The 278,516-nt window shown below is 46.2% G+C and overlaps 13 protein-coding genes across 38 annotated transcripts; 5 read left to right on the top strand and 8 right to left on the bottom strand.

The window, feature by feature from the left end:
* Positions 1-40,515: 40,515 nt before the first annotated feature.
* Slc5a6 (solute carrier family 5 member 6) lies at positions 40,516-55,212 on the bottom strand. 9 transcript variants are annotated; one of them, XM_045149646.1, is made up of 18 exons: positions 54,578-54,663; positions 53,891-53,953; positions 50,594-50,650; positions 49,247-49,767; positions 48,854-48,919; positions 47,612-47,663; positions 47,192-47,259; positions 46,546-46,700; positions 46,021-46,161; positions 45,705-45,840; positions 45,117-45,205; positions 43,930-44,042; positions 43,265-43,332; positions 42,692-42,778; positions 42,384-42,550; positions 42,101-42,204; positions 41,767-41,882; positions 40,516-41,468 (listed from the first exon to the last, which is right to left on the bottom strand). In XM_045149646.1, exons 4-18 carry the CDS (start codon positions 49,646-49,648, stop codon positions 41,322-41,324), a joined length of 1,911 nt encoding a protein of 636 aa, XP_045005581.1. In that variant the 5' UTR covers positions 49,649-49,767; positions 50,594-50,650; positions 53,891-53,953; positions 54,578-54,663; the 3' UTR covers positions 40,516-41,321. The 9 variants fall into 9 exon arrangements, with proteins under 9 accessions (XP_045005581.1, XP_045005583.1, XP_045005580.1 ...); XM_045149648.1 differs by lacking the exon at positions 54,578-54,663 and adding an exon at positions 54,301-54,318; XM_045149645.1 differs by lacking the exon at positions 54,578-54,663 and adding an exon at positions 54,142-54,281.
* Positions 54,731-61,156, top strand: Atraid (all-trans retinoic acid induced differentiation factor). Of its 2 annotated transcripts, none has more exons than XM_045149653.1 (7): positions 54,731-54,907; positions 55,457-55,578; positions 58,453-58,524; positions 59,261-59,332; positions 59,520-59,641; positions 59,908-60,005; positions 60,810-61,156. In XM_045149653.1, exons 1-7 carry the CDS (start codon positions 54,788-54,790, stop codon positions 60,912-60,914), a joined length of 711 nt encoding a protein of 236 aa, XP_045005588.1. In that variant the 5' UTR covers positions 54,731-54,787; the 3' UTR covers positions 60,915-61,156. The 2 variants fall into 2 exon arrangements, with proteins under 2 accessions (XP_045005588.1, XP_045005589.1); XM_045149654.1 differs by having other exon boundaries at positions 54,738-54,889.
* Positions 61,157-61,418: 262 nt separating this feature from the next.
* On the top strand, positions 61,419-93,252 carry Cad (carbamoyl-phosphate synthetase 2, aspartate transcarbamylase, and dihydroorotase). Of its 2 annotated transcripts, none has more exons than XM_045148767.1 (44): positions 61,419-61,581; positions 61,771-61,910; positions 65,525-65,654; positions 68,979-69,121; positions 69,280-69,421; positions 69,702-69,873; positions 70,078-70,263; positions 70,412-70,518; positions 70,769-70,914; positions 71,529-71,660; positions 71,808-72,041; positions 72,415-72,636; positions 72,829-73,017; positions 73,266-73,390; positions 73,562-73,692; positions 79,435-79,547; positions 81,160-81,404; positions 81,709-81,955; positions 82,279-82,377; positions 82,539-82,763; positions 82,841-83,023; positions 83,180-83,398; positions 83,653-83,820; positions 84,789-84,971; positions 85,092-85,196; positions 85,538-85,777; positions 85,985-86,066; positions 86,429-86,595; positions 86,728-86,892; positions 87,067-87,198; positions 87,414-87,615; positions 88,043-88,233; positions 88,343-88,483; positions 88,668-88,757; positions 89,115-89,211; positions 89,837-89,881; positions 89,978-90,147; positions 90,262-90,336; positions 90,757-90,969; positions 91,167-91,292; positions 91,476-91,631; positions 91,734-91,835; positions 92,066-92,160; positions 92,274-93,252. In XM_045148767.1, exons 1-44 carry the CDS (start codon positions 61,500-61,502, stop codon positions 92,374-92,376), a joined length of 6,660 nt encoding a protein of 2,219 aa, XP_045004702.1. In that variant the 5' UTR covers positions 61,419-61,499; the 3' UTR covers positions 92,377-93,252. The 2 variants fall into 2 exon arrangements, with proteins under 2 accessions (XP_045004702.1, XP_004669432.1); XM_004669375.3 differs by having other exon boundaries at positions 88,668-88,766.
* Positions 93,253-101,208: 7,956 nt separating this feature from the next.
* On the bottom strand, positions 101,209-112,472 carry Slc30a3 (solute carrier family 30 member 3). 2 transcript variants are annotated; one of them, XM_045150411.1, is made up of 8 exons: positions 112,370-112,472; positions 107,329-107,510; positions 105,595-105,741; positions 105,343-105,496; positions 104,276-104,474; positions 103,920-104,025; positions 103,534-103,668; positions 101,209-101,939 (listed from the first exon to the last, which is right to left on the bottom strand). In XM_045150411.1, the coding sequence occupies exons 2-8, from the start codon at positions 107,456-107,458 to the stop codon at positions 101,791-101,793; spliced, it is 1,020 nt and encodes a 339-aa protein (XP_045006346.1). In that variant the 5' UTR covers positions 107,459-107,510; positions 112,370-112,472; the 3' UTR covers positions 101,209-101,790. The 2 variants fall into 2 exon arrangements, with proteins under 2 accessions (XP_045006346.1, XP_004669433.1); XM_004669376.3 differs by lacking the exon at positions 112,370-112,472 and adding an exon at positions 111,168-111,262.
* A 1,995-nt stretch (positions 112,473-114,467) lies between these two features.
* On the top strand, positions 114,468-130,904 carry Dnajc5g (DnaJ heat shock protein family (Hsp40) member C5 gamma). 2 transcript variants are annotated; one of them, XM_045150890.1, is made up of 6 exons: positions 114,468-114,540; positions 125,746-125,820; positions 127,126-127,241; positions 127,522-127,735; positions 128,353-128,494; positions 130,055-130,904. In XM_045150890.1, exons 3-6 carry the CDS (start codon positions 127,129-127,131, stop codon positions 130,267-130,269), a joined length of 684 nt encoding a protein of 227 aa, XP_045006825.1. In that variant the 5' UTR covers positions 114,468-114,540; positions 125,746-125,820; positions 127,126-127,128; the 3' UTR covers positions 130,270-130,904. The 2 variants fall into 2 exon arrangements, with proteins under 2 accessions (XP_045006825.1, XP_045006826.1); XM_045150891.1 differs by lacking the exon at positions 130,055-130,904 and having other exon boundaries at positions 128,284-128,458.
* A 1,302-nt stretch (positions 130,905-132,206) lies between these two features.
* Trim54 (tripartite motif containing 54) lies at positions 132,207-162,860 on the top strand. The gene is made up of 9 exons (XM_045150808.1): positions 132,207-132,374; positions 150,860-151,032; positions 151,686-151,857; positions 160,670-160,765; positions 161,675-161,908; positions 162,116-162,138; positions 162,239-162,363; positions 162,475-162,567; positions 162,780-162,860. Exons 1-9 carry the CDS (start codon positions 132,207-132,209, stop codon positions 162,788-162,790), a joined length of 1,095 nt encoding a protein of 364 aa, XP_045006743.1. The 3' UTR covers positions 162,791-162,860.
* A 345-nt stretch (positions 162,861-163,205) lies between these two features.
* On the bottom strand, positions 163,206-165,517 carry Ucn (urocortin). Of its 2 annotated transcripts, none has more exons than XM_045150734.1 (2): positions 164,003-165,517; positions 163,206-163,728 (listed from the first exon to the last, which is right to left on the bottom strand). In XM_045150734.1, the coding sequence occupies exon 2, from the start codon at positions 163,713-163,715 to the stop codon at positions 163,347-163,349; it is 369 nt and encodes a 122-aa protein (XP_045006669.1). In that variant the 5' UTR covers positions 163,716-163,728; positions 164,003-165,517; the 3' UTR covers positions 163,206-163,346. The 2 variants fall into 2 exon arrangements, with proteins under 2 accessions (XP_045006669.1, XP_004669434.1); XM_004669377.2 differs by having other exon boundaries at positions 163,206-163,723.
* A 381-nt stretch (positions 165,518-165,898) lies between these two features.
* On the bottom strand, positions 165,899-186,620 carry Mpv17 (mitochondrial inner membrane protein MPV17). Of its 3 annotated transcripts, none has more exons than XM_045150732.1 (8): positions 186,583-186,620; positions 186,051-186,125; positions 169,651-169,766; positions 169,332-169,424; positions 169,148-169,243; positions 168,918-168,950; positions 168,643-168,695; positions 165,899-166,134 (listed from the first exon to the last, which is right to left on the bottom strand). In XM_045150732.1, the coding sequence occupies exons 2-8, from the start codon at positions 186,118-186,120 to the stop codon at positions 166,065-166,067; spliced, it is 531 nt and encodes a 176-aa protein (XP_045006667.1). In that variant the 5' UTR covers positions 186,121-186,125; positions 186,583-186,620; the 3' UTR covers positions 165,899-166,064. The 3 variants fall into 3 exon arrangements, with proteins under 3 accessions (XP_045006667.1, XP_004669435.2, XP_045006668.1); XM_004669378.2 differs by having other exon boundaries at positions 186,528-186,591; XM_045150733.1 differs by lacking the exon at positions 168,643-168,695 and having other exon boundaries at positions 186,528-186,591.
* A 2,434-nt stretch (positions 186,621-189,054) lies between these two features.
* Positions 189,055-213,334, bottom strand: Gtf3c2 (general transcription factor IIIC subunit 2). 4 transcript variants are annotated; one of them, XM_045149555.1, is made up of 21 exons: positions 213,102-213,334; positions 212,737-212,836; positions 204,129-204,395; positions 203,651-203,972; positions 203,265-203,393; positions 202,651-202,939; positions 199,043-199,137; positions 198,447-198,524; positions 198,258-198,356; positions 197,702-197,929; positions 197,436-197,547; positions 197,153-197,261; positions 195,057-195,082; positions 194,740-194,869; positions 192,185-192,329; positions 191,934-192,095; positions 191,683-191,770; positions 191,291-191,419; positions 190,855-191,007; positions 190,599-190,706; positions 189,055-190,228 (listed from the first exon to the last, which is right to left on the bottom strand). In XM_045149555.1, the coding sequence occupies exons 3-21, from the start codon at positions 204,370-204,372 to the stop codon at positions 190,010-190,012; spliced, it is 2,865 nt and encodes a 954-aa protein (XP_045005490.1). In that variant the 5' UTR covers positions 204,373-204,395; positions 212,737-212,836; positions 213,102-213,334; the 3' UTR covers positions 189,055-190,009. The 4 variants fall into 4 exon arrangements, with proteins under 4 accessions (XP_045005490.1, XP_045005489.1, XP_045005491.1 ...); XM_045149554.1 differs by lacking the exon at positions 213,102-213,334 and having other exon boundaries at positions 212,737-212,964; XM_045149556.1 differs by lacking the exons at positions 212,737-212,836; positions 213,102-213,334 and adding an exon at positions 212,106-212,726.
* Positions 213,335-227,470: 14,136 nt separating this feature from the next.
* On the bottom strand, positions 227,471-232,340 carry Eif2b4 (eukaryotic translation initiation factor 2B subunit delta). Of its 5 annotated transcripts, none has more exons than XM_004669382.2 (13): positions 232,193-232,340; positions 231,773-231,816; positions 231,272-231,407; positions 230,893-231,102; positions 230,560-230,642; positions 229,967-230,058; positions 229,460-229,574; positions 229,212-229,288; positions 228,926-229,028; positions 228,526-228,653; positions 228,225-228,402; positions 227,815-227,995; positions 227,471-227,705 (listed from the first exon to the last, which is right to left on the bottom strand). In XM_004669382.2, the coding sequence occupies exons 1-13, from the start codon at positions 232,221-232,223 to the stop codon at positions 227,506-227,508; spliced, it is 1,578 nt and encodes a 525-aa protein (XP_004669439.1). In that variant the 5' UTR covers positions 232,224-232,340; the 3' UTR covers positions 227,471-227,505. The 5 variants fall into 5 exon arrangements, with proteins under 5 accessions (XP_004669439.1, XP_004669440.1, XP_045005516.1 ...); XM_004669383.2 differs by having other exon boundaries at positions 230,893-231,099; XM_045149581.1 differs by lacking the exon at positions 232,193-232,340 and adding an exon at positions 232,077-232,170.
* Positions 232,341-232,460: 120 nt separating this feature from the next.
* On the top strand, positions 232,461-239,302 carry Snx17 (sorting nexin 17). Of its 3 annotated transcripts, XM_004669385.3 has the most exons (15): positions 232,463-232,652; positions 233,096-233,170; positions 234,089-234,206; positions 234,695-234,759; positions 235,357-235,467; positions 235,573-235,663; positions 236,542-236,629; positions 236,842-236,911; positions 237,204-237,296; positions 237,394-237,597; positions 238,049-238,174; positions 238,308-238,385; positions 238,530-238,604; positions 238,687-238,728; positions 238,812-239,302. In XM_004669385.3, the coding sequence occupies exons 1-15, from the start codon at positions 232,590-232,592 to the stop codon at positions 238,923-238,925; spliced, it is 1,413 nt and encodes a 470-aa protein (XP_004669442.1). In that variant the 5' UTR covers positions 232,463-232,589; the 3' UTR covers positions 238,926-239,302. The 3 variants fall into 3 exon arrangements, with proteins under 3 accessions (XP_004669444.1, XP_004669442.1, XP_045005518.1); XM_004669387.3 differs by lacking the exon at positions 233,096-233,170 and having other exon boundaries at positions 232,461-232,652; XM_045149583.1 differs by lacking the exons at positions 232,463-232,652; positions 233,096-233,170 and adding an exon at positions 232,769-233,009.
* A 97-nt stretch (positions 239,303-239,399) lies between these two features.
* Positions 239,400-242,508, bottom strand: Znf513 (zinc finger protein 513). Of its 2 annotated transcripts, none has more exons than XM_004669384.2 (4): positions 242,381-242,508; positions 242,029-242,184; positions 240,652-241,239; positions 239,400-240,561 (listed from the first exon to the last, which is right to left on the bottom strand). In XM_004669384.2, exons 1-4 carry the CDS (start codon positions 242,433-242,435, stop codon positions 239,735-239,737), a joined length of 1,626 nt encoding a protein of 541 aa, XP_004669441.1. In that variant the 5' UTR covers positions 242,436-242,508; the 3' UTR covers positions 239,400-239,734. The 2 variants fall into 2 exon arrangements, with proteins under 2 accessions (XP_004669441.1, XP_045005517.1); XM_045149582.1 differs by having other exon boundaries at positions 242,388-242,477.
* A 502-nt stretch (positions 242,509-243,010) lies between these two features.
* On the bottom strand, positions 243,011-265,219 carry Ppm1g (protein phosphatase, Mg2+/Mn2+ dependent 1G). The gene is made up of 10 exons (XM_004669388.2): positions 265,063-265,219; positions 251,515-251,584; positions 249,783-249,868; positions 249,308-249,440; positions 248,264-248,679; positions 247,136-247,270; positions 244,854-245,088; positions 244,375-244,504; positions 244,071-244,173; positions 243,011-243,618 (listed from the first exon to the last, which is right to left on the bottom strand). Exons 1-10 carry the CDS (start codon positions 265,180-265,182, stop codon positions 243,415-243,417), a joined length of 1,632 nt encoding a protein of 543 aa, XP_004669445.2. The 5' UTR covers positions 265,183-265,219; the 3' UTR covers positions 243,011-243,414.
* Positions 265,220-278,516: the final 13,297 nt, after the last annotated feature.

Raw genomic sequence — 278,516 nt, 5'->3', positions numbered from 1 at the left:
TTAAAAATTTTTTTGTTACTTTTTATTTATTTATTTGAGAGTGACAGAGAAAGAGGCAGATAGAGAGAGAAAGAGAGGATGGGCGCGCCAGGGCCTCCAGCCACTGCAAAGGAACTCCAGATGCGTGCATCCCCTTGTGCATCTGGCTAACGTGGGTCCTAGGGAATCAAGCCTCGAACCAGGGTCCTTAGGCTTCACAGGTAAGCGCTTAACCACTAAGCCATCTCTCCAGCCCAAAACAAATTTTTAATAAACTAAAGCTAAAATTAAAAAGGAGCTGGGGTTGGGTGTGGTGGGGCACACCTTTAATCCCAGCACTTTGAAGGCAGAGGTAGGTGGATCGCTGTGAGTCTTAGGCCACTCTGAGACTTCATAGTGAATTCCAGGTCAGCCTGGGATAGAGCATGACCCTACCTAAGGAAAAAAAAAAAAAATGCTGGGTATGGTGGCGCATACCTTTAATCCCAGTACTTGAGAAGGGGTGGTAGGAGGATCATTGTGAGTTCAAGTCCACCCTGAGACTACATAGTGAATTCCAGGACAGCTTGAGCTAGAGCAAGGCCCTACCTCAAAAATTAAATTAATTAATTAAATAAATAGAATAAAAAATAATAATATTCAATGTGTTCTTAGACAAGAAGCAGGACACCCTGGCTGTTTTATCAGAGGCCAATTGAGAATATAAAACCATGGCATTATTTACCATCCATCTATACATCTATCATCTATCTTGCTATTTACCTACCTATCTATCTGTGCAAAGACAAGGTTCCCAGTATATAGCACAGGTGAGCCTTGAATTCATGATCTTTTCTGCATCTGTTGCCCCAGCTTCAGGATTACATGTGTGAACCACAACATCTGGGAATCTGACATGTTTTAAGGGCACAGTAAAGGCTGATTCTTTTTTAAAAAAATATTTTTATTTATTTATTTCCAAGCAGAAGGAGACAGAAAGGAGAGAGAGATAGGTAGATACAGAGAGAATGGGCATACCGGAGCAAATGAACCATGCATGCACCACTTTATGCATCTGGCTTCACATGGGTACTGGGGAATTGAACCAGGGTTGTTAGGCTTTGCAGGCAAGTACCTTAACCTCTGAGCTATTCCTCCAGCCCAAGGCTGATTCTGAAAGTGAAGAAAAGCTGGACACTTGAACCAAATGTAGCTGCTAGGGTAAAAAGTTGTCATCACTATGACACTTGGGCACTGGAAGCCTGAACTTAAAGAAACAAGTCCTGCCTTTCTCCACTGGTCTTGTGGGTTTCCCAGAGGGCTCTCTGCTGGTGAAGCTCACAAAGTGTTCACTATTAAAGCAGAAAGTTTCTTCAGCCAGATAAAGTGTACTGCAGAAAAACCAAAAAAAAAAAAAAAAAAAAAAAAAGGAAAGCATCAAATACCAAAGGAGTGGTTTGCAGAATCCAGCCCCAGAAACAATGCAGGCCTCCAGTTTGGGGCTGCTACAAAGGATGGTCTTATGACTTTTCTTGTAGAGGTAGCAGTTTGCTCTAGCCCAGGCTGCATTGGAACTATGTAGTCTCAGGTGGGCCTCAAACTCACAGCAATCCTCCTGCCTCTGCCTCCCAAGTGCTGGAATTTTTTGTTTGTTTATTTGTTTTGTTTCTTTCCAGGAAAGGTCTCACTCTAGCTCAGGCTGACCTGGAATTCACTTCATAGTCTCATGGTGGCTTCAAACTCACATTGATCCTCCTTGTAGATGTTTTGTGAGGACTTGTGCACTCACTTTTTGTGTTTTCAATTTTTTTGAGGTAGAGTCTCACTGTAGCCGAGGCTGACCTGAAGTCACTCTGGAGTCAGTCCCAGACTGACCTCAAATCCACAACCCTCCTACCTTTCTCCCTAGTGCTGGCATTAAAGGTGTATGCCACCACACCCCTCACTAATTACTCCCTCCACCCGAGTATGGTCCTGCTGTTGCCCAGGCTAACCTGGAATTCACTATGCACTCTTATGCTGACCTCAAACTAACTCATGGCGATCTTCCTATCTCTGCCTCCTAAGTACTGGAATTAAAGGCTTGTGCCATCATGTCTAGCAGGACAAACAATCTTTATGAGCACTATTTGGCTGGACTTTCTCCCTCTCCTATGAAGATGTGTAAGGGAAACAGCATCTTCCCTAAAGCTTTCATGACCTTCCTAAGTTGGTTCAGTAATTGAATTGAGAACATCTTGCTGTTCTACAGCCACCATTGTGTGTTTAATAACATCATTGTAAAGGCTACTCCTTTAACCAGGCTGTGAATATGTGCATGTTGTGCCAGCCAACTGACCAGAAATATAGCAATTTGCAAGCAAAAAGTTTCCTTGCAAACTGCAAGGAAAAATCATATACCATAAAATAATTTTTTTAGGGAGTAGGGGGAGGGTGGACTAGGTTTCATAATGGTTGGCATATAATTTTCCTCCCCAAGTTAAGTACACATCTCCATACTTGCCACCACTTAAACCTTTCTAAATAAAGAGGAAGACAAACTGGTTATTTAAAATCTATTTTTAGTTACAGTCAGAGTCAGACTATTTTAAGATTTAGATGTTCCTTACATATAAATTCAAGGTTCTGCCAATTGTTTGGTTCTGCCACAGGCACTAGACACATTTTATTACCTCAGCTGTTTTGCGAGCCAGTCTTACATGTGTATGGAGGATGTGTATATATATGCATGTGTGTGTGCATGTATGTGGTTGGTTGTCATTTCTTAGGTGCCATCCACTGTTTTGTTTTGTTTTTTTGTTTTTGGATTTTCAAGGTAGGGTCTCACTCTAGCCCAGGGTGACCTGGAATTCACTATGGAGTCTCAGGGTGGCCTCGAACTCATGGCAATCCTCCTACCTCTGCCTCCCGAGTGCTGGGATTAAAGGCGTGCGCCACCACACCCGGCTCCACTTTTTAAAAATATATATATACTGGGTCTCTCACTGTCCTAGAATGTCAAGCCAACTAGACTAGATTAGTTGGCCAGTGAGCTCCAGGCATCTGCCAATCTTGCCTGCCCAGCACTGGGATTACAAGCATACACCACTGTGTTGGTTTTTTGGCTGGTTTTTAATGGTTACTGGGGATTAAACTCAGGTCCTCATTATTGCAAGGCAAGCACTTCACCAACTAAACTCTATCTCCTTGATCTTTTGTTTCTGTTTTGTTGTTGTTGTTGTTTGTTTTTGTTTTTTGAGGTAGGGTCTCACTCTGGTCCAGGCTGACCTGGAATTAACTATGTAGTTCCAGGGTGGCCTTGTACTCACAATGATTCTCTTACCTCTGCCTTCTCCAGAGTATTGGGATTAAAGGTGTGTGCCACCACACCTAGCCATGGGTTTTTTGTTTGTTTGTTTGTTTGTTTTGTTTTGGTGTATGTATGTATCCTTATTTATTTATTTAATTTCCTTTTATTTTTGAGATCCTGTTTCATGTAACTCAGTCTGGCTTCAGACTTGCTATGTAGCCACAAATGACCTTGAACTTTTCCTTTTGTATCTTCTTCACAAAGTGCTAGGATTAGTGACCAGTGCCACCACAATCAGCTCAAACAAATCTTTTGATTTAAAAGATATAAGGTCCCTCCAGACACAAAAAGGCCTGGATATCCATGGCCTCACAAGTGCCTGACACTACCTGCACAAGACCATTATAAGAGGAGGAAAAGATCATGACATCGAACTCATGGTAATCCTCCTACCTCTGCCTCCCGAGTGCTGGGATTAAAGGTGTGTGCCACAACACCCGGCTTGTTTCTTTTTTTTTTTTTTTTTAAATCTTCATTTTAATTTTAAAAAGAAAGAAGCCCGATGGGGTGGTGCACACCTTTAATCCCAGCACTCGGGAGGCAGAGGTAGGAGGATCGTGGTGTGTTTGAGGCCACCCTGAGACTACAGAGTGAATTCCAGGTCAGCCTGGGCTAGACAGCAAGACCCTACCTGGAAAAAGAAAAAACAAAAAAGAAAAAAAAAGATTAATATTTCTCTTATGGGCCTTCCTGTCTAATGCTGCCTCCCTCCCTCTCATCTATGTAAAATCTTATTGTAGTGGACTTTATTGTCAGGCGCAGGTGAGCCTGAGAGAGGGCTGATTGGTCTATGCCAGAGGCTGGCTCAAGAAGAGGTCAGCCATGGGCTGGAGAAGTGATTCAGCAGTTAAGGCACTTGCCTACAAAGCCTAGCAGGTTCAGTTCCCCAGTACCCACATAAAGCCAGTTACACAAGTGGAACATGCATCTAGAGTTGGTTTAGGGCTGGAGAAATGGCTTAGTGGTTAAGGCACTTGCCTGCAAAGCCAATGCACCAAGGTTCAATTCCCCAGGACCCACATAAGCCAGATGCACAAGCATCTGGAGTTCATTTGCAGCAGCTGGAGGCTCTGGCATGCCCATTCTCTCTGTATGTCTCTCTTCTCTCTATCTCTCCCTGCTTGCAAATAAATAAATAAAAATATTAAAAGAAAAAAGAGGCCTGCCATGATGCCAAGTTTAGGGCAGAGCTTAACCAATCACAATGTCAGGAGGAGATTTAAACCTTAATTTTAGGAGAACTTCTCAGAGAAAGACTCTGCTTGTTTATGTAAAAACATATTAGGCAAGAGATAAGGAGAAACCAGATTCTTCTCTGATCTCTAGCAAAGTGGAGACTGAAAGGGCAAGCCCCAAAGGACTCCTACTATTTTGGGGGCCCAGTCACCCTAACTGCTTCAATGGTGGAAAGAATATAAGAGCCAAAGGAAAAGGAGGAGTGTTTTATGATGTTAGCTTCCAGACCCAAAATAGATGTTGCATTCATGACCTCACAGTGGCTAATGCTACCTACACAGATCTGCACAATATGAGGGGAAAAAAAAAAAAGAAGGTCAGCGTGGTGGCGCAAACCTCCCAGTACTCCAGTACTTGGGAGGCAGAGGAAGGAGGATCACCATGAGTTCCAGTGCACCCTGAGACTACATAGTGAATTCCAGGTAAGCCTGGGCTAGAGTGAGACCCCAACTTGAAAAACTAAAACAAACAAACAAAAAATGGAACCAGGTATGGTGGCACATGCCTTTAATCCCAGCATTCAGGAGTCCAAGGTAGGAGGATCAAAATGAGTTCAAGGCCACCTTGAAATTACATAGTGAGTTCAAGTTGTCAGCCTGGAAGGCCCTACCTTGAGAAAAAAAGGGACTAGTTGGAAAAAGCCAACTCAGTGGAGGGAGGATGTGGGAGGGGTTATAATAAGTTAGAATATATTGTCTGTATGGATGGAGGGTGTCAGTAAAAAGTTTAAAACTGGTGGCATATGCCTTTAATCCCAGCAGTCAGGAGGCAAAGGTAGGAGGATCAACATGAGTTCGAGGCCACCCTGAGACACTACACAGTGAATTCCAGGTCAGCCTGGGCTACAGTGAGACCCTACCTTGAAAAACCAAAAAAAAAGTTGAAAACTGGGCTGGTGAGATGATTTAGCGGTTAAAGCACTTGTCTGCAAAGCCTAAGGACCTATGTTCAATCTCTGTCCAGATCCCATGTAAGGTGATACAAGCACAAGGTGGCACATGCCCACTAGGTGGTGCTTCTGGAGTTCGGTTGCAGTGGCTGAGGCTCTGGTGCACCACTTCTCTCTTAAAAAAAAAAAAAAAAAAAGTTAAAAAGTATTTTAAACCTAGGGTTTGGGATATAGCTCAATTGGAGCTTGCCACGGGTTCCATCCCTACTGATAATGGATTTAGGGATTCAGGAGAGGTCCCCAAAATTATGAACCCCTAGTTTGGGTTCTGTCCTACGTTTAACAAAGAATTGATAAAGATGGACTCAAAAAAGATAATTTATGAATTATTAAGTTTATTTAGGGAAAAATACCAAATTGTGGGGTTTATTCTAAGGGATATTGGGATATAGGGAGGAAAGCTGGAGCAGTTGTAAACACAGAGGAAACAGGAAAAAATGTGCTCATGTGGAAAACACTGCATAGTTTTTAAGGTTTCTTTTAAGAAAAGTTGAGGTTTTTAGGGAGACTGGAATAGAGGTACAGGGTATGGCGAGGAGCTCATAAAGCTCATTTAAGAAAAACTGAGGCTTTCAAGGAGTGGTTAGAGTGTGTGGAAGATAGCACTTAGGTATGCATGTAAGGAGACTTAGAAGGAACACACATGCATCTTCCGTGTGCTTTCCCATAGAGGGGGGTTAAGAGAACAGTAGTGCTCAAGAAATATAGAAAGGGCAAATGGCAAGGCTCAAGAAATTACACAGGTAGTTGGCCTGGAGTGAGTTAGAGCATCCATGTGGTAGATCTAGAGTGTAAGGGAAATACGCACATGGTAGATTCAGAGACCAGGGAAAATCATGCATGTAATTAAAGTGAGAAGTTAAAAAAAAATAAATAAAATAAAGTGAGAAGTTACCCCAAACTATAAAGCACAGGCAAGCAAAAGAGTTCCTCACACCAAGAAACAGTGTTATGGAGCTGGGCATGGTGGTACACACCTTTACCAAGCAGCACAGGGGTACGACCAGCAGAATCCCACACAGAGAAAAAAGCAGCAGGGGAGGAAGATAAGAGCCTTAATGTACAAGGGGAAGACCTGATTGGTTTGTAGCCCTCTTTGTAGATTTGGAGGGTGAACCCCAGAGCCAGTCCACCTGGGTCGGTTATCTAGGTGGTGTATTAGACTGTGTGGCATCTCTTGGTTCTCTGTGGACCTCAATCTCTAACTGAAACTATCTTAGAAAAGCTAACTTTCTCCTATCCTCCTTCACTGCTACTAGATAAACTAGGTGTGGTTACACACACCTGTAATCCCAGTACTGGGGAGTTGGATGAAGGAAATGGGACTCAACTCCCAATAGAGTAAGTGAAGATTGCTGTCAAGGAGAAGCGGGATGGGGAGACTAGAGCAGGGTTCGTAAAAGGAGGTATCAGGAAGAATAGGATTCTGACTAAAACAATTTAGCAAGGAGGATCGCTAGGGTCAGCCTGGGCTACATAATGAGACCTTGTCTCAAAATTAAAAAAAAAATTATTTTATTTGTTTTTTATTTGAGAGAGAGAGAGAATGGGCACACCACTCCAGCTGCTGCAAATGAACTCCAGACACAGGCACCACCTTGCACATCTGGCTTATGTGGGTCCTGGGGAATCAAACGTGAGTCCTTAGGCTTCATAGGCAAATGCCTTAATTGCTAAGCCATCTCTCCAGCCCCCAAATAAAATTATTTTTTAATTTTATTTAATTAATTTACTTATTTGCAAGAAGAGAAAGAGAGAGAGAGGAGATAGAGAATGGGCACACCAGGACCTCTAGCCACTGCAAATACACTCCAGATGCATGTAACCCCTTGTACATCTCGCTTATGTGGATAGTGGGGAATTGAATCTGAGACCTTTGACTTTGCAGGCAAGTGCCTTAATCGCTAAGCCACCCCTCCAACCTCCCAAATAAAATTCCTAACCTGATTTTATCAGCACACGCCTATAATCCCAGTATTCAGGAAGTAGAGACAGGAGGATCAGAAGCTCGTAATCCCAGTATTCAGGAGGTAGAGACAGGAGGATCAGAAGTTCAAGACCATCCTAGCCTATATGGTGAGTTGGGAGGCCAGCCTGGACTAGTGAGACCCAATCTCAAAACACACACATACACAGCAAACAAACTGAATTGGAAGAGATTTTTGTTTTTTAACTTTAAAAGGGTGTTTAAAGATTATGGGCGTGTTGGTGCAGGAATTTAATCCCAGCACTCAGGAGGCAGAGGTAGGAGGATTGCTGTGAGTTGGAGGCCACCCTGAGACTACACAGTGAATTCCAGGTCAGCCTGAGCTAGAGTGAGACCCTACCTTGAAAAAAAATAATTATCTAAAAATGCCAGACATAGTGGCATACACCTTTAATCCCAGCACTCAGAAGGCAAAGGCAGGAGGATCCCTATGAGTTCCAGGCTATCCCAGGACTACAGAATAAGTTTCAGGTCAGCCTGGGATAGAGTGAGACCCTACCTCAAAAAAAAAAAAAAGAAAAGAAAGAAAGAAAGCCGGGCGTGGTGGCGCACACCTTTAATCCCAGTACTAGGGAGGCAGAGGTAGGAGGATCATCGTGAGTTCAAGGCCACCCTGAGACTACATAGCCTGGGCGCAGAGTGAGACCCTACCTCGAAAAACCAAAAAAAAAAAAAAAAAAAAAAGAAAGAAAGAAAGGTAGATTATCTAAAATGCTAGAAAGAATCTGGTACAATGAGTACAAGGCAATCCTTGTACAGGATGTTACAACATATTTCCCAAATATTCTACTGATGGGGATCCTCCGGGCAACACATTGACAATGACTTAATTTCTTGGGAATGTGTAATTGTGGTAGTTTTGAATGACCCAGCGGGCAGAAAAAAGGATAAATATTAAAGTAAAAATACCCAGTAGACATTTCCAGCATCAGAATTTAGCATTCTTTCCTTGAAGGAGAAAGCAGTCCTGAGAAGAGCTTTGGCAACCTTGTCACTGGAAGCATGGAGTGTTGGGCATGCCCTCAACCTTTAAGGAGTAATATTTCACTCTTGCTACAAGGATCAGCATCTTCCCAAGATGATTGAAGCAAAGCCCAATGTGGTAGCAGAGGCCTGTGATTCCACCACTCAGAAACTGGAGGAAGGAGGATCAGGGATTAAAGGTCATTCTTTGCTACATAGTGAGTTCAAGGCCAGCCTGGGATCATGAGATCTGGTCTCAAAAAAAAAAAAGTCAAAAAAACAAACAAAAAACTAATTAGTCAGGCGTGGTAGCACACACCTTTAATCCCAGCACTTGGGAAGCAGAGGTAGGAAGAAGATTGCTGTGAGTTCAAAGCCAGCCTGAGACTACATACTGAATTCCAGGTCAGCCTGGGCTATAGCGAGACCCTAATTTGAAAAACAAAACAAAACAAAAAGACCCTATCCCAAAAATGTAGACAGGGTTCCTGAGGAACAACCTCTGAAGTTGTGCATCTGACTTGTGTGGGTCCTGATGGATTCAGACTTGGGTCTTTTGGCTTTGGCTTGTACAAGTGCCTTAACTGCTAAGCCATCTCTCCAGCCTGGTGTTTTGTTTTGTTTTGTTTTGTTTTGTTTTGTTTTGTTTTGTTATTTAGTTTTTCAAAGGAGGGTCTCACCTTAGCTCAGGCTGACCTGGAATTCACTATGTAGTCTCAGAGTGGCATTAAGCTCACAGTGATCCACCTAACTCTGCCTCCAGAGTGCTGAGATTAAAGGTGTATGTCACCATGCCTGGCATTTTTAGATAATCCTTAAACATCATTTCAAGGTAAAAATGTGGGAAGTAGGAAACACACACATGTGGAAACACTGGAAAAAAAAAAATGGGGTAGAGCCGCAAGCACATTGAGGGGAGTTAAAATGAGGTCCCCAAAATTATGAACCCCTAGTTTGGGTTCTGTCCTACGTTTAACAAAGAATTGATAAAGATGGACTCAAAAAAGATAATTTATGAATTATTAAGTTTATTTAGGGAAAAATACCAAATTGTGGGGTTTATTCTAAGGGATATTGGGATATAGGGAGGAAAGCTGGAGCAGTTGTAAACACAGAGGAAACAGGAAAAAATGTGCTCATGTGGAAAACACTGCATAGTTTTTAAGGTTTCTTTTAAGAAAAGTTGAGGTTTTTAGGGAGACTGGAATAGAGGTACAGGGTATGGCGAGGAGCTCATAAAGCTCATTTAAGAAAAACTGAGGCTTTCAAGGAGTGGTTAGAGTGTGTGGAAGATAGCACTTAGGTATGCATGTAAGGAGACTTAGAAGGAACACACATGCATCTTCCGTGTGCTTTCCCATAGAGGGGGGTTAAGAGAACAGTAGTGCTCAAGAAATATAGAAAGGGCAAATGGCAAGGCTCAAGAAATTACACAGGTAGTTGGCCTGGAGTGAGTTAGAGCATCCATGTGGTAGATCTAGAGTGTAAGGGAAATACGCACATGGTAGATTCAGAGACCAGGGAAAATCATGCATGTAATTAAAGTGAGAAGTTAAAAAAAAATAAATAAAATAAAGTGAGAAGTTACCCCAAACTATAAAGCACAGGCAAGCAAAAGAGTTCCTCACACCAAGAAACAGTGTTATGGAGCTGGGCATGGTGGTACACACCTTTACCAAGCAGCACAGGGGTACGACCAGCAGAATCCCACACAGAGAAAAAAGCAGCAGGGGAGGAAGATAAGAGCCTTAATGTACAAGGGGAAGACCTGATTGGTTTGTAGCCCTCTTTGTAGATTTGGAGGGTGAACCCCAGAGCCAGTCCACCTGGGTCGGTTATCTAGGTGGTGTATTAGACTGTGTGGCATCTCTTGGTTCTCTGTGGACCTCAATCTCTAACTGAAACTATCTTAGAAAAGCTAACTTTCTCCTATCCTCCTTCACTGCTACTAGATAAACTAGGTGTGGTTACACACACCTGTAATCCCAGTACTGGGGAGTTGGATGAAGGAAATGGGACTCAACTCCCAATAGAGTAAGTGAAGATTGCTGTCAAGGAGAAGCGGGATGGGGAGACTAGAGCAGGGTTCGTAAAAGGAGGTATCAGGAAGAATAGGATTCTGACTAAAACAATTTAGCAAGGAGGATCGCTAGGGTCAGCCTGGGCTACATAATGAGACCTTGTCTCAAAATTAAAAAAAAATTATTTTATTTGTTTTTTATTTGAGAGAGAGAGAGAGAAAGAGAGAATGGGCACACCACTCCAGCTGCTGCAAATGAACTCCAGACACAGGCACCACCTTGCACATCTGGCTTATGTGGGTCCTGGGGAATCAAACGTGAGTCCTTAGGCTTCATAGGCAAATGCCTTAATTGCTAAGCCATCTCTCCAGCCCCCAAATAAAATTATTTTTTAATTTTATTTAATTAATTTACTTATTTGCAAGAAGAGAAAGAGAGAGAGAGGAGATAGAGAATGGGCACACCAGGACCTCTAGCCACTGCAAATACACTCCAGATGCATGTAACCCCTTGTACATCTCGCTTATGTGGATAGTGGGGAATTGAATCTGAGACCTTTGACTTTGCAGGCAAGTGCCTTAATCGCTAAGCCACCCCTCCAACCTCCCAAATAAAATTCCTAACCTGATTTTATCAGCACACGCCTATAATCCCAGTATTCAGGAAGTAGAGACAGGAGGATCAGAAGCTCGTAATCCCAGTATTCAGGAGGTAGAGACAGGAGGATCAGAAGTTCAAGACCATCCTAGCCTATATGGTGAGTTGGGAGGCCAGCCTGGACTAGTGAGACCCAATCTCAAAACACACACATACACAGCAAACAAACTGAATTGGAAGAGATTTTTGTTTTTTAACTTTAAAAGGGTGTTTAAAGATTATGGGCGTGTTGGTGCAGGAATTTAATCCCAGCACTCAGGAGGCAGAGGTAGGAGGATTGCTGTGAGTTGGAGGCCACCCTGAGACTACACAGTGAATTCCAGGTCAGCCTGAGCTAGAGTGAGACCCTACCTTGAAAAAAAATAATTATCTAAAAATGCCAGACATAGTGGCATACACCTTTAATCCCAGCACTCAGAAGGCAAAGGCAGGAGGATCCCTATGAGTTCCAGGCTATCCCAGGACTACAGAATAAGTTTCAGGTCAGCCTGGGATAGAGTGAGACCCTACCTCAAAAAAAAAAAAAAGAAAAGAAAGAAAGAAAGCCGGGCGTGGTGGCGCACACCTTTAATCCCAGTACTAGGGAGGCAGAGGTAGGAGGATCATCGTGAGTTCAAGGCCACCCTGAGACTACATAGCCTGGGCGCAGAGTGAGACCCTACCTCGAAAAACCAAAAAAAAAAAAAAAAAAAAAAAGAAAGAAAGAAAGGTAGATTATCTAAAATGCTAGAAAGAATCTGGTACAATGAGTACAAGGCAATCCTTGTACAGGATGTTACAACATATTTCCCAAATATTCTACTGATGGGGATCCTCCAGGCAACACATTGACAATGACTTAATTTCTTGGGAATGTGTAATTGTGGTAGTTTTGAATGACCCAGCGGGCAGAAAAAAGGATAAATATTAAAGTAAAAATACCCAGTAGACATTTCCAGCATCAGAATTTAGCATTCTTTCCTTGAAGGAGAAAGCAGTCCTGAGAAGAGCTTTGGCAACCTTGTCACTGGAAGCATGGAGTGTTGGGCATGCCCTCAACCTTTAAGGAGTAATATTTCACTCTTGCTACAAGGATCAGCATCTTCCCAAGATGATTGAAGCAAAGCCCAATGTGGTAGCAGAGGCCTGTGATTCCACCACTCAGAAACTGGAGGAAGGAGGATCAGGGATTAAAGGTCATTCTTTGCTACATAGTGAGTTCAAGGCCAGCCTGGGATCATGAGATCTGGTCTCAAAAAAAAAAAAGTCAAAAAAACAAACAAAAAACTAATTAGTCAGGCGTGGTAGCACACACCTTTAATCCCAGCACTTGGGAAGCAGAGGTAGGAAGAAGATTGCTGTGAGTTCAAAGCCAGCCTGAGACTACATACTGAATTCCAGGTCAGCCTGGGCTATAGCGAGACCCTAATTTGAAAAACAAAACAAAACAAAAAGACCCTATCCCAAAAATGTAGACAGGGTTCCTGAGGAACAACCTCTGAAGTTGTGCATCTGACTTGTGTGGGTCCTGATGGATTCAGACTTGGGTCTTTTGGCTTTGGCTTGTACAAGTGCCTTAACTGCTAAGCCATCTCTCCAGCCTGGTGTTTTGTTTTGTTTTGTTTTGTTTTGTTATTTAGTTTTTCAAAGGAGGGTCTCACCTTAGCTCAGGCTGACCTGGAATTCACTATGTAGTCTCAGAGTGGCATTAAGCTCACAGTGATCCACCTAACTCTGCCTCCAGAGTGCTGAGATTAAAGGTGTATGTCACCATGCCTGGCATTTTTAGATAATCCTTAAACATCATTTCAAGGTAAAAATGTGGGAAGTAGGAAACACACACATGTGGAAACACTGGAAAAAAAAAAATGGGGTAGAGCCGCAAGCACATTGAGGGGAGTTAAAATGAGGCGTTCAAAGGAAAGGCTGAGGTAGGGCCATAAGCAAGTGTAAGATAGAACTTAGGTGCATACGTAGGGAGACACAAAAGGAACACACATAGCATCTGCCATGCGCTTTCCTGGGGAGGGAAGTTTAGAGGGCAAATGGTGAGGCTTGAGGGAAATATCAAAGCAGAGACCAAGAAATCCAGAAGTGAGAAATGAAGAAAGTTATACTCACGGTTACCCCAAGTTTAAAGAAGTTACACAGGGGGCAGGCACCCACAGTGGTGAGTCAGTGAAAGCTCCTACATGGTAGATCTGGAGTATAAGGGAAATAGCACATGGTAGATTAAGGAAATTGGAGGAAAATCATGCATGTAATCAAAGTGAGCAATTACCCCAAACTATAAAGCAGAAGAGTTTCCCCAGACCAAGAAACAGTTAAATGCTCCCCCAAAACCCACTGCCCAGCCAGTCTGGGTAAGGAGGAAGCTAGACTCACATTTGTCTTTGTGGCCAAGTGAAGAGAGTCAGGCAGAGGCAGAAAAGCAGAGCGGAGTTGGGCCGAGCTCGTGACAGGAAGACAGCAGCCTGTACAGGCAAGGAGAAGACCTAGTTGGTTTGTAGATTTGGAGGGTGAATCCCAGACACCTGGGTGGTGTGGGCCAGCCTATTTGGGCCATCTATTAGATATAGTGCTAAACTGTGGACAGCAGGGGGCACTGTAGATCAGTCTTGATCAGACCTGAGTTCCATTTCTACCAAGTTTCCTTCTTGTTGAGCACGGTGGTACACGTCTTTAATCCCAGCACTTCGACTGCATAGTGAATTCCAGGTCAGCCTGGGCTACAGCCAGACCATACCTCAAAAAAAAAAAAAAGTTTTATTCTTGTGACAGAGCGAGGTGTCATGTGGGTTGACATCTGGTTCTCTCTGGGCCTCAGTATCTAACTGAAACTGCCTTCTCCTATCCTTCAATACTGGGAACTGAGCTCAGTGCCTTGAACATGCTGAGCAAACACATTGCCTAGCCCAGAAATTGAATTTTGGTGTATGCTACAAAATAACTAAACCTGATGACATCAAAATAAAAGACAGACTGAGAGGGGGAGGGGATATGATGGAGAGTGGAATTTCAAAGGGAAAAGTGGGGAGAGGGAGGGAATTACCATGCGATATTGTTTACAATCATGGAAATTGTTAATTATAAAAAATAAACATAAACTGGGTGTGGTGGCACACACCTTTAATCCCAGTACCAGGGAGGCAGAGATAGGAGGATCGCTGTGAGTTTGAGGCCACCCTGAGACTACAGAGTGAATTCCAGGTCAGCCTGAGCTAGAGTGAGACCCTACTTCGGGAAAAAAATAAAAATAAAAATAAAAATAAAAAATAAATAAAATAACTAAACCTTGAAAATATTACAAGTGCAAAAATCTAAGCATAAAGGGTCATATGGCACAGAATTCTGTTTATATGAAGTTCTCAGACTGAGCAAAACCCAGAGAAATAGAAAGTAGGTCAGTGATTGTAGGGAATGAGGAAGACAGAACCGGGAGGGACAGGGTTTCTTTCATGGGGGTTATGAAATGCTCTGGAATTCACAGCACTGTGACTATATTAAAACCCACTGAACTATGCACTTAAAAAAAAAACACAGTAAAGCCCCACCTCACATGCAGTAGAATAACTATACTTAAAATAAACTGGCTGGGCATGGTAGTGCGACTACATAGTGAATTTCAGGTCAGCCTGAGCTAGAGTGAGACCCTACCTCAGAAAACAAAAAAACAAGGGTTGGAGAGATAGCTTAGCAGTTAAGGTGTTTGTCTGACGTCTGAGAAGCCTAAGGACTCAGGATCCAGGGACTTGTTGAGAAACAAACTCCAGACACATATGCCACCCTGTGCATCTGGCTTTCGTGGGGCCTGGGGAATTGAACCTGGGTCTTTAGGTTTTGAAGGCACTTAACCACTAAGCCGTCTCTCCAGGCCTCTTTCTCTTTCTCTCTCTTTTTGAGGTAGGGTTTCACTCTAGCCCAGGCTGACCTGAAATTCACTATGTAGTCTCAAGGTGGCCTCAAACTCATGGCAATCCTCCTACCTCTGCCTCCCAAGGGCTGGGATTAAAAGTGTGTGCCACCATGTCTGGCTAGGGTGACATACTTAAAAAAAGGAATTGTCAGCCATACATGTCTTTAACCCCAGCACTCGGGAGGCAAAGGTAGGAAGATCACTGTGAATTTAAGGCCACCCTGAGACTACACAGTGAATTTTAGGTCAGCATAGGCTAGAGTGAGACCCTCCCTTGAAAAAAAAAAAAAAAGGAATTGTCACATGATTTCTCATCTGTCAGCCAGAATTCCTAGTGCTTCTTGGCAGTTGTCCAGAGTTCATGAGTCCTGGAAAACAAATGGTTTTTCTCCTGGTGCTGTGGGTGTGAGGGCATACTATTCACTCACAATGCAAAACTGTCATGTTGGCAAAGGAGTTACGGGTTTATGTGTATCCAGGAATGGCACCTCAGTATTCATGCCTATGATTGGTACCCAGAAATGCTTTCTCATTACTTACATCATAATAAACTCCTTATTTAAAAAGAGCATTAAAATGGTGTTGAGATGGCATCACCTCCCACAGAAAGCATTCCTAGTCTGGATCCTCATTTCTTCTGCACCTTAATCTTCCATCCCAAGTGGCCTTTGAAGAGGTATAATACAAGGATAAATCTTCCTCAGAGAGAAAGCCTTGGGGGTCTTGGGCCAGTTGTGAGGTTCATGCTTCTTTTATGTCGCAGCAAAGCCAAGCAGCACAGGGTAGTTTTCAGAACTTCAGATCACACAAATGGAGACCACAAAGCATGGCATGCCCTACACATTTTTTTTTTTTTAATTTTGCCAGCTTTGCCAGCTGGCCCTGAAAATTTGGGTATTCTTCTGAAATATAAAACTGTATTGGGAGCTGGGCGTGGTGGCACACACCTTTAATCCCAGCACTCAGGAGCAGAGGTAGGAGGATTGCCATGAGTTCAAGGCCACCCTGAGACTACAGAGTGAATTCCAGGTCAGCCTGGGCTAGAGTGATACCCTTCCTCGAAAAACAAAAACAAGGGCTGGAGAGATGGCTTAGCGGTTAAGCGCTTGCCTGTGAAGCCTAAGAACCCTGGTTCGAGGCTCGGTTCCCCAGGTCCCACGTTAGCTAGATGCACAAGGGGGCGCAGGCGTCTGGAGTTCATTTGCAGAGGCTGGAAGCCCTGGCGCGCCCATTCTCTCTCTCTCCCTCTATCTGTCTTTCTCTCTGTGTCTGTCGCTTTCAACTAAATAAATAAATAAATAAATAAAATGCTTAAAATAAAACAAGCCGGGTGTGGTGGTGCACGCCTTTAATCCCAGCACTTGGGAGGCAGAAGTAGCAAGATTGCCTTGAATTCAAGGCCACCCTAAGACTACATGGTTAATTTCAAGTCAGCCTGGACCAGAGTAAAACCCTACCTCGAAAAACAAACAAACAAAAAAACTGTGTTGGGTATTGCTAAAGATTTCACATGCTTGAGCTGCAAAGTCACTGAGAAATCAAGCTGGAGCTGAGCTGAAAACCTCCTCCCTGTATACCAGCTAACAGTAAGCTGGAAAAAGCTATGCTGCATGTAGCCCTATAGGAGAGAGAAGTCATCAGTAGAGATAAACAACAGGGAGCACTGCAAGACTTAAGTTTGGCTGGCTAGGCCAAATGAGCCAACAGAAACAATAGTGGCATATCTGTTAGGGGGGAAACCAACCCCTCACTAATTGGACTAGAGGCCTGCTCCACAGAAAGTAACACATGCCTGATACTGAAAACCTATGATGGGGGAGGTCCTGAGCCCTAGGGATGTAACACCTGCTGGTATTTGGCAAATGCATATATCATGCTCACCAAACTACTGCCCAGTAAGCACTGGTCTTAATGATCATAACCATATATGAATGCTACTCTCATTTTTGGTTAGATAAGCTTCTCTTTTCATGACATTAACCTCTGGGATGACTCAAAAGGCACCATAGTGCTGAGAAGAAGTGACAGAGGTGTATTCAGCACTGAAACATCTCTATCACACCTTCCAAGGGTCCATTGTGGAAAAAGTGGCAGAAAGAATGTAAGAGCCAAAGGAAGGGCAGGACAGCTTACAATGCACTCTTCCAGACACAAAATGGCCTAGATTTCCATGATCTCATAATGCCTGATACTACCTATACAAGACCTTCATAATAGGAGAAAATGATGATGACATCAAAATAAAAGAGAGACTAATTGAGAAGGGGAGGAGATATGATGGAGAGTGGATTTGTGAAAGTGGAGGAGGAGAGAGAATTATCATGGTTTATTGTTTATAATTATGGAAGTTGTCAATAAAAAATGCTAGAAAACAAAAAAAAAAGAAGAAAAAAATGCTAGAAAAAGGGCTGGAGAGATGGCTTAGTGGTTAAGGCATTTGCCTGCAAAGCCAAAGGACCCAGGTTTGATTCCCCAGGACCCATGTTAGCCAGATGCACAGAGTAGTACATGTGTCTAGAGTCCATTTGCAGTGGCTGGAGGCCCTGGCACGCCCATTCTCTCTCCCTCCCTTTCTCTCTGTCAAATAAACAAAAATAAAATATTTTTTAAAAAGAAGAAGGCTGGGGCTGGAGAGATGGCTTAGCGGTTAAGCGCTTGCCTGTGAAGCCTAAGGACCCCGGTTCGAGGCTCGGTTCCCCAGGTCCCACGTTAGCCAGATGCACAAGGGGGCGCACGCGTCTGGAGTTCATTTGCAGAGGCTGGAAGCCCTGGCGCGCCCATTCTCTCTCTCTCCCTCTATCTGTCTTTCTCTCTGTGTCTGTCGCTCTCAAATAAATAAATAAAAATTTTAAAAAAAAAAAAGAAGAAGAAGGCTGGAGAGATGGCTTAGCAGTTAAGGAGCTTGCCTGCAAAGCCAAAGGACCCAGGTTCAATTCCCCAGGACCCACGTATGCCAGATGCATAAAGTGGTACATGCATCTGGAATTCATATTCAGTGGCTGGAAGCCTTGGTGCACCCATTCTCTCTCTCTCTCTCTCTCTCTCTCTCTCAAATAAACAAACAAATAAATAAAACATTTAAAAAAGAAGAAGAAAAGAAAATACTAAAAAAAAAAAAGTGTTGGGGACTGGAGAGATAGCTCAGCAATTAAGGTGCTCAAGACCTGGGTTCTATTCCCCAGTACCCATGTAAAACCAGATGCACAAAGTGGTTCATGCATCCTGAGTTCATTTGCAATGGCTAGAGGCCCTGGTACACCTATTCTCATATACTATTTTCTTTCTCCTTACAAATAAATAAATTAAATATATATTTTTAAAAATGTGTTGGGGTTGGGAAGATGCCCAGTGGTTAAAGGTACCTGCTTGCAAAACCTGTTGGCCTGAGTTTGATTCCCCAGTATTCATATAAAGTTAAGCCAGGTGCACAAAGTGGTGCATGCATCTGGAGTTTGTTTGCAACAGCAAGAGGCTCTGGCACACCCAAAGTCTCTTTCTCTCAATCCTTCTTTCTCTCTCTCCTTTTCTTACTCTACCACAAATAAGTTAGAAAAAAATTATTTTTTAAGTTAGGGTCTCACTCTAGACCAGGCTGACCTAGAATTCACTATGTAGTGTCAGGATGGCCTGGAATTCACAGTGATCCTCCTACCTCTGCCTCCCAAGTGCTGGGATTAAAGGCTGGTGCCACCATGCCTAGCAATATATTTTTTTTAAGTCAAGAGGGGGCTGAGTGGTTAAGGCACTTGCCTGCAAAGCCTAAGGACCCAGGTTTGATTCCCCAGGACCCACATAAGCCAGATGCACAAGGTGGCACGAGGATCTGGAGTTGGTTTGCAGTGGCTGGAGGCCCTGGCATGCCCATTCTCTCTCTCCCTATATCTTTCTCTCTCTAGAATAAATAAATAAAAACAATAAAATATTTTTTAAAAAGTTAAATAAAATCCAAAAGGCTGGAGAGATGACTTAGTGGTGAAGGAACTTGCCTCCAAAGCCCAAGAACCTAAGTTCAATTTCCTAGTACCCATGTAAAGCCAGATGCACAAAGGGGCATACGCATCTGAAGTTCATTTGCAGTGGCTGAAGGCCCTGGCATGCCCATTCTCTCTCCCTCTCTCCCTCTTTGTCAAACAAATTAATTAATTAAAAATAAATAATAAATAAAAAACTAAAAAAATCAGCAGAGCCAGAGTGAGGTGCATTAAGCAAAAAAAAAAAAAAAAAACACTGCCTTCAAACAATCCCCTCCCCCCATACACACTGACCATGCCTATGCTCATATGATGAAAATTCTAGACTTTGTAAATCAAGGCTGAAGCTCCAAAGTACAGTCTGGTGAGGAAGTAAGGCAGACCTTTGTGGTTGGCACTTTTAGGCACTGTATGCAACCTTCTCACTATCAAAACTCTGATTTTCAGAGATGGGCTGCTAATGGCCTCAAAAAGGCTGGTGGTGAGTTGCCAGACTTGGCAATAAGAACACAGGATAGTGACTGGGGAGATGGCTCAGTCAATAAAGTGCTTGTCTCACAAGCATGAGGACTGGAGTTCAGAGCCCTAGCACCTAAGTAAAGGATGAGTACAACCAAGCATGGTGGCACACGACTTTAATCCCAGCACTCCAGAGGCAGAGGCAGGAGAATCACTGGGAGTCTGAGGCCAGCCTGAGGCTACATAGTGAATTCCAGGTCAGCCTGGACTGGAGCAGGACCCTACCTCAGGAAAATAAATAAATACAGTGACCTGTGACGTGCACTTGGAACTTCAGTGCTGGCAAGCTGAATGAACCAGTGAACTCCAGGTTTTCTGAGATCCTGTTTCAAAAAATAAGGGCTGGGAGATATGGTTCAGCAGTTAAGGTACTTTCCTGCAAAACCTAATGACCTGAGTCAGTTCCCCAGTACCCATATAGGACCAGATGCACAAGGTGGAGAATGAATCTGGAGTTCATTTGCAGTGGGTAGAGGCCCTGGAACACCCATTCTTCCTCTGTCTGTCTCTGTCTGCTTGCAAATAAATAAAACTACTTTTTAAAAAAAGGGGGGGAAAGGGAAAGTTGAGCATGGTGACACACGCCTTTAATCCCAGCATTCAGGAGGCAAAGGTAGGATGATCACTGTGAGTTCAAGGCCACCCTGAGACTACATAGTGAATTCCAGGTCAGCCTGGGCTAGAGTGAGACCCTACCTTGGAAAAAAAAAAAAAGTGTGGGGGGGCAGTGGAGCACAGGGAAGGGAAATGGCTCAGTGGATCAAGTACTTGCCACACAAGTGTGAGTACTTAAGTTCTGATCCCCAGAACCCACCTAAAGCCAAACATCTGTAATTCCAGTGTCCCTACTATGAGAAGGAAGACAGTAAAATTTCCCAGAAACCTGTGGGGCCTGTTGGTCTGGCAAGCACAGCAGTAAAAAAGAGAGATCCTTCCTCAAACTAAATGGAAAGTGAGGACCAACATCCAGTTATCCTCTGGTTGCCACATATGCACTGTGGCAAGTGCATGCCCACACTCAGACACATGACCACACACACATCATATGTACACATATAAAATAAAGAGGAGGCTGGGTGTGGTGGTGCACGCCTTTAATCCCAGCACTTGGGAGGCAGAGGTGGGAGGATTGCTGTGAGTTCAAGGCCAGCCAGAGACTACAAAGTGAATTCCAGGACAGACTGGGCTAGAGTGAGACCCTATTATGAAAAACTAAACTAAACTAGAAAAGTTCAAAGCCAGCTGCCTTTAAAAAAAAAATAATTTTAGGGCTGAAAGAATGGATTAGTGGATAAGGCACTCGCCTGGAAAGCCAAAGGACCCAGGTTCGATTCATGCACAAGGTGACACATGCATCTGCAGTTCATTTACAATGGCTGGAAAACTTCCCTCTCTCTCCCTCTCTCTCTGTGTATGTCTCTCTCAAATTAATTTAATTTAATTAAAAATATTTATTTATTTATTTATTTGAGAGAAAGGCAGATAGAGAATGGACATGCCAGGGCCTCCGGCCATTGCAAACAAACTTTAGACGCTTGCACCACTTTGTGCATCTGGCTGTACATGGGTACTGGGGAATCAAACCTGAGTCCTTTGGCTTTGCAAGCAAGTGTCTTAACTGCTAAACTAACTCTCCAACCCCCTCTCCTTTTTTTAAAACAGCCCTATTCCCCAAGTGCTGAAAATGAACAAGATCAAGCAAGCCTAATACGAGAGTTCTCACTCGTTGCCAGGGATGGATTTGGGAGTGGGTATATAACACAAGTTGTGACCCACTGGAGCTGAGGAGACATCCACTAGAGAGTTGTGGGAAAGATTTTCCTCTTCATTTAAGTCAGAACAGAAGGGGACAAGTACAGTGAGCTTCCTTCCTTCCTTCAATGATCTCATGTGAAGATGTGGTGCTGGGAACAGCAGAGGTCACCTCTTCACTAGGAAGGGAAAAGTCAGAGAGCAAGCTAGAGCTCTGAACTTCTGAATTAGGCAGTTCTGGAATTCTCTTCTCCAGACACTTTGTTCTGTGACATAATTCATGTCCTCACCATGTGAACTGCTTTCTGTTGGGTGATCTGTTCATTCTGTTGGAAGCATCCGAAATTATTCAGCTGACAGGAACTGGGCGCTCACTCGACAGATGTTAAAGAGCTGTGGTTAGGAAGCCCAGCACTCAGTCAAAGAACCTTATCCTACACAGAGACACATGCTCTTTTAGTATCAGATCTACTGGCCTGTTAGGGCTGCTGCTCTTTCTCAACTGTAAGAATAACAGGAACTCATTATAAAGTTGAAGGGAGGAGCGATTTTTGGCTCCTCCAATGGAATAGCTATTTTTATTAACAGTTCTCTGTGTCCCCAAGGTCATTGACAGATTTAGAGATCTGAACTGCCTGTACCTGGAAGTGCTAGTCAGGCAGGCCAATTTTGTGGGAGAAATGGATACTGTTTCACAACTGTGGGTATGAAAAGATCAGCCTTTAGCCCAGTGTAGTAGACATTGCTGGCATGGGAGGAAGGGGTTTATTTCAAGCTTACAGACCCAGGGGAAAGTTCCATCAGTGATGGAAGCTGCTTACTTTCATAGATATAAGCAGAGAGAAAAACAGCCCAGCATGGTGATGCATGCCTTCAATCACTCACTCGGCAGGGTAAAGTGGAGGGATCACTGAGGCCAGCTTAAGATTAACTTCTGGTCAGCCCAGGCTAGAGCAAGACCCTACCTCAAAAAAAAAAAAAAGATGGGTGTGGTGGCACACACCTTTAATCTCAGCACTCTGGAGGCAGGAATAGGAGGGTCACCATGAGTTCGAGGCCACCCTGAGACTACATAGTGAACAGCCTGGGCTAGAGTGAGACTCTACCTTGAAACACCTCCCAAAAAAATAATAATAATTTTATTGGGCTGGTTGTGGTGGCACATGCCTTTAATCCCAGAACTCAGGAGACAGAGAAAGGAGGATCTCTATGAGTATGAGTTCAGCCTGGGACTATAATGTGAGTTATGGGTCAGCCTGGGCTACAGTGAGACCCTACCTCAAAAAAACATAATAAGTTTTTTTAAAAAGAGAGAGAAAGAAAGAAAATAAGTGCATTAGTCAGGGTTTTCTAAAGGAACAGAACCAAGAGAATGAATAGGTATTAGAAAGGGAATTTAGGGCTAGAGAGATGGCTTAGCTGTTAAGGTGATTGCCTACAAAGCCAACGTGCTCAGGTTTGATTCCCCAGGACCCAAGTAAGCCAGATGCACAAGGTGGTGCATGCAGCTGGAATTCGTTTGTAGTGGCTACAGACACTGGTACACCCATTTTCTCACTCTATCTGCCTCTTTCTCTCTCTTTCAAATAAATAAAAATAAAATATTTTTTTAAAAAGAGAGAGAGAAAGGGAATTTAGCCAGGCATAGTGGTGGTGCACACCTTTAATCCTAGCACTCAGAAGGCAGAGGTAGGAGGAGTGCTGTGAGTTTGAGGCTAGCCTGAGACTACATAGGTGAATTCCAGGTCGGCCTGGGCTAGAGTGAGACTCTACCTGGGGTGGGGTTGTTGCAGTCAGGTTTCTATTGCTGGCAGAAATCACCCAACCAAGAGCAGCTTTTGGGGGAAAAGAGTCTATTTTGGCTTACAGACTTGAGGGGAAATTCCATGAGGGTAGGGGAAAATGATAGCATGAGCAGAGAGTAGACATCACCCCCTGGCCAACATAAGGTAAACAATAGTGAGCTGGTGAAATGGCTTAGCGGTTAAGGCATTTGCCTCCAAAGCCTATGGGTCCCCATTCAATTCCCCAGGACCCACATAAGCCAGATGCACAAAGGGACACATACGTCTGAAGTTTTTTTTTTGTTTGTTTTTGGTTTTTTTTGTAGTGGCTAAAGGCCCTGGTGCATCCATTCTCTCTTCTTCTCTCTCTCTCTCAAATAAATAAACAAAATATTAAGGTAGACAATAGCAACAGGAGAGGGTGCCCAACACTGGCAAAGGTAACCTGGCTATAATACCCATAAGCCCACTCCCAAATCTCTATCAGCTGGGAACCTAGCATTCAGAACACCTAAATTTATGGGGTACATCTGTCAGCCACCACAGGGGGAGGAGGATTTTATTGGATTTGTTAGTTTATGGCAGTCCAGCAATAGCTGTCTGCAGGCTTGAGAGTCAAGTAGCTGCTCAGTCCACATGACAGGAGGCCTCAGTAGTTCCAATCCAGCACTGAAGGCCTGGAAACTTCCTAGAGAGCACTTGTCTTCAGTCCACTGTGGAAGACTGAAAAAAGTTGGTTCCAATGCTGACAAAGGATAGCAGAAAGGATAGATGCAAGGAAGAGTGAAGCCATTCACCAGCTAGTAGCACAGGCCCCCAGGTGGGAAAAAAGGACTGTTTGCTCTCAGAGCTTTCCACCACCGGAAGGACCACTCACTCTAGAGAAGGACTTCCTCCTTCAGTCAATCCTTCCTGGAAGCAATCTCAGAGACGTGCCCAAGAGGAATGTCTGTGGATTCCTATTCTGATCAAGCTGGTTGTAGTGCACCTTGTTGGTTGGAAATCGCTGAAGAGGCAGAGGCAAGGAGGATCAGGAATTCAAATCTAGCCTAATCTGATCAAATTGACAACAGAATTTAACAAAAGAAGTGCATCACAAGGGCCACATAGTGTGTGATTCCAGTTGTATGACAAACCAAGGATAGCAACCTATAGTTACAAAGCAGAGGCCCAAACCAGGCATAGTGGCACATGCCTTTAGTCCCAACATTCACAGGAGGCTGAGATCGGAGTTTGAGGCCAATCCCTGAGTTTGAAGCCAGCCTGAGATTACAGACTGAGTTCCAGGTCAGTTTGGGCTGCAAGACCCTACCTCGAAAAACCAAAACAAATTTTTAAAATTTATTTATAGTTTATTTATTTTATTTATTTGAGAGAGGGAAAGAGGCAGAGTGAGAAAAAGAAAGTGCACGCAAGAGAGAGCACGAATGGTTACTGCAAATGAACTCCAGATGCACGCATGCCCCTGTGCATCTGGCTTACATGGGTCCTGGGGAATCAAACTGAAGTCCTTTTGGTTTTGAGATCAAGCACCTTAACCACTAAGGCATCTCTCCAGCCCTATTTTTATTTATTTATGAAAGAGAGAGAAAGAGAGAATATGGATGTGCCAGGACCTCAAGCCACTGCAAAGAAACTCCAGATACATGCACTATCTTGTGAATATGGCTTATGTGGGTTCTGGGGAGTCAAACTCTTAAGCTTCAGGCAAGCACCTTACCACTAAGCCATCTCTCCAGCCCTCATTTTTTTTAAAAGGCAAACATTCAGGGGCTGGAGAGATGGCTTAATGGTTAAGTGCTTGCCTGTGAAGCCTACAGACTTCCATTTGAAGCTCAATTCCCAGGACCCACGTAAGCCAGATGCACAAGGTGGTACATGCATCTGGAGTTTGTTTGCAGTGGCTGGAGGCCCTGGTACACCCATTCTCTCTCTGTCTGTCTGTCTGTCACTCTCAAATAAATAAATAATTTTTTTAAAAAGGCAAACATTCAAAGACACTTGATAGAAAGCTAGGTGAAAGCTGGGCGTGGTGGTGCATGCCTTTAATCCCAGCACTCAGGAGCCAGAGGTAGGAGGATTGCTATAAGTTTGAGGCTACCCTGAGACTATATAGTGAATGGTGAATTCCAGGTCACCTCTGGGTTAGAGCAAGACCCTACCTCGGAAGAAAAAAAAAAAAATGACGTCATTTCTTTTTGTGCAGGGACTGTACCTTGAAAAAAAAGAAAAACCAAGAAAAAAGATAGCTGGGCATGGTGATGTACACTTTTAATCCCAGCAATCAGGAGGAGAGGTATGAGAATCATCATGGGAAGAAAGAAAGAAAGAAAGAAAGAAAGAAAGAAAGAAAGAAAGAAAGAAAGAAAGAAAGAAAGAAGGAAAGAAAGAAAGAGGGAAAGAAAGAAGGAAAGAGAGAGAGAGAAAGAAAGGGAGAAAAAGAAGGATGGATAGATAGATAGATAGGAAGAAAGAAAGAAAGGAAGAGCCCCACAGCTACATAGAAAAGTAAATAGGAAGCAGCCCTAACCTTTCCAGCAAGGTGTCAGCAAAGGCCTGGTAGGACTCTGAATTGACTTCCTTGCTTGAGAGTGGTATGTCACTCTTCCCAGGGTGTCAATGGGGGCTCTTTGGTGAACTCTGCTTGTTACTCCTATCTGCAAACAAGCTGATAATACCTACAGAACCGGTGCACACAGGATGAAGGAGAAAATACAACTGAGTCTTGACAAGTATAAAACTCAACCCAGGGCTGGAGAGATGGCTTAGCGGCTAAGGTGTTTGCCTGCAAAGCCAAAGGACCCCAGTTCAAATCTCGAGAACCCATGTAAGCCAGATACCCAAGGTAGAGCATGCATTTGGAGTTCATTTGCAATGGCTGGAGGCCCTGGTGTGCCCATTCTCTTTCTCTCTATTTGCCTCTCACTCTCTCAAATAAGTAAATAAATATTATGGGGACTTAAAAAAAAAAAAACTCAAGCCATGTGACAGCTTTAAATAGCCTAGGTGTTAAATTTCTGTGGCATAGGCCACTCTAGCGTGTTTGCAAAGTACAGGGAGAGCAGGTGATGGGCTGAGATAGTTAAGTGGAAGTTGATTAGGCTTACCACTGTGTTTCTCGATGTCAATCAATAACGTTAAGTTAAAAAGACTTTTACATTGGGTCTTCTTGCTTTCCCAAGCTCTTAGCTGAAGTACAAGAGAGCCGGTAGTAAGCAGCGTCCATACTTGAGGTATGGGGAGCCCTTGTGGACAATTGAAATAGAGCCAGAGTTCACTGAAATGGTCTTGTCAAAGTTTAAAGGAGGCCACCCTCACTCTACATAATAAATTCCAAATCAGCCTGAGCTAGAGTGAGACCCTACCTCAGGAAAAAAAAAAAAAAGTAGGGGCTGGAGGGATGGCTTAGTGGTTAAGGCATTTGCCTGCCAAGCCAAAAGACCTAATTTGATTTCACAGGATCCACATAAGCCAGATGCACAAGATGACACATGTGTCTGGAGTTCATTTGCAGTGGCTGAAGGCCCTGGTGTGTCCATTCTCTATCTGCCTCACTCTCAAATATTTTAGAGAGAGAATGGGCACACCAAGGCCTCAGCCACTGAAATCAAACTTCATACGCTTGCACCACCTAGTGGTCATGTGTGACCTTGTGTTTGAGCAAGTGCCTTAACCTCTAAGCCATTTCTCCAGCCCTACTTACAGAATTGTTGAAACTGGAACTTACGAGTTCTTATTCTTTTCTGGAAATGTAGCATTCAATGGACAGGTATTAAGTGGTAGAGCACATGTTGAGCATGCTTGAGGTCTTGGGTTCATCCTATAGTACCAAAAAAAATTTATTTATTTATTTATTTTTTTGGCTGAGAGTGGTGGTACACGACTTTACTCCCAGCACTCTGGAGGCAGAAGTAGGAGGGCCTCTGTGAGTTGCAGGCCACCCTGAGACTACATAGTGGATTCTAGGTCAGCCTGGGCTAGAGTGAAACCCTACATCATAAAAACAAACACAAAAAACAAAAAGGGGGTCTGAAGAGATGGCTTGGTAGTTAAGGTGCTTGTCTGCAAAGCTCAAGGACCCATGTTCCTCTCCCCAGATCCCACATAAGCCAGATACACAAGGTGATGCATGCACAAGGTTGCACATGGGCACAAGGTGTTATACGCATCTGGAGTTTGATTATAGTGGCCTGAGGTCCTGGTATGCCAATTCCCTCACTCTCTCTCTCATTTTTGTTCTCTCTCATAAAAAAGAAAGAGAGAGAGAGAGAGAAAGAAAGAAAGAAAGAAAGAGAGAGAGAGAGGGAGGGAGGGAGGGAGGGAGGGAGGGAGGGAGGGAGGGAGGGAGGGAGGGAGGAAGGGAGGAAGGAAGGAAGGAAGGAAACCAGGCGTGGTGGCGCACACCTTTAATCCCAGAACTGGGGAGGCTGAGGTAGGAGGATTGCTGTGATTTTTCAAGGCAACCCTGAGAGTACATAGTGAATTCCAGGTCAGCCTGGACTACAATGAAATACTACCTCAAAAAAACAAAAATAGGGCTGGAGAGATGGCTTAGCGGTTAAGCGCTTGCCTGTGAAGCCTAAGGACCCCGGTTCGAGGCTCGGTTCCCCGGGTCTCACGTTAGCCAGATGCACAAGGGGGCGCACGCGTCTGGAGTTCGTTTGCAGAGGCTGGAAGCCCTGGCGCGCCCATTCTCTCTCTCTTCCTCTATCTGTCTTTCTCTCTGTGTCTGTTGCTCTCAAATAAATAAATAAAAAATTTAAAAAAAAAAAACAAAAATAAATAAAAGTAAAAGGGGGGGGGCTGGAGGGATGGCTTAGAGGTCAAGGTGCCTGTGAACTCTAAGGACCCAGGTTCAATTCTCCAGATCCCATGTAAGCCATATGCACATGGTGGCACATGTATTTGGAATTTGTTTGCAGTGGCTAGAAGCCCTGGCATGCCCATTCTCTCACTCTCTCCCTCCCTCTCTCTGTTTCTAATAAAACAAATAAATAAAATTTATTTTGTTTTTAAAAAAAAAAGGCTAGTCTGTTGGTCTTGCTTCAAAAAAAAATTTTTCTTTTCCTTTGAGGTAGGGTTTCACTGTAGCCCAAGCTGACCTGGAATTTACTAGGTAGTCTCAAGGTGGCCTCAAACTCACAGCAGTCCTACCTTTGCCTCCCAAGTGCTGGGATTAAAGGCATACGCCAACATGCCTGGCACACCTTTAATGGTGCACCTCTTTAATCCCAGAATTTAGGAGGCATAGATAGAAGTATCACCATGAGTTCAATGCCACTCTGAGACTACCTAGTGAATTCCAGGTCAGCCTGGACTAAAGCAAGACCCTACCTCATAAAACAAACAAACAAAAAAATTCTTTATTTGAGGAGAAGCAGAGAGGGAGTGAGAAAGAGAGAGAGAATGGGCCTGCCAGGGCATCTAGCCACTGCAAGGGAACTCCAGATACATGTGCCACCTTGTGCATTTGGCTTTACATAGTTATTAGAGAATTGAACCTGGGGTCCTTTGGCTTTGCAGGCAAGCACCTTAACTGCTAACCCTTCTCTCCAACCCAATAAAAATGTTTATAATAGCTGGATAGATGGTTTAGTGGTTAAGGCACTTTCCTGCCTAGCCTAAGGACCCAGGCTCAACTCCCTAGAACCCACCAGAGTCTGAAAGTGACACATCTGCACAAGGTCTCACATGCACACAAGGTGGCACACACATATGGAGTTCAATTGCAGTGGCTAGAGGCTTTGGCACACCAATTGTCTCTCTCTCACTCTCTCTCTCTCTCTCTCATAAAAAAATGCTTTTAGGCCGGGTTTGGTGACGCATGCCTTTAATCCCAGTGCTTGGGAGGCAGAGGTAAGAGGATTGCCATGAGTTCAAGGCCACCTTGAGACTACAGAGTGAGTTTCAGGTCAGCCTGGGCTAGAATGAGACCCTACCTCAAACAATTAAAAAAAAAAAAAAAACAGGGCTGGAGAGATGGGTCAGTGGCTAAAGCTTTGCATGCAAAGGCTAACAATCCAAGTTCCATTTCCCAGTGCTCATAGAAAGCCAGAGGCACAGTGATGAATGCATCTGGAGTTCCTTTGCAGCAGCTGGAGGCCCTGGCACACCTCTCAATCTTTTTGTCTCCAGACACATGTGTCACCTTGTGCATCTGGCTTACATGGATCATGGAGAATCGAACCTGGTTCCTTTGGCTCTGTAGGCAAGTGCCTCAACTGCTAAGCCATCTCTCCAGCCCAAAATAAATTATTTTTAAAATTTATTTATTTATTTATTTGAGAGAGAGAGAGAGAGAGAGAGAGAGAGAGAGAGAGAAGGGGCATGCCAGAGCCTCCGGCAGCTGCAAAGAACTCCAGATACATGTGCCACCCTATGCATCTGGCTTACATGGGTCCTGGGAAATCAAACCGTGGTCCTTTGGCTTTGCAAAAGTGCCTTAATCACTAAGCCATCTCTCCATCCCTAAAATTTTTTTAAAAAGTAAAAATGTAGGCTGGAGAGATGGTTTAGCGGCTAAGGCATTTGCCTGCAAAGCCAAAGGATCCCGGTTTGATTCTCTAGGGCCCACATAGGCCAGATGCATAAGGGGCGCACACATCTGGAGTTCGTTTGCAGTGGCTGGAGGCCCTGGTGCACCCATTCTTTCTCTGCCTGTTTCTCTCTCAAATAAATTAAATAAAAAAAAAATTTTAAAAAAAGAAGTAAAAATGTAAAAGTAAGCCAGGCATGGTGGTGCACGCCTTTAATCCCAGCACTCGGGAGGCAGAGGTAGGATTGCCACGAGCTTGAGGCCACCTTGAGACTCAGTTAATCCCAGGTCAGCCTGGGCTAGAGTGAGACCCTACCTCAAAAAAAAAAAAAAAAGTGAAATATGTCTATTTGGGGGACGATATAATAAAAATCCTTCGATTAGAAAAGAACATACTTCTCACAGGGATGTATCTTCCATGAGTGTAAAACTGGAAGTGGTTCATTGGATAAGAAATTAAGCCCTTGATGTTGACACAGGACTTCCAGCAGAGGACAGTCTATCCACCACGTGTCCAAGAGCTGGAGAATTAGAATATAAGGCATGGGAGGCTTGTGGAACAGGGAGTATTTAGTCCTGATGCCAAGCAATATCAGATGAACAACACAGATCCTATTTGGTGAGGAAATGTTTTCTATAAAATGTTTTACAGCCAGGCTTGGTGGTTCATGCCTTGAATCCAGCCCTGGGAGGAAAAGTTAGGAGGATTACTGTGAGTTTAAGGCTAACCTGGGACTACAGAGTGAGTTCCAGGTCAGCCTGGACTACAGTGAGACCCTGCCTCAAAAAAAAAAAGTAAGAAGAATATGTTTTCAATTCATCCCTATTTTTTTTTTAAATTCCTATTAAACCAGGCATGGTGGCACACACCTTTAATCCCAGTGCTTCAGAGGCAGGGGTAGGACGGTTGCTGTGAGTTCAAGGCTAGCCTGAGACTACATAGTGAACTCTAGGTCAGCCTGGGCTAGAGAGAGACCCTACTTCAAAAAACTAAAATTAAAAAAAAAAATCTTGTTAAAATAAATAGTATAATCAAAGTCAGGTATGGTGGCACATGCCTGCAATGCCAGCTCTAGGGAAGCTGAGGCAGGAGAATCATGAGCTTCAGACTAGCCTGCGTTACATAGTAGGACCTTGCTGCTTTAAAAAAGAAAAAATGGGGCAGGAGAGATGGCTTAGTGGTTAAGCACTTGCCTATGAAGCCTAAGGACCCTAGTTCAAGGCTGGATTCCCCAAGACCCACGTAAACCAGATGCATAAGGAGGCGCAAGCGTCTGAAGTCCCTTTGCAGTGGCTGGAGGCCCTGATGTACCCCTTTTCAAATAATAAACAAAAAAAAATTATTTTAAATAGAAAAATGTCTGGGAGTGGTGGCATGCTCCTATAGTGACAAGGTTGAAGCAGGAGGATTTCTGGAAGTTCAAGGCCAGCCTCATCTACATAAGTTCAAGACACCATGTCTCAAAACAAGAAAAAAAAAGGCCAAGTATAGTGGTGGCACATGCCTTTAGTCCCAGCACTTGGGAGGCAGGGGTAGGAGGATTGGTGAGTTTGAGGCCAGCCTGAGACAACATAGTAAGTTCTAGGTCAGCCTGGGCTAGAGTGAGACCCTACGTCGCAAAAGGGGTAGGTCTAGAGAGATGGCTCACTGGCTAAGGTATTTTTCTGCAAAGCCTAAGGACCCAGATTCAGTTCCCCAGGATCCATGTAAACCAGAGGCACAAAGCAGCACATGCGTGTGGACTTTGTGGTGACTGGAGGCCCTAGTGCACCCATTCTCTCTCTCAATAAATAAAAATAATAAAATAAATCTTTTTAAAATTTATAAAGGATTCTGACATATTTGTTTGTTTGTTTTTGGAGGTAGGATTAGCCCAGGTGCTGGGATTAAAGGCATGTGCCACCACACCCTGCCTGACAACATTTTGTTTTAAAATAATCTAGAGATTTTATTTTCTTAGTATTTTTTTAATTTTATTTATTTATTTGAGAGCGACAGACAGAGAGAAGGAGGCAGAGAGAGAATGGGCATGCCAGGGCCTCCAACCACGTGCACCCCCTTGTGCATCTGGCTAACGTGGATCCTGGGGAATCGAGCCTCAAACCGGGGTCCTTAGGCTTCACAGGCAAGTGCTTAACTGCTAAGCCATGTTTCCATTCCTAGACCTGTGGGTCTTTTGACCTTCCTTTCTCAGTATTAATTAAGTGCATAGGAAAGGGTTACACTCATTTTCACTATGTGCTTGTCTGGGTGGGACAGGCTGGCATTTTACTTAACTCAGCCACCTTTTCCTTTGGATTCTTTCTTTTCTTCTTCTTCTTCTTCTTTTTTTTTTTTTTTTTTTTTGGTTTTTTAAGGTAGGGTCTCACTCTAGCCCAGGCTTACCTGGAATTGACTATGTAGTCTCAGGGTGGCCTTGAACTCACACAGCAATCCTTCTACCTCTGCCTCTCGAGTGCTGGGATTAAAGGCGTGCACTACCGGTGTCTCTTTCTTTCTTTCTTTTCTTTTTTTTTTTTTTTTTAAGGCAGGGTCTCACTTTAGCAGGCACTGATTTGGAACTCACTCTATAGCCTGAGACTGACCTTGAACTCACAGTAATCTTCCTACCTCAGCCTCTGAAGTGCTAGATTATAGGCACAAGTCACCATGACCAATCCTCCTGCTTCAGTCTTGTGAGTTCAGACATGCACCACAACCACATCTTTTAATTTATTTTTTGTTATTTGAGAAAGAGATCAAAAGGGGCACAAAGAGAGATAGAGAATGGGCATGCAGGACCTCTAGCCACTGCAAATGAACTCCAGACACAAGCACCATCTTGTGTATCTGCCTTACTTGGGCCCTGGGAAATCGAACCTTGGTCCTTTGGCTTTGCAGGTAAGCACCTTAACTGCTAAGCCATCTCTCAAACTTCTCTTTTTATTTTATTAAAAAATATTTTATTTTTATTTATTTGACAGAGAAAGAGGGAAGGAGAAAGAGAGAGAATAGGCCTGCCAGGGCCTCCAGCCACTGCAAATGAACTCCAGATGTGTGTGCCCCTTTGTGCATCTGGTTAATGTGGGTCCTGGGGGAATTGAACCTGGGTCCTTTGGCTGTGCAGGCAAACGCTTTAACTGCTAAGCCATCCCTCCAGCCCTATTTTATTTTTTGTTGTTGTTTTAGACAGGGTCTCATGTAGCCCAGGCTGGCCTCAATCTCATGAAGCTAAGAATGACCTTAAACTCCTGATCCTATTGCCTCCACCTCCCAAGAACTAGGATTACAGATGTGCATCATCTTTCCTGGTCTCATAAACTTCCTCAGGTTGGCACTGAAGTCACAATGTAGTCCAGGCAGGCCTTGTACTTGTGATCCCCCTACCTCAGCCTCCAAACACAGGTCTGTGCCACCAGGCCCAGCATGTGTTTCCCTCTTAATAAAATATTAAAAATGAGCTAGGTGTGGTGGTTCACACCTTTGATCCCAGCACTAGGGAGGCCAAGGTTGGAGGATTGCTGTAAGTTCAAGGCCAGCCTGAGACTACATAGTGAATTCCAGGTCACCCTGGGCTAAAGTGAGAGCCTACCTCAAATAACAAACAAAAAAAGGAGGCAATAATAAAACATTGCACAGTGAGGTATGCAAAGGCATATAGATTGTTTTTTCTGGGACTCGTGGGTATAAAGCAGTCCTTGAGGACTGATAGTATCACCATTTTCAGTCTTAGCTTTGTAGACAGAAAGTCTCCTGTGTATCTGCACAGGTTGGTCTATGTTATGGGGCCTGGTGTCGCACAAGTAAGACCATCAACTCACGAACTGTGAGGCAAAGTTTTATTGGGTAAAAAGAAAGATAAAGAAGAAAACTGGTACATCAGGTCTGCTTCCCAAAGTTGGGATCTCAAGATGCAGCCTTGAACTGTTTGGAAATAACCACATGATGTTTTTAGTAAAAACCCGGATTGGGAGTTAAACCAAAAAATTACATGCTGTTAAACAAGGAGGGGATATTACAAGAAGTCGCAAGGTTACATAGGTCACACAGGCAGAACTGAGGCAAGAAATATTCTATGTATGTAATCACAAAGATATTTAGAAACCAAGAGATAGAGGGAGGTCATGGTACATTGCACAGAGGGATCATCCCATTCCTTAGTTAACAGTAAACACCTGCATTGCACAGAGGGACCATCCCATTCCTTTCACATTCTATTTTCCAGTCTATATGGACTTTTTCTGTCAAAATCGAAGCTGTCAATAACTGAAGCTCAAGCCAGGCGTAGTAGTCTTTACTTGTAATCCCAGCACTTGGGAGGCTAAGACAGGAAGGATTATTAGGAATTTAAGGTAAGACTGGGCTATGTACTGCATTCCAGGTCATCCTGGGCTATATGGTAAGAACCCCTGTCTCAAAACATAAAAACCAAAACAATTTGTGCGTGTGTGTATGAGTGCACTTGTCCCATGGCACATAGGTGGAAGATGGAGGACAACCTGAAGGTGTCTGTCTTCCTCTTCCACCTTGTTTGACTCGCTCATATTAGTCAGGGTTCTCTAGAGGAACAGAACTGATAGAGTTTTTTTTCTTTTTTTTTTTTGTTGTTGTTGTTTATTTTAATTTATTTATTTGAGAGTGACAGACAGAGAGAGAAGGGAGAGTGGGCACGTCAGGGATGCTTAGCCACTGCAAACAAACTCCAGACGCGTGCACCCCCTTGTGCATCTGGCTAACGTGGGTCCTGGGGAATTGAGCCTTGAACTGGGGTCCTTAGGCTTCACAGGCAAGCGCTTAACCACCAAGCCATCTCTCCAGCCCTAGAAAGAGTTTTATTAAAAGGGAATTTATTGGGTTACTTTACGACAGTCCAACAATAGCAGTTTGCAGGCCTGAGAGTCAAGGAAACTGGTAGCTGCTCAGTCCACAAAACTGTATTCCTCAGTAGTCTCAATCCAGCACTGAAGGCCTGGAGGCATAGTGGCGCATACCTTTAATTCCAGCACTTGGGAGGCAGAGTTAGGAGGATCACTGTGAGTTCAAGGCCACCCTGAGACTACCTAGTGAATTCCAGGTCAGCTTAAGCTAGAGTGAGAAGCTAAAAAAAAAAAAGAAAAGAAAAGAAACCTTTTTTTTTTTTTTTTTAATTTGACAGAGAGAAAGAGGCAAATAGAGAATTGGCATGTCAGCAGAGCCTTCAGCTGCTGCAAACAAACTCCAGTTGCATGTGCCACCTTATGCTTCTGGCTTACATGGATACTGGGGAATTGAACCTGGGTTCTTTGGCTTTGTAAGCAAGAGCCTTAACCACTAAGTCATCTCTCCAGCCCAATATAGCTTTTCCTTTGTAGGTAGTCAACTAGGAATTGGCCCAAAGAAACAGGAATGTCACACTATTCTGTTGACACTAGAATCCCAGTCTGATTCAGCTTCTGATGCTTCAACTTTTCTTAGGATTAACAGCTGTGGGCAGGCCCTTCTGGAGTCAACAGTCCTCCTGGTCCCAACAACCAATTAACATCCTTCATTATACCAAGACCCAGCAGAGACCAGGGAGGAATTTCTCTCGGTTTGGGAGCTTTTTGCCTTCTTCCTAATAAATTCAATTCTTTGCTAAAGGTGAACAAGGTTTCCAGACTTGAGACCTAGTGGCTTGGGGATTTTAAGTTCAACCAGAGATCTCTCTCACATCATTATGGAGATACAATCCTTGCCAGAACTTCCGTCCCACAATAGTTGTAAAGACAGTGGAGTATGCAAATTAAATATATATATAGGCTGGGTTTCCCTCTAGCCAAGGCTGACCCAGAATTCATGGTGATCCTCCCACCCTGGCCTCCCAGTGATGGGATTAAGTGTGCCTACCATGGCCAACTGAGAAGTTACTCTTTGTGCCTAGCAATTACTAGTTATTTTTGAGAGGAAGGTACTTAAAAAACTAGATATAACTTCCTTGATGTAACTTCTGATCTATTTACTTTTGTCAATCATGATTTCCATGTTTCACTTAGTGGGTCACCAGCAAATTCTATCATTTTGATCTTCGGGTTGTCCCAGATTTGGCTGGCTGGCTTATGTGTCCTTTTGAGATGATGTTACCAATCCTGGAGACATACTTCACTTTCTTGCATAAGATGTTCCAGGCCAATCTTGTGCTTTGCCTAGAATTGTCCATTTCTCCAAACTACCCTTGGCTTTTTTTTTTTTTGTTGTTGTTGTTTTTTGTTTTTTCAAGGTAGGGTCTCACTCTGGCCCAGGCAGACCTGGAATTCACTATGGAGTCTCAGGGTGGCCTTGAACTCATGGCAATCCTCCTACCTCTGCCTACAGAGTGCTGGGATTAAAGGCATGCGCCACCACACCCAGCTTTTTTTTTTTTAAACATATATATTTTTAAAATTTATTTGAGAGAGGGCAGAAGAGAATGGGCACACCAGGGCCTCCAACTACTGCAAACAAACTCCAGACACATGTGCCCCTTTGTGCATCTGGCTTATGTGGGTCTTGGAGAATCGAACCAGGATCCTTTGGCTTTACAGGCAAATGCCTTGACCGCTAAGCCATCTCTCCAGCCTACCCTTGGCTTCTTTAGTGGAAGAAATATTTAGCAGTAACGTCTAGGCACAAAATACTTATTGGGTTACTACTCCTTCCAGATCCTCTGAACAGAGCTTCTTACATCCCTATTTATTTCCACATGTATGTAGATACGTTGAAAAATCATGAATACATGCCAACATTCCTGTTCCAATTCATCACCACCACCACAACCAAGTTTCACTCTTGCTTTCTCCCTTTCTGTACATCTAACACCTTTCTCTAATTAAAAAAAAAAAAAAGTTTTGTATAATGGTGCATGCCTTGAGTCCCAGCACTGGGGAGGCTGAGGTAGAAAGATCACTGTGAGTTCAAGCCCAGATTGAGTGAGACTCTGCCAGATGCACAAGGGGACACATGCATCTGGAGTTTGTTTGCAGTGGCTGGAGGCCCTGGCGTGCCCATTCTCTCTGCCTCTTTCTGTCTGCTGCTCTTAAATAAATAAATAAATGTAATAATCTAAGTGTCTATCCATAGAGGACCACTAAAACAAAACAAAACAAAAAAAACTAGGGCTAGAGGGATGGCTTAGCTGTTTAGGTGTTTGCCTGCGAAGCCAAAGGACCCAGGTTCGATTCTCCAGGTCCCACTTAAGCCAGATGCACAAGGAGGCGCATGCATTTGGAGTTCATTTACAGTGGCTAGAGGCACTGGCGCACCCACTCTCTCTGTGTCTGTCTCCTCTCTCTATGCTTGCAAATGAATGAAGTAAAATAAATCTTTAAAATAATTGTTTAAAAAAAAAACAACTGTTTTGTCCTTAATATACTTAATGGATTTATCTCTCTCCTAAGTTAAGACCCCACCATGATAACTTGCATACATGCCCTACTTATACCATGAAATTGTGGTTTTGGATGGCTCCTATGTGGGCATCTTCATCACCCATTTTAACCTATGACAGACAACCCCTCCAGACTGCATCCATGGTGAATAACCTCCTCACTCTGCTTGGGCTTCATCTATTGACAGCATTTTCTCCATACAGCTATCTTCACTGTGCTCTATCAATCCAAGTCAGGGTTCCTTATCTATGTACATGCCCTCTTCATTCCTTCTGGATTCTGATTCCTCACATTGAACAGGCTATGGAGACCCATGTTGAGTACCTCTTCTGCATGTGCTCCTTATTCTTTCCACCCCAACTGACACCTACAGCATTTTCTTCCCTTCTCACTTAGCTCAAGCTGCAACATACCACACCAGGCTTCCATCACACACTCCTCATCCAATTTGGGTGTGAATACCCCACAGCAGGCTATCCTCCAGGTAGATGGCCTTCTCTGATGATGACCTCCTAGGAACAACCTCCATCATTACTCACTTAAAAGTCTGTGGCCAGGGAGGTCCCTGATGCCCCCAAAACATTATAGGCTATTGCCAAGGCCCTTGGTTTCCCACCAGGAATAGATGGTAAGACCCTATTGCTGAAGACTTCACATACTTGGGCTACAAGGCCACTGAGAAATCCTGCTGGAACTGAGCTGATAACCTCTTCCATGTAGACCAGCTGACAGAAAGCTGGAAGAAGCCATTCTACACATAGTTCAATGGGAGAAAGAGATACCACCAGTGAAGATAGTCAACAGACACTGCAAGCCTTATAATTGGCCAGCCAGCCCAAATGAGCCACCAGGTACAATAGTGGCATGTCTGTCAAGGTGGAAACCAACGGCCCTCCAATTGGACTGGAGGCCCGCTCCATGGAGGGAAACACATCCCTGATACTGAAAACTTAAAACAGGGGTAGTCACGAGCCCTAGGGGTGTAACATCTGCTGATGTCTGGAAAAATGTATATACTATGCTTATCAAATTGCCCAGTAAGCACTTCTCTTAATATTTATACCCTTATATTAATGCTACTCTCACTTTGGGTAGAGAATCTTCTTTTCAGATGGCAGTGACTTTGGGATGACTCAGAAAGTATCATAGTGCTGGAAATAAGTGACTGGAGTACTGAGTAACATCTAGATCACACCTTCCAAGGCTCAGGGTCTAATGCAGAAGAGGTGGCGGAAAGAGCCAAAGGAAGGGTAGGACTCCGTACAACATGCTCCCTCCAGACATAAAATGGCCTGGATATCCATGAACTCATAGTGCCTGACACTACCTACACAAGACCATCATAAGAAGAGGAAAAGTCCATGACATCAAAATGAAAGAGAGACTGATTGAGATGTGGAGGGGATATGATGGAGAATGGAATTTCAAAGGGGAAAGTGGGGGTGGGTTGGAGGGAGGGTATTACTATGGGATACTTTTTATAATCATGGACAATGTTAATAAAAATCGAGAAAAAACAAAGTATGGCTTCTCACACCAAACACCTAAGCGTAACTATCTATATTGCTCTCTATATAATGACTTTAGGACTTTGCTGGGATTAAAGGCGTGGGCTACCATGCCCAGCAAAATTCTGGTCTTACTTTTTGATAGAGTCTGGTTATGTAGCCCAAGGTGGCCTTGAACTTATGGTTTGGCTACTTCAACCTCTTGAATGCTGGATTATAGGTATGTGCCATGAGGGTTGAATTTCTGGTTGTTGTCATATAAAATACAAATATTCACCTAACAAGACACCTGAAATAATCAAGGAATAAAAAAGAATGGTTTATTTTGGCTTATGGCTTCAGTCCATGGTCAATTTGGCCTTTCGCTTTTGCAGCTGTTATGGCAAGACAGCACTGTGACAGAGCAAATTTCTCACTTTAACCTAGCTAGGAAGCAGAGTACAAGGAACTTTGCTCCAGAGGCAGCTCTACCAGGTCAGTTGAAACACATTAAGGGTTGAATCTGGAACTCCATCCAGGCATGTGTGAAATGTGGCAGCATTAATGGACATATCTCCAGCCTCTTTTCCAGGCTTACTCATAAATATGTATCTAAAAGCCATACTACAACTCAGAAAAGCATGAGGGCATGGTGGTGCACGTCTTTAACCCCTGGTTTGGGAAGCCAAGTGTGGTGGCTCACTCTAACCCCAGCACTCAGGAAGCAGAGGCAAGAAAACACTGAGCTGAAGGCTAGGCTAAGTTAGAGTGGGCTATTGCCTTGAAAAATAAAATGCTGGGAGGCTGAGGCCAGGTTCACAGGAGCTCAGAGCCAGCCTGGGCCATGGAAACCTGCCCATCCTCCCTGCCACTTTCAGACAGGGTTTAACAGTGGTCTTGAACTTGGCATCCTATATGCTGGCATTACAGTTGTGCTTTACCATAGCTGGCTGAGATCCTTTCTCTTAAGCAAATAAATGTTGGGTGGGTCAGGAGACACAGAACATTCCAGCTTCAGTTGCATAGGCTATGGCTAGACCTCAGACCTGCCTGACTTCATATCTCAGTCAAGGGTTCCTGCGAGCTTGTGTAGAGAAACTTCAAGGCTCTGAACCAGGCTAAGACAGGTTTGGATGGCCATGGGCAGTTCCTATGACTACAGAAATCCAGCCAAACAGCAGTCTCTAGCCTCAACAGTAAAAATCTCAGAGCAGCAATTGTTCTGCCTTAAACCAAGTGGGACCATTGCGAAAGAGGTGGTGGAGCGAATGTAAGAGCCAAAGGAAGGGGAGGACTGCTTACATACAATGCAATCTTCCAGATATCCATGACCTTACAATGCCTGGCACCACCTACATAAGACCCCCATGATAGGGGGAAAAGGTGACATCAAAATAAGAGAAAGCTGGGCATAGTGGTACACATATTTAATCCCAGCACTCGGGAAAAGCAGAGGTAGGAGGATCGCTGTGAGTTTGAGGCCACCCTGAGACTCAACCTGAGCTACAGCAAAACCCTACCTCGAAAATCCAACATATAAATAAATAAATAAAAAGACTAGTCGGGCATGGTGGCACACGCCTTTAATCCCAGCACTCAGGAGGCAGAGGTAGGAGGATCACCATGAGTTCGAGGCCACCCTGAGACTACATAGTGAATTCCAGATCAGCCTGGGCTAGAGTGAGACCCTACCTTGAAAAACCAAAAAAAAAGAGAGAGAGAGAGAGACTAATTGAGAAGGGCAGGGGTTATGATGAGAGTAGATTTATGGAGGGGGAAGTAAGGGAGGGTATCATGGTTTATTGTCTATAATTATGCAAGCTATTAATTTTAAAAAGTAAAACAAAAAACAAAAACAACACATGGGACAGTGGGTGAAAGACTAAGCCATGGAGAACTAGGAGCCTCAGGCTTCTGCCCTGACAAGCCAACACTGACCCCAACAAAGCAGCTAGAGACTGGAAGCCACAGCCATCAGTCCCCTTTGCCTTTTCCTCAGCAGAGGAACACACCTACATACTGGACAGGCTTTTATCTTCTCCAGAGAGTGGGTTAAGGTGGACAGTTGGAGACAGTACAAGAGCACAGACTCTTGGTCTAACAGCTTTTTATTCCCTAGGAACAAAGACACCATGATGAAGAAACTCCAAAATAAAACAGCATGGATGACACAATGACCAGAATGGCCTGGCTGGAGACCAGAGGCTAATACACTGTATAGAGGACCTGGTCAGGGCCCTGGTTCCTTAACTCTACATTTTCCATGCTCATCTCAGAGGTGGTCTTGATATGGAAAGCTGGCCCTTCTACACAAAGTAGATGATTCTATCAGTTTATTCTGAGAGGCCCAGGGACCTCAAAAACTCCCTCTCAAGTATGGAGGTAGGCAGATAAGAATGAGAGGAGTTTGGGTGTCACAGACAACCTGAAAGTGATCACAAAGGCCCACTGTGGCTTTTAAGATTCAAAGGGAAGCGACAGTTGGCAAAGGTAACTTCATGCTTTAAGATAGAGTTGGTCAATCTTTCCCAATTGGGCCCCAAGGCAGTTATAATCAGAAGGGCTATTTCTACTAGGTCCAAGGATGCTTGGCTATATTAAGTCAGAAGCCAACATTCTTTTCCCAGAGGATTTGTTTCTATCTCTATTTGGGCATAATTCTATACCTTGTTAGCCTGGTCCCAAAGAGAAAAGACTGTCAAGGGATATGGAAAAAAACCTGTGCTTACTCTCACATAGCCAACATTGACAGTTTCCAAGGCAAGTGAGAATCTTTAAGAACAAGGCCCTTTGTTGGTTAGGTCAGCCCAACCCAACCCTAAGGAACACATGAAGTGACTCATTCCCACAGGGTGGCCTCTCAGAGAGGAGAGAGGCTGGGTGCTTGATTCATATGTCACAGGGAGGTCTCCTGAACAACATAGGTGGGACTACACCCCTGGTAAGTGGAACTGTTCTCAGCCATCTCCTCCTTCTCTCTGCTGTCCTGCAGCACTCCATTCCTCATCTTCTCTGGAAACAGGTCAGTGTTCACAGGGAAGTCCTAGGGAACACACAGAGCAGAGATGATGGAGATGGTGAGTGTGAGTGAAGGGAGGTAGGGTGCACATGCACGAAGTTGAGACTCTGCTTGGGTCCTTACCAGAAAAGGGGACAAGAAGGGATACACAGCAGGGATGGAGAGAGGAGGGCAATGGATGCCTGTGGACCCTAGACTCTAATCAATACCCCCCAAAGTCAGTGCAATGCCATGGGTAGAGGCTGGGGAATTGCTCTAGGATCCTCCATGCTAGGAAGTTGATTAAAGAAAGGGCTGGGGATGATAGGAACCATGTGACTACCTGGCTGTGGCTTTTGCAGCAAAGCCGTTTCTGGCAGGACTGGGGCAGGAGGCCGAGGAACTTTGGCAGCACAGGATAAATAGTACCAGGATTCAGGGGCCGGCCCCGCATTCCCCCTGAAGACAAAGGCTCTTGTGAGTGTCTCCTCCTGAGGCCCCCTATGCAAGTCCTTCTTCAAGGGAGCTCCCAGTCCCATTCACCTCCTGATGTCAGCAAGGACAAATGGCTACCCAAAAGCTCCCACGAGCCAAATTCCTCCTCCCCTACACTGCAAAATTCCCCCCAAACCCTCTTTCACTTCTTGTTTCTCTGTGCTGTGATCCCACATCCTCACCGGTGAGCAGACTGACAATGAGGCCCACCACAATGACTGTGGTGGAGTTGTGGGCGCTGTACCATAAATAGGACAGGGAATAAAACCTCTGCAGTCCTGTGGGCCTGGGGAAGAGGAGAGGTGAAAACAATCAGCAATGCTTTGGCAGGGCATTCCTCAGTCACCTGGCTCCATGGTCTTGGGACCCAAACCAACCTTCTTTCAAGGTGTATGGTAACCCATCCCTTAGCAAGGCCTTTATTAAGCCCTTCAAAACTAAATTGTCCCCAGAGTCCTGCCTCACTTGGAGAGAGTGATAGAGGGTATGAGGGTGGTCACAGTGGCAGTGGTCAGATTGCTGGGTGCATCGAGGGAAGGAGGTGCCACACCAGAGCCCATGCTGGTCACTATGCTCCCAATGCCGATCCAGAAGGCCATGATGAGTCCAGCCAACAGACCCACGATGGCACCCTGCTCAGAAACACAGCAAACTCCTGTCAGAAGGACAACCTCAGCAAATCTCCACTCTGCTCCCCAGCATTCCTGATGAAATCCCTCCCAACTCAGTCTCATCCACGTGCACACAGCAGTGGAGCCAGATGAGTCACTCACAGGAGGATTGGCACAAGGAAAGAATATTCCAAGGCAGAAGAGTCCCAGCAGTGGTCCCCCAACCATGCCAAAGATGCTGATCGCTGCCTGGAATTGAGGGAAAAAAAGAACACATAGGCTGAGACCCTAGCTTCATTCCCCAAAGCAAGTCATCAGCTGCTGGTTTCTTCCAGAGGACAGGAATGACCAGGTTGTGTACTCTGGGCTCTCCTGAGACTAAGCTGTAGCCCTCTTTGAACTGATAACCCAATACCAATAGGTATTTGGCCACTGGAGATTGTTCTTAGTTAAAGATGACCAACCAAAAGGATTTATAACATTTGCTCATCCCTCTCAATGTCCCATTCCAATCAATTATTTTCTTCCCTTAAGAATTGCTTTCCAGGGCTAGGGAGATGGCTCAGTGGTTAAGGTGCTTGCCTGTGAAGCTTAAGGACCCAGGTTTGATTCCCCAATACCCACGTAAGCCAGATGCACAAGGTGGTGCATGTGTCTGGAGGTCCTGGTGTGCCCACCCCCCAATAAGTAAATAAATGTTTAAAAAAGAAATGCTTTCTCTCCTCCTGTCATTACCTGCAGCACAGGTCCCATCTGGGAGGAAATATAGGCCATGCCCAGACAAAGCAGGCCATAGCCAAAAGCTGGGAAGAAGCAGAAGGGAGGAAACAAACTGATGTGAGTAAATGTGTGATAAAGAAAGAAGGGATCTAAAGCAACTTCCCACAGAACCACAGAACACTATTACTTCTGTGTTCCTGGAAAAGGAGGCTTATAGCTCATGCCTCAGCTCCAGGTCCTTCTGCCCCTGCCTGCTGGCCTCAGTCCCATGTAACTCAAGACCCTGTGAACTGACCCCTCTCAACCCTGAGCAATGAGCTGGGACATGAATGGCCATGGGGTGAAGGCTACATGCTTTATCAGGCATGTGCAGAGCCCAGGATAAGGCAGATAGTTTTTAGCAGAATGACGACAGCAGTTAGGGTATATCTCAGAATGAAAAAGACTAAGTAGGGCTGGAGATGGCTTAGTGGTTAAGGTTCTTCCTGTGAAGGCTAAGGCCCCAGGTTTGATTCCCCAGTACCCATGTAAGCCAGATGCATTCATCTGGAGTCATTTGCAGTGGCTAGCAGCCATGGTGCATCCATTCTCTCTATCTTTCTTTCTCTCTCAAATAAAAATAATTTTTAAAAACTAAGGAAAAAAAAAAAGGCTAAGGCAATACAGAAACAGAATCCCACCAAGGCTTCTGGAAAGCATGATGGCTCGGGTTTCAGAGAACTGTGCGGACCAGGGTTGGATTAGGTCTTCCATTGTAACAGTTGCCAGTGAATTGAATGCTGAAGATATGGTGCTGGGAAGGAAGACAAAAAGGACAAGCTATGTTGAGACTGGCAGCTAAGAAAGAATGAACTAAGAACTCTATAGTGGGATGAGTGCTATATCTACATGCAGTGCTATAAAAGCAGAAGAAACAACATTTACACCCAAGAATCCATCCTCATACTCTGATGGAGTATGTTTGTTCAAGTACATTGATGTCTTGTGGTTTTAAAATTAAACTTCAAGCCAGGTATGGTGGCACATGCCTTTAATCCCAGCACTTGGGTGGCAGAGGTAGGAGGATTGCTGTGAGTTCAAGGCCACCCTGAACTAGAGTGAGACCCTACCTCAAAAAAACAGGGCTGGAGAGATGGCTTAGTGGTTAAACACTTGCCTGTGAAGCCTAAGGACCCCGGTTCGAGGCTCAATTCCCCAGGACCCACGTTAGCCAGATGCACAAGGGGGTGCACACGTCTGGAGTTCACTTGCAGTGGCCGGAGGCCCTGGCATGCCCATTCTCTCTCCCTCCCCCTCTCTGCCTCTTTCTCACTCTGTCACTCTCAAATAAATAAATAAAACAATTAAAAAAAAAAAACAACTAAACTAAACTTCAGGGCTGGGCATGGTAGTGCACACCTTTAATCCCAGCACTTGGGAGGCAGAGGTAGGAGGATCAACCACAAGGCCACCTCGAGACTACATATTTAATTACAGGACAGCCTGGGCTGGAGTGAGATCTTAACTAGAAAAACAAACAAACAAAATAAATAAATAAATATCAATGAACAGCAGGAGTAGGGCTGGGTGTGCTGGTGCATGCCTTTAATCCCAGCACTCAGGAGGCAGAGGTAGAAGGATCACTGTGAGTTCGAGGCCACTCTGAGACTACAGAGTGAATTCCAGGTCAGCCTGACCTACAGCAAAACCATACCTCAAAAAACCAAAGAATCAGCAGGTATATATTATGGGAAAGGTTGTACTCTCTTCTACACTGGTGATCTATCCCATGCCACCCACAACAGATGGGCACATTGAGACATCTGTCCCCTTATATGCAGCAGGAGGTAGGCGCATCAAATCTGGGGAAAGTGGTAGGAGGAGATACCTGAGGGAGCCACTGAAGAGGCAGGCAACAAAGAGTCCAGGGAGGCCCGGCAGGTCTTTCAGGAGGTCCATCACAAAGTAGAGAACTAACTGCAAGCAGAGCAAAGTACCTTCCCCTCACTAGGTTTGCTGTGAGGAAGGGAGCCCCTCTAGACAAGTCCTTTTCAAACTCATGTACATCAGAAAAGGCAGCCAGACACAAAGGGCATCTACTTCCCAAATAGGGAGAAAAGAAGATTTAAAGGAGAACTACACAGCCCACCTAGCTCTGCTTGACTAGTAGGGTAATGTTAGCAAACTGCCTTCCTCACCAAGCCTGTTTTCTCTGTGCGAAACAAGGCTGTTGTGAGGCTTAGATAAGATCAGCCATGTGACAATTCCCAAAAGTGTGTGTGGTTCACAGTACAGAGTCAGTAAAGGTAGGTCCTCATCCTCCAAATATGGTGAGCACTGATTAGGTAAGCCAGAGATTGAGATATGACATGCTAAGTTGCTGGGACCTTCAAAGCAGGAGTCATTCCTGCAGCCACACATTGTTTAGGAGCCCAGGTTGGCCTCATAAAGAACAGGAAGGAACCAGAGGCCTCACCTGATCTGGCGCTGCTTGGCGTTGCTGGGTGCTCATAGTGTTGCTGTCATCCTTGTAATAGGCAAACATGACTAGGCCAATGAGGCAGCTCATGCAGAGGACCACCTGCTGGCAAGGGAACACAGCATAGCAGGAGCTGCAAAAAGGCCAGTGCCAAAGGAAGAGATGGCATTAACACCTTTCTGAATCTCCAGAAAGGAAGCTCACATCCTGGCCCCAATGAGGGAGTGTGTACCCTGACTCCTGCCCCATCGCACTGCCTCCAGGGAAGCCCTTCCCAAGCCCTTGCTCCACAGTTTTCTGTCCCCGCACTTACAGCACAGCAGCCTTCTCTGTACGGGAACTGAGGTAACGCTGCACCTGAGCCTGGTTCACCCCATACAAGGAGAGCATCATGAAGACGCCCCCAAAGGCCAAAGTCCAGAAGGTATGTCGCACAAAGGGGTCAGGATCCAGTCTGCAGAAGACACCACCTGGTCATTGCCACAGCCTCAGACAAAGTGCCTTCCTGTCTGCTTGACAAGAGAGGTCTGTAGAGAGCAGGGCCAAGGGAGTAACAGAAGGCAAGGAGCTCGGGAACTCAAGAGAGGGATCAATGAGTTGGAGGGAAGATTAAATTTCTCCAACATGACCCTCATATCTCAGGTGCACATCCAGGCAACATCTAGGCCTTCCGTAAACACAGCCAGACATTCATCACTCTCCCCTCTGCAGCATGAGCTTCCCACCCATGTAGTATTGCCAGCTTGCCCTCTTCTTATTAAAGGCCAGAGATCAGGTGTTGAAATGAACTCAGCTCTCAGGCACTGCAGACACCAATCAGTGGAAGGCATGTACTTACTCAATCCCAGAGATGTAGCCAGACTGGGAAGCCACTTCCCATACACGCCCCATGCCGCCCACTTTGGCAGATCCTACAATGATTACTACCAGCTGCCCTAGGAACATAACCAGTGTCTGGAACACATCTGTCCAGATGACAGCCTTCAGCCCACCCTGCAAGAAAAAGACAGCACACCAGCCACAAATGTCATCCAAACCATCCACAGGGTTACTGCTAACAATGAGGCTACACTGCCTCCACATAATCACTGAGACTGTTGGCTTCATTCCTGTTTGTTGTTTTTGAGACAGGGTTACACTGGATAGCCCAGGTTGGCCTTGAACTCTACATAATCCTCCATCTTCAGCCTCCAAGTGCTATGATTATAGACCTGTACCACCACACCAGGCTTATGCAGTATTGGAAATCAAGCCCAGGGCTCCATGCATGCTAGGCAAGCACTCTACCAACTGAGCTACCTCTTCAGCTCCTACTGACTTTATTCCTATCCACCTTCTACCTTCTCAGGCCAAATGGTCTCCTACATCCATACTAAATCTCATCCCACCTTGTTCCACTCTAGAATTTCATTCCATTTCCTATATTATCCTTTCTTTTTCCTTCTCCCATCTTCCCTCCATACACTAGGAGTTACTACACTTACCAGTGCAGTGTATATGGTGCAGACAATGCCTAGGGTCAGCACTGACAGCCACAAATCAAAGCCAGTCACTATGAGGGGGAAAAAAAAAATCCTCTAGGTTTCCCAGCAGAGAAGCCAGAAAAGCTCTGGTGAAGGTAGCTATTTCAAGAGATAAATCATTCACCATGAGTAAAAATGTTTGCAGAGCCCCACCAAAAAATGTTGATTAACCAATTCAAACGTGGCATGGTAATGTTTCATCAGCTTTCAAGTAAAGTGGACGAAGTCTACTACTACCTCTTGTAGAGACCAAGCCAAGGGCTCAGACCATGGTCCCTCTTCAACGTCAGATTTTTTGTAGCACACTACGCTCTCTCTGCCCCTCCCCAAGGTTTTTTCCCAGCCTACAAAGGCCAGAAGTCAGAGGCTGTGATTCCTCACCTGCATTTAGGGCCAAGGATGGGGCATAGAGCACAACCCCCATGTAGATCACCTGTAGGACATGGGAAAGGATGTGAGGGAGAAAAGAGATGCAGGTGTGAAGATGATGGATCTCAGCTGACTCAGTTCTCTCTCCATTCTCCCAAAGTCTGGCTTGACACCACTGCCATATCTGTGGTGGCATCAGGCAAGATGGGCAGCAGGATGCTATCAGGGGATTTACTATACTGTTCCTTGCAGCAATTTTTCTTATTTGTTTGTATGTATGTGTGTATGTGAACATGTGTGCATGTGGACTTCAGGGGTTGACATGGGTGTCTTTCTCAATCACTCTCCACCTTATTTATATTTGTAAGCAGAGAGAGAGAGACAGAGAGAGAATAGGCACACAGGGTCTGTACCCACTGTAAAAGAAATCCAGACATATTTGCCCCTTGTGCATCTGACTTATGTGGGTTCTGGGGAATCGACCTGGATCCTTTGGCTTCACAGGCAAATGCCTTAACCTTAACTGCTAAGCCATCTCTCCAGCCTTTTTTTTTTTTTTCTTTGAGGTATGGTTTCACTGTGGTCCAAGCTGACTTGGAATTCACTATGTAGTCTCAGGGTGGCCTTGAACTCACAGCGATCCTCCTACCTCTGCCTCCTGAGTGCTGGGATTAAAGGCATGCACCACTACACCTGGCTTTTTTAAAGTATTTAAAATTTTTATTTATTTATTTATTTGAGAGAGAAAGAGGCAGAGAAAGAGAGAGAATGGGTACTCCAAGGCCTCTAGCTGCTGCAAACCAACTCCAGATGTATGCACCACCTTGTGCATGTGGCTTACTTGTGTCCTGGGGGATTGAATCTTGGTCCTTTGGCTTTGCAGGCAAATGCCTTAACCACTGAGCCATCTCTCTAGTCTATCTCCACCTTATTTATTGAGGAAGGGGCTCACTTGAACCTAGGTCTCCTGATTTGTCTAGCTAGTAGCTAGCTGGCCAGAGGAGCTTCTCTTCTCTTCAGGAGTTGGGATCCCAGGTGGGCTTACCTGCCCACCCATACCACATGTGCATGGATGCTAGAGATGGAACTCTGGTCTTCAGGCAAGGGCTTTTTCTACAGAACTCTCTCTCCAGCCACTTCATAGGCATTTCATCTTTTCAGTCTGAGAGCAGGGGAAGCTCTACCTCCCTCAGCTCACCTGAGTCCAACTCCCCTTCCATGCTTCCAACTCAGTTTCTATCACATTCTACTTACCATCTGAAAGATGAAGGTCACAGTTCCACAAATTCGTACTGCTTTATTAAATCGAAGCTCTAGATACTGGGTAGGAAGGAGTACATAGAAATAAGCCATGGTAGTCTTCCTAACTTCAACCCCCACAATACACACATCTTCCTTCAAGAGGCCCAGGGACATGAGAGAATACCCAAGACACATCCACTCCAGACCCTCCCAAAGCAAGATACTCTCCTGACCCCCCCCCCCTTCCAGCTCTAATCTCTCCCAGGAAGAACTGTGGAACTTGGTAGAGCTGTCACTCCTGAGGTGGAAGTCTCAAGGGTCTCAGCTCGCTCTTGTGTGTGCCTTATCCTTTTCTGTATCCTTGCTCCTGGAGGTCTCTGTACAACACCCTCCATTCCCATTTACCTCATAGGCACTGGTAAGACGCAGGCGGTAGAAGACTGGGATGAAGATGTGAGCAGGAATCAGCAGTCCCAGGAAGTAGGAGCAGCCCAGGAACCAATACTGTGTTCCAAATCGATAGATCTCAGATGGCACTCCCAGGATGGCCACAGCTGACTGGAAGGTGGCCAGCAAAGACAGTGCCACTGGAAGGCAGCTCATTTGGCGGTCTGCCATCAGCAGCTCACCAACAGAATGGTGGCCCCAGCCACGGCAAGCATGGTAGAGGCCGATGACCAGGGAGAGAAGCAGCAGTAGGGTGAACACTACATAGTCCACAACAGAAAAGGTGGGTGTGCCCACACTTGTGTCTGAGGTGGGGTGTAAGGGAGCAGAGGTGCTTACCCCTACATTCATCATCACCATATATGTGCTCTGTGCCAGGCTGTGTTACTTGGCTTGGCAGGTGCAGGCAAGTAGTTCCCAGCTGGCTTCCAAGTCAGTCTGTGAGCCCTCTTCTTCCTCCCGGTGACATGGTCCAGGAGCTGCAAGGAGTCAGCTCTTGGTTAAGCCAGCCCTACCTTCATGTCTATACTATAGGCCTTGGAAATGTCCTGCCCAGACTTTCCTGGAAGGCATGGGGTAGGGTTTGTTAGGGGAGACAAGGAAGGGGGAAGCAGCAGAGGGAGATGGACCTTTGGCTGTGCAGAGAGCTATGGAATTCAAGAACACTGTCTCCACCCAAACAGCAAGAGAAAAATCAAATCTAACCCAGGTTTCTTCTTAGAATCCTGCCTCCAGTTGCAGGCACAGACCCAGTCACTACAAGGTAGTGAGCCAGCAGATCCAGACTGGAGCCACAGCCCAGCAGGGAAGAAATGGAGACTAATAATGACAGAAGTGTTTCCTTGGCCTCAGTTCCACCTCCCATGACTCTCGATGTCACCCTCTAATAAGCATTCCTTCTCAGCATTGACCACCAGAAAGCTTGCCTCTATAACACCCCAAGACCCACTCAAGGTATCAGCAGGCTAACCATTTTGTGTCCCTTTCTTAACATTCTCCCCAGTACAAGATGCCTGCCACCCATCTCTTAGCAACCAGTCAACAGGAAATAGTGGGATTCAAAAGAGAAGAAGCTGGGCATGGTGGTGCACGCCTTTAATCCCAGCACTCAGGAGGCAGAGGTAGGAGGATTGCTGTGAGTTTGAGACCACCCTGAGACTACATAGTGAATTCCAGGTCAGCCTGAACCAGAGTGAGACTCAAAGTTAGGGTTCAGACCACTCTGCAAAGAAGTAATTCAGAGAGCTGGTAGCAAAGGGAACAGTGGCAGAAGGTGCTCCTATCTTGCTGGGAACAGACACCTACCTGGAGAAGCAATCCCTTTTCTGAGGAAGAGCTAGCTGGGTTTGGCTCTGTAAGTAGCTGAGGAGAGAACATGAATTAGAAGCAGGGGAAAGTGCAGCAGCTTTTTGTTCTGACCTCTTCAGTGAACCAATCCCTGCAATCCAAATGGCCCTATCACCCTATGGCCCCTACCTCAGTTCCAGAATGGTGAGCAGAGAGCTTACATTTAACAGCATTCTTAGATGGATTAGCTCTCAGCCTAAATCACTCCTGGCACCCTGTGTGTTAGACGGAATTGGAAAGTAATTGCTAGAAAGTTGCTTTTCTAACTCTACATACACAAAAATCATAATCCTCTAGGAATGTACCACAATCCTCAAAGGAACAATGATGGGCTCATACTTTTCAAAATTAAAAGAAAATTTAGATCACTCTTATAAACTCCTTATAACACAGATAATCACACGAAGACCCAGATGGTACAAGTGACCTTTCCAAAAGCACAACCAGTTATTGTCAGAGGCTGGGCTAGAATGGAGGCCCCTTTCATCCTGCTCTCCGTATGTATTGTCTTGTCTTCAGAAACAACCCTCTAGGAGTTTACTGTATGAAGGAAAACTATTAGAGACTGGAAAGTATTTAGATAACCTAGCATGATGACAGTTAACATTTTCTTAATACCTGCTATGTAACTCAACAGCATGCTAAGTATTTTATAAACATTAGGAACAGTAATGATGAAGTAACAACAGCTCACTTTCCAAACACTGTCTCAGGTTAAGTCAGGAATACTCTCTAGAGGTCAGAGGTAACTGAGACTTAGAGAACTAAATAACTTGCTTAAAGTTATATAGCAAGATAAACGACAAAGGAAAAAGAAACAGTGCTATCTGCAGCTATGATGGTGGTCCACCAGAGGCCCAATTTTCACTACTCTCAAGACCAGGACAGGAACATAGCATTAAGTATAGTCAGCCATTCAGTTTAGATTTCAACCAATCTGGTGACAGATTAATAGAAACTTTTTTGTTCTTGCCTTCTAGGAGAAAGATCAGGTTATCTTCTGGTTTTCTCACACTGACTTTAGACACACGTGGGTAGATATTGCCTGGTTGGCAAGGTACGGCCTCAAACAGACTAACCCTAACCTATAAATCTCCTGGGGCCAAGGGAAAGAAACCAGACCTGGCAATGCTTGGGTTACACGCTCTACAGTCACAAAGGCTAGTCCCTCTGGTTTAGCATAAATATGGCCCAGGTCTTTGTATATTGCAACATCTTGAGTTTTCTCACTGCTGTGTGCCAAGCTGTCACTGCTATAAGAGATGACAGTAACTACTATAGGAGATCACTGGCTCACGGTTGTAATCCCAGCACCTAGGAGGTAAATGGTAGGAAGATGAGTTCATTGGCAGCTGTGCTACACAGTGAGACCCTGTGTCAAAAAAAAAAAAAAAAAAGACCTGGTGTAGTAACCCACACCTGTAATCCCAGCACTCTGGAGATGGCAGGAAATTCTACAGTTCCAAGGCCAGCTAGGCTACAGAATGAGAACCTATTTCATATAAAACAAAACAAATAAAAAAGAGCTGATTGCCGGGCTTGGTGGCACATGCCTTTAATCCCAGCACTCGGGAGGCAGAGGTAGGAGGATCGCCATGGGTTCGATGCCACCCTGAGACTACATAGTGAATTCCAGGTCAGCCTGAGCTGGTAGAGTGAGACCCTACCTTGGAAAAAAAAAAAAAAAAAGAGCGGGTGTGGTGCCTCATACCTATAATTCCAAAACTCAGGAAGTGAAAGGAGGAGGATCAAGAGTCAAGGCCAGCTGAGCTACACAGTGAGATCTTGCCTCAAGAAAATAATACCAGAGCTGGGCGTGTTGATGCACGCCTTTAATCCCAGCACTTGGGAGGCAGATATAAGTGTATCACTGCAGGCCACCCTGAGAAGACAAAGTGAATTCCAGGTTAGCCTGGGCTAGAGTGAGACTCTACCTGGAAAAACAAAATAAATAAATAAACTGGGAATGGGGGAACTAATCTTGTTTTGTTTTTATTTTTCAAGGTAGGGTTTCACTCTAGCCCACGCAGGGTGACCTTGAACTCCCACCATTCCATCTACTTCTGCGTGCTGGGATTAAAGGCGTGCACTACCAATGCCTGACTAAACCTTAAAAGAAAATAAGAATAGCTGGGCGTGGTGGCCCACGCCTTTAATCCCAGCACTCGGGAGGCAGAGGTAGGAGGATTGCCGTGAGTTCGAGGCTACCCTGAGACTCCATAGTGAATTCCAGGTCAGCCTGGGCTAGAGTGAGACCCTACCTCAAAAAAAAAAAAAAAAAAAAAAGAACAGTCTGCTCTGTGCACATCAGAACATGTAGCTCTAAAAGGTTAGAGATGTGGACAGGAAGGTGATTGGAGAAAGAAAAATCCCAGTATTGAACAGAACCCTCTATTGCTGAACTTTCCTGATAAAACTACTTGCATGAGATGACAAGAATCCTCTTGGATGGGTGAAGAGCAAACCAGGCAGACAAGAAAAACCTAATGCAGTAAGAAAGCCTTTACCAGACATGATTCAATTCTAGAAACTTACAATGGTTTTCTAAAAAAACTACACTGATGCAAGTCAATGAACTTGTCTGTCTCTGAGAGGAGCCAAAAGGAAGAGTTTTACTAAAACTATCACACACTGGTGGGATCCTCTCTCTTTAGAAAGCCTAACCCATGGTAGTCACACACTGCACTCCTACATCAGATACAGTTTTTGTCGCTTATTTATTTATTTATTGTTTGTTTGTTTTCTTGAGGTAGGGTCTCACTCTAGCTCAGGCTGACCTGGAATTCATTCTGTAGTCTCAGGGTGGCCTTGAACTCTTATCTCTGCCTCCCGAGTGCTGGGTTAATAGGCGCGGCCACCATTCCCGGCTGCTTGTCGTTTAATTTTTTTATTTATTTTTTTATGTTTTTCTGTATTGGAGAATGAATCCAACTGGGCAATCGTGCTGCCACTTCCTTCTGTGAAAGAGGCCCCTGCAGGACCAACTGCACCAAAAGATTCCCTCCAAATCTGTCTTGTGCCTAAAATTAACTCAAGGTCTGAAAAGCTTAAGAGTTTCTTAATAAAAAAGCCAGACAACTAAATTTAACGTCAAGATTTTCAGGCAGATAACTGGGAGCATGTGGAAGGACAGCCTGAGCAGGTTACCCCACAGGTGACCCCACATGAGCTCCGGAGGGACCCTACCTAGCCCCCGGCGCACCGCCTCTCCGGAAAGCGGGCTCTCCCAACGCCCGTCCTTCAGTCAGGACTCACCACTGATAGGAAGCGCTACGGAGATCTCTTCTTTCTTCCAGAGATGAGCATCGCTTTCTTCTTCTGCAAGTAAAGAAATGAGTTAGAGAGGCGTCTACTCAGGTGCTTTACTTTCTCTCCGGGCACGCGAACACTACGCGGTCTCGGGACTAAGATGAAGGGTACTTGACGCACGGGGCGTTCCCGGGCTCGTGTCCTCCCGCCGGAGTTTGCCCTTCGCCCTAGTCTCTTCGCTTCTCCATCGCGCTTACCCTCTTCCAGCTCAGCCTTCCCCGTGCCTCCACGCGTGCCGAGCCCACCGCCTCGTGCCGGCATTAAGACCTACCCAAAGCCCAAGCCGCGGGAGACCCGCCCCGTCCCGCCCCGGTCCGAGGCGGCCGAGCTCAGCTGTTGGCCTCAGCCCAGCCTACCTGCCGGACGGCCCACACGTGGGTAGCCGGCGAGGAGAGCCCGCGGCGCCCCCGCCGAGTGACAGCGGAGCCCCGCCCCCGCAGCCGCGCCGCCATGTTTACTGAGGGCGGACGGAGCGGCCACTTTGGCGTCGGGGTGCGTAGGCTACTGGGGTGAGGGAGCTCAAAGGGACAGATGGACGGGAGACCAGGGAGGCTCGCGCTAAAGGGAGACATGGAGAAAGGATGGGTCTGTCCCCCAGAACGAACACGGCAGCGTGCCAAGACGAGGTCTGACCTCCGCATACAGCTGCAAACCGCGAAGGGACGCGTCGCCACGACCGTGTTTAGCCACGCCCCCGCCCCCAGCGAATGCATCAGGTCGACTAGGCCACGCCCCGGGGTGGCTGGACCTGGACGGACAATCCGGCCCCGCCCCGACGCGAAGGCGTCACGCGCGCGCAGCTCTCGCGAGCTGTCAAGAAAAGAAGGTCGAAGCGAGTGCAAAATGGCGTCCCGTGAGCCGGGCAGTTCTGTAAAGCTGCCTCCCTGGGCTGCTGCTGCCCTGCTCCTGGCTCTGAGCGTGGAAAGGGCTCTGGCGCTCCCCGAGGTACAGAAGAAAGCAGAGGTCGGGCTGAAGCCACCTTTGTGTTGTGCTTGCCCGCCCGTAGCTGTCCCTTTCTCGGCCCGAGCTTCAGATTTAGCCCCTGACCCTTGTGTTTGCGGGATCCGGACCCCGAGTCCTCACACCGCGCAGCCTCGCTGCCCATTTTGATCTCCTTGCTCCCTAAATGACTTCAAGTTGCTCTTCCCACGGATCCGTCCTCTGGCTCTTCAGCCAACTGTCCATGCAGGCATGCCTCCCTTCCATGCTGCAGTGGTAGCGCTGCGCTTGGTTGATGCTTGATGAGTACCTTGTGTTCCTGCAGCCGCCACACCGCGGCGATCAGGTTGAGAAGTCTGGAGAGGGCGTAATAGATTCACGTCTTGTCCTCAAGGATGAGCACCTTCCCAGGGCGGAGGCTGACTCGCTGCCCCGCTGTAGGGGGAGAAATTACTTTCTGTCTGATCTTAGGAAAACCTTCACCTCTGCTTCGTGACAGTTACTCCTGGGTCTCCGTTCTTCTCTTGGTTTTTCTTCCTGGAGTTCCTAATAAAGTTTCTTTCTCTTCTGCAGATATGCACCCAGTGTCTGGGAAATGTGCAAAATTTGTCCAAAGTAGCCGTTTATTGTATGAAGACGTCAGAGCGAGTGCTGCAGGCCCGCTGCTGCCTGAATCAGAATGGCACCATCTTGGGGTGAGCGTAGAGAACACATCCATTTACCTGAACAGAGTTGCTAGGTTGGAACCTTAGAAGGCTTGTCCTAAGTGGCTTTAGGGACAATGGAGTCAATCTAAAGCTTGATCTAAAACTTTCAAATTTGTTACAGTACTTTTGGCTAAGTAAATGGTTCTGTGTTAGCTTTTCCTGGATGAGACTGCTGAGAATTCAGTTTTATAAGGTTTTAATATTACTGTTTTTTTGCATGTGTGTGTGGCACCCCTTGCGCTTGCCTTCCAGTTGCACTTGCCCGCATCGGTGGTCTGGCAAGAGGTCGGCTGTCTCACTTCATGGCTTTTCAGCCCTTTTTATTTGAACTGGAATGTTTTACTGGTCCCCAGGCTTTTCACGAACTTTGGCAATTCGGGGCTCTCTGCTCCTGCTACCAGATTGGGATTACAGGTGTTTGTGGCCACTCCCAGCTGTTTACGTGGGTCAGGCAAATTGAATTTTGGGTCTTGACCGCTCTCCCTCTTTCCCCCCTCAAGCCCTCATGTTTGTGCAGGAAGCGCATTTAACCACCCTCTTTTTATAGTCTTTGATGACATTATTTTAAAAACTTGTTTTGTTATCAAGTCTTTGGGATACTACTTTTTACTAAGATATTTTAAAATGTTTTTTTCCATTTACTTAAGTACTGGGGACTGAACCAAGCACCCTATAACTGAACTATATCCTAGCTGTTTTTGGTTTTCTTAGAATTATCTTTTCGGTGTATGTATGTGGTCGGTATGTCTAAGTAGGTGTGTTCATGTGTATGAGTGCAGGTGTGCATATGCCACAGCTCACTTGTGGCGATCAAAGGACAAATTTTAGGTGTCAGTCCTCACTTTCCACTTAATTTAAGGAAAGTGACTTGCTCATTGTTTTCCCAGTGCTTTTCACAGGCTACCTGGTCTGTGAGCTTCCTGGAATTTCTCCTTCCTTCTCACTGTATGTTGCATTGCTAAATTTACACAAACTAGCAATGATTTCCAGCTTTTACATGGATTCTTGGGCTCTGAACTCTTTTTGTACTTTTTTGGGAGGAGGGGTTGAGGTAGGGTCTTGCTAGGCTCAATTCCCCAGGACCCACGTTAGCCAGATGCACAAGGAGGCACACACATATGGATTTCCTTTGCAGTGGCTGGAAGCCCCGGCGCACCCATTCTCTGTCTCTCTCTGCCTCTTTCTTTCTCTGTCTGTCACTCTCAAATAAGTAAATAAAAATTTAAATATTTTTAAAAATACATTTAATTTTAAAAAGTTTCAGGCTGACCTGGAATTCACTATTGTACTCTCAGACTGGCTTTGAACTCACGGCAATACTCCTTCCTCTGCTTCCTGAGTGCTGGGATCAAAGGTGTGTGCCACCACGCCCAGCAACTCCAGATAGATATATGCGCCACTTTGTACATCTGGCTTTTCACGGGCACTGGGAAATCAAACTTGGGTCTTTAGCCTTTACAGGCAAGCACCTTAACCACTAAACTATCTCTCCTGCCCAAATTAAAAAAAATACATATTTTAAAGTTTCTTCAGCCAGGTATGGTAGCACATCCTAGCACTTGGGAGACAGCAGTAGGAGGATCACCATGAATTCAAGGCCAGCCTAGAGCTACAAAGTGAGACCATGCCTCAAAAACCAACAATTAAAAAAAAAGTTTCGGGCTGGAGAGATGGCTTAGCGGTTAAGCGTTTGCCTGTGAAGCCTAAGACCCTGGTTCAAGGCTCAATTCCCCAGGACCCACGTTAGCCAGATGCACAAGGGGTCGCACACGTCTGGAGTTCATTTGCAGTGGCTGGAAGCCCCAGCACACCCATTCTCTGTCTCTCTCTGCCTCTTTCTTTCTCTGTCTGTCACTCTCAAATAAATAAATAAAAATTTAAAAAATACATTTAATTTTAAAAAGTTTCTTCAACAGGAGAGATGGCTTAGTGGTTAAGGTGCTTGTCTGCAAAGCCTAAGGACCCAAGTTCAATTCCCTAGAACCCATGTAAGCCAGGTGCACATGGTGGTGCATGCATCTGGAGTTCATTTGCAGTGGTTAGAGGCCCTGGCACGCTCATATTCTCTCTCTCTCTCTCTTCCTCCTCCCCCCTCTCTCATAAACATATAAAATAAATAAATTTTTAAAAGTTTCACAGCTGAGTGTGGTGGCACACACCTTTAATCCCAGTACTTAGGAGGCAGAGGTAGGCAGATCACCTGTGAACTCAAGGCCAGCCTGAGACTACATGGTGAATTTCAGGTCAGTCTGGGCTACAGCATGACTCTCTCCCAGAAATAAATAACTAGTTAAAAAAATAGAGTTTCTTTAATAAATACACAATGTAACTGGGCATGGGGGCACATGCCTTTAATCCCAGCACTTGGGAGGCAGAGGTAGGAGGATCACCATGAGTTTGAGGCTGCCCTGAAACTACATAGTGAAATTCAGGTCACCCTGAACCAGAGTGAAACCCTACCTCAAAAAAACAAACAAACAAAAAATTTATACACGCACACACAATGAATAGACATATTGATTGAAAGACTGTGGCCCAGTAGAAATTTCTATGGTAATAGAAATGTTCCATATCTGTACTGGTCAACATAGTACCCAGTAGTGCAGTTACTTCCTAACATTTGAAATGTGACTGATGCAAATGAAACACTGAATTTTTAGGCAAATCATAGTAGCTACATATAGCTAGTTTGACCAGGTTGACTAATACATGGCTACAATGTTTACCATAGTCCCTTATTTCTGGTTCTGAACACAGATATTCAGCTAATGTTAGCTTAAATCCAGGGTGCACAATCAAGTACAAACCTCACCATAGATGAAAAAGAGACACATAGTTATACTAATTACTTTATTTCCTCAGGCTGGATCTCCAGAACTGTTCTCTGAAGGATCCTGGTCCAAACTTTACTCAGGCACATACTGCTGTTGTTATGTAAGTGGCTTCCTAAAAGGTGAATATGGTGATGGGAATGGACTCAAAGGTGGATGAGGACTGGGGAAGTATAGTCAGTAAAATGCTTGTCACACAAGCATGAGGACCTGAGTTTGGATCCCAAGAACCTACATGAATGCTGGAATATGATGGCATGTGCCTGTAATCCCAGTCTCAGGAGGTGGAGACAAGCAGATTGTCAGAATAAGCTGGCTAGCTAGACTAGCTGAATTGGAGAGTTCTAGGCTCAGTAAGAGAGACCCAGTGTCATTAAATAAGGTGAAGAGCAATAGATAGAGGCACCCAATATCAACTTCTGGCTTCCCTGTGCACACATGTGCATGCATACACATATAAACCTACACACATGCACATGTAAACAAGAAGGTGGTTGAATATTAATGTCTAAACCTGTACAACTCAGGAGAAGAATTTGAGTAATAGTTGAGGAGAGCACTTGTGAATGTAAATGCAGTGCTTTTCTTTTTCTTTTTCTTTCTTTTTCTTTTCTTTTCTTCTTTTTTTTTTTTTTTTTTTTTTTTTTTTTTTTGAAGTAAGGTCTTGCTCTAGCTAAGGCTAACCTGGAACTCACTCTGTAGCCTTAGGGTGGCCTCGAACTCATAGTGATCCTTCTGTCTCTGCCTCGCGAGTACTGGGATTAAAGGTGTGTACTACCACACCTGGCTTTTTTTAGGGTGCTTTTCTAAACAGAGTACTAACAGTATGTGCTTTATAGAGACCTTCAAGCAAACCCCCTGAAGAATGACTTGGCCAACACCTTCCGTGGCTTTACCCAGCTCCAGACTCTGTGAGTAATAGTATGAGAAGAAAATCATAGGTATATTGCTATAAGCTCAGCAATTTTGAGACTACCTTTTTTGGGAATGTTGTGGATTGAACTCATGGCCTAATGTTATGTTACGTATTTGTTCTACCAGTGTGCTATACCCCTAGCTATTTGGGCTGCATAATATGACTATCTATGTTGTCTTCAGGGTACTACCACCAGATGCCATCTGTCCTGGAGGTATTACTGCTTGGGAAAATGTTACCTCTTTTGTAGACAGCCAAATCTGCCAAGGGCAAAAGGACCTTTGCAATAGCACTAGGGATCCAGGTATGCTCTTCTGGGAAGTTCTTTTTCCACCTATATTATGCATTTTAGAAAGATAAAGATGCTAAAGTGTCTTGTGCAGAGTTTGAAGGCTTTGCTTGGAAAGAAAAGATCTTATTGTTCTAATTATTTGTAATCTTCTTTCTCCTACTCTTTTTCCTCTTTACTTTTGACCTAGGAATAATTAAGAGAATTTAAGTTGAACCATATATTTGTAAGAAATGTTTAATGAGATCAGATATGGTATCTTATTTTTTTCTGGCTCCCAGAAATATGCCCTGAGAATGGATCTTGTGTAGCTGATGGTCCTGGTCTTTTGCAGTGTGTTTGCACTGATGGCTTCCATGGGTACAAATGTATGCGCCAGGTGAGGAATCAAACCTTATTAAGGATAAAAGGGGGCAGTTAAGGGATAAAGAGATACATAGGGCAAGAGCCTTTCTGAAAGAGTTACAAGGAATCTGGCATGTAATCCCAGCACTTGGGAGATAGAAGTAGGATGATTGCCATGAGGTCAAGGCCACCCTGAAACTACATAGTGAATTCCTGGTCGGCCTGGGCGAGAGCAAGACACTACCTAAAAAAAAAAAAAAAAAAAGTCCGACGAGATGGCTTAGAGGTTAAGACGCTTGCTTGGAAAGCCAGTGGACCTAAGTTTGATTCCCCAGAATTCACATGAAGCCAGCTGCACAAGGTGGTGCATGCCTCCGGAGTTCGTTTGCAGTGGCTGGAGGCCCTGGCGTGCTCATTGTCTTTCTCTGTCTCTCACAAAAATAAATAAATAAATAAGGCTGGAGAGATGGCTTAGCGGTTAAGCGCTTGCCTGTGAAGCGTAAGGACCCCGGTTCGAGGCTCGGTTCCCCAGGTCCCACGTTAGCCAGATGCACAAGGGGGCGCACGCGTCTGGAGTTCGTTTGCAGAGGCTGGAAGCCCTGGCGCGCCCATTCTCTCTCTCTCCCTCTATCTGTCGTTCTCTCTGTCTCTGTCGCTCTCAAATAAAAAAATAAATAAATAAAATATTTTAAAAAATTACAAGTAGGTGATGTGCATTACCTAGAAGCCATAGGGCATTGCCTAAGATGAGAGGACATAGAGAGGAAAGAACTAGATGTCAGGGTGTAGCCCTGTATAGAATGCTGTGGGTTTGTTTATTTATTTTTGTTTATCACAGGGCTCCTTCTCATTGCTTATATTCTTTGGGATTCTGGGATCCACCACATTCTCCATCTCCATTCTACTTTGGGGAACCCAACGCCGAAAAGCCAAGACTTCATGAACCGTGTAGGGTTTCCAGTTGTCCTGAGATCATCCTGCACTATCACAGTTCAGCCGTGGAGGCTGGCTTGCGCCGCAAGCTATCATTGACTAGCAGATCCTCCTCAAAGCTGAAGCTGCCCCTAATGATGAAGGAAGATGTAAAATTGCACCACCTTGGGGTACTGTGGACATTCGGGTCAGGAGTGGATTAGTACCACTTCCCCTTGTGTTATTGATTACAATAAATTTTTTTTTTTTTTACTCTTTTTTCCCCCACCCGTCTTTTTCAGGGACTGGTACCCTGTCGGCCTGCCTTTGCGCGTTTCTTGCTTGGGGTGGTGGGGGCTTCTGGGGTCCCGGGCTCTGGCGCTGAGGATGACGCGGCCCAGCCCGCGGCCCCGCCCCGTACGTGCCGCCCCGCCCCTCACGCCGCGGCTGCCCGCGCCGTCGCAGTCGTAGCGGCTGAGCTGCCCGGGGCTGCCGCTAGCTTGCCGCGCCCGCCTCCTCCAGCGCCCCGCGCCGCCAGCCACGTGGACCAAGTCGGCGCGCGGAGCTCCGCGGTTCCATTGGGGTTTGCGGTGCTCCCCGCCTCAGCTCGCTCCTCATGGCGGCCCTGGTGTTGGAGGATGGCTCCGTGCTGCGGGGCCAGCCCTTCGGAGCCGCCGTGTCGGCTGCTGGGGAAGTGGGTAAGCGAGCCCCGGCGGGCTGCCGACCTCACCGCTCGGATGCTCCTCGCCTCCGCTCTGCCTGCCCTGTCCTGCCCTGCCGGGACCCGCTTGCACACTGTTCCCCGATTCGTGCCCGGCCCCGGCCGACCGTGGGGCAGAGTTCCGAAGGGTGCTTTTGCCCGAGCTCAGTCCTGCCTCTTTCCGCAGTCTTTCAGACCGGCATGGTGGGTTACCCCGAGGCCCTCACAGACCCTTCCTACAAAGCCCAGATTCTCGTGCTGACATACCCTCTGATCGGCAACTACGGCATTCCCTCAGACGAATTGGACGAGTTCGGCCTAAGCAAGGTGATCACACCCGGCGCTTTCTCTACTTTCTTCTCAGATCAGTAGTTAACTGTTGATGAAATGACGTCTTTGACACCCTGCCAGGCAGGCATCCTGGTGAGAACAAAGATACCAGCTTAAGTGATTAGTACTGAGACTACTCTAGCTAGAGGCTGTTAGGTACCTTGAGAGGCACAGTATGCAGGAGGCCTCAGAGGAATACCCCTTGAGAGGATTGTGTCTGTAGTGAAGGCTCAGGTCACGGAAAGTCGCCAAGGGTTTGGGGGAACTGTTGTCCAAATTGCCAGGAATGCAAAAGTAATGAGAACAAAACCTGCACTGGGCTTAATTTCGTAAGGATCCAGGAAAGAATTTTTAGCAGCAGAGTCATGTGAGCAAAGAAAATAGTTTAGGATTTAATAAATTAGTGAGAAAGACTGGAAACAAGGGTCACATCCTTTCTAGAGACAGGGGTTGCCAATTTACCTACAATGCCAGTGACACTGATCAGACTCCTTCCATTGCCTTGTTTCAGTTTACCGGTAGGCTAGAAAATTCAGGGTGTTTTTTTTTTTGTTTTTTTTTTTTCCAGAGCGTGGTGGCACATGGCTTTAAAACCAGATACACAAATTGGCACATGCATCTGGAATTTGTTTGCAGTGGCTAAAGGCCCTGGCATGCCCTTTCTCTCTATCTCTCAAATAAATAAATTAAATTAAAAAAAAAAAGAATTGGGGGACTGGAGAGACGGCTTAGCCTTGAGATGCTTGCTTGCGAAGTCTAAGGTGCCAGGTTCGATTCTCCAGGTCCCATGTAAGCCAGATGCACACGGTGGCACATGTGTTTGGAGTTCGTTTGTAGTGGCTGGAGGTCCTGGTGTGCCCATTCTCTCTCCCTGTCTCAAATAAATAAATAAAAATTTAAATTTTTTTTGAAAAAACAGTATTAAGCTAGAGAGATAGCTCATCAGTTAAGGCACACACCTGTAAAGCCTAATGACCCAGGTTTGATTCCCAGTACCCATGTTAAGCCAGATGCACATTTCGTATGCAATAGCTAGAGGCTCTAGTATGCCCGTTCTCTCTTTCTGCTGGAATCAGGACAAATTAAGTATTGAGGAAACTGAATCTAGGCTATGGTGACTTTCATTATTATATTTACTATGTGTTGATTTTTTTTTTTTCCATTTAAACTCTCTGAGGGCAATTTAGTTTCCAAATTCCACAGAAGGAATAGAGGTAAAACCTCATTGTAGAAGACTTGAGTTTCCTTGTTTTTTCTTCAAGCAGGGTCTCATTCTAATCTAGGCTGGCCTCAAGCTCACAGTGACCCTCCTACCTCTGCCTCCCGAGGGCTGGAATTAAAGGCATGCTCACCACGCCCAGCTCCTGGTTTGTTTGTTTGTTTTTTTCCAGGTAAGGTCTCACTCTAGTCCAGGCTGACCTGGAATTCACTATGTAGTCTCAGGCTGGCCTCGAAATAACTCACAGTGATCCTCCTACCTCTGCCTCCCAAGTGCTGGGATGTAAAAGCATGTACCATCATGTTAGGCCTTGTTTACCATGCCTGCCTTGAGCCTTTAATTCTTAATTTATGTTCCCACTTATCCTGACACTGGGACAAGAGCCCTGGATAAGGGACACATTCATTGTTGTTTCAAGAAAGGACCCTTCTTAAACCTCTAAATACACTGCAGTTTACTTTACAATGCCCTGTCCTATGAAGTAAACATATATGTCAATTGGCAGCTTCATCAGTACAGTGACAAAATGGAGACCCTGATAGACATAGGGGAAGTGAGTCACATTTGTTTAGCATGCATTTGTATGTGTGTGGCTTACTTCATCTGGCCTCAGGGAGCTTCTGCCAAGCACCAAGCGTACTTCAAATCCCTGAGGCTCTGTACCTTAGTCCTCACACTCCTGCTTCAGTGTCCCAAGTGCTGGGGTTGCAGGTAGGAAACATCACGTCCAGCATGCGCCCCCCTCCCCCCCCCCCCCCCCCCCCCCCCCGCCAGCCATGACATCTATGTGTAACCCACTCTGGCCTCAAACTTGCAAGTGTGTCCAAACTCATGCTCCACCTTGTACATCTGGCTTACGTGGTTCCTGGAGAATCAAACCGGGGTCCTTAGGCTCCACAGGCAAATGCTTTAACCGCTAAGCCATTCCTCATCTCCAGGGTTTTATTTTTTAATGTTGTATTGTGCATATATCTCATTATTCTGCTTTTGTCACACTACATAACTAACTTCTTATTTATATTGTAATTTCTGGCTGCCTAAATTAAAAATAACATTGTGAAAACAGGGACATTATTTTTTCTTTACTTGCTCACAGCTTTTTCTAACAACTTTAAAACCTGCACCAGTGAGCATCAGGTAAATGTTTGACATGATGTGTCAAGTACTTTGCTCTTGAGGATTTCAGTTTTGTGTCAGATGCAAGTACATATCCATGATAGAAACAATGTAAACAAGAAAGAGTAGAAGTAGGGTGTTAGGTAAGTTCATAGGAGTCACAAACTGCATTCTGTGAGTAAAGATGTGTTCACAGGGAAGAGGGTTTGTTATATCAATTAAAATTTTTTTAAATTTTTATTTGTTTGTTTGAGAGCAACAGACAGAGAGAGAGGGAGAGAATGGGCGCACCAGGGCCTCAAGCCACTGCAAACGAACTCCAGATGTGTGTGGTGCCCCCCTTGTGCATCTGGCTTATGTGGATCCTGGGGAATCAAGCTTTGGACTGGGGTCCTTAGGCTTCACAGGCAAGCGCTTAACCTCTAAGCCATCTCTCCAGCCCATGTTCTATTAATTTTAGATAAAGGAAAAGAAAAGGGAAATTGGGGCGAGGCGTGGTGGCGTACACCTTTAATCCCAGCACTTGGGAGGCAGACATAGGAGAATTGCCTTGAGTTCAAGGCCACCCTGTGAATATATAGTGAATTCCAGCTCAGCCTGGGCTAGAGTAAGACCATACCTCAAAAAACAACAACAAATGGGCTGGAGAGGTGGCTTAGCAGTTAAGGCGTTTGCCTGCAAAGGCAAAGGATCCCGTTCTGTTCTTCAGGACTCAAGTAAGGCAGATGCGCAAGGGGGCACATGTGTCTGGAGTTCGATTGCAGTGGCTGGATGCCCTGGCATGCCCATTCTCTCCCTCCCCCCTCTCTCTTTATGTCTTTCTCTTCCTCTTTGTCTCAAATAAATCAATAAAATATTTTTAAAAAAGAAAACAACAAAAAAAAAAAAAAAAGAAAAAGGGAAATTGCCTTTTTGTTTTTCAAGGTAGGATCTCACTCTAACCCAGGCTGACCTGGAATTCACTATGTAGTCTCAGGGTGGCCTCAAATTCAGTGATCCTCCTACCTCTGCCTCCTGAGTGCTGGGATTAAAGGTGTGTGCCACCACACCCAGCTGCAAATTGTCATCTTTGTTACCACTTGGGTACACTTGACCTGTATGTTCAGTCTTTTCTATATGGCAGAGTGAAGTAAATAAAGGGACTCTGCAAAAGTATGGGTGCTTCATATTTTGATGGTATTCATTGTAGCTGAGTAGAGAGTCTGTAGCCAGAAAGTGGAGAAGATGCCTTAGAGATAGGCCATGAACTCCTCATGATCTCCTCTTTCTCCTATAGTGGTTTGAATCCTCAGAGATACACGTGGCAGGACTGGTAGTGGGAGAGTGCTGCCCCACGCCCAGTCACTGGAGTGCCCACTGTACCCTTCATGAGTGGCTGCAGCAGCATGGAATTCCTGGCCTGCAAGGTATGGTGGCAAGCACTGGGTGTCCAGTCAAAGCACAACATCCCTAGATGGAGACAACCACCAAGTTTTAAAGTCTGTTGGAACCTGAGTCTGAAATTGTGACAGAAGTGGAAAGTTTCAGTTGGGGAGGAAACTAAACCATTGCTCAAAAGGAAAATTTCCAGTATACAAAGAAACTGGGACTGGACGGATAGCTTAATAGTTAAAGTGTTTGCCTGCAAAGCCAAAGGACCTATGTTTGATTTCCCGGGACCCATGTAAGCCAGTTGCACAAGGTAATGCATGAGACTGGGGTTCATCTGCAATGGTTGGAGGCTCTGGCACATCTATTCTCTCTCTGTGTCTCTTAAATAAAAAATAAAATATTGCCAGGCATGGCACGTCTTTAATCCCAGCATTTGGGAGGCAGAGGTAGGAGGATCACCATGCGTTCAAAGCCACCCTGAGACTACATAGTGAATTTTAGGTCAGCCTGAGCTCGAGTGAGACCTTACCTTGGAAAACCAAAAAAAAAAAAAAACCAAAAAAACCTGTATTTTCCACTATCATTTGTTCAGGACTAATCTGTTTTCATCACCACTGCTACCACTCCTAGATGATTTTGAAGTAAATCTTACATATATTTCATCTGAAATAGCTCAGTAGCTATGAAAAAATAATCTTTAAAAAATGTTTTAACAGCCGAGCATGGTGGTGCATGCCTTTAATCCCAGCCCTTGGGAGGCATAGGTAGGAGGATCACCATGAGATCAAGGCCACCCTGAGACTACATAGTGAATTCCAGGTTACTCTGAGATAGAACAAAACCCAACCTCAGGGAATACATATATACATATTATAAAAATATTATTTTACTTACTCACTTTTATTTATAGATTTTACAAGACAGGGTTTCACTCTAGCCCCATACTCAAGGTGATCATCCTTCCTCAGTCTCCCAAGTGCTGGTACTAAAGGTGCTGCCATCCCCGGACATTATCATACTTAAAAAAAATAATTTCTTATATTAAGGTAGTATTGAAATTTTTTCCAGTTACCTACTTTTAAAAAAATGTTTATTTTTATTTATTTGAGAACAACAGACAGAGAAAGAGGCTGGTAGACAGAGAATGGGCGCTCCAGGGTTTTCAGCCACTGCAAACGAACTCCAGATGCATGCACCTCGATGTGCATCTGGCTAACATGGGTCCTGAAGAACCGAGCCTCAAACCAGGGTCCTTAGGCTTCACAAGCAAGTGCTTAACTGCTAAGCCATCTCTCCAGCTCCAGTTACCTACTCTTTGTTGTTGTTGTCTATTTAAATCTGGCCTCCTAAGTACTGCAAACTCCAGATGCATGTACCACATTGTGCATCTGGCTTTACATGGGTACTGGGGAATCAAACCCAGTCCTTTGACTTTGCTGGCAAGCACCTTGACCCCTAAGCCATCTCTCCAGCCCCTTGATTTTTTGTTTGTTTTGTTTTTATTTTGTTTTTTTTGAGGTAGGGTCTCACTTTAGCCTAGGCTGTTTTAAAATTCACTGTTATCTCAGGTGGCATCAAACTGACGGCAATCCTCCTATCTCTGCTTCCCAGGTGCCAGGACTAAAGGCATGTGCCACCATGCCTGGCTTGTTTTTGATTTTTTGAGATAGGGTTTTATAGCTTTGAACTAAGTCAGCTCATTTTCTTAATTATGTTCCTATAGTATCATTCAGCATGTTCTTTTTCCTCTTGGAATTATTTTCAATAATTAGGTCTAGAGTCATGTTTAATATATGCATTTTTTTTGGTTTTTTGAGGTAGGGTCTCACTCTAGTCCAGGCTGACCTGGAATTCACTATGTATTTTCAGGGTGATGTCGAACTCACGGCGATCCTCCTACCTCTGCCTCCCAAGTGCTGGGATTAAAGGCATGCACCACCATGCCTTGCTTATTTATTTATATATATATATATATATATATATATATATATGTGTGTGTGTGTATATGTATATATATAAAATTTTTTTGTTGTTTTTTTTTAGAGCGACAGACAGAGAGAAAGAGGCAGAGATAGAGAGAATGGGCGCGCCAGGGCCTCCAGCCACTGCAAACGAACTCCAGACGCATGCGCCCCCTTGTGCATCTGGCTAACGTGGGTCCTGGGGAATCACACCTCAAACTGGGGTCCTTAGACTTCACAGGCAAGCGCTTAACCGCTAAGCCATCTCTCCAGCCCTATATATATATATTTTTATGTAGAAAGTCTGACTCGTTTCATTTAATTCTCATAACAATTCTACTTTACATGTTTGAATGAATTCTACAGATGAAGAAAGCTAATGCTAACAGGGGTTAAGTAAGTTAATTATGTGTGTCTGAGAGAGAGAGAGGAGAGAGGGAAGAAGAGAGAGAGAGAGAGAATCTGTCTGACTCCCTCTCCTTTTTCTTTTTTATTTTCTTCTCAATTTTTCTTAACATTTTCCGTGATTATAAAAAATATCCCATGGTAATACCCTCCCCCCCCCGCACTTTCTCCTTTGAAATTCCATTCTCCATCATATCCCCTCCCCATCTCAATCATTCTACTTACATATATACAATACCAACCTAGTGAGTACCCTCCTCCCTTCCTTTCTCTTCCCTGTATATCTCCTTTTTAACTTACTGGTCTCTGCTACTGAGTTTTTTCCTTCTCACGCAGAAGCCCAATCATCTATACCTAGGATCCACATATGAGGGAGAACATGTGGCGCTTGGCTTTCTGGGCCTGGGTTACCTCACTTAGTATAATCCTTTCCAGATCCATCCATTTTTCTGCAAATTTCATAACTTTATTTTTCTTTACTGCTGAGTAGAAATCCATTGTATAAACGTGCCATATCTTCATTATCCACTCATCAATTGAGGGACGTCTAGGCTGGTTCCATTTCCCAGCTATTATAAATTGAGCAGCAGGAAACATGGTTGAGCACGTACTTCTAAGGAAATGAGATGAGTCCTTAGGATATATGCCTAGGAGTGCTATAGCTGGGTCATCTTTAGCTGTTTTAGGAACCTCCACACTGATTGCCACAATGGCTGGACCAGATTGCATTCCCACCAACAGTGTAGAAGGGTTCCTGTTTTTCCACATTCCCGCCAACATTTATGATCATTTATTTTCATGATGGTCCTTGCTAATATTTTTTGATACAATTACTTCATGGTAACATCCCTCCATCAGGATGGCCCAGGATTTTGATGCCCATAGAATAGCTGAGTTTGACTTGGGGCTCTGGAATGGAAATAGTCCTCAGAGTGTAACTTCACTGATTACTTAGCTGGAGGAGTGTGATCTGAGGCTGTGTTGTTTTGACAGGAGTGGACACTCGGGAGCTGACTAAGAAGTTGCGGGAACAAGGGTCTCTGCTGGGGAAGCTGGTCCAAAATGGAACAGAGCCTTCATCCCTGCCATTCTTGGATCCCAATGCCCAGCCCCTGGTGCCAGAAGTCTCCATTAAGGTACTGAGAGAGAGTAGGAGTTTTACAAGCAGAAACCCAGTACTTATTTTCTGCCTACAACTGGGGTAAATACTCAGGACCCTCAAAGGTAGGGGTTACTGTGGGCATTTCTTAGGCCGGCTGATCATACCTGCCAACTGCTGCCCTTTTTTCTTCAGATTCCCCGGGTATTCAATGCAGGTGGTGCCCCTCGGATCCTTGCTTTGGATTGTGGCCTTAAGTATAATCAGATCCGATGTCTCTGCAAGCATGGGGCCGAGGTCACTGTGGTACCCTGGTACCACACATTAGACAGCCAAGGTGAGTATCTGGGGCCAGTACATATTAGTAACTTGGGTTCAGATGGAAGATTGATCACTCAGCTTAGATGCTAGAAGTCAGCATACCTGTACAAAGAGAGAGACCAGGGCTTCTGCTGACCTGGAAATCACTTTGTAGTCTCAGGCTGGCCTCAAACTCATAGCAATCCTCCTACATCTAACTCCCAAGTGCTGGGATTAATGGCATGTGCCACTGCACCCAGCTGTGTCTTCTTTTTTTTTAATTCTGTTTTTGATGTCATCTTTTCTGTCCACTCTAGAGTATGATGGTCTCTTTCTAAGTAATGGACCTGGGGATCCTGCCTCCTATCCCAGTGTGGTATCCAAACTGAGCCGAGTTTTGGCTGAGCCTAGTCCTCGGCCTGTCTTTGGAATTTGCCTGGGACACCAACTCTTGGCCTTAGCCATTGGGGCCAAGACTTACAAGATGAGGTGAGACTTGTGAGGGGAGAAGGGGGCCCAACTAGGACTTGGGGGAAGAATGGAATATCTTGGAAATTAAAAGAGAATTATGGTTATTAGTGTAGAAACAGGACTGGGGCCAGCGAGAGCTGTGATATCCAAGACAGCTGGGCTTATTACAGTAAGGAATACAGTGAGAGGGGCCTGCGGCTCAGCAATGCTTCTGTTCTCCAGATATGGAAACCGAGGCCATAACCAACCCTGTTTGCTGGTGGGCTCTGGTCGCTGCTTTCTGACATCCCAGAATCACGGATTTGCTGTGGAAGCAGACTCATTACCACTGGGCTGGGCTCCTCTGTTCACCAATGCCAATGATGGCTCCAATGAAGGCATTGTACATGATAGTTTGCCCTTCTTCAGGTGAGCCTGGGTGGTGGTGCAGTGTGGCTGGGAGCCTTAAAGGTGGGAAAATAAGGTTCACAACAGCAGGCCTAAGTCCTCTTTGTGACTGCTGGTGACATGCCAATGATAAGGAAGAAAGAGTTTTGTCATCTGATCTCTTCAACAGTGTCCAGTTTCACCCAGAACACCGAGCTGGCCCTTCAGATATGGAGCTGCTCTTTGATATCTTTTTGGAAACTGTGAGAGAAGCAGAGAACCCCAGCAGCCAGACAGGTAAGCCTCTGAGTAGAACTGAATTGTGGCCCTAAGAATGAGCCTGACTAGGGATGAGCATAAGAAGGACATGCCCTTGAATCTCCCAGGCACAGACAGTTTGTGCTGCTTCTGTTGAAAGGAACTCCAAATAAGAGTCCTGGGTTCTCATCTTCCTTCTGCCTCTCAGGACTCTTAAAAGTGAGAAATTTAACCCACATGGTTTATAGGTCCCACTCATCTCTGATATTACATGACTCTGCCTCTACAGTTCGAGAGCGGCTTATTGAGCGCCTCTGTCCTCCTGGGCTTCCCACCCCTGGTTCTGGCCTCCCACCACCAAGAAAGGTTCTGATCCTAGGTTCAGGGGGCCTCTCCATTGGACAAGCTGGGGAGTTTGACTACTCCGGCTCTCAGGTAAGGCCTGGTTGTCAGTACCCATATACCCATATGGGTGTGTGGTCCACAGTTGGTAGTCTTTTTGGTTTTTTGAGGTAGGGTTTCACTCTAGCACAGGCTGACCTGGAACTCATTATGTAGTCTCAGGGTGCCCTTGAATTCATGACGATATTCCTCTCTGCCTCCCAAGTGCTGGAATTAAAGGAGTGCACCACCATGCCTGCCTTTTTTTTTTCAATCTTATTTATTTATTTGAGAGAGAGAAAGGCAGATGGAAAATGGGCATGCCAGGGCCTCTAGCCACTGCAAATGAACTCCAGACACATGCACCATTTTGTACATAGGGCTTTACATGGGTTCTGGGAAATTGAACCTGGGTCAGTAGGCTTTGCCACTGAGCCATCTCCGTAGCCAGGAGTTGATGGTCTTAAAGGAGTACCAGGGCCATAAGCATTGGTTGTGTGGAGGAAATGGAATAAGAGGTCTAGGGGCATATAGATAGATGAGGTAGTGAAGGATAGATGTCACTTTTTAGAGATTGAGAATATAGGGAGGGAAAAAAGAGGAGAAATTCTGGCCCAAGACCACAATATATCCTAGAGGAGGCTGATGAGCCACTCTTGTTCTCTTAGGCAATTAAGGCCCTAAAGGAGGAGAACATCCAGACATTGCTGATCAACCCCAACATTGCCACAGTGCAGACTTCTCAGGGGCTGGCTGATAAGGTCTACTTCCTTCCCATCACACCTCACTATGTAACCCAGGTATGACTAGGATAAGGGTGGCCTGAGGAGTGGATTCTTGGGGTGGGGGAGCAGGTGTTTCACTGGTTACCTGGGTTTCTAAGCTGCTTTGACCTACCTCTCTGCCTCTTAAGTCTTAATGCCTTTTACTCCTCTCTCCTACCTTAGGTGATACGTAATGAACGTCCAGATGGCATATTGTTGACTTTTGGGGGCCAGACAGCTCTGAACTGTGGTGTGGAACTAACTAAGGCTGGGGTGCTAGCTCGCTATGGGGTCCGGGTGTTGGGCACCCCTGTGGAGACCATTGAGCTGACTGAGGATCGCCGTGCATTTGCCGCCACAATGGCCGAGATTGGAGAGCATGTGGCCCCTAGTGAGGCAGCAAGCTCTCTTGAACAGGTTTGTGATACAGTTGGGTAGAAGAACAATAATGTTCTTTTTTCTTTTCTTTTTTATAATATTACTTATTTATTTGAAGGAGAGAGAAAGAGGCAGAGAGAGAGAGAGAGAGAGAGAGAGAGAGAGAGAGAGAGAGAGAGAGAGAGAGAGAATGGGTATGCCAGGGCCTCCAGCATGTGCCACCTTATGCATCTAGCTTACGCAGGTCCTGGAAAATCAAACCTAGGTCCATTGGCTTTGCAGACAAGTGCCTTAACTGTGAAGCCATCTCTTCAATCCAATAATGTCATTTTATTTTAATCTTATTTCTTTTGGGACCAGGTACTCTCTGGGCAGCAGCAAATGACCTGTTTCATGTCTTCACTCGTTGCAGGCCCAGGCAGCTGCTGAGCGACTGGGCTACCCTGTGCTGGTGCGTGCAGCCTTTGCCCTGGGTGGCCTTGGCTCTGGCTTTGCCTCCACCAAGGAGGAACTTTTAGCTCTCGTGGCCCCTGCTTTTGCTCATACTAGCCAAGTACTGATAGACAAGTCTCTGAAGGGCTGGAAGGAGATTGAGTATGAGGTGGTGAGAGACGCCTATGGCAACTGTGTGACGGTGAGTGATGGGACATGGGGTGGCCTAGGCATTCTGAGCTTTTGGAAGAGCAGAGACTGTGGCAGAGATCTCTGAAGGTTCTGTGTCCTTCAGATCCAGGTTCAGGTGCAGCCCCAGCACAGAAGGACCTGGGGATGTAGCCTCACTTGTCTGATTTTGCTTGGCAATGACCTCCATGACCCTCCTTTTTAGGTATGTAATATGGAGAACTTAGACCCATTGGGCATCCATACTGGCGAGTCCATAGTGGTGGCTCCAAGCCAGACGCTGAATGACAGAGAGTACCAACTCCTGCGACAAACAGCTATCAAGGTCACCCAGCACCTGGGGATTGTTGGGGAGTGCAACGTGCAGTATGCTTTGAACCCAGAGTCTGAGCAGGTGAGGTTGATGAGCTAATTCTGCAGCTTTTTTCCTATGCTTCAGGTCTTAAGGTTAAGAGGTCATTTGGCCCTACCAACCTTAAAGGAGAAGTCAGGATAGTCTTGGGTTGGGCATTGGGAAGAGCTCTTTCCTTCTTTAGAGGAAGTCTTTTTTTCCTCTCCTTTCTGAGATCTCTTCTAGACAGGAACTAGACAGGCCAGCTACCTGACTCTCTCTCTCTCTCTCTCTGGTCTCTCCCTTTGCAGTATTACATCATCGAAGTGAATGCCAGGCTCTCCCGCAGCTCTGCCCTGGCCAGTAAGGCTACAGGCTATCCATTAGCCTATGTAGCAGCCAAGCTAGCTTTGGGCATTCCTCTGCCAGAGCTCAGGTACGAGGTGGGAGGATGCCTATTGTTAGGGGAGAGTGGGACATGAAGAAAATATCCACAGGGACTATGATAAGGGTGTTGGTCTGGATTTGTGGGGATAGAGAGCTTTGTGGAAGCTTACCCTGCATACTTCTTTCTGTCCTTCTGCCTTCCCCATTTACTGGCTCTCAGGAACTCTGTTACTGGGGGAACAGCAGCCTTTGAACCCAGCCTGGACTACTGTGTGGTGAAGATTCCTCGTTGGGACCTCAGCAAGTTCCTGCGTGTCAGCACAAAGATTGGGAGCTGCATGAAGAGTGTGGGTAAGTTTTCTGCTCCAAGCTAACCCTACAGGGCCCCACCAAGACCAAGAAAGAGTTGAGCATGCCAGAGTTCTCTAGGATGGCTTAAAGTTCTGGCTTTTTATTAGCAGTGGTTTAGAGACATGGCTCCTCAGAGCTAATAAGCATATTTCAAACTAAGCCAGTCATCTTCATCAGGAGGAGGGGCCAAAGTCATTTGGAAATCTGCATTGGACTCCATTCTATAGAACCGAGGCTATTTAATCTCTCTTATTTAACAACCGAGTAAATGGAGAGTCCCACAGGAAGATAGAGTCTTGGCTGAGGGTACACATAGTAGTAGTGGGCTGAACTAAGAACTGAAAACGAGACCCAGTTCCTAGTTTCACACCCCTTGTTCACTGTATCACATAGACACCCACAGTATTTTATCCTCATGGCATTTTGCCCACAGCCTCATGATGAGGTTGATAATGCCAGTGACATTTTATTCACTGTTAGTTTGACGGGGAGAATGTGTTGCTGTTTTCCTGTGATGGTGAGCCCTTTTAAATCCAGATCAGCAGAGTGGTAGCCATTCTTAGCCTATTGCCTTCTCTGACACATTTTGCCTTGGTAATTTTTGGCCTTTTTTTTTTTTTTTTTTTTTTTTTAATAAGGTCTCACTAGGCTGACCTGGAATTCACTGTGTAATCCTCCTACTTTTGCATCCCGAGTGCTGGGATTAAAGGAGTGCACCACCATGCTCTGCTTTTTCAAAAAATATTTTATTTTTATTTATTTGACAGAGAAAGAGGGAGAGAGAGAGGAAATTTGTGTGCCAGGGCCTCCAGCCACCACAAATGAGTTCCAGACGCGTGCACCCCCTTGTGAATCTGGCTAACGTGGGTCCTGGGGAATCAAACCTGGATTGTTTGGCTTTGTAGGCAAACACCTTAACTGCTAAGCCATCCCTCCAGCCCCCCCCCCCTTTTTTGTAAACAATGTTAAGATCTGAGGTAGAGGTTGGGGCTTGGTGGTACATCCCTTTCCAGCGCTCAGGAGACAGAGGTAGGAGAATCTGTGTAATCAAAAAAAAAAAAAAAAAGTCTGAGCAAGTGGTCAAAAATCTTATTATAGCAAATTATCCCAAGGTGGAAGGTGGTAGCAGCAGGCTTTAAAGAGCCAGATGTGCTGGGCGTGGTGTGCACGCCTTTAATCCCAGTACTCGGGAGGCAGAGGTAGGAGAATCACCTTGAGTTCGAGGCCACCCTGAGACTACATAGTGAATTCCAGGTCAGCCTGGGCTAGAGTGAGTATCTACCTGGAAAATATAAAAGAAAAAGGAAAAAAAAAATTAAGTCTGAGCTCAGATATTACTTCAGAATTTTTAGAAATCCTGCAAGACAGCCAAGATGTTCCTTCTGGAGATGAATTTCTGTTATATGAAAATTATAATAAACATGGGCATAAAGCCATGGTTAAATTAGGCTAAGAGAAGTGGATTGAAAATAGGACAATCAAAGATTGATTCCTAGCTGAAACACTTGAATGTTTTACATCTATCCAAGTGTTCTTAGAATGTCATCTTTGGGGCTGGAGAGATGGCTTAGCGGTTAAGTGCTTGCCTGTGAAGCCTAAGAACCCCGGTTCGAGGCTCAGTTCCCCAGGTCCCACGTTAGCCAGATGCACAAGGGGGTGCACGCATCTGGAGTTCGTTTGCAGAGGCTGGAAGCCCTGGCGCGCCCATTTTCTCTCTCCCTCTTTCTGTCTTTCTCACTGTGTCTGTTGTTCTCAAATAAATAAATAAATAAATAAATTTTAAAAAAAAAAAAAGGAGTCAATCACCACCTTAGAAGTTCAATAAAAATTAAAAAAAAAAAAAAAAGAATGTCATCTTTGGAGCCTGGTGCAGTGGCACATGCCTTTAATATCTATCACTTGGGGGACTGAGGTAGGACAGTTCCTGTAAATTTGAGACCAGCCTGGGCTACAGAGTAAATACCAGGTCAGCCTGGGCTGCAGTGAGATCCTACCTTAAAAAAACTAAAAATAAATTTAAAAATTTTTAAATGACTCTTTAGGCCAGAGACATGGCTTGGCAGTTAAGGCACTTGCCTGTGAAGCCTGAGGACATAGGTTTGATTCCACAGTACCTATGTAAACCAGATACACAAGGTGGTGTAGGCATCTGGAGTTCATTTGCAATGGCTAGAGGCCCTGGCATGCCCATTTTCTCTGCCTCTTTCTCTCAAATAAATGTTGTTTTTGCTTTTTGAGATAGGGTGTTGGTGCTAGGGAATTGAACCTGGACGTGCAAGCTTTGCATGCAAGTGCCTTTAACTGCTGAGCCATTGCCCCAGCTCCCCTCACCCACCACTTTTTTCTTTCTTTCTTTCTTTCTTTCTTTCTTTCTTTCTTTCTTTCTTTCTTTCTTTTTTTCTTTTTTCTTTTTTTTTTTTTTCTGGTTTTCCGAGGTAGGGTCTCACTCTAGCTCAGGCTGACCTGGAATTCACTATGTAGTCTCAGGGTGGCCTTGAACTCCCACTCCTATCTCTGCCTCCCGAGTGGCCTCCCCAGTTTTGTTTTGTTTTGTTTTTTTAATTTATTTATTTGAGAGCGACAAACACAGGGAGAAAGAGAGAATGGGCGCGCCAGGGCCTCCAGCCACTGCAAACGAACTCCAGACGCGTGCGCCCCCTTGTGCATCTGGCTTACGTGGGTCCTGGGGAATCGAGCCTCGAACCGGGGTCCTTAGGCTTCACAGGCAAGCACTTAACCAGTAAGCCATCTCTCCAGCCCCCCAAGTTTTTTTAAACAAGGTGTCATAGCCATTCTGTGTAACCCAGAGTAGCCAAAAAATGATTCTCCTATTTCTGCCTTGAAAGTGCTGGGATTATAGGCATGAGCAGCTGTCATTAAAGATAGCATTGTCAGGGCTGGAGGGGTGGCTTAGTGGTTGGAGCACTTCCCTGCAAAGCCAAAGGACCTAGGTTCAGTTCCCCAGGATGCATGTAAACCTAATGCACAAGATGGCACATGCACCTGGAATTTGTTTGCAGTGGATGGAGGCCCTGGTGAACCCATTCTGTCTCTCTCCCTCTCTCAAATAAATAAATAAAAGTATGTATTTTTTAAAAAGATAGCATTATTATTAGCCAGGCATGGTGGCACATGCCTTTCATCCTAGCACTTGGGAGGCAGAGTTAGAAGGATTGCCATGAGTTTAAGGCCAGCCAGAGACTACATAGTGAATTCTAGGTAAGCCTGGGCTAGAGAGAGAGAGAGAGACCCTACCTGAAAAAAAAAAAAATTATAGCATTATTAGCAAAAGTCATCGAAACTGATTTTTCTTTTCTTTCTCACATCTTAGAAAGTTGCATACTTTGTATTGTAATGTGTAACTCTGTGAAGCAATTAGTACTTAACAATGGCCATATAGTATGTTACCTATTGCCCTTGGACTTCTGGAAATTTGTTCTGAGATAATCCTAAACACACACACACAAAATCAGTTTTACTTATAATGACTAACACTTGCAAGCAAAATGCTCTTCATTAAATTGGCAACTAAATTACTGGAAATTGTATGGGAACTAAAATGATGGTCATGAATTTGCATAGCCATATGGAAAAAAGTGCTTATGATGAGGGGAAAAAGCAGAATGGAAATTGTATGTATAAAACATACATGTGGGCTGGAGAGATGGCTTAGCGGTTAAGTGCTTGCCTGTGAAGCCTCAGGACCCCTGTTCAAGGCTCGGTTCCCCAGGTCCCATGTTAGCCAGATGCACAAGGGGGTGCACGCGTCTGGAGTTCGTTTGCAGAGGCTGGAAGCCCTGGCGCGCCCATTCTCTCTCCCTCCCTCTATCTGTCTTTCTTTCTGTGTCTGTCGCTCTCAAATAAATAAATAAATAAATAAAAAATAAAAAACATACATGTGAGGAAAGTCTATAAGAAAAATTCAAATGCTTTTTTGTTCCTTTAAAAAAATTACTTATTTTTATTTGAGAAAGGGAGAGAGAGAAAGAGAGAATGGGCATGCCAGAGCCTCTAGCCACTGGAAAGGAACTCCAGACACGTGTGCCACCTTGTGCATCTGGCTTACATGAGATCTAGAAAGTCAAACCTGGTTCCTTAGGCTTCTCAGGCAAGCATAATCATTAAGCCGTCTCTCCAGCCCTCCTTCCTTTTTTAGGTTTTTCTTTTTTTTTTTTAATTTTTTTTTTTCATTTATCTATTTATTTGGTTTTTCGGGGTCGGATCTCACTCTGGCCCAGGCTGACCTGTAATTAACTCTCTAGTCTCAGGGTGGCCTTGAACTCATGGCGATCCTCCTACCTCTGCCTCCCGAGTGCTGGGATTAAAGGTGTGCCCCACCATACACCTCACCAGTTAGTTCCCCCTCCCTCCCAGGTAGGGTCTTGTAGCCCAGGCTGACCTGGAACTCACTGTTAGTCTCAGGGTACCCTCAAGCTCACAGTGATCCTCCTACCTCTGCCTCCTGAGTGTGGTGTCAAAGGCATACACCACCATGCCTGGCAACCAATTACATTTTTAAAAAGTATTTAAGGGCCAGGTGTAATGATGCCAGCCTTTGATCCCACTATCAAATACTTTGATCGCAGGGAGGCAGAGGTAGGAGGATCACTGAGTTCAAGGCCAACCTGAGACTACATAGTGAACTCCAGGTCAGCCTGGATTAAAGTGAGACCCTATCTCAAAAAAACAAAAAGAAAATAAAAAATGTAATTGGCTACTAGTGTATTTAAATAGTAGTAAGTTCATCTTCCCACTATCCAAACTTCTAATGCTCATGAAGAGACAGATTCCACGTGGTGCCATCACAGTATCACCAATGCAAGACAAATACTTGGACAATTATCAGTGATTCAAACTACTGTGATATACTGTCACAAGTACCAGTATTCACATGATCATTTTAGGCATATTGGTTCCATATTCATAGCACAAAGCATGTGTTCATGAAAGTTGTAGGGAGAAAAGCTATAGGTTTATATTTCTGGTTTTTTTGTTTATTGTTTATTTTTAAATATTTTTATTTATTTCTTTGAGAGACAGAGAGAAAGAAAATAGGTACTCCAGGGCCTCCAGCCACTGCAGACAAGACACATGCACCTTCTTGTGCATCTGGCTTTATGTGGGTCCTGGGGAATTGAACCCAGGTCCTTTGGCTTTGCAGGCAAGTACCTTAACAGCTAAGCCATCTCTTCAATCCAGATTTCTGTTTTTTATTTAATTAATTAAATTTTTTTTTGAGGTAACGTCTAGCTGTTACCCAGGCTAACCTGGAATTCACTATGTAGCCTCAGGCTGGCCTCAAACTCATAGCAATTCTTCTACCTCTGCCTCCCAAGTACTGTTATTAAAGGTGTGCACCACCGTGCCTGGCAGATTTCTGTTTCATATGCCTATGTGTATGTTTATGTATGTGCACATGTATGTATGTGTATGTAGAGGCCAGAGGACAACTTTGAGTGTTATCTTCAGAAATGCTGTCCACCTCCTTCGAGTGGGAGTTTCTCACTGGCTTGGAACTTGCTAACTAGGTTAGACTGGCTAGCCAGTGAGCTCCAGGGATCCACATGTCTGTCGTCCCAGCTCTGGGATTACAGGTACATGGCATTATGTCCATCATAAAGTTTCTTAATAGTGGAGTAACATGAATATCACTACCATGGTGCTTGACTTGAGAACCAGAGGTTTGTCTGAAATATATGGGCATTCTGGGCAGCCCTTAATCCTTCCATCTTGTTCCTTCAGGTGAAGTCATGGGCATTGGGCGTTCATTTGAGGAGGCTTTCCAAAAGGCTTTGCGCATGGTGGATGAGAACTGTGTGGGGTTTGACCACACAGTGAAGCCAGTCAGTGATGTGGTAAGCAGCTCTCCTCCCCACTAACATCCATTATATGAACTCTTTTCCTCTCTGCCTCTAGGCTGTGAACTTGTTGACAATAACATTTTTTTTTTAAGTTTTTTAAATTTATTTGAGAGAGAGAGGAAGCACCAGGGTCTCTTGCTGTTGCTAATAAACTCCAGATGCATGTGCCACTTTAGACATCTAGCCTTATGTGGGTACTGAAGATTCAAACCCAATTTTCAGGCTTGGCAAGCAAGTGCCTTTAACTGCTGAGCCATTTCTGTACAGCCTGGCAATAACATTTTAGCAGTAACTAGTTATCATTGTACCATTTGTTCTGTTTCACCATGTGTTTTTGTTTTTGAGCATTATTAGTATTTTTATGTCTATTGACTTATTTGAGAGAGAAATAGGAAGAGAGAGAGAGAGAGAGAATGGGTGTACCAGGTCCTCCAGCCACCACCAATGAACTCCAAATGCATGCACCCCATTGTGCATCTGGCTTATGTGGATCCTGGAGAGTCGACCCTGGGTTCTTTGGTTTTGCCAGCAGGCACCTTAACCACTAAACCATCTCTCCAGCCCTCCCTATGCATTTTTGAAATATTTCATCATTCTATGAAGATGTCGTATTAGACTCATGTTTTGGCCTGGCATGGTGGCACATGCCTTTACTCCCAGCACTTGGGAGGCAGAGGTAGGAAGGAGTTTGAGACTACCCTGAGAATATGTAGTGAGTTCCAGGTCAGCCTGCCTCGAGGGAAAAAAAGGGGGGGTTACTGGAGAGACGGTTTAGCGGTTAAGGCGTTTGCCTGCAAAGCCAAAGGACCTAGCTTAGATTCCCCAGGACCCATGTAAACTAGATGCACAAGGAGGCACATGCATCTGGAGTTCATTTGCAGTGGGTGGAGGCCCTAGCATGCCTATCCTCCCCCTCTCTCCCCCCTCCCTCTTTCTCTCTCTCTCTCTTAAATAAATAAATACTGTATTTTTTAAAGAAAAGGTCAGGTGTCCAGCACTCAGGAGGCCAATGTAGGAGGATCACTGTGAGTTTGAGGCCACCCTGAAACTAGAGTAAATTCCAGATCAGCTTGGGCTTGAGTGAGACCCTATCTTTGGTCGGGGGGGTGGGGGGAGTCTTGTTTTGTTTTGTTTTGAGGTCGGATCTCACTCTAGCCCAGGCTGACCTGGAATTTACTCTGTAGTCTCAGGGTGGCCTTGAACTCACAGTTGATCCTCCTACCTCCACCTCTTTAGTTCTGGGATTAAAGACGTGTGCTGCCACTGCCACAACCAGCTAAAAAAAGATTCATTTTTACAGAGGAAGAAACAGGCTTTTCATTGTTGCACAGCCAAAGCTGCTAGCATTCAGCTTGCCTGGCCTGACGTAGTAGGACATTCCAACTCAGGACTTCAGAGTGCTCACATAGCAGTATATAAGAATACTTGTTTAGTTATTTATATTGGCTAATCTCAAACTTGTGACCTCAAGTGATCTTAAACCCCAGCCTACCAAGTGCTAGGATTACAGTCAGACACCAGCTCTTGTTATGGCTTTATTTACTTAACTTTTGAACATCTACTTCTGCACAGTCCTGCATCCATCTTTCTTCACTGTCCCTCTCAGGAGTTGGAGACACCCACAGATAAACGAATCTTTGTGGTAGCCGCTGCTCTGTGGGCTGGGTACTCAGTAGAGCGCCTCTATGAGCTCACACGCATAGACTGCTGGTTCCTGCACCGAATGAAGCGCATTGTGACCCACGCCCAGCTGCTGGAACAACACCGCGGACAACCTTTGCCCCCAGACCTGCTTCACCAGGCCAAGTGTCTTGGCTTCTCAGACAAACAGATTGCCCTTGCAGTTCTGAGGTCAGAGATGGCAGTGGTCCTCTGGGCCAAGAAGTGTAGGGCAGGGAGGCTTTACCAGGAAGAGCCATTGGAAAGCTTTGGAGGTTCTAGCCTTTGTTCCTAGGATACTGACCTTCATCCCTAGGATATTTTCTTCTCTAATTTCTGCCCCAGGGTCTTACTCCTCTATTACTCCATACCTCACCTGCCAGGTCTGTCTTTCTCCCATCCAAGTACTAATCTGGCCCAACCCTGCTTAGTTTGCAAGATCAGATGAGATTGGGGTACATACAGGTCTGTGTTTCTGACCCTTCTTCTCCTTTAGCACAGAGCTGGCTGTTCGCAAGCTACGTCAAGAACTGGGAATCTGCCCAGCTGTGAAACAAATTGACACAGTTGCAGCCGAGTGGCCAGCCCACACAAATTACTTGTACCTGACATATGGGGGCAATACCCATGACCTCACTTTTCGAACACCTCATGTTCTGGTTCTTGGCTCTGGTGTCTACCGGATCGGCTCCAGCGTTGAGTTTGATTGGTGTGCTGTAGGCTGCATCCAGCAGCTCCGAAAGGTCCGTCTTTTCATACCAGTTTCCCTCTGTTCTCTTCAGCTCTGGCAGTTACCTGTCCTCCCTCACTGGATCATGGCTTTTCCTATTAATTCCTACACCTTCTGTCATAGAGCTTCAGGTTGGGGGCCTTTCTTAAACCATCTTGTATGCTTATCATGTCCAGACTCTTCTTTACAACACTTTGCCCAGTTCTCCCCAAGGCAGGAGTGCTATACAGTGTTTCAATATTAGTGGTTGGGCTGGCAAGCTGCAGTGGGGACTTCGGCTTTGCTTCTCCTTGCTCTTCCTTGTACTCACCTATTTCATTCTACTCCCTGTGACAGATGGGTTATAAGACCATCATGGTGAACTACAACCCCGAGACGGTCAGCACTGACTATGACATGTGTGACCGACTCTACTTTGATGAGATCTCTTTTGAGGTGAGAGGGATGGGGGCTGTCTAGTACCTGGGTGACCAGGACCTGGTAGGACTTGGCTAGCCAACCCACGATTCTTTACTCCATGGGGTGGGGGAAGCAGTGAGCAAGAAGGCTTCCCTCGCCAACCCCTTGTCACCATTTGTTTTCCTCCTGAACCATAGGTAGTGATGGACATCTATGAGCTGGAGAACCCTGAAGGTGTGATCCTGTCCATGGGTGGGCAGTTGCCCAACAACATGGCCATGGCTTTGCACCGGCAGCAATGCCGAGTCCTGGGTACCTCCCCCGAAGCTATTGATTCAGCTGAGAACCGATTCAAGTTCTCCCGGCTCCTAGACACCATCGGTATCAGCCAGCCTCAGTGGAGGGAGCTCAGTGACTTAGAGGTAGGAGGGAACCTGGATGCTGGATGGTGTTTGTGAGTGAGTGTGAACAACCTTGCTAAGCTCCCTGCCTTTCTTAGTCAGCTCGCCAGTTCTGCCAGACCGTGAGATACCCCTGCGTTGTGCGCCCTTCCTATGTGTTGAGTGGTGCTGCTATGAATGTGGCCTATACAGATGGGGACCTGGAGCGCTTCCTGAGCAGTGCAGCAGCTGTCTCCAAGGAGCACCCCGTGGTCATCTCCAAGTTCATTCAGGAGGCCAAGGTAAGAAGCCTCCCACCCCAGAGAAGGCTGTTAACTGCTGAATCATGGCCATAGTGGATTTAGGAAGGATAAGTTGTGTTGATGCTATTATACAAAGGCATATCCTAAGGAAGGAAGTGGCCTTGTCTTGCATCCCACTCCTTTCTCCCCCACTAGGAGATAGATGTGGATGCTGTGGCTAGTGATGGCATGGTGGCAGCCATTGCCATCTCTGAACATGTGGAGAATGCAGGTGTGCATTCAGGTGATGCCACGCTGGTGACCCCCCCACAAGACATCACCCCCAAAACACTGGAGCGGATCAAAGCCATTGTTCATGCTGTGGGCCAGGAGCTACAGGTCACAGGACCTTTCAATCTGCAGCTCATTGCCAAGGTAAGTGAAAGGAAAGGACTGAAAGCCCTAACCCACTCGGTGCTTTGTGCTCGTCCCCACGCCTTGAAGCCATTCAGTATCTCTTACCCTCATCTGTGTAGGCAGCAAAGCTGGGGGAAGGGGTCATTTCTAGAGCATACTATCAGGTTGATCACTCACAGAATAAAAAGTAGTAATAAGTAGTCAAGGTCTATACATTAATGTCAGCAAGCTCAGAGAGTACCAAGGGCTTACCTGATGCTTCTGTGCCCCAGGACGACCAGCTGAAAGTTATTGAATGCAACGTGCGTGTGTCTCGCTCCTTCCCCTTTGTGTCCAAGACGCTAGGAGTTGACCTAGTAGCTTTGGCCACACGGATCATCATGGGGGAGAAGGTGGAACCTGTGGGGCTCATGACTGGCTCTGGAGTTGTGGGGGTAAAGGTAAGGAGGACAGGGACTCTTGGACTTAGATCCCTTAATTAGTGCAGAAAGAACAGGTTAAGGACTGCATGGTAGCTCTATAGACTCTGGGACACATGGATGCTTTAATTTATTCATGGTTTTTGTTCACTGTGTAGACTCAGGATGGCCTCAAATTCATGGTGATCCTGCTACTTCTGCCTCCCAAGTGCTGGGATTAAAGGTGTGTGCCACCACACCTCGCTGGTTTTTGTGGTATGGGAATAAAACCCAGGGCCTTAGGCAAATGCTTTACCTAATTAAGGCAAAGAACTCAGTCAGCAGATAAACCTACACCTACACAAGACGCTACCTGACCTTAGGGTAATGAGATGGCCATCATCCCTTATGAGCTTACTAGAGAAGTGGAGTCCAAAATTAGCTTTGTTATGGAACAGTCTATGATATACTTACACAGCCAATAACCAGATGTTTAAGGAGTTTAGAGTCAGGAGAGGCTATTTCCAAAAGGGGTTCTCTGGGAAGGCTTGGGAGAAGGGATGGCATTGGAAGTGAGTCTAAGGATGGTGAAGAAATTTGATTTGCAGGGCTCCTTGAGATGCATCTAAGGTCAGAGAAAAGCTGAAATCGCAAGTTGGAAGCAGTGGGTCCATGTAGAGCTGCTAGCAGCAAGGAAAGACATTTTTTCTTATTTAATTGGAGCAAGAGAAAGAAACAGAGATAGAAAAGAGACAGACAGAACAGACACACCAGAGCCTCCAGCCACTGCAGATGAACTCTGGATGCATGCTCCTCCTTGTGCATCTTGCTTATCTGGGTCCTGGGGAATTGAATCTGGGTCCTTTGGCTTTGCAGGCAAGCACCCTAATCACTAAGCAATCTCTCCAGTTGGAAAGACTGTCCTGTTGTACAGGTGTGGTGGGGAGAAGGGATCTTCTCTGCTTTCCTGGTGATACCTTGGCCCTCTCTTCCCCCCCTTATTCCCTCAGGTGCCTCAGTTCTCCTTTTCTCGCTTGGCGGGTGCTGATGTGGTATTAGGTGTGGAGATGACAAGTACTGGGGAGGTGGCTGGCTTTGGGGAGAGCCGATGTGAGGCCTACCTCAAGGCCATGCTAAGCACTGGCTTTAAGATCCCCAAGAAGAATATCCTGCTGACAATTGGCAGCTATAAGGTACCAGAGTCCAAGGGAGCTTTCTGAGGAGGTGGGGTGGATAGCCTAGCTTCCTGGGCCAGGGCTGACCTGGCAGTGAAAAGCAGAATATACTCTCTTTATGCTTCTGTTTGGTTTTAGAACAAAAGTGAACTGCTCCCAACTGTGCGGCTGCTAGAGAGCCTGGGCTATAGCCTCTATGCTAGTCTGGGTACAGCTGACTTCTACACTGAGCACGGTGTCAAGGTACAGTTCCTACAGTCACACTTCACTGTCTTCCTATCCCAAAGGCATTTCTTCTTGTTTTCCTAAAATTGTACTAATACGTGTGTCCTGTGCAGAGCAAGTAAAATTGAGAGCAAAGAGAAGGAAGTCCTGCACAGTGTCTCCTGCACTGTAATATTCTTGTCCATATGTACACATGTGTGAACTCATATCACTCTTAGTCTTTGAGATAATTTTGTTTTTGTCAAGAACTATACTTTGCCAATAGCACATAGAGGCAGCTCCTTAGTCAGCTCCCTTGATAGGCCTTCCTGACCCCTGCTAGGCTTGGGTTGGCCCTGACCTTTACTCTGGGTTGTCAGGTAACAGCTGTGGACTGGCACTTTGAAGAGGCTGTGGATGGTGAGTGCCCACCACAGCGGAGCATCCTGGAACAGCTAGCTGAGAATCACTTTGAGCTAGTGATTAACCTGTCCATGCGTGGAGCTGGGGGCCGGCGTCTCTCCTCCTTTGTCACCAAGGGCTACCGTACCCGCCGGCTGGCTGCTGACTTCTCTGTGCCCCTCATCATTGATATCAAGTGCACCAAACTCTTTGTGGAGGTGATGGAGTCCTGGGTACTAGGAGACAGGCAGCAGCTGTAATGAAGGGAAGAGAAAATGAGCTATGTTCTGGGGGTTGCGAGCTACCTGCAAGGGGAGAGAACTGGTATGGAGGAGGAGGAGTCTAGGCTAGGGAAACATTAGGCACCTAATGACAGTTCCCAGGATCACCCTTCACTTAATGCTGACCATACTTCTCACTTGCAGGCCCTAGGCCAGATTGGCCCAGCCCCCCCTCTGAAGGTGCATGTAGATTGCATGACCTCCCAGAAGCTTGTGCGACTCCCTGGTAAGTGCATCTCTTGGGACACTGACATGGCTGGCACAGAAACCCTCAAAGTGGTAAATGTCTCTATAGGGCTATCTGCTCTGGACTGCACAGTGTGTGAAGGCCCTAGAATGTATCTGCTATGAATTCCTTCATTTCGGTCCTTGACTGAAGAATTTATAGTGGTGGTTGTGAAATTTTCAGCTACTTCATTTCTGCCTTTTTTTTTTTTTCCCTGTTTTTTCAAGGTAGGGTTTCACTCTAGCCCAGGCTGGCCTCAGTGATCCTCCTACCTCAGCCTCCTGAATGCTGGGATTATAGGCATGCACCACTACACTGGGCCAGCTACTTCGTTTCTAATTTTTCTGCCTCTGTTCCCCCAGGATTGATAGATGTTCATGTGCATTTGCGGGAGCCAGGTGGGACACACAAGGAGGACTTTTCCTCAGGTACAGCCGCGGCCCTGGCTGGGGGTGTCACCATGGTGTGTGCCATGCCGAATACCCGGCCCCCCATCATCGATGCCCCTGCTCTGGCTCTTGCCCAGAAGGTGAGCCACTGCACTCCTACCTTCCTGTGCTCTTTTCCTTCTGTTCTCCCTGAGAGTTCAGGTTGATGGTGCCCTGCTGGCCTATGTGGGTATGGCTGCCAGTAAGCCTTACCTTATGTGTCTCCTCTCTAGCTGGCAGAGGCTGGCGCCCGCTGTGACTTTGCTCTGTTCCTTGGGGCTTCATCTGAAAACGCAGGAACCCTGAGTGCTGTGGCTGGGTCTGCAGCAGGGTTGAAGCTCTACCTCAATGAAACCTTCTCTGAGCTGCAACTGGACAGCATTGCCCAGTGGATGGAGGTAGGGAATTACCTGTGACAGGAGATTACCACATGCTGTCTTTTGGCTTGAGGGCCTCAGCTATGTGGGTGGCTGTCAGTGAGAATCCAGGGGGTCCCAAAGGCCCCGGGCTCTGATGAGCACAGAGAATCAAAGGCTGGACATTTTTCCCTTATCAATTCTTTCTGCCCCTAGCACTTTGAGACTTGGCCATCCCACCTCCCCATTGTGGCCCATGCAGAGCGGCAGAGTGTTGCTGCCATCCTTATGGTGGCCCAGCTGACCCAGCGCCCAGTACACATATGTCATGTGGCACGGAAGGAGGAGGTAAGAGTGCACTGGTAGTTTCGGTGTCCCTGTCACTTTCCCATCAATACCAGAGGTCACTAAAAACCCTTGGAGGCAAGAGAGGGAGAGAGAAGCTCAAGGCACAGTACCTTTGGGAAATGTGGCTAATAATGCTCTGAGACACTGGCCCAGGAGGCTTTTGTGGGGCGGGGCATATAGGGAGCCTCCTGTGAATCACTCTGCTCTCTCCCCAGATCCTGCTGATTAAAGCTGCAAAGGCACAGGGGCTGGCAGTTACCTGTGAGGTTGCACCACACCACCTGTTCTTGAGCCGAGATGACCTGGAGCGACTGGGGCCTGGGAAGGGGGATGTCCGGCCTGAGCTTAGTTCCCGAGAGGATGTAGAAGCACTGTGGGAGAATATGGCTGTCATTGACTGCTTTGCTTCAGACCATGGTGAGAGGGTTAGGTGTACACTTCCTTTGCCTTGTCATAGCTGTGGGACAGTCCTAGGAAAAAAAGGGATTCTAGGCCAGGACTCTGGGTTCTATAAGTATAGGGACTTAATCTGTGTTGGACCCCAGCCTCTAATTCAGGATCTGTGATAGGTGCTTTTGGCAAGTACTGGTTGAAAGACTCAATGAGTAGATAAGTGCAGTTGTAAAATACTGTGGCCAGAAGCCTGAGCCCAGACAAAGGAAGTAATGGCACTTAGCCCGTTTCCAGGTTTCCTCTCCCCGCCCCCCCCCCCCAAGCAAGAGCATTAGGTTGGTAATGAGGACGAAGGCTTCTGGAAGTATAGACCTGGGGCAAGGGTAACTTACCAAACTAGAAGTGACTGGTCCCATCCCACCCTGGATAGTAATGGCTATCTTTGTCACAGCACCCCACACCTTGGAAGAGAAGTGTGGGCCCAAGCCTCCACCTGGCTTCCCAGGCCTAGAGACCATGCTGCCACTACTGCTGACAGCTGTGAGTGAGGGCCGGCTCAGTCTGGATGACCTACTGCAGCGACTACACCACAATCCTCGACGGATCTTCCACCTGCCCCCACAGGAGGACACCTATGTGGAGGTGTGGGACAAAATACCTGGAGTTAGGGGTGGGGGTAGATTTTCCATCATTGGAACTGTTACCTGAATGGCCTTTCTCTTCCTTGTATAACCTGTGACCCTTTGGACAGGTGGACCTGGAGCACGAGTGGACAATCCCCAGCCACATGCCCTTCTCCAAGGCCCACTGGACACCATTTGAAGGGCTGAAGGTGAAGGGTACTGTCCGCCGTGTGGTCTTGCGAGGAGAGGTTGCTTATATCGATGGGCAGGTAAGTGTGGCCCACCTGGTCTTGGTAGTGACCTCTTAGGCACCATTTTCATCTTCTCCCTACCCAGCATATTCACATGGTCCCACTGCCTTTTCTCTGGGTGACATGTTTTCTTGATGTGCGTGCCCCTTTAAGAGCCCAGTGTGACAATCTGTCCCCTCCTTATGCTTCTGCCTCTGTGTAGGTGCTGGTATCCCCAGGCTATGGACAAGATGTGAGGAAGTGGCCACAGGGGGCTGTTCCCCAGCTCCCTCCTTCAACTCCTGCCACTGAGGTGACCACGGTAACCAGCATGGGCAGCTTGTCCTCGGTAGTTCAGGCGTGGACAGCTTTACACTTGAATAAAATCCTCACTACTGGCCTCTTCGCTACTAATCTCTTGGTTTAGGAGGCCAGCTCTGAGAAGCAAGAGGCCACTGTTAATCTGGGTCTTGTCACTGGGCTGGCACACAACTTGAGCTCAGGGTGTCTGCTGCTTGTTGACACATGTTGGAAAGCTGGAGTAGTGAGGAGGTGGCATAGAATTGACTCCATGTGCACAAGGGGCCACTTTTCCTGAGGGTTTGCATGTAGATGGAAGGAGGTTGAAGCAATCACTATTTAACATGTTGGGCCAATGTGTCCACTGCAGACTCCTGAGAGGCCACGCCGCGGCATCCAAGGCCTTCCTGATGGTCGCTTCCACCTGCCACCCCGAATTCACCGAGCCTCTGACCCAGGTTTGCCAGGTAAGAGGGGTTTCCTGTACCACAGGAAGTAGGGCCACTCTGAGATATGTAGGGACAGATATTCTAACTAGTGCTCAGGATAGGCCAGGGCTGAAGGTCCAGTTGCTCAAGAACTAATTCAAGCTCCTTTTCACAGTACTTTTTGTGTTCTTACCTGTTCTGCTGTCCATCCCTTCATTCTAGTCTGATCCACTGTACCTTTCTTTTTCTAAATAAGTCTCCTCAGTGTGAAGAAAATGTCCCACAACATCCTCTCACAGGCCTTTTTCTGTTGTGGTCAGCTATGTTCCTCTACGCAGGAGCTGGAATCTTACGGGGCACTTGAGTGCAGGGTCAATTCCTGCTTGCTGGTTGGTGTGAACCTGGCCATTCCTCTGCCTAGACCTTTGGGCCAGCTAGGGAGGCCTTGGGAGGGCATCACTGCCCCCACCACAGCACAACCCCCCACTGGGAGTCTTGGATCTGTCCTCAGAGTTGCTGCATCCTTCCTGCTGTCCCCTAACCTGCTGCAGCCTGTGACTGGTGTGAGGTGGCTTAACTTAAGCACTGGGAGCCAGAGTTCCTTGGAAAAGGGACCCTCCACATCTAGTCACAAGGTGACCTTTTCCTGTTGCCTTGTTTGTAGCCGAGGAGCCCAAGGAGAAGTCCTCCAGGAAGGCAGCAGAGTTAGGTGAGAGTCCTTGCTGACACACACTTGCCTGGGGACTTCTACAGTCTGGCCCTGGTGGAGGAGCCCTCTGACAAGCATCTTCTGCCCTCACTGCAGAGCTGATGGGAACCCCTGATGGCACCTGCTACGTTTCACCACCAGTACCTAGACAGGCATCACCCCAGAACCTGGGGACCCCTGGCCTGCTGCATCCCCAGACCTCACCCTTGCTACACTCATTAGTGGGCCAACATATCCTGTCTGTCAAGCAGTTCACCAAGGATCAGGTGCCTGGGGGAGGAAAGGGGGGGAATCCCAGAGTTCTGAGGACTTTCATAGTTGGGGCCGGGACCTGAAGGAGCTGCTCACTGCCTTTCCTGCTGACTTGGGGTCTTTCACAGATGTCTCATCTGTTCAATGTGGCGCACACACTGCGAATGATGGTGCAGAAAGAGCGGAGCCTCGATATCCTCAAGGTTAGGGCTGAGGGTCCTGGCCATGATCCCTAACAGGGTAGGGCTCTGCAGTGGTCAGTCTCCTTGTGTGCCTGTAGACACTGACTTGGCAGCAGTAGCTCTGCTCTGGATATGGCCCTGTAGTTCCCCTCATAGCAGGGACGGACCCTACACATGGGTCATCTGGTCTGTAGAGGGCTAGCCCAGGAGAGAGCCTTGGTATTTTCTCTTCCCTGAGATTGCACACAGTGATGGCATTTTGAAGGCAAAGGCTTTAGCTCAGAGTCCCACTAATAGTGAAAATAATCATGCTTTGATGGGCCATGGGATGGTCTGGATGAAAAAGGGTTCTTGGCACCCTCTGGCATGAGTGGGGAGGTAAGTGCTGCCCTGTGTACTCCCCAAAGCATATATACACCTTCCAACTTGTTCCTTCCGCAGGGCAGAGTCATGGCCTCCATGTTCTACGAGGTGAGCACGCGCACCAGCAGCTCCTTCGCAGCAGCCATGGCCCGGCTTGGGGGTGCTGTGCTCAGCTTCTCGGAAGCCACGTCTTCTGTCCAGAAGGGCGAGTCCCTGGCTGACTCTGTGCAGACTATGAGCTGCTATGCTGATGTTGTAGTGCTCCGGCATCCCCAGCCTGGGGCAGTGGAGGTGAGGCTGGCCTGTGTACTGAGATGGGGTTGACAAGGGCTGGTCCAAGGGCCTAATGTCCCTTCCTGCCCATATTTTCTGTGACCACAAGTCTCTGGTTGGCCAGAGGGTGCAGACCCAGAGAGTAGGACTGAGCTGGGGAAGGGTTTCTGAGCTACAGAAGGTAGCATTCTCCATTTTTGTTCCTGTCTTAACAGTTGGCAGCCAAGCACTGCCGGAGACCAGTTATTAATGCTGGAGATGGGGTTGGAGAGCATCCCACCCAGGCACTGCTGGACATCTTCACCATACGGGAGGAGCTGGGGACTGTCAACGGCATGACGGTAAGGGGGGAGGATTAGAGCCCTACCTGGGAAAGATCTGGAGATAGAGGCAGCTGAGTAGTTTCTCCAAGCTGGTGTGTGCTTCATGCAGGACGTTCAGATTCTGGTCCTCAGATCTGGGGCTTTGAGATGGCAGGAGGGTTGCCCAGTCTGGAGTCTGCTGATGATTTATGCCTCCTCTAGATCACTATGGTGGGTGACCTGAAGCATGGACGCACAGTGCACTCCCTGGCCTGCCTGCTCACCCAGTACCGAGTCAGCCTACGCTATGTGGCACCTCCCAGCCTGCGTATGCCACCCAGTGTGTGGGCTTTTGTGGCCTCTCGAGGCACCAAGCAGGTGAGACATTCGTGGCTCAGCCCAGACAAGGGGCTAATGATTAGGTGGTAAGAGCCCAGCACTGCATCCACCAGGTCTGCCTTCCTTCTCCTCCTCCTCCAGGAAGAATTTGAGAGCATTGAGGAGGCGCTGCCTGACACTGATGTCCTCTACATGACTCGAATCCAGAAGGAACGATTTGGCTCTGCCCAGGAATATGAAGCCGTGAGTATCAGGCTTAGGGAAGGAACTGTCAGAGCTCTAGGGCATCCAGACAAGTGGGCGGGAAGGCCTAGGTGCAGGTTGGATGAGCTCTTAAGTCCCAGGCCCCTCAGTTGCTCTAGCCATGTAAATGGAGCAGGGAACTGAAGGTCAGGTCCTCTGTAGTTCCCCCACCCACTCATCCAACCCCATCTCCTGCCCTGAGGCTCTAACGGGGACCCACCTCCTTGCAGTGCTTTGGTCAATTCATCCTCACTCCCCACATCATGACCCGGGCCAAGAAAAAGATGGTGGTGATGCACCCGATGCCCCGCGTCAACGAGATAAGGTGACAGAGCATCTCAATGTGAGGCTACCCTTGCGCTGGCTGTGGGGAAGAGCCTTAGTCCTAGGTAGGCCACCATGAGCTGCCCTGCAGTAACTCTTTTCCTTCTCTTACAGTGTGGAGGTGGACCCAGATCCCCGAGCAGCCTACTTCCGCCAGGCTGAGAATGGCATGTACATCCGAATGGCTCTGTTAGCTACTGTGCTGGGCCGTTTCTAGAGCCCAGCTTCCTCTACTGGTTTTCTTCAGGTCCAGCTGCTGGGCAAGGAATCCCAGTGCCCCCCAAGGGGGCAGCACATGTAGCAGACACTTTGGAACATCCAGATAGCTCACACACATCGAGGCACATACCGGGAGCCATGCTTTGGGCCCTGGATTAGAACTCTGGTTTGGGGATGCAGCCTCATATACTGGGGACCCATATCTGTTCTGCACCTCAGATCTGTACAGTTACTTTTCTACTGACCAATAAACAGCCAAGTAGTTCCTGCTTCCTTGTAAGTACCATTGACTTTGGCAGAGGATGCTACTGTGGTGAGACAAAGGAGCCAGCCTCACTGGTAGTTTGTTAAACTTGGGCTGGCACATGCTCTTCTGTTGGTAATCTCTAGGTCATGTGTATTTTCCCTGACACCAAAGCTCAGCTGGGTACTCTGTGTCCATCCACCCTCAACTAGTTGCACTCCAGGTCCTGACCAACAAGGCTTGGCTGCCTTCCTGAGCCTGGGAGAACACCCAGGTCATGGTAAATGGCTGCACACTGGGTCCAAGAAGCTGTAGTTCATTATCTTCCAGGCCCTTGCTCTATCCTCCTGTGTGGTTAGCCCTTTCTGTTGGCTAGGGCTACTGTCATTTCAGGGAGCCCCTCTTTCTATCCCTGGGAACCTCTGCTTGATGTTGTGGAGGGCTGAAGAGCATTTGGCTTAGAGGCCCTGGGGAAAAGACAGAGCTTCCTGGAGCAGCTAGTCCATGAACTTTAGTAGCATTCAAGGAATTTCATCTCGTGTTCCAACAGACTTGATTTAGTGTGCTCTGGGCATAAAGTACCATGTGCAGTGGGAGCAAATGGCAAGACAATAAAGTCACTCTCCATTTTTTATTGTTTGATTTTTAAAAATAATATCGGTGTTACTGAGTTTGGTCTTGAACTTGTAGTCCTGCTGCCTCGGCCTCCCAAGTGCTGGAATTTGAACCATGTACCACTGCTTCTGACTAGCTTTTATTTATTTATTTTTTAAATATCTTTTTAAATTTTTTTGTTCATTTTTTATTTATTTATTTGAGAGCGACAGACACAGAGAGAGGGAGAGAGAATGGGCGCGTCAGGGCTTCCAGCCTCTGCAAACGAACTCCAGATGCATGCGCCCCCTTGTGCATCTGGCTAACGTGGGACCTGGGGAACCGAGCCTCGAACTGGGATCCTTAGGCTTCACAGGCAAGCGCTTAACCGCTAAGCCATCTCTCCAGCCCTTTATTTTGTTTTTTAATTTGAGATGGGTTCTCACCCAACTGGCATTGAACTCTAATTTGCTCTATCTCAGCCTCCCAAGTGCTGGAATTATAAGCCTGAGTCACCACCCTTCCTTTAGCCTTGGGTTGTAAGGTATCCAGTGACTTCTTTAGATTAATCTACCATCATTGGCACCTGATCCTCCACTTTTAGGCATCATTCAGGAAAACACTTCTTCACGTGGAGCTATTTAGCATGTTACAGATACGGAGAGGAAGCTCATTTTTTTTTGTTTTATTTTTATTTATTTATTTATTTGAGAGTGACAGACAGAACGAGGCAGAGAGAGAGAGAATGGGCACACCAGGGCTTCCAGACACTGCAGACGAATTCCAGATGCGTGCACCCCCTTGTGCATCTGGCTAACATGGGTTCTGGGGAGTCAAGCCTCGAACCGGGGTCTGTAGGCTTCACAGGCAAGCGCTTAACCGCTAAGCCATCTCCAGCCCGAGGAAGCTCATTTTTAAAAGGCATGGTATAAGCAGGAACATTATGTAGGTTTTCATTTAGTCTTAACAGCCTCCCAGCCACTTTTCAAATATGTAAACTGGCTCAGAGAAGTTGTCAGAGTTCTTGCCAGACCACTAGCCACAGGCTGCTTGACCTATCTTTCCAGTAGAAAGGAACAGGTCATTTCTGGCTGTAAGGGTGTCCAAAACCAGGTGGAGAAAAGAACACAAATCTAAACCGCTAGAGAGCAAGACTGAGGTGTCCTGTGTGGAGCCAGTTTACAGAAGAGATGGGCATGATGAGAAAGGCTTGGTGGAGCTGGGTCCCAAGCAAGAACAAGCTCTGGGGGGTGCACAGGAGAAGGATGAAGTGTGACTTGAATGAAAATGAGCATTTAGTGAACAGATCCAGCAGCAGGTTTCTGTTTGGTGCTATTAGGATTATCATGGTGTAGGAGAACACTGGGTTTGTATGTCATTGATCCTGACAGAAACATGAATTGAAACTAGGTGCCATTTGAAGAAGGGAAGGGGGGGGGTATGTATTGAGGCCTGGGACCTCTCCAGACCTGCTGTTGTGAACCCTTTCTGGTCTTGAACTCTGCTGCTGGCCAAGGACTTCTGGGTACCTTGGGACTTGGATTGGAAACTGGTGTCACTTATAAAACTCTTTACAGAGTTTTGGTCTCCTTCTTAAGCTGCTTGCACAAATCCAATTATTATCCCAAGAACTCTGGAGAATATGGAAGTCTCTGTCACACAGATTCCTACAGAACTTGGAGACTTGTCTCTAAGGAAAGCAGTGCATGCTGCCAAGTGGCATGCACATTCTCCTCAGTTGCTAAGTGGTGGGAGGTGTTCCTGCCCTGCTTTCTTTGGCTCTCCTAATCATAACACAGCTCTAAGTTGAATAAACTCCCTTACAACCAGAAGGTAGGTCTTATTACACTGGGAAATGAAACAAAAGCCACTATTAGCAAAGAACAAAAACTGCCTCCTAATAAAACTAAATGCCATGGCTGAAACCTATCCGTGAGAAACGAACTCATGCTCCATAATTCTTTTTGTTTTTCATGCTCCGTGATTCTAACTAATGACATGAAGTTGGTTTCCTGGCCTCAGGTGGAGAGTGCGGTACACCATACTGAAGACAGCTCTAAATTTTCAGGTGCTATCTGATAACAATATTCCTTTAGACATTTTGGATGAACCCTTTAAATCTACCCTTCTCTTAGTGAAACCAGAAGTCCATAGTTCCATGGCGCTTCTCCCCTGTTCCTATCCCCAACTCATCACTGCAGCATGAGCAAGCAGTGCACTTGAGGGCTATCACTTCAAAGGGCAGAGCTGGCAGTTTCCTGTGTAAAACTGATAGGTGTTAACCGGACATCATGGAGCACACCTTTAATCCCAGCATTTGAGAGGCAGAGGTAGGATGATTGCCGTGAATTTGAGGCCAGCCTGAGACTACACAGTAAATTCCAGATCATCCTGGGACAAAGTGAGACCCCACTTTAAAAAATATTGATGGGGCTGGAGAGATGGTTTAGCAGTTAAGGTGCATGCCTGTGAAGCCTAAGGACCCAGGTTCGATTCTCCAGGTCCCACATAAGCCAGATGCACATAGTGGCCCATGCATCTGGAGTTTGTTTGCAGTGGCTAGAAGCCCTGGCGTGCCCATTCTCACTTTCCCTCTGACTGTAATAAATAAAAATAAAATCTTTTAAAAAATGATAGGGGCTGGAGAGATGGCTTAGCCTTTAAGCCTAAGGCCTGCAAAGCCTGAGACCTGGTTCAATTCCCCAGTACTCATGTAAAACCAGATGCACAGAGTGACTCATCATCTGGAGTTTGCAGTAGCAGGAAGCCCTGGCACACCCCTTCTTTGACTCTTTGCTTGCAAATAAGTAATTTGTGGTTGGGGATGCCAAGTCCTGGACAAGCTCAAGGAAAGGTATGCCACCCCACACAGAGGGCCTTAGAAATGTAAATTTAGCAGCTGGACAGATAGCTCAGCTGTTAAGGCACTTGCCTACAAAGCCTAAGCACCACATTACCTACATAAGCCAGAAGCACAAGGCAGCACATGTGTCTGGAGTTCATTTGTAGTGGCTCGAGGCCCTAGTTCATTCGTTTTCATTCTCCATATATATTGGCCTCTCTGATAAGTAATTTTTTTTTTCAAGGTAGGGTTTCACTCTAGTCCAGGCTGACCTGGAATTCACTATGTAGTCTCAGGGTGGCCTCGAACTCACGGTAATCCTCCTACCTCTGCCTCCCAAGTGCTGGGATTAAAGGCATGCGCCACCACGCCCAGCTTAAATAACATATTTTTTAAAAAGAGGGTAAATTTATAACCCCCTGTGGGGGGGTGGGAGGGTTGTAAAATATTGGCTTATTGGCTTATTGGATCACTAGTGGGACAGTCTCACAGAGGAAACTGGCCAGAGATGGTCCTTAGGCTACATTTGTTCATCCATCCATCCCTTCATCAAAAGTCCTGCTGAGAAGCCAGGTGTGGTGGCAGTGGTAGGAGGATCACCATGAGTTGAAGGCCACCCTGAGACTACAATGTGAATTCCAGGTCAGCCTGAGCTAGAGTGAGACTACCTCAAAACAGAAAAAAAAAAAAACAGGCATGGTGGTGCACGCCTTTAATCCCAGCACTTGGGAGGCAGAGGTAGGAGGATCTCTATGAGTTCGAGGCCACCCTGAGACTACATAATGAATTCCAGGTCAGCCTGAGCTAGAGTGAAACCCTACCTCAAAAAAAACAAAAAATAAATAAATAAATAAAGTCCTGCTGAGCATTTGCTGGGTGCCAGGCTGGGAACTCAGGGCTAGGAAGGCTAGCCTGCCCTTGTTCAAGGAAGTGTCACCCACAGGGAACTCTCCTCACCAGAAGTGACCCAGTCCTGAGTGGCCCAGGCCTGGTCTAGCAGGTGCTTGGGGTGGAAGTAAGCAATGAGACACTGCAGGGTCAGGGAAAAGCAAAGTCACTGTTGAGGCTCTGAAACCTACTTTACTGTCCTCTAAATCCTGGGTTTGATTTCCTTGTGTTTCTCCCCAGGCTTTTGGCTACTGTGCTTTTAAAATTGATGGCCATGGCCTAAAGAGAACAGAGACTAGGAGACTAGGACTGGGTGTTAGGGACCTTTTGAGTCGGGTCCTCTGAAAGAGCTTCCCCAGCCCTCTTCACAGTAGTCTGCAGTGCAGTGGAGTCTTTAAGGGGAGAGGTAGACAGTACTTTTTTTTTTTTTTTTTTTTTGACGTGGGGTTTCACTCTAGCTCAGGCTGACCTGGAATTCACTATGTAGTCTCAGAGTGGCCTCCAACTCATGGTGGTCCACCTACCTCTGTCTTCCAAGTGCTGGGATCAAAGGCATGCACCACCCCGCCTGGCTGACAGTACTTTATTTACCACCCTGTGCTTCCTCTTAAGCCTGACAGACTATCAAGTCCTGCTGGGTCTTGATTTATGCCTTTCAGACACCATGAAATCCACTCTGGGGCCTCCCTGAGGTGAACACGCCTGTGAGAAGGCTGTCGTGATATCCACAGCCTAGTCTCTGCCGCATAAAAGAAGCTCCTTAGGCTCCACACCCTCGTTTGGCTGCCCCATTTGTACCTTGGGCTCTAAGCTCTGCCTATTTCTCTATTTCTCTCTCTCAAATAAAAATAGAATATTAAAAAAAAAAAAGACAAGCCCGATCTAGGCCCAGTCGGAAGGCAGAGGTAGGAGGATCGCCCAGAGTTCGAGGCTACATAGTGAATTCCAGAATAGCCTAAGCTACAGTGAGACCCTGCCTCAAAAACCTAAAAAAAAGACAAGCCCATCTCCTCCCCTATGTTACCCTTGGTAGCAAGCTCTCAGGCTCAGCTCCCTTTCCCGCTGTCTCTTCTGTGAAGAGCAGTCACTCCCCCTCCTCCCTAATCACTCTGCAGCAGGGAGCAAGCCTTCAGGGCTCTGATGGATTGGTCCTCCCTTGCCTTGTTCTCGCTCCAGCCTCCCTGCCTCTGCCCCTTCCCCTCTCCTCTTCCACATATTTCATCACCCAGGGAAGATACCTGGAAGAGAGACTTATAGATAAGCAAGAGGAGATGGGTTGGGGAATATGGGAGGAGCAGAGGGGTGCTGGCAGCACTACAGATAAGGGTTCCTGGGCTCCCTTGGGAAGGAGTGTCATTGAATGCCAGAGAATGCTCCTGAACCTTATTTCCTAATCTTCCCATCCCCAGTCCCTAACAAAGCCGGTGGGTGCCTAAAGAAGGGTGGGGAGACAGAGTTACAAGGAAAAAGAATCAGAGACTGGCAATGAGAACAGAGTTTGAAGCCAGGCATGGTGGCACACACCTTTAATCCCAGCACTTGGGAGGCCAAAGTAGGAGGATTGCCATGAGTTTGAGACCACCCTGAGTCTGCATAGTGAATTAATTCCAGGTCAGCCTGGGCTAGAGTGAGACCCTACCTCAAAAATAATAAAAATTTTAAAAAACATTGTATCTCAACTCTGACAGCATGTAGCTATATGACCAACCCAGCCTCAGTTTCTCCATATGAGGCATGCAAATACTACTACTTCACAGTACCTTGAACAAAATGTAAGCTCAATACATACTGGCTCCTGTCCCTGCTGTCAGGGTGCTGAGCTACCCTGTTCCCCTGAAATCTCTCCGTGCATCCTGAATTTGACCCCAAAGCTAACCTTTTGTATATGCCCCTCATATACCAGGCATAGTCACACTCACAGTGTCCAAAAATCTTTATGTTACCATTAGGAAAGCTGAAATTCAGAGAGACTATGACTAGAATTAGCAGAAGACAACATCAGAACTGACCCCCAGAGCCCTAGAACGGGGAGTACCAGAGCAGCAGATGGCTGGGTAGCTGAGAAAGCCAAGTACTTCAAGGCCTGAGGTAGGATGAGAGCCTACAACCCATTATGCTCCAACCCATCACCCAGGTCACTGGCTGGGTGACCTCAGTGAACCCTGTTTTTCTTCCTCATCTTGCAGACTGGGGGGTAGCAGCTGGGCTGGATACATTGTCACTTTCTGTCCTGAGCATTTGGTTCCTCCCTAAACCAGGCATCTAGGAGAGCAGCAGCTTAGAGCTGTTCACAGGGTGATCATCTCACCCTTCTCTTCCCCACTCTTTCCTCTCCATTTCCCCCATTCCTCTCCACCCTTACCATGTCGCTTGGGGCCTGTATTCAATGAGACATAAAATGAGAAAGTGTTAGGAACTAGCAAAGCGTGGAGAGCAGCTGAGGCAGCCTGCTTGAGTGGGTGGACCCCCACCCTTTCAACGCAGCCTGGCCATCGCCACTATCCGCTAAATGCCCAGCCTGGCGCGGTTCCCAGCTGGATGTCAGTGAGGGAGCCTATTGTCAACGAGTCCAAAAGACTCATCTTGAAAAATGTCATGAAATCCCTGTGCATTGCTGCAGAATTATGTGTTCAGGATGCGTGGTGGTCATCAAAGCAGGTGACACCACCTCAGCCTATAAAGAAATTCCATTTATGCCACTATATAGACTGCTGCTATGCACACAAAAAGGTGGGTGGATGAACCCCACACAGTTACCCTTGAGAGTAAGCAGGGAAACAACTTCCTACATTATACACTTTTGTTGGAGCCCTAAAATAAGCAGATACTGCTTTAATAATAAAAAATAAAGATGAAGCCGGGTGTGGTGACACACACCTTTAGTCCTAACACTCGGGAAGCAGAGGTAGGATTCTCATGAGTTCAAGGCCACCCTGAGGCTACACACTGAATTCCAGGTCAGCCTGGACTAGAGTGAGACCCTATCTCGAAAACATAAAAGCAAAAATAAATAAATAAAGATGACTTTATGCTAAAGATAGTTCTATTATGGGGAGAAAGGCTTCCATAAACATGCTTGGACTAATGAAAATGTCCAAGGTCTTGGCTGTGGACTAGAACTTTATTAACCCAAAGGACAAGTTAACTCCTGCACAGGGTTTAAAATCAAAGCACACAGTCTGGTTTTTTTTTTAAGATAGCCAAGTGATACAGGCCTATAATCCCAGCACTTGGAAAGCAAAGACTTGAAGCCAGCCTGGGCTGCATGTTAAAAAAAAAAAAAAAAAAAAAAAACCTATTTCATAAAAGAAAGAAAGGGTTGGAGAGACGGCTCTCACTTGCCCGCAAAGGCTAACAACTCAAGTTTGTTTACAGTAGCTGGAGGCCCTGGCACACCATTTTGACTCCTCTCTATCTCTGCCTTGAAAATAAATAAGAAAGAAAAAAGAGAATTGGATAATCAACCATCCCTCAATAAGGCAGCTTTGTCAAACCAAATATGTTAGGATATGATTTTTAAGATAAAAGGGACTAATGTGAAGGAAATCCCTGGCATCTACACAGCCCACACCTGGCCTCAAGGGTACTGCCATTACAGGCCCTTTTACAGCACAAGAACCAAGACACACCCTCACCCTTTCCCTTCGAAAGGGTCCCAACTTCCCTCCACACAGTGCCCTGGTCTATTGAAGCCATTAAGTGGTAATGGCTCTCTCCAGGATCACCTTCCAGCTTCCTCCAGAACCTAGCCCAGGGCTCTTCCTGAACCATGGGTCCAGGATGGAACATATTGTGAAATAAGAAAGTTCTAGAGGACTGGAGAGATGACTTAGCAGTTAAGGTACTTGCCTGAAAAGCCTAAGGACCCAGGTTTGATTCCCTAGTACCCACATAAGCCTGATGCACAAGGTGGCACATGTGTCTAGAGTTTATCTGCAGTGGCTAGAGGACCTGGTGTGCCCATTCTCTCTTTCTCTCTCTCTCTCCCCCCCCCCCCTCTCTCTCTCTCTCTCTTAAATAAATAAAATATTTAAAAAAAAAAAAAAGGCCTAAGGAAGCTGATAGCTTTCAGCCTGCATCTGAATAGATGCCTTTGGGAAGAGAGAAAGGAGGACTGGAAAAGGTCAGAAAGGGGTGTGAGGTCACTCCAGCTGAGAGATTCTACTCCTGAGGAGTCACACAGGGCAGAGAGATGTAGTTTGACACATTTATTGGTGGAGCTGTAGCAGAGTCCTCCCTCTCCCTGGGAAAGCCGAGGGTACAGCACCAACAAAGGGATGGGCAGACAGACCCCCCCCCAGTGGACACATGGGTGGAGCAGACTCATAAGAGACCAGCACAGCCACACAGGCACAGAGACACAGAGGCCACAGCACCAAGAAACACACACATACACATAGACAAAATCACAGGACCAGGAAATAAACAAAGTGCAGGCTTTGGGGCCACTGCATAGACAGAGCGGGGTATCATGGGAAGGGGGCCCCTGCTGACCTCCCCAAGCGTAGGCACACCAACAGTACACAGGCAGGCAGATGCCCCCAGCCAGTCAGCCTGCCACAAAGACACGTGGATTACACAGAAAGGACAAGCATAGCTCTCCAGGCAGTGGGGAGCGAGGATAGTGGGGTTTCCACACACCTATGCCCCTGAACTGCTCACAGCTGATCAGGCTGACTCCTGCCCCATGCCCTGTATACACACTTTGGTCTTGCCACTGGAGCTGGGGCATTTGGCATGTGGAAGAGGGGGAGAGGAAGGTCCCTTCTGTGACCAGGGAGGCAGGTACTGAGAGTCCAGGGCTGATCCTGGGCCTGGCAGTGGGGTGAGGGTGGGGTCGAGGCTCAGGCTTGAGGGGGCTCCTGACAGCGTGGGCACTGGGCCATCTCAGGCCGGTACTGTTCCACCTGCAGGGTACAACTGGAGAATCCAAACCGGGAATAGAGCCGGGATGAGGCTTCAGCCAGGACGGCTTCAGGGTCAGCTGTGGAGTCTGTAAGGAAGTGATAAGAGGCAGCCTCAGTCCCTGGGGAGTCAGGCACAGGCAGGGGTTGTGATAAAGATAGAGTGAAGAGGCCCAAGGGCTTCCAGGCCTAAATGGAGGCATTGCTTTTCTTTCTGTATTATAGGAACAGCATAAAATCCACAAAGAATATGTGAGAGAGACACACTCTAAAGGGTCACAGTAATACACCAAACTGTTCCCAGTTTCCTAATCTCTTCTGCCTTTGAGCAGCAACATACAACTAGATGTTTCAGCAGCCACACCACTCATCTTTCCTGGACAACTCAGATGTTTGGTATTCAGTCCCATTGTCCCTCTAGAGTTACCATAAAATACCCCGTAAGTTATGATATTTTTGGCATCCATATTGCATGCCTCTGATTGCTTCTTGCATCTGGAAGAAACTCAAAAACCCTTTGTCAGCTCATGAGTCACCATATATATTTTTAATAGTTGAATCATAATGTAGATAAAATTTTATATTCAGCTTTTTTTTCACAGCATTATACCACAAACATTTTCTCTAGTTGCCATACAGACTTCATAATTACCATTTTAATAGCTATGTGAAACTGGGCAGGGTGGCGCACGCCTTTAATCCCAACACACAGGAGGCAGAGGAAAGAGGATCACCATGAGAAGGCCACCCTCAGACTACATAGTGAATTCCAGGTCAGCCTGGGCTAGAATAAGACCTTACATTGAGAAACCAATACATAAATAAGGCCTGGAGAGATGGCTTAGCAGTTAAGGCACTTGCCTGCAAAGCCTAAGGACCCAGGTTCAATTCCCCAGTACCCATGTAAGCGGGGCTCGAGGCCCTAGAGCACCCATTCTATCTGCCTTTTTTTTTCCTCTCTCTCTCTCAAAATAAAATAAATAAAATATTTTTTGTTCATTTTTTTATTTATCTATTTGAGAGAGAGAGAAACAGACAGAAAGGCAAAGAAAGAGAAAGAGAATGGGCACGCCAGGGCCTCCAGCCACTGCAAACGAACTCCAGACACATGCGCCCCCTTGTGCATCTGGCTAATGTGGGGCCTGGGGAATCGAGCCTCAAACCAGGGTCCTTAGGCTTCACAGGCAAGCGCTTAACCGCTAAGCCATTTCTCCAGCCCAAAATAAAATATTTTTTAAAATAGCTGTGTGACGCTCCCACCAAGTAGAAGTACCAGTTACCTATGTCCTCGTCCTAGACCTGGAGGCTCTATAATTCTTTAAACGTGGCTGGTTCCCTGTGCTGCTTCAGAGAAGGTAAAACCACTTCTGCAACAGAGTCCAGACCTACTTATCTCCAGTGTGTGCATATGTGTGTGTGTGTGTGTGTGTGTGTGTGTGTGTGTGTGTATCAAAGAGAGAGAAATAGTCCAAAACTGCCAGGCAAGGTGGCTCATGCCTATAATCCCAAACACCCAGGAGGCTGAAACAGGAGTATCTTAATGTTCAAGGCCAATTTAGACAACACAATGGACTTGATCTCAGAATAAATAAATAAAATCCTTTGGTAACTCAGATTACTGTCATGTGTTAAGGGTAAAGGGCTGGTTATGAGAAGGTGCTAGTGGGATCAGTATGGACTCACCAATGGCTAGGTGTGCAGAGGCAACGTGGTAAGTGAGTGTCAGGGCCCACAGGTGCAGCTCATGGGTTGCCCGGACTCCTGGCACTGATAGCAGTGTGTCCCTTACAGGTTCAAAGCCCACGTTGCGGGGGGAACCTGCAAACAACCATGTACCATGTGTTACCGCCAGGGCCTCTCCTGCCTAGAAGCAGCCCCAGTAGTCTCTACCCTCCCCCACCCTATATCCAATTCCTCTATTGACACCCATGGTCCACTCAGGGCTTCAATCTTCCTTCTGACAATGGGCTCCACGATCCAACCTTCCCATATTCTTTCAGAGAAGGGAATGGGCCCAAAGCTGGGGTGGAGGCTAGAGAACCCCAGGGGTGGAGTAAAAGTAAATTCACCTTCCATGAGGATGCGAAGAACATCTCGGAGGGTGGGAGCTGTGGATCCAAGGGCACAGATGGAGAAAAGGAAGGTGCTGATGGGATCAGCTGCCTTGTACTGAGGCTGTAGAGAAAGGGACCTCTCAGAGCAGAAAGCAGACTTCTCAGAGGAAGATCTAGGGGCATCCTGGCAAACAGGACCTGAGGGGGGCCCTGAGAATCCTGAGGAAGGGAAAGGGAATATGATCCAGAGCTGACAGAGGCTCTGGGGAGCTGGGGACTGGAGTGAGGGGGAAGGAGGCCGAGGGTCCTGGGGGGAGGAAGGTTGGACATGGAATAAGGGAGGAAGACTGGATAGGCCTCAATGACAGTACCTTGAAGTAGATGAGGATGGAGGCAGCCAGGACCCCAAGGCTCTGCAGGAGGTCCCCCAGCACATGCACAAAGGCCGCCCGGACACTGGTATTCCCCAAGGGCAGAGGGTTCCCATGTCCCTCCTCCAGCGGTGCATACTCTGCCCCCCTAGACCCATGGCTGTGGGGGGGCCCAGCCTGGTGCAGCACAAAGGCCATTCTGAGGGGGAAGCAAAGCAGCTTAGCCAGGCAGCCTGCTCCTGGCCTGCACTCACCTCCCCAGTACCCGGCACCACCTCTTTCCCACCCCAGAAGAAAACAAACAAGTGATGCCAGCCAGGAGGAAAAGACACTGGATTTGGGGCCAGAGATGTAGATTCGAGTCCTGGCCCTGCTGTTTAAATAAAGATCTGATTCAGGCAAGTCACCATGCCCCCAGCCCAGAATCTTTTTCTTTTTTATTCTAGCCCAGGCTGACCTGGAATTCATTATATAGTCTCAGGGTAGCCTCAAACTCATGGCAATCCTCCTACCTCTGCCTCCTGACTGCTGGGATTAAAGGCGTGTGCCACCACACCCCAGCTTCCAGGATCTTTTACACTAATAGCAAGCTGGGGGAAATGCTACTTCCCCTCACAGGTGGTTGGAAAGCTTAATTAAGGTCATACTGATGAAAGTCCCCATGTGAGGCCAGTACCCAATAGACAGGCTTTTTTTTTTTTTTTTTTTTTTTTTGAGGTAGGGTCTCTCTCTCTCTCTCTCTCTCTAGCTCAGGCTTGTCTGGAATTCACTGTGTAGTCCCAGTCTCATCTCAAACTCATGGCAATTCTCCTACCTCTGCCTCCCAAGTGCTAAGATTAAAGGTGTGCACCACTATGCCCAGCTTAGGCAGGCCTTTAACAAATACCTGTTGATTGAATTGTAGGTCTATCTACCATCCCTCTCCTCAAGCAAACCCAGCATACATAGCAGAGCAGTATGTGCATGTGTGTGTGTATTGGGAAGGCTAGAAGTGCCAGCTCTCCCACCCTGGAGGAAGACCCCTCACCCTGCACCCCACAAAGTGGCCTCTCTACAATGAGACGTACAGCATATTGGCACAGACAGCGATGCTGGCGGTCAGCAGCATGGCACCCCCCTCGATGTGGTAGTCACTGTGCAGCAGGCGGATGAAGGCCAGGTACAGGAGGATGCCAGTGACCATCCAAAGGGAGACCACAGAGGCCAAAGCCCCCAGAGTCTCTGCAGGGAGAGAGTCAAGTAATTAGGGTTCTGCTCAAGACCCTGAAAGGCACCTTCTGACAGGATTCAAGGGGCATTAGGTCATGCAAGGGACTTACCTGAGCGGTGCCAGCCAAAGGTCATGGTGCGAGTGGCTGGTCGAGTGGAGAGCCAAAGGGAAAAGAGGCTACCCATCATGCTGCCCACATCTGCCAGCAAGTGGGCAGCATCAGTCATAATGGCCAGGCTGTGTGCCAAATACCCACCTGCAAAGGCAAAATGTAGTATGGTTCTCTGGGAAAAATGTAGTATGTGCTCATAGGCATGAAAAACAAATCAGGAAAAATATACCAAAATGACTCAGGCGATAGGATTAGGTAGATTTTTTTTGTTTTCACTTGTCCACATTTTATAGTCTTTCTATATTTGATTTTAATAACAAGAAAACAGGGAATATTTTTTTAAATTATTTTTTAAATTTTTTTTTTGTTTATTTTTATTTACTTGAGAGCGACAGACAAAGAGGCAGAGAGAAAGAAAGAGAGAGAGTGGGTGCGCCAGGGCCTCTAGCCTCTGCAGACGAATTCCAGATGCATGCACCCCCTTGTGCATCTGGCGAACATGGGTCCTGGGGAATCGAGCCTCGAACCTGGGTCCTTAGGCTTCACAGGCAAGTGCTTAACCACTAAGCCATCTCTCCAGCCCATTTTTTTTTAAAACAGAACTCTGTAGGCCAGGCTTGCCTTGCACTCATAGAGATCCCCCTTATCTCAGCCTCCTGAAAGCTGGAATCACGTCTTTTTTTGTTTTTGTTTTTGTTTTTGCTTTTCGAGGTTAAGTCTCACTCTAGCCCAGGCTGAATACATAAGAATTCACTATGTAGTCTCAGGGTGGCCTCAAACTCACTCCAATCCTCCCATCTCTGCCTCCCAAGTATTGGTATTAAAGACATGTGGCTACCACGCCTTGCCCAAAAGTGGTGGTTCTTTTTCTTTCTTTTTTTTTTTTTCTTCTCTTTGTTTGTTTGTTTGTTTTTCAAGGTAGGGCTGGCTCTAGCCCAGGCTGACCTGGAATTCACTATGTAGTCTCAGAGTGGCCTTGAACTCATAGCAATCCTCCTACCTCTGCCTCCTGAGTGCTGCAAGTGCTGGGATGAAAGACATGTACCACCACACCTGGCTTTTCTTTTCTTTTTTTTTTTTTTTTTTAATATTTTCTTTCTTTCTTTCTTTTGTGGTTTTTGTTTTGTTTTGTTTTTCGAGGTAGGGTCTCACTCTAGCTCAGGCTCACCCAGAATTGGCTATGTCATCTCAGGGTGGCCACGAACTCATGGCAATCCTCTTACCTCTGCCTCCCAAGTGCTGGGATTAAAGGTGTGTGCCACCACACCCGGCTTGCTTTCCAACCTTTCTTTCTTTTTTTCTTTCTCTCTTTCTTTCTTTTTATGAGAGGAAAAAAAAGAAAGGCACAGAGAGAGAGAGAGAGAATGGGCATGCTAGGGCCTCTAGCCACTGCAAATGAACTCTAGACTCCAGCACCACCTTGTTCATCTGGTTTATGTGGGTACTGGAGAATCAAACCTAGGTCTTTTGGTTTTGCTGGCAAGTGCTTTAACCACTCAACCATCTCTCCAGCCCCAAAATGGTGTTTTAAAAGACCAGTTCATGCAAAACCCTAGCCCACAACCCCATGCTGGTTAGTTCTGAGTCCCCCCCCTTGGTGTTCTGTCCTCATCACCCCTTCCCAGCCATCTTCATTCTCTGCCTCTCCACCCAGGAACCCTGGACTCTGGTTGGAGAGTGGCCTAGAAAAGTGACAGGAGCACAGGATTGGAGAGGTGCTCCCCAACTTACCAACCACCTCCCCGGCCATGAAGACAAAACACACCGCACTGGCAGCGTACAGCTGCCTCCGAGCCTGCAGCCTCTCAGGAGAGAGGCCTGGCTGCAGCAAGGGGTCCTGGTGGCAGTGATGGGAGGCCATTGGCTCCGGCTTGGGCTCCTCAGGGAAGGGCTCTGAGGGCTCTGTGAAGAGACTGAGGCAGGTGATACATTCAATCTGGGGCCTGCTCACAAGCTGGTTTATTCATTCTCGGGCCATCAGACCCTCTGCCCCTTTCCAAGGTGTGGTACCCAAATGAACAGTTCAGACCCAATCACTCTTGCCTTCTACACATAGAGCCATCGCAGATGACAGACAGAAGGACCCTTATAGCAGTGTGGGCTAACATTTTAACAAATGAACTCGAAGTGTGAAGTTCAGAGAATGAGAGGACTGATGGGAGTCTCACAGCTGGCAAGTGGTGGAGCTGAGACTAGACTAGATGCTGACCAAAGTTCTGCACTATGACAAGCACCAGAAGGAATGTCAATGAGTGGACATCTTTCCTGAGTTATGTGGACTTGACACTATCATACACAGCAGACTTGCTGTTGAAGCAATCCAAGTGCTATCGGATAAGTTCTGGTTGGAAAATAGTAAAAACCACATGATAAGAGCCTTGATGAATGAAAGATTTTGATGACAGGTGAAGTTAACTCGAGGGAAAGTGGTGTGAAAGCATGACACACAAACAAACCTGGTTTAGTGTACCTTTCCTCTTCCCAGCCATGTTCCCAGTGCTTCCAACCTCAGACCCTCCCCTTGTCCCGAGACAGGAAGTACAAGTGCTGTCCTTTGAGACGATCAAGTCTGGTGTGATAGCTCATGCTTATAATCCTAGCACTTTGGCAATTGAGGCAGGAGGACTGTGAGCCCAAGGTCAGTCTGGACTACACAGGAATGTCCTGTCTCAAAAATAAAAAGGGAGCCAGGTGTGATGGTGCATGCCTTTAATCCCAGCACTTGGGAGGCTGAGGTAGGAAGATCATCATGAGTTGGAGATCAGGAGATTAAATAGTAAATTCCTGGTCAGCCTGAGCTACAGTGAAACCCTACCTCGAAAAACCAAGTCCCCAAGACTCACGTAAGCCAGATGCACAAGGTGGTGCATGTGCCTGGAGTTCATTTGAAGTGGCTGGAGGCCCTGGTGCGCCCATCTTGTCTCTCTCTCTCCCTCTGTCTCTCTCTCTCCCTCAAAATAAATAAATAAATCAAATAAATAGATATTAAAAAGAAAAGGAAGCCAGGTATGGTGGCACACATCTTTAATCCTAACACTTGGGAGGTAGAGGTAAGAGGATTGCTGAAAGTTCAAGGCCACACTGAGTCTACATAGTGAATTCCAGGTTAGCCTGAGCTAGAGGGAGACCCTCAAAAAAACAAAGTAAAAATGAGGTGGAAGAGGAAGAGAGGAAAAGTGCTCCTTTCCTATGGCTGAGGATGATAGTGGCAGGAACACTAGATTCAGGGTCTGCCACATGTTAGCTAGACCCAAGTCTTTGTCCCCACACACCTGGTCTGAAGCCCCCTTCACAGCACAAAGCCATGAGCTTCCTTTGCTAATGGATCTGGGACCTCACGTATGGATGCTAGGGGCTAGGCTTAGGCTGACTTCTGACCCCTGCACCACTACGCATCTTGAACACCAGCAAGAGCAGAACCTTCCACAGAATAAAGGACCCAAACAGAAAATACAGCTCCAAAGTAGACATGGAGGTATGATAATACCCATGAAGAAAACTAATCAGCTGGCACATGATCACAGCAGTGAAGTGAGAGGTGCTAGGGGCCTTCTGACTAAAGAGAGCTCTGCCAGGGGTGAGCCAAGGTTGGCAGTGAAGAGGACTTGTAGTGCTTATAGAGAAAATTCAAGTGCTGGAAGGCAGGTTAGAATGAAAAGCATGGATGTTATCAGTAAATTTAAATAAATAAGTAGCTACTCCAAGACCCAAAAATCTCATATATGCATGATTCTGGGTGTACCCAGAAGAGATGAGGGAAATGAGGAAGGCTTCAAAGCCCATCTCATTTGTTCCAAGAGGTGTGCCAGGATGCTAATTTAGTGAGAGAAAAAGGAAGCACACAGGGGACAAAGTGACCAACTCTTATAGGAGTGTGGAGGACTTCACAGAAGACATGAGCCCTAGGTGAAAAAGGGGACTCCAGACATGTGGACTGGCGATGGCTAGAGTTGCAGCTTGGAGTTAAGAGTGTGAGGTACCACAGGAAGGGCTGAGGAGAAAACAATGTGCTCAGAGGAAGATAAAGGGAGATGCATTGATTGGCACAGCAAATATGTTAATGCTGAAATGACCTTGCTAATGGGGTGGAGGAAAGAGAGGAGGTGGAAGGGGGTCTAGAACACAGGTTCAGCCAAGGGCAGTGTGAGAACAGAGGCAGGTAAGCAGGCACAGCCTCTGGGAGAAGCCTGCAGGATTTGGTGACTAATGGTCATATGAGGATGAAAATGGTCCTGGAAACAGTGATGTAGTCTGAAGAGCAGAGGCCAGGTGGTTTGGGGGCATTGGGCAAGATGCCTTCCCTGGCCTTGTTAGACACAGCACAAGCAGTCTTCAAGGCAGCCACCCATCAACAGGCTGCCTTCCTTCTTTTGTTCATCATGAATTGGGCATTAAAGAGGCTTCACTGTTTGAGTGTGACTACATTCTGTGTTGGGGGGGAGAGGCGCTGTTTCCTTCACTGGTCCTTTGAAACCCCCAACAAACAACAAATATGAACTAGGGAGAAGAGTGACCTATTGCGGTGTCTCAGGCAAGGGAGAAGCTGACGCAAGTCAAAGGGTATGTGAAAGGATGCCAGGGCCACAGCTGGAACCCCACAGCTGCCCACCTCTGCAGTCCCCTGCAGGAAGGCGCCTTTCCTCCCTTCTGCTCTTTCCTCCCCCCCCTTAGGATTTACGCCCCCTCCCAAGGAAAGAACTGGAAACCTGCAGAACATCACACAAACAAAAGAGGGGCCAGGCGATAAACAGAGGTTGGAAGAGATGGAGGTAGAGAAAATGCCGGAGACCCTGTCAATTTCTGGAAACAAACGGACGGCCAGCCAACACACACAGACAAAATGGCCAGCAGAGGTGGCCAGGGAAGGCCTGGCGCGGTGGCCACTCCGAGGGGCAGGGGCACGGCGGACAGAGCAGGCGGGTGGCCGGGCAGAGCCGGAGGCCCGCAGAGTGCGGAGGCGGTTCTCCTGCCGCCCCCGGCCCGCTGTCCCGGCCGCTCGGCGCGCCTCGTTTCACACGTCGCCGCCCCCGGCCCCGTCTGTGCGGAGCCGGGAATACCCCCCGCCGCCCAGCCCGCACCTGCTCCTTCCTCACCGCCCCCTCGCTTCCCCGGAGCGCGGGAGACCGGCGGCCCGCCGAGCCAGACCGATCCTCCGGGCCGGAGCCCACCACGGCCGCGGCTGGAGGGGGCGCCCCGACCCCAGCCCACGGCTGGGGCTCCAAGGCCGGGATAGAGAGGTGCTCCCGCTGCCAGCGCCCGGGGCAATGCGGACGGACCTAGCGGCCCCGCGCCGCCGCGTCCGACGGAGTGACAGCCACTCTCGTCGTTGCGGGGGCGACCGAGGGTCTGGAAGCTTGGGGCGCGGACCGGGAGAAAACGAGGTGGCCGGAAAAGGCTTAGCGGGTGGCCAGCTGACCGGCCCGGTGCTCTGTGCATCCGGAGGGAACGAAGCTGGCGCCGCGGTGCGCTGGGGAGGCGGACCGAGCCGGAGCGCGCGAGGGACTCAACGAAATGGACTGATGGCAGGAGCTGGGCGCCCCGGGCAGAGGGCTAGCCCAGGTCTGTCCTACCTCTTCAAACGCAGGCCGCCGCTGGCGCCGCCGCGATCCCGGGGGCTCACCAGGCGAGTGGTCTCGGAGCCCCCGGTGGCGGGAGAAGGTTCCATGTCCGCCGCTGCCCTGGCCGTCTAGGCCCCACCGAGGGAAAGGAGAGGCGGGCGAGGCCCGTCCCACGCCCGGTGCAGCGGCTCGAGGGTCCCGGATCCCGCAGGCCCGCGGGGCCACCAGAGTGGAGGCAACTGCGGCGACGACCGTAGCGCGCGGAGTCCGAACTGCAGATCCCGCGGCCCAGGGAGCCCCGCCCCGCGTGGGGCAAACTCCCCAAGCCCCGCCTCCAGGCTCCAGAGTCTCTCCCACTCCTGAGACCGACCCCCGCGGCCCAGCCCCCATAGCCACAGCCCCATATCTCTGCGGCGGAGCGTGGTGGGGACCACCCGAGCGCACCACCTCCGGGGGTCTTCAGAGAGCTCCATCTCCACGGCCCCGCCTTCTGGGCGAGCCAGCCCCACCCACAACCCAAGTCCCTCCCACCTGTGTCAAAGCCAACCTCCAGTTAACCCGCCGACCTTCCTAGGACCAACTTTCGTCCAAGGCACACCTCCTTTTGCCTGCCCGCATTGCCTGCCGCCCCGCCACCCAGTCACTTTGGGGCCCTGCCCCCCCACGTGGAGGCAGAAACGGGGTGCCAAGCCCATCTCGAGAGGACCAGATAGAATCTGTGGTGAGCAGTGACACGTCCTGAACAACTCCAGGACTCCCACCAGAATACCCCGCTGGGGAAGCCCTGGGGTAAGAGCAAAATGTGCTGCGGAACCCTGGGCCACTGAATATCACTTCTTTTATTACAGGGACCTTGGGTGCTAGAAAACTTTCTGCTCTCCTTCAACCCATTACTAGCCCTGCTTCCAGATGAGGAAACCAAGTCCTAGACATGTGCAAGATCATGCAGGCTATGAATAAAGAGCCTAGGCTGGAGCCCTATCCTTTCCCTTACAGGTCAGATGGGGAGCCTGAAGTTTGATGAATGTGGGACTTGGGCATGTTATTGAGGCTGCGGCAGCAGGAGCAGTGTTGCCACTTCCCTGGGGTCACAAGCCAGTTGGTTGAGGGAGGCTGCATGCAACTTGTCAGGGAGTTGATTCCCTGCTTGCATTCTGTTTGCGGCTTTGGGGCTGCTCGTTTTGGGGAGACTACAGCCCAGAGGAGTGACTTACGTGGCCAAGGCTGGAAACTTGAAATGCTCAGTGCTCTGGCTCTCTATTCCTCGCACCTGCTGGTGCCGCCACTGGCGAATGAAAAGAGGGTGGGAACTGGATTGTGCATTCTAGGCTGTGACAGTCTGTGAAGAGGAGGGTCCGTAGGAGGAGGGGAGAGAAGGATCAGGAATAGGAAGGAGCTGAGGGTGGGGGTGGTTAGCGAGCCCCAATCGTGAAACCCATTAACCGAATCCTTCAGAACTTAAGGTCCTGGGGATGGACAGCTTCCCTCGACCCGACTAGTCCAAATAATGAGACCGTGTGTTCATTGCCAAAATCAAAAATTAGAAAGAAACTCGGAGCTGCCAGATAGAAAGGATGGAAGGGATGGGGTTAACCTGGGAGAGCTTCGCGGAGGAGGTGAAGTTTAAGAGGGATTAGGCCGGCGGCGGGAGAAGAGTGCGGCTCGACTCGAGCCCGGGTCTGCGGACGACGCGGAGTGGAGCCGAGCCCTGGGCTGCGTGGCCAGGAGCCGCAGCCCGCGATCCCTCGCGTCCACACCCCGGCGGAGGACGATCCGGGGACCCGGACTCTGTCCCGTCAGCCTCCCGAGGGGCCCGGGGCCGCGGGTCGTCAGCTCTCTGTTCGCGTCACAGGAGGACAAACAGGCGGCTCGAGGGGAGCCACCGGCCAAGGTCACCTTGCTGGCCCACGTCAGAGCGCAGCTGGAACTCATGTCCCCGTCGGACTAAGCCGAGCCCGAACTCGTCCCCGAGGACGCCGTCGGTTTTCGGGACCCGCCGCCTGACGGGACGTCCCGAACCCCGAGTGCGCGGGAGCCGGAGGCCCGGGCACGGAGCACGCCCGGCCCGCGGCGGTGCGCCAGCGCGGGCGCGGGGACCGGGATGCGGAGGAGCCCGGGCCTACGCCTCGCCTCGGCGATGACGACAACAGGGACGTGACAACAATGGCTTCCCAGGGATTTCCCTTCCTGGCCGCCCCGGCTCCGCGCCGAGCGCCCGGGAGGGGGCGCAGACGCTGGCACGTGCCCGAGCCGCCACCCGGGGAGCCAGAAGGCGGGAGGCCCAGGACGTCGGAGCGGATGGGTGCGGGCCTCGCTGGGCGTCTGGCTGCCGAACGTGCCGCCTCCGGGAGCCCAGAGCGCCGGCAAAGGGAAGACCATTTCCTTCGCTTGGGAATCTCTGTAAGAAAAGCCTGGCAGCAAAACGGGTGACGCGCAAACGCTTGTCTCTCCAGGAGCCACCAAGTGGCCCTATGCGGATTTTACACAGGGTCCCTGGGAATGCGAGGCCCAGGGGCAGTGCTGCGGCACCTGGAAGGGGCTAGGGACTTTGCGAGGGCGTTGTAAGGCCAGCCTACGACTAGTTCTGTTTGGAACTGTTTAGTCTTGTAGGAACTATTCATTCAACATTTACTCGACAATTAACTAACTCCCCCACAGCCATGCATCCTGCCAGCCTAGCTGGAGATTGGTGATGAACAAGATAAACAGTTCTTCCTCTCCTAAATGGCTGAGAGGGTGGTCCTTTATTAAGTCAGTGCAGTACTGACTTATCCACATGGCCCTACTATCTGTCTCGCCCTGCCTTAACAATGTTCCCTAAAGTGAATCGATTAGACTGCACTTAGTCCCAAAGGGTGGATAGAGGTAGAAAGCCTTGGAGGTTCCCAGGACCAAAGGCTTCCAGAGGACCTCTGTCAAAACATGCCAGAAGTTACAAAGGGACCCAGGGTCCAAGTCCATGCTGGGTCAGCTCATATTAGGAGAGGGGGAGAATGAAGCCAGGTGCTGAGGTTAGGACTTAAGCTGGGCTACAGACTTCAGGCAAAATTTGAAACCTAGGCATGCTGAGTCTCCCGTATCCCACCTAGTGGCTGGCACATGGTTCTCAAGCCATTCCAGAGAGGGTGAGTTTGGCAGAGCAGAAGCAGCCAATTTACAGGGCATATTTTTTTCCTTACACTAAAAATAAAGAAATAAATAAAATAATTTTCTAGATAGATCTCACTCTGTCCTAGGCTGACCTGGAATGCAAACTGTAGTCTCAGGCTGGCCTTGAATTCGCAGCAATCCTTCTACCTCTGTCTCCCAAATGCTGGGATTAAAGGTGTTGTGCCACCACACCTGGCTACTACTTCATCCACTCCCACGGAGCTATTATCCAGTGGTAAGTCTCTAAATACTCTCAAATAACAGCAGAAACAATGGTTGTTGAGGCTGGGTGCTAGATGGTGGGATACCACTGAGCTATCCTGTTTCTTTGTTTGAGATTTATTTTATTTTATTTTTTAAAGATTTTATTTTCATTTTTATTTACTTGTGTGTGTGAGAGAGAGAGGATGGGCACGCCAGGGCTCTAGCCATTGCAAATGAACTCCAGATGCATGTGCCACCATGTGCATCTGGCTTACATGAGACTTGGAGAATTGAACCTGGGTCCTTTGGCTTCATAGGCAAGCACCTTAACCACTAAAGCCATCTCTCCAGCCTGAGATTTATTTTTGGAGAGTGAAACTCTACCTCCAAAAAAAAAATAGTATTTTTGTGTTTTTTGTTTTGTTTTGTTTTGAGGCAGGGTCTTACTCCAGCCCAGGCTGACCTGGAACTCACTCTGTAGCTCCAGGCTGGCCTTGAACTCATGACAATCCTCCTACTTCAAGCCTCCCAAGCGCTGGAATTAAAGGCATGTGCCACCATGGAGATTTATTTTCAAAATAACAAAGCTGGCCATGGTGGCACTCTCCCATAATCACTGCACCTGAGAGGTAGAAGCAGGAAGGTCAAGAGTTCAAGACCATCCTTGGCTACCTAGAAGATCTGAGACCAAACTGGTCTACCTGAGACCCTGTCTCAAAAGACTAGAGAGATGGCTCACCAGTTAAGGTGCTTTGCAAAGCCTAATGACCCAGGTTCACTTTCCCAATACCCATATAAGGCAAATGTACAAGGTGGCTCATGTCTCTGGAGTTTGTTTGCAGTGGCTCAAGGCCCTGGCATACCTGTTCTCTCTCTCCCTCCCTCCCTCCTTCTCTCTATCTGCCTCTTTCTCTCGTAAATAAAATATTTTTTTTCAAGGTAGGGTTTCACTCTAGTCCAGGCTGACCTGGAACTCACTATGTAGTCTTAGGGTGACCTTGAACTCATGGTGATCCTCCTACCTCTGCCTCCTGAGTGCTGGTCTTAAAGGCATATGCCACACCTGGAAAATAAAATATTTTTTAAAAAAGATAGTAAAATTTTTTTACAGCACACTTACCATGTGCCAGTAAGTGGAAAACAGGAAGCATTACAAAACAAGAATAGTGAAAATAAATACATACCTTTCAATAATAACTCTTAATATCAATGGTCTCAGTGTCCCAAACTAAAAACACAGGCTTATAGACTTGATTAAAAGTCATGAGCCAGGCGTGGTGGCACATGCCTTTAATCCTGGCACTCTGGAGGCAAAGGTAGGAGAACCACCATGCGTTTGAGGCTACCCTGAGACTACATAGTGAATTCTAGGTCAACCTGGACTAGAGTGAAACTCTACCTCAAAAACAGGGGAAGGGATTGGAGAGATGGCTTAGCAGTTAAGGCATTTGCCTGCAAAGCCAATGGATCCTGGTTTGACTCTCCAGGACCCATGTAAGCCAGATGCACAAGAAGGTGCATGCCTCTGGAGTTTGTTTGCATGGCTGGAGGCCCAGGTGCACCCATTCTTTCTCTCTCCCTGTCTCTGCCTCTCACTGCCTCTTTCTCTCTCTCAAATAAGTAAAAATAAAGTTAAAAAAAAATCAGGCTGGAGAGATGGTTTAGCAGTTAAGGCATTTGCCTACAAAGCCAAAGACCCCAGGTTCAATTCTCCAGGACCCACATAAGCCAGATGCACAAGGGGTTGCATGCATCTGGAGTTCATTTGCAGTGGCTGGAGGCCCTGGTGTGTCCATTCTCTCTCTCTCTTTCTCCCTACCTCTTTCTCTCTCTCAAATAAATAAATAAAGTATATTTTTTAAAAATTCAGGGCTAGGGAAATGGCTTAGCAGTTAAGGCAATTGCCTGCAAAGCCAAAGGACCCAGGTTCAGTTCCCCAGAACCCACATAAGCCAGATGCACAAAGGGGCACATGTATCTAGAGTTCATTTTCAGTGACTAGAGGCCCTGGCATACTCATTCTCTCCCTCTCTATTTGCCTCTTTTTCAAATAAATAAATAAAAATGAAAAAATTTAATTCAAAGCCAGGTGTGGTGGCACATGCCTTTAATCCCAGCACTCAGGAGGCAGAGGTTAAAGGATCACCATGAATTTGAGGCCAGCCTGAGACTATATAGTGCACTGTTGGTGAGCCTGGGCTACAGTGAGACTTTACCTAAAAAAAAAAAAAAAAAAAAAAAAAGTCCAGGCATGGTGGTGCACACCTTTAATCCCAGTATTTGGGAGGCAGAGGTAGTAGGATCACCACTAGTTTGAGGCCACCCTGAGACTCCATAGTGAATTCCAGGTCAGCCTGGGATAGAGTGAGACCCTACCTCAAGAAAACAAAATTAAATTAAATTCTCAGTGACACAAAGAGCTAGTATGGTGAGGTAGGGGTGCTGTTAGCCTGGCCTCAGTGGACAGTGTCTGGGGTTGCAGATGGCAGAAGACAAGGACTTGAAGCAACCTCTCTAGCTGGAACCCCACCACCTCCTACCTCCCTGAAATGTTTATCCTGGGGAGCACAGAAAGATAAAACTGGGCTTCTGGGACTTCTAGTCACATGTAATGCACATGTTGGGGGGAGGGGAGGACATCTATTACTTGACATCACCTGTGAGAGAACATGGATGTTATCTAAAACTTTGGTCTGTCTGTACATGTAGATTTTAAATTGAAATAGGAGTTGGTGTATATAAAGAATAGTAATGGTATACACCCTGAATTGGGAGTCAGAAGAGTTAGTCTAGACCTCACAAACAACCTTGAGAAAGTTAGTCCTTCTCTCTGGGTGCCACTCTAATTACAAAATGAAGACATCCATCACAGAATTAAATCTCTGAAGTCTTTTCCAGTTCAAAAACTTTGTAGTTTGGTGCTGGGGAGATGGCTCAGCAGTTAAAGGTACTTCCTTACAAAGGCTGCTTGCCTAGGTTTGATTCCCTGGTACCCACGTAAAGCCAGATGTACAAAGTAGCACATGTACCTGTTGTTCAGTAACAAGAAGCCCTGGCATGCCCATATCCTCTCTCTCTCTCTCTCTCTCTCTCTCTCTCTCCTCTTTCTTTCTCTATCAAATACATACACACACACACACACACACACACACACATATATATGTAGTTTGGTTTGTTGGTTTTTCGAGGTAGGGTCTTGCTGTAGCCCAGGCTGACCTGGAATTCACTATGTAGTCTTAGGGTGGTCTTGAACTCAAGGCAATCCTCCTACTTCTGTCTCCTGAGTACTGAGATTAAAGGCATATGCCACCACACCCAGCAAAATTTTTTAGCTATAATTTGGGACTGGAAAGATTGCTCAGTGGTTAAAGGTGCTTGCTTATAAAACCTACTGGTTCTAGTTTGATTTTCCAGTGTCCATGTAAAGCCAGATGCACAAAAAGGCACATGCATCAGGAGTTCATTTGCCGTGACAAGAGGCTATGGGCACCCATTCTATCTCCCTCTCTTTCTACTTGCAAATAAATAATAAATTTAAAAAACTATAATTGAAGTCAGACATGCTTTAATCCCAGCACTTGAGAGGCTGAGGTAAGAAGATCACTGTGAGTTCAAGGCCAGCCTGAGCTACAGAGTGACCCTATCTCAAAAAAAAAAAAAAAAAGGAAAAGTACAGCTGAGTGTGGTGGCACATGCCTTTAATCCCAGCACTTGGGAGGCAGAGGTTGGAGGATTGCAGTGAGTTCAAGACCATCCTGAGACTACATAGAAGGTCAGCCTGGGCTAGAGTGAAACCCTACCTCAAAACAAAACAAACAAACAAAAATGAATTCTAGAACCTGGTTGTTGGATATGACAAATTATGATTATCTATCGCTCTCCAACTGCATATGTTGCAGAGTATGGTATTTTGGATATAAATATGCCAGTGTCTGCTGTCTGTATATGTATGCATTCCAACTATGTGACTACAACTTTTTGTTTGTGGGCAAATAAGGGATGCTTGGTTTTCTCTAAGAAGGACCAAATGGCTCTGGGAGACAGTAAACTCTATGATCACTAACTTCAAGTCATGATGGGAAAGCAAATGATTCCAGAAGTTTTAAGTTGTAATCATTCCTTGGCAAAGGTTATTTGGTTTTTCTATTGTTTTTTGGGACAGAGAGGGGAAATTATACTCTAACGCAATATAAAAATGCTTTTTTTTTTTTTAAGGCAGGGTCTCACTGTAGCCCCATACTGTCCTGAGATTCACTGTATAGCCCAGGCTGGCCTTGAGCTCAAGGCGATCCTCCTGCCTTGGGATTAAAGGTAAGAACCACCACTCCTGGCTGGTTTTTCCTATCCATTCTATAATCAAATGTAATTAAGACTTGACGCTGGGGGCTGGAGAGATGGCTTAGCGGTTAAGCGCTTACCTATGAAGCCTAAGGACCCCGGTTCGAGGCTCGGTTCCCCAGGTCCCATGTTAGCCAGATGCACAAGGGGGCGCACGCATCTGGAGTTCGTTTGCAGAGGCTGGAAGCCCTGGTGCGCCCATTCTCTCTCTCTCCCTCTATCTGTCTTTCTCTGTGTCTGTCGCTCTCAAATAAATAAATATAAAAAAAAATTAAAAAAAAAAAAAGACTTGACACTGGGCTGGAGAGACAGCTTAGTGATTAAGGCATTTGCCTGTGAAGCCCAAGGACTCGGGTTTGGTTCCCCAGAACCCACATAAGCCAGATGCACATGGTGATGCATGCATCTGGAGTTCATTTGCAGTGGCTAGAGGCCATGATGTGCCCATTCTTTCTCTTTCTCTCTCTATCATAAATAAATAAATGAAAAAATTAGCCGGGCGTGGTGGCACATGCCTTTAATCCCAGCACTGAAGGAGGCAAAGGTAGGAGGATCGCCATGAGTTCAAGGCCACCCTGAGACTACATAGTGAATTCCAGGTCAGTCTGGACTAGAGTGAGACTCTATCTTGAAAAACAGAAGAAGAAAAAAATTGACATCAACCCTATGAAGTGGCACAAGACTTTACAGAAAAGGAAAAAGAGACTTAAGGGTTAAGGCTGGCTGCAACATCCTTTCATTCAAGGCAGAGCCTCACAAAGACTTAAGAGTTCTTTCCGAAGCCAATGAACTATACTGATTTAGAATGTCAGGGGGCACAGATAAGTAGCAATCACATTGTAGGGCTGGAGAGATGGCTCAGTGGTTAAAGGGGATTGCTTGTAAAGCCTGCCAGCCCAGGTTTGATTCCATAGTATCCATGTAAAGTCAGATACACAAAGTGGTGCTATGTCTGGAGTTTGCAACAGCAATAAACCCATGGAGCATACACACTTTCTCCCTCCTCCCAAATACATAAGTAAAAATATCTTTTAAATATATTTTAAAATATTTGTTTATTTGTTTGAGAGAGAGAGAAACAGACAGAGAGACAGAATGAGCATGCCGGGGCCTCCAGCCACTACAAACAAACTCCCGGCACATGTGCCAGGCGTGGTGGCACACGCCTTTAATCTCAACACTTGGGAGGCAGAGGTAGGAGGATTGCCATGAGTTCAAAGCCATCCTGAGACTACCAAATGAATAGTCCAGGTCAGCCTGGACTAGTGTGAGACCGTACCTCGAAAAACCAATATATATATATATATTGGTGTGTGTGTGTATATATACACACACACACACACACACACACATATATGTTTTTCTATTTTTATTTATTTCAGAGAGAGAGAGAGAGGGAATGAATGGGCAAATTAGAGCCTCTAGCCCCTGCAAATGAACTCCAGAAGCATGTGTCACCTTGTTCATCTGGCTTATATGGGGGGCCTGGGGAATCAAACCTGGGTCCTTAGGCTTTGCAGGCAGGAGCCATAACCACTGAGCAATCTCTCCAGGCCTAATTTTTTAAATTCATTTTTATTTTTATTCATTTATTTAAGAGGAAGCGACGGATAGTGAGAGAGAATGGGTGTGCCAGATCATCCAGCCACTACAAACGAATTCCAGATGCATGTACCACCTTGTGTATCTATCTGGCTTATGTGGGTCCTGGGGAATCAAACCTAGGTCCTTTGGCTTTTCAGGCAAGCACTCTAACCATAAGCCATCTCTATCCTTAAAAAAAAAATTTTTAATGAAACAATCGCATTCAAGAACCCCTGGCAAGATAGGAAAGATATTCATTCTTTTTAAAATTTTTTGTTTTGTTTAGTTTTTATTTATTTATTTGAGAGTGACAGAGAGAGAAAGAGGCAGAGAGAGAGAAAGAGAGAGAGAGAGAATGGGTGTTCCAGGGACTCCTGCCACTGCAAATGAACTCCAGATGCATGCGCCACCCTCACATCTGCCTTATGTGGGTCCTGGGGAATCGAGCCTCAAACTGGGGTCCTTAGGCTTCACAGGCAAGCACTTAGCTGCTAAGCCATCTCACCAGCCCATTTTTTTAAATTTATTTGTTTATTTGAGAGAGGGGGGGGGCACATAGAGAGAGAGAGAGGGAATGGGCGCGCCAGGGCCTCCAGCCACTGCAAACGAACTCCAGACGCGTGCGCCCCCTTGTGCATCTGGCTAACGTGGGACCTGGGGAACCGAGCCTCGAACCGGGGTCCTTAGGCTTCACAGGCAAGCGCTTAACCGCTAAGCCGTCTTTCCAGCCCCCATTTTTTTATTTTAAAAATATTTTATTTAATACAATAAAAGGTTTAATGGTGGCACATGCCTTTAATCCCAGCAGTTGGGAGGTAGAGGTAGGAGATTCTCCATGAGTTCAAGGGTGCCCTGAGACTACCAAGTGAATTACAGGTCAGCCTGGGCTAGAGCGAGACCCTACCTCAGAAAACCAAAACATAAATAAATAGGGCTGGAGAGATGGTCTAGTCGTTAAATGCTTGCCTGTGAAGCCTAAGGACCCCAGTTTGAGGCTCTATTCCCCATGACCCATGTAAGCCAGAAGGTGGCGCATGCAACTGGAGTTCTTTTGCACTGGCTAGAGGCCCTGGTGCGCCCATTCTTTCCTTCCCTCTCTCTCTCTCTCTCCCTCCCTCTTCCTTTCTGTCTGTCGTTCTCTAATAAACTAATATAAATAAATAAATGAATAAATAAATAAATAAAATGTTTAAAAAATGAGGGCAGGAGAGATGGCTTAGGGGTTAAGGTGCTTGCCTGTGAAGCCAAAGGATCCAGATTCATCTCCCCAGGACCCACATAAGCCAGGGGCACAAGGTAGCTCATGAGTTTGGAGTTCATTTGCAGAGGCTGAAGGCCCTGGTGCGCCCATTCTCTATCTGCCTATCTCTCTCTCTCTCTCAAACAAATAAAATACAACTAAAAGGGTTTGTTGTTGTTGTTGTTTTTTGTTTTTCAAGGTAGGGTCTCACTTTAGCTCAGGCTGACCTGAAATTTACTATGTAAAAACTCACAGCGATCCTTCTACCTCTGCCTTCCAAGTGCTGGAATTAAAGGTGTGCGCCACCATGTCCACCCTGAAAGTTTTTTTTTTAAATTTTTTTGTTTATTATTTTTATTTATTTATTTGAGAGTGACAGACAAAGAAAGAGGCAGGTAGAGAGAGAAAGAATGGGCGCGCCAGGGCCTCCGGCCACTGCAGACGAACTCCAGATGCGTGCGCCCCCTTATGCATCTGGCTAACGTGGTCCTGGGGAGTTGAGCCTCAAACCAGGGTCCTTAGGCTTCACAGGTAAGGGCTTAACCGCTAAGCCATCTCTCCAGCCCACAGGACTGGCTTTTATAAAGCATACTTTTTAAAATATTTTAAAATGTATTTTACTTATTTATTTGAGAGAGAGGAGAGAGAGAGAGAGAATGGGTGTGCCAGGGCCTCTAGCCACTGTAAATGAACTCCAAACTCCAGACGCATGCACCCCCTTGTACATCTGGCTTACGTGGGTCCTAGGGAATCAAACCCAGATCCTTTGGTTTCTGCAGGCAAACGCCTTAACCACTAAGCCATCTCTCCAGCCCTTTTGTTTTGTTTTGTTTTTGGTTTTTCAAGGTAGGGTCTCTAACTCAGGCTGACTGGCATTGAACTCACGGTGATCCTTCTACCTTTGCCTTCCAAGCGCTAGGATTAAAGGCATGCACCACCACACCAGCTGAAGCTTTTTTTTTTAATTTTTTAATTTTTTTCTGGTTTTTCAAGGTAGGGTCTCTCTCACTCTGGCCCAGACTGACCTGGAGTTCACTATGTAGTATGAAGGTGGCCTCAAACTCAAAGCGATCCTCCTACCTCTGCCTCCCAAGTGCTGGTATTAAAGGCATGCACCACCACACCCAGCTAAAGCATACAAAATTTTATAAACTATTTCTCTGGGTTGTGGTCAGGATTAGAGGAGATAAATATGTCCTTTCATTCAACCAACCAACATTCATTGGTCACCTACAAATCCTAGGAACTGGGTTCAGAACTAGAGGAATTCTAAGACAAAGAAAAGGAGCTCAGAGGGCTGGAGAGATGGCTTAGCAGTTAAGCACTTGCCTGTGAAGTCTAACGACCCCGGTTCGAGGCTTGATTCCCCAGTACCCACAGCACAAGGTGATGCATGCATCTGGAGTTCATTTGCAGTGACTGGAGATCCTGGTGTGCTCATTCATATTTTGTCTCTCTCTCTCTCTCTCTCTCTCTCTCTCTCTCTCTGCCTCTTTCTCTCTCTGTCTGTTGCTCTCAAATAAATAAATAAAAATAAACAAAAAACTTTTTTAAAGAAAGGAGCTCAGAATCTCATATATTATCTTTTTGTTGTTGTTGTTGAGGTTTTGGTTTTTTTGAGGTAGTGTCTTACTGTAGTCTAGGCTGCCCTGGAATTCACTATGTAGTCTCATGGTGGCCTTGAACTCATGGTGATCCTCCTACCTCTGCCTCCTGAATGCTGGGATTAATAACCATGCCTAGCTATTGTCGGTCTTTTTGTCTCTTCTTTATCTTTTGTCTGATCTTCTTCATGATCATATAAGGAAAGATGGGCTCTGTCATTCTGTCCAATTCCTCAGTTTCTGTCCCATGAAATTTAAAACAGTATTTTTATTTATTTGACAGAGTGTGTGTATGGGCTCACTGGGGCCTCTTGCTGCTGCAAACTCCAGATGCATGCACTACTTTGCATGTCTGGCTTCACATGGCTACTGGGGAACTGAATCCAGGCCAGCAGGCTTTACAAGCAAGCACTTTAATCACTGAGCCATCTTCCCAGCCCGCATGGAATTAAAAAGCTATTTGTTAGTGTGAGTATGTGGAGTTGAAAAAATTATTTGGGGCTGGAGAGATGGTTCAGCACTTAAGGCACTTGCCTGCAATGCCTAACAACCCAAATTTGATTCCCCAGTAACCATGTATAGCCAGATGCACAAAGGGGTACATGCATCTGGAGTTCATTTACAGCAGCTGGAGGCCCTGGCATACCCATTCTCTCTGTCTGTTTTTCTTCTCTCTATGTATCTCTGCTTACTAATAAATAACAATATTTTAAAAAATTATTTGCATGAGTGTGTGTGTGTGTGTGTGTGTGTGTGTGTGTGTGTGTATGTGTGTGTGCCAGCTTGCTGCAAATAAATGGCCATCTGGCTTCATGTGGGTAGCTGCGGTATTGAACTCTGACTGACAGGCTTTATAAGGAAATTCCTTTAACCACTGAGCCATCTTCCCAGCCCCTCATAGAATTTTTTTTATAAGTGAACCATTTTTTAAAAATATGTATGTATTTATTTGAGAGAGAGAGAGAGAATGGGCATGTCAGGGCCTCCAGCCACTGCAAATGAACCCTAGATACATGTGCCCCCTTGTGCATTTGGCTTACATGGGTCCTGGGGAATCAAGACAGGGTCCTTTGGCTTTGCAGGCAAACACCTTAACTGCTAAGCCATCTCTCCAGCCCCTTCACAGAATTTTTGTTATGACTAGCTTTCAGGTTTATATTCCATTGGCACAAGAATCTTCTAGCATAGCTTACTCAACAAAATGTTAATTCAGTGTGAGCCAAACATAGTTGTACATACTGGGGATTCAAACAAACAAGATCCCTATCCCTGCCCTTGTGGAGCTCATTGTCAATTGGGAGAGGCAGGCTAGAATAAATCATGGTGAAGGTGTCATGGAGTCAGGAGAGAGGATAGAAGCCAGTTTAAAGGCCTCTCTGAGGAAACATGAAGTTGAGACCCTTGGAGGATGAGAAGTGAGTCACAGAATAGCCTGGGGAGAAGCTCTCCAGGCAGAGTGAACAATTTGGTCAAAGGTTCTTGAGTAGGAGGGAACACAGTTGGCTTCAAAGAAGTGACAGGAAAGCAGTGGGGCAAAACCAGGGACAAAAAAAGAAAAATAAGTGGTCAGCTTTTCAGCTTTTACTGTTTGGTTGGGTAGCATCATAACTCACCTCTCCCAGAAGCCTTCATCTTTATGCCCTGAACTCATCACAGGTCTGTAAAAATAAATTTACTATGCCTTTTGCATATGATGCAGTTTGCCTAGATGTATAGCATTTCTTGGGTGTAGAGCGCTGACTTACCACTTAAAACCTAGGAAGAGGGCTGGAGAGATGGCTTAGCGGTTAAGGTGCTTGCTTGCATACCCACATAAGCCAAATGCACAAGGTAGCACATGCATATGGAGGTGATTTGCAGCAGCTAGAGGCCCTTGTGTGCCCATTGCCTCTCTAATAAATAAATAAAAATAAAAGGGCTGGAGAGATGGCTTAGCAGTTAAAGCATTTCCCTGAAAAGCCTAAGGACTCAGGTTCAATTCCCCAGTATCTACCTAACCCAGATGCACAAGGTGGCACATATGTCTGGAGTTCATTTGCAGAGGCTAGAGTCCCTGGTGTGCCCATTTTTTTTTCTCTCTCTCAAAGAAATAAATCTATAAAAGATGTTTTTCAGGTGTGGTGGCACATGCCTTTAATCCCAGCACTTGGGAAGCAGAGGTAGGAGGGTCACCATTAGCTCTAGGCCACCCTGAGACTACATAGTGAATTCCAGGTCAGCCTGAGCTAGAGTGAGACCCTACCTCAGAAAGCCTAAATTAATATAATATAATATAATATAATATAATATAATATAATATAATATAATATAATATAATATAATATAATATAATATAATATATTTAAAAAAAAAAACTTAGAAGGACAGGTAAATGTTTAGGAATAGCTGTAATACAGAATGTGATAAAAGCTACAAAGGGGGTAATGGACAGATATTACTGAAATAAAATTCTTTTAATTACGTGTTATAGGAGTCCTTGAGCCCTCTCACCTGCAAAGGAAGTTAATACTACGATCTTGTGGGAGATGACAAGAGGACCAACCAGGTAAAGATAGGTGGTGTTGGGGGGGCGGCATTGTTCAGTACTTAAAGGTGCTTGCTTGCAAAGCCCGCCAGCCAGGGTTTCAGCCCCCCAGCATCCAGACTCTAATAGGGTAGGTGCTTTGACAAGGTGGGAACTACTGAGGGGCGAAGGAAGGATTCTCTGAAACACTGATGTTTGAGGTGAGTCTCAAAGGTAATGAAGGAGTGTCGGGCTGAAGGTGGGGAGGACCCGGTGGACACCCGAGTCCTGAGGAGTACTGGAAGAAGGCTAACAGCCGCCATACCTCTCATCTAGCAAGCCCGGCTAGTGAGTGAGGAGGAGAGCCACGCTGGCCAGCAGGGAGGGCGGCGCTGTCTCGGGCTGTGCGGGGCCCCTGCGGCTGGAGGTAACGCTCCGCTGAGGCCTGCGGCCCGGCTGCCCGAGCAAGGCGCGTCCTCGGGCCAACATGGCCTCCGGGCTGGCGGCGCCAAACCCGATTCCGCAGCGCGCGCAGGCGCAGTCAGCCGCAGACGCGCCGCCGCATGCAGTTTCACACCCGTGCGGGGGAAGGCGGGGTGTGCGAGGCCTACCAGGCCTAAGAGAACACTCCGAGGTAAAGCACCGGCCCAGGAGCGCTGTCAGCACAAAGCTGGGGACCTCAGCCGCGTGGACCCCACTTGGTTCTCCCAGGCCGCAGGCCTCCCCTTCGTCCTGGGTGCTGCTCCCGGACCCCGCGGCAGGCCTCCCGCACAGCAAGCCTTGTCTGCTCGCTTGTCCAGCCTCCCAGTCATCCTCCTCCTGTTCCATCCGCCTGGTCTCTGAGGGCCAAGGCAGGAGGGTTTAGGAGCAGGAGGCTGCGGGAAAGGAAATTAGCCCACGGTCTGCTGGGCTGCAGGGCCCAGACTTATTCCACAGCAGCTCAGATTTGGCCTGGATAGTCGGTCTCTCTTCCCTGGCAGTTTTGGATCTTCAGGATTGCTGACCCAAGCCATTCAGGGCTGGGGGACACTGGTGTTTCAATCCTAGACGTGAGTTTAGACAAGCATGAGGCTACTTTACTTCAGGCATTGAAGCTCTCTGGGCAAAATCAAACCCGCCCCTCCCTCCCCCAGCACATGTTTACGGCTCTCTAGGCTGTGGGGTGACTGCAAATCTGCGAAGCTGGGAGATGTGAGAAGGAGATGTTTCCTCTTGGACATTTGCAATGAAATGCCTTTCTGGTAACCTGTACTCTTCTTCCAGTCACAGCAATCACTCACTGCTGCCTTATTCTTGTTTCGTTTTGTTTTTTTTTTTTTTGTTTTGTTTTTTGTTTTTTTGGTCCAGAGCATGTCTCATGTAGACGAAGCGGCCCGCAGGCTATCCAAAACTGGAACAAGCCTCTATGCAGTGCTGGAGCTAAAGAAGGGTGCTTCACCTGAAGATGTCAAAAAGGCCTACAGGTTCAGACCAGGGCCCTTTATTGAACCCTGGGATTTTTTTTCCCCCTCCCAGTCCCTTTTCTGTTTACCATGCTTTCTGACCCATTTTATTTTTAAATACCAATAAGCCTTTATTTGGGAGCCAAAAAAAGCCACCGCCCTCTACTGTGAAATGGGAGGAAATGTAGATCTTGCCTTCATCCTTGAACAGTATCTCATGCATTCTCTGCATCATCTAGAGACCTGTCCCTGCCATTCATCCTAGCCCTCTGCCTCAGTCATTCCCCATGCTTTTGTGTAGGAAACTGGCTTTGAGGTATCACCCAGACAAGAATCGAGGAAACCCTCAAGCAGCAGAAATCTTCAAAGAGATCAATGAAGCTCATTCTGTACTCAGTGACCCCACAAAGAAGAGAATCTATGACCAGCATGGCTCATTAGGAATATATCTATATGATCATTTTGGTGAAGAAGGCGTCAGATACTATTTTATGATGCACAGTTGTTGGTTCAAGGTACATCATTCTTTCTAGTCCCCCAAGAGTAAGAATAGAGTCAGGTGTGGTGGCACTTGCTTGTAAGTCAGAAAGATCACTGAGTATCCTGGTCTACATAGTGAGTTCCTGTCTCAAAAGAATAAGGAAAGGCCAGGCATGGTGGTGCACACCTTTAATCCCAGCATTTGGGAGGCAGAGATAGGTGGATCGCCGTGAGTTCGAGGCCACCCTCAGATTACATAGTGAATTCCAGGTCAGCCTGGGCTAGAGTGAGATCTTGCCTTGAAAAACCAAAAAAAAAAAATTAAAAAAATTAAAAAAAAAAAAAAAAGGAATAAGGAACAGCTGGCCATGGTGGCACATGCCTCTAATCCCAGAACTTGGGAGGCAAAGGTAGGAGGATCACCATGAGTTCAAGGTCACCCTGAGACTACATAGTGAATTTCAGGACAGCCTGTACTAGAGCAAGACCCTACCTAAAAAAAAAAAAAAGTAAGGAAGGAGGAGTGATATATCTTTCAGGAAAAATACTTCTGTCCTCTTATCTCATTTTCTGGGTTGAGAAGAGAATAGAGGAAGGAACCTGAATGGAACCACAAGACTGCTGGGCCAAGGCCTTTTTTCCTACCTTGTAGACACTTGTCATCCTTTGCACACTGCTAACTTGCTGTTGTTGTTGCTGCTGCTGTTGTTTTTGCTGTGGAGCACTGAAGCCACCACCTGAGGAAATGAATAAGAAATGTCAGACAAATGTCCACACAAAGCCTCCACATTCAGGTGAGGACTAGATGTGGAAACTGGGCTCAGATCTGGATTAGGAATGGAAAGGTTGGTGCGTAGAGGTGTTGAGAAAGGTCTGTGAAAATGGCAGATTAACCCCACATATGGTAGTTTCAAGTTTCATCTTGGAGCAAAGCAAAAATGAGGAGGCAGCAGATGCACCTTAGGCTGCAAAGGACAGTTTGAATGCAGCATTGGCCTCTCCAAACTGTTAGGAAAAAGGGGTTAGGACCAGGCAGGAGGTATGCCTAAAAAAGGAAGTAAAAGCCAGGCGTGGTGGCTTTAATCCCAGCACTCAGAAGGCAGAAGTAGGAGGATCGCCATGAATTCCAGGCCACCCTGAGACTACATAGTGAGTTCCAGGTCAGCCTGAGCTAGAGTGAGACCCTACCTCAAAAAAAAAAAAAAAAAAAAAAAAAAAAAAAAAAGGAAGTAATTAAAAGGAAGGATGAAGTTTATTGAAACTATTCAAAAGATCAGGGACAGAGCACTTGCCTATCACATGAAAGGTCCTGGGTTCAGTCCCCAGCACAGCTGGGGCAAGATAATAAAATTTCTCACCCTTAGTAGTTAAGACTAAAATGCTGTTGATTGACGTTTATACCAGTGCCACCTCCTGTTGTTAATGCATAACTGCAGGATAATGGTTTTCTCATCTGTAGGCTAGCGGTTGTTTTTTTTTTTTTTTTAATTTAATTCATTTGAGAACAAGAGAAAAGCAGAGACAGAGACAGAAGAAAGAGAGATAATGGGCAAATATGGCTTACTTGGGTCCTGGGGAATCAAACCTGGGTCCTTTGGTTTCACAGGCTAGCTTAACTGCCAAGTCATCTCTACAGCCCTGTAAAGTAGAATTGTTACTGTGGCTGGGCATGGTGGCACATGCTTTTAATCCCTGCACTGGAGAGGCAGAGGTAGAAGGATGGCTGTGAGTTCAAGGCCAGCCTGAGACTACATGGGGAATTCCAGGTCAGCCTGGGCTAGAGTGAAACCCTACCTCACCAAAAAAAAAAAAAAAAAGAAAGTTACTATGGTTCCTATATATGTTACACTATAGTGACCATAGTGTATATATTTTCATCATAGGAGCAAAAAGAAACTTTAAAAGAGGTGAAGATAGTGAAGATAGTGAAGATTATAAATAAAAGGTGAAGAGTGAGGTATGTAAACAAAAGCATCAATGATAAAGGGTAAGAGAATCATTTATTTTTAAATTTTATTTATTTATTTGGGAGAGAGAAGCTAGAGAGACAGAGATATTAGGCATACCAGGGTCTCAAGCCACTGTAAACAAACTCCAGACACATGTACCTTGTGCATCTGTCTTATGAGGGTACTGGGGAATCGAACCTGGGTCCTTAGGCTTCACAGGTAAGTGCCTTAACCATCTCTCTCCAGCCTGAGCTTTTAAAGTACTCACGATGGGTATCAATGAAAAGAATATCCTTATAGCATTGGCTCCAGGTGTTTTGCATCTTTGCATAGAGGGGCATGCTTTAAATTGTAGAAATAATCATTCCTTCTAGTTAATAAGGTACCAACCATTTCTGCCATTAGGTGCTGTCCCAGTGAGGGTGCCATCTGCTGGACACATCAAAGAAAGGAGCAAATTACCCTGTCCTGACATTGACCCTGATTTGACTCCTCTTCGTGTAAGAATCCCTTCAGAAGCATTGATGACATTCTGTCCATTAAAGGCACCACCTATGCCCACAATGGTACCACTAACCCTAGCCAAACAGCCTCACAGCTTCTCTTCTTTCAAGCCCTAGTTTTACTTTCAACCATTGGAGGCCATTTCTCACATCCCTGTCTGCATGAGGTCTCAGGCAGTGGTGGCAGACTTTTCCTGAGGGTTCTTTTTCCTGTGTCTGCCTGCCTTGGCACTGGAACTGATGTCTGGTAGGTCCCTGAGACACTAAGATCCTGATAACTGAGAAAAGTGGATCCTGGGAAATGCTGTACCAGTTAATCCTGCTAGCACCAAGAACTCATCCCTAAGCAATACACCTTTGGGAGACCTGAGGGAGGGATATCACCTTTGGGTACCCATACCTCTGGCATTGTAGCCTTATTCCTGGGTCAACTTGGGAAATGTATGAGTACATTTGAGGTTTATTAGTAGCCAGTCCATCTTGGCTTCCCCTTAGACTTCAGTCCCATTGTGGCAACTATTATCAGCCTTGGTCCTGTATGCTGGCCATAGTCTGTGCATCAGTGTTTCCATCTTTCACCACAGTGCAGTAAGCTGGTCACTATGTAACTTGTTCTTAATACAGGGGCATGAAACAAGTGATGGGAAAAGATTGTACTATGTAGACTACTCTGCTCTTATCTCTTTGAGCTGTCGACCTGACATCCTCTCCATTACCATTTCTTTCTTCTCCATGTGGGTCCAGAGCCTAAGCATCCCTCAAACTTCTCTCTCCTCCCTGGGAGAAGGAATCAGGACTGTCAATAAATAAAAAATGTTGTCTTTAATCCCAGTGCATATGTTAGGCTTTTTTTTTTGTTTGTTTGTTAGGCTTTTTTAAAAAAAAGTCCAATTATGCACAGGAGATAGAGAAAATGGCCAAAAAGAGAAAAAGCCCAGTGATTAGTGTGCTCACATCTGGGAGGAACCTGACACGGAGAATAAGGCAGGGGACCACTTGGGTTTAGAATCAAAGCTTCCTGCAGCCTGGTGATAGTGACTTTGTCAGTGCTCTAAGATTTCCCTGGAGACTGATTCTTTCAGGCCCAAAATACGTTCCTGGCATTCAGATCCTTTCTGCTCAGCTCTGCTTCTCCCAGTTCCCAAGCAAACCGAAAGTTCTCACGGAGGCCTCAGTGATAAGGCTATACACTGGATCCACACACTTCATGATGCAGGTTCAGGCCTAGAATAGCAGCTACCTGGTGACCTAAAAAGGGCTGGGCAAGAACAAACATGGACCAGACATGTGGGACAGGAGGCTCTCTGAATCACTTGATCTTGAGAAGGAGGACCTGGGTCTCTGGCTGAGCCTGTGGAGGAAACCGACATTGTCTGATGGTCTGTTGTGTCTCAAGGCTGGTTTAGAGACCATCTCACTGTCCAAAAGAAGGTCCTCAAACCAGATCCTGGGGCCTAGGGTTCAGAGGAACCTTCTAAGTGACATCATTTTCTGCAAGTATTTCTGAGTGACATCAAGGGAGACCCCACACACACACACTTTTGATGACCCACCTTCCCCCATAAGCAGACATATCCTCACGCTTGCTCAAGGGAGTCGCCTGTTCCCAAGTGAGTCAGGGTTACTCAGTCCATGAAAGCTGTGGCTCGCCTTACATGAGCTAAATTGGGAGTTGGAATGTCACACAGATGTCCCTTGTCTCCCCACCCCCATCGTAATATTAATCTCTTCCCTAAGGAGTAAGGGACAAACAGTGCTGCCCACAGAGTGACAGAGTGAATGAGAGAGTGGTTTGGGGAACAAAAAGAGAATTGAGGGAGGGATACAACAAGTGTCTGGTGAGAATTCTGAGCAACAGGTAGAGACAAAGTGTCTGAAGAGAGCCAGAGCTATTAGAGGAAGGGACAGGAGATAAAGCAGTGCTATTTCAAGAGGGAGCAATAGAAGGGACCTAAGTCTTTGCGAACGGTCTGAAGTGAGATAGGAAGGGTGCAGAAGCAGTGAGAGAAGGCCAGGACCAGGGCCACAGCCAGGGTAAGCAAGAACGCCGAGGGATGAACTTCACCGTGGGTTTCAAGCCACTGCTAGGGGATGCACACAGTATGGACAACCTGGAGAAGCAGCTCATCTGCCCCATCTGCCTGGAGATGTTCTCCAAACCCGTGGTGATCCTGCCCTGCCAGCACAACCTGTGCCGCAAGTGTGCCAATGACGTCTTTCAGGTGGGCTCAGCAGCAGGTGGACTGGACCAGGGGCCACACTGATAGACACCCTGCAGGAAGAGGGCTCTGGGAGGCACTAGGGCTGCCTGTGGCTGAGGAGCAGAAGAGCTGGGATCCTAGGATCCCAGAGTAAGCATGAGTCAGCAGCTGCCCTGGGGCTGGTGACCGAAGTCAGTGTTCAGGGCAGTGACAAGATGGGATTTACAAGGTACAGAGGACAAGCCAAAACTGAGAGGGAAGGATGGTCCCCTGTGGGCTTTGTGGGAGCAGACACTCACCTTTATTAACAGTTGAGGCTTTGACATATTTGCGCAAACTCTGGGGAAGAGACCAATGAAATATTGAAATATATATATATTTAAAATAGCCTTGAATAATCCCAGCACTCAGGAGGCAGAGGTAGTAGGATCGCTGTGAGTTTGAGTCCACCCTGAGATGACATAGTGAATTCCAGGTCAGCCCAGGCTAGAGTGAGACCCTATCTTGAAAAACCAACCAACCAAACAAACAAAAAATAGCCTTTAATTCTATCACTCAGGAGACTGAGGTAGGAGGATCACTGAGTTCGAGGCCAGCCTGAGACTACATAGTGAATTCCATGTCAGCCTATGCTACAGTGAGACCCTACCTCAACCTCCCCACCCAAAATAGCTTAATGTGATGGCACACACCTTTAATCCCAGAATTCAGGAAACTGAGGAAGAAGGGCATGAGTTCCAGGCCAGCCATAGCTAGAATGAGACCCTATCTTGGAAAAAAAAATTTCTGGGTGTAATCCCAGCACCCAGGAGTTTGAGGCAGGAAGAATACCATGATTTTGAGACCAGTTTGGGCTACATAGTTCCATGCCGGTCAGAGCTACATAGCAAAATTCTGTCTCAAAAAGCAAAATTAAAAATAAAATCTAAGGGCTGGAGAGATGGCTTAGCGGTTAAGTGCTTACCTATGAAGCCTAAGGACCCCGGTTTGAGGCTCGATTCCCCAGGACCCACGTTAGCCAGATGCACAAGGGGGCGCACGCGTCTGGAGTTCGTTTGCAGTGGCTGGAGGCCCTGGCACGCCCATCCCCTCTCTCTCTCTCTCTCTCTCTCCCTCTCTCTCTCTCTGCCTTTCTCTCTGTGTGTGTCGCTCTCAAATAGATAAATTAAAAAATGAACAAAAACATTAAAATTAAATAAAATCTAAGGCTGGGCATGGTGGTACACACCTTTAACCCCAGCACTCGGGAGGCAGAGGTAGGAGGATCACCATGAATTGGAGGCTACCCTGAGACTAAAGAGTGAATTCCAGGTCAGCCTAGGCTAGAGTGAGACCCTACCTCAAAAAAATCTAAGTAATAGTAAACCTGTGAGAAAGCCCATAATGACAGAAGAGCTACGAGTACTTGAGGCAAGCTCCAGGCATCCATTGGAAAGGGGGTTAAACATAGTGAGCCAGAGGAATAGGAATCCTTCCCAATTTCAGTTCATGCTTTTGACCCTTCCAAAGTTAATAAAGAGGCCTGTGAGCTAAAAGGTATCAAGGTGACTTGACAAGCAGACAGTGGGTAGAGGGAGAAGTTGTACTTCCCAGAAGTGCAGCCAGTTTGAGTGTCTCTGTGGTCACAAGACCAAGCATAACTCAGTGAGGTCACTGTTACCATTTTGGCCACTCATTTCAAAAAATAAAAGCAAACAAAAAATATATCTAGGAGAGATGGTTCATAGTTGTAATCCCAGCACTTGAGAGATGGAAGTAGCAGCATCAGGTAGTTCAAGATCATCTCAGCTACATAGGGAGTTTGAGGCCCTGTCTTCAAAAACAATATAAATAGGGCTAGAGAGATGGCTTAGCAGTTAAGGCACTTGCCTGCAAAGCCAAAGGACCCAGGTTCAACTCCCCAAGACCCACGTAAGCCAGGTGCAAAAGGTGGTGCATATGTCTGGAGTTCATTTGCAGCGGGTGACTCTTTCTCTCCCTCTTTCTCAAGTAAATAAATAAAAATAAAATATTTTTTAAAAAACATTAAAAAAGCCAGGAGTGGTGGCACACACCTTTAATCCCAGCACTCAGGAGGCAGAGGTAGGAAGATCACTATGAGTTCAAGATCATCCTGGGCTAGAGTGGAACCCTACTTCAGAAAAACAAAAATAATAAAAGCATATACAAGAATGGCTTATAAATGGGTTTTATAGCCCTATGACATTGATGGAGTTTGTTTTTTTTGTTATTTATTTTTTTATTTTTTGGTTTTTCGAGGTAAGGTTTCACTCTAGCCCAGGCTGACCTGGAATTCACTATGGAGTCTCAGGGTGGCCTCGAACTCACGGCGATCCTCCTACCTCTGCCTCCCAAGTGCTGGGATTAAAGGCGTGTGCCACCACGCCCGGCTTTGGTGGAGTTTTTTTTTTTTTTTAATTTTTTATTTATTTATTTGAGAGCGACAGACACAGAGAGAAAGACAGATAGAGGGAGAGAGAGAGAATGGGCGCGCCAGGGCTTCCAGCCTCTGCAAACGAACTCCAGACGCGTGCGCCCCCTTGTGCATCTGGCTAACGTGGGACCTGGGGAACTGAGCCTCGAACCGGGGTCCTTAGGCTTCACAGGCAAGCACTTAACCGCTAAGCCATCTCTCCAGCCCTTGGTGGAGTTTTGAGTAGGCTAAATATCAAAGGTCAGAGACAGTGAGAAGACTAGGTACATAAACATGAGATCTTGCAGTGAAGTAAAACTTCTGAATGTAGCAAAGCTGCTGGCTCAGTGTGAACATCATCAGTGTCAGGAGATCAGGGATAAGAATTCATGCCAGGGGCTGGAGAGATAGTTCAGCAGTGAAGGCATTTGGCTGCAAGGCCTAAGGATCCAGGATCAACTCTCCAGTACCCAGATGTACAAGGTGGCGCATACATCTGGAATTTGTAGTGACTAGAGGCCCTGACACACCCATTCTCTCTATCTACCTTTCTTTCTTTCTCCCTCTCTCTTCCTCTCTCTCTCTCAAATAAGTAAATAAATAAAATAATTTAAAACTAGAAGAATTCATTCCAGGATGGGCTGGAGAGGTGGCTTAGCAGTTGAGGTGCTGGCCTACAAAGCCTAAAGACCCAGATTCAATTCTCTAAGGACCCACTAAGCCAGATGCACAAGGTGGTGCATGCATCTAAAGTTTTTTTGCAGTGGCTAGAGGCCCTGTCACCTCCATTGTCTTCCTTCCTCCCTCTCTCAAATACATAAGATAAATAAATAATTAATTAAAGTTTCTATTATCCCCTGGATGAGTTGTTTAAATTAAAAAAAAGAATGCCGGGAGCTGGTTGTGGTGACATATTCCTGTAGGAGAATTGCATTGACACAAGTTTAAAGCCAGATTGGTCTACATAGTGAGTTCTAACCTCATCAGGGCTACATAGTGAGACTGTCTCAATTTTTTTGTTGTTGATAGTTTTTCAAGGTAAGGTCTTGCTCTGTCTAGCCCAGGCTAACCTAGAATTCACTTATGTAATCTCAGGCTGGCCTTGAACTCATAGTGATCCTCCTACCTCTGCCTCCTGAGTGCTAGGATTAAAGGCATTTACCACCACACCTGTCTCAATTTTTAAAAAATATTTTTATTTACTTATTTGCAAGCAGAGAGAGATAGAAGAAAGACAGAGATAGACAATGGGCATGCCAGGACCTCTAGCCAGTGTAAATGAACTCCAGATGCATAGACCACATTGTGCTTCTGGCCTTATATGGGTACTGGGGAATTGAACCCAAAGTGTTAGCTTTTGCATGAAAGTGCCTTAATCACTGAGACATTTCTCTAGACCCCTCAAATTTTTTTATTTTTTATAATTAACAACTTCCATGATTGTAAACAATATTCCACCTTCCTCTTTGAAACTCCACTCTCCATCATATCCCCTCCCCCTCTCAATCAGTCTCTCTCTTTTTTTTATGTCATCATCTTTTCCTCCTATCATGATGGTCTTGTGTACATAGTGTCAGGCACTGTGAGGTCATGAATATCCAGGCTACTTTGTTTTTTTATTTTTTTATTTATTTATTTTTTTTATTTATTTGAGAGCGACAGACACAGAGAGAAAGACAGATAGAGGGAGAGAGAGAGAATGGGCGTGCCAGGGCTTCCAGCCTCTGCAAACGAACTCCAGACGCGTGCGCCCCCTTGTGCATCTGGCTAACGTGGGACCTGGGGAACCGAGCCTCGAACCGGGGTCCTTAGGCTTCACAGGCGAGCGCTTAACCGCTAAGCCATCTCTCCAGCCCATCCAGGCTACTTTGTGTCCGGAGGAGCACGTTGTAAGGAGTCCTACCCTTCCTTTGGCTCTTACGTTCTTTCCGCCACCTCTTCTGCAATGAAACCTGAGCCTTGAAAGGTTTGATAGAGATATTGCAGTGCTGAGGACTCCTCTGTCACTTCTCAGTACCATGGTATCTTCTGAGTCATCCCAAGGTCACTGCTATCTGAAAATAGAAAGTTCTCTAACAAAAAACTGAGAGTAGCATTAATGTATAGATATGACCATTAAGAGAAGTGCTTACTGGGCAGTTTGATGAGCATAGTATATACATTTAGCTAGACAGCAGCAGACATTACACCCCTAAGGCCCATGACTACCCTGTTGTAGAATTTTAGTATCAGGGATGTATTCCCTCCCATGGAGTGGGCCTCCAGTCAAATTAGAGGGCAGTTGGTTTCCCCCAAACAAATGTGCCACTATTGCACCCATTGGCTCATTTGGCCTGTTTGGACAAATGTAAGGCTTGCAGTGTCCACTTTTGAGTATCTTCACTGGTGATTTCTTTCTCCCATTGAGCTGCATACAGTGTGGCTTTTTCCAGCTTTCTGTCAGCTGGTCTACATGGAAGAGATTTTCAGCTCAGTTCCAGCAGGGTTTCTCAGTGGTCTTGCCGCCCAATTATGTGGAGTCTTTGGCAATAGGGTCTTACCATCTCTTCCTGGTGGGAAACCAAGGGCTTGGCAATGGCCTGTAATGTTTTGGGAGCATCAGGGACCTCCCTGGCCAAAAATTAACTGGAAGGTATCCCATCCCTGGCACTGAAAATTTTCTAGTAACAATCTATAGCTCCTGTGTATTCCATTGTCCAAAAAAGTAGGTTTCCATGAGATTTATTTATAATCTCTTAGATTTTTTCTTTTTCTTAATTTGTTTATTTTTAAAAATTTATTTATTTCAGAGTGACAGAGAAATAGGGAGAGAGAGAGAGAGAGATAGAGAGAGAGAGAATGGGTGTGCCAGGGTTTCCAGCCACTGCAAAAGACGTGTGCACCCCCTTGTGCATCTGACTAACATGGATCCTGGGGAATTGAGCCTTGAACTAGGGTCCTTAAGCTTCACAGGTAAGTGCTTAACCGCTAAGCCATCTCTCCAGCCCTCTTAATTTATTTTTACTTTATTTTATTTTATTGTTGCTTGTTTGTTTTCTTTGATTCGCAGTAGGGTTTCACTCTAGCCCAGGCTGACCTGGAATTCACTATGGAGTCTCAGGGTGGCCTTGAACTCATAGAGATCCTCCTACCTCTGCCTCCCAAGTGCTGGGATTATGCGCCACCACGCCCGGCTCAAATTTGTTTTTATTAAGAACTTCCATGATTATAAAAATTATCCTATGATAATACCCTCCCTCCCCCCACTTTCTCCTTTAAAACTCCATTCTCTATCATATCCCCTTCTCCTCTCAATAAGTCTCTCTTTTATTTTGATATCATCATCTTTTCCTCCTATTATGATAATATTGTGTAGGTAGTGTCAGGCACTGTGAGGTCATGGATATCCAGGCCATTTTGTGCCTGGAGGAGCACATTGTAAAGAGTCCTACCCTTCCTTTGGCTCTTACATTCTTTCTGCCACTTCTTCTGCAATAGACCCTGAGCCTTGGAAGGTGTGATAGAGATATTTCAGTGCTGAGCACTCCTGGCACTTCTTTCTAGCGCCATGATGCCTTCTGAGTCATCCCAAGGTCACTGCCGTCTGAAAACAGAAGATTCTCTACCAAAAGTGAGAGTAGCATTAATATAAGGGTATGAACATTAAGAGAAGTGCTTACTGGGCAGTTTGATAAGCATAGTAAATACATTTAGCCAGACAGCAGCAGACATTACACCCCCAGGACTCATGACTAACCCTGTTTTAAGTTTTCAATACCAGGGATGTATTCCCTCCCATAGAGCAGGCCTCCAGTCCAATTGGAGGGCAGTTGGTTTCCACCATGACAGACACGCCACTATTGCACCCATTGGCTCATTTGGTCTGACTGGCCCGATATAAGGATTGCAGTGTCCACTGTTGAGTATCTTCACTGGTGATTTCTGTCTCTCCCATTGTTGTGCATGCAGAATAGCTTCTTCCAGCTTTCTGTCAGCTGGGCTACATGGAGGAGGTTATCAGCTCAGTTCCAGCAGGATTTCTCAGTGGCCTTGCAGCCCAAGTATGTGGAGTCTTCAGCAATAGGATCTTACCATCTCTTCCTGGTGGAAAACCAAGGGACTCGGCAATGGCCTCTAATATTTTGGGGGCATCAGGGACCTCCCTGGCCAACAACTCACTGGAAGGTATCCCATCCCTGGCACTGAAAATTTTCTAGTAACAATCTATAGCTCCTGTGTATTCCATTGTCCAAAAAAGTAGGTTTCCATGAGATTTATTTATAATCTCTTAGATTTTTTCTTTTTCTTAATTTGTTTATTTTTAAAAATTTATTTATTTCAGAGTGACAGAGAAATAGGGAGAGAGAGAGAGAGAGATAGAGAGAGAGAGAATGGGTGTGCCAGGGTTTCCAGCCACTGCAAAAGACGTGTGCACCCCCTTGTGCATCTGACTAACATGGATCCTGGGGAATTGAGCCTTGAACTAGGGTCCTTAAGCTTCACAGGTAAGTGCTTAACCGCTAAGCCATCTCTCCAGCCCTCTTAATTTATTTTTACTTTATTTTATTTTATTGTTGCTTGTTTGTTTTCTTTGATTCGCAGTAGGGTTTCACTCTAGCCCAGGCTGACCTGGAATTCACTATGGAGTCTCAGGGTGGCCTTGAACTCATAGAGATCCTCCTACCTCTGCCTCCCAAGTGCTGGGATTATGCGCCACCACGCCCGGCTCAAATTTGTTTTTATTAAGAACTTCCATGATTATAAAAATTATCCTATGATAATACCCTCCCTCCCCCCACTTTCTCCTTTAAAACTCCATTCTCTATCATATCCCCTTCTCCTCTCAATAAGTCTCTCTTTTATTTTGATATCATCATCTTTTCCTCCTATTATGATAATATTGTGTAGGTAGTGTCAGGCACTGTGAGGTCATGGATATCCAGGCCATTTTGTGCCTGGAGGAGCACATTGTAAAGAGTCCTACCCTTCCTTTGGCTCTTACATTCTTTCTGCCACTTCTTCTGCAATAGACCCTGAGCCTTGGAAGGTGTGATAGAGATATTTCAGTGCTGAGCACTCCTGGCACTTCTTTCTAGCGCCATGATGCCTTCTGAGTCATCCCAAGGTCACTGCCGTCTGAAAACAGAAGATTCTCTACCAAAAGTGAGAGTAGCATTAATATAAGGGTATGAACATTAAGAGAAGTGCTTACTGGGCAGTTTGATAAGCATAGTAAATACATTTAGCCAGACAGCAGCAGACATTACACCCCCAGGACTCATGACTAACCCTGTTTTAAGTTTTCAATACCAGGGATGTATTCCCTCCCATAGAGCAGGCCTCCAGTCCAATTGGAGGGCAGTTGGTTTCCACCATGACAGACACGCCACTATTGCACCCATTGGCTCATTTGGTCTGACTGGCCCGATATAAGGATTGCAGTGTCCACTGTTGAGTATCTTCACTGGTGATTTCTGTCTCTCCCATTGTTGTGCATGCAGAATAGCTTCTTCCAGCTTTCTGTCAGCTGGGCTACATGGAGGAGGTTATCAGCTCAGTTCCAGCAGGATTTCTCAGTGGCCTTGCAGCCCAAGTATGTGGAGTCTTCAGCAATAGGATCTTACCATCTCTTCCTGGTGGAAAACCAAGGGACTCGGCAATGGCCTCTAATATTTTGGGGGCATCAGGGACCTCCCTGGCCAACAACTCACTGGAAGGTATCCCATCCCTGGCACTGAAAATTTTCTAGCAACAATCTATGGTTCCTAAGTGTTCCATTGTCCAAAAAGTAGGCTTCCAAATGATTTACTTATATCCTCTTAGATTTTGATTAGCCCTCCCTCCATCTTTCCTTTACTCAATCTCTTCCCCTGACCTCACTTAGGCCTTTTCACCTCGATTAATCTATTCTTCTACTTACATATACACAATATCATCCTATTAAGTCCCCCTCTCCCTTTCTTTCTATTCCCTTTATATCTCCTTTCTAGCTTACTAGCCTCTGCTACTGAGTTTTCTTCCTACTCACACAGAAGTCCAATCATCTATAGCTAGGATCCACATATGTCAATTTTTTTTAAAGGTTGGGATATAATTGTTAACCCAGAATTCTCAAGAATAAAGACCACTGACCACAAATTATGGCCAAACTGAAGCAAGGTTTTAATTGTGCACCATAGAGCCAGTCCGGCCGCTGCCTCCTTAAGGTGGGGTTGTAGAAAGCAGCTTCCTTCACAGGGTCTTTTTTTTAAATTTTGTTTAGTTTTATTTATTTATTTGAGAGAGACAGACAAGGAAAGAGAGAGAGAGAGAGAGAGAGAGAGAGAAAGAATGGGCGTGCCAGGGCCAACAGCCACTGCAAATGAACTCCAGACACATGTGCCCCCTTGTACATCTGGCTAACGTGGGTCCTGGGGAATTAAGCCTCGTACTGGGGTCCTTAGGCTTCCCATGCAAGCACTTAACTGCTAAGCCATCTCTCCAGCCCCACAGGCTCTTTTTATAGGGAAAAAAAACCATAGAAATTACAGGGTAGAAGGTTTTCAGAGGCCAGAAAGCATGGTGACAGAAGCAGAGCAGCTGTTACAGTTAAACTACTTCCCAGAACGTTATGAATACACAATCCTGGGAACAGCAACCAGGGAACAATTTCTGGCCCCAGCTCAGACATAGAAACTTAGTGAAACAGAAACTTAACTTAGTCATTATATCAAAATGGCTCTTGCTGTTGAAATGGAGTCAGGTTGTCTCTTCAGTAATTAGTAGAGTACTTGCCTACCATGCACAAAGCCACAGCACTGCATAAATCAGGCAAACTTGATGGGGCACAACTTCCCAGCACTAGGGAAGTGAAGTCAGGAGGATCAAAAGTTCAAAGTCATATCTTCGTACATAGGGAGTTTGAGGCCAGTTTGAGCTACACAAGACCATATCTCAAATATATATATGTGTGTGTGTGTGTGTGTGTGTGTATGTATGTATGTATATTGGGGGCTGGAGAGATGGTTAAGGTGCTTGCCTATGAAACCTAAGGACCCAGGTTCAGTTCCCCAGTACCAAAGTAAGCCAGATGCACATGGCACATGCATCTGGAGTTCATTTACAGTGGCTAAAGGCCCTGGTGCACCCATTCTCTCTCTCTATTTGCCTCTCTCTCTCTTTCTTTCAAATAAATAAAATTAAAATTAAGCCGGGCGTGGTGGAACACGCCTTTAGTCCCAGCACTTGGGAGGCAGAGTAGGAGGATCACCATGAGTTCGAGGCCACCATGAGACCACATAGCGAAATCCACGTCAGCCTGGGCTACAGTGAGACTCTACTTTGAAAAACCAAAACCAAAACAAACAAACAAAAAAAATTCTTTTCAGGTATAGTGGTGATGTATACCCATAATTCCAGAACTAAGGAGACTGAAGCAAGAGGATTTCTAGGAGCTTTGAAGCTAGCTTGGGGCTATATAGCAAATATACCAGTCTACCCACATTTATATATTAGACCCTTTTGCCAAAATAGTGTTGAAAAAAATCTACATCTGAAATTGTGAGGCCAGCCTGGACTACATAGCAACTATGCCTTGTTCATCAACTTGGTTTTATCCTTTGGTCTAAATAACTGAAACCCTTCAGGCTAAGAAGTCTGGGAGGGAGTAGCATAAAGATTTTGCCATCCTTTCTCATGAATTTATACTGAAATGCCTCCTTGCTGAAACCTGAAATATATGAAAGTCAAAGAGAAGTTTGGGAAGCAAAGAAAAATGTCCTGTAAAAACTGACTAGAATATGGATATGTAAGCCACAATTTATCTTGCACAAGGACCAGAAATAGGCCTCACATGAAGGCTAAAAGATAATTAAGAAGCTGTAGAATGTTAATCTGAGCCCAGCAAGGCCAAAGAATGGTTTGGGTCACACCTATGCAAAAGCCAGGTGTGATGGTCCATGCCTATAGTCCCAGCTACTCTGGAGGCTGAGATTAGAGGATGGGTTTGTAGCCAGCCTGGGCAACATAATGGAGGCCCTGTCTTAAACATAACCCAACCCTGTGCAGGCTACACAGGGAGGTAATATGATTCCCAAAGCTCTAGGAAGTATCTGCAGGTCCTCGGTGGTGAGTTGCATGGTGCAGAGCCCTAGCCCTCCTTGGAGAGGAGAGTGGATAGCTCATCCCTGGCTGCTTTATTTGGGAGGGCCTGGGGGAGGCCGACCCAGTTACCCAGCTGCACCCACATCTATACTTCTCAGATCTCAGCAGCTCTCTGTCTGAAAGATGAGCATATTTAGTTTTTCACACATTGCCTCCTCACTTTGACAACTCTGGGCATAATCAGATTGTCTGTTTTCTAAGTATGGCAATAAGAATAGGACTTCAAGTTCTTTTGCCTTCAGATCACTCAGGAGAAAACCTTTAGAACATTGCTTAGAAAGTTAACAGCTATGAAAGTGACACCAGTATATCACATTTAAAATTTCATGTGTATGTTTTTTCAAACACCATAAGAGTTTATATCATGAGAAATGAATCTGCCACTAACCCCAGACCCTCAGTGCTTTCACCAAATAGAAACCACCATGACCCATTTTCTTGGGAATCCATTTAGAAATTTCCACACATAAGTGCATGTTTGCACATATGGACACACACTGAACTAATGACTTTTGTTCATTTATTCCTATTTGTGATTGCTCCATTTCTACACATGTGTCTTCTGTTTTATTATTTTGTTTTTTTATTTTACTTTATTTTATTTTTGAGGCAAGCCCAACAGACTGGCCTTTTCTTATACAAGAGAGCAAGAGTGTGAGAGAAAGGAAATTGGTGCACCAGGGCCTCCAGCTACTGTAATCAAATTCCAGACGTGTACCACCTAGTGCGTCTGTGCAACCTTGCTCACTTGCATCACCTTGTGTCTGCCTTATGTGGGACCTAGAGAATCGAACATGGGTCCTTAGGCTTCACAGGTAAATGCCTTAACTACTAAGCCATCTTTCCAGGCCTATTTTGCTTTTATGAAACAGTCTCACTCTATATCCCAGACTGGCCTAGAATTTATTAAATATCCAAGGCTGGCCTTGAACTCAAGATCCTACTATCTCAGCCTCCTAAATTCTGGATTACAAGTACAAACCACCAAACCCAGCTCTGTTTTCTGCTTCAAGTAGCTACATAGTGTCCCATTGTTGTGACTAGACTTTAGTCTGTCTATCTATCCTCTAAAATAGATGCTTCCAGCATTTTCTGTCCCAAAACCTGCTATAATTGGCATGGTGGTCCACACCTTTAATCCCATCACTCTGGAGGCAAAGGTAGGAGGATCACAGTGAGTTTGAGGCTACCCTGAGACTACAGAGGGAATTCCAGGCCAGCCTGAGCCAGAGTGAGACCCTATCACGAAAAAAAAAAAAAAAATGGGGGAAATTTTGATTTGATACCATCAAACTAACTAGACAACCAGAAAGCAATTTTTTGTTTGTTTTTTGTTTATGGAGACAGGGCCTTGCTATGTAATCCAGATTGGCCTAGAATTCACCATATATCCCAGGCTGGTCTCAATAGCATGGCAATTCTCCTGCTTCAGACTCCTAAGAGCTGGAATTAAAGATGTGTTACCACCATGTCCCCCAGGAAACAAAAACTTGAAAAGTTAAAACATTTAAAGTGAAACTATCCTTGGCTGACAGAAAGAAAAACGCTTTCATTAGTAGGGTAGTTAGTAGTAGACTGACCATAATCCAGTAAATAGCCTCTCACCCATGTTCACACAAGCAACCCTAATTAGGTTCTTTGGGGCACAAAAAAAAAAAAAAAAAAAAGACATCAAAGAAATGGGACAAGCAGAGAAGAAGGGACTCAGAAGGAATGGGTAGGAGACAAGAAAAGGTAATAGGAGGTAAATATGATCAAAACACATTATATACACGTACAAAAAGTATCAATAAATAAATTTTGAGGGGGAGTTCTAGATAGGGTTTCACTCTAGTCCAGGCTGACCTGGAATTCACTATGTAGTCTCAAGATGGGTTCAAACTCACAGTGATCCTTCTACCTCTGCCTCCCGAGTGCTGGGATTAAAGACATGCACCACCATGCCCGGCTCAATAAATAAATTTTTAAAAATTGATGCCAGCCAGTTGTAGTGGCACAAGCTGGTAGGATATTGCTGAAGAGACACAGGCAAGAGGATCAGGAGTTGGAGACCAGCCTGGGCTACACATTAAAAAAAGATGGGGGCTGGAGAAATGGCTTAGCAGTTAAGGCACTTGTTTATGAAGCCTTAAGGCCCAGGTTCTATTCCCCAGATCCCACATAAGTCAGATGCACATGGCAGTGCATGTGTTTGGAGTTCATTTGCAATGGCTACAGGCCTAGGCATGCCCATTCTCCCTCCCTTCCCATAAATAAAGAACTAAGGGGGAAAAAAATGATGCTGACTGTGGTGGCACATACCTTTAATCCCAACACTCAGGAGGCAAAGGTAGGAGGATCACTGTGAGTCTGAGGTCAGCCTGGGTCTACAGAGTGAGTTCCAGATCTGCCTGGGCTGCAGTGAGACACTTCTTTGAAACTCCCCCACCCCAACCCACAAAAAAAAAAAAAAAAAGAAAAGAAAAAGAAAATTTTGAACAAAACTGGGCCTGGTGGTACACACCTATAATCCTAGCACTTGGTTGGCTGAGGGGTTGGAGAATGGGTTAGAAGTTCAAAGCCATCTTCACTTATATAGTGAGTTTAAGACCCTGTTTCAACAATCTAAGTAAAAGGGGGGAAGAAAATGCTGAACAGGATTAAGGATTTGGAAAAAATACCAATTATCTAATCCTTATTCAACCAACACAATTATTTTCATATTTATTTATTTGCGAACAGAGAGAGAGAAAAGGAGGGAAAGAAGAGAGACAGACAGAGTGTAATCAAAGTGAGAAATTATCCTAGACTACAAAGCAGAGGCAACCATTGCAAATGAACTCCAAATGCATGTGCCACTTTGTGTACCTGGCTTTATGTGGATACTGGGAATCCAGCCGAGGTTGTTAGGCTATGCAGGCAAGTGCCTTAACTGCTGAGTTGTCTCTCCAAGCCCCATTATTTCCATTTTTGCATATTACTTTTGTAAGTTTTTTCTTTTTCTTCCTTTCCTTCTTTCTTTCTTCTCTCTCTCTCTTTTATTTTCTTTTTCTTTTATTTTTTTGAGATAGGGTAACCCAGGTGCTCTGGTACTTGCTATGTAGACCAAGCTAGCTTTTAAAAAATAAAAGTTTCTTTTATTTATTTATTTATTTATTTATTTATTTGAGAGGATAAAGAAATGGAGAGAGAGTTGGTGTGGTACTGCATGCCTTTAACCTCAGCACTCAGGAGGATCACTGTGAGTTCAAAGCCACCCTGAGACTACATAGTGAATTCCAGGCCAGCCTGGACTAGATTGAGACCCTACCTCGAACCCCCCCCTCAAAAGGATATAAATTATAAACTATTAAGTTTATTTAGAAAGAAGTAGCAAATTGTGGGAGGCTGGAGCAGAGTCATAAATATGTAGGAAGTAGGAAACACACTCTCATGTGGAAAACACTGCTGGGATTAAAGGCATGTGCCACCATGCCCCCTGAGGGATGGGGGGAGGCTGGAGTAGAGCAGCAAGGACATGGCAGGAGTTCATAAAGCCCGTTTAAGAGAAACTGAGGCTTTCAGAGAAAGATTGAAGTAGAGCCACAAGCACATGGAGGACAGAATTTAGGAGCTGTGTAAGGAGATTTAGAAGGAACACGCATGGCATCTGCAGTGTGCTTTCCTATGGAGGGAAATTAAGAGGGCAAGTGGTGAGGCTCAAGAAAGAAAAAGGGGAAAAATAAAGCAGAGAACAAGAAATTCAGAGGATAAGTAATAAAGAGAGTTACACTCATGGTTACCCTGAGTTTAAGGAAATTACACAGGTAGCAGGTAAGCCTGGAGTTAGTGAGAGCACCCACTTGGTAGATATAGAGTGTAAGGGAAATACACACATGGTAAGATTCAGAGACCAGAGGAAAATCATGTGTGTAATCAAAGTGAGAAATTATCCTAGACTACAAAGCAGAGACAAGCAGAGAAGTTCTCCAAGACCAAGAAACTGTATTATGCTCTCCCCACACCAACCCAAGAGGGAAGCTAGACTCACCTGTGTCCCTGTGGCCGGAGAGAAGAAAGGCAGGCAGAACCCAGCAGAGCTAGAAAAGCAGAGCAGAGATGGGTGGAGCTAGTGGCTGGCGGAAGACAACAAGGGGAAGACCTGATGGGTTTGTAGATTTGGATGGTGGATCCCAGAGCCAGCCCAACTGAACCAGTGGGCTAGGTTGGATAGCAGGGGTACTGTAGATCAGTGAGTTCCATTTCTGCCAAGGATTCCATTCTTTTTTTAAAAAAAAATTATTATTATTATTATTGTTTTTTTTTTTTTTGGTTTTTCGAGGTAGGGTCTCACTCTAGCCCAGGCTGACCTGGAATTCACTATGGTGTCTCAGGGTGGCCTCAAACTCATAGCAATCCTCCTACCTCTGCCTCCCAAGTGCTGGGATTAAAGGCGTGTGCCACCACACCCAGCTAAAAAATTATTTTAGAGAGAGGAAGCGACAAAGAGGTACAGGGAAAGAAAAGGTACCAGGGCCTCCACCACTGCACTCAAACTCCAGGCACTTGTGCCACTTAGTGGGCATATGCTACCTTGTGCTTGCCTCACCGATATGTGTCTGACTTATGGGATCTGGAGAGTCAAACATGGGTCTTTAGGCTTTGCAGGCAAGCGCCTTAACCACTAAACCATGTCTCCAGCCCAAGAGTTCCATTCTTGTGTCAGGGCAAGGTGTCACATGAAGTGGCATCTCCTGGTTCTCTCCGGTTCTCAATCTCTGACTGAAACTGCCAGAAAGTAGCTAGCTTTCTTCTATCCTCCTTTCAGTTTTCTTTTTAGGTGCTATTATAATTCTCTGTAGAGCACTAACATGTCTTTCACCTTTTTTCTGATCTGAAATGGAAAACTGCAAAATATGACACTAATCCCCCCTCTAATATCTCCCTCCTTCTCCCCCCCAAACACTTGCATCCACTCAACTACCAAGAACTTTGATGAGCACAAAGTTGTTGCTGTGGGATTTGACACAAATATCTTGCCATGTGTTTCTGTATTTGTAAACTCTATTCACGTCCAAACTGCTTGAAAGCAAGTCTTCAGTGTATTTCTGTACCTACCCCTGCTTCACTGTGGGCACTTGATTCTGAGAAGCAAGTTGTTATTATTAGCAGAAGGCACAGGAAGAACGTTGCTCCAGAGCAGCCTATCTGGAGGAGGGCCAGCTAGAGAGGGACTTAGAGAGGGGCCTACCCCAAAAGAAAGATGCTTTCTCTCACGAAAAGGAGTCTAGGAATGAGATGAATTCTGTCTCATTCCACCCTTAAGACACAGTACTATCAGGTACCGCGCTTCGTTATTGTCATTTTATTTTTGTGATTTTGTGTTTTGGGGGGAGACAGTTGAGGTAGGGTCTTACTCTAGCCCAGACTGACCTGGAATTAGTCTCAGGGAGGCCTTGAACTCATGGCAATCCCCCTACCTCTGCATCCTGAGTGCTGGGATTAAAGGTGTATGCCACCATGTGTGGCTTGTTTTTGTGATTTTTTTTTTTTTTTTCTTTTCCAAGGTAGGGTTTCACTCTAGCTCAGGCTGACCTGGAATTCACTATGTAGTCTCAGGGTGGCCTCGAACTCATGGCGATCCTCCTACTTTGGCCTCCCAAGTGCTAGGATTAAAAGTGTGTGCCACCACACCCAGCTCTTTGTTTGTTTTTGAGACAAGGTTTCACTCTCTAGCCCAGCTGACCTGGAACTCACTCTGTAGCCCAGGCTGGTTTTGAAGGCATGAACCATCATTCCCAGATTAACTACAGGATTGTGCTATATAGGCCTGCTATCCTGGCCTGGTACTCACAATGTAACCCAGGCTGGCCACCAACTTGCAGCCATCCTCTTGCCTCAGTCTCATAAGTGCTAAGACTATAGGTGTGTGCCACCATACCCAGTGGGGCACTAGAACTTCCTCAGTCCAGCTTGGTCAGGTCTCCTTAACATGAGACTAGTTTACTGAAATTGTGAGTTGCAACTTTGTATCAGGATTTGGGATACTGCTTCCACAGCGAGGAAGGTTGGTTTCTTGGGAATAAAAACCTCCACTGTGCCGGGCATGGTGGTGCATGCCTTTACTCCCCACTTATGCTTCTCCCCCTCCTCCTTTTTTTTTTTTTTTTTTTTTTTAGGTAGGGTCTTGCTCTAACCCAGGCTGAACTGGAATTCACTATGTAATCTCAGGGTGGCTTCAAACTCATGGCAATCCTCCAACCTCTGCTTCCCAAGTGCTGGGATTAAAGGCATGCGCCACCATGCCTAGCTAGTTTCTGCTTCTTGATCTGCACCATAAATAGATCCAACAATAGGCCTAATCACTACTGTAAACTATTTTTGTGTACAATGTAATGAGACATGAAAGCAGCTGTGATTTCTGTAGGTGGGAAGTTATAGGTGTTGCTAAAACTACTATGGTTTGTGGTATGCATTCTCATTGAGGGAAATGAGGAATTTCTGCTCAGGTTAGTGCAGAAGTGGCTTAGCTAAGGCACTTGCCTGCAAAGCCAAAGGATCCAGGTTCAATTCCCCAGTACTCACATAAAGCCAAATGCACAAGGCGGTACAAGTGTCTGGAGTTTGTTTGAAGTGGCTAGAAGCCCTGGCACACCCATTCTCTCTTGAGATATATATATATGCTGAGCATGGTGGCCCATGCCTTTAATCCCAGCACTTGGGAGGCAGAGGTAGGAGGATTGCCATGAGTTTGAGGCCACCCTGAGACTACATAGTGAATTCAAGGTCAACCTGAGATAGAGTGAGACCCTACCTTGGAAAGAAAGAAAGAAAGAAAGAAAGAAAGAAAGAAAGAAAGAAAGAAAGAAAGAAAGAAAGAAGGAAGGAAGGAAGGAAGGAAGGAAGGAAGGAAGGAAGGAAGGAAGGAAGGAAGGAAGGAAGGAAGGAAGGAAGGAAGGAAGGAAAGAGGGAAAGAGGAAGTAAAGAAGGAAGGAAAGGAGATGCAACTATTTCCCATCTAAGTTCATAGACTTCCTGAACTGTGCTCACAGTTGACACTCTTTAGAGGCACTGTGTCTTCCCAAGTATCCAGGCTCACAACTCCAGAATCTCTTCCAATCCCTCCTCTCCTCAGCACCCGACATTCAAGTGACTGACTAATCCCACTGATTCCACCTCTGTCTCTCTAGGATTTTCAAAACTGCTGCCACTATCTGAGGGTGGGATCTGTCACTGGTACTGACTGACACTTTCTGCCTAGCTGGTCTTTCTTTTCCCATCTATTTCCATTATCTCTATTAGATGTTTGCTTCTCTCTCCTAAGACCAAGTTCAAATCCGCATGCTTGGACTTAAAGTCTTCTGAGGTAAAATACACGTTTTCAGTTTCCCTCACTGACCCTGATTTTGAATCTGAACTCCTGCAGACCCCCTGTCTCCCCAGGCTCTTCCCATTTGCTCTGTCCTTGCTCCCTGCCTACCCTGACTGGAAGTCCCAAGGCAGTGCCATCTGGTAGTCTATTGGCTTCTCTTTATTATGGTATTCTAGCGCCCCCTGTTGTTCATGTCGTGTCTGAGCATTACATTTTGTTTGGTTTGATTTGGTTTTGGGTTTTTTTATTTATTTTTATTTTTTGAGGTAGGGTCCAGCTTTAGTCCAGGCTGACCTGGAATTCACTACGTAGTCTCAGGGTGGCCTCGGGCTCGGCAATACTCCTACCTCTGCCTCCCAAGTGCTGGGATTAAAGGCGTGCGCCAAATGCCAGCCTTGCATTTTAAAATAAAAGTGTTGTTGTTTTGTTTTCCTTTTTTCCAAACTCCAAAGTCCTCATAAGAAATTTGGAAATTATAAAGGAGACATACATAGTGGGGCACACCTGCAATCTCAGCAATTGGGAGGTAAAGGCAGGGGGATCTGGAATTCAAGATCATCTTGGTGTTGCATACAAAACCTGACCCACCTTCCAGTCTTTCATGTTTCACTGCCTCTACTCTCCTGTTACCTGTCCCCACAGGCCTCGAATCCTCTGTGGCAATCTCGGGGTTCCACGGCTGTGTCTTCTGGGGGCCGTTTTCGCTGCCCATCTTGCAGGCATGAGGTTGTCCTGGACAGACATGGAGTCTACGGACTGCAACGAAACCTGCTAGTGGAGAACATTATTGACATCTACAAGCAGGAGTCTTCCCGGTGAGCCACCTGGGCCACTTCCTCTCTGTAGAGCAGGGTGTGACCCTCAGAAGGGGACCATCAGGGCCAGAACAGGTATGGGAACCATTGGCTCGCTCTTCAATTTAGACAGAGAGTGGATCCAGGAGGTAGGATTGACTCGCGCTGGCCAGGGTTTCACCCTCACTCTTCCTCTTGGTCCAGAGTCACAGCCCACCCCAGTACCCTTTACTTCACCAGCCTGCATGAGTTCCTGTCCTGTGGAGACCTTTGCTTCTTTTTGTTTTAACTTTCATTTATTTATTAGAGAGAGAGAGAAAATGGGTGCACTAGGGCCTCTAGCCACTGCAAATGAACGCCAAATGCATGTGCCACCTTGTGCATCTGGCTTATGTGGGTAATGGGGAATTGAACCTGGATCCTTAGGCTTCACAGGTAACCACATTAACCACTAAGCCATCTCTCCATCCCTGAAATGGACTCTTCTTGGGCCCAGGCCTCTGCCTCTTTTCCAAACTGAGACCATTGCAGATATCACTGACAGGCACAGCGCCAACTTCAGGGGTGGAGAAGGCGGTGGTTGGTGGAAGCTGAAGAAAAGGTACACACTCAGGCTGACTCCCCTAGGCCTGGCCCCTGACCCTCAAGAATGCCCTGATCATGCCCCCCACCAGGCCACTGCACTCCAAGGCAGAGCAGCATCTCATGTGTGAAGAGCATGAGGATGAGAAGATCAACATCTATTGCCTGAGCTGTGAAGTGCCCACCTGCTCTCTCTGCAAGGTCTTTGGTGCCCACAAGGACTGCGAGGTGGCCCCACTGCCCGCCATTTACAAACGCCAGAAGGTATCAAGCATCGGGAGCAGTGGTTTAGGACAGAGCCAGCCTCTTACTGCACTTGGTTAAGGTCTAGTTGACAGAGTTGTCCAACCTTTTGACATTTTAACATGATGTTGTCATCTATGAATGTGTTTGGCTGCATTCATAGCTATCCTGGGCACAGGTTGGATATGCAGGTTAGACTAAGAGATCAAGTCTAAAGCTTTAGTTCCATGTTTGACTCTTTTTTTTTTTTTTAAGAAAGGCCTGCCTACCTGGTAACATCTTTTTATTTTATTTTTACTTATTTGAAAGAGTGAGAGGGAGGCAGAGAGGGAGAGAGAGGAAGAGAATGGGTGTGCCAGAGCCTCCAGCCACTGTAAAAGAACTCCAGACACATGCGCCATGTTGTGCATCAGGCTTATGTGGACCCTAGGGAATTGAACAGAGGTCCTTTGGCTTTGCAGGCAAATGCCTTAACCACTAAGCCATCTCTCCAGCCCCATGTTTGACTCTTTGTGTGGCCTTGAGGAGGTTATTGATTTATCTGGTCCTAACTTCCTCACTTGTGAAACACAGAGTGCACTAGAGAGATGGCTTAGTGGTTAAGGTGCTTGCCTGCAAAGCTTAAGGACCCAGGTTCAGTTCTCCAGTATTCATGTAAGCCAGATGTGCATGGTGGCACATGCTTCTGGAGTTCACTTACAATGATAAATAAAATAATAATAATAATAAACAAAAACATAGGGTGCAAGTACCTTCTTCTTATTAAAACATATTTTTATTTATTTGAGAGAGAAAGGCAGGGGAGAGAGAGAGAGGAGAATATGGACACACCAAAGCCTTCAGCTACTGCAAACAAACTCTAGATGCATGTGTCATCATGTGCTTCTAGCTTACATGGGTCTTGGAGAATCAAACCATGGTCCTTTAGCTTTGCAGGCAAGCACCTTAATTGCTAAGCCAACTCTCTAGCCCGTGCAAGTGCCTACTTCTAGCAGTTGCCACCAGCAAGGAAGGCCAGAGGCCCTCGCATGAGCCGGTTGTGAGGCACAGCTGGTAGAGTGCTTGCTTAACACGTATGCAGCACTGTCTTTCATCTCCAGCACCACATAACCAGTGTGGTGGCACATGCCCGTAGTCCTAGTACTCAAGGGTACAAGCATGTACATCAGAAGGTCAAGCATTTTCAGCTACCTATCAAGTGCAAGGCCAGCCTGGGCTATTCTCACCCTTGTCTCAAAATAGTCGAGGCAGGGGAGATGACTCCGTGGTAAGAGTACTTGCTGCGTAAGGACCTGTGTTCAATCCCCAGCACCCATATAAAGAGCCAGATGTGCTGGGCGTGGTGGCACAGGCCTTTAACCCCAGCCCTTGGGAGGCAGAGGTAGGAGGATCACCATGAGTTCGAGGCCACCCTGAGACTACATAGTGAATTCCAGGTCAGCCTGGGCTAGAGAGACACCCTACCTCAAAGAAAAAAAAAAAAGTCAATACAATCTTTGATCACAGATGAAGATACACAAAGGAATGTACTTCATGAATAAAGTCAGCAAGAGCAAAATTTATAGTTTAGACCCTTAAGGAATTTAGATACTAAGGAGTAGAAACTCACTATGAATAAAACGCTTTTTCTTTCTTTTTTTTTTCAAGGTAGGGTCTCACTGTAGCCCAGACTGACCTGGAACTCACTTTACTTTAGGCCGGCCTGAACTCATGATGATCCTCCTATTTCAGCCTCTGTAGAACTGGGATTATAGACATGTACTACCACACCTGGCTAAAATGCTTTTGAGAAGATGGGAAAGAAAGAATATAATAAATGAACATCGCTGGAGAAAGGGCTTAGCAGTTAAGGCTCTTGCCTGTGAAGCCTAAGAACTCTTGTTCAAATCTCCAGGTCCCACATAGTCAGACGCACAATGATGCAAGCACACAATGCCGCACATGCACCACAAGGGGGTGGATGTGTCTGGAGTTTGTTTGCAGCAGGCTGAAAGTGCTGGTGTGTCCATCCCCCCAAAAAAATAAAAATAAAAATAAAGCTGGGCCTTTAATCCCAGCACTCGTGAGGCAAAGATAGGAGGATCACCATGAGTTCAAGGCCACCCTGAGGCTACACAGTGAATTCCAGGACCAGAGTGAAACCCTACCTCAAAAAGCCAAAAATTAAAAATAAAAATAAAGGCTCAGCATGGTTCCACAGGCCTTTAATCCCAGCACTCAGGAGGCAGAGGTAGGAGGATTGCTGAGAGTTGGAGGCCACCCTGACTGAGACTACATAGTGAATTCCATGTCAGCTTGGACTAGAGTGAAACCCTACCTCAAAAACAAATAATAAGGGCTAGAGAGATAGCTTAGCGGTTATGCGCTTGCCTGTGAAGCCTAAGGACCCCAGTTTCGAGGCTTGATTCCCCAGGACCCATGTTAGCCAGATGCACAAGGGGGCGCATGCATCTGGAGTTTGTTTGCAGAGGCTAGATGCCCCGGCCTGCCCATCCTCTCTCTCTGTCTCTTTCTCTGCCTCTTCCTCTCTCTGTCTGTCAAATAAATAAATAAAAATAAAACAATAAAACAAATAATAATAATAATAAATGAGCCGGGCGTGGTGGTACACACCTTTAATCTCAGCACTCAGGAGGTAGAGGTAGGAGAATTGCTGTGAGTTCAAGGCCACCCTGAGATTACATAGTAAATTCCAGGTCAGCCTGGGCTAGAGTGAAACCTTACCTTAAAAAACCAACTAACCCCAGCCCTTGGGAGGCAGAGGTAGGAGGATCATAAATTTTAAAAATTAAAATAAAGAGAGCCGGGCGTGGTGGTGCACGCCTTTAATCCCAGCACTCGGGAGGCAGAGGTAGGAGGATCGCTGAGAGTTCGAGCCCACCCTGAGACTACAGAGTGAGTTTCAGGTCAGCCTGAGCCAGAGTGAGACCCTACCTTGAAAAACCAAAAAAAAAAAAAAAATTAAAATAAAGAATGAACATACAGAGCTTGATCTTAACACTAATTCTGTGCTGGGAAGATGGCTCTGTGGTTAAGAGTACTTGTTTGCAAAGCCTGCTGGCCCAGGTTCATCCCCAGTACCCACAAAAGCCAGATACACAAAGTAGCACACAGTCTGGAGGCCCTAGCATGCTCTTACTCTCTCTCCTCATAAATAAAATTTTGGGGTTTTTTGTTTTGTTTTTTCAAGGTAGAGTCTCTCACTCTAGCCTATGCTGACTTGGAATTCATTATGGAGTCTCAGGGTGGCCTTGAACTCAGCGATGTTTCTACATCTGCCTCCTGAGTGCTGGGATTAAAGGTGTGCACCACCATGCCTGGAAATTTTTTTTTATTTTAACACTAATTCCTCCGATGGAGCTTGGAGATAGAGTGGGAAGGAGGGAACTATACTTGAAATCTTCTGTCAGTACCACAGACTTGGTCCTCTTTGGGTCTCATAAACTCCACCTTAGGCATGTCATACATTTTCAATGCACTTCTTTCCATCCTCTATGAATCATCAGTTTATTCTGTAGACTTCAACAATCTAACTTCAGAGAGAAAGATAGTAAATTTAAAACTTCCCTGCAGGATTAGATGTGTATAAGCTCAGTACTAGGGAGTCTTCACCTGCTGTGCTAACAGGCCCAGGGTTTGATCCTCTGCAAAGGCAAATAGAAACGAAGACTGGAATGGAAAAAGCACCTGCTGGCTTTAGATACTCTTTCCAAAGAACAGAGAGGTCAAGTAGGGGAGGTAGGGGAAGGACAAGAGAAGGTGAACAGGACAGGAAAAGAGAAGGGGTGAACATGATGAAAATATATTGTATACATATATAAAATTATCAAAAGCTGGGTGTGGTGGCTCATGCCTTTACTCTCAGCACTCAGGAAGCAGAGATAGGAGGATTGCCAAGAGTTCAAGGCCACTCTGAGACTACATAGTGAATTCTAGGTCAGCCTGAGCTAGCGTGAGACCCTACCTCGAAAAAAAAAAAGTGCTAGCAAGATGGCTTAGTGGTTAAGGTGTTTGCCTGCAAAGCCAAAGGATCCAGGTTTGTTTCCTCAAGACCCACATAAGCCAGATGCACAAGGCAGCCCATGTGTCTAGAGTTTGCAGTAACTAGAGACCCTGTACGTAATTCTCTCACTCTCTCAAATAAATAAATAACCTATATATTAAAAATAGGATAGGGGCTGGAGAGATGGCTTAGTGGTTAAGCACTTGCCTGTGAAGCCTAAGGACCCCGGTTCGAGGCTTGATTCCCCAGGACCCACATTAGCCAGATGCACAAGGGGGCGCATGTGTCTGGAGTTCGTTTGCAGTGGCTGGAGGCCCTGGCGCGCCCATTCTCTCTCTGACTCTCTCTCTCTCTCCCTCTCTCTCTCTCTCTGTCACTCTCAAATAAATAAATAAAAATAAAAAATTAAAAAAAGGGCTGGAGAGATGGCTTAGCGGTTAAGCACTTGCCTGTGAAGCCTACGGACCCCGGTTCGAGGCTCGGTTCCCCAGGTCCCACGTTAGCCAGATGCACAAGGGGGCGCACGCGTCTGGAGTTCGTTTGCAGAGGCTGGAAGCCCTGGCGCGCCCATTCTCTCTCTCTCCCTCTATCTGTCTTTCTCTCTGTGTCTGTCGCTCTCAAATAAATAAATAAATAAATATTTAAAAAAAAAAATTAAAAAAAAATAGAATAGCTTGGCGTGGTGACTTATGCCTTTAATCCCAGCACTCCGGAGGCAGAGGTAGGAGGATCACCATGAATTCAAAGCCACCCTGAGGCAACAAAGTAAATTCCAGGTCAGCCTGAGCTAGAGTGAGACCCTACCTCGAGGAAAAAAATGAATAAAATAAAACCTGCATATAAAACCCTCTGTCCTTACCCCCGACCCTGTCTTGACTGCAAAGCCAAGTATGTCTTTCCAGTTCTCCAGTAGTAGCTGGGGGTGAATGGAGCCGGGCTGGGGGGGGGGGGGCGGCCGAGGGCTGCTGCACGATAATGCTTGAGGGATAGCAGTGAGCTTTGTGCTTTGGGGTTGTGCAGCCCTGTTAAACTTTTATCCAGATTAGCCCTGGGTCCATGACAATTCAATCTGAGTGTAGGCAGCAAGCCCCCAGGGAGGAAGTTTTGTGTTCTGGTAGGTTGCCAGGAGAGGGGGAGGCAGGGAAGCAGGAGGAGAGGAAAGGTCTGGGGTGAACTTTGTTTCTCCCAAGGAACCCTCCCTACAACAGGCAGGCATGGGGAATAGTTTAGCCACCCTAGACACTGATCGACTTGGGCGGTAAACATAGCCTTCTCCTATACAAGGCACATAGCAACCTTCTGGCAACCCGGGACCCCCGCCTGTATGGAGCTGAGCTTACATCTTTCTCCAAACAATGAACTTGTACATGCCTCCTAGCAACCATTATTCATGATAAGTACCTATGAAAATAATTATTTATAAAAAAACTAAAAAGTAATTATTTATTTGATAGAAAGAGGGAGGAAGGAAGACAGTGTATGAGTGTGTATAGGTACGCAAGCACTCCTGCTGCTGCAAACAAACTCCAGATGCATGTGCCACCTTGTACATGGACACTGGGGGAATCAAACCCAGGTCATCAGACTTTGCAAGAAAGAGCCTTTAACTGCTGAACTATCTATCCAGCCTCCAAATATTTTCTTTTCTTTTTCTTCCCTCTCCCCGAGGCTAGGTCTCGCTCTAGTCCAGGCAGACCTGGAATTCACTATGCAGTCTCAGGGGGCCTCAAACTCACAGCAATCCCCCTACCTCTGCCTCCTGAGTGCTGGGATTAAAGACTACATAGTGAATTTCAGATCAGCCTGGGCTAGAGTGAAACCCTACCTCCAAAAACCAAAAAAAGAAAGAAAACCTACTGCCTCAACTTTCAGAATGCCGGGTTTTGCAGGTGTGGGCCACCACAGCATGTGTATGTATGTCTGTTTGTCTGTCACCAAATATGAAAGGAGCAGACATTCTCCAAACACCCAATATGTGCCAGGCACTGGCTAAATGCTTTACCAATAGATTCATGTCTTCCATCAATTCTCAACTATTCTTAGAGATACGCATTCAGCTAATATTACCTCTTCTTCATTCTCTTTATTAGCTCATTTTGATAGTCCTATGGGACAAATGTTAAACCTTATCCTCATCCTCTCACCTCCCAGTGCTGTTGCATTCTGCTTTTTTTTTCTTTTTTCTTTTTTTTTTGTCTTAAAGTCCTTTTGTGCTCACTAATTCTTTCGTCTGAAAATTCTATCACTTAATTCACCCCCTGGCTTACTTCAACAACAATTGTACTTTAACTTATACAAACTTTACCTGGTTCTTTGTCAAACTTGCCTTTTGTTTTGTTTTGTTTTGTGTTTTGTTTTTTGAGGTAGGGTCCCACTCTAGCACAGGCTGACCTGGAATTCACTATGTAGTCTCAGGGTGGCCTTGAACTCACAGCGATCCTCCTACCTCTGCTTTCCAAGTGCTGGGACTAAAGGCATGCGCTACCATGCCTGGCTTTTTGTTTGTCTTGAAATTTTGCTTTGTTTTGTTATTCTTGGAAAGTTTTTTTTTGGTGTGTGAGGGAAGAGTTTCGGGGTGGGGTTTTGTTCTAGCCCAGGTTAACCTGGGATTCATTATGTTGTCTCAGGATGGCCACAAACTCACAGTGACCCTCCTACCTCTATCTCCCAAGTAGTGGGATTAAAGACATGTACCACCATGCCCCGAGGATGGGATCATTCCATATTGCCCAAGCATAGATGAGAATCTAGCTCAGTAATAGAGCATTTGCCTACCATATATTATCTGGGCTGCCCTTGAACTTGTTATCCTCTTGTGCCAGCCTCTCTAGTAACTAGGGTTACAGGTTACATCATTACTACAACCACAGCTAGCCATTGTATGGTCTTGTTACGCACATGGACACACACACAACACACACATATATAGGGCCAGTCATGGTGACACACACCTTTTATCCCAGCCTTGAATTCATGGCGATCCTCCTACCTCTGCCTCCCAAGTGCTGGGATTAAAGGCGTGTGCCACCATGCCTGGCTAGCAGTAGGATTTCTTGATCAAGGCTAGCTTAAACTATAGCAAAACCTTATCTCAAAAATGAATTAAGTCTGCTGGCCTGGGTTCAATTCCCTATCTACCCGCGTAAAGTCAGACACAAAAAGTAGTACATGTAGGCTGGAGAGACGGCTCAGCAGTTAAGGTGTTTGACTGTAAAGCCTAACAACCCACATTTGATTCCCCAGTACCCACATAAAGCCAGATGTACAAGGTGGCTCATGCATCTAGAGTTCAGTTGTTTGCAGTGGCTAGAGGCCCTGGCACACCCATGTTCTCTCTTTCTCTCTCTCTGCCTCTTCCCCCCACCTCTCAAATAAACAAATATATTTTTTTAAATGAAGGGCTAGAGAAATGGCTTAGTGGTTAAGGCACTTCCCTGCAAAGCCTAAGGACCTACGTGTGATTCTCCAGGTTCCACATAAGCCAGATGCTCAAGGTGGCACATACATCTGGGGTTCATTTGCAGTGGCTAGAAGCCCTGGCATGCCTATTCTTATTCTCTCTCTTTCTTTCTCTCTCTTCAACAAATATATAAATAAAAAAAATTTTTAAATGAAAGGTTGGAATGGCTCAGCAGTTGAAGATGCTTGCTTACAAAGCTTGCTAGACCAGGTTCATATCCCCAATGCAAAAAGTGGCATATGTCTGGTGTGTTTGCAGCCATGGGAGGCCCTGGTGTGCCTATAAACACAAAATAAATAAATAAGTAAAATGGAGCCGGGCATGATGGCACATGCCTTTAATCCCAGTACTAAGGAGGCAGAGATAGGATCACTGTAAATTTGAGGCCACCCTCAGACTACATAGTGAATTCCAAGTCAGCCTGAACTAGAGTGAGACCCTACCTCAAAACACCCCCACCCAAAAAACAACAGTGATGTTAATAGTGTCATAGTGGCTACCTCATTTTATATTTATTCACTTATTTATTTTAGAGAGAGAGAATAGTCACACCAGGGACTTTCAGCCGCTATAAACAACTCCAGATGCATGTGTCCCTTGGTGGCACATATGCAACATTGTACACTTGCGTCACTGTGAGTCTGTATACATGGGACATGGAGATTCAAGCCTGCCTTCTTAGGCTTCGCAGGCAAGCGCCTTAACCACTAAGCCATCTCTCCAGCTCCATTTCATATTTTTTAAAACATATTTTCGGCTGGGCATGGTGGAGCATACCTTTAATCCAGCATTCAGAAGGCAGAGGTAGGATGATTGCTGTGAATTCAAGGCCAGCCTAAGACTACATAGTGAATTCCAGGTCAACCTGGGCTAGAGAGAGACCCTACCTTGAAAAACAAAAACAAAAAAAGTATACACACACACATATATATACATATATATAGAATTTATTTACTTGAGAGAAAGAGGTGGGAGTGGGGGAGAATGGGCTCACAAGGGCCTCTAGCCACTTGTAAACGAACTCCAGACACATGTGCCACCTTGTGCATCTGGCTTTACATGGATACTGGGCAATCAAACTTGGGTCCTTTGGCTTTTCCTGCAAGTGCCTTAACCGCTAAGTCATCTCTCCAGCCCTCATTTCATCTTTTGAGAATTAACTAGAAAGTAACGCAAAGCCAAGCCAGGCATGATGAGCTTGTAGACTGCACAGCGCTACCATATTTTTATAATGGTTCCCCACTCTTCCAGATCTCTCCATATACTCCAGGTGGGGGAGGGGGACAATCTTCAAGGCTATCCTGGTGAGGTGAGAGGGTACAGCTTCAATCCGAGGCTCCCAGCTCTAAGAGCTGGTCTGTGTGTGACAGAGTGAGCTCAGCGATGGCATCGCGATGCTGGTGGCAGGCAATGACCGTGTGCAGGCAGTGATCACGCAGATGGAGGGGGTGTGCCAGACCATTGAGGTGAGCCTGGGCTGGAAGGGTGGAGGGGACAGACATTGGGTGGATCTGGAGCCCTGAGCTCCTAAGGGAACTGTTCCTCTTTGACCTCTGGATAAAATGGCCAGAAAGTTTTGGACTCTTAGAAGTGGTGGGTAGTGTTTGCCCTGACTGCTGGGTGTGGGCCCTAGCTCCACTGTTCATTAGCTCTGTGACTTTGGTCTAGTTACTTAGCTTCTCTGTGCTTGGTTTTGTTTTTAACTTCATTAAAAAAATAGAGGCAGGAGGACTCAAGTTCTAGACTAGTCGGGGTCATTTGGCAAGATCTATCTACATACATGCATATGCAAGCTGTAGTGGCCCACACCCGTAAACACGGCACTCTGGAGGCTGAGGCAGTAGGATTTCTCTTTCAAGGCTAGCTAAATAGCAAAACTGTGTCTCAAAAATAAATTAATTGCCAGGTGTGGTGGCACCAGCCTTTAATCCCAGCACTCGAGTGGCTGAGGTAGGAGGATTGCTGTGAATTCGAGGCCAGCCTGAGATAATGAAATCCAGGTCATCCTGGGCTAGAGAGAGACCCTACCTCAATAAATCAAAATGAATGAAAAAATAGTGATGTTGACACAGAAGCTATTTCGTTTTAATATTTTGAGAATTAATTAGAAATCAATGTGAAGCACAGCCAGGGCCAGGGATATAGATGGCTCCCAGTAATGCCACTTTGTAATATCACGCTGTCATTAATGTTACTGAAAAGATCTGGGTAGCTTTGTGACTGTGCCCCTAACTCACCATGTGACTGTGACCACAGTGTCAGTCACTTTCCTTTTTGGCTCTCGGTGAGTTCCATTAAGTGGGGATCAAAACTCCTGCTCCCCCAGCTCTGGAGGATCAGCCAAGCTTTTATTCAGGCTTGCTCCCATCTTTCAGGACAACAGCCGTAGGCAGAAGCAGTTATTAAACCAGAGGTTTGAGACCCTGTGCGCCGTGCTGGAGGAGCGCAAGGGTGAGCTGCTGCAAGCTCTAGCCCGGGAGCAGGAGGAGAAGCTGCAGCGCGTGCGGGGCCTCATCCGGCAGTACGGAGACCACCTGGAGGCCTCCTCTAAACTGGTGGAGTCGGCTATCCAGTCCATGGAGGAGCCGCAGATGGCGCTCTACCTCCAGGTAGGGTGAGTGGCAGATCCACACAGTGCTGGAATCAGGGCCTGAGCTCTAATCTTATTACTTGCCCCCCCCCCCCCACTCCCTGTGTGCTCTTTTCACGAAGTGGGATGTGCATCCCGACCTACCCCGCAGGACTGGTGAGATCGGAAATGGGGCAGGGTGGGGGCTGGCTGGGGGCTCACTCTTCCCTCCTTTTCTCCCCTGCAGCAGGCCAAGGAGCTGATCGCTAAGTGAGTAGACCTGAGGGGTGGACGGGTGGGAAAGGGCTCTCGGCTCTCTCCTTCTGGGGAGGGGCTTGAGGACTCCAGCTGAGCTGGGGGCCCCTGGTAGGGTCGGGGCGATGTCGAAGGTGGAGCTGGCGGGAAGGCCAGAGCCGGGCTACGAGAGCATGGAGCAGTTCTCAGTGAGCGTGGAGCACGTGGCCGACATGCTGCGGACCATCGACTTCCAGCCGGGTGAGGCGGGAATAAGGGAGGGCGGCGCGCTCTCACCCTCGGGACGGGGCGGAGGCGGGCGGGACGCCGGAAGAGCCTAGGTTCTGCCTCACCAGGCCTGTTTCCACCCAGGAGCTGGCGGGGATGAAGACGAGGAGGAGACGGCCTTGGACACTGAGGAGGGCAGCGCAGGCCCCGAGGAAGACCGGCCGGACGGGCCGGAAGGTGAGAACCGGGCAGACGGGCTCCCGCGCTCCGGGCCGGTGCACCAGGACTGCGCACGGAGCGCCCCTGGCGGCGGGAGCGCACGCTCGCTCTCCACGCGGGTCCCTCCCCGGGGTTTGCAGACCCGGCTGGCTACGCCGCGAAGAAAGCCCGCGGGGAGCTGGGCTTCGTTCGGAGCACCCCGCCCACCCGGCTTTCTTTCTCGGTCCCAGGCCTGCACTGACTCGGAGCATCTGCGCGCAGGCCACCGGGCCACCAGCCGGCGCCCCTCCCCGCCCTACCCCGGGAGAGGGTCTCAATAAAGGACTCTTGCGTCCCAGGCCCGTATCTCCTTTCGCTGCCCACTCCCCCAGTCTGCCTTCACAGGCCACCATTCTATCCTTTTCGGTGTTATCCCGACCGACTCGTGCGCCCAGAGCCCCGAGGGCAGTGCTGCGCGTGGGTGGCGGTGCCGTTCGGAACCTGGGCGCACGCGGGGAGGCCGAGGGAGCCTGGACCCTAGGAGCCTGGCTGAAAGCTTTTGTCCCCAAGCCCCCCCACCCCGTGGCATTCCTGCCATGGGGTCCCACCGTACTATGGTTGTTCGCGCCCGCGACAGAAGCCAGACGCTCTTCGACACCTTTTTTTTTTTTCTTCAGCACTTTTATTAAAAATAACCACGCAGTGTTCAGGGTGTCGCCGAGCCACGCTCCACAGCGCGGCGGAGCCAGTTCTGGCCGCAGCCGCTCCGCCCGAGGGAGGGAAGAAAGGGTCGCTCCTGTGGTCCCAGGCCGGGCCGGTCACTTGCCCACCGAGTCGAATATGATGCGGTTCTGCTCGGCGCGCTCCCGCTGGCTCTGAGTCCGTGCCAGCTCCAGCAGGGTCCGTAGCAGGTGGAAAGTGAGGTCGATGGACAGTGGAGGGTCGTCCCGTCGCAGCCGCTCGCCGCCTGCCGCGGCCGCCCACCGGCGCGGGAAGCGCTCCGCCAACAGCAAGAGGAGCGCTCGGGCTCCGCCGCCCTGGTTCCGTGCCCCTGGGCTCCACCGCAGATTTGGATCCTGGACCCCGGCCTCCGCCACCGCCGCGGGGCTCTGCTGGCTGCTCCCGAGGTGCGGCTGTGCCAGGAGCAGTAGCGCCACCAGCAGCGCCTCGCGTCCCTTGGGCCTCATGGTGCCGCCTGCCCTAGACACACAGGAGCAGCACAGGGTGAGGTGCGCTGGGGCAGCCGCAGGTGGCGCGAGCCCATTCCCGCGCACGTCCAGCGCCCTGGCCGGGACCCCGCAGCTGCTGCCCAGCGCCCACCGCCAGTGCGTCAGCTCCAAGCGCCATGGCCAGTCCAGCACTACATCTCCCTTCCTCCATCCCTCTCCCCCCCCCCCCCGGCGGGTCGAGAAGGGTGGGCTGAGCACAGTCCCTGGTACTGAGGGAGTCTGGATCGTCGTTCCAAGCTACTCACACGTAGTCAGCGTCTGCCCGGTGCTAGGCGGAGCTACAGTCTCCGTCCCTCGGGGCTGGCTGAGTTCGCCTTGGGGAGCACGGGGTCTGTCCCGGGACTGCTGCCATCCTTATATAGTACCAGGACAGCTCCGACTGACGTCAGCGCAGAACATGCACTGATTGTGGAAGCAGTGCCCGCCGCCGCTTCGAGTCCAGCAGTTTCGAGCCCCCAGAGGGGCGCCTCCAGACACTAGGCTCCGTGTTCCTGGGGCCAGTGTTGGAAGTAGCATTGCATGCAGGAGACGCCGGATGCACCATAACGATTGCTTGGGGATGCATAGTCCTCCCCCCATACAGAACTGCCAACGGTGACCAGTGTGTCCCTAGACAAAGCAAGTCGCGGGTTTCCGCTTCTTTGCCAGGAAAAGGAGTGGAACCGTGGAGCTGTCCGTGGTGCTGACACTATTTGCTGCCAAAGAAACCTGCCAGAATCTGAGAGAACCCAGTGCTGCTTGGACTCAGTCTCTAAGCCTATCAGGTCCCCAAACTGAGGGGATCAGGAGTGTGCTTGCTGGTACTCCGCCAACACTATGAGACCCACACAAAGGCCCCTCCATAACTAGTCTTCCAGGGTTCTTATTGAAGATCCAGAATCTAAATTCTATAGGAGTCTGAGTGCACACAGCATAAAAGGATCTCTAAATAGGGTGTGGTGGTGCATGCCTGTAATCCTAGCACTCAGGAGGCAGAGGAAGGAGGATCTCAGTGAGTTTGAGGACACCCTGAGACTCCATAGTGAATTCTAGATCAGCCTCAGCTAGAGCAAAACCCTATCTTGAAAAACAAAACAAACAAAAAAGGGATCTCTGGCTTTCAGACACCAGAAGGGCAGCTTATTTGTTTCTAACTTTGTCAAAGTGGTAGCTTATCATAGGTCAGTTTTTTCTTCTGAGAATCATAGATAACAATATAAGACCTTTGACTATCTAGTTAAGATCACTAGATAGGAACTGAGGAAATTTGGGTTCAAGTCCCTACTCTGCCCCAACTCATGATGTGGACAGGGCACCTCGATGTCCTCATAAAAGAAGGCCAAGCTTGAAGGGCCCATATTTCTTTCTAGCTTTAGACAGCTTTGTAGTTTTCTTCTGAGTCGTACCTATGACTCAGATTACATCCTTAGTAACATATTTACTGAGTCATCTATAAGAGTTTGACAAGGTCCCCCAAACTACTAGGACAGTGAAAAGTCAGAGTAACAGATGTGTTGGGCTAGGGATGTAGCTCAGTGGTACAGTGCTTGCCTAGTACGCACAAGGCTGAGCTTGATCCCCAGCTCTGCAAACAAACAACAATAAAAATAAATAAATAAAAGAGATGTGTCTATGGAAAGTGGAGATAAGTGGATAAAGTTGGAAAGGTCATATGAGTCTGCAAATATTGATGGAGTACTACTGGCTGGTGGGAATAAGACTACTGTCATGCAGCACAATGATCTTTCAGCCAAGGATGGACAAAATATCTTATAGTGGCCCAATATAATTATAAAGAAGCCAAAAAAAATCTCATCATGTAAGTGACATGCTAGTCATAGCTCAATGCATTGTTCAAGTGTTTGTGGTGAGGCTGATGAAAACAAACCCATGCTGCCAGCATAAAAGCACAGCAGATATGATTATGTGCAATGAATGAAACTAGATAAAAAGTTTACTATAAAACGGTCTGCCACATATGCTGGCACGAAGATGATAAGCACGTTTGTATCAAGAGGCCATGTTGAATGACTGACCTAGAACACCAACGTTTGTGTAATTACACTCTGTGATGTACACAAATGACAAAATTGCCTAAGGGTATAATTCTCAGAATGGGTCCCCACCAGTAAGTGCTGAGTGATTGTGTCATAAAGCTCGTAGTGATTTCAAAAGCAGTTTACATTTTAGAAATGGAATGTGTTATTTCAGAGTGTTAATCTCATTAAGCTCTGACCAGCAAGGAAACCAATGTGCCCACTTTGAGGAGGTTGTCTGACCATTCCAGGGTTCATCATTGTAAGATGAAGTCAGTGGAGTAAGGCAGGCTTAGGGCTGATGTGCCTTCCAGGATAGGTAAGAGTTCCAGACAACAGCAACACACTGGACAACAGCCAACCTAAGGAACAGAAATGCTACTGTGAAGAGGAAGAATGAGATGGCAGAGATGGGGCAGGCTGGGGAATAGTCAGGGGAGGGCTTACTCTGAGAATTCCAGATCTGGATGTCTTTCCTTCAGCCCCTATAGAGGAACTGTGTGGCTGAGACAGAAGACAGTCAGCTCAGTTATGGTGGTACCCCAGAGCTCTGCCTTCCAGATGAAAACCAAAAGCTTAAACAGCGCCAGCAGCTCTCTTGTCATTCATACCCGTCCTGGACTTCCCTCTAAATATATTTATCCATCTTCTACCAGCTGAGATTCTATCTTCCAAGTATATGCTTCATAGTATTTTATATATATATATATATAATTTTTTATTCTTTTTCCTTTCTGTTTTGATAGGTCCTTACGTAGCCCAGACTGGCTGTGAACTCAATATAGCTAAAGATGGTCTTGAACTCCTGTTCTTCCTGTCTCTGCATCTTGAATAGTAGGATTACAGGTAGCTGACACTATTCTCAGTCTCTTTCTTTCTTTCTTTCCTTCTTTCTTTCTTTCTTTCTTTCTTTCTTTCTTTCTTTCTTTCTTTCTTTCTTTCTTTCTTTCTTATTTATTTATTTTCTAGGTAGGGTCTTGTTCTAGCCCAGGCTGACATGGATTCACTATTTCACTATGTAGTCTCAGGTTAGCCCCAAACTCACAGCAATTCTATCTCTACCTCTCAAGTGCTACCATGCCCAGCTCTGTATTATTTATTGTTTTTTGAGGTAGGGTCTCACTCTAGCCCAAGATGACCTAAAATTCACTATGTAGTGGCCTCAAACTCACAGCAATCCTCCTCCCTTTGCATTGCAAGTACTGGGATTAAAGGCATGTGCCACCAGATTCTGCTTGCTTTTCTTTTTTGGAAGCAGGGTCTCACTCTAGCCCAGACTGACCTGGAACTCATTCTGTAGCCCAAGTGGACTCAAACTCAATAGTGACCCTCCTACCTCAGCTTCTTGAGCACTGGAATTAAAGGCATGAGCCATCGTGCCTGGCTAAGTTCTTTTATTTTCTAGCATGTGTGTGCAGTATGTGTGGTGTATGCATATGTGTGTGGCCTGTGCACTGAGGCCAGAGAAAAACATCAGGTGTTCTCCTCTGTCACTCTTCTGTTTTCTCTGAGACAGTCTCTCACTGAGCTTGGAAATCCCTGCTTTTCAGTAAGACTGGCTGAGCAGGAAACTCCAGCAAGCCTGTCTTTATCACTCTCAACACCGGGAATACCAGCCATGCCCAGCTTTCTACATAGGTGCTATGTACAGATCAAATGCAGACTCTCATGCTTGAACATCAAGCACTCTTACTCCCTTAGCCATCTCCCTAGCCCCTATTTTAAAATTTTTGAGTCAGGGTCTCATGTAACCCAGGGTGGCCTTGAATTCAATAAGTAGGTGAGGGTGACCTTGAAATTCCTGGTCCTCCTGTTTCTTCATCTCCCCAGTACTGTGGTTATGGGCATAGGCTACCAGAGGCAGCCTGCCTTCTTTATGTTTTTAATAATTTTTATTTAGATTATTTTTTTACTTATTTTTTAAAAAATTATTTGTGTATTTATTTGAGAGAGAATGGGTGTGTCAGGCCTTCCAGCCATTGCAAATGAACTCCAGATGCATGCACCACTATGTGCATCTGGTTTACGTGGGTACTGGGGAATCAAACCTGGGTTCTTAAGCTTTGCAGACAAGTGCCTTAAATGCTAAGCTATCCCTCAAGCCCAAATAGTCTATTTACTTATTTGAGAGACAGAGAAAACGCAAATGGGTGCGCCAGGGCCTCTAGCCACTGCAAATGAACTCCAGACGCATGTGCTGCCTTGTGCATCTGACTTATGTGGGTATTGGGGAATCAAACCTGGGTCCTTAGGCTTCACAGGCAAGCACCTTAACAGCTAAGCCATCCCTCTAGGCTCACTCCATGTTTTGTGTTTTTTTTTTTTGAGGTAGGGTTTCACTCTAGCTCAGCATGACCTAAAATTTACTATGTAGTCTCAGGGTGGCCTTGAACTCATGGTGATCCTCCTACCTCTGCCTCCCAAGGGTTGGGATTAAAGGCGTGCACCACCATGCCTGGCACTCTTTCTTTTTTTTAAATTGTAAATCAGCAATATTCTTTTTTACCAGGACAAAATGCTTCACAGTGAACTAACCATGATGAGGTTCCTATTTAGCCTTTTGAGCCTACTTTCTGCCTAACCTAAGATGCCATTGTACCACAGCCAGGGAAATGTCCTTGTAGATAAGCCACCAAATATGGAGAGTTCAAACAGGAAGGAAACAAGGGTTGTGTGAGCAGAAGCCTCCCAAGGGAGGACAGGCTCTGTGAAGGCTCAGAAGTTTGGGACGAAATACTTGGGAGTCTGAGGATCTCTGACTGGGGCAGAGTATGCTGGCTGGAGGTCTAAAATAGGTCAAGGTTGAAATAAGAATCATTTTTGTCCCCAACTGTTGATAACAGAGGGTCAGGGGAAGTAATCTATCATACCTGTAATGCAGGGGGACTAGGTAGAAGTTGGCTAACTGCACAGCAGGCCAGAGCTACAAGGACAGAAAGTAAAGGTCAGTGGCTACCTCCCCCATCAGACCCGCAGACTGCCCTGCCTGGCCCAGCCCCAACTTCTGCACACAAGAAAAGGATGAAAGCGGGTGCTTTCCTGAGCATAGCACCCATGTGAGGAATGAGAGAACAGTCCTAACAGAGGGATTTCTGTGCGAAGAGGACCCCAACCAACCACAGACAGTTGAAAGCAGAGCTCTTACATAGTAGTTGGTGATAAGGGCATCAGGATAGTCCTGAGGAGACAGAAAAGAAACAATTAACACTTGCATGTACAAGGATCTCCCCCTTCCCAGTACAAAGATCACACATGGGTTTCTGTTCCAAGAGCACACCCCAGCCCCAAACTACTCTTGACTCCTTTGGGACCCTCCTTGCATGTGTCACCTGTCTGCCTCCTTCCGCTGAGGCTGCCATCCAGAAACTCACTCACCCTCTGTAGTTTGGCCCAATTGTCCTGGGCTGACAATCCACTGAGCGTCCCTACCAGTGGGAGAAAGCAGCCTAGAAAACATGGCGCAAAAGCTCCCTAGGGAAGATAAATAAAAACTCTGTGAGCATCCCATGATGACCCCTAACCAGACTCATTCTTCCCAACTTTCTTTGCATTCACTTACTTGATCTAACAACATCTTCTTTAGCGCATCTACCTTGGTGGTGCCAGGGATGATTCGGTCCAAAACCTTGTACCAGCCTCCTACTACAGGGCCCTGAAAGTAAATCCAACAGTGCAACAGGATGCAGTGATGGGGCACTTGGCTTTTATGTCACAAATCTTCTCCCTCAAGTTTCAGAAACCAGATGCCAGGGAAGGCAAACCCGAAGCCAAAGAATCAGGGCAGGCTAGCTTAGGTGTGAGGCCAGTGTAAAGTACAGGAGGGCAAAGAATGAACACCACTCTCCAGAGCATTGCAGCCCACTTCCAGCAGAACTTACCACAAAGCCACAGCCCAGGGATATCATGATCAGGGTCCGGCCTGTCTGGTGTTCCCGGAGACCCCGCCTCTCCACCAGCTGCTGTGAGATAATGTCACCTAGGCCCATCAGGGACCCTGTTTAGGGTACACAGATGTTGTCAGGACATCCCCCAAAAGGAAAGTTTGCTAACCAGATGAGGCTCTGGCACTCTGAGCCCCACAGCTTCATTCTGGCAAGTGACCAGCTTCTTCTGCTGCCTTAAAGCCCTCTGTTCCTTAAGGACACCTCATGTGTATCCTGTCAGAAACTGGGATTAGTCAGGTCTGGTGGTAAATGCCTGGAATTCCAGTATCAGGAGACAGACATAGGAGGCCTGTAGAGAGCTTATGAGTGTGCAGTTAGCATGGCTGAGCTACACAGGGAGTTTCAGGCCAGGCTGGGCTATATAGCAAGACCATATTTATTAGCCAAAAAAAAAAAAAAAAAGAGGTAGTGGTGAGGTATGCCTTTAATCCCAGCACTCTGGAGACAGAGGTAGGAAGATTGCTATGAGTTTGAGGCCAGCCTGGGACTACAGAGTGAATTCCAGGTCAGCCTGGGCTAGAGTGAGACCCTACCTTAAACCACGCCCCCAAATAAAAATGGTAGGGGAAGGGAAAGAGGGAGGAAAGAAGGGAGGGAGGGAAACTGGGATGAAAAGGCCAGAGTCTAAGAGCTGTGCATTAAAGGTAAAGGGAAGTCAAATCTGAAACTGCAGATAAAAGGAAAATTTAAAGTCCAGGGTTGAGAACTATGGACTATCAGAGATGAAGGACCTCCCAGAACATTTCATCCAAACTCTTATTCAAGAAATGTGGAAATGAATGTCCAGTATTTCATATAACCAATGAGTATGGAGCCATGGCAAGAGCCAGGTAGCATAACTCCTAGATGTTGTTCCTTCAAGAACACCACACTATGACCAGGTCATGGGTAGTACAGTAAGGAATGTAGTTTCTTTTCCTCTAGTGCATTGCAAGACTCTGGCCAATGTCCTTTACGTTGGCCTTGAAAATGGCTAACTCTTTTTTCTGAAACATCAGTGCACAAGTGAGCCAGGAAGGAAGGTGATTCATTGGGTTGGTAAGTCACCACAAGGAAGAGTCCTGACCACCTGTTTAAATAAGAAGACAGACCCAGGGGCTGGAGAGATGGCTTAGTGGTTAAGCACTTGCCTGTGAAGCCTAAGGACCCCAGTTCCAGGCTCAATTCCCCAGTAGCCACATAAGCCAGATGCACTAGGTGGTGCATGCATTTAGAGTTCATTTGCAGTGGTGGGAGTCCTTGATGCAGCCATTTTCTCCCTCCCTCTCTCTCTGTCTGCCTCTTTCTCTGTATGTCACTCTCAAATAAATAAATAAAAAATAAAAAAAGAAGACAAACCCAGGCCCCCTTCACATCCTCAAGGTTGAGCTGGCAATAGGATTAGAACCATCCTACTACCACTCCCCCATACCTTTGCACTTGCTTCCTATCCCCTAACCACACAGACACTTAGCTACAAGCAGCCCTGATCAGACATTCACGCCCCAAAGCCAAGATGGAATCTGAACTGTCACTATTGACAGAGTCTCAAATTAGTCACAGTGGTATGATGTTTTCTAGAAAACATAGGGCCTTTTGGAAGTGACCCTCTGATCTCCAGCATGCCTATCCATCTCACTGAATAATGAGAGTCCCCTCTAGCCCCGAAGCCAACACTGTCCTCATGCCCTCAATTAGCACTGGACAAACACATCCTTCAACCCTATTTCTTGGTCTGGAGCTGGCTCTGACGTCCATGTGGGCTGCCTACTCACAGCTCTGCTCTTCCCCTGCATCCTCTGCACAGCGCTGCCCCACAGCAGCCTAGTCAGAGGCAGCTGGGGAAAGCTGGAAGCTAGGTCTACTGATGAGCATCCTGGGTCACCTGAGCTGCTTGGGCACTCCCAGCACACCCATCAAGGCAGTTCTGTCTCACTTGTCCTGAAACTCACATAGTGGTTCTCTCCAAAACAGTCAGACATGGGCAAAGGTAGAATCCTTGACACTTCTGTTCTATTCTCTACCACACCTAAGTGAGTCCTTCTTAGCAGGTGCTCAGAAAATAAAAATGTCAAACATACAGCCCCAAGCAACAGGACTGCTAGGGAAAGGGCATGAAGAACTTTAAGCTTAACTTGAAGAATGTGTCAAGAGCAAGGTATGCAGACCACAGGGAGCCCAGACAATTAACATTTACTTCCCTAGACTCTACTATCCAAAATGGGGCCACCGCATCACTCCCAGGGAGAAGAGGAATGACTGCAACCATATATAAAGGGAGAAGCAACCACAAGAAGGCTGAAGGGACTAAATAGTCTGACAGTCCATTTTGATCAGATGGGTAGTTGACAAAGGACTCTCACATTTAATCCTCACAAAAGGCCTGGGAGGTAGATATAGCCACATGTCTGTCTAATGATAAGGAAACAATCTTCTTTTAAACGTTGAGTTTATTTTTAAAGACTTTTTTATTTTTGTTTACTTATTTATTAGAGACAGACAGGGGGTCAGGGAGAGAGAAAGTGAGAATGGGCGTGCCAGGGCTTCTACCCACTGCAAACGAACTCCAGACGCATACGCCACCATGGGCATCTGGCTTACATGGGACCTGGAGAATCGAACCTGGGTCCTTAGGCTTTGCAGGCAAATGCCTTAACCACTAAGCCATCTCTCCAGCCCACGAAAGAATCTTTGATAGATGAGGTGACCTAGCAAAGAGCAGAATTGGGACCAATCAAGATAAGGGAGCAAGGAGGTCAGAACCTTCTCAGCACAGAGACTGGCTCAGAGGCTATGGGCTACCCGAGGTTTCTGCCCAAGCATGGTTGTAAAGGGCCCTTATATCAAAGATACTTCCTGGCTGGGCATGGTAGCCCATCATACTTGTAATCCCAGATCTTGGGAGGCAGAGATAGAAGGATCAGCTCAAGCTTGAGACTAGCCTAATCAACATAGTGAGTGCCAGAACTACTACACAGGAAGGGAATGGAGAAAAGCTAATAAAAACTAAAGATGTAGGGCTGGGTGCAGTGGCACATGCCTTTAATCCCAGCACAGGCAGAGGTAGGAGGATTACCGAGAGTTTAAGGCCACCCTGAGACTACATAGTGAATTCCAGGTCAGCCTGACAGAGAGTGAGACCCTACCTCAAAAAACTTAAAAAACAAACAAATAAATAAACAAAAACCAAAAAAAAACTAAAGATACAGGGCTGGAGAGATGGCTTAGCAGTTAAGGCACTGGCCTGCAAAGCCAAAGGATCCAGGTTCCATTCCCTAGGATCCACATAATCCAAACACACAAGATGTTATATGTGTCTGGAGTTTGCAATGACTGGAGGCCCTGGTATGCCCATTCTCTCTCTCTCTTTCAAATAAATAAATAAAAATAAGTATTTTTAAAAAACTAAAGATGCTATAAATAAATTATATGGGCAGGCACTTCTTTGTTACCTAATTAAAAATATAAAAAACGAGAAGCTGGGTGTGGTGGTATATGCCTTTTAATCCCAGCACTTGGAAAGCTGAGGTAGGAGGATCACCATAAGTTCAAGGCCACTCTGATACCACATACTGAATTCCAGGTCAGCTTGGGCTTGTGTGAGGCCCTACTTTGAAAACCAAAAGAAAGAGAGAGAGAGATTGAGTAGAGAGAGTGAGTGCGTTCTGGCAGGGTGGATAAAGCTATAACCAGAAGCCATACGTTGTTACCAGGAGTGGGATGTCCCCCAATGAGATGTTGCTCAGGGAGGCTTCTAAGGCCCCCAAAACATAACAAGCTATTGCCAATGTTCTTGGTTGCCCAGCAGAACTAGATAGTAAGAGTCTCTTGCTAAAGACTCCACATGCTTGAGCTGCAGGTCACTGAGAAATCAATCAGAAACTAAGCAGAAGCCACCTTCTGCTGACTAGCTGTTCTAGTGCTGCAAAATGTCATGTGTCCTAGTGGGAGACAAAAGTCATCAGGAGCAAGCTACACAACTGTCCAGCCAGAAAAGATGTGCTCACTGCTACAATAGTGGCATAGCTGTTATGGGAGTAACCAACTGCTCTCTGACTGGATTTGAAGCTTTGTTCCACAGTACAGAATTCATGTCTGATATTGAAAATCTAGTTAAGAGCCTCTGGCTGGGAAGGTCATAAGCTCTACATGGGAAATACTACTACTATCTGGCTAAATGGGCATATTATGCCCACCAAATCGCCCTCTATTTGTGTTTATGCCTATCTATTAATGCTATTATTATATAATAGATATGCCTATCTATTAATATCAGTTTGTGTTAGAAAAGCATTTTTTAATATTTATTTATTTAAGAGAGAGACAGGCAGTGAAAGAGAGAGAGAATGGGCATGCCAGGGCCTCTAGCCACTGCAAATCAGACACATGTGCTACCTTGTGCATCTGCCTTATGTGGATACTGGAGAATCAAACCTGGGTCCTTTGGCTTTGCAGGCAAGCACCTTAACCACTAAGCCATCTATCCAGCCCCAAGAAAAGAATTTTTCAGATGGTGGTGATCACTGAGATTTAAAACATCAAAATGCTGAATGAGGTATCTGTCACACCCTCCAAGTCTCAGGGCTATTATGGAACAGCTAGCAGAAAGACAAGAGCCAAAGAATGGAGAGGAGTGCTTTGGAATGCTGTTTACCACACATAAATAGTGGTAGTATTTATGACCTTGCAGTAGCTGTCATTACCTGCACAAGACTTGCAGAATACTGTTGTCATGGAAGAGGGAAGATATATATATATATATATATCACATCAAAATAGAAGATGGAGCCAGGCGTGGTGGCACATGCCTTTAATCCCAGCACTAGGGAGGCAGAGGTAGGAGGATCACTGAGAGTTCGAGGCCACCTTGAGACTATGTAGTGAATTCCAGGTCAGCCCGGGCTACAGCGGGATCCTACCTCAAAAAAAAAAAAAAAAAAGTTTTTAAGGGCTGGAGAGATGGCGTAGTGGTTAAGCCACATGCCTGTGACACCTAAGAACCCAGGTGTGATTCTCCAGGTTCCACATAAACCAGATGTACATGGTGACACATACATCTGGAGTTTGTTTGTAGTGACTAGAGGTCCTAGCATGCCCATTCTCACTCGCTCTCTCCCCCACCCCTCTCTCTATCTCTAACAAAGAAATAAATCTTTAAAAAATCTTTAAAAATAAAAAAGTTTTTAAAAAATATATACTAGGGGCTGGAGAAATGGCTTAGTGGTTGAGGTGCTTGCCTGCAAAGCCAAAGGACCCAGGTTCAATTCCCCAGGACCCACATAAGCCAGATGCACAAGGGGTGCACACATCTGGAGTTTGTTTACAGCAGCTGGAGGCCCTGGTATACCCATTCATTCTCTGTCTCTCTCTCTCTCTCTCTCTCTCTCTCTCTCTCTCTCTCTCTCTCTCTCGCAAATAAAAAATATATATACACTTGGGGCTAGAGAGATGGCTTAGCAGTTAAGGTGATTGCCTGCAAAGCCAAAAGGCTAAGGTTTGATTCCCCAGAATCCATGTAATCCAGATACACAACAGGACACAGGTGTCTGAAGTTCATTTGCAGTGGCTGGAAGCCCTGGCATGCCCATTCCCTCTTTCTCTCAAATAAACAAAAATATTTTAAGAAAAAAGAGATACACTCATATACTTTCTGTCTCTATTTTTTAATTTTTTTTAAATTTGGGGGCTAGGCGTGGTTGTGCATGCCTTTAATCCCAGCATTCAGGTGGCAGAGGTAGGTGGATTGCTATGAGTTTGAGGCCACCCTGAGACTACAGAGTGAATTCCAGGTCAGGGTGGGCTACAATGAGACCCCCTCAAAAAAAAACAACAAAAAAGTTGGGGGGCTGCACAGATGGCTTAGCGGTTATAGCTCTTGCCTGTGGAGCCTAGGGACCCGGGTTCAATTCCCTAGTATCCACACAGACCAGATGTACAGGGTGGCACATGTGCCTAGAGTACATTTGCAGTGGCTGGAGGCCCTTTGCCCATTCTTTTTCTTTTTCTTTTCTTTTTTTTTTTTTTTTTTGGTTTTTTGAGGTAGAGTCTCACTCTAGCCCAGGCTGACCTGAAATTCACTATGGAGTCTCAGGGTGGCCGCGAACTCACGGCGATCCTCCTACCTCTGCCTCCCGAGTGCTGGGATTAAAGGCGTGCGCCACCACGCCCGGCTCCATTCTCTTTTTCTATCTGCCTCTTCCTCTCTCTCTCTCAAGTAAATAAATATATAAAAATATTTCTAAAAACTTTTTTATTTGAGGGCCGGGCATGGTGGTATATGCCTTTAATCCCAGAACTCAGGGGCAGAGGTAGAAGGATTGCTGTGAGTTCAAGGCCACCCTGAAACTACATAGTGAATTCCAGGTCAGCCTGGGCTATAGTAAAACCCTAAAGGGAAAAACAAACAAACAAAGTTATTTGAAAGAGAGAGAATGGATATGCCAGGGCCTCCAGCCATTACAAACAAACTCCAGATGTATGGGCCACCTTGTGCATCTTGCTTTACATGGGTACTGGGGAATCAAACCTGGATCCTTTGGCTTTGCAGGCAAGCACCTTAACCACAAAGCCATCTCTTCAGCCCTCTGTCTTTTTTTAAAATATTTTTATTTATTTATTTATTTGAGAGTGATAGAGAGAGAGAGAGAGAGAGAGAGAGAGAGAGAGAGGCAGATAGAGAGACAGAGAGAGAATGGGCGCACCAGGGCTTCCAGCCACTGCAAACGAACTCCAGACTTGTGCACCCCTTGTGCGTTTGGCTAACATGGGTCCTGGGGAATCAAGCCTCGAACCGGGATCCTTAGGCTTAACAGGCAAGCGCTTAACCACTAAGCCATCTCCCCAGCCCAAGCCCTCTGTCTTTACTAACCCAAATTTTATCACTTCTTTTCCTTGCCACCTGTAGGACAGGCATCCTGGGAAAGAAAACAGTCAGAGAAGTATGTGATTTCTCTCTTCATAACATGTCAACAGTCATACAAGCTAAAGGCAGACCTGGAATGAAAACCTGAGCCCTCACTCCCTGACCTTGGAAGCCTGTGGACACTGAGAAAGATGAATTCTAGCCAGGCATAGTGGCACATGCCTTTAATCTCAGCACTTGGGAGGCAGAGGTAGGAAGATTGCTGTGAGTTTAAGGCCAGCCTGGGCTACAGCAAAACCCTGTCTCAAGGGGTGCACCGTCTGGAGTTTGCAGTGGCTGGAAGCTCTGGCATGCCCATTCTCTCCCCCTCTCTCTCTCTGTCTCCCCCCCTCTCTCTCTGTCTGTAGCTCCCAAATAAATAAATAAAATAAACAAATATTAAAAAAACAAACAAAACAAAACAAAAACCTTGAATGCTAGGCCCCCAGCTGCCCACCTCATGGTTGAAGCAGCTCATCAGTGCGTGGGCAGGAGAGGTGGGGCAGAGCTCTGTAGCGCTGGCCATCCTCTGCTTATTTCAGGTAGAACAGCACCGGAAGTTGACTCTCAGCCCACAATTAAGGCCACTAGACCTGCAGCAACTCCAGGATTGCCTAACACTTTGGTCTAAGACAAGAATAAGGCCTGATTCCTGATGCCCAAGTAACCCTCCAGCAGAGAAGATTCAAACATTCAAACTCTTCATCCTGCATTCTCCAGCCCACAGCCAAACCTCCCCATGATCTGGGAGGTGTCCTGGGCATACTGGGTCAGACTGGATCATAGTACTCTGCCTGCCCTCTTCCTGGACTTGGGAGTTGGGACTGCAGGTCTGCGCACATGCAGTGCCCAAACTCCTGACAAGATAGGGCAAGGGGCTGCTGAGCAGTGGTGCCCCAAAGACAGGCTGGGCACAGAGCCCAGAGAGCAAGCACTGGTGCGAGTGTGACATCATGCCCCTGGGTAGGTGCCAGTTCTCATTCCGTCACTGCCCACTAGATCCAGGGGGCAGGAGAAGAGGAGCCCGTCTCTGGGCACAGATCTATTTGAGACTAACCCCTGTCCACTAATGGAAAAGTCCCAAGTTTCTCAACCTCTTCTAAGGCATGAATGGGAGTAAATTCCCTTCTTTGGGTATTTTGTTCCTCCATTAGGTTTTGGATAGAGTCTTGTGTATAAGTAAGAAAGTGTTAGCTGGCTGTGGTGGCACACACCTTTAATCCCAGTACTTAGGAGGCAGAGGTTGTGGGATCACTGTGAGTTCAAGGCCAGCCTGGGACGAAAAAGTGAGTTCCAGGTTAGCCTCAGCTAGAGTGAGACCCTACCCTGAAAAGGGAAAAGGAAGTGTTAATGGAAGATGAGAAGACAGAGGAGCATGAAGTGTCTTCCTCGAACAAGAAGTAGGCCCTTGAGCACAGGAGGCTGAATGTGTACATTGATACTTACAGGCAATGGGCCAGCAACACTGGCAACCAGAAGCTTCCTAACCCACTTAGGAGCTTGGTCTGACCCAGGGTCCAGGGGGAGCTGAAGCTCAACAGAAAGCAGGAAGCACATCACCTCAGATGGGTTTGAATGCTTGCCTCATACCTGCCCTTACCCATCCTACTGAGAGAAAATGAGATGAAGTGGATGGTTCTGCAGCTTGCCAGGCATCTAAGCCCAGACTAGCTGGACCTGTACCACGCCAGTAGCGTCAGGTGTCAGGCAGAGCAGCTGGCTCTATCACTGACCAGGTGTAGCCTATGTCAATGTCATTCCCACTCTTGCCCTAGTTTCCTTTCCCATAGTAGCAGGGGGCCAGAATGGGTGGTCTCCAAGGCCTGTTGGGCTCTCATACCCTGCCTTAATTTAGGCTTCAGGGAAATCAGTATCTACAAGAGTTCAGCTGCTCCCAAAGTAGGACCAGAATGTGCTACAATGGATGGAGCTGGGCCCTGGGCCCACTGGAGATTGGAAGAGCCCTCCAGAAAGGAAAGGAAAAAGCTGACTCAGACTCTGCAGAACAGTCAACCTTTCCCCAGGCTGACTTGTTTGTGACTCTGGCTTGGCCCAAAACTGGTATATTAGACACTTCCGTTGAACCATTTCAGGTCCTGATTCATGGGTCTTGTGCTTTAAATAAGATTGCAGTTCAAGCTAACAGACCCTTGCTTCATGTCCATCACATCAGGGGCTCACAGTGGACATTTGCAGTGACTATACATGTGCAGTATGTTAGTAGAGGGGAGTCAGCATTTCCAGGGGTGAAACTTTGACCAAATGTGGGATGGGAACTGGTCTCTAGAAATGACTGTTCATTTTACAAAGCATTGCAAATAACTTATTGATCAGTTCCAAGGAATGGAGCCACGAGTAGCCCTTAAGAATGACCAGTTAAAGCTGGGCGTGGTGGCGCATGCCTTTAATCCCAGCACTTGGGATGCAGAGGTTAGGAGAATCGCCGTGAGTTTGAGGACACCCTAAGACTAGATAGTGAATTCCAGGTCAGCCTGGGCTAGAATGAAAACCTACCACGAAAAGCTAAAGAAAAAAAAAAGTGACCAGTTTAGGGGTGGGAGAGATGGCTCAGAAGTTAAAGGCATGTGCTTGCAAAATCTGTTAGCCTGGGTTCAACTCCTCAGCCAGTACCCATGTAAAGCCAGATACATTCACTATATGGTGCATGTGTTTGGAGTTCATCTGCAGTGGCTAGAGGCCCTGGCACACCTATTTTCTGTCTTTCTTTTCTCTCTCTACCTTTTTCTCTCTCTCTCAAATATATATATATATATATTTTATAAGTGGCACAGGACAGGCATGGTGGTTCATATCTTTAACTCTTGTTTTTGTTTTTTTGAGGTAGGGTCTCACTCTAACCCAGGCTGAACTGATATTCACTATGTAGTTTCAGGATGGTCTCAAACTCACAACGATCCTCCTACCTCAGCCTCTCAAGTACTAAAGGTATGTGTAGTAAGGTGTGGTGGCACACACCTTTAATCCCAGCATTCCAGGTCAGCCTGGGCTATAGCAAGACCCTACTTTGGGAAAAAAAAAAAAAAAAATTTAAGTGGTGCAATTGCATCTGGTGTTTGTTTGAAGTGGCAAAAGACTTTGGTGTGAGGGCTAAAGAGATAGCTCAGTGGTTAAGGCGCTTGCTTTCAAAGCCTAATGACCTGTGTTCGACTCCCTAGTACCCACATAAAGCCAGATGCAAAGTGTTACATCCATCTAGAGTTAGTTTCAGCTGGAGGTGCTGGCACACCCGTTTTTCTCTCTGTCTCTCTTCTCTCTCTCTCTCTCTCTCTGCTTGCAGATAATTTTTTTTAAAAGGTCCTGTTGTACACATGTGCATACACACATCCAAATAAATAAAAATAATTTTTAAAAAGTGATTAGTTTGATAATGCACCCTTATACTGATTCTCCCTTTCCCCCTCCATGAGATTAGTTCCTATCCTGCAAATAAGATTCAGGCTCTGGGCCGGGCGTGGTGGCGCACGCCTTTAATCCCAGCACTGGGGAGGCAGAGGTAGGAGGATCTCCGAGAGTTCGAGGCCACCCTGAGACTACATAGTGAATTCCAGGTCAGCCTGAGCCAGAGTGAGACCCTACCTCGAAAAACCAAAAAAAAAAAAAAAAAAAAAAGATTCAGGCTCTGATATTTGGAAATAAAGGCTAAAATACTACCCATGAGGTAGGCTTGGTGGTACATGCCTGTAAGTTCAGTACTTGGGAGGCTACAGGAGGAGAACTGCTACAAGTTTAAGGCCAGCCTGGGATACATCATGAGTTTGAGGCCGGCCTGGACTATACTAGACCATAACAAAAAATATTAAGATACTGAGCCTGGTGTGGTGGCTTATACCTAAACTCCCAGAACTTGGGAGACTGAGATAGGAGAGCTGCCAGTGACTTCCAGGACAGCCTGGAATAAAGTGAGACCCTACCTCAAAAATAAAACTAACTGCTGAACATGGTGGTGCACACCTTTAATCCTAGCACTTGGGAGGCAGAGGTAAGAGGATCACCATGAGTTCGAGGCCACCCTGAGACTATACAGTAAATTCCAGGCCAGCCTGGGCTAGGGTGAGATCCTACCTCAAAAAACCAAAACCAGGGCTAAAGGGATGGCTTAGCAGTTAAGGCATTTGGCTGCAAAGCCAAAAGACCCAGGTTCGATTCCCCAGGACCCATGTAAGCCAGATACAAAAGGGGTGCACATGTCTGAAGTTTGTTTGTAGTTGCTGGAGCCCTTGTGTGCCTATTCTCTCTCTCCCTCTCTCCCTTCTTCTCTTTGTCAAATAAATAAAAATAAAATATTTTTGAAAACCACCTACATAAGACCATCATAATAGGAGGAAAAGATCGTGGCATCAAAATAAAAGAGAGACTGATTGAGAGGGGGAGGGGATATGATGGAGAGTGGAGTTTCAAAGGGAAAAGTGGAGGGAGGGAGAGAATTACCATGGGATATTGTTTACAATCATGGAAGCTGCCAATTAAAAAATCGAAGAAAAAATTAGCTTATTAAAAAAAAAAACCAAAACCAAAACAAAATGAAACTAACCAAGCTGGTAGTGGCACTCATCTTTAAACCCAGCACTGGGGATGCAGAGGTAAGAGGCCATGAGTTCGAGGCCAGCCTGAGACTATACAGTCAATTCCAGGTCAGCCTGAGCTACAGTGAGACCCTACTTTAAAATAAAATAGTAATTATATATATATTTTTTAATTTTTATTTATTTATTTGAGAACGACAGACACAGAGAGAAGGACAGATAGAGGGAGAGAGAGAATGGGCGCGCCAGGGCTTCCAGCCTCTGCAAATGAACTCCAGACGCGTGCACCCCCTTGTGCATCTGGCTAACGTGGGACCTGGGGAACCGAGCCTCGAACTGGGGTCCTTAGGCTTCACAGGCAAGCGCTTAACCGCTAAGCCATCTCTCTAGCCCAGTAATTGTATTTTAAAAAAAATAAACAAAACTAACCAAATTAAAGGATCCCTATCTATGTTTAGATTTATGGAAAGTGGAGCAAACTCAACCCACACACCACTATAAAAGGAAGAGCTTGGGACTGGAGAGATGGGTTAGCAGTTAAGGTATTTGCCTGCTATGCCTGAGGACCCAGGTTCAATTCCCCAGTGCACCCATAAGCCAGATGCACATGGTGGTACATATAGGTGGTACTTTGATTCAGGTGTCCCCCATAAACTTAGGTGTTCTAAATGCTAGGTTCCCAGCTGATGGAAATTTGGGAATTAATGCCTCCTGGAGGAAGTGTATTGTTGGGGGCAGGCTTATGTGTGTTATAGCCAGTTTCCCCTTGCCAGTGTTTGGCACACCCTCCTGTTGCTGTGGTCCACCTTATGTTGGCCAGGGGGTGATGTCCACCCTCTCTCTGCTCATGCCATAGTTTTCCCCTGTCATTATGGAGCTTCCCCTTGAGCCTGTAAGCCAAAACAATTCTCTTTCACAGAAGGTGCTCTTGGTTGGGTGATTTCTACCCTACCAACAATGTGAACCGGACTACAACAATATATGTGGTTTGTTTGCAGTGGCTACAAGCCCTGGTACATCTATTATCTCTTTCTCTCTCCTCCTATATCTTTCTCTCTCAAATAAATAAATAAATAAAGTATTTTTTTAAAAGAAGAGCTTAAGCTAGAAAGATGACTCACTGGTTAAAGGCAGTTGCTAGCAAAGCCTGATGACCCATGCTTGATTCCCCAGTGCCCTCATAAAGCCAGACGCACAAAGTGGTGTGTACATCTGGAGTTTGTTGCACTGGCAGAAGGTCTGGGTGCACCATGCCCACTCTCTCAAATAAGTAAAAACAGCCAGGTGTTGTGGTGCATACCTTTAATCCCAGCACTTGGGAGCCAGAGGTAGGAGAATTACTGTGAGTTCAAGGACACCCTGAGAATACACAGTGAATTCCAGGTTAGCCTGGGCTAGAGTGAGACCTGACCTAGAAGAACAAAAAAAGAAAAAAAAGAGAGAAAGAAAGAAAACAAGTACAAAAGAAGGCTGGGGCAAATTGCTCAATGGTAGAGTGCTTGGCTTCAATCCTCAGTAAATAAATAAGATTCCAAATTGTGTTCTCAGAGATAATTCCTGTAACTGACCTTGTAAGTTCTAAATGAGGAAACTGAGGCCCAAAAAGGTTTATTAACTTGCCTGATTAGGCAGCTACTAAGTGCTATGCTCTGAGATTCAAATCTTGGTCTTTTAACTCCAAGTCTGAAATCTCTATTCTGCTTTCCAGTGTGATGAGGTATCCCATGGGACCTTAGTAACAACTGTGCTGAAGATCGGAAATGGCTCAGTGAGCTACATCTACTTTCCCTGCCTTGTTTGTAGGTTTGTTCAAATACCCCGAGAGCAAGAAAGGGAAAGTCCAAGAAGAGTGCTGGGTTATAGGTTGCTTCAGGGCCAAAACAGGGGGTCAGCAGTCTCAAGAAGAATGTAGGTGAGACAAAAGGACGCTAGCTCAGATGGACCAGAACCCCCACTTAGCCACATTTCTATACTTGGGCTCCTTAGCAATTTAGTTCCTGCTGCTGTCAGCTACTGATCCTTAGGGTAGGAAAAGACAGACAAGGAACATTCATCCCTTTCTATTCCTGATGGCCACAAGGGGGAACCTTCCATCTGGCAGTTAGGGGCCCTAGGGAATCAGAGGCTAGGCAAAGAGCCAGGGGTGTTCATTCCCATCACAGCCATACAGTCCAGCATGAGTCACCACACACGCAGCCAGGTGAGTCATACAAGCGGATGGACACTCTGAGGACAAGACAAAAGGTGGCTGGGCACAGGCAGCTAAAGAGGGGCCATTACTAGTGCTGATGTAGGACCATTCTTTAAAAGATCTCTATTCTAGCCTATCTTTCTGTAGTGCCCCTCTCCCTCAGAAGCCCACGGTCCTCATTGGACTCTAGGGTACTCTAAACATAGGCAAGATCTATGCCTATAACTTGATGACCCTTTGCACTGCTTAGATGGCCAGAGGCCTGCTGATGCTTCCCTGTCCAATTCCCTTGCATTGGCTAGCCTGCAAAATCAAGATGGTAATAAATGCAGGGCATTGCCTGGAAGTACTTTAAGGTTGCTATAACCCATGGACTTGGGAGTGAAAAGCCACTGGTTAGTATACTGTTTGAGGATATACACATATTCCATAGGTAATAAACTAAGAAAAGCAAAAGAACGAGATAAGAAAATCTCAGCAAGGTGATAATATCAGACTTTGGCAGTTGAGACAGAGGGGGTACTTCAAGTTTGCAGCCAGCTTGGGCTACAAGAGTAAGACTCTTGTCTCAAAACAAAACAATCAAAAAAAAGGGGGGGGGCAATTTCAGCCAGGTGTGGGGGTGCACACTTTATATATATTTTATTATTATTATTATTATATTTATTTACTTTTGGTTTTTGAGGTAGGCTCTCCCGGAATTCACTATGTAGTCTCAGGGTGGCCTCAAACTGAGTAATCCTCCTACCTCTGCCTCCCAAGCACTGGGCAAAGACATGCACCACCACGCCTGGCCTTTTAATTTATTTTATAACTTAATTTTTATTTATTTATTTAAGAGAGAGAGAGAGAAGCAGAGACAGGAAGAGAGAGAATGGGTGCACCAGGGCCTCCAGCCACTGCAAACGAACTCCAGATGCATGTGCCCCTTGTGCATCTGGTTTATGTGGGTCCTGGGGAATTGAACCTGGGTCCTTTGGCTTTGCAGGCAAATTACTTAACCACTAAGCCATCTCTCCAGCCCCACATATTTTCTTGCTTTATCTTTACCTATTTATTTGACAGCGACAGGCAGAGAAAGAGAGACAGAAATAATGGACACACCAGGGCCTCCAGCCACTGTAAATGAACTCCAGATGCATGCACCATCTTGTGCATCTGGCTTACGTGGTACTAGGGCATTGAGCCTCAAATCGGGGTCCTTATGCTTCACAGGCAAGCGTTTAAATGCTAAGCCATCTTTCCAGCCCAAGTGCACACTTTTTAATCCCAACACCCAGGAGGCAGAGGTAGGAGGATGGGCATGAGTTTGAGACCAGCCTGAGACTACATAGTGAATTCCAGGTAAGCCCTACTTCAAAAAACCACAACCCCCAAAAAAGGTAATTTCTTGGGATATATATGTATTAGGGAGAGGTGCTCAAGGGGTCTCAAAGCTGGGCACCTATTTAAACACATTCTTTTAAAAACTATTTTATTTATTTATTTGAGAGACAGCAAGAGGAAGATGCAGATAGAAAAAGAGAATGGGCACGTCGGGGCCAACAGCCACTGCAAATGAACTACAGACACATGTGCCCCCTTCTACTTCTGGCTTATGTGGGTCCTGGGGAACTGAACCAGTGTCCTTTGGTTTTGCAGGCAAACACCTTAAGTGCTAAGCCATCTCCCCAGCCCCATGTTCTGCTTTAATATTATTTAAACTGCAGATTCATGTCTACTTGGCACATTTCACAATAAAATACACTAAGAAAAACAAACTGGAGTAAGTTTTGGCTTCAGCACTGGTTAGGTGAGTAATCTAATGTATATTCAAGTAATCCTAACTCACTCACATTTGTGGGCTCCTATAAGATAATTGCCAGTCTCAGAACTCCTTTCCCACTCCCAACTGGCCTGAAACTGAAGCTTTTCTTCAAAGGGCTCTGCTTTCCCCAGGGACCCAGACAATCTGGCTCCTAGTTCCCACAGGCTAGCCCCCTCGTGCCCCAATGGGCATAAAAGCTCTTCTGCCACAAGCTTCTCTCTCTCTATTCTATTTACCTTCTTGTCCAGGTGCACATTTTCCTTGCCTGCTGCCTGCCCACATATGCACCCATTTCATTCTTTCTCTTATTTCTCTCTCACCCTTTCCATTTCTGGATTGTCCCCTTCCTGCAACGACAGGCTGGGCAGGCACTGTATACTTACCTGCAGGCCAGCCCAGCCCTGTCTCTTAAAACAATAGCACTACTATAACTGGGGGAAATTAATAAAGTACTTTTTTTCTTTTATTTATTTTTATTTTGAGAAAGATCCAGACAGAATGAGAACAACAGGGCCTTTAGCCACTGCAAACTCCTGACGCATGTGCCACCTTGTGCAGCTGGCTTATATGGGTTCTGAGGAATTGAACCTAGGTCCTTTGGCTTTGCAACCAAGTACCTTAACCGCTAATCCATTTCTCCAGGCCTCTTTCTTTCTTTCCGTCCTTTTTGGGAATCGAATCTGCGTCCGTAGGCTTTACAGATAAGCGCCTTAACCTCTTAACCAGCACTTGGGAGGCCAAGAGATATGAGGATCGCTATGAGTTCAAGGCCAGCCTGGACTAGTGTGAGACCCTACCTTGAAAACTACAGAATAAAACACTAAATAGTATCAAGAAATGAGGGTCCTGGTGTGATCCTCTCTGTTCAAACCCAGTCTGCTCTGGTCCCATCTTGGCCTAAGGGACACTCACCAGCGGTCAGGACCTGGACTTTCCACGGATGGGCAGCCAGGGCCCTCTGATATGCCCGCCAGAGTACCATGCCTCCTGTCAAGCCAAGAGGAGAAGGTCACTCCCACTGCCTCTCCCCCAGTGAAAATCACGCCTGACATCCCCTGAGCCCATTCCCTCTCCCCACTTCCAATGTCTGAAAGGGTCAGAGGCCTCCGAATGGGCACTCATGTCACACGATCGCTTTACACAACTGAATTAGAGGTAGGCTGGGGACAGCTATGGACCCCCAGGGACAGTCATCTGCCACCCCACCGCTGGTTCTGAAGCAAAGCTTTCTGGAAGCTCCCAGTTGGCACACACTCGGAGTCTGGGTCCCTCGGAAGTGGGCACGGTCTTCCCCCAGATTCCAACTCGACTGGAACTAAATCTCATCCTCCCCAGTGCAACTAGTCGCCGGAAACAAAGCCCGACATGGACCGGGCATGGAGCGGTCACCTGCGTTGCGGGCGCTCACGGCGATCAGCGCAGCGGTGACCGAGGAACTACTCACCGAGGCGCAGCTGCGCGCGAGGCAGCCTCCCACGTGACCAGAGCTGGCCCAGGGACTTCCGCTCCAAGCCCCGCCCCTTCCCCGCCGCTGGCTGTGCTCCTGGCCGTCAGGGGAGCGGAAGGGGCTTGAACCGCGTGGTCAACTCTTTCGTGGACCATGCCAGCCTCGCCGTGGAGCCTGGCCTCTGCCGCCCTGGCCCTTGTCTCTCGTGCCCACGCCGTCCACCAGGAAAGACCGCCACTCTGCCCGCCTACACAAGCTGGCTCCGGTCTGGAAGTCCTAGTGCCTCGGAGGAGTCTGAAAGCCATGTGCTAGTGTAGTGCACGCGGCTGTTTACCTCTACAGTGTTCCGTAACCTCGACTAATCACTACTTAGCTCAATGCTTTGTCTACAATGCCCCCTTTAGGAATGCCGCACAGGGCTGGGGAGATGGGTCAACATCCATGGAGTGAGACCGCAAGGGACGCTTGTGGTTGCTGCAGCAGAAGACCCCATCTAAGTAGACGAAGAACGAGATTGTCCCCTTACCTCCACATGCATGTAATGTACACGAACACGCGCCCAACCTTTGATGGGAAGTCCAGGCGTCACTAAGCCTCGTAAGGGTATGTGCTGCCTCAGTATCACTAGAATTTATTTCATCTGTAAAACGAGGTTGCAATTTTTCACAGAGCTCCTCCGTTCCAGTTCTAGGGGATGTACAAGGAAGAGGGAGCAACCAAAGGGGATGGAGGTATACTCCCAGGGCCTTCTTAAACTGTCTGAAAACCAGGACGCCAGATTTAATCCTCTTCTGGCAGTTAATACTCGAAGCTTCCGTGAATACAGTAACACATCTTTTCTACAACATCCTTACATCAGGTTGGCAGCCCTCGTGTTATCTCCAAAAGGCCTAACTTTCCACCTGCCTGCCTCATTTACTCAATTCTTTTATGATTAAGGAAAAATCCTGTCACAATTACTGGAGAAAGTAAGGATCTATGAGAATTCAGTCCCATATTTAACTAGGAGTTCCTATAAACAAAATACCATGCCCCTTAAAGGAGTGAATTTACACTAATAAATATGCTAGGCCAAAGTGGTAAATTGGAAAGTTGTATTTTAAAGCAGGACTGAATTCAAATCCCAGTACGAGAATATAGTAGTCACATGACCTTGTTCTCAGAACCTTAATATTACATAAAATGGCAATACCTACCTCAGAGACTCAGTTCTAAAGGCAAAGCACCCAAAAATAGACCAAGTGCTTAATATTGTTCCTCTTTCCCTGCCTTCCTTCTTTGGAACACATGGGAAAACCACTAGGGAAATCTGGGAACCTTCTTACTAGAAATACACATTTGAGCTGGGATTCTTTTGGGATGGTGGTAGAGGAATGAACCCTGAATCTTACATACCTCTACCACTGAGCTACACCCCCAGCCCTGAGATGAGATCTTGAAGGATGACCAGGATTTTGGTGGTAACACACACACAGAGTAAGCAGCAGCTAAGCAAAGACATAAAAATAAAGGATGGAAGGCAAGTGAAGGAATAAGAAAAAAAATCGGAACACACATTTCCTTGGGAGTTGGGATTCGAGCTGACTCAGGCAGCCCACACCAACTACAGCCTCAACCATTCATTGCCAGGCCTGTCCTTTCCACTGTTGGGAACAGAAAATGGGCTACTGCAGTGTCAAGGAGTTGCTCTGCAGGATGAGCCAAGCTTCTCTACAATTGAAGGCTATATATATAATATAATTTTTTTTTTTTTTTGGTTTTTTTGAGGTAAGGTCTCACTCTGGTCCAGGCAGACCTGGAATTCAGTATGTAGTCTCAGGGTAGCCTCGAACTCATGCCAATCCTACCTCTGCCTCCTAAATCCTGGGATTAAAGGTGTGTGCCACCACGCCTGGCTGAAGGCACTTCTTTATTAATCAGCTCAAACAGCAAACCTGAACCTGACAGCGTGAGCCGAGTCACACTTAAATGGCGCAGTGCTTGGCCCCTTTGCACCAAGCGTTATCCTGCTGGGCTTCCTCCAGGTCTGATTTCTCTTTTGTACAGGAAGGGGACTAAACTACTGGTTTTTGAAGATTTCCTGATGTTTGATAAATCTATACTAATCACACAGAAAGCTATTCCTACATATACGATCACGTAGAGTAGTACTTTAAAGTTTAGAGTTTTGATTCAGACACTCTAATCAGCATTCTCTCCAAGGAAGAGCTGGCTTCCTGTTTGTTATTTCTCACAATGATCTAAGTACTTCCTTCCAAGGTTGTGGTGTGGCTGTTTCACATCACTACCTGAGCTTGGGAGACAACATCACAATCACTATGAGGGTCCAGCTTCCCAATAAGAAGGCTCTATTGAGATAATACATTATAGGGTTCTGAATACTTTCTGTAGTTTACATAAACATGTTTAATAAGTCAACAATGTGACCATATCATGAAAGATCAAAAATCATGACATGTAAAAGAATGATTGAAATAACTAAAGATATTTAATCTAGAGAAAATAACTTGGGAAACACATGATATCTATTAAGTACTCAAAAGGGTAATCACAGGCAAGAATGACTAGGTTTCCTAACACCCATTAGTAAAATTAATAGAGGTATACTCTGACTTGATATAAAGGAACTTTTTTTTTTTCTTTTTTCTTTCTGGTTTTTGAGACAAAGAGTCTCACTATGTAGCCCACACTAAATTCAAACTTGTGATCCTCCTGCCTCAGCCTCCCAAGTGCTGGGATTACAGGCTTGCACCACCAGGCCCAACTTTGAAGAAAAAATTTTTTACAACACTACTACTATCTAGGAGTGTTCAAGTAGGGTCAAATGACCAATGATTGAGAATATTTCATAAGCAGGATCAAGTAAGAGCTAAGCCACTGTTCCATTGGTAGGGTGTTTGTGGTGTTCCTCAGTTAAAAGTATTATAAGCAGTTTCAAGTCCAATAAGTTATTGTCACCCCTGTTGGGTTTGTGTGTTGGTTACTCTGAAGAGGAAGTTTGGAAGGCTATTAACATTGGATCCTGGAAATAGGAGCTTTCGTAAAGATATCCTTTCCCATTCTCCAAACACCCACTCACAAGTGGTCTCAAAAACACCCAGTACCTTTACTTAGCTTTACCCCCTTTCACAATATGCTCAATATGAGCAATTTGACTCCCAAGCCTAATCAGGCCTGAGTGTTTCTTGTGAGCCATGGTTTTAGGCAGAGGAATTGCTGTAGAGGGAGGGCCCCCCTACCCGCAGGGGGCTTTGACCATAGAAGTCTGTGGAAGGAGAAGGATTTAAGGAGCCCTGGGCAGGTAGGCCTAAAAAATCCAGGCCTGGCACCATTACTGTCCAGGAAGGGCCCAGTTTCTACGCTCTGTGCATGGGACCCATTTGTTCTTGGCAGACTTCATTCCAAAGGTCCTGTCTGAACCAGACTAGGGGTTGGGCAAAAGGCAATGGCTGTCTGGAGGGAAACCAGGCCCTTCAGTTGAAAAGGATGGTTGGAACATAGCATTGAAGTGGGCTCGGCTTTCAAGTTGCACACGGTGGCCCAGCGGAGAGGTGAGTCCACGGATAAAATGGATCCGAACCAGCCCTGACTGCCCCCCAGACACCAGCCATCCATAGGAGTCCAGATTTGGGCTGAAACGTACCTGTGAAAAGAAAACCAGAGTGGCTCAGGGGCAGTGTTTTAGGGTGATCCCCAACTGCATGAGAAAAGAACAGACCACAATCAGAAAGGACAGCACCACAAGTTAAGAATGAGAAGCCAAGGAATGAAGTTTATCTGCCATGATCCAGAAGAGGTTTCTAAAGCTGCTTTCCTCCCTCATACCTTTTTATCTACCATCTTATTGACCACAAGCCAGAGTTGGGGGAGATTAAAGGGGAGTGCTGTCTATGGCCATACCACCCTGAATGTGCCCAATCGTGTCTATCTTGGCAGCTAAGCAGTCAGGCCTGGTTAGTACTTGGATGGGAGAATGGACAGCAGCAAAGCTAGAAGGCAAGGATCCTTCTTACCTTATGAATTGCCTCAAGTTGCAGTCTGTCCAGGAAGAGGTGAGCATGTCCCTCTCCCTCCTGCATGCGCAGCACTGGTTCTCTACGGAGGAGATTGTGGAAGGAACTCTGGGAAGTAGAAGAGAAATGGAGAGAATGCGAACAGCTCTTTAGTTTTGCACCAGGCTGAACTCACTACTTGAGATTCCCTGCTACACAAAGACTAATTATTTTTACCTTTTCTACTGTCACACCCGTTCTCCTAGCCTCAACTTACCAAATCTGTGTCTTGAAAGAGCAAGTAGTGGTGATTGATGGTTTCAGTATATGTTCTAGCTTTGGGAGGGTTGGGGGCATCAGATGAAACAGAAGGGTAGTCTTGAACTTCAGGACTATCCTGATATGGTATCAGATCTGCTTTATAGATAGGCTAAAAAGACCATGAGATTTGGTTTTATAATAGTAAACAAAAAATGAAAGTAGAAATGAAATTAGTTTGGGGCGGAAGGTCTTGGAAATGGGAGGTAGGATGTTTAAATATATGCTCAGTTGCAACAGTGTAGGGAAGATTATGTATAATCCCTTGCCAAGGCTTTCAGGGATAGTATCAGAGCTAGGAAACCAAGTACTAATTTGCCCTCTACCAGGAGTGGGCAAGGCATGTGGTCTATGATCCAACATACAGTGTTGCCATGAGATGTTCATATACGTACAAATCTTCGCTCTGCAGGTTTCTTGACATTTATTGGGTTCGATGCCATGTCAGGCAATATAGCTGCAATGAGCTCCCCAGATATATCTCCTGCAGCTACTGTCCCAAGCCAATCAGATCCTGAAAGACTCTTAATAGGAAGAGACAGATTTTATTAACTTATTTATTCATCCATTCATGCATATATTACTATAATGACTGTGCAGTCTGAGGGTGGGAAGAGATATACACAGAAACAAAAATGAGTTCATCCTAACCCTGATTCCTAAAGACAGTTACCCCATATCTGCCTTTTCTCCTTGTGCCCCAAATTACTACCTGTTAATACTAACTACAAATTGTGAGTAAATGACCATTTTCCTGTGTAATGAAAATTGGGGAAAAGAGGCTCACCCAGACAGTGCCTTTTCGAGGAGCAGTGAAGTAGGCCTTAAAACCAAGGTAACCAGCATCAATATAATGAATTCCACAGAGTCCATAACTATGAGAAATGGAAATTAAATAAAATAAAAATATAATTCTAAGATTAGAGTCACTTCTTTCAGAATTCAAAACACCTCAATAAACCAACCCAACACTCCTCTCAACAACAGTCATGGCACACTGTGTACCACAACCCTTAAAACATGTCCCCAGAGCCTTACGAGGCATAGCAATTGTCCTGAGCCACAGTGACACCATTGTAGGGGAGCAGCCAGGCCAGCTCTGTGCTCAAGAAGCGCTTGATACTGTTGATTGGTTCATAAGGTCGTCGAAGGTCCCAGAATTTGATTTTCCGATCACTCCCCGCAGAGACTAGAAAATGACTAGAAAGATGGGAGATCAAATCAAAACAAATGTGAAGTCAGCCTGCCACAACCTTCACCTTCCCCTCCACAGATATCTTATTCAATACCTGTTAGCTTTGCACCACTGAATTGTACGTACAGCCTGGTCATGTGCTAGGAAACACTGGAAGGGGTAAAGCTTTAAGGAGCCATCTGGGAGCCGTATCCGTTGTAGAGGTGAGTTAGTGGGAAGGTTCCAGAAAACAACCATGCCTAAACCAGGAACAGAATATGTACACATTAAATGCAAGTTCTGCCAGGTGTAGTGGCACATGTCTTTAATCCCAGCACATGGGAGGCAGAGGTAGGAAGATCACTGTGAGATTGAAGCCAGCCTGAGAATACACAGTAAATTCCAGGTCAGCCTGGACTACAGCAATACCCTACCTTGAAAAACCAAAACAAACAAATGAATTTTATCTGCATGTGTGTGTCCTGCAACTGTGCATGGCACCAGATGCCATACACCATATTTTGCATCTGGCTTTTATATGGGTACTGGGGCAATGAACCCAGTCTAGTTGGCTTTGCAAACAAGTGCCTTTAACTGCTGAGCCACTTCCCCAGCCCAGCTTATTTAGTATCTTAATTAGATTATTTAGTCTCATTTTTATAAAATTTGTCTTGCTTTCAATTGTGTGTGTGCGTATATATGATGTTCAGGAACATTCTTCCCTTTTACATAAAGTACACCCATTTCAGGCATCCAATTCCATGAGTTTGACAGTGATGTACACCTGTGAAATAACCTCCACCAGCAAGAAAAACACATTTCCATTAAATGTCAACAGACACCTTGTGATCTTTTTGCATATATTTTGATACCAAGCAACCAGTGATTTGCAAGTATTCCTACAGATTAGTGTACATTATATCTAGTCTCTTTCATTTGTCATATTACATAAAATGCATTCGTGTTAAGTGTCTGGAAACATTTTTATTGCTGAATAGTCTACTGCATGTATTTTTTCAATTCTGTCTATCCATCTGTTTTCTGTGTATGCGTAGTAACCATGTGTGTATGCATGTTTGTACCTGTGTGGGCAAATCTGTGTGTGCAAATGTACATGCATGTCAGAAGTCAATGTCAGATGTCTTCCATGTCTTTATTTTATAAAAAATATTATTTATTTATTTGAGAGAAAGAGGGGGGAGGGGGGAGGGAGAGAATGGGCGTGCCAGGGCCTCCAGCCGCTGCAAAGGAACTCCAGATGCATGCACCCCCTTGTGCATCTGGCTTATGTGAGTCCTGGAGAAATGAACCAGGATCCTTTGGCTTTGCAGGCAAATGCCTTAACTGCTAAGCCATCTCTCCAATCTTCTTCCATCTCTTTCTACCTTATTCCAAGAGATAAGGTCTCTCACTGAAATATACATCAAGCTTCAGAGAATCCTCCTGTTGCTGCCTCTCTAGCATTGAGATTACAAGTGTGTGGCACTGTACTCAGCTTATATGTGGGTGTTGGGTACCCAAACTTATATCTTCATGTTTGTATTTACCCACTGACCCATCTCCCTAACCCTTCCATGCAACTTTTCTTTCCCCCTAATATTTTATTTATTTGTAAACAGAAAAAGAATATGGGTGTGCCAGGGCCTCCAGCTGCTGCCAACAAACTTCATGTACCACTTTGTGCAGCTGGCTTTACATGGGTACTGGAGAATCAAGCCTGGGTTGTTAGATGTTATAGGTAAGCACCTCAGCCACTGAACCATCTCTTCAACCCAACTCTTGTTTTTTTTTTTGTAGTTTTGTTTTCTTTAAGGTAGAGCTTCACTCTAATCCAAGATGACCTGGAACTCACTCTACAGCCTAAGTTGGTCTTGATCTTATAGCAGCGATCTTCCCATCTCAGCCTCCTGAGTGCTGGGATTACAGTCATGAGCCACCATGCCCAGCATACAACTTTTCTTCTTGGGTTTTTTTTGTTTGTTTGTTTTGTTTTTGTTTTTTGAGGTAGAATATCACTCTAGTCCAGGCTGACCTGGAACTCACAGTGATCCTCCTACCTCTGCCTCTCAAGTGCTGGGACTAAGGCATGTGGCACACACCTGACACAGCATATAACTTTTAATCAGCAATTTACTAGCATCTGTTCTTTTAGTCTTTTTATCTTTATACACAGAAAAGTGCGTTAAGTGCCATTAAGTTTTTTCCTTTATGTATTTGCGGGGTATGAAGGGTGACATTTGCTGCTGCAAATGAACAGATGCTTAAACCTCTTTTTGTGTCCAACTTAGGTGGATGGCTTACGATTTGAACCCAGGACACCAGGCTTTGCAAGCATCTTTAACTATTACAGCATCTTCCCAGCCCTGCCCACCTCCGAATGTTTTTGAGACAGGATCTCCCTATATGGCATCAGACTGCTCTTGAATCCACAACTCTTCTGTATCAGTCTACACAGTGCAGTGATTATAGAAGTGTGCCATATTGCCTGGTTTTCATCTAATCTTATTAACAATTTCCTGAGTAGAAAAATTATAGTGACTTATTTCTATGTTATTTAAATTGCTTGAATATTTATAATTATAGTGCTATGCTCTAAAACAAAAGAAAAAAACAACCCAAGTCAAGCATACATGAAGTTTACAGAGCAACAGTTCCTTCGATTGTGCTTACCATTATAGTATCCAGCAGCCAGGTGATGGTGGGGCCGAGTGGGCATCCAGGCAAGGCTAAGGCACTGACCACATTCAGAGGGGTCTGAAGCTTGAACGGATCCCACCTGAAGGGTTGCCAAACATTGTACCTGCGGGGGATGGGGGGAGGAACAAAAAAATGGGACTTGGGTCAGGGTCCCTACTATTTGGAACAAAGACTCAAATCAGTTTTTAATCAGGAGAGGAGGGCACTTTTCAGAAGACTCACTGTGGAAGCTGTAAGGCAAGGCTCTAAGAAGATGGAACCTCAGCTCAGATAACAGGTTCCTCACTCACCTTATAGATGGCAGGCCTCATTCCATCTGCAAGGGAAGAAGAGCAGAACCTGAAGCTCTTGATTCAGAGGCCTGAGCTTCAAGATCAGGACCCTCACCTGTAAAATGACCTCTCAGCCTTTCTCTTTCTACTACCAATTTTTTTCTTTTTTTTCAAAGTAAGGTCTCACTCTAGTCCAGGCTGACCTGGAATTCACTACGTAGTCTCAGGCTAGCCTCAAACTCACAGCAGTCCTACCTCTGCCTCTCAAGTGGTGGGATTAAAGGCATGGGCCACCACACCCAGCTAAAATGTTAGAAACAATCCAATATTTCTTTATTTTCCTTTTTTAAATTCGCAGGTGGGGAAGGGGGAAGAATGGGCATGCCAGGGGCCTTTAGCTGCTGCAAACGAACTCCAGATGCATGTGCCACTTTGTACATCTGGCTTTATGTGGGTATTGTGGAATCAAACCTAGATTGTTAGGCTTTGCAAGCAAGTACCTTAACCACTGAGACATCCCTCCAGCCCCTCCACCAAGAAATTTTAAACCCTAGGACTTGAGAGGCAAAGGTAGGAAAAATCACTGTTAAGTTCAAGGGCAGCCTGAAACTAGACAGTGAATTTCAGGTCAGCCTGAGTTAGAGTGAGACCCTACCTCAAAAAATTTATTTAAGCCGGGTGTGGTGGTGCACACCTTTAAACCCAGCACTTGGGAGGCAGAAATAGGAGTTTGATTCCTCAGGACCCCATGTAAGCCAGATGCACAAGGGGGCTCATGCATCTAGAGTTCATTTGCAGTGACTAGAGGCTCTGGTGTGCCCATTCTCTCTCCACCTCTTTCTCAAATAAAAAAAAAATAAATAAATAAAGTTAAAAAAATTAAAAACAGGGATTGAGAGACGGCTTAGCAGTTAAGGTGCATGCCTGTGAAGCCTAAGGATCCAGGTTCGATTTTCCAGGTCCCATGTAAGCCAGATTTACATAGTAGCACATGCATTCAGAGTTTGTTTGCAATGGCTGGAGGCCCTGATGCACTCATTCTCTTTCTCCCTCTAATAAACAAATAAATCTAAAAAAATTAAAAAATTAAAAACAAAACACCAAAAACCTCTCTCTGTCCCTTATTCACCCCAACTATCACCCTAACAAACCTGTTTGTTTTGTAGAGGTAGGGTTTTGCTTTAACCCAAGCTGACCTGAAATTTACTCAAGGTAGCCGTGGGCTGGAGAGATGGCTTAGCGGTTACGCGCTTGCCTGTGAAGCCTAAGGACCCTGGTTCAAGGCTCGATTCCCCAGGACCCACGTTAGCCAGATGCACAAGGGGGGCACACGCCTCTGGAATTCGTTTGCAGTGGCTAGAAGCCCTGGTGCGCCCACTCTCCTCTCTCTCTGCCTCTTTCTCTGTCTGTCTGCCGCTCTCAAATAAATAAATAAAAATAAACAACAAAAAATTTTTTAAAAAATGGTAGCCGCAAACTCACTGTGATCCTCCTACCTCTGCCTCCCAAGTGCTGGAATTAAAGGCATGTACCATCATGCCCAACTATACTTATAGTTCTCATTTCCCCACTTCTTTTTCTGCCTCAACCCAGCAGACCACCACACGCAAGACTTTCCAAGGCTTAAAACCAGATGCCCCTTCTTTAAATACTTAGTACTGTTGAAAAAGCAGCCTGGACTAGAGTGAGACACTACTTTGAAACACCAAAACTAACTAACTAAATAAATACTTTCCACAGAAAGCAGCTTCCTTTCCTGACCCCACTTGAAAGATATTGTGGGAGGGTGTTTGTGTGTATGTTCATTAGTGAGGGCAGGAGAGCCTGAGATCAGGATTAGGGGGAAAGCTCCATCCCAGCCAAATGATCCAGGCAGCAAGAGGAAGAAAAGCTTAGGGCAAGTGGACTAGGGAAGAAAGGGTGATAACTGATCAATTGCTAAAAGAGTGGATAAGCTAAAGAGAGCCCAAACTTAAGAACAAATAGTAAAGTCATAGTGGAGGTTGTGGATGACTGCATAAACCCTTAAGCTAGAAACTATATCCAAAGGAGTTTAGGGAACCAGAGAGGCGCTGTGAAGCTCTGACTACCACCACTACAATTGTGCTACTTACCTGGGGGCTGCTGAGCCAGCAGAGCTTCTGGATGTGGCAGACTGAACAGCAGCACCTTCCCATCTGAGCAAGCAAGAGCCAACAGACCCAAACGGGGCAGGAGAGGAGCCTAGAGGACAAAAGCAGATCTGTGCTGAGGCTTGCTGCCTTTAGGTGCCTCTCAGAAAACCTGAGGTTCTGGACTCTGAAAATATGACATGGAGCTGCAGGAAAAAACTATCAACTGCAGCCTTCCTTCCTTCAATGCCAAGAACTCACAAGGCCCAGAGTCAAGTGCAAATACCTTCCGAAGGGTTTCTGGATGTTCCCATGCTCCACTGGGGCAGAACTTGAGGTCCCAGATACAGCCATTGTCACAAGCAATCCCATAGACAAAATGAGCCCTATTGCCAGGACTGGAGAGAGAAAGCATGTGGGGACAATAGGTAGGAGAAGTCCAGGGCTACTGGAGCTCCATTTTACTATCTCAGCCCAACAATGTAAGCCCTTACCCCAGCCTTCTCTCTCCCTCACCCACCTGCCTGTGGCAGTGTCCCAGCCCCACCTCACCAGCTTTCTTGCTGCAATGTCCCAAGGCCCCAGAGCTGTAGCAGCCCAGGGCCTGAATGAAGCTGACTCAGTGGGTGTGTCTCATTCATGTCAGGGCTGGAGAAAAGAGCCACATACTGTGAGGCTGCTGACCCTTCAGGCACAGGGCACCAGTCCAGAGCCCAGAGTGGTCCCCCTGTGAAGAAGGACACATCCCAGCGCTCTGGATGTGCCGTGATTGAGCTAAATCTAGAGAAAAGACAAAGATGGGAAAAAGAAAGAGGTTAGCAAAATAGGCAAACAGAATGGAGTATGACTTGGCTTAAGCATGGATCTGAAAATCAAGAACAGTCTACAGGGGCTGGAGAGATGGTTTAGTGGTTCAGGAGCTTACCTCAAAGCCTAAGGACAATGCATATTAGAGAGGGCTGACCATACATATTTGGGACTCCTATCCTTGGGACCAACCTGAACCGGCATCTTGGAAAGGACAGAGCTAGCTTATTTGTTATCCTTTCAACATACATTTTTCCTGTTTCTCTGAGAATCAGTAAAATAGATAAGCTGTAATCTTCACCTGTTAATTCGGTAGATTGTGCCATCCTCAGGAAGCCCTTCACGTTGTACAGAGAACAGTGGAGACTTCTCCTCCTGGGGCAGGTAGGGAGCTGCCTCACTGCAGAAACACAAAGAATACCCTGAATTTGGAAGTTTCACCATTCCAAGATTCCCACAATACACCTACAGAGGGGCCAATTCAACTTACAGTTCAGATAATAAGCTCCACTTCCAGGCTACAGGAATCCATTCAGTAAACTCCCAGAATGAATGCTGCTGTATTCGGCTGCAGAGACAAAAGCACCGTCAGTGGAAAAGCAGAGATCCTATAGCAGTCTATCCACTATCACTTTCTGCAAGGGTAGAAATAATCTGTTGTCTGTTCCATCTAACATGCAGTTGTTAGAAGCAAGTAGCTATCAGGCACATGAAACGTGATCAATGCAACCGAGAAATAGACCTTTCCATTTCATTTCATTTTAATTTAATTTAAAAAGCTTTGGAAGCTGGGCTTGGTGACACACACCTTTAATCCCAGCACCTGGGAAGCAGAGGTAGGAGGAAAGCCATGAATTTGAGGCCACCCTGAGATGACATAGTGAATTCCAGGTCAGCCTGGACTAGAGGGAGATCCTACCTTGAAAAAAAAGGAGAAAAAAAAAAAGCTCGGGAGCTCTTCCTGGGACAGTGACTTTTATTAACAAATGTCACTCATCACTTTACTCTAAATGTAAGTACTCTTTCTAGATGGTCCTTGCATTCCTCCACCCGCCTTTTCCCCCAGCCTCTGTCCCCAAGTCTCACAGGTCCTTGGTGAGGTGGAGGCACTTCCAAACAGGAGCCATGATGTAGTTGGGTAAGCCATTGGGAGCCGTGCCCCGGCAGTGTGGCTTCTGCTTCTAAGGATCAAAATGAAGACAAAAAACAATGAAGAAGAACAGTTATGGAAGGACATATGATCAGGGCATATTGTATACATGTATGGAGGTTATTAATTAAAAAGAGAACTTATTAGACTGAAGAAAAATCTTAGAAGATAGTTTGCTTTCTCTGTTTACTTTCTTTGACATTACCTATCCTCCAACTGTCCTATCAGCTTTTTTTTCTTTTTCGAGGTAGGGTCTCAACTCTAGCCCAGGCTGACCTAGAATTCACTATGTCATCTCGGGCCAGCCTCAAATTCATGGCAATCCTCCTACACTGCCTCATGAGTGCTGGAATTAAAGGGGACACCATCACACCTGGCTGTTTTATATTTATATATATATATTTCACTTATTCACTTGCAAGCAGAGAAAGACAAGAGAGACAGAGAAGGAGAATGGGTGCACCAGGGCCACTAGCCACTACAGATTAATGCCAGATGCATGCAACAGTTTGTTCATCTAGCTTTATGTAGGTACTAGGGAATCAAACTCAGGCTTTCAGGCTTTGCAAACAAGTGTCTTAACTGCTGAGCCATCTCTCCAGTCCCACTGGTCTTTTGTTGAGTTGGAGTCTCTTTTTACTGATCCCAGGGCTTTTAAGTTCTGATAATTCTTGAGCTTCTGCTCCCTTGCAAGACTGGTTACAGGCATGCATGGCCATGCATAGGTGTTTGACATGGGATCTATATTTTGAACTCTGGTGGTTTCTGGCACACTCTTCTCTCTCTCAAATAAATAATAACAGGGCTAGAGGGATGGCTAAGCGGTTAAGGTGCTTGCCTGCAAAGGCAAAGGATCCAGGTTCAATTCCCCAGAACCCACCCTAGCCAGATGCACAAAAGGGCGCATGCATCTGGAGTCTGTTTGCAGTGGCTGGACATCCTGGCACGCACATTCTAGCTCTCACTCTCTCTCCTTTCTCTGTCAAATAAATAAAAATAAAATATAAAATAATAAAAACACTTGCTTTCTATGAATGGGGCACTAGGTTCAATCACCAAGAAAAAAAAAAAGTTGGAAAGATGGCTTAGTGGCTAAGGCATTTACTTGTCTGAGAAGTCTAAGGACCCAGGTTCAACTCCCCAGAACCCACATAAGCCAGATGCACATGCATCTGGAGTTTGTTTGCAGTAACACGCCCATTCCCTCCTCTTCATAAACAAGTCTTTAAAAAATCCAGCCAGGTGTGGTGCCATATGCCTTTAATCCCAGCACCAGGGAGGCAGAGGTAGAAAGATCGCCGTGAGTTCAAGGCCACCTTGAGACTACATAGTGAATTTCACGTCAACCTGGGCTAGAGTGAGACACTACCTCAAAATAAATAAACAAACAAAAATAAAAATCTTTTTAAAAAATCCAGAAATGGGGCTGGAGAGATGGCTTAGCGGTTAAGCACTTGCCTGTGAAGCCTAAGGACCCCGGTTCGAGGCTCAGTTCCCCAGGTCCCACGTTAGCCAGATGCACAAGGGGGTGCACACGTCTGGAGTTCATTTGCAGTGGCTGGAAGCCCTGGCGCACCCATTCTCTTTCTCTCCCTCTATCTGTCTTTCTCTCTGTGTCTGTTGCTCTCAAATAAATAAATAAAAAATGAACAAAAAATATTAGAAAAAAGGCCTTTAAAAAAAAAATCCAGAAATGGAGGTAGTGGTAGTTACAAATAATACAGGTGGCTCTTAAGGCTAGTGAATTGTACATTTAAAACATATTTATGGACTGGAAAGATTGCATAGTGGTTAAGGTGCTTGCCTGCGGAGCTAAGGACCCAAGTTCCATTCCCCAGTATCCATGTAACCCAGATGCTTAAGCTGGTGCATGCATCTGGAGTTCATCTGCTGTGGCTAGTGGTGCTGGTGTGCCCATTCTTTCTCGCCAATAAATAAATAAATAAATAAATAAATACTTTTATTTATTTGTTTGTTTACTTATTTATTTTGGTTTTTCGAGGTAAGGTCTCACTCTAGCCCAGGCTGACCTGGAATTCACAATGTACTCTCAGGGTGGCCTTGAACTCGTGGTACTCCTCCTACTTCTGCCTCCTGAGTGCTAGGAGTAAAGGTGTGCACCACCACGCCCAGCAAGTAAAATATTTTTTAAAAATACTTATTTGTAGTGTGTGTCTGTGTGTAGGGGTGCTTTTGCCACTGCAAGCCAACAGCAGATGCTTGTGCTACTTTTTATGTCTAGTGCTATGTGGGTGCTAGGAAATTAAACCCTGGGTCAGCAGGCTTTATAAGCAAGTACATTTAACTTCTGAGCCATCTTCCCAAGTTCCTAAATTGTACACTTTTATTTTGGTTTTTCGAGGTAGGGTCTCACTCTAGCTCAGGCTGACCTGGAAGTTACTATGTAGTCACAGGGTGGCTCGAACTAATGGTGATCCTCCTATCTCTGCCTCCCGAGTACTGGTATTAAAGGTGTGCACAACCACGCCTGTCTTAAATTATACATTTTTACTCATTTTCACTTATTTGTTTATTTTTGGTTTTTCTAGGTAGGGTCTCACTCTTAGCTCAGGCTGACTTGGAATTCACTTTGTAGTCTCAGTGTAGCCTAGAACTCACAGTGATCCTCCTACTTCTGCCTCCTGAGTGCTGGGATTAAAGGCATGCACCACCACTCTCAGCTTAATTATACTTTTTTAAATGGTTAAGTTTAATGTTATATATTTTATCTCTCTCACACATACACACAAAAGGGGAGTCTGGGAGATGACCCAGCATTTAAAGGTGATTGCTTTCAAGGACTGCTGGATGAGGTTCAATATCCCAGCCACCCATATAAAGGCATGGTGGCACACACCTTTAATCCCAGCACTTGGAAGGCAGAGATAGGAGTGAGACCCTACCTTGAGAAGATAATAATAATAATTCAACTTTCCTTCTTCTGTAAACCCTCACTATACTGTGAACCTTGTGAGATTAGATCCTTATGCACATTTGTTTTCCAACTACAGAATGCTCAAATATGAACGAACAATCTCGGTTATTACACTCTTCCCTCTAAAATTCTCTTAATATTTCACCTCTTTTTAAAGTCCCTTTTGCTTTTCTTTAAATAATTATTTTAAAGTTTTTTGTTTATTTTTATTTATTTATTTGAGAGTGACAGGGAGAAAAGAGTGAAAGAGGGAGGGAGGGAGGGAGAGAGAGAGAGAGAGAGGAGAAAGAGAGAGTGGGAGAGAGAGAGAGAGAAAGGGAGGGAGAATGGGCACGCCAGGGCCTCCAGCCAATGCAAACAAACTCCAGACGCGTGCACACCCTTGTGCATCTGGCTAAGATGGGTCCTGGGGAATCAAGCCTCGAACTAGGGTCCTCAGGCTTCACAGGCAAGCATTTAACTGCTAAGCCATCTCTCCAGCCCAAAGTCCCTTTTTCTTGTTATCAAAGGTGGCCATCCATCACAGGCCAATGCTATCCTTTTGGACACCAACTAGTCCCTAAAAATCTTATTTGTCTATCCTTTTTTGTTGTTGTTTACTCAAGTTACCCCGGAAGTGGATCCTCGTGGCGTATTTCTGGGTGCAGCAGGCTCAGGATCAGATGAGTTCTCACTTGGCACCTCACTTTCTTCCTCATCTTCAGCCTCAACCTGCAGAACAAAGTCTTCATCCCGAGTGGCAGCATCCTCTTCTCCACCCTGACAGGCTGCCGGCTGCCGGATCTTCTTCGGTTTCGTGGGGCTGCTGGCTTTGGGACTCTTGGGAGGAGGGCAGGACACTGGAGCAGGGAGGGCTGTTGAGAGCTCTTCCGCCAGTTCTTGAAGATACAGAAGTGCCCTGTGGAATAGGGCAGAGTCAGAAGCATCCTCACAAACATTTAACTAAGATCCCACTTTTCTGGACTTTATGGAGCCTCCCAGTAACCCCATGAAAGGCTATCAATTTACCCTTCCTCCCAATAGATAAAGACACAGAAATCCAGCAAAGTTAAGTGACTTCGCATAGGCAAGTCATATAATAAATACTGAATCTGGACCTAGGTTTTCTGACTCCAAGTCCAAAGCACTATTTCACTCTACCACAAAGAACATAAAGGGGAAGGGGAAGGAGGAGGGACACATCAACACAGAAATATACTGGGTGGTAAAATAGCAATGAAGACCTGGGGGAAGTCTGTGAAAAATGTGATGGAGAGCCGGGTGTGGTGGCGCACGCCTGCAATCCCAGCACTCGGGAGGCTGAGGCGGGAGGGTCACGAGTTCGAGACCAGCCAGGGTTAGGTGGCGAGACCCTGTCTCAAAAAAACAAAAACAAACAAAGAATGTGATGGAGTATGAGGTACAGAAAGAAATCTTAGATACAAAAAGTTAGCAACACACACCACAAAAGTGGCTGTGATGAGAGCTAAAGGACTGCCCACACCTCCAGAACCCAGACACCAACCCTGCTTACCTGATACCTCACCACAGCCTTCCATCTCTCCAACATCTGCCCACCCTTTTCCCTTCACCGCCACCCCTCCACCAGGCCATGCCCCACAATCCTTACACTTGGGCAGCCCTTCGGCGGGGTCGTTCCCCAGAAGGGGTCTCAAAGTCCTCAGGGGGTCTCTTTGGATGTGGAGACTCTGGCTGATCTAGGCCTTTGGACAACTTCAGCAGTAGAAGGTCTCCCTTGGACTTTTGACTTCGTTTCTTAGGCATAGGGGCAGACAGAGGGTTGGACTGATCTAAGAGGCCAGGAACCAGAGGGGCTGATGGAGGTTTACGCTGTTGGGGCCTTTTAGGGCCTTTTGGTGTCCTACCACCTCTCTTCCCAGCAGGCTTTGAGGCCCTAGGCTTTGAGACCTTTGACATCTCTGAAGAAAAATCTGTAGAGAAGAATATGTCTGTGAGACTGGGACAGACTCAAACCTCCTTGGAATAGACTAAACTATATCCAAATTGAGCCTCTGTAAACTCAACATACTCTTTCATCATAAGGTAGAAAGATGGAGAGAAAAAGAGCAAAAGATATGGACACATACCCTGCTGCTCCAGCCTGGTGAGGCTTTCTTCATCCGGAGGACGGCTCCTGTCAGGAGAATCTTCAAATTCAGGCAAAGGAGTAGGTAATGACATCTCAATGGAAGCCTCCACACTGGGTGCTTCTGAGGAGGTCTTGACATCAAGCTGACTCAGCACTTCTTGTCCAGGAGAGTCTACCACAGTCATATTCCCCACGGGGCCGGCCTCCCCCAGGGCAACATAGCCGACCCCGCAGGTATCCATCAGCACCCCCCAAAATGGTTGCCCTGCATACAGAGACATACCAATGAGTGAAAAGCAAAAGCTATTTGTATAGGCTTGGAATTTTTCTCTTTTCCTGTCTTTTCTCTCTTGACTACACAACCAGAAATCCAAACGCCCTAACCATTCATTCATTCACTCGAAAATAACTACTAAGGGTCAGGGAAATGGCTCAGAGGTTAAAGGTAATTGCTTTCAAAGCCTGTAGGCCTGGTTTTAATTCTCTACCATGCATTAAAGTGATGCACACATCTTGTGTTCATCTGCAGTGGCAAGAAACCCTGTTGAACCACCCCTACCCACACAATACTCTCCCTTGCAAATAAATAAATAAAATTAAAGTAACTACTAAATACCGTTTGTGTCAAACATTGTTCAAGAACTAGTAACATTATAATTAAGACAAACAAGGAGCTGGATATGGTAGTGTAGACCTGTAATCCCAACACTTGGGAAGCTGAGGCAGGAGGATTGCTCCAAGTCTGAGGCTAGCCTAAACTACACAGCAAAGACACTGTTTCAAAAAACCCAAGGATAACAAGGTTTCTATTCTCTTGCAACTTAACATTCTGGTGGAAAAGGCAATTGACAATTGCAAGGAAATACAATATAATTTATTAAAATGTCTACTATGTACCAAACATCATACTAATTGCTTTATATACATTATTTTAAACTTCATATATTTTCTTGGAAGCATATTATAATGAACACAGAATTATCTGGGATTTTTGGGGATTTTTTTGGAGGTAGGGTATCCCAGTAGCCAAGGCTGACCTGGAACTCATTCTGCAGCTTCAAGTTGACCTCGAATTCACAAGGATCCTCCTATCCCAGCCTCCCCAGTGTTAGGATTAAAGGCATGTGCCACCACGCCCAGCCTGAACACACAATGATTCAATTCCTCTCCGTAAAACCTAATAAAATGAACCCCCCCACACACATATAAATTTCACCCCCACCAAGAAAAGAAGCCAGGTGTAGTGGGCATGCCAGCACTGAGATGCAGAGGTAAGAGGATCACCATGAATTCCAGACCACCATGAGACTACACAGTGAATTCTAGAACAGCCTGTGCTAGAGTGAAACCCTACCTGGGGGAAAAAAAAAAAAAAAAAAAAAACAAGAAAAAGAAAAAGAAAAACTATGTACATAATAGGAAAAGGTAACAACTTCCTAAAATACACTATAAAGAACAGCTGCCAAGGACTGTGGAGACAGTTCAATTGGTAAAGCCCCTGCCTTAAGAGTCTGAGAACCTGAGCTCAATCCCCAGAACCCATGTAAAACACGGGGCTTGGTGGTCCAAGCTTGTGATCCTAGCACTGGGGTGGATCTCTGGGCCTTGCTGGCCAGCCAGTACAGCCTACTTGGTAAGTTCCAGGCCAAGGAGAAACCCCCATCTAAAAAAAGGTAAACAAAGAATAGCTATCAAACCTAGTGTGGGATTACATGTCTGTAGTCCTTGCACTAAGGAAGTAGAGGCAAGACGATAATTTGAGCCTAGGAATTTGGGGCCAATTTAGATAATATAAGGTGACCTTGTTTCTAACAGACAAACAAAGAACAACCAAGAAAAATAGCTACCAGATAGTTTAAAACTTAGATCAAACCAAAGAAGGATGCCTAGGGCTAACTTCCATTTCTGTGAATATTAGTCAAGGTACAGATTTATTTAAGAATTCTACTAAACCAGGCATGGTGGTACCTACCTGTCAGCTCAGCATTTGGGAGGTTGAAGCAGATCAGAAATTCAAGGGGAGCCTTAGGCTACCTGAGGACCATGTTTCATAAAACAAAACAGGGGGGGCTAGAGAGATGGCTTAGTGGTTAAGGCACTTGCCTGTGAAAGCTAAGGACCTAGGTTCAATTCCCCAGTACCCATGTAAGCCAGATGCACAAGGTGGCACATGCGTCTGGAGTTCATTTGCAGTGGCTGAGGCCCTGGTCCACCCATTCTTTCTTTCTCCCTCTCTCAAATCATAAATAAATAAATAAATATCTAAGGAAAAAAAACAGGCTGGAGAGATGGCTCAAGCAGTTAAAAGGTGCTTGTTTGCAAAGCCTGCTGGTCTGGGTTCAATTTTGCCCATGTATGGAACAAAGTGGCATATGCATCTGGAGTTTGCAGTAGTTAAGAGGCCCTGGAGCACCAAACTCACTCTCTGCTTGAAAATAAATAAATAAAAGTATTAAAAAAAAAAAAAAAAGAAGCAAAGCATGGTGGCACATGCATTTAGTCCCACACTCTGAAGGCTGAGGTAGAAGGATAACCACAAGAGGTCAGCTGGGACTACAGAGTAAGTTCCAAGTCAGCCTGAGGTACAGTACGACCATGCATTTAAAAAAAAAAAAAAAAAAAACAGGCTAAGGGAGATTTCTTAGTGGTTAAAGGTGCTTACTTGCAAAGTCTGCTGGCCAATAATTGATTCCCCAGCATTCACATAAAGCTAGATGCAAAAAGTGTCACACTAGCTAAGCATGGTGGTTCACACAGCACTCACAAGACTGAAGACAGAGAATCACCACGAGTTTAAGATCAACATAAGCTACATATGTGTTCCAGGTTAGTTTGAGCTAGACCTATTCCCCATTCCCACCCTACCCCATTCCCAGAAAAAAATTAAGAGTTTTCTAAGGCTAGAGAGATAGCTTAGCAGTTAAGGTGCTTGCCTGCAAAGCCAGAGAACACAGGTTTGATTCCTCAGTACCCATGTAAACCAGATACACAAGGTGGCACATGCATATGGAGTTTGTTTGCAGTGGATAGAGGCCTTGGTTCGCCCATTCTCTCTATATGCTCCCCCTCTTGCAAATCAATTAAATTAATTTAATTAAGCTGGGTGTGGTGGTACATGCCTTTGATCCTAGTACTCAGGGGGCAGAGGTAGGATAGCCATGAATTCAAGGACACCCTGAGACTACAGAATGAATTCCAGGTCAGCCTGAGCTAGAGCAAGACCCTACCTTGAAAAAACAAAGAAAAAAGTTTTCTAAAACCTGGTCATCAATCTGACACTTGAACAGGGACTGAGAGGACTATAAGACTGTTAAGGAACATCCTGTAACAGTCAGAGGCCTTTCCTACATCAAGAATCTCTCTCTCTTTTTTTTGGAGGTAGGGTCTCACTCTAGCCTAGGTGGACCTAGAACTCATTCTGTAGTCCCAGGCTGGCCTCAAACTCACAGCTATCTCTTATCCTGAGTACTGGAATCAAAGATGTGCACCACCATGCCATGCTTAAAGAATCTTTTTAATTCCAGAAAATCAAATGTGTAACCATGAACCAAAGGAGACTGGCAGAAGTAAGCCACTGACTACCAAATCAAAATCCTAAGTAACATACAACTCTGCAGGGGCAGTTTTTAGCTAGAATAATTTGTTTGCCTTTGACAAAGAGAAATAGATCAAATCCCACTAGAAAACCTTCCACAGGTCCACATACACCTAAAGGATGAAGAGCCTAGGTAGAAAAATGTACTAATACAAACACTTAAAGCAAGAAGATACAAGTAATATCATGCCTAAAGACACTATACAGCAATGTCATTGTTTCTTGATACCCAAGTGTCCTGTATTCCATTAAAAACGCGTTAATAAACAAGAACCAGGTGTGGTGGTGCACACCTTTAATCCCAGCACTCAGGAGGCAGAGGTAGGAGGATCGCCATGAGTTCAAGGCCACCCTGAGATCACATAGCAAATTCTAGGTCAGCCTGGGCTAGACTGAGACCCTACCTCAAAAAAAAAAAAAAAAAAAGCCAATGTGGGACCTATGTAGAGATATGATAGGAAGAATAAAAACAAAGGCTGAGGCTGGGGGCTGGGAACATGGCTTAGTGGTTAAAAGCTCTTCCTTGCAAAGCCTACCAGCAGGGATTCAATTTCTTATCTACCCAGGTAAAGCCAGAGAGGTATTGAATTGCAGTAGCAAGACAGACAGACACAACACACACTCAAACAGAAGCAAAAAAAAAGTATCTGGGCTGGGGAAATGACTTAGCACTTAAGGCATTTGCTTGCGAAGCCTAAGGACCCCAGTTCAATTCCCCAGGACCCACATAAACCACATGCACAAGGGGGTGCATGCGTCTGGAGTTCATTTAGAGTGGCTGGAAGCCCTGGTGCGCCCATTCTCTCCTTCTCTCTGCCTCTTCCTCTCTCTCTCTCAAATAAAAGAAATGAAGTATTTTTTTTTTTTAAGAAATGAAGTATTTTTTTAAAAAACTGTCTAAAAAAAAAAATTATCTTCTCACCTGCCATGGTGCCACATGCCTTTGATCCCAGCACTTGGGAGGCAGAGAGGTAGGAGAAGCACCATGAGTTCGAGGCCAACTTGAAACTATTAAAACCATTTTTTTAAAAAGTATCTCTTCAAAACTGGGCATGGTGGCACACGCCTTTAATCCCAGCACACGGGAGGCAGAGGTAGGAGGATCGCTGTGAGTTCAAGGCCACCCTGAGACTCCATAGTGAATTCCAGGTCAGTCTGGGCCAGTGTGAGACCCTACCTCAAAAATGAAGAAAAGAATCCCAACAAAAACCAAGGCACAAACAAGATAGGCTTCTGCTAAAGCACTTGATTACATGCCTGAGGTAAAAGGTAAGACCCTATTGCTGAAGACAACACATGCTGCCAACACAGAACAGCCAGAGATCCAGCTGAATCTGGAAGCCAATTCCCAAATGGTTAGCCCATATAGTGCTGAAAAGCACTACATGAGTTGCTGAGGGAAAATAGCCAACAAAGTTGTGAGCAAGCAGGGGTCACTGCTATATGAAAGCAACCAACTTGACAAAGTGTGTGTACTTGTGCAATAGTGGCACACAGCCTAGGTGGATAACCAATGGCTTTCTGATTGGCTATGAGGTCAGCTCAATGGAAAGAAACCCATACATGGAACTGGGAACCAAGTCAGAATCCTCTGGAGACCAAGATCATGGACTCCCTTAAGAAGTTCCCACTAATCTTTGTCCAAAATCTCTCGAACTTAACAATGCTTATCCCCTTTCAATTATCCCAATCTCATTCTCCATTAGAGAATCTGTTTTTCTGAAAGCACTGAAAGCTGAGGACAACCAAAATCTATCAACAAGACAAGGATAGCTGACTCCCTGGCAGGAGATGAACCACCCCTCACATGGCAGCTAGGGCCCAGGTGAAACCACAGAGGAACTGTGTAGATAAGCAAGAGTGCTGCTTCCACAGCAAGCATGAGCTGGGCCAGGGTGATGGAGACAGACACAGGATACTCAAAATGCACCAAAGCAGAAATCCAGAAGCTGCTGTCACCAAGGCTCAGGAAATTTTTCAGAAGGTTGAAAGAATATAAGAGCCACAAGGTGTGAGGGAATATCCAGAGGCATCCCCCCCCCCCCGCCCACAAACACACATGCAATGGCTGACTGCTACTCTCACAACTTATAACCCACAACCCCATGGTGAATACCAACAATCCCACCAAGGAGGGCCCTCAGTGACATGGTGACAGGGAGGAGGAAAATGATGGTACCAACATATGATATAGCCAAAGTTTCTACTGCAAATAAAAATAAAAGGAGAGGTGGCTGGAGAGATGGCTTAGTGGTTAAGGCATTTGCTTGCAAAGCCTGAGGACCCAGTTAAATTCCCCAGTACCCTCATAAGCCATAAGCACAAGTGGTGCATGTGTCTGGATTTCATTTGCAGTGACTAGAGGTCCTAGTATGCCATTCTCATTCCCTCCCTCCCTGCTCTCAAATAAACAAAACTTTAAAAGATCTTAAAGCAAAACAAAAAGGCTAGCCAGGTGTGGTGGCACATTCCTTTAATCCCAGCAACCAGGAAGCAGAGGTAGGCAGATCACTGTGAGTGTAAAGCCAGCCTGGAGCTACAGAGTGAATGAATACCAAGTCAGCCTGGGGGCTATAGAGTAAGATCCTAACTCAAAAAAGAAAAGAAGGCCAGGCATGGTGGGCACGTCTGTAATCCCAGCACTTGGGAGGCAGAGGTACGAGGATTGCCATGAGTTCAAGGCCACCCCGAGAATACAAAGTGAATTCCAGGTCAGCCTAGACTAGGGTAAAACCCTACCTCAAAAACACAAACAAACAAACAAACAAACAAAAACAAGGTTTCTATGTGTGGTGGTATACACCATTAGCCCCAGCACTTGGGTGACTGAGTTAGGAGGATCACTCGGAGTCTAAGGTTAGCCTGTGAACACAGAGGGAGTTCCAGGTCAGCACAGTCAAGAGTAAGACCCTGCCTTAAGACCAAAATAAACAAACAAACAAACAAAAAAATCCCAGGGCTGAAGAGATGGCTCAGCAGTTAAGGTGCTTGCCTGCAAAGCCTAACAACCCAGGTTCAATTCTCCAGTACCCATGTAAAGCCAGATGCACAAAGTGGCATATGCATCTGAAGTTTGCTTGCAACAGCTGGAGGCCCTGGCATGCCCATTCTCTGTCTTTCTTGTATTTCTCTGCTTGCATACAAATAAAAAAAAAATTACTTATTAAAAAAAATAAACTCAAGGATATGATATTCAAGAAACCAGAGAAAACAATGGCCAGGTAACAAGTAGCTAGTCAGTCATACAGAAAACAATGAAGCTGAACATGGTTGCACATGCTTTTAATGGCAGCACTCGGCAGGCAGAGGTTTACTGTGAGTTCAAGACCGGCCTGAGACTGCACTGTGAATTCCAGGCCAGCCTGGGCTAGAGAAAGACCCTACCTTGAAAAAAAAAATGAAGAGTAAAATGGGGACTACGGCTGGGAGTGGCTTAGCAGTTAAGGCGCTTGCCTGTGAAGCCGTAAGAACTCATGTTCAAATCTCCAGGTCCCCATAAGCCAGATACACAGTGACACAAGCACACAATGTCGCACATGTACACAAGGAAGCACACATGTATTTGGAGTTTGTTTGCAGTCTCTAAAGGTCTTGGCTTGCCCATTCTCTCCCCCTCCAAAAAAAGGCTTTTAAAGGGGCTGGCGAGATGTTTGGGTGGTTACAGGCACTTGCTCGCAAAGCCTGATAGCTTGTAATTCCCCAGTACCCACATATAGCCAGATACACAAAGTGGCACATGCATCTGGAGTTTGTTTACAGAGGCAGAAGGCACTGGGACACCCATTACTCTGTCTCCCTTTCTCTTCACCCCTTTCTCTTTCTCAATAAATAAAAATATTAAAAACTGAGCGTGGTGGCACACACCTTTAATCTCAGCACTTGGGAGGATCGCCATGAGTTTGAAGCCACCCTACGACTACATAGTGAATATAGTGAATTTCAAGTCAGCCTGGGATGGAGTGAAACCCTACCTTGGAAAACTAAAAGAAATGCTTAGTAAATTCTTACTAAAGATTTTGCATCTCAACTGATCCCCTGGATAAAGGAAAAATAATTAGGTAGCACTGCACCTTAATTATGGAATTACTTTAAATACAGTTTCCAAAAGCATTCCTATGGTGCAACTGGTGCCATACATGATTTCAACAGCTTAAAGACATGCATTTTTATTAATATAATCGCACAAAAACCTGTAACCCACGGTTTCAGCTCATACTGCAAGAGACTAACGAATGTAAACTTGGAAACTACTAATGCAACACTAAAGAACGGCAAAAGTGGTGACGCTGCAACAAATTAACTCAAATTTGAGTAACAATACGCCCATAGGACGAAGAGGTTATGGTCATACCCTCGCATCTCTACAGCAAAGTAAGTTACCTCCGGTGGGAGTGAAGTCGCCATCTCTGTCTCGCCCGGCAGACGGCCAACTCGCCGCGGGATAAAAGGACCAGACAGGGAAACATAACTGGCCCTTGGCTGCGCCAATAGGGTTGCAGCGCGCGGGGCACAACCCCCGGGGTTAGAACCTCTCGGAGAAGGAGGCTGGGACGCGGGAACAGAGGACTGGCTGCAGCCGCTCCGGAGACCACCGCCAGCCCTCCAGCAGTCCCCTGATCGCGGGGGGGGGGGGGGCAGCTTTCGCCACTAGCCTGTGCAGGAAGAGAACCCTGATTTCTCCTAAGCCTGAGGACAAAACCAGGTTCACTGAGTGCAAGGGACATAATGTAAGCAGTGCCGAAGCCGGGACGAGGGTTACCGCGTTACCGACACCGCGTGCGGGAAGAGGGCCAGAGACGCTGGCGGAGATGGGGGATGCTCGGTGGCCACAGTGGGGAAGGAGGTGCAAGCACGATGGTTTTCTGTAGGACCGAAGAGGCTGGAAGGCGCGCTGCCTTGCGCGAAGGGAAAAGCAGATTTGGGGGCTGGTTCCCAAGGTCTTAGCGCTACGGCAAAAGAAGGGGAGGAGTAATTGTGGGTTCCCCCGCACACCCCGCTGTGGTACACTCACCCGCGCCAAAGTCCTTCCGGAAGTCCAAGTTCGAAGATGGCGCCGCCTGTCCCGTCGCGGTCTTATGACGAAATCTCGTAGTGGTTCTTCCTTGCCCCGCCTCCGGCACAAGGTAAACCCAAGCTCAGTCGGGAGTTCGTGGCCAGCCAGGCTTTCTACTAGACTCTGTGTTCCATAATGCAGCGCGGCGATGCGCCGACCCTTTCGACGCCTGCGAGCTCGAGAGCGGCTTCCGCGGCGCTGGGGCGCTAGGCCTTCTGGGAATTGCAGCGACCGGAAGGGGAGGTCTGCGGCTGCGCGGCCCCGCGGGTTCCCGGCGGCCTCGCCCGCGATGACGGGGTCGGGCTTGTCGCGCGCCGACTTACCCTTCCTCCCACGCCGCCGATCCTGTGGCGGGCTTGGGCAGGCTACGCCGGAACGCTTGGACAGATAGGGAGACGAAACCCTCGTCGCCGACCTCCAGAGTGAATAGGTTTCCCCCTCTACTGAAGGCAGGGATGGGCCCGAGACAGGAAGAAAGTGAAAGGGGCTTGGAAAGAGGCCGAGGAAGGGGAGACGTAGAGAAGGCGGCCCGGTTAGGTACGCTGCCCTCGGAAAGTGATCCTCGTCTTCCTGCAAGGCCTCGCGCCACTCCCTCCCTGGGAGGTGGCCTCCGGTGGAGGAGGAACAAGTGCAACTAGTTTTCTTGAGTCATTTAGGACCATTTAAGTTTCACCAGTCGGCCTGTAGCCAGTAGGAGAGTGCAGGTATATAAATGAACAGGAAGGGGCGGAGAAAGACATCTTTTCCCTTCCCAAAAATAGTCTTGCCAATTATTTCCCATTAAACACTTAGTAGTTAAGTGTGAGAGAAGCCTGGTGTGATGGTGTTTACCCGTAATCTCACGCTTGGAAGGTGGAGGCAGGAGAACTAGAAGCTCGAGGTGTGTCCTGGGCTACATAAACAAACTGAAGCCAGTCCTATTATTTGAGACCCTGACTCAATAGATGGGGGGGAAAGTACGGGAGAAATTTGGTTGTAGCCGCTTCCATCTGTAGTCCTAGGTTCTCAGAAAGCTGAAGCAGGAGGAGCCTTTGAGTATAGGACTTATTACTATATTATGAGTTAGCCAAAACATAAACAAGGACATTCAATTTTACTCTCATTTCATCCACTTAGTGGACAAAAGACTTTACTTGGATGGGTGCCCGCGTAGGTGTTAGCTACTAAATGCTTCTTTAATGGGACAGCTCTCAATTTCACAAGTTTTAGTTTTTTGAGGGGGGGGGGACAAAGTCTTGTATCTCAGGCTGCCCTTGTACTTGCTACGTAGCCAAAGATCTGAGTGCTGGGATTAGAGATGTGTACCGGTACTCCCAGTTTTATGCAGGGCCAGCAATTAAACTCAGGACTTCATTCATGCTAGGCACATACTCTACCAAACGGGTTACCAGCCCACACTACACTTTTACTTATGTAATGAATGAATCTGTCTTTAATTCTGCTGCCTTATATTAGGGTACCTTTGATTTACCCTAATGTGAAATCTCTTTTTTTAACCACTAAGCCATCCCTCCAGCCCCTTTTTGGTGTTTTGTTGTTGTGTGGTTTTTTGTTTGTATCGTTTTGGTTTTTCGAGGTAGGGTCTCCCTTTAGCCAGGCTGACCTGGAATTCACTATGAAGTCTCAGACTGGCCTTAAACTCATGGCGATCCTCCTAACTCTGCCTCCTGAGTGCTGGGATTAAAGGTGTGCACCACCACACCTGGCGAACTTTGGAAAATTTAGGCTGGGTGTGGTGGTGCACGCCTTTAATCCCAGCACTCAGGAGGCAAAGGTAGGAGGATCGCCAAGAGTTCAAGGCCACCCTGAAACTACATGGTGAATTCCAGATCAACCTGGGCTGGAGCAAGATCCTATCTCAAAAAAACAACAAAACAAAACAAAAGTTTAAATAACTACACACACTTTCCTGTACCTCAAGATTGTTCCATTTCTGTATGTAAGAACCTTCCTCCCTGTGTGGCTTTTTAGCATTTAATTGCACAGATGTAACATTTTAATTAGTGCCTTTACTGATACTGAGTATATGGGTGATTTCTAGTTTTGCTGTTAAAGCAATCCTTTCATGGATAACCTTGTTTCTAAATTACTTCAAACGTGCTACTATACATGTAGGCTGAATTCCTGAAAGTGAAATTGCTGGGCCAAAATTTAGGGAGGTACATTTGTAATTATGATTGAAAAGCTTTCCTTTAACTTTCATTTTTCAAATTTGTGACAGTCCTGTCTATGCCTCCCAAGTGCTACAATTGCAGTCATGTGCTACAAGGCCCATTGTGTAATATGTGTATTATGTCTGATATGTGTATTATTTTATTATTATTATTATCATTATTATTATTTGAGACAGAGAGAATGGGCCCACCAGGGCCATTGTCCACTGCAAATGAACCCAGACACATGTGCCACCTTGTGCATCTACCTTACATGGAACCTGGAGAATCAAACCTGGGTCCTGAGGCTTTGCAGGCAAGGACCCAACCGCTAAGCCATCTCTCCAGCACCATGTATGTGTATTCTTATGCTTGGGTGTGAGTGCACATGTATTTGTGTGTATGTAGAAGCCAGAGGTTAATATCAGTATCTTCCTCAGCCACTCTCCACTTTTGTTGCTGTTTCAGAGAAGGCCCCACTCTAGCCCAGGCTGGCTTCAAATTCACATCAATCCTACCTCAGCCTCACAAGTGCTAGGATTATAGGTCTGAACCAATGTGCCTGGCTCCACCTTATATTTTGAGACAGGGTCGCTGAACCCAGGATTTGCAAATTTGGCTAGCCAGTAAGCCCTCATCTCTGCTTCTCCACCACACCCAGTATTTTACATGAGTGCTGGGGATCTGAACTCAGGTCCCCCTTCCGGCTTGTGTGATAAGCACTTTGTCCACTCAGCCATCCATCTCTCCAGCCCCAGAATCCCTTCCTGTTATCTTTCTAAAACATGAAGCTATAGCTAGGTGTGGTGGCACAGGCCTTTAATCCCAGCACTGGGAGGCAGAGGTAGGAGGATCGCTGTGAGTTCGAGGCCACCTTGAGACTCCATAGTGAATTCCAGGTCAGCCTGGGCTAGAATGAGACCCTACCTCGAAAAACCAAAATAAATAAATAAATAAAAATAAAACATGGAGTTTACACTGCTGATCTTAATTTTGATGATTTCAAAGTTATACTCAAGCCAGGCATGATGGTGCATGCCTTTAATCCCAGCACTCAAGAGGTAGAAGTAGAAGGATTGTTGTGAGTTCAAGGCTAGCAAAAGACTACATGTTGAATTCCAGGTCAGCCTAGGCTAGAGCAAGACCCTTGGGACTGGGAAGAAAATACTAAATATATATGTATGTGTATATATGTGCTAAAAGTGACCTTGGAGGGGGGAGATGCCACCAGGTGTGTTAGAACATTGATTTTAGTCCAGCACATGGAAAGCCAAGGCAGAAATATTCCAAGTTCATGATCAGTTTAGGCTATGTAACGAGACCCTTTCAAAAAACAAGTAACAACCAGGCATGGTGATGCACATCTTTAATTTCAGCATTTGGAAAGCAGAGGTAGGAGGAATGCTGTGAGTTTGAGGCCACCCTGAGACTACATAGTGAATTCCGAGTCAGCCTAGGCTAGAGCAAAACCCTACCTCGAGCCGGGTGTAGTGGCACATGCTTTTAATCCCAGCACTTGAGAGTCAGAGGTAGGAAGATCACTGTGAGTTTGAGGCCACCCTAAGACTACATAGCGAATTCCAGGTCAGTCTGAGCTAGAGTGAGACGCTACCTCTAAGGGAAAATAAAAACCTACCACAAAAAAAAGAGGGGGGCTAGGGAAATGGCTTAGCAGTTAAGGCATTTGCCTGCAAAGCCTAAAGACCCCGGTTTGATTCCCCAGGACCCACATAAGCCAGATGCACAAGAGTGGCACATGTGTCTGGAGTTCATTTACATTGGCTACAGGCCTTGGCATGCCCATTCTCTTTCTATTTGCCTCTCTTTCTCTCTCTCTCACTCTGCCCCTCTCTCTCTCAAATAAATAAATAAATAAATATATTAAAACAGGGCTGGAGAGATGGCTTAACAGTTAAGGCACTTGCCCGCAAAGCCAAAGGACCCAGGTTCAATTTTCCAGGACCCATGTGAGCCAGATGCACATGGTACCACATGCGTTTGCAGTTCATTTGGTGCCCATTCTCTGTCTCTCTCAAGTAAAGAAATAAATAAAAATAAAATATTTTAAAAATATATTAAAACAAAAAAGTCGGGTATGGTGGTGCACGGCTGTACTTCTAGCACTTGGGAGGCAGAGGGAGGAGGATCGCTGTACGTTCAAGGCCACCCTGAGACTATGTAGTGAATTTTGGGTCAGCCGGGGTGAGACCTACCTTGAAAAAAAAAAAAAATCACAAACACCAACTACTTACTGGACTCCTGAAATTAGCAAGTAAAAGAAAAACAACGTCCATTTATCCTGCCTTTCTGTATGAATTATAGTCATTCTAGCCTGGGCTGACTTGGAATTCGCTGTGTAGCCCAAGCTGACCTTGAATGTACAGCAATCCTCCTCCCTCAGCCTTTCAAATGCTGGGAGTACAGGCGTGCACCACCATTCTGGGCTTGAGGTAGTTCTCTGTAGAAGATTATCAGCTGCTAAATGTGGAAACAATGATAGAAGAAAAAAAATCAGCATTCTGCAACTCCTAGTGAAATTATTCAGTTATCATTCTCTAGGAGATAAACCAGTAAATGGCACATTTAGAGGAAGCCTTAAAATGCCTGAATGTACTCATCACTAAAAATGAAATAATGAGGGCTGGAGAGATGGCTTAGCGGTTAAGCGCTTGCCTGTGAAGCCTAAGGACCCCGGTTCGAGGCTCGGTTCCCCAGGTCCCACATTAGCCAGATGCACAAGGGGGCGCACGCGTCTGGAGTTCGTTTGCAGAAGCTGGAAGCCCTGGCACGCCCATTCTCTCTCTCTCCCTCTATCTGTCTTTCTCTCTATGTCTGTTGCTCTCAAATAAATAAATAAATAATGAACAAAAAAATTTAAAAATGAAATAATGAGTCATTGCTTGAATACTGATATAAAGCAATATGAAGGGTACAGAAACACTGAAGTATACCTACCCAGAAAGTTGAGGACAGATTCAAGGCCTAAGGACTGAGTCAGATAATGCCATTTGGAAAGAAGGAATCAAGCCCAGAACATTAAACATTTTATGACAGTCAACCTTGTTTGCATAGGTCATTGTAATAAAAAATAATAATAAAAGTAAAGAAGATGCCTCAGTGGTTAAAGGCACATGCCTGAAAAACCTCTGTCAGCATGGGTTCAATTCCTAAGCTACCTATGCAAACTACATTACTCATTTGCAGCAGTAGGAGGTGCTCCCGTACACACACGTGAAATTAATGGTAAGTAGAGACTCACTTTTTGTTCCTTCTGGTTGCTAGGGCCCTGCTTTTTTGTTTCTGTTCTCTTGTCCATTTCTTTATTGTTTTTTGAGGTAGTTTCTGGCTCTAGTCCAGGCTGACCAGGAAATCATTGTGTACTGTCAGGCTGGCCTTGAGCTCATGGCAATCCTCCTACCTCTGCCTCCCGAATGCTGGGATTTATTTTTATTTTGAGGTAGGGTCTCACTTTAGCCCAGGCTAACCTAAAACTTACTCTGTAGCTCCATGTTGGCCTTGAACTCATGGCAATCACAGTACCTCAGATTCTGAAGTGTTGGGATTTAAAGGCATGTGCAACCACACTCAGCTTCCGAGCCCTTCTATTTAAAAGATATAACCAAATATAATATATAAAATGGTTTACATCCTGATTCAATGTAATCAACTTTTTTATTTTATTTTTATTTTTGAGGGTTTTTTGTTTGTTTTGTTTTGTTTTGTTGGGTTTACAAGGTAGGGCCTTGCTCTAATCCAGGCTAACCTGGAATTCACTATGTAGTCTCAGGGTGGCCTTGAACTCACAGCGACCTCCTACCTCTGCCTCCTAACTGCTGAGATTAAGGGTGTGTGCCACCTCACCAGGCTAATTTTTAAAAAATATTTATTTTTATTTTATTTTTATTTATTTATTTATTTGAGAGCGAAAGACACAGAGAGAAAGACAGATAGAGGGAGAGAGAAAAGGGGCGCGCTAGGGCCTCCAGCCTCTGCAAACGAACTCCAGACGCGTGCGCCCCCTTGTGCATCTGGCTAACGTGGGACCTGGGGAACCAAGCCTCGAACCGGGGTCCTTAGGCTTCACAGGCAAGCGCTTAACTGCTAAGCCATCTCTCCAGCCCAAAAAATATTTATTTATTTGACAGAGAAAGAGGGAGAGAAAGAGAGAATGGGCGTGCCAGGGCCTCCAGCCACTGCAAACGAACTCCAGACACATGCACCCCTTGTGCATCTGGCTAATGTGGGTCCTCAGAAATTGAACCTGGGTCCTTTGGCTTTGCAGGCAAATGCCCTAACAACTAAGCCATCCCTCCAGCCTTTTTTTTTTTTTTTTTTTTTTAGATAGGGACTCACTTTAGCTCAGGCTGACCTGGAATTCACTATGGAGTCTCAGGGTGGCCTCAAACTCACAGCAATCCCCCTCCTACCTCTGCCTTTTGAATGCTGGGATTAAAGGCGTGCACCACCATGCCTGGCCCTTGTTTTTTCTTTTTTTGTAAGATAGGGTCTCGCTCTAGCCCAGGCTTACATTTAATGCCAGCACTCGGGAGGCAGAGGTAGGAAACTCTAACTTTACCTTACCTTGCCTCGAAAACCCAAAAATAAAATAAAATAAAATTGTACTTATTTACCCATGTGTAGCACACCAGAGTCTTTTGCAAATGAATGCCAGACATTTGTACCACTTTTTGTTTCCATCTTTGCATGGGTGGTAGGGGACTTGAACTTGGACGGGCAGGCTTTGCAACAGTTAGCAAGTGCATTTAACTGCTGAACCATTGCTCCACTCTTCCCCCCTCCCTGCAGACAGTTTCTGACATACCAAGAACTCAACAAATGCTAACTCATTACTAAGGCTAGCAATTGTGCTGAAGATGGACTGAGGACTTTGTGCAAGACAAGTGAGCATTCTACCACTGAGCTACATCTCCACTCCTTAGGGTTTTTATTTCCTCTTATTTATTTATTTATTTTTCTCAATTTTTATTAACATTTTCCATGATTATAAAAAATATCCCATGGTAATACCCTTCCTCCCCCACTTTCCCCTTTGAAATTCTATTCTCCATCATATCCCCTCCCCATCTCAATCAGTCTCTCTTTTATTTTGATGTCATGATCTTTTCCTCCTCCTATGATGGTCTTGTGTAGGTAGTGTCAGGCAGTGTGGTCATGGATATGCAAGCCATTATATGTCTGGAGGAACATGTTGTAAGGAGTCCTATCCTTCCTTTGGCTCTTACATTCTTTCAGCCACCTCTTCTGCATTAGACCCTGAGCCTTGGAAGGTGTGATCGAGATGTTACTCAGTACCCCAGTCACTTCTTTCCAGCACTGTGGTGGTTTGATTCAGGTGTCCCCCATAAACTTAGGTGTTCTGAATGCTAGGTTCCCAGCTGGTGGATATTTGGGAATTAATGCCTCCTGGAGGGAGTGTATTGTTGGGGGCGGGCTTATGGGCTTTATAGCCAGTTTCCCCATGCCAATGTTTGGCACACCCTCCTGTTGCTGTGTCCGCCTTGTGTTGGCCAGAGGGTGATGTCCACCCTCTGCTCATGCCATCGTTTTCCCCTGCCATTGTGGAGCTTCCCCTCGAGCCTGTAAGCCAAAATAAATCTCTTTTTCCCAGAAGCTGCTCTTGGTTGGGTGATTTCTACCAGCAATGCGAACCGGACTGCAACAGTAAAGTGGTACCAGGAGTGGGGTTGCTGACTGACACCTGACTGTGGCTTTGGCCTTTTGGAGCTGATTTTCTTTCTTCTTTTTTTTTTTTTCTTTAAGGAATTTTTAGCTTTTTTAAAAAAATTATTTATTTATTTATTTGAGAGCAACAGACACAGAGAGAAAGACAGAAGGAGAGAGAGAGAATGGGCGCACCAGGGCTTCCAGCCTCTGCAAACGAACTCCAGACGTGTGCGCCCCCTTGTGCATCTGGCTAACGTGGGACCTGGGGAACCGAGCCTCGAACCGGGGTCCTTAGGCTTCACAGGCAAGCGCTTAACCGCAAAGCCATCTCTCCAGCCCTGGAGCTGATTTTCAAGAGGAATGTGGCAGGAGTTGAAACCTTGGCCTAAGAGATGCTTTGCAGTGCTGTAAGTACAGCTTGATGGACTATTATGGTCAGAGCTACAAGACCTGAATGCAGTAAGAACTATAGACTATGAGGTTTGGCTTATGAGGGTGAGAAAGAGCTTTGCCTGGACTGGGCTAGCAGTTTTTGTGAGAAGCTTGCTCTTATGCCCGTGTCCTGAGAAGTTGTGCAGGGTTGCTTTGTGTAGAAATGAACTGGTGTGTGCAGAGGGATATGGCACAGAAAGAAAAATCTTTGGGTGAACTGTTGCCCATTCAGCTGCAACTGAGAGATTACAACCTTTGAGACTGGGCTAGCTGACCTGCACTGGGGCAACAAGAATGTAAACTCTCTTGAAAGGGCCTGAGTGCTCCAGGAGTGTCTTGTTCTTCAAAGTCGGCTTTATTCCCCCCTGGATTAACAAATTGGCACCTACCTGGTATCGTGGAGTATAAAATGCTGGAAAGAGGGTCATTGAGTTTGCAACACGGTCTTGTGTTTTGGACATGGCCATGGGCAGTGTGAAGCGGATTTGCTGGTTGCCTGCATAGAGACCCCATGGGACCATGAGGATGAACCGTGGCTTGCAGTGGAGACCCAGTGGAGATGCCGGGACCATGAGATGACTGCCAAGGAGCTGCCAGCCCCGATGAAGTTTTCCAGGACTGTGAGTAGCCTAGCTGGAGGGGCGGAATTGGAAAGCCAGAGACTTGTTGCTGGTTAGAATTATCGGACTTGAAGATTTGTCACTGGCTAGAGTTGTTGGACTTGAAGCTACAGAGTTTGATGTTTGCCGTGGTTGTTTAAATCTTGTATTGGTTGAATGTTTCTTTGCTATGCCCAATGCCATCTATTGCAGTGTGAATATTTATTCTGTGCCATTATGGGTTTTTTGAGGTTATTTTTTGATATTATGGCTCAGTTAAAAGATCTTGGTCTATGGGGATGTTTGAACGTCATTGGGATTGATAAAAACTATGGGACTTTTAAAGTCAGACTGAATGCATTGTATTTTACATCATGTATGGATATCAGTTTATGGGGGCCAGGGGCAGAATGTGGTGGTTTGATTCAGGTGTCCCCCATAAACTTAGGTGTTCTGAATGCTAGGTTCCCAGCTGGTGGATATTTGGGAATTAATGCCTCCTGGAGGGAGTGTATTGTTGGGGGCGGGCTTATGGGCTTTATAGCCAGTTTCCCCATGCCAATGTTTGGCACACCCTCCTGTTGCTGTGTCCACCTTATGTTGGCCAGAGGGTGATGTCCACCCTCTGCTCATGCTATCGTTTTCCCCTGCCATTGTGGAGCTTCCCCTCGAGCCTGTAAGCCAAAATAAATCTCTTTTTCCCAGAAGCTGCTCTTGGTTGGGTGATTTCTACCAGCAATGCGAACCAGACTGCAACAAGCACCATGATACCTTCTGAGTCATCCCAAAAAGAGAAAAGAGAAGATTCTCTACCCAAAGTGAGAGTAGTGTTAATATAAGGGTATAAATATTAAGAGAAGTGCTTACTGGGCAGTTTGATAAGCATAGTATATACACTTACCCAGACATCAGCAGATGACAACCCGTTTTAAGTTTTCAGTATCAGGGATGTATTCCCTCCCTTGGAGCGGGCCTCCAGTCCAGTTGGAGGGCAGTTGGTTTCCACCATGACAGACGTGCCAGTATTGCACCCGTTGGCTCATTTGGCCTGGCTGGCCAATTATAAGGCTTGCAGTGTCCACTGTTGAGGATCTTCACTGGTGATATCTTTCTCCCATTGAACTACATGTAGAATGGCTTCTTCCAGCTTTCTGTCAGCTGGTCTACATGGAGGAGGTTATCAGCTCAGTTCCAGCAGGATTTTTCAGTGGCCTTGCAGCCCAAGTATGTGGAGTCTTCAGCAGTAGTGTCTTACCATCAATTCCTAGTGGGAAACCAAGGGCCTTGGCAATGGCCTATAATGTTTTGGGGGCATCAGGGACCTCCCTGGCCAACAACTCACTGGTGGTATCTCCTTAGGGTTTTTTTAATATTTTGTTTTTCATTTGAAAGAGGCAGAGTGAGAGAATGGACATGCCAGGGCCTCCAGACAATGAAAACAAGCTCCAGCCAGGTGTAGTGGTGCACCCCTTTAATTGCAGCACTCGGGAGGCAAAGGTAAGAGGATCGCTGTGAGTTCAAGGCTACCCTGAGACTACATAGTGAATTCTAGGTCAGCCTGTGCTAGCTAGAGTGAGGCCTTACTTTGAAAAAAAAAAAAAAAAAAAAAAAGATGCATGAGCCACCTTGTGTATCTGGCTTATGTGTAGCCCTGGGAAATTAAACCTGGGTCCTTTGGCTATGCAGGTAAGCACCTTAACTTGCAAAGCCATATCTCTAGCCCCCTTGAGTTTTTTTGTTTGTTTCTTGCCATTGTTTTTATTTTTTTTTAATTTTATTTATTTATTTGAGAGAAGCAGAGAGAGAGTATGAGTGCACCAGGGCCTCCAGCCACTGCAAATGAACTCCAGATGCATGCGCCATTTTGTGCATCTGGCTTACCTGGGTCCTAGAGAATCGAACCGTGATCGTTTGGCTTTGCAGGCAAATGCTTTAACCATTAAGCCATCTCTCCAGCCCCTGTTGTTGTTTTTCAAAGTAGGCTCTCACTCTAGCCCAGGCTGACCTGGAAATCACATTTTAGTTACAGGTTGGTCTCAAACTCAGTGATTCTACCTCTGCCTCCAAAGTTCTGGGATTATAGTTGTACACCATGAAAAGTACTTTAAGATTCCATCTCACTCCTGTGAAATGGCTGTCATCAAGAAAACAAATGAGGGGAGAGGGAGGGTATTACCATAGGATATTTTTTATAATCATGGAAAATGTTAATAAAAATTAAAAAAAAAAAGAAAAAAGAAAACAAATGATAATGCTGAAGACTCCACATACTTGGGCTGCAAGGCCACTGAAAAATCCTACTGGAACCAAGCTGATAACTTCCTCCATGTAGACCAGGTGACAGAAAGCTGGAAGAAGCCATTCTACATGCAGTTCAATGGGAGAAAGAGATACCACCAGTGAAGATACTCAACAGTGGACACTACAAGCCTTATAACTGGCCAGCCAGGCCAAATGAGCCAACGGGTGCAATACTGGCACGTCTGTCATGGTGGAAACCAACTGTCCTCCAGTTGGACTGGAGGCCCGCTCCAAGGGAGGGAATACATCCCTGATACTGAAAACTTAAAACAGGGGTTGTCATCTGCTGATGTCTGGATAAGTGTATATACTATGCTTATCAAACTGCCCAGTAAGCACTTCTCTTAATATTTATACCCTTATATTAACGCTACTCTCACTTTGGGTAGAGAATCTTCTTTTTTCTCTTTTTGGGATGACTCAGAAGGTATCATGGTGCCGGAAAGAAGTGACTGGGGTACCGAGTAACATCTCAATCACACCTTCCAAGGCTCAGGGTCTAATGCAGAAGAGGTGGCGGAAAGAATGTAAGAGCCAAAGGAAGGGTAGGACTCCTTACAACGTGCTCCCTCCAGACATAAAATCACCTTGATATCCATGACCTCATAGTGCCTGACACTACCTACACAAAACCATCATAAGAGGAGGAAAAGATCACAACAAAATAGAAGAGAGACTGATTGAGATGTGGAGGGGATATGATGGAGAATGGAATTTCAAAGGGGAAAGTGGGGGAGGGAGGGTATTACCATGGGATATTTTTTTATAATCATGGAAAATGTTTTAAAAAATTGAGAAAAAATAAAATAAGATTAAAAAAATAAAAATAATAATTAAAAAATGACAATAAATGCTGGAGAGGATGCAGAAAAAGAGGAACCCTTCTATACTGTTGGTGGGAATGTAATCTGGTACAGCCATTGTGGAAATTGGTGTGAAGGTTCCTGAGACAGCTAAAAATAGATTTACCATATGACCCAGCTATACCCACTCCTCGGCATATATCCTAAGGACTCTTCACACAATCTTAGAGATACTTGCACATCCATGTTTATTGTGGCTGTACTCACAATAGCTAGGAAATGGAACCAGCCTTCATGTCCCTCAACTGATGAGTTCATATTGAAGATGTGGTACATTTATTTATACAGTGGAGTTCTACTCAGAGGTTAAAAAAGAAAGAAAGAGAGAGAGAGAGAGAGAGAGAAGGAAAGAAGAAAAGAAATTTGCAGGAAAACAGATGGATCTAGAAAGGATTATCTTTAGTGAGGTAACCCAAGCCCAGAAAGCCAAGTGCCTTATGTTCTCTCTTCTGTGTGGAACCCAGCTACAAATGTTTGGACTTGTGAGTTGGAATAAAACTCAGTAGCAGAGGCCAGCAAGCTAGAAAGGAGCTGTAAGGAAGAAGGGAGGACTTAAGGGGATGGTATAGTATATATGTAAGTAGAACAGATTACTGGGGGTAGAAAGGCATGAGGTCAAGGGAAGAGACTGAGCAAAGGGTAGGGGGAGGGTTAATCAAAATCTAAGAGGGTATGAATAAGTCATATGGAAACCTACTTGTTTTGGACAATGGAATACTCAGAAGTCATAAATTGTTACTAGAACATTTTCAGTGCCAGGGATACCTTCCAGTGAGTTGTTGGCCAGGGAGGTCCCTGATGCCCCTAAAACATTATAGGCCATTATCAAGGCTCTTGGTTTCCCACCAGGAGTAGATGGTAAGACCCTATTGATGAAGACTCCACATGCTTGAGCTGTAAAGTCACTAAGAAATCTTGCTGAAGCTGAGCAGAAAACCTCCTCCATGTAGATCAGCTAACAGAAAGCTGGGAAAAGCTACACTGCATCAGCTCCATGGGAGAAAGAGAAGTCATCAATGGATAAAAGTAAATAAGTGGACACTGTAAGCCTTAAGTTTGGCCAGCCATGCCAAATGAGCCAACAGGTACAATAGTGGCATGTCTATTATGGGGAAACCAATTGCTCCTCTAATTGAACTAGAAGCCTGCTCCATGGGAGGGAATACATGCCTGGTATTGGAAACCTATGATAGATGGAGTCATGAACCCTAGGGTTATAATGCCTGTTGGTGACTGGCTAAATACATATATTATGCTCACCAAACTGCCCAGTAAGGATTTCTGTTAATGTTCATACTCATATATTAATGTTACTCTCACTTTTGGTTAGAGAAGCTTCTCTTTTCAAATAGCAATGACCTCTGGGATGACTCAAAAGGCACCATAGTGCTGAAAGATGACAGAGGAGTGCTCAGCATCAAAACATCTCTGACTCAGAATCCATCGTAGAAGAGGTAGAGAATGAATATAAGAGCCAAAGGAAGGGCAGGACTGCTTACAATGCAATCTTCCACACACAAAATGGCCTGGATATCCACAACCTTGCAGTGCTTAGCACTACCTACATAAAACCATCACAATAGGGGGCTGGAGAGATGGCTTAGCGGTTAAGCACTTGCCTGTGAAGCCTAAGGACCCCGGTTCGAGGCTCGGTTCCCCAGGTCCCACGTTAGCCAGATGCACAAGGGGGCGCACGCGTCTGAAGTTCGTTTGCAGAGGCTGGAGCCCTGGCGCGCCCATTCTCTCTCTCTCCCTCTATCTGTCTTTCTCTCTGTGTCTGTCACTCTCAAATAAATAAAATAAACAAAAAGTATACTCATTAAAAACCATCACAATAGGAGGAAAAGATGATAACATCAAAATAAAAGAGACTGAGAGGGGGAGGGGATATGATGGAGAGTGGAGTTGCGAAGGGGAAAGTGAGGGGGAGGGAATTATGTTTTATTGTCCATAATATTGAAGTTGTCAATTAAAAGGTGTACACCACCATGCCAGGCCCCTTAGTTTTTTGAGAGAGTTTATATAGCCCCAGCTATCCTCTAAATCTTCCTATGTCTGCCTCTAAGCACTGGGATTACAAACAAGTACCTCTACACCTCACCTCAGTCTTACATGAGATGCTCAGTGTTAAAAAGTAAAGATCTGTAGAGGATCACCATGAGTTAAAGGCCACTCTGAGATTATATAATGAATTCCAGGTCAGCCTGTGCTAGAGTAAAACCCTACCTTTAAAAACAAAAAAAAAAAAAAAAAAAAGATTTGAATAGGTTCTGATCCTTACAGGAATCTTCACCTTGACTCCAAAGTATTGGCCTGGAACTAGTCACCTGAGAGGGATCTCCACAGAGGTCTGAGGGAATGTGAGATCCTGACCTGAGTGTTAAAGATGTTTTAAAAATAAAAAAAAAGATATACAAGGGCTGGAGAGATGGCTTAGCGGTTAAGTGCTTGCCTGTGAAGCCTAAGGACCCCGGTTCGAGGTTTGATTCCCCAGGACCCATGTTAGCCAGATGCACCGGGGGCGCACGCATCTGGAGTTCGTTTGGAGTGCCCATTCTCTCTCCCTCTATCTCTGCCTCTTTGTCTGTCGCTCTCAAATAAATAAATAAAAATAAACCAAAAAAAAAAAAAGATATACAAAGGCAGCCAAGTCAGGAGGCAGGGTATATGTTATTTATTGAACCTTGTTTCCCTTCACTGGTCACTGCTCTTCACTCGCAGGACAACAGGCACAGAACTGCAGGGGATCATGCCCAGCTCTGTTATCACTAGATCGACAAGCTCTGGGGGAGTCACATCATAGACCAGATTCAACAGCCGTAGAGATGGGTAGTCCTGCCAGTTAGCCAAAGCCACATGCTCTCCCCGTTTACACTGCAGATCATCAGGGTCATCTGCAGTGGAAAATGTGCTCATTATGTCTTTTTAGAAAAGAAGTTGTGGTTTAATCTCCCTTCCTCTCAAGTCTTCTCAGGTCCTTGGAAGCTTTTCTTCCCGACTTACCTAGCTCATTAGAGACAAAGGCATCAGTCTGCACGCGTTCACAGAACTTGTATGTTTCACAGCAGACCAGCACTGGTACATTATGGGCTCGAGCCACCAGGGCCAACTGTGCTGTCCCTACCCGTGACATCACAGATCCATTGGCCAGGAGTGCATGAGCTCCCAATAGCACCTTAGAAACCTAGTTATTATGGACAGTATGGAAAGTAAAGAAAAAAATATGTGTTGGGTCAATGAAGAATAAGGTCTCCCACTTTACCTAGGGTATCAACATTAAGCAACAAACCCTGACAGCTATTCTTAGAAAGAACCTAGTCACTGGCCCACCAAACCTCCCATTAAGCATAAAATGTAGAATTGTGTCTATATTAGTTTCCATCCAATCTGGAGTTCCCTTCCTTTGCCCTCACCTCTGGGAGCACATAGGAGGCTGCAGGAATCAGCAGGTAGGAAGCAGGGACCCAAGCACGGACAAGAGAACGGAGCATATGCCTTCCCTCAAGCCAGGGCCGGCTGTCCACCACAACCACCCGAAACTTCCGGCCCTTGGCCCAAGCCTCCTGAAGAATTCGTGATACCAGGGATGAACTAGCGAGGATGGAGAAGACACAATTATAAGTTTCCAGCTGGTGCCAACCCATTTGCAAAGTAAGGGATAGCCCCTTTTGATCATTCCCCTCCCTAGTTCTCTCAGTCAGAGGTCAACCATACCATCCATATACCAAGATCACATCTCCATTACTGATCTTCTTAGAGGCAAAGCGTGAAATTGCCTGAGCCGCAAGCACGATCTTCTCTTGCACATAACGATCGATGGCTGCTCCAAGTTCCAACTTGGCCTATATGTGCAGAGAACAGGAAATGGATACATTTCTCCCTCTGGTTATCATGTCATGTGCTTCAATATGTATATAATGAATGCCTATATATACATATGTAATATGATGTAATGAAGGGGGCCCAAAGGTGGCAATAGAGTACAGTACAACTTCCCTAGCCAGTGACTAAGTCAGAGTGGTATGTGTTTTTGGCTTTCTTGGGAGCTCTGAACATGTTGCTTAACCTAACCACAAGTACATGCCTCTCTCCCTTTCCCATCACCATCAATCACCTCCTCTTCCCGCTTGGAGCTGCTCATGCTAGTGATTTCCTTGTTAAGGAACTTGATGGCGTTGCACATGCTTGCTGAGAGGGGGCGACACTGAGTCAGGAAGCTGCAACAATAATACCTGGTTTATGTGACTAGTTACAACTTAAAAAGGTATCATATTCAAACTTTTAAATTTTCTTTTAGGGGAAAAAAAACAGGAAAATGAAAACAGAATAGAAAGAGCAAGAGAAGGAATACTAGTAAAGGATTCAGTGAGGTGGGAGTGGACTTGTGTGGCTATCGTTACCTGATATAGGGTTTTAGTTTATTCACAAGATCCCTTGAGAGTTCCTCATTGGGAGGCGTTGTATAATCCTGAATCACCTACAGAATATGCAAGATAATCAGAAAACTGTCCCCTAGTGAAGGTCTTTGATAGAAGGCAAGGGAAAGATCCACTGAGGAGTGTGTTTGGACAGAGATTATGTTGGTTAAGAAATGCTGAGGTGGTGTTGGGAGAGGAATGGGGTCATAGGAAAGAATAAGATGACATACCTGCTGCAAGGCACGAAGCAGGGCAATACACCGGGCATTGGAGCCACTGACCAGGCCCTGGGAGTACTGCAGGCCGAGTCGCACCATGGCTGGGTGGATCACAGAGGATGGGATGCTGATGGGATGGCGGTGTCACATACTTTGCAAGGGAACTTGAGCACTTATTGCCCCCTGTCCCTAATGAAGAGGAACTAAACTTCACTGGCTCAGACTCTTCCATTTCCCACAGAGGATTTTTTGAGCTCATACATTTTTTATTTTTCATGGTAGGGTTTCCCTCTAGCCCAGGATGACCTGGAATTCACTCTGTAGTCTTAGGGTGGCCTTGAACTCACTGCAATCCTCTTACCCCTCCAGAGTGCTGGGAATTTTAAAGGTGTGAACCACCACACCCTGCAAGTTCATACTTTTCCCCATCCACCCCATCTCTCAACTTCCCAATTATTGTGAACAATGAGTTCCTCAATTTCCTAAGACTTAAAAGTTACAATTTTCATAGGGTCCTACCTCATGTATTGGGTCAGGGAGTTTTGTCTGCTGTATTGGGGTAGGTGGGAGAAGAGACTGACTTTGGATCCATAATCCTTTCGTTTAGGAACCTTGATAAAACAAAGGAATAAAACCAATAACCCAGAGTACAAAACTTATAGGATGCCTGGCATAATGGTTCATGCTTATAAGCCTATCACACTTGGTAGGCTGAAGCAGGTAGATTGCTGTGAGTTTAAGGCCAGCTTGGACTATATGGTGAGTCCAAGACAACCTAGGCTAAAAAAAAAAAAAAAGACAAGTTAGGCGTAGTGATAGATGCCTTTAATTCCAGCACCTGACAGGCTGAGGCAGGAGAATCACTGTGAATTCAAAACCAGCCTGGGACTACATAGTGAATTCCAAGTCAGCCTGGGCTAGAATGAGACCTATCTCAAAAGACACCCCCCCCAAAAAAAAAAAATTCAACCTTATGGAATAAAGTTGGAAAGTGAGCTCACTATATGACCCAAATACTTATTGTTTTCTAGAGCCTCACTTTACCCAGAACAATTTTCCCTTTCACCCATTCCCTAGCCTCTCTGTGGCCAAGTACCAAAGCCATTTCTTACCTGTTGTCGCTCTGATTTTTTAACAAGCCGTCTCAGAAGTGCCGGGTCATCAACCTGCTTGTGCTCAGGGAGCTGCTTCACCACTGAAAGATAATGGTTGTGTTTTCAAGACGCTGAAGTCTTAAAATGGGTAATACACTTTTAGGGCACAGGGAGCATCATGAAAAACAGAAGGAGCGGACGGGGTGACAAGACAGAAGTAGGGGTGTAGACAGAAAAAGTTTTAAACTCTAGCTCCCAAGGTGATAATGGGAGGAGAAATCTGTTTTACTAGAGGGAAGCCTGAATTGGCACAAGAGCTAGGAAAAACAGAAATTTTTACAAGAGAGATACCTGGGGGGTTTTCTCCAGCTGTGCTACGGCAGGCCTGAGGAGATGACCCTCCTTGCTCTCCTTTTCTTGCCTGCTTCAAGGCCCTCTCTGCCTCCTGCTTGGCTCTCCGCTCAGCTCGAAGCTCAGCCTTACTACGGCCAGCTGGAACTTTCTCTCCAGGAGTGCCCCCCGACTGCCTGCCAGGTCCTGGCAGTTCTCTGGTTGGACCTACTAAAAAGAGGAAGAGGTACTCAAGCCCCAGGCAGGTGGTATCCCTGCCCCAACCACCTCTCTTGGTTATTTAACCTCTTTACTTTTCATTTAATCAAATTTGTTCTATCTTTCACATCCACATCCCTCTACCAGAACCACACCCTTAGCCCTTTAAAAGACTCCGAACCTGGACACTGGACTGTAGTTACAGTAGAGCCAATTTCAAGTTCTGACCCTTTTTCCTCCTTCCGTTTCTTCTTCTGCTGTTTCTTTTCCTTCCGAAGTTGCAGCTTCTCTTCTTGAGTCAGCTCCCTCCCCCCTGACTGAGACACAGACATAGGACACTGCTCTTCCCCAGCAATTTCAAAGGTGAATCAACACTACTGGATGTTTACAAGGAACTACGTACAGAGTGAGTTACAGGTCAGCCTCCTGGGCTAGAATGAGACCCTACCTCGAAAACCAAAAACCCCAACGTTAGCTCTCTGATCCTGCCTAACTTCCACAAGCTGTCTGTCACACATCTACATCCCACATAAAGAGAAGCTTCTCCGGGGTTACACATCGTTTGGTTCTGTAAAAATCTCCTTTTGCTGAAAAATGAATTCAAAAGGGATGGGATATAGGGTAGAAGAAAGGTGACACAGTTTCTGGCGTAGCTCTTGACAGGTACATGTCCCTCACTTACCCCAGGCCGGGGAGAAAGCTCCGCCTTCATCCCGGATCCCGATTCTGCATCAGAAAACAGTGCGCAAAGTGAGCCCGAAAGGCTCTTGGAGGGCTTGGGAAGACTCGTTCTCCGCACAGCTGGCTGCTGGGTTGGCATGACCACAGCTCTGCCGCCCGGCGCGAGGCCACCCGGGATGCGCGTGGGGACGCGCAGCACAGCAGGATCAAAGGGCCGGCGGGGGAGGGAGCAGGGAGGGGTGAGCCCCATGCTCCGGGGAACCAGCCCGCACGCTGCGCGGGGTCGCGCCCTGCACTAAGCAAACCTGAGTCCCGCCAAGCGTCGGGAAGGCAGGGCCGCGAGGAGCTCGGGGGCCCCCGCACCAGCAGTCGGGTGCTCCTCTGCTCGCGTCCCGGAGGGTGCGTCCGGCCGCTCACTCACCTTCCCGGACCGCCACAGCCACTGCAGCCATAGCGCCGGGTCCTAGGCTCCGCCGGGAGAGGACACCGGGACGACAGCGCCACCTGGACCGGAGGATCCGCGGCGCTCAGCCCCTAGCCGACTACAACTTCCGGCGTGCATTGGGCCCCGCCCCGTGCTACGGGTCGCAATGAGGAACATTCAAGCATTGGGCTCCCAATTAGGAAGACGCGTTGTGGCCCTTCAGACTACAGCTCCCAGCATGCCGGCATGGCTACTCCAGGCGCCGACGTCTGCTGCCGCCTTCCCACTTCTGGTCTCAGGCCCCCAAAATGGCGAGTGAGGCTGCCGGGACTCGCTGAGCCGCGGAGGCTGAGCCGCCGCGGCCCTCACAGCCCGGAGCGCCGCCGTAGGGAACATGCACTTTTCTATTCCTGAAACCGAGTCCCGCAGTGGGGACAGCGGCGGCTCCGCCTACGTGGTGAGGAGCCGCTGGCGCCGGGCCGGGCCGGGCGGGGATAACGGGCCGGAGCCTCGGCGCGGTCTCGGCTTCCGAACCTCGCTGGCAGCGTCCCGTACGTCTAAGCTTCGGGTGGAAGTCGCTGCAGCTCCTATAGGTTCCTCGGGCAGGGACTCCCCTGCCGGGGCCACGTCAGGGTGTCACTGCCGTCTTCTCCGGGAGGGAGCCTGCAGCACTAGCGCCCTGTTCTTCCCGGCACTGGGCCTTCCGCTTAGAACCTGGCCCCGGGGAAAACAGGCTAATTCGGGGAGATGTCGTCGCTTCACTTAGACCAAGCTGTGCCAGCCAACTTCCGGCCAGGGTTCTTGGAGCAGGAAGGTAGCTCGGACTGTGACCCTGATATGCTTGCCTGTCTTTTTTTTTTTTTTTTTTTTTTTTTTGTGTGTGTGTGTGTGTGTCCTCAGGCCTATAACATTCACGTGAATGGAGTCCTGCACTGTCGGGTGCGCTACAGCCAGCTCCTGGGGCTGCACGAGCAGGTGGGACTAGCAGCGCTACACTGTCTGGAGGCAACTACATGCCCCTTTTCCCACCCGTGGGCATCAATCACCCCTCATCGCGTTCCTCCTTAATCACTGCCACAGTGAAGGATGCAGTGCCTTATCTTATCCTGACCTTTCCGGTGAACGCTCTTAAGAAGCTGTCACAATGCCTGCTCCTCCCTATGCTCTCCGTACCCTTGACTGCTCTTCCAGTCTTTGCCCCTGCATGGAAAAAGCGAATCCTCCCTAACTACCAAAACACATTCCTCCTGTCATCTAAACTACAATTTATAAATTCTTTTCTCAGTTTATGCAAACCATTCACCAATTTTCTTGTGTGTTCTTGGCTCGTTTCAATGTGTAGCTGTTCAGATCATCATTATGCATCTGTGATGTAATGTTTCTCTGCCTTCCTCACAAGATGGTGAATTCTCTTTTTAGCTCATTAGAGAGCCCTGGTTCTGCTGATAACTAGTTGTCAACCCTGACATATTTGTGCACATAAATATTCCGTAGGAAGTCCTGTGAGGGTTCACTGAATACCATTGCTAAACAATTGAGGGAATCTCCCTGACCCCCAAGCAAACCTAGCCTACAATGCGGAGGAGCTTGTACACATTAATCTATTAAAAGAAAAAAACAAAAAAACTTCAAGCTGGGCATGATGGTGTCTGCCTTTAATCCCAGCACTCAGGAGGCAAAGGTAGGAGGGTCACCATGAATTCAAGGCCACCTGAGACTACATAGTGAATTCCAGGTCAGCCTGGACTAGAGTGAAACCTTACCTCGAAAAACAAAAACAAAAAACTTCCTTCTGCCAAAGCCATTGTTGCCCAGATGACTAGAGGAGCCCAGGGAGTTTTGAATGCCTCTTATTTTCTGTTTATGTGAAGACATACCTCTTTCTGTATATAGCTCCGGAAGGAGTATGGGGCCAATGTACTTCCTGCATTCCCCCCAAAGAAGCTCTTCTCCCTGACACCTGCAGAGGTAGAACAGAGGAGAGAACAGTTAGAGAAGTACATGCAAGCTGGTGAGTGGTTGGAGGAACTCTATGCTATTTTGAAGACCATGGGGAGATATTAAAGTAGGTGGCTCTGTAGAAGGTCCTATGTTAATGGCTAGATCTGAGAAGCCTCTTACACGATGTTAATTAGCAAAGTAAATAGCCTTCACAAAATTTTAACTACATGTTAGCAAAACATCATGTCCACTAATTCCTATGAGAAATACTAGTGTAACAATCTTACAGTAGTTTAGATCGGTGGGGAGAACTCTTATCTGATGTGCTTTAGATTAACATTGCTGTTTTCCTAGTTCCATAGACTAGACTCAACTAGATGGCAGCCAAGGGTGGGGCAGGTGAAGAATTTATGCAAATAGTAGGTGAGACCAGCTAGGGGACATGGCAGGCCACTATCAGCCCAGGAAATGGGGTTGGAGGTATCTCTAAGAGGAGGTGTGAGGGAAACCAAGAGTCCGGTCCTAAGTTATTAGAACATCCCTTTCTTAATCCTACAGTTCGGCAAGACCCACTACTTGGGAGCAGTGAAACCTTCAACAGTTTCCTTCGTCGGGCCCAACAGGTAAGGCTTTGGGTGGAACCCACATTTAAGAGAAGAACTTGGGCTGGAGAGATGGCTCAGCGGTTAAGCACTTGCCTGTGAAGCCTAAGACCCCAGTTCGAGGCTCGGTTCCCCAGGTCCCACGTTAGCCAGATGCATAAGGGGGCGCACGCGTCTGGAGTTCGTTTGCAGAGGCTGGAAGCCCTGGCGCGCCCATTCTCTCTCTCTCCCTCTATCTGGCTTTCTCTCTGTGTCTGTCGCTCTCAAATAAATTAAAAAAAAAAAAGAGAAGAACTTGTTGGGTGTGGTGGCTCATGCCTTTAATCCCAGCACTCAGGAGGCAGAGGTAGGAGGATCACTGAGTTCGAGGCCAGCCTAACACCACATAGTGAATTCCAGGTCAGTCTGGAGGGCCATGTCATTTTAATTACATGGTTAAAGTCACCTGAGTCTTATTACTTTATGGAATGAGGATATTGCCATATCATTAAGGTCAAGGGAATACCAGCCTATATTGGAGGATTATGACAGCAGGGGGACTTGGAAAGTCAGAGTGGGTCAGAGCTGGATCAGAGATGTTAACAAGACAGTGCCTCCCATCCTCCTCTGCTCACACAGGAGACACAGCAGGTCCCCACAGAGGAGGTCTCCTTGGAGGTGCTGCTCAGCAATGGACAGAAAGTTCTGGTCAGTGTTCTAACTTCAGATCAGACAGAAGATGTCCTGGATGTAAGTTGCTTGTTCAGCATAACCCTTCTGCTCATGCACACTAGGTCCCAGGCTTGGGGAAGAATGGGACAAGCCAGTGGGATGAGTTATGCTTCCTGTCCCCAGGCTGTGGCTGCAAAGTTGGATCTTCCAGATGACTTGATCGGATACTTCAGTCTTTTCCTTGTTCGAGAAAAAGAAGATGGAGGCTTTTCTTGTGAGTTTTTCTGAACTTTACTGCTTCATTATGCTTCCAGCAGTGAGTTTCTGTCTCCCTGAACTTCATCAGAGTGGAACATTTTTCAGGGCTCTTTATTGGTTTCCCTTCCTGTTTTTTGTTTTGTTTTGAGGTAGGGTTTCACGGCAATTCTCCTACCTCTGCCTACCAAATACTGGGATTAAAGGTGTGCCCAACCTTTCCTCTTTTTTGAAAAAAAATTAATGTGAGAGAGAGGAAAGAGAGAATTAGTGCACAAGGGCCTCCTGCCACTGCAAACAAACTTAAGACACATGCACCAATTTTGTATATGACTACATGAGTACTGGGGAATCAAGCCTAGGCCATCAGGCTTTACTGCTGAGCCACCTCACCAGCATCCTTCCTTTTTTTTTTTTAAATATTTATTTGAGAGAGAGAACTGGAGAGGTGCTGTAGCAGTTAAGGTTTATGTGGTTTATGTGGGTCCTGGAGAATCGAACCTGGGTCCTTTGGCTTTGCAGGCAAACTCCTTAACTGCTAAGCCATCTCTCCAGCTTCTTTTTTATTTTTTGAGGTAGGGTTTCCTTCTGGCCTAGGCTGACCTGGAATTCACTCAGTAGCCCCAGACTGGCATCAACCCAGTGATTCTCCTACCTCAGCCTCCTAAGTGCTGGGACTAAAGCGTGAGCCACCACACTTAGCTCCTTCCTTGTGCATCATATTTTGGGGTAAAGAGGTGAGATAGTGTCTCACTCTAGCCCAGACTGACCTAGAATTCATTACGTAGTCTCAGGTTGGTCTCAAACTCACAGCAATCTTCCGACCTTGGCCTCCTGAGTGCTAGAATTGAAGGCATACACCACCACACCTGGCTTTCTTTTTTTTTTAATCCATAGTTGTACGGAAGTTGCAGGAATTTGAGCTGCCTTATGTATCTGTTACCAGTCTTCGGAGTCAAGAGTATAAGATTGTGCTAAGGAAGAGGTTAGAGCTGGGCCTGAAAGTGGGGGAGGGTACTGGGTTGATAATCTGGCCAAGGGCTGGATGTTTCTAATGGGCCTCCCAACCTTCTCCCACTATGCCACCATTAATTAGCCTTGGTAGTTCCAGTTGCTTATTTTGCCCTCTTTTCCAGTCTGCTTTTGCCTTACCTCAGCTTAGCCCCCATTACCCCTTTCCACTCCTTGGCCTCACAGTTATTGGGACTCTGCGTATGATGATGATGTCATGGAGAACCGGGTTGGCCTGAACCTGCTTTATGCTCAGGTGAGCTTGAAGCTGCCTCAAAACCCTTGCCCTGAAAATAATTCTGTGTCCTACTTTCCCAAGAAAATTCCTTCTATGCTTTTGTTCATCAAAGTTACTAGCATACTGTCGGAGCTCTTGGCCACAACCTTGACTCTCCCTACTTTATAAGCTGATAAGGTTAAAGTCACTGCAGAAGACTCTCAAGTGTGGGACTAGGGTCAGGCTGGACAGAGATCACTGTGGTCACTTTACTGGAACTATTAATTGGGAGCCTTCTTTCCCCCCCCCCCACATATTGTCTCCACTTTAGACAGTGTCAGATATTGAGCGTGGGTGGATCCTGGTCACCAAAGAACAGCATCGACAGCTCAAATCTCTGCAAGAGAAAGTCTCTAAGAAGGAGGTGAGTTGTGATTTGTTATCTCCCTTCAAGGTGTTATTGCTAGCTCTGAGGTGCCCAACTACTCCTAATCTACCATAATGTGGTGACCATTTCTCAGTTCCTGAGGCTGGCCCAAACCCTGAGGCACTATGGCTACCTGCGCTTCGATGCCTGTGTAGCTGACTTTCCAGAAAAGGATTGTCCTGTGGTGGTCAGCGCAGGAAACAGTGAACTCAGCCTTCAGCTCCGCCTGCCTGGCCAACAACTTCGGGAAGGCTCCTTCCGGGTTACCCGTATGCGGTGCTGGCGGGTCACCTCCTCTGTAAGTTTTTCTTTTGCCTTTTTTTCAGAGTATAATCTCTCTCTGTAAACTGCAGGCTGGCCTGTAACTCACTGTGATCCTCCTACCTCGGCCTCCTGAACGGTAGGATTAAAGGAGAGCACCACCTTGCCCAGCTTTTTTTTGGTTTTTGAGACATCTTCTTGCTATGTCACCAGTGCTGGTCTGGAATTATGTAACTGAGCTATCCTTAAACTTTGATCCTCCTGCCTCAAGCCTTCCAAGGGCTGGAATTAGCACCACTGTGCCTGACTTTTCAAGAGCTGAGATTCGTACCACCATGATTAGCTTTCCTCTGTGAAGACTGGTGAAGGGGTCGCTTCTGAGTTGGTGACCTGGCATGCCTTCAGCTTTGGGACTGGGCTGCATTGGGTCAGGAAGGGAGGCAGGTTGGCCAGAATGAAATCAGCCTAACCTCTATCAACTCTTCCAGGTGCCACTGCCCAGTGGAGGCACAAGCAGTCCAGGCCGGGGCCGGGGCGAAGTGCGTCTGGAATTGGCTTTTGAATACCTCATGAGCAAGGACCGGCTACAGTGGGTCACCATCACCAGCCCTCAGGTGTGAGCCCACCCTCACAGCTCCTATGGAGGCCTTTAGAATTCCAAGTGCAGAGCTTCCAGGATTTCTTGTGAGTGGGAGCCCTTGTTTTGGGGAAATGATTTGTCAGGCTGAGCACTCTTCTTACCCTTAGGCTATCATGATGAGCATCTGCTTGCAATCCATGGTGGATGAGCTGATGGTGAAGAAATCTGGGGGCAGTATTAGAAAGGTAAGCAGCAGGCAGAGACCAACCAATAGAAATTTTACTCTCCTGACCCTTTGTTCCTAAGGGTGAGGTTTCTATTGAAGAGGGGAAGTGTTTGGGGTCCTGAAAGGAATGATCCTGCCTTCAGCACTTTGGGTCTGTCCCCAGATGCTGCGCCGGCGGGTGGGAGGCACCCTGAAACGCTCAGACAGTCAGCAAGCAGTGAAGTCCCCACCCCTGCTTGTAAGTATCACACTTAGTCAGTACCCTGGCTTGCTTCTCCTCCCCTCCTGAGTATCTGATCCCTCTGCCTCCTCTTCTCCAGGAGTCACCTGATGCCAGCCGGGAATCCATGGTGAAACTCTCAGTGAGTTACAGGGTTGGTGAGGTTGGTGTCTGTAGGAGTATCACAGACTCGAGCCCTCTGACCTTCACCCCATTTTGTTACAGAGCAAGCTGAGTGCCGTGAGCTTGCGGGGGATTGGCAGTCCCAGCACAGATGCCAGTGCCAGTGATGTCCATGGCAATTTCGCCTTCGAGGGCATTGGAGATGAGGATCTGTAATCTCCACTGCTTGGATGTCTACCCTCTACCCCAGAGGAAATTTATAGAAACTTGCCCGTGCCTGTGCTCCCAAGTTAGGAGGCTTCCTACTTCTCCATTTTTCCTCTTGGCCAGGGGCCTCCTAATTTACCTGCCCTTCCCCCGTGGGCTGGCTACACAAAGAATCACCTCTTTTTCAGAGTTAGCCCTTGATGCCAAATTAGCATTTAGTATTTTGCACAAAGTCCAAGGGACCATGGCTACCTGCCCTGGAGATGAACAGCTCTCCTTGGGCTGCTTCTGGCTACTTAAGGCCTGGCCATGGGCAAGAGAATGGGCAGGTCTGTGAATGGTCTGACCCAACTCCCCATCATTAAACTCCGCCTGACTGCTGCCTACTTCTGGCTCCCTCTCACTGCCCTTGCTGTCCCAACCATCACTCTGCTAAAGGTGAGGCCTAACTGCCTGCCACTGCCGATTCAGCATAGACATGGCTTTGTTAGTGTTTCCTTTATTACAAAGCACTGAAATAAGTTAAACAGGTGAGAGGCTGGGCTCACCCAGCCAGTTTATCCATGGCCCCTGGGAACCGTGGAGGTGAATCCAAGGCCCTTCTCACTGAGCTCATGAAGTACATGAGCCAAGACAAGGCCCCCTGGTCCATATGGGCCTGCCCATGGGATTTGGGCTGGCCCATACAGTGCTTAGGTTAGTTTGTGTGGAGCCCCCCTGGCCAGCGGGGGGAGGAAGAGGGAGATTACTAGTCCATTTGTATAAAACACAGGAAAGGCAGGGCAAATTCATAGGGCCCTAGGGAAGGAGGACCTAGTTCAAGGTGAGTCTGTATGGAGAGCCCGGGTACCAGTAGCACCCAGGGCTGTTGAACCCCGAGTGCTCAAAACAGAGGGAGGGCTATGAGGTGGGGCCCAGCCCTCAGGGGCAGAGAGGCCAGGCCCTCCTGCCCCACCATGGCCATGAACCTTCTGGTGGCGCTTGTAGTTATCCCAGTGGCCTGTGGTGTAAGCGCAGGTGGCACAACGGAAGGGCTTCTCGCCTGTGTGCCGCAACATGTGGCGTTTGAGGTTCATGCTCTGGTTGCAGCTATAGTTGCAAAGACTACACCGAAAAGGTTTGTCACCAGAGTGGATGCGACCATGACGCTTGAGGTTGGCCAGGTTACCACAGGCATAGGGGCAGAGGGGGCACTTGTAGGGCTTTTCTCCCGTATGGACGCGCTGATGCCGTTTCAGGTTATCCAGATGAGCAGAGGCATAAGGACAACGGGCACAGCGGAAAGGTTTCTCACCGCTGTGGGTCTTCATGTGCCGCGCAAGATGGTTGGGATAGTGAGTGGCAAAAGGGCAGAGGCTACAGGCAAAGCCTTTGTCACTGGGGCCCTGGGGTCCCCCACTAGCATCCCCTCCAGGTTCTCCTCGCATGCAGCGCCCACACATGGCAGCTCCCAGCCGACTGCCCTCACCCTCCTCCAGCTCTTGTCCACAGCCTCGGCAGGTCCAAGGGAATAACAGCTCTGGCAGAGGTTCTGATCCAGTTCCACACAAACCCTCCCCTTCACCCCGCAGCTGCCCACAGTCTGGCAGGAAACTGGTACCACCTGGTGGCACATGGAGGCTCAGATCTGGAAGGAGCAAAGCATCTGTGGAAGCAATAGGACGTAGGCTGTTAATCCAAGCATCCTTGGTGCCACCCACCAATGCGCCCCCAGCTTCTGTGTCTGACTTTTTACCTTCAGATCGCCGAGGCACTGCCCCCTCCTGCTCTGTGGGACTGGGAGGCCGGGTGGGTCGTGGAGCACAACAGCGGAAGCCACAGGTCGGGCAGGGAGGAGTGGGAGGCCCGGTGTGGGTGCGCTGATGCCGCCTCAGGTTGCCCAGGCTGCTGCAGGCAAAGGGGCAGTGGGGACAGCGGTAGGGCTTCTCGCCAGTGTGGGTGCGGGTATGTCGTGTCAAGTTGACGAGCTGGGCTGAGGCGTAGGGGCAGCGGCCACAGCGGAACGGCTTCTCCCCGCTGTGTGTCTGCATGTGCCGCTTCAGGTGGCTCGAGTAGTGGGACACGAAGGCGCAGAGGCGGCATGAGTACAGGAGCCGTGGGGGCAGTGGGGGCCCCCCACCCGGCCCTCCTGCCCCACAACACGGACCCTCACCTGTCGGCCCCCCACACAGCTGGCAGGCTGGGCCTGGCCTCTCACCCCTGGCCTCCCCTGGACCCCTGGCTGGCTCCTCAACTTCACTCTCGGCACTCAGTGCCCGGCCGCCCCCAGACTCGTCGTCACTCAGCCCGTAGGGAAGCCCAGGCCTGGCACACACAGAGTCTCCTAGTAGGACAGATAAGAAGACATGCCACCATGGTTTAGGACCAAGCCTCTCTCATTTATGGTCCCACTTACTTGGTCCCACCCTCTTTCCAAACCCCTTTAGTTCCTTCTGTCCCAAGAATCAAGGTATCCCCTACAGCGACTCCAGTATAAGCCTCGCTAACTAACTAGTGATGGTAGAATACACCCAAGGGCTCATGGGTAGGCTGGAGACTGAAATGAGCATAAAGTTCTGATAAAGAACAAACTCGAAAGGGCCCCGAGATGCATATTTTTGAGATAAGACAATAAAAATACACAAAGCCCTGAGATATTTTTTCTAAGCTCTGTATTAGTAAAGCTCTTTTTGGCATAAATCTTACATATGATAATTCAAGGCAGAGGGCAATTTGAGGGGACATGCAAACAAAATAATCGCATATCCTGTGCGAAGGACAGATTATTTCACTTACAATCTCTCCATGACTTTCAATATTACTCGTAACTGTGATGCTAAGATCACAGGTGAAGGATGAGGAGAAAGACTAAGCAAAAAAACATGTCAGCACAACAGGATCTTTTGCCTCAGGTGAAAGGGAGTTGGGTGTAGTTTAAGGGAGTTAGTTGCATGGAACCTTACACAAACTTCAGGTGCACACACAAGAAATGGACTAGGGTCAAGGTGATACACCATCCCTTGTTCATACCACATTCGGATCACATCCCAGAACTTCATCTCAGCAAAGTGAGTGACTACAGGACCAGGTTCCCCACCAACCACTAATTCTTAACCACGTCCGCAAAACCCACCTTCAGAGTCTCTCTCAAAGCCCACGAGCTGGTCGTTGTGGCCACCACCTTCCTCGTCTTCCTCTTCCTCCTCAAACTCCAGATCTTGGCCTAGTAGCAAGTCACTCTCCAACACCAGGGTCCCGGGTCCTTCGTCGAGGGAGTCTTCAGTATCCACTGGAGGAGGGAGGAGGCTTGTGGATTTCCCTCCCCGAGTGGTTCCCATAACCCGCACTTCCCGTACTCGATGACCCTCTCGGTTTCCCCGAGTACCAAGGTAGGAAGCCAGGAGTCCCCTCCGCCCTAACCTGCGCCCACTCACTGACCCCACCCCTGCTCCGCTCCTCCCCCCGCGAGGCCCCTGACCCCTAACCTCTGACCCCATCGCATTTCACGGGCTGCGGGTGGCTCTGCTTCCTCCGGGGCATCGTGACCGGCTCCAGCCCGACGCGCCTCCGGACCTCGGCCGCCCGGCCCCGCCCCTCCCAGCTCGGCCCAGCTGCCCGCCCTCGATCTCAGGAGCCACGGTCCGCCCCCATGCAGCGGCGCGGGCCCCGGGCTGCCCCCGGCCCTGGCCCCAGAGCCCAGCTCAGGCCGCTCCCGCCGCCGCCGCCGCTTCCATTCATGGAGCCCCCTACCCCCTCCGGAGACCAGCTGGTACCTCCGCACCCGCTTCCGTTTCCGCCGCCGCACAGCCACGCGGGGCGCGTAGTCCACAGGACGCACTACGGCGAGAGGCCCCGGCGTGACCCGGAAGTGATTGGGCACGGCAGGCCGACCAATGAGCAGCCACAGACGTCAGCCCAGCTTGCCAGCAGAAACCGCCCTTTCCGTGTACAAGTAGGAAGTCATCGCCAACTCCAGGAGGAAAAGTGGGTGTGTGCAAAGTCAGGCAGTGCAGCCCCTCTCCCTGCACTCGCACAAGGTTCCATAGGTGTCCCCCATATTTCCAGGTTTGGGCCAAGGTAACAGAGGAATTAATAAGAAAAAAAGGACACCACAGTCACAAGTTTTGTTTGGCCTTTAGTCTGAAAAAGTGTTGATTGAAAGTGTACAACAGAGAGGGGGTGCAAGCGGCTGGGGCCACATAGCCGCCAATAAAAAAGAATGTCCTTAAATAAAGTGTTCACAGAGTAAAAACCAGAACCATCAGTCTGTCCCTCCAACACAACAAAGCACAGGCACAGAACCGACCGGCGATGAGCCCAAAGTACTAAGGAGGCTGGAGAGGACAACAGAGACTCCCATGTGGAGGGAGAGCCCTCTTTGGAATGGGCTAAGGAAAGCCACCCAGCTCCCCCTGCACACCCCATAACCACTGCTAAGGCTAAAGGAAAAAGACAAAACTCAGTCTCAGGTCCGGAGGGCTCAGAAAACAGTCCAGGTAGGCAAGGGTTTAGATGGATGCTAGTCCCGCTTGGCCTTCTTCTTGTCACTGTTGCCATTCTTTTCAGCCTCCTCAGCACAGTGCGCCTCGTCTAGTTTCCGCTTGCCACTCTCTGGCTGGACTTCTGCAGTATTTCGTGGCTTGAAGCAAATGATGATGCACGTCATGTTGTCACACCCTGTACCATCCCCAGAAGTGTCTGGTGCCAAGCACTGATCCAGCAGCTACAAAAGGAAGGGGCAGCTTAGCCAGAGTTTGAACACCACTGAAAACCTAGAGTCCCACATGAGGGTTGGCCTTGCTGAGACAGGGCCGTAGGCGAGAGAAATGGACAAGAGGTATCACAAAACAGCCACCTGTGAATCCATGATGCACACAACTTTTTTTGTGTGTGTAGTTTTTCTTTTTTTCTTCCTTTTTTTTTTTTTTTTATCGTTTTTTAAGGTAAGGTCTCACTCTGTAGTCCCAAACTTTGTGGTGATTCTCCTACCTCTGCTTCCCAAGTGCTGGGATTAAAGGCATGTGTTACCACGCCTGGCAGTAGTACAACTTTTTAATCAAGGTTAGGTGTGTCTATGAGTAACTCCCAGCCTCTGGTCTTACCCCAAGTGAAAAACAAAAAACAAAACTTAGTTGTTTAGACCAGACACCCTCCCATCTCTATCCTCATGCTCACCTCTTCTACAATGGATGACAATAACCGAAGCTCCCCATTTTCATCACGCTGGCTGATCTTTGATTGAATAAAGTCTACAACTTCCTGGCTGCTCATCACATTCCTGGGGTCAAAAACAACAGTCAAAATCTTCAGTCCCACCAAGGCAGAGCAGAGACATGAAGGGGGTGGTGGTGACCAAAGTCAACACCTACAAAAATTCTCAACTCTGCCTTAGGCTTGTGGTGGTTTTGATGCACTTAGCTCTGAGCCTTACAGAATTAAGTCTGTAGAAAGGGCATGAGGGTGTTTGACCAGTGCTCACCAGATGCCATCACAGGCAATGACCATGAATTCATGGTCATCTGTGAGAGTCAGCACCTTGATGTCAGGAAGGGCAGATATCATCTGTTCTTCTGGTGGCAAGTTTTTGTTTCTCTTATAGAAGTGGTCCCCTGTAAGAAAAGGAGGGTTGAGTGGCAATAGTCTGAATACCTCCCACAGACTTGTATTTGAAGCAGGTCAAACCAGGCCATTTACTCACTTAACAAAGTTCCAAAATCTACTTAGGTTCTAGTTGCTCTAGTTTCAGACCTGTCATCAGGTTGCTGAACCTGAAGTTCACTTGTCTTTTTCATCACCCAGAAAATAGGATACCCATAGCTATTTCACAATGTTTAAGAACATAGAAGATGTAAGAGATCATTTTAAAGAATACAGGGCTATGAAGAATGAAGTCTGTTATCAGTAGTCTAGAAGACAGAACAAGATCTCAAGACTTCTCCATAGTTTCTTGACCCTTACCAATGGCCCTGGAGAGGTTGAGGCCTCCGTTGACTCGTCCATCCATGGTGACCTTGCCACCAGCATTCTTGATACGTGCTAGCTCCACTTCATCTTCTGGTTTGTGGTCATATGACATGTCTAAAGCTTTACCAGCCTCAGATACCACACACCGAGAGTCTCCTGCATTGGCTACAATCAACTGCTTCCCTCGTATCAGAGCCACCACAGCTGTTGTGCCACTGTCAGAGCCAGGCTTGAGAAGAAGAAAAGTTTTGTGAGAGCTTCTAGGCCGAGTACTTTCTTAATACATACCTGACAAGTTAACTCTAGTAGTTTTAACAGATGGGAAAAGAGGTTTCATCTCTCCAGAGACACCAGGATGCTCCCCGCCCTTTCTTAGGCATTCTTTTTGTTGTTTTATTTTTCAATGTAGGGTCTCACTCTTTCCCAGGCTGACTTGGAATTTACTATGTAGTTTCAGGCTGTCCTTAAACTTGTGGCAATCCTCCTACCTCTGCCTCCCAAGTGTTGGTATTAAAGGATTTCTTAGGCAATTCTATCCAGAAGATTTCTCTTATAGAATAAATCTCCTGACCATGATGACTTCAATACTAAGATAGCAAGGAGATCTCCCATCTCAAAATCAAGAGCTGGAGAAATGACTCAGCAGTTAAAATACTTGCCTGCAAAGCCTAACAAGGGTCCAGTTCCCCAGTACCCACGTAAAGCTAGATGCACAAACTGGCATATGCCTCTGTAGTTCATCTGTAGTGGCTACAGGGCCTGGTACACCCATTCTCTCTCCCCTTGAAAATAAATAAAGTATTTTAAAAAGAATTTATATGGGGCTGGAGAGAGAGCTTAGGGTTAGGCACTTAGCTGTGAAGCCTAAGGACCCTGATTCGAGGCTTAATTCCCCAGGACCCACGTAAGCCAGATGCACAAGGTGGCACATGCACCTGGAATTTGTTTGCAATGGCTGAAGGCCCTAGCACGCCCATTCTCTCCCTCCCTTTCTCCCCCTCCCTCACCCTCTCTATCTGCCTCTTTGTCTCAAATAAATAAATAAACAATAAACAATATATAAATAAAACATTTAAAAAAAAAAAGAATTTGTATGTTTAAAACAATCAGTATCACCAGGTATAGTGGCACACACCTTTAGTCCCAGCACTCAGGAGGCAGAAGTAGGAGGATCTCTGAGTTCAAAGTCACCCTATGACAACACAGTGAATTCCAGGTCAGCCTGGCATAGAACAAAACCCTACCATGAAAAACCAAAAAAATAATAATAATAATAATCAAGGCTGGGAAGATGGTTCAGTGGTTAAAGGCACTTGCAGAGCCTAACATCCTGAGTTCAATTCCCCAGTACCGACAAAAAGCCAGACCCCAAAAGAGGCATACATGTGGTCTTTAATCAAAGTTGCAAGAGACCCTGAAGTGTACACACACATAAATGAAATATAAATTTTTAAATATTTTTGTTTATTTTAGAGAGCTAGGAAGAGAGAAAGAATGGACACACCAGGGCCTTCCACTGTTGCAAATGAACTCCAGACACGTGCCACATAGTGCATCTTACATGGGCCCTGGGGAAACGAACCTAGGTCCTTTGTCTTTGAAGGCAAGCACCTTAACTTCTAAACAAACCATTTCTCTAGCCCGAAATATAAATATTTTTAAAAATCAAAATCAGGGGCTAGAGGGATGGCTTAGCAGTTAAGGCGTTTGCCTGCAAAGCCAAAGGAACCAGGGTCTATTCCCCACAACCCACCCACATAAGCCACATGCACAAGGGGCACATGCATCTGGAGTTTGTTTGTAATGGCTGGAGGCCCTAGTGGGCCCATTCTCTCTCTGTCCCTGTTTCTATCAAATAAATAGAGTTAAATTAAATATATTTTTTAAAAAATCAAAAAGAAATCAAAGGACCTTGGTTCAATTCCCCAAGACCCATGTAAGCCAGATGTACAAGATGACACATGCATCTGGAGTTTGTTTGTAGTGTCTAGCGGGCCAATCTCTCTATCTCTGTCTGCCTCTTTCCCTTTCACTCAAATGAATAAATAAAATTATCTGGGCATGTTGTCATATACCTCTAATACAAGCACTCAGGAGGCAGAGGTAGGAGGATCACCATGAGTTCAAGGCCAGCCTGAGACTCAGCCTGGGCTAGAACAAGACACTACCTGAAAAAACCAAATAAATAAATAAAAATTTTAAAAAATCAAAACCAGGGGATTTATACATAATGCGTCATCTTTTCCAGAAATCAATGGTCCCATTCCCTTACACACCTCCTCTTTGCCTTCCATTCCAGGTACCATCATTTCTTCTTCATCATCTTCTTCTTCAGCCTCTTCAGTGTCATCTTCATCCTCTTCATTCTCTGCCTCTTCACTACTGTAGCCATCTTCTTCCTCACTGCATTCCTGCCAAGAAAGGATCCTGGGCTATTAATAATTAATAATAATGCCCACCTCATCCCAACGTGTTGCAGTCAGGTTCATGTTGCTAGTATAAATCACCCAAATCAAACCTAAATCCCACCTGAATCAAACCACCACACAACTCATAACACCAACAGGGCAGGGCATGGTAGCAAATGCCTTTAATCCCAGCACTCAGGAGGCAGAGGTAGGAGGATCGCTGTGAGTTCAAGGCCACCCTGAGACTACATACTGAATTCCAGGTCAGCCTGGGCCAGAGTGAGTGAAACCCTACCTCAGAAAACCAAAAATAATAACACCAAGAGGCCCTGACTAAACAAAGATCCTGAAAACAGTGAAAAAGACAACCACATGATTATGAAAATCTGAGGCAGCCAGGTGTACTGGTGCATGCCTTTAATCCCAGCACTCTGGAAGCAGAGGTAGGAAGATCACCATGAGTTTGAGGCCACCCTGAGACTACATATAGTGAATTGCAGGTCAGCCTGGGCTAGAGAGAGACCCTACCTTGAAAAACCAAAAACCAAAACAAAAAACAAAATATGAGGCAGGGGAGAGAGCTAGAGTGAACATAATAGACATCTTGCACTGGGCTCAACAGTCAGCAAAAGCAGCCCTGGAAAAGGCCAAGTACACAAAAGCACTTTCCTGGCAACATGGCCAAAAACAAACTGTCCAGAGAAGGAAACATCCAACTATCTGAAGAAAGAAAAACTAACTTCCTGTTCTCTCTCTCTAGGAGGTAGTTTATGAAGGTCAGATCTATCCATTAGAGCATCAACAAATGACATTCGTGATTACAGAAATAATACACTCAAAAGGCCAAGTTTAGAATAGAGTGGGTCTTGGGGTACGATGTCAAAATGGAAGTTTTTGTTTTTTTTTTTTTTCAAGAGAACTGAAAGCTAAGGATGGCAACCAAACAACAGGACCTTTCTGCAACTTAAGTATCTGCCTGCCCTCACAGGCCCTTACCTCACTGTCATCTTCTTCCTCCTCCGCCTCATCTGACTCATCCTCACTGTCCTCAAAGAACTTGGACTTAGCAACACGAGGCAGCTTGTCGGAGGCTGAAGAGCAGGAAGGCCCAGCCTCACCAGTGGTAGTACCAGGCTCACCAATTTGGCCTGCTTCAGTCACACGTTCCGAGTTGGAGGAAAGGCCTGTGTGGGCCTTGGCTGTGGGGCCATTTTCCTGGGAAAGAGTTTCCCTAGATGAGTCCTCAGTTCCAGCCTCCCCATTGAGGCCCTGGGACCCTGGCTCCTCGCCTGTCCCAGCTCCAGATTTGCTGTGGGGCGGGCCTTTTTGACAGTTCTGCCCGTAGCGTGTCAGCAGCTCTTCAATAGTCATGGTAGCCTCTTCGTGCAGCAATGCAGCCTCCTCATTGTCCACTGCAGGGAGAGGCTAAATCAGAGCCCCCACGCCAAACTCCTCATGAGACCAGTGCCTCTCACTAGCTTACCATCCCTTGCATCCTGAGATCCAGCTTCCCCATAGCCTCCCACTGCTATGTTCCTTATCTAGTCTCAGAAGAACCCCTAGCTTCCCTCTCCTCCACAGACCTCTTTGGGTCTTTTTTAAACCTCCTTCTTAGTGAAAGGTACACTAGTTACTGTATTTCCCCTTGTAACTCTCATCTGGTACTGTTAACTTGAAACCCCTATTCTTGCTGAGGACCAAGGAGAGCCCTCAGGGCTAGTTTAAGAGGAAGGTCAAGTGTTAGTATCTGGCCGTTGAGGCTAATAACTGCTCCAGTCTTGAAGAAAAGGTTAGTCACATATATAACAACAGGAGTCAGGAAGACCCCATCATCAGAATGATAAAAGACCAGGAAAAAAAAAAAAAAAGCTTACAGCTATGCACTGGACAAAGGCTAATTTTCTCCCTCCTCTTCATAACCACATAGTCAAAAGAATCATACGGCCCTTAATGTGAGGACTCCCCAGGTACCTAGGAAGCCATCCTCTCTTGAAACCTATGAGGGTTAAATTCCTTTTCAACATGGGATGCCACACTCACCATCATCTTCATCAGCTACTTTTTCTTTATCATCCTCATCTTCAGTGGGTCTCCCTGCAATCTGTGCCAGCTCCTTAATAACTTCCTCAGTGGTCAATTTGGCATCAATAGCCAAGAAGGCATCTTCTAAAGCCTGAATATAGGAAAAGTAGTATAAGACAAGTATAGGACAAAGCAGAATAGATACAAAATTAACTGTTTATAAATAATACTGGGGACAAGAATGAAAATCCAAGTGTAGTCAGACACACTAAAGACACTAAGAGGTAAATAAAATTATCCAGAGAATTGAGAATAACAAGGCAAGTCTAAAAAGACCCAGGTGAGAATAAGCTTGTTTGGGATATGGGATTCTTTAATAAGAAATACAGTAGATAAGTAACATCTAGAGGACCAAGAAAAAGGAAAAGCCAAGAGTTGGAAAACAAAGGGAAACCCACACACATGGAGAATTCAACAGTGTGGGAAGACGGACCTTCTGTAGCTTGCCTTCCTTGTAAGCCTTCTGATCTTTGATGATATCAGGAAGATATTTGGCACAGTACAAAGCAACTTCCTCCCCTAGAAGAAAGACAGGTCATCCAAACATTGCTTCCCACAAACAGAAAATGATATAACATTTATATACCAATATTCCAAAGGAGGGTTAAACACCTCAGTGTACTTGAAATCTATCTATAGGAAGATAAAAAGTTCTGACCCAGAAAATGGATTTCAATATCACTTCTCTCCTGAATATATTAATATATCCCTTGGCTTTTCTTACCTAAGTACTTAGTTCTTCAGTGTAAAAAAAGAGGGCTCAGCCAGGCATGGTGGTGCATGCCTTTAATCCCAGCACTCGGGAGGCAGAGAGGTAGGAGGATTGCCGAGAGTTGGAGGCCATTCTGAGACTCCATAGTGAATTCCAGGTCAGCCTGGATCAGAGAGACTCTCGAAAAACCAAAAAAATAAAAATAAAAAAGAGGGCTGGAGAGATGGCTCAGCAGTTAAGGTGCCTGCCTACAAAGCCTAATGACCCAGGCTTGGTTCTCCAGTACCCACATAAAGCCAGATGCACAGTGGTGCATGCGTCTGGAGTCTGTCTGCAGTGGCTAGATGCCCTGGTGCGCCCATATTCTCTCTTATTCTCTACTTGCAAATAAATAAATAATAGGCCAGGAGTGGTGGATCACACCTTTAATCCCAGCACTGGGGAGGATGGGGACCTGAGGTAGGAGAATCACAGTGAGTCCAAAGCCAATCTGGGCTATAGAGTGAGTTCCAAGTCAGGGGATAGAGTGAGAACCCACCTCAAAACGAAACAAAAAATAATGTTGGAAGAGAAATTTCAGATGAATTCAGGGCCTCCACAGATATTAACCAATATAATATCCTACTGCAGGATAAAAAGGAATGGCAAAAAGAGCATTCCAGGTCCAGAACCTTGGAAAATAAAAAGAACAAAGAAAACCAGATCAAGGCCAACCTGAGACAACATAGTGAATTCCAGGTCAGCCTGGGCTTGAGTGTTTGAAACCCTACCAAAAAAAAAAAAAAAAAAAAAAAAAAAAAAAAGAAAGAAAGAAAGAAAAGAAAAGGAAGCCAAGCATGGTGGCACATGCCTTTAATCCCAGCACTCGGGAGGCAGAGGTAGGAGGATTGCCATGAGTTCGAGGCCATCCTAAGACTCCATAGTGAATTCCAGGTCAGCCTGGGCTACAGTGAAACCCTACCTCAGAAAAAAAGGGGGGGGGCTGGAGAGATGGTTTAACGGTTAAGCGCTTGCCTGTGAAGCCTAAGGACCCTTGTTTGAGGCTCAATTCCCCAGGACCCACATAAGCCAGATACACAAGGTGGTGCATGTATCTGGAGCTCATTTGCAGTGGCTGGAGGCCCTGGAGCACACATTCTCTCTATATACATCTGCCTTTCTCTCTGTGTCTGTTGCTTTCAAATAAATAAATAAAAATAAACAAAAACAAAAGCTAAATGTGGTGACACATGCCTTTAATCCCAGAGCTTGGGAGGCAGAGGCAGGAGGATCACCAGAAGTTCAAGGCCACCCTGAGACTACATAGTAATTCCAGGTCAGCCTGAGGTACAGGGAAACCCTACTTTGGGAAAAAAAAAACAAAAACAAAAAAAAACACAAAGGAGCTCCTCTTGCTCTGTGAAGTATGGGATTGAGGTCCTAGAATGTTACCACTATGATCTGCTTAAGTTACCTCCATGTCCATCGTAGACAGAAAACATGGCTGTCTCACTGTCCAGCTCAGGAATACAGTTGTGAGCATCCTAGAAGAGCATAATTAACATGTTTCAAGGTCAAACACTTCCTCCTCAAGTCAATATGGTGTCCTCATACTTTTCTCATAGCTCTTTCTCTGGTTGGCCTAACATGGACTAGAAATGAGAAAGCAAGACAGGATGACACAAATTTACAGGAGGAGCTGGAGAGACAATCCTGTGGGTAATGGCACTTGCTTGGAGTGTAATACTTCTTATCACCCACATAAAGCCCGGGGTGGGGGTGGGGGTCATCTGTAATCCCAATGGGAGTACGGCAATGGGAGGCAGAGTCAGGAGAATCCGGAAACTTGGAAGCAGCAATGACAAAACAACAAGAGAGACTTTGTCTTGAAAGGTGGAAGGAGGGGCTGGAGGGATGGCTTAGCTGTTAAGATGTTTGCCTGCAAAACCAAAGGACCCAGGTTCGATTCCCCAAGACCCATGTTAGCCAAATGCACAAGGGGGCACATGCATCTGGAGTTCATTTCAGTGGCTGGAGGCCCTGGATGCTTGTTCTCTCCCTCTTTCTCTGTCAAATAAATAAATAAAAATAAAATATTAAAGAAAGAGAGAAACTTTTTTTTTTCAAAAAAAAAAAAAAAAAGATGTTGGGCTGGAGAGATGGCTTAGAGGTTAAGCGCTTGCCTGTGAAGCCTAAGGACCCCGGTTCGAGGCTCGGTTCCCCAGGTCCCACGTTAGCCAGATGCACAAGGGGGCGCATGCATCTGGAGTTCGTTTGCAGTGGCTGGAAGCCCTGGCGCGCCCATTCTCTCTCTCTCCCTCTATCTGTCTTTCTCTCTATGTCTGTATGTCTGTCGCTCTCAAATAAATAAATAAAAAATGAACAAAAAAAAACTAAAAAAAAAAAAAAAAAAAAAAAAGATGGCAGAAGCACTGGGCATGGTGGTGCATGCCTTTAATCTCAGCACTCAGAAAGCTGGAAGTAAGAGGATCGCTGAGTTTGAGGCCAATCTGAGACTACATAGTGAATTCTGGGTCTAGAGCAAGACCGTACCTCAAAAAAATTGAAAAACCAAAAAGGTGGAAGGAAGCCGGGTGTGGTAGCACACAGCTTTAATACCAGCACTCAGGAGGCAGAGGTAGAAGGATCATCGAGAGTTCCAGGCCACCCCAAGACTACATAGTGAATGCCAGGTCAGCCTGGGCTAGAGACCCTACCTAAAAAAAAAAAAAAAAAAAAAAAAAGGCCAGGCATGGTGGCACTGTGAGTTTGAGGCCAGCCTGAGACAACATAGTGAATTCCAGGTCAGCCTGGGCTACAGCAAAACCCTACCTCGAAAAACCAAAAAAAAAAAAAAAAAAAAATTTGGGGAGCTGGGAGTGGTGGCACATGCCTTTAATCCCAGCACTTGGTAGACAGCGGTAGGAGGATCGCCATGAGTTCGAGGCCACCCTGAGAATACAGAGTGAATAATTACAGGTCAGCCTGGGCTAGAGTGAAACCCTACCTCAAAAAAAAAAAAATTATGCCAGGCATGGTGGTACATGCCTTTAATCCCAGAACTCTAGAGGCAGAGGAGGTAGGAAGACTATCAAGTGTTTGAGGTCACCCTGAGATTACACAGCAAATTCTAGGTCAGCCTGGGCTAGAATGAAACCCTACCTCAAAAAAAAAAAAAAAAAAAAAGTGCAAAGAGGGCTGGGAAAAAAGGCTCAGTGGTTAAAGGCACTTGCCTAGGTTCTATCCTCCACCACCCATGTAAAGCTGGATACAAAAAAGACATCCATCTGTGATCCCAATGCTCCTGTAAGAGGATAGCCTAACATTTGTATGCAGTTTGACAGTGCATTGCAGAAACAAGAGACCTTGTCTCAAAGAAGGTAGAAGCCCTGTGTGGAGGTGCTCACCTTCCATTATATCAATTAGGAAGCTGAGGTAGGAGGATCACTGTGAGTTCAAAGCTACTACAAAGTTGAGTTCCAGGTTGGCCTAAACCAGAGTGAGATGCTGCGTCAACACACACACACACACACACACACACACACACACACACACACACACACAGCAACAACAAGAGGGCTGGAGAGATGGCTCAGCTGTTAAGGCACCTTCTTGCAAAGCCTAAGGACCAGGGTTCAATTACCCTATACCCATGTAAAGCAAGATGCACAAGGTGGCACATGCGTCTGGAGTTTGTTTGCAGTGACTAGAGGCCCTGGTGCGCCCTTCTCTTTCTCTCATAAATAAATTTTAAAAAAAAGAAAAGGAAAAAAAAAAGAAAAGAAAAAATAGGGCTGGAGAGATGGTTTAGCAGTTTGAGCACTTGCCTATGAAGCCTAAGGACCCCAGTTTGAGGCTCAATTTTCCAGGACCCATGTAAGCCAGATGCACAAGGTGGCGCATGCATCTGGAGTTTGTTTGCAGTGGCTGGAGGCTCTAGCCTCTTTCTCTCTCTCTGCCTCCTTCTCTCTCTGTCTGTTGCTCTCAAATAAATAAATAAGGGCTGGAGAGCTGGCTTAGCGGTTAAGCGCTTGCCTGTGAAGCCTAAGGACCCCGGTTCGAGGCTTGGTTCCCTAAGTCCCATGTTAGCCAGATGCACAAGGGGGCGCACGCGTCTGGAGTTCGTTTGCAGAGGCTGGAAGCCCTGGCGCGCCCATTCTCTCTCTCTCCCTCTATCTGTCTTTCTCTCTGTGTCTGTTGCTCTCAAATACATAAATAAAATTAAAAAAAATTTTTAAATAAATAAAAATTAAGAAAAAATATATCAAAGAAAGCCAGGTATGGTGGCACACCCCTTTAGTCCCTGCACTTGAGAAGCACTGGTAGGAGAATCACTGTGAGTACAAGACCACCCTGAGACTACAGAGTGAATTCCAGGTCAGAAGTTACAGTGAGACCCTACCTCGGGAGTGGGAGGGAATCAAAGAAGGTAGAGTACAAACACTTGAAAGTTGTCCTCTGACTCCCACTTGTGTGCCATATGTGCCGACGTTCATGTACACATGCATAAATAAAAGAATGGGTAAAGCCGGGCATGGTGGCACATGCCTTTTGATCCCAGCACTCTGGAGGCAGAAGTAGGAGGATCGCCATGAGTTCAAGGCCACCCTGAAACTCCATAGTGAATTCCAGGTCAGGTCAGCCTCAGCTAGAGTGAAACCCTACCTCAAAAAAAAAAAAAAAAAAGATGCTTGCTTGCAAAGCCTGACAGCCCAAGTTTGATTCCCAAGTACCTACATAAACCAGATACACAAAGTGGCTCATGCATCTGGAATTCATTTACAGTAGCAAATGGTTCTGGCATGTCCATACTCATTCTGTCTCTAATAAATAAATAAAAATATAGCCCAAGCTATCCTTGAACTCATGATTCTCCTGTCTCATCCTCTGAAGTTCCCTTTATAAGCTGGAATTTGCTGTACAAAAACAATTCTGGAGCCAGGCGTGGTGGTGCACACCTTTAATCCCAGCACTCAAGAGACAGAGGTAGAAGGATTGCCATGAGTTTGAGGCCACCCTGAGACTACAGTGAATTCCAGGTCAGCCTGGGCTACAGCAAGACTCTACCTCGGAAAAAAAAAATATCTACTCTTGAAATTTGACAACTGATTCATATTTTTCTTCTCTATTCCTTTTCTCAAGTAGAATGCCTACAATAAAGATTTATTTCATACTCAGAGGTCTGAGTTCCTAGATTGATTGTGAATTACTCTCTCCTCCACTTCTTGATTATAGATCTTTATTACCACTTGGAATGGCTCCACCTTCTCTAAGCACTTTAATTTCCCTTTACATCTTTGTTCATAACCTTTACCCTTGGCTTTCTCTGCCCCATTCTGAGCCATAGCCAAGTATTTCAACACTATCTCTTAGCAATCTAGAAAAACTCATGCAACCTTGTGTAACTCTGCCAACTGCTTTCTTTAGCCCTGAATCAGAACCGCTAAGTACTACTAGCCATAAAATGCATGAGATCATGCTGACTGTGGCCACTATTTCCATTTAGCATTGTTACATATTGACTCCAAATAACACATAGCTAGTTTCTCAAGTCTTTCCCACACTGTTCAAATTCTCAATGCTGGCCTTTTGAGGACTCTCACTCATGTGGCCCACCATCTCTCTTCATAGTTATCCAAAACTTGTACTTTTCATCCTACTCCTTTAAAAACATTTATTTGCACGTACATGTATGCAGGTGCACTAAGGCCTCTTGCAGCGGTAATGAGCCCCAGACACTTGATCTACTTTTTTATTTTCATTTTTCGAGGTAGGGTCTCAACCTAGCCCAGGCTGACCTGAAATTCACCATGTAGTCTGAGGCTGTCCTTCAAATAATGGTGATCCTCCTACCTCTGCCTCCTGAGTGCTGGAATTAAAGGTGTGCACCACCATGACTGGCTTTTGCTTTCATATACTTTATTTTTTTCAAAGCAGGATCTTCCTCTATCACAAGCTGGCCTGGAACTCATAGTGATTCTCCAACCTCTGTTTCCGAGAAGCCATCTTAGCTTGGGAGTTTTTATTGAATTTGTTTAATATTTTTGGTGGGGGGGGGGTTAATTTTTCATGGTAGGGTCTCACTCTAGCCCAGGCTGCCCTGGAATTCACTATGTAATCTGAGGGTGGCCTTGACCTCACAGTGATACTCCTGCCTGTCTCCCAAGTGCAGGGATTAAAGGGGTGCATAACCACGCCTGGCCTGAAAGTTTTTAGTTTTGTAAAATACACATAATGTAAAAGTTACACGTTAGCCTGGTGTCATGGCACATCTTTAATCCACGCACTCATCAGGTGGCAGAGGTAGGGGTATGACCATGAGTTAGAAGCCACCCTGAGACTACAGAGTGAGTGCCAGGTGAGCCTGGCCTAAGTAAGACTCAAATATTTGCTTTTCAACATTGTACTGTATATTCTAGTGAGGGCAACTTGGAAGGAAAGAGAAGTATCATTTAGATGGAAAGGGAGGAAGTATCTATATTTGCAGATGACATGATTTTACATATTGAAAATCCCAAGGAGTCCATCAAAGTCCACTATTAAAACTAATAAATTCAGTAAGGTTAAAGAATACAAGATCATGCCGGGCGTGGTGGCGCACGCCTTTAATCCCAGCACTTGAGAGGCAGAAGTAGGATGATAGCCATGAGTTCAAGGTCACCCTGAGACTACATAGTGAATTCCAGGTCAGCCTGGGCTACAGCAAGACCTTGCCTCTGAGCAAGCCACCTTTCAAAAATCTCCATATAATCTAGGATATACAAAGAACTCAAAAAGTTAACTAATAAGGAATCAAACAGGCCAATCAAAAAATGGGCTAAGGAGCTAAATAGAGAGTTCTCAAAGGAAGAAATACGAATGGCATATAAGCACCTAAAAAAATGTTCTACGTCACTAGTCATCAGGGAAATGCAGATTAAAACTACATTGAGATTCCATCTCACTCCTGTCAGATTGGCCACCATCATGAAAACAAATGATCATAAATGTTGGCGGGGATGTGGAAAAAAAGGAACCCTTCTGCACTGCTGGTGGGAATGCAATCTGGTCCAGCCATTGTGGAAAACAGTGTGGAGGTTCCTAAAGCAGCTAGAGATTGATCTACCATATGACCCAGCTATAGCACTCCTAGGCATATATCCAAAGGACTCATCTCATTTCCTTAGAAGTACATGCTCAACCATGTTTATTGCTGCTCAATTTATAATAGCTGGGAAATGGAACCAGCCTAGATGTCCCTCAACAGATGAGTGGATAATGAAGATGTGGTACATTTATACAATGGAGTTCTACTCAGCGGTAAAGAAAAATGAAGTTATGAAATTTGCAGAAAAATGGATGGACCTGGAAAGTATTATACTAAGTCAGGTAACCCAGGCCCAGAAAGCCAAGCGCCACATGTTCTCCCTCATATGGGGATCCTAGCTACAGATGACTGGGCTTCTGTGTGAGAATGAAAATACTTAGTAGCAGAGGCCAGTAAGTTGAAAAGGAGACATAAAGGGTGGAGAAAGGAAGGGAAGAGGATACTTAATAGGTTGATATTGTATATATGTAATTACAATGATTGTAATGGGGAGGTAATATGATTGAGAATGGAATTTCAAACGGGAAAGTGTGGGGGTGGGGAGGGAGGGAATTACCATGGGATATATTTTATAATCATGGAAAATGTTAATAAAAATTTAAAAAAAAAAAATCTCCATATATGCAAGCTACTAGAGGCTCACTGAACCCAGTCCTTTTGGGTTATTACCTAAGTATCATTACACAGGCATGAAAGACCACTAACAATTGGTGACAAAGGGTCAACCATCTAATCATACTTCAGTCTTCCTTGTGTCAACCCACTACCTTGAGGATATCTAGTCTGCCAACTACTAGTCAATTCATTAGCATACTGAAACACCACTTTGATAATTTCAAGAGTAATATGGGGCTGGAGATATGGCCCAACGATTAAGGTACTTGCCTGCAAAGCCTAAGGACCTATATTTGATTTCACAAGACCAACATAAAACCAGATGCACAAGGTAGTGCATGCTTCTGGAGTTCATTTGCAGTGGCTGGAGGTCCTGATGAGCTCATTTATATTCTCTCTCAAATAAATTTTTTCAAGTTTTTTTCTAAAGGACTAGGACTGGAGAGACAGCACAAAGGTTAAGGCATGCGCTTGCAAAGCCTGATGGCCTGGGTTCAATTCCTCAGTACCACGTAAAGCCAGGTGTACAAAGTGGTGCATGATCTGGAGTTCGCTGGTGGCAACAAGAGGCCCTGGCATGCCCATTCTTGCTCTTTTTGCAAACAAACAAACAAACAAATAAATATTTTAGAAAATGATAGACTGGGCTGGAGAAATGGCTCATTGGTTAAGGCGCTTGCCTGCAAAGGCTTATGACCCAAGTATGATTCCCCAATACCTATATAAGGCCAGATGAACAAAAGTGGTATATCCATCTGAAGTTTGTCTGCAGTGGATAGAGGCCCGGACATGCCCATTCTCTCGTATCTTTCTTCTCTGTCTGCTGGCAAATTTTCTTTCTTTCTTTCTTTTTTTTAATGAAGGGGCTAGGGCTGGAGAGATGGCTTAGCAGTTAAGGTATTTGCCTGCAAAACCAAAGGACCTCAGTTTGATTCCCTAGTACCCACATAAGCCAGATGCACAAGGTGGTACATGTGTCTAGAGTTTGTTGCCATGGCTGGAGGTCCTGACACACCCATTCTCTCTCTCTCCCTGTCTACTTCTTTGTCTCATGCTCTCAAATAAATAAAATAAAACAACTATTTAAAAATGAAGGGGCTTCCAGGAATAGATGCTGAGATCCTATTGCTGAAGACTCCACAACTTGGGCTGCAAGGCCACTGAGAAATCCTGCTGAAACTGAACTGATAACTTCTTCCATGTAGAACAGCTGACAGAAAGCTGGAAGAAGACATTCTGCATGCACATCAATGTGAGAGAGAGAAATCACCAGTGAAGACACTTAACAGTGGACACTGCAAGCCTTATATTTTGCCAGCCAGGCCAAATGAGGCAATGGGTGCAATACTGGCACGTCTGTCATGATGGGAACCAACTGCCCTCTAATTGGACTGGAGGCCTGCTCCATGGGAGGGAATACATCCCTGATACTGATAACTTAAAACAGGGGTAGCCATGAGCCCTAAGGGTGTAACGTCTGCTGTTCTCTGGCTAAATGTATACACTATACTTATCAAACTGCCCAATAAGCATTTCTCTTAATGTTCATACGCTTATATTAATGCTACTCTCACTTTTGGTAGAGAATCTTCTCTTTTCAGATGGCAGTGACCTTGGGATGACTCAGAAGGCATCATGGTGCTGGAAAGAAGTGACAGGAGTGCTCAGCACTGCAATAACTCTATCACACATTCCAAGGCTCAGGGTCTATTGTGGAAGAGGTGGCAGAAAGAATGTAAGAGCCAAAGGAAGGGTAGGACTCCTTACAACATGCTCCCCTGAGACACAAAATGGCCTGGACATCCATGACCTCACACTCACTACCTATACAAGACCATCATAACAGAAGGAAAAGATGACATCAAAATAAAAGAGAGACTGATTGAGAGGGTGAGGGGATATGATGGAGAATGGAGTTTCAAAAGGGAAAGTGGGGTGAGGGAGGGCATTACCATGGGATGGATATGGATGGAGATAGATAGAGATATACACATTTTTTTTGTGGTAGGGTTTCACTCTAGCCCAGGCTGACCTGGAATTCACTATGTAGTCTCAAGACGGCCTTGAACTCACAGCGATCCTCCTACCTCTGCCTCCCGAGTGCTGGGATTAAAGGTGTGAGCCACTACACCTGGCTCCATGGGATATTTTTTATAATCATGGGAGTTGTTAATAAAAAATCAGAAAAGAAAACAAATGAAGGGGCTGGAGAGACGTCTTAGCAGTTAAGGCGCCTGCCAGCAATGCCAAAGGACCCTGGCTCAATTCCCCAGAACCCATGTAAGCCAGATGCACAAGATGGCACAGTAATCTGCAGTTTGTTTGCAGTGAGTAAAGCCCTTGGTGCGTTCCATATATATATATATATATATATATATATATATATACATACACACATACACACACACACACACATATGTGTGTGTGTGTATATATATATCTTCCTCTCTGTCTAAAATACATAAATAAAAAATTTAAAATAGCCAGACGTGCTGGCACATGCCTTTAATCCAGCACTCAGGAGGCAGAGGTGGGAGGATTGCCATGAGTTCAAAGCCACCCTGAGACTACATAGTGAATTCCAGGTCAGCCTGAGCTAGAGCGAGACTCCACCTTGAAAAAAAAAAAAAAGGACTGATTAATGATACACTGATGACCATTAAAATATTACCCTTGGTCTGGGGAGATGGCTCAGAAGTTAAAGGCACTTGCTTGCAACGCCTGCCAGTCTGGGTTCAATTCTCCAGTACTAATGTAAACCAGGAGACACAAAGTGGTGCATAAATTTGGGAGTTCATTTACAGCAGCAGGAGGTCCTGGTATATCCATTCTCCCCCCGCCCACCTCTCTCTTTCTCTCTCTATCTTTCAAATAAGTAGATATCTTCTTTTGAAAAAAATTACCCTTGGGCTGGAGAGATGGCTTAGCGGTTAAGCGCTTGCCTGTGAAGCCTAAGGACCCCGGTTCGAGGCTTGGTTCCCCAGGTCCCACGTTAGCCAGATGCACAAGGGGGCGCACGTGTCTAGAGTTCGTTTGCAGTGGCTGGAAGCCCTGGCGTGCCCATTCTCTCCCTCTCCCTCTATCTGTCTTTCCCTCTGTGTCTGTTGCTCTCAAATAATAAAAAATGAACAAAAATATTAAAAAAAAGAAAGAAAGAAAAAATTACCCTTAAGCCAGGCAGAGTGGTGCAAGCCTTTAATCCCAGTAGTTGAGAGGTAGAAAGATCTGTGAGTTTGAGGACACCCTGAGACTACATAGTGAGTTCCAGGTCAATCTGGGATAGAGTAAGACCATACCTCAAAAAAACAAAAACTACCCTTAGTAAAAGCAGCCTGATGTTAAAGGTAACATAATGACCATTGCCTTGTGGGCCTCTTGGTTCCATTGGGTAAGCGGCATTTTCTTCTACTACAGGTTCACAGGAGCCAGAAGCCAATGGCTTCCAGGACTAGAGATGGCAGGGTTTCGTTCTAATTTTTTCAAATAAAACTGTTTCACTTACAAAAACCTTTTAGGGGCTGGAGAGATGGCTTATTGGTCAAGGTACTTACCTGCAAAGCCAAAGGAACCAGATTTGATTCCCCAGTACTCATGTAAAACTAGATGCACAAAGGGGCACATGCATCTGGAGTTCATCTGCAACAGCTACAGATCCTAGTGTGCCCATTCTGTCTCTCTGCTTGCAACAACAACAACAACAAAATGTACCCAGGCATGGTAGTGTACACCTTTAATCCCAGCACTTGGGAGGCAGAGGTAGGAGGATCTCTATGAGTTTCAGGTCACCCTGAAACTACATAGTGAATTCAGGTCAGCGTGGGATAGAGTGAGACCCTACTTTGAAAAACAAAACAAAGTGGCATAAAAAGCCAAGCATGGTGGCTCATGCCTTTAATCCCAGCACTCGGGAGGAAGACATAGGAGGATCACTGTGAGTTCGAGGGCACACTAGGGAGGCAGAGGTAGGAGGATCGCTGTAAATTCAGGGCCAATCTGGGACTACTGAATGACTTCCAAGTCAGCCTAGTCTAGAGTTAAGCCCTACCCCAGGAAAAAAAAAAACAAAAACAGAAAACAAAACAAGTTGCACACGCTTGACGTGGTAGCTCACGCCTTTAATCCCAGCACTCGGGAGGCAGAGGTAGGAGGACTGCCATGAGTTCGAGGTCACCCTGAGACTACAGAGTGATTTCCAGGTCAGCCTGAGCCAGAGTGAGACCCTACCTTGAAAAAGCAAAAACAAATAAATAAATAAAACCCACAAACAAACAAACAAACAAAAAAAACACCAAGTTGCACAAACATCTGGCATCAAGAGATATTGGTATGTCCTTATACATGAGCACACACACATGCACATGAACACCCATGCAAATAAGTACCTTTTTAAAGTTTTATGTGAAATGAAGTTTTTTTTAAAAAAACATTTTAATTTATTTAATTATTTGAGAGAGGGATGACAGAAAGGGGGCGGGGAGAGGCAGATACATAGAGTGAATAGGTCTGGCAGGGCCTTCAGCCACTACAAACTCTGGATACATGTGTCACCTTTGCATCTGGTTTACATGGGTCCTGGGGAACTGAACCAGGGTCCTTAGGCTTCAGAGGCAACTACCTTAACTGCTAAGCCATTTCTCCAGCCCTGAAATGAGCTTTTACTTCAAACCTTACTTATACTTACAGAAAATGCCATAGAAATAAAACCAGTGGGTAAGTTACACATGCTTCTGTAAATAACCTCTCACCTATGCTCCTATAAGTAATCCCTTTTTTTTTTTTTTAAGGTAGGTTCTTGCTCTAGCCCAGGCTGACCTGTAATTCACTGTATTCTCAGTGTGGCCTCGAATTTATGGCAATCATCCTACCTCTGCCTCCCGAGTGCTGAGATTGAAGGCGTTCAATGCTATGCAACAATACAGCTCTCCTGTAAGCAATCTTAATTAAATGCAATAGGACACACAGGCATGCATGCACTCACACACATATGACAAGCTCTAAGAAGGGAGCCTAGGGCTGGAGAGACGGTTCATCAATTTAGGCGGTTGCCCATAAAACCAGACAACTGGAGCTTTATTTCCCAGTACCCACATAAAGAAAGATGCACAAAGGCACAAATGTCTGAAGTTCGTTTGTAGTAGCTGAGGTCCTGGTGCCTCATTCATTCATTCATACATTCATATTCTATCTCTCTCTGCTGGGAAGATTACTGTGAGTTCAAGGCCAGCCTGAGACTACATAGTGAATCCCAGGTCAGCCTGTAAAGCAATACCCTACCTCGAAAAAATAAAATAAAAGGGAAGCCTTGTTGGGAAAGGGGGATCAGTGGGAATGGGACAGGAGAAAGTATAGGAGTGTGAATATGAACAAAATACATAATATACATAATGTCACAATAAAATCAATTAATAGGCTGAAGAGATGGCTCAGTGGGTAAGGAGCTTGCCTGCAAAGCCTAAAGACCTGAGTTGGATTCCCCTGTACTCACATAAAGCCAGATGCACAAGGTGGTGCATGTATCTGGAGTTCGTTTACAGTGGCTGGAGGCCATGGTTCATCCATTCTCTCTCTCTATTTGCCTCTATCACTCTCTCAAAAAAATAAATAAGTTTTAAAGTAATTATTTATAATTAATATTCACTAAAAAAAAAGAGGATCACCATGAGTTCAAGGCCACCCTGAGACTACATAGTGAATTCAAGGTCAGCCGGGGCTACAGCAAGACCCTACCTCTAGGGGAAAAAAAGAGAGTAGGGGAGATGGTCCAGTGGTTAAAGGTGCTTGCTTGTAAAGCCTGCCAGCCCAGGTTCAGTTACCCAGTACCCATATAAAGACATGCACAAAGCAGCATATGTGACTGGAGTTCGTTTGCAGTGGCTGTGACATGCCCATACACACACCCTCCGCTCCCTGTCTCAATAACTAAAATAAAATCTGCATATTTTGTAACTAGCTCAAACTGTTCCATGCATTAAGGCTTTCCTTTTGAAGATGTTCTGACTCAATTCCACATATCCAATTATACTGTGCATCTGAGAAATATGAATGCTATGCTTCAGCTTGACTTGAAAATTTCACTTATACTGATACTTTCCACCAAGGCACAAGTGTTCTAACTTTTCTGGGTCTCAATTTCCTAACTGTAAATTTTGGTCACCAGGCCAGAGAAGCTGAATTCTTGAAAGGTTCTATCAAGTGACAGAACTGCTATCAAAGTCTGATGAAGGTACAAAATCTGAGAAAGAGAACAAACCTTATAAGCTAAGCTGGCACTGTCATTCCAGAGCTAACCACAGGGAGGAGTGAAGGATTGGGGGGAGGGGGGTACAAAAGCCAAGGGAGACAGTGGTGGTTACCTGAAGCCCACCTAGTGGATAAAGCTTCAATTCCAGATATAATTCTCTTGGTCTCTCTGCCTAGACTTTACAATACTTTTTACAATGACATTTACTGTCCATCTTTCTTGTTTCCTTCCTGCCATTTTTCCTGTCCTTTGTAGGCTTATATTCATTTGCTCAATACTACTTTTAACCCAGATGTTTCTCCTTTCCCTTTCAAACAATGAATTTTTCTAACGAAAAAAAAAAAATTTTTTTTTGATCGAGTGACTAAAAGAGCAAGGAAACTCTAACAAGAATAGGCACAATTGAAGAAATTAAAGAAATCTTGAGAAAAATTATAAGCATATTTAAAAGCCTAGTTACTGACACAATTTCTTTTATAAAAACTGTAAAACGGTCTGAAAAGAGTACAAATGAATGGCAATTCACTTCTTGAAGGTCAGGTGAAGCCGCTGAAATTAACAGGCGATGTCTAAGGCCAGGTACTAAGTGTTAAAAATGGGAGGGGGAGACTATTTGCCCAGGCTTCTTTCCATCAAGTTTCTAGCGCCAAAGGGGCTCCCAATCACACATTTTAAAAATCAAAAATAAAGGCATTCATATCTATTGGGCTCTTCCTGGATAAATAAACGAATAAACAAGCATCTCTTTTTGTTTTTACCAACACTAAAACCTCGCACGGTTTGTAAAGCCTGGATAGCTGGGGTTGGCACAAGAGGATGGCGCGAAGGCACGGAAGGCGGTCAGTGGGCGGAAGGTGCCTGTCCCCACATGGCAGACAGCTCTCGCTGCCACTGGCCATCAGTCCCCGGGCCCCAAGCAACAGCCGCTCCCTCGCTGTTGCCTCCCGAACTGTCCCCTCGCTGCCGCCGGCCCTCGGCTGGGACCCCTCCCCCGGGAGGACCCTTCCCATCCCCCGCGCTCCCTGTCTGCATCAGGTTCCCGCCGTGCCGCGCCCGGCCTGCGGACCCCGCTGCCTCACCTCCATGGAGACGCGCCAGCCTTGCATGGCCGAGAAGCCGTAGGGCAACGGGAGGCGCGGTGCGCCTACCCCGTCTCCGGAGCACTTCACCGTGTTGGGCTGGGAGAGGTAGGCACCCATGGCGGCCGCCTAAGGGACTGACAAGCGGGGGCGGGGGGGCGCGACCCGTGCCGGCGCCGGAGCCGGAGCCCCGGAGGCGCGCGTGGCAGGGAGCGGGCCCGGCGGCGCGGCCGACGCAAGGTGCCGGCGAAAGGCGCGAGGCCGGCCAGGAGGCGGTAACGGGACTGGAGCGAAGAGAGAGCGGAAGCGGAAACCGCGCCGCTCCAGACCCCGCCCGCCCGCACGCCCGCACGCCCGCCCGGCCGGCCGGCGCGGCGCTGTGGGGAGCCATTTCCTTAGCAACCCGCCCGCGGGAACAACGGCCCGCCCAACAGTAACTCCCGCGAGACCGGGGCGCCACGCCCACCAACGGCCCTGGGCTGGCCGGCGCGTGCGTCTGCTGCGCTCGCTGCGGTCCTCCTGGTCCCAACCGGGCCCGTTGCCCCGGCCAGCCCTCTTTTGTGTCCGACCTGCGCTTCCGGTCTGGCCTGCAGTGTCGTCGGCTCAGCGCCTCGCTCCACGCGCCCTCCGCCGCCAGCTTCGCCGGGCTCGGTCAAATTAAAGTTGAATAGCGTTTGTTCTGAGCTTGCGCTTCCCTGTGAGGCCTGTGCGGGGAGACTGACCGAGGGAAACGAAGACCTCGAGCATAATGCGGACACTATGCGAGCTAACTGGAAGTGCAGGGTGCGGGCCGCTGAGGGAAACGTTGGGAGGGGAGCCTGAGCTGTGGCCGGGCTTGTCAGGAAGCTTTACCCTCGGGCTGGAGAGGTGGCTTAGCAAAGCCAAAGAACCTCGGCTCGACTCCCCAGGTCCCACGTAAGCCAGATGCACAAGATGGCCCATGCATCTGGAGTTCGTTTGCAGAGGCTGAAGTCCCTCTTGCACCCATTCTCACTTTCACCCTCTTGCAGTCTCGCTCTCAAATAAATAAAGTAAAAAGTATATTTGGGCTGGAGAGATGGCTTAGCGGTTAAGCGCTTGCCTGTGAAGCCTAAGGACCCCGGTTCGAGGCTCGGTTCCCCAGGTCCCACGTTAGCCAGATGCACAAGGGGGCGCATGCGTCTGGAGTTCGTTTGCAAAGGCTGGAAGCCCTGGAGTGCCCATTCTCTCTCTCTCCCTCTATCTTTCTTTCTCTCTGTCTGTCGCTCTCAAATAAATAATAAAAAATTTTTTTAAAAAAAGTATATTTAAAAAAAAAAAAGCTTTAACCTCGGAGAAGATTCCTCGGGTTTGCTTTTTTTTTTTTTTTTTTTTTGCTGAAGGAAAAAGGGAGTTAGGTTACACGGCTGGAAGTGAGGAGAGTGTAGACTGCCTTTGAAAGGGTTTTTCAGGAAGCTGACGCCTCAAAGAAAGATTCTAAGTAGTTACATTAGACTATAAGTGCCAAGATGGGTGACATGGTTGTCATGGTTATGCTGATGTAGCTCTTTCAGAACGGTTGCTCTAGTCTCTGTTAAGTCCACTGCAGGGAGAGTCCCACCGTTACTTGTGAGAATGTTCTTTTTTTTTTTTTTTTTTTTTTTTGGTTTTTCAAGGTACGGTCTCACTCTAGCCCAGGCTGACCTGGAATTCACTATGGAGTCTCAGGGTTGCCTCAAACTCATGGCAATCCTCCTACCTCTGCCTCCCGTGTGTGAGAATGTTCTTAACCTGAACATAAATAAGATGAACTATGACTCGGGTGCTGGCAAGTGGTAGTGAGAGAGACGGAAGGACAAAACATAAATCCTGCAGGTTTCATTATACAGTGGAAGGGAAAGTAGAAATTCTTCGAATTAGAATAAGATTGATTCATTTAAAGCCCAGAAATTTGCATCCCAGCACTCGGGAGGCAGAGGTTGGAGGATCACCATGAGTTCCAGGACTCCCTGAGACTACATAGTAAATTCCAAGTCAGCCTGACCTTGAGTGAGACCCTACCTCGAAAAGCCAAGAAAAAAATAAAACCCAGAACTAAGCCGAGTTTGATGGCTTATGTCTGTAAACCTAGCACTTGGGAAGACACAGGCAGGAAGATAAATAACTCCCACAGTTAGTCATGGCTTCTTCCTCTTGCTCAGATAGTCTAGATTCCTCATCAGACATTACTAGAATGGCCAGGTGTGGTGGCACAGGTCTTTAATCCCAACACTTGGGAGGCAGAGGTTGGAAGATCACTGAGTTGAAGGCCACACAGTGAATTCCAGGTCAGCCTGAACTAGAGTGAAACTCTCTACCTTGCTACCTTGAAAAAAAAAAAAAGAAGAAAAGAAAAATCACTGGAGTGGGTCCTCTACATAAAATTTTCCATAAGATCTGGAGAGATGGCTTAGCGATTAAGCGCTTGCCTGTGAAGCTTGAGGACCCCGGTTGGAGGGTGGATTTCCCAGGACCCATGTTAGCCAGATGCACAAGGGGGCGCACGCATCTGGAGTTTGTTTGCAGTGCCTGGAGGCCCTGGCACACCCATTTTCTCTCTCTGTCTTTGGTGTTTCCAAAGCCATAATTTGTCATCTTCTGTCTTCGTCCACAGAACATACCTCTTCAACCACTCTGCATGGCTGTTACTTCCTCCAGAAAGGCTCTAATAACCCTGCACTAGTGTGGATCACCACTTGTCTTTCTTGATCATGTCTCCATCATCCCTAACACAGTAGTGTGTGCTTGATATTTAAATATTTACTAAATTCATGAATAGCACCAAGGCCATTTTCTTGAATGGAAAAATTTGGTGGAACCATTAACAAAATAGTACAGTTTTGGTGTGTGTGCCAAAATGGTTCCAAGGATGGTTAGATATGCAAAATTTTTAAAAAAAGAAAAGAAAGGCTAGAAGATAGCTTAGTGGTTAAGGCTTTTGCCTTCAGAGCCAAAGGACTTAGGTTTGATTCCCCAGGACTCATATAAGGCAGATGCACAAGGCAGCACATGCATCTAGAGTTTGCAGCAGCTGGAGGCCCTGGTGCACCCATCCTCTTGCTCTCTATATGCCTCTTACTCTCTCAAATAAGTTAAATTTTAAAAAGAGCTGGGTGTGGTGGCACATGCCTTTAATCCCAACACTTAGGAGGCAGAGGGAGGAGGATCACCATGAGTTCGAGGCCACCCTGAGACTGCATAGTGAATTCAGGTCATCCTGAGCTAGAGTGAGACCCTACCTCAACCCCCCCCACCCCTCCAAAAAAAAATGAATAAGTTAAAAAAAAAAAAAACAGGGCTAGGGAGATGGCTTAGTTGCTTGAAAAAACCTGTGGCTCATGTTCTATTCCCCAGTACCAACATAAAGCCAGATGTACAAAGTAGTGCATGTATCTGAAGTTCATTTGAGGGGTCAAGAGGCCTGACACACCCATTCTGTCTCTCACTGCTCACAAATAAGTAAAAATACTTAAGTAATTTTAGAAACTTTGTAAAATCTCTCCACAAATGTTGTATTACTAACAAAAGAATACCTTTTTTTTTTTTTTTTTTTTTTTTTTGCCTGAGGTAAGGTCTCACTCTAGTCCATTATAGGCATGCACCAACATGCCCAGCAAAAGAGTACATCTTTCAAGTATCTATACACAGATGTTAAATATGGAAAGCAAATCACAAAATTAGGAGAAAAACAGACAAAAATGTGGCAGAAAATGATGCAAGAAAAAAACTGAAGCATTGGGAGGGCAGTGGTGCCTCAGAGAGAGGAAATAGAGCTGCTAAGGGGGCTAGTAGAAAGTGGTAGGGAGAAACAGAATAGGAAGAAGGTCCTTTCCTTACCCTTATATCCACTCCTTTCAAGACACTAGGGAATAATTACAAGGGCTCAAAGGGGAAAAAAAAGTCCATTATGTTTGTGTGTATGTGTGCATACGCATTTGTGTGTTGATAAGCATTTCACACAAAATCGAGGACAACTTTTGGGTGTTGATCCTTGACTTCCACCTTGTTAGAGGCAGGGTTTTTCACTCGCTGGATCTGCTTGCTGTGCTCACCTACCAGCTTCCAGAAAAGAAGTCCACCACAACTTTTACCTGGGATCTGAAGAGTCAGCTTGGGGCCTGGGGATTCAACTCAGGTACTCAAGCTAGAGTGGCAAACATTCTTTTTTCTTTTTTGTTTTTTTTCAAGATAAGGTCTCACTCTAGCTCAGGTTGAACTGGAGTTCACTATGTAATCTCAGGGTGGCCTCAAACTCATGGCAATTCTCCTATCTCTACCTCCCAAGTACTGGAATTAAAGGTGTCCACCACCATGCTAGGCTATTGTTTTAAAAAACTTTTTATTGGGCTGGAAAGATGGCTTAGTGGTTAAGCGCTTGCCTGTGAAGCCTAAGGACCCTGGTTCGAGGCTCGGTTCCCCAGGTGCCACGTTAGCCAGATGCACAAGGGGGTGCACGCATCTGGAGTTCGTTTGCAGAGGCTGGAAGCCCTGGCGCGCCCATTCTCTCTCTCTCCCTCTATCTGTCTTTCTCTCTGTGTCTGTCACTCTCAAATAAATAAATAAAAAATTAAAAAAAAAAAACTTAAAAAAAAAAAACTTCTTATTGACAGCTTCCATAAATACAGGCACTATACCATGATTGTAATCCCCTCCCCTTTTCCCCTTCCCAAATCTCCCCTCCACTGAATCCCTTCTTTCCAACTATTGCCTCTTCTATCTTGATGTCATCACTTTTTTTCTCCTATTATGCGGGTCTTGTGCAGGTAGCATCAGCCACTGTGAGGTCACGAATATCAAGACCACTTTATGTCTGGAAGACAGAATTATAAGCAGTCCTTCCCTTGGCTCTTACATTTTTTTTTTTACAACTTCCATAATTGTAAACAATATCCCATGGTAATTTCCTCCCACCCACCATTTTCCCCTTTGAAACTCTCCATCATATCTCCTCCCCCTCTCAATCAGTCTCTTTTATTTATTTTATTTTATTATTTTTTGGGGGGGTCGAGTTAGGGTCTCACTCTAGCTCAGGCTGACCTGGAATTCACTATGTAGTTTCAGGGTGACCTCGAACTCACAGTGATCCTCCTACCTCTGCCTCCCAAGTGCTGGGATTAAAGGCATACGCCACCATGCCTGGTCTTCTCTCTTTTATTTTAATGTCATCATCTTTTCCTCTTGTGTAGATAATATCAGGCCCTGCGAAGTCATGGATATCCAGGCCATTTTGTGTTTAGAAGAGTACGTTGTAAGGAGTCCTACCCTTCCTTTGGCTCTTACATTCTTTCCACCACCTCTTCCACAATAGACCCTGAGCCTTGGAAGGTGTGATAGAGATATTTCAGTGCTGAGCACTCCTGTCACTTCTGAGCACCATGGTGCCTTCTTCTTTTTTAAAATTTTTTTGTTTATTTATTTATTTGAGAACGACAGAGAGAGAGAGAGAGAGAGAATGGGAGCGCCAGGGCCTCCAGCCACTGCCAACGAACTCCAGATGCATGTGCCCCCTTGTGCATATGACTGATGTGGGTCCTGGGGAATCGAGCCTTGAACCTGGGTCCTTAGGCTTCACAGACAAGCGCTTAATACCTAAGCCATCTCTCCAGTCCCCATGGTGCCTTCTGAGTCATCCCAAGATCACTGCCATCTGAAAAGAGAAGCTTCTCTAACCAAAAGTGAAAGTAGATGGCTCTTACATTCTTTCCACCACCTCTTCCACAGTGGTCTCTGAGCCTTGGAGGTAGTGATATAGATGTCTTAGTACTGAACATTCCACTGTCACTTTTTCTCAGCACTTTGTGGAGTTTTGAGTTTTCCCAGTGGTCACCACCATCTGCAAGTGATGTTTTTCTAACCATTACTATATGGGCATAAACATAAATGTTTAGAGGGCAGTTTGGTGGTCATAATATATCCATTTAGCTAGACAATAGTAGTAGTTTTCCCCTTAGGTTTATAACCTCCTAAACCATAGGCTATTGACTGGGTTTTTCAGTACCAGGCCTCAATTTCCTCCCAGGGAGCAGACCTCAAGTCCAGTCAGAGAGCAACTGGCTGCTCCCAAAACAGACATGCCACCATTGCACCAGTTGGCTCATATCACCAGGTTAGCAGACTGCAAAGCTTGCAGGGTCCATTGCAGGGCGTGGTGGACTACTTGAGCTAGAGTCCCCAAAACCTTGAATGTGTATTGATGGTAATTTCATGATTTTCTCTAGGATGAAGGTATTTCCTTATAAACATGTAGAGCACCCAGTCTCATAATTGCCCTGAGTAAAAGCAGGGTACATCAAAACTGACATCTGACATTCTAGAATGCAATTGTAAAATATACTTCTCTGAGCCAGGTGTGGTGGCACACGCCTTTAATCCCAGCACTCAGGAGGCAGAGAGGTAGGAGGATTGGATTGTTGTGAGTTGAGGTGAGGACACCCTGAGACTACATAGTGATTTCTAGGTCAGCCTGGGCTAGAGTGAGACCCTACCTGGAAAAAACAAAACAAAAAAAAAAAGCTTGATCCTCTTACCATCACACCACCTACACCTGGGATTATAGGCATGCACCATGCATAGTTTATGGAGCACTGGAGATGAAACCCAGGGTTTTGTGCATTGCTAGGCAAGCATGCTCAATGGAGTTATGGCCTCAAATTGAAGTGGTAGTTTGGTACTATACTCCCTCCTGGTGAGATTAAAAGTGAAAGATTGATCCACAGAAGAGAGAAAAAAATCCAGTGACAGAAGCCAGGTGTGGTGATGCATGCCTGTAATCCCAGCACTCAGGAGACAGAGGTAGGAGGATCCCCATAAATTCGAGGCCACCCTAAGAACACAGCATGAATTCCAGGTCAGCCTGGACTAAAGTTAAACCCTGCCTTGAAAAACCAAATAAATAAATAAATAAAATAAGTCGAGAGAGAGAGAGAGAGAGAGAGAGAGACCCTACCTCGAAAAACAAAAATAAATAAATAAATTCTGAAATTACTAAACTAGCAGAACAGACCATGTCTGAAGTTCTGAACTGGTCTATTTTCCCCTGTTCTAGTCATAAATTTAAAAACAATGATGAACTTTAAAAAGACTTTCTAAAACAAAACAAGACTTTCTGTCTGGGAGAGATTGCCCCATTCCTTAGAGATAGCAAAGAACTCAGCCAAAAGCATGCCTTTACATCCAAATTGACCTATCTGCCAGCAAGACACTTTTTTTTTTTTTTTTTTTTTTTTTCGAGGTAGGGTCTCACTCTAGCCCAGGCTGACCTGGAATTCACTATGGTGTCTCAGGGTGGCCTAGAACTCACGGCGATCCTCCTACCTCTGCCTCCCGAGTGCTGGGATTAAAGGCATGCACTACCACTCCTGTCCAGCAAGACACTTCTAACGGGAGGCAGTATTCCTTTTCCCTAACCATCCCAGGCCATTACAGACCATCTAAAAGCTTAGAGCTGGATTATCCAATAAACTCTGCCCTGCCCATCTTTCCCTTGGGAGGCTAATAAATACTAGCCAATACTTTGTCCTTGCTGCTGTTCTCCTTCCTGACCAAAACTTCTTTTTCCTATGAGCCTGCAGGGCATATAATACCTCCTCTTTAGGACCTGTGAATATAATAGACTTTGTTTTCTTGTTTTGTTTAAAACAGTCTCATGTAGCCCTTCTAGGCCTTGAACTCACCATGTAGTTGAGACTGGCCTTGCATTCCTGATCAATCCTTTTGTCTTCACCTCCCAAGTGTTGGGATTACAAGTGTATGCCACCATGCCTGACATAAACCTTTTCTTTTATTTTTTCATTTATTTATTGTTTATTTGTTTTTCTTTTGTTTTTCGAGGTAGAGTCCTGCTCAAGCCCAGGCTGACCTGGAATTCACTCTGTAGTCTCGGGGTGGCCTAGAACCCACAGCCATCCTCCTACCTCCACCTCCCGAGTGTTGGGATTAAAGGTGTGCACCAACACGCCACTAGCCTGACATAAACGTTTTCTTATGACACATTTGTGTCCCCTCTCATGACTGTATCTGATTCACCATCAGCTAAAAACACAGAACAGGTAACCCAAAATGTAACTTTTTACCTGTTTTGGTTTTACTGTGAGGCAGATCTTGCTATGTAGCCAAGGTTAGCCTCAACTCTCAATCCTCCTGCCTCATCTGCCTAAATCTAGATTATAGGCATTTGCCACTACACCTAGCTCCCCAACATGAATCTTTTTGTTTTGTTTGGTTTTGTTTTTGTTTTTCTAGGTAGGGTCTCACTCTAGCCCAGGTTGACCTGGAAGTCACTTTGAAGTCTCAGGCTGTTCTTGAACTCACAGTGATTCTCCTACCTCTGCCTCCTGAGTGCTGGGATTAAAGGCATGCGCCACCACACTCAGCTCAGAGTGGTATATTTTACAATTGCATTTTAGAAGGTCAGATATCAGTCTTGATGTACCCTGCTTTTACTCTGGGAAATCATGAGACGGGGCACTGTACACATTTATAAAGGAAATACCTTCGTCCTAAAGAAAATCATACAAAAAATGGTTACATTTGGTCTCACAATCATGACGTGACTATCAATAGAAGTTCTGGGCACTCTAGCTCAAGTAAGCCACTGCTCCCTTTCAGTGTGTTTGTGTACTCTCTTTGATTTTTTTTTGGGGGGTTGGAGGCAGGATCTCCCTCTAGCCCAGTTTGACCTAGAATTCACTATGTAGTCTCGGGGTGGCTTTGAACTCATGGCTATCCTCCTACCTCTGCCTCCCAAATGCTGGGATTAAAGGCATATACAGCTACACCCGGCTTTTTTCTTTAATTCAAATATATCACTCTGAGGCCAGGCTTGGTGGCCCATGCCTTTAAGCCTAGCACTTGGGAGGCAGAGGCAGGAGGATTGAGTTTGACGTGACCCTGTAGTGAATTCTAAGTCAGCCTGGACTAGATAAAGACCTTACCTTAAAAAAAAAAAAAAAAGCACTCCTTTAATCTCAGCACTTGGGAGGCAGAGGTAGGAGAATTGCTATGAGTTCAAGGCCACCCTGAGACTACACAGTGAATTCCAGGTCAGCCTGAGCTAGAGTGAGACCCTACCTTGAAAAACAAACAAACAATCAAACAAATTAGCCAGGCATGGTGGCACATGCCTTTAATTCCAGCACTTGGACCCTGTCTTGAAAAAAAATTATATATATATATGTAAATGTCTTTTAAAATTTTTGTTCTTAGGTGATTTTTTTTTTTCCAGGTAGGGTCTTGCTCCAGCCTAGGCTGCCCTGGAATTTACTATGTAGTCTCAGGGTGGCCTTGAACTCACAACAATCCTTCTACCTCTCCCTCCCGAGTGCTGGGGTTAAAGGTGTGTGCCACCATGCCTGGGGTGACCTGTTTTTGTTTAGTGTTTGGTCACAGGATATGACAAAACTCGGACCACTTTCAGAAGAGTGTTGACCTCTTTCTCACACTTCATTTACTGTCCTGAACCACTGGTATCTAGTCTAGCAGTTGGCATTATTTTTTTTTTATTTAAGATATTTTTTGTTTATTTATATTTATTTATTTGAGAGTGACAGAGAGAGAGAATGGGCACACCAGGGTCTCTAGCCACTGCAAACAAACTCCAGATGCATGCGCCACTTTGTATATCTGACTTATGTGGGCCCTGCAGAATCAAGCCTTGAACCAGAATCCTTAGGCTTCACAGGCAAGTGCTTAACCACTAAGCCATCTCTCCAGCCCTGACAGGTAGCATTATTTAAAGCCATGTTAGCTAAACTCTGCACAGTGTCAATAACTCCTGGAATTGCATTGGCCAAGCCAAGGAGGAGGCAAGTATTTCTCCTAACTAAAAGGACAGTCCTTCCATTGACATTCTAGAGTAGAAATGGGCCTTTGGCTATGAAAGAGTCTTTGTCTGTGACTGGCATTATGATTCCAAGGTGTGGCAGAGTTTGGAGCTTCCTGATGAGAAAAGCAAGCAGGACAAGCCAGTTCTACGTTATCAGGAATCTGAAGAACAGCCTTTTCCAGTGGAAGCTGTGTCTTGTTAAACTGCACAACCTGGACAAGGGCTAAAGTTTGGAGAATAAAAACGTGTCAGGGCCGGGCCTGGTGGTGCATGCTTTTAATCCCAGCACTTGGGAGGGAGGCAGAGGTAGGAGGATCGCCTTGAGTTAATTCCAGGTCAGCCTGAGCTAGAGTGAGACTCTACCTCAAAAAAGCAAAAAACAAACAAACAAACAAACAAAAAAAGCTTGGTGTGGTGGCTCATGCCTTTAATCCCAGCACTTGGGAGGAAGAGGTAGGTGAATTGCCGTGAGTTCGAGGCCACCCTGAGATTACATAGTGAATTCCAGGTCAGCCTGGGCTAAAGTAAGACCTTACCGGTTAAGTGCTTGCCTGTGAAGCCTAAGGACCCCGGTTCAAGGCTCGGTTCCCCAGGTCCCATGTTAGCCAAATGCACAAGGGGGCGCACGCGTCTGGAGTTCGTTTGCAGTGGCTGGAAGCCCTGGCAAGCCCATTCTATCTCTCTCCCTCTATCTGTCTATCTATCTATCCTGTGTCTGTCGCTCTCAAATAAATAAATAAAAAATGAACAAAAAAAAATATTTAAAGTAAGACCTTACTCCAAAACAAAACAAAACAAAACAAAACAAAAAGTGTCAAAGAACAGATTCTGTGGCTGGACAGATGGCCCAGTGGTTGAAGGTGCTTGCTTGTAAACTCTGAATGCCCAGGTTTGATCCACCAGTAGCCATATAAAGCCAGATACACAAAGCAGAGGGAACATGTGTCTAGAGTTTGTTGGGAGTGGCAAGAGGCTTTGGCATACCCAATCTCCTATTCTCTCTTCCTTTCCAAAAATAAATGTTTTGTTTTTTGTTTTCTGGGTAGAGTTTCACTGTAGCCTTGGCTAACCTGATATTCATTATGTAGTCTCAGGGTGACCTTGAACTAACAATGATCCTCCTACCTTTGCCTCCCAAGTGTGGGATTAAAGGCATTCGTCACCACAACCCTCCCAAAATAAATATTTAAAAATCAAAATGAGGGCTGGAGAGATGGCTTAGTGGTTAAGCGCTTGCCTGTGAAGCCTAAGGACCCCGGTTTGAGGCTCGATTCCCCAGGACCCACGTTAGGCAGATGCACAAGAGGGCGCACGCATCTGGAGTTCGTTTGCAGTGGCTGGAAGCCCTGGCACGCCCATTCTCTCTCTATCTGTCTCTCTCTTTCTCCCTCTCTCTGTGTCACTATCAAATAAATAAATAAAAATGAACAAAAAATATTTTAAAAAATCAAAATGAAAGCCCGGTGTGGTGGCTCATGCCTTTAATCCCAGCACTGGGGAAACAGAGGTAGGAGAACCACCTTGAGTTCAAGGCCAGCCTGAGGCTATATAGTGAATTCCAGGTCAGCCTGGGCTAGAGACCCTATCGTGAAAAACCAAAGGAAAAAAAAAAAAAGATCAGATTCTACTTGTAGGGTTTTTTTTTTGTTTTGTTTTGTTTTGGTTTGGTTTTGGTTTTTCCAGGTAGGGTTTCACTCTAGCCCAGGCTGACCTGGAATTCACTATGGAGTCTCAGGGTGGCCTCAAACTCACGGCAATCCTCCTACCTCTGCCTCCCGAGTGCTGGGATTAAAGGTGTGCGCCACCATGCCCAGCTGTAGGTTTTTTTTTTTTTAAAGATTTTATTTTTATTTATTTATTAAAGTCAGAGAGAGGGAGGGAGGAAGAGAGAGAGTGAGAATGGGCACACCAGGGCCTCTAGCCACTACAAACGAACTTCAGACCCATGCGCCCCTTGTATATCTGGCTAATGTGGGACCTGGAGAATCGAATCCAGGTCCTTAGGCTTCACACACATGTGCTTTAACCACTAAACCATCTCTTCAGCTCTACTTGTAGTTGTTTTTTTTTTTTTTAATTTTTTTTTTGTTTATTTTCATTTATTTATTAAGAGTGACAGTCAGAGAGAAAGAGGCAGAGAGAGAGAGAGAATGGGCGCACCAGGGCCTCCAGCCGCTGCAAACGAACTCCAGACACGTGCGCCCCCTTGTGCCCCCTTGTGCATCTGGCTAACGTGGGTCCTGGGGAATCGAGCCTCGAACCGGGGTCCTTAGGCTTCGTAGGCAAGCGCTCAACCGCCAAGCCATCTCTCCAGCCCTTTTTTTAGTTTTTTGAGGTAGGGTCTCACTCTGGCTCAGGCTGACCTGGAATTCACTATGTAGTCTCAGGGTGGCCTTGAACTCTTGGCGATCCTCCTACCTCTGCCTCCTGAGTGCTGGGATTAAAGGCATACGCCACCACACCCGGCTCTTGTAGTTTTTGTTTGCTTGTTTTCCGAAGTAGGCTCTGGATTCCCTTCCTTCTCCTACTCTCTCTTTTTTTGTAAGGCTTCTCACTATGTATCCTAAGATGGCTTTTTTTCTAAATATTTTATATTTTATTTTTATTTTATTTGACAGAGAAAGAGGAAGGGAGGGAGAGAGAGAAAATGGGCAGGACAGGGCCACCATCCACTGCAAACAACTCCAGATGCATGCTCCCCTTGCGCATCTGGCTAATGTGGGTCCTGGGGAATCGAACCCAGCAGCTGTAGGCCCTGGTGGCCCATTCTCTCTCTGTCTCTTTGAAAATGAGCTCCAAGTATATTGTGGCACTTTGTGTATCTGGCTTTTTACCTGGATCCTTTGCAGGCAAGCAACTTAACCGCTTAACCACCTTAGATTCTTGAGTGTCATGTATGATCTCACTCCAGCATTGGCTGTTCTGGAAATCCCTATGTAGTCTCAGGCTGGCCTCGAACTCAAGGCTATCCTCCTACCTTTGCCTCCCAAGTGCTGGGATTAAAGGCATGTGCCTCCACACCCGGCTTCTTTTGGCTGTTATTTATTTATTTAAATATATGTGTGTGTGTATATATATATATTTTTTTTTTTAATTTTTTTTTTCAAGGTAGGGTTTCACTCTAGTCAAGGCTGACCTGGAATTCACTCTGTATTCTCAAGGTGATCCTCCTACATCTACCCCTGGAGTGAATGCTGGGATTAAAGGTGTGTGCTACCACACCCAACTTTTCTTTTACTTATAATTTTTTTATTTTTTATTTTTTTCTACTGACAACTTCCATAATTGTAGACAATATCCCATGGCAATTACCCCCCCACTTTCCCCTTTGCAACTCCATTCTTCACCATATCTCCTCCCCTTCTCAATCAGTCTCTCTTTTATTTTGATGTCATGATCTTTTCCTCCTATTATGATGGTCTTGTGTAGGTAGTATGATGCACTACGAGGTGATGGATATCCAGGCCATTTTGTGTCTGGAGGAGCACATTGTAAGGAGTCCTACCCTTCCTTTGGCTCTTACATTCTTTCTGCCACCTCTTCCACAATGGACCCTGAGCCTTGGAATATGTGATAGAGATATTTCAGTGCTGAGCACTCCTCTGTCACTTCTTCTCAGCACCATGGTGCCTTC

The sequence above is a fragment of the Jaculus jaculus genome, chromosome 5 (assembly GCF_020740685.1).
Source record: "Jaculus jaculus isolate mJacJac1 chromosome 5, mJacJac1.mat.Y.cur, whole genome shotgun sequence".
NCBI classification, from domain to species: Eukaryota; Metazoa; Chordata; class Mammalia; order Rodentia; family Dipodidae; genus Jaculus; species Jaculus jaculus.
The sequence above is the reverse complement of the archived record's forward strand: the minus strand, read 5'-3'. Positions and strand labels throughout refer to the sequence as shown.

Coding starts and splice junctions, on each gene's coding strand:
- Slc5a6 (XM_045149651.1), bottom strand. CDS start 49,648: ATGGTGATGATGAATGTAGGGGTAAGCACCTCTGCTCCCTTACACCCC. Junction 45,841..46,020: donor ACAGAGAAGGCTGCTGTGCT/GTAAGTGCGGGG, acceptor GCCTTTTTGCAG/CTCCTGCTATGCTGTGTTCC. Junction 42,551..42,691: donor TTCCTTGTGCCAATCCTCCT/GTGAGTGACTCA, acceptor GTTTCTGAGCAG/GGTGCCATCGTGGGTCTGTT.
- Ucn (XM_045150734.1), bottom strand. CDS start 163,715: ATGAGGCCCAAGGGACGCGAGGCGCTGCTGGTGGCGCTACTGCTCCTG.
- Eif2b4 (XM_045149580.1), bottom strand. CDS start 231,910: ATGCCAACCCAGCAGCCAGCTGTGCGGAGAACGAGTCTTCCCAAGCCC. Junction 229,029..229,211: donor AAACTAAAACCCTATATCAG/GTAACGATAGCC, acceptor TTATTGTTGCAG/CTTCCTGACTCAGTGTCGCC. Junction 227,996..228,224: donor CCTCCTATGTGCTCCCAGAG/GTGAGGGCAAAG, acceptor CATAATAACTAG/GTTTCTAAGGTGCTATTGGG.
- Trim54 (XM_045150808.1), top strand. CDS start 132,207: ATGAACTTCACCGTGGGTTTCAAGCCACTGCTAGGGGATGCACACAGT. Junction 151,033..151,685: donor TACAAGCAGGAGTCTTCCCG/GTGAGCCACCTG, acceptor GCCCCCCACCAG/GCCACTGCACTCCAAGGCAG. Junction 162,364..162,474: donor GACCATCGACTTCCAGCCGG/GTGAGGCGGGAA, acceptor GTTTCCACCCAG/GAGCTGGCGGGGATGAAGAC.
- Gtf3c2 (XM_045149555.1), bottom strand. CDS start 204,372: ATGGATACCTGCGGGGTCGGCTATGTTGCCCTGGGGGAGGCCGGCCCC. Junction 202,940..203,264: donor TTTTCACAGACTTCCCCCAG/GTCTTCATTGCT, acceptor CCTATTCCACAG/GGCACTTCTGTATCTTCAAG. Junction 191,420..191,682: donor CTCGAAAAGGCACTGTCTGG/GTGAGCCTCTTT, acceptor CTTCCTATTAAG/AGTCTTTCAGGATCTGATTG.
- Snx17 (XM_004669385.3), top strand. CDS start 232,590: ATGCACTTTTCTATTCCTGAAACCGAGTCCCGCAGTGGGGACAGCGGC. Junction 238,386..238,529: donor CTGGGGGCAGTATTAGAAAG/GTAAGCAGCAGG, acceptor GTCTGTCCCCAG/ATGCTGCGCCGGCGGGTGGG. Junction 238,729..238,811: donor AATCCATGGTGAAACTCTCA/GTGAGTTACAGG, acceptor ATTTTGTTACAG/AGCAAGCTGAGTGCCGTGAG.
- Slc30a3 (XM_004669376.3), bottom strand. CDS start 111,262: ATGGAACCTTCTCCCGCCACCGGGGGCTCCGAGACCACTCGCCTGGTG. Junction 107,511..111,167: donor GGCGGCCTGCGTTTGAAGAG/GTAGGACAGACC, acceptor CACCTGCCTCAG/TCTCTTCACAGAGCCCTCAG. Junction 105,497..105,594: donor CTTTGGCTGGCACCGCTCAG/GTAAGTCCCTTG, acceptor CTCTCCCTGCAG/AGACTCTGGGGGCTTTGGCC.
- Dnajc5g (XM_045150890.1), top strand. CDS start 127,129: ATGTCTCATGTAGACGAAGCGGCCCGCAGGCTATCCAAAACTGGAACA. Junction 127,242..127,521: donor GATGTCAAAAAGGCCTACAG/GTTCAGACCAGG, acceptor GCTTTTGTGTAG/GAAACTGGCTTTGAGGTATC. Junction 127,736..128,352: donor TGCACAGTTGTTGGTTCAAG/GTACATCATTCT, acceptor CCTACCTTGTAG/ACACTTGTCATCCTTTGCAC.
- Ppm1g (XM_004669388.2), bottom strand. CDS start 265,182: ATGGGTGCCTACCTCTCCCAGCCCAACACGGTGAAGTGCTCCGGAGAC. Junction 247,271..248,263: donor AGGAAGAAGATGACAGTGAG/GTAAGGGCCTGT, acceptor CTTTCTTGGCAG/GAATGCAGTGAGGAAGAAGA. Junction 244,174..244,374: donor ATTGCCTGTGATGGCATCTG/GTGAGCACTGGT, acceptor TTTTGACCCCAG/GAATGTGATGAGCAGCCAGG.
- Cad (XM_004669375.3), top strand. CDS start 61,500: ATGGCGGCCCTGGTGTTGGAGGATGGCTCCGTGCTGCGGGGCCAGCCC. Junction 61,911..65,524: donor ACGAGTTCGGCCTAAGCAAG/GTGATCACACCC, acceptor TTTCTCCTATAG/TGGTTTGAATCCTCAGAGAT. Junction 73,018..73,265: donor TGAACCCAGAGTCTGAGCAG/GTGAGGTTGATG, acceptor CTCCCTTTGCAG/TATTACATCATCGAAGTGAA.
- Mpv17 (XM_045150732.1), bottom strand. CDS start 186,120: ATGGTACTCTGGCGGGCATATCAGAGGGCCCTGGCTGCCCATCCGTGG. Junction 169,767..186,050: donor AGTCCAGGTCCTGACCGCTG/GTGAGTGTCCCT, acceptor TACCCTAAACAG/GGTCCCTGATGGGCCTAGGT. Junction 169,244..169,331: donor AGAAGATGTTGTTAGATCAA/GTAAGTGAATGC, acceptor TATCTTCCCTAG/GGAGCTTTTGCGCCATGTTT.
- Znf513 (XM_004669384.2), bottom strand. CDS start 242,435: ATGCCCCGGAGGAAGCAGAGCCACCCGCAGCCCGTGAAATGCGATGGG. Junction 242,185..242,380: donor GAAATGCGATGGGGTCAGAG/GTTAGGGGTCAG, acceptor TCCCTCCTCCAG/TGGATACTGAAGACTCCCTC. Junction 241,240..242,028: donor CTTTGAGAGAGACTCTGAAG/GTGGGTTTTGCG, acceptor CTGTCCTACTAG/GAGACTCTGTGTGTGCCAGG.
- Atraid (XM_045149653.1), top strand. CDS start 54,788: ATGGCGTCCCGTGAGCCGGGCAGTTCTGTAAAGCTGCCTCCCTGGGCT. Junction 59,333..59,519: donor TTTACCCAGCTCCAGACTCT/GTGAGTAATAGT, acceptor TGTTGTCTTCAG/GGTACTACCACCAGATGCCA. Junction 60,006..60,809: donor GGTACAAATGTATGCGCCAG/GTGAGGAATCAA, acceptor TGTTTATCACAG/GGCTCCTTCTCATTGCTTAT.